The sequence below is a fragment of the Eleginops maclovinus genome, chromosome 10 (assembly GCF_036324505.1).
Source record: "Eleginops maclovinus isolate JMC-PN-2008 ecotype Puerto Natales chromosome 10, JC_Emac_rtc_rv5, whole genome shotgun sequence".
In the NCBI taxonomy this organism is placed as follows: domain Eukaryota; kingdom Metazoa; phylum Chordata; class Actinopteri; order Perciformes; family Eleginopidae; genus Eleginops; species Eleginops maclovinus.
This window is the reverse complement of record NC_086358.1, coordinates 16,802,953-17,091,310: the sequence shown is the minus strand read 5'-3', so window position 1 is coordinate 17,091,310 and position 288,358 is coordinate 16,802,953. Positions and strand designations below refer to the sequence as shown.

Here is a 288,358-nt window from a genome sequence, read left to right as displayed (position 1 = left end):
CCAGACCCGGGCGGCAGAAGCTGGCTTTGGGGACGTGGAATGTCACCTCTCTGGGGGGGAAGGAGCCGGAGCTTGTGCGGGAGGTGGAGCGTTACCAGTTGGATCTGGTGGGGCTCACCTCTATGCACAGCGTCGGCTCTGGAACCTTACTTCTGGATAGGGGTTGGACTCTATTCTTCTCCGGAGTTGCCCAAGGTGTGAGGCGCTGATCGGGTGTGGGGATACTCACAAGCCCCCAGTTGAGTGCGACTTTGTTGGAGTTTACCCCAGTGGACGAGAGGGTGGCCTCCCTACGTCATGGGGGGGAAAACTCTGACTGTTGTGTGTGCTTATGCACCAAACAGCAGTTCAGAGTATTCTGCCTTCTTGGAGACCCTGAAAGAAGTCCTGTATGGGGCTCCTGAAGGGGACTCCTTAGTCTTGCTGGGAGACTTCAACACACACGTGGGCAATGATGGAGACACTTGGAGGGGTGAGATTAGGAGGAACAGCCCCCCTGATCTGAACCGGAGTGGTGGTTTGTTACTGGACTTCTGTGCTAGTCATGGATTGGCCATAACAAACACCATGTTCGAACATAAGGATGCTCATAAGTGTACGTGGTACCAGAGCACCCTAGGCAGAAGGTCCATGATCGATTTTGTTATCGTATCATCGGACCTGAGGCCGCATGTTTTGGACACTCGGGTGAAGAGAGGGGCGGAGTTGTCAACTGATCACCATCTGGTGGTGAGTTGGGTCGAGTGGCGGGGGAAGCCTCTGGACAGACTTGGTAAGCCCAAACGTGTAGTGCGGGTGAACTGGGAACGTCTGGAGGAGTCCCAAGTCCAGGAGGCCTTCAACTCACACCTCCGGCGGAGCTTTTCAGGCATCCCTGTGGAGGCTGGGGACATTGAACCAGAGTGGGCGGTGTTCAAAGCCTCCATTGCTGAAGCTGCGGCGGGGAGCTGTGGTCTCAAGGTCTTAGGTGCCTCAAGGGGCGGTAACCTTCGAACCTCCTGGTGGACACCGGTGGTCAGGGAAGCCGTCTGACTGAAGAAGGAGGCCTTCCGGGATATGTTATCCCTGGGTACTCCTGACGCAGTTGCAAGGTATCGACGGGCCCGAAGGGCAGCAGCCTCAACCGCGGCCGAGGCAAAACAGCGGGTGTGGGAGAAGTTCGGAGAAGCCACAGAGAAGGACTTTCGGTCGGCACCAAAGTTGTTCTGGAAAACCGTCCGACACCTCAGGAGGGGGAAGCAGGGAACCATTAAAGCTGTGTACAGTAAGGATGGGACGCTGTTGACCTCAACTGATAGGGTGTTAGGGCGGTGGAAGGAACACTTTGAGGAACTCCTGAACCCGACAACTCCGCCCTCTATGTTAGAGGCGGAGCTGAAGTATGAAGGGGGATCTATTCCAATCTCACGGGGGGAAGTCACTGAGGTAGTTAAACAGCTCCACAGTGGCAAAGCCCCGGGGGTGGATGAGATCCGCCCAGAAATGCTGAAGGCTCTGGGTGTTGAGGGACTGTTGAACATGGTTGGACATGGTTGAAACGTCGCGTGGAAGTTGGAAACAGTACCGAAGGAGTGGCAGACCGGGGTGGTGGTTCCTCTTTTTAAAAAGGGGAATCAGAGGGTGTGTGCCAATTACAGAGGCATCACATTACTCAGCCTCCCCGGGAAAGTTTACTCTAAGGTGCTGGAAAGGAGCGTCCGGCCGATTGTCGAACCTCAGATTGAAGAGGAATAATGTGGTTTTCGTCCTGGTCGTGGAACGACGGACTAGCTTTTCACTCTCGCGCAAGGTTCCTGGAGGGGGCCTGGGAGAACGCTCATCCAGTCTACATGTGCTTTGTGGATTTGGAGAAGGCGTATAACCGGGTTCCCAGGGAGTTACTGTGGGAGGTGCTGCGGGAGTATGGGGTGAGGGGGTCTCTACTCAGGGCCATCCAATCTCTGTACTCCCAAAGCGAGAGCTGTGTCCGGGTCCTCGGTAGCACGTCGGACCGATTTCCGGTGAGGGTTGGCCTCCGCCAGGGCTGCGCTTTGTCACCAATCCTGTTTGTGATATTCATGGACAGGATTTTGAGGTGTAGTTGTGGGGGAGGGGGTCTGCAGTTCAGTAGGCTAAGGATTGCACCACTGCTTTTTGCAGATGATGTGGTCCTAATGGCTTCATCGGTCTGTGACCTTCAGCACTCACTGGATCGGTTCACGGCTGAGTGTGAAGCGGCTGGGATGAGGATCAGCACCTCCAAATCTGAGGCCATGGTTCTCAGCAGGAAACCGATGGACTGTCCACTCCAGGTAGGGAATGAAGCCTTACCGCAAGTGAAGGAGTTCAAGTACCTCGGGGTCTTGTTCTGGAGCGAGGGAACAATGGAGCGTGAGATGGGCCGGAGAATCAGAGCAGCGGGAGCGGTACTGCAGTCGCTTTACCGCACCGTTGTGACGAAAAGAGAGCTGAGCCAGAAGGCAAAGCTCTCTGTCTACCGGGCCATCTTCGTTCCTACCCTCACCTATGGTCATGAAGTCATGACCGAAAGAACGAGATCGCGGATACAAGCGGCTGAAATGTGATTTCTCCGCAGGGTGGCTGACATCTCCCTTAGGGATAAGGTGAGAAGTTCAGTCATCCAGGAGGGACTCGGAGTAGAACCGCTGCTCCTTCGCGTTGAAAGGAGCCAGTTGAGGTGGTTTGGGCACCTAGTGAGGATGCCACCTGGGCGCCTCCCTAGGGAGGTGTTCCAGGCACGTCCAGCTGGGAAGAGACCGAGGGGTAGACCTAGGACCAGGTGGAGGGATTATATCTCTTCGCTGGCCTGGGAGCGTCTTGGAATCCCCCAGTCCGAGCTGGTTGATGTGGGCAGGGAAAGGAAAGTTTGGGGCTCTCTGCTGGAGCTGTTACCTCCGCGACCCTGACGGAAAAGCGGGAGAAGATGGATGGACAGACATATACAGCATATGCTACAACCTGCATACTGTAACCCACATGTGTATATAAAGCCACCTCATCTGCACTTTATCTACTCTTTGCACGTTTTGGTTGGGTGCAAACTGCTATATTTGTGCAATCACAATAAAGTTGAACCTTTGTTGAAATTGAAAAGATAATCTAATAAAGTCTCGAGTCAGAACTTTGAAATTTCATATTACTGGACCATAGAGTGCATATTGAGGAATTCCAAGTTCTTCTCCTATAGTTTATGCTGTTCTGTTGTAAAATAAAGAATTCTGAGATACTGAGATTGTCTGTGGTTGGTCAATTTTGACAAGAGCATCAGATAAAGCCTAAAATACCAAGGCCTGATAGTTACTTTTAGCAAGTAAATTCAGGTTAATTCATATAAGGCATATAGATAAGAAATAAGAAGAAGAAGAAGAAGAAGAAGAAGAAGAAGAAATGGACAGAGCAATGTCGTTTGTTGTTTGTAGTGAAAAATAGCGTGTGTTGTCTCCACTGGTGAGAGGGTACTGTGTGTTAATCAAGACCTTCTCTTCTGACAGCTGGAACTCCTTCTCTACGAGTTACAGGCCTCCTGCTGCAGGTGCTGCTCCTATCGTCCATCAGAGGATCTACTTACCCCATTAAGCCCTTCTGTCCTCTTCTTATTGGTTCCAAGAGGAGCTGACATTGGCCTGCAGGCAGATGCTGCTGTGATGAGTTCCTCTGCAGGTGAATGAAGGCAGCAAACAGAGGACCTGCAGAGCGAACTCACCGTAACATGCTCGGGAAGCCCTGTGTTATTTTTACTATGCAGGGTCTGTCACGTCCTCAGGTATCAGCAGTTTGGTGTAAGCCCTTTATCTCTGCATGCCTGGCAGGTGGGGTTTCCCTCACTAGCTGATGTTTGATTTAAACAGGTGGCCCAAAGCTACAAGTGAAGTTGTTTTACAAAAATAACTGACATTATAAATCAATCAAGCCATCCATCCATCCATGTTCTCCCGCTTTTCCGTCAGGGTCGCGGAGGTAACAGCTCCAGCAGAGAGCCCCAAACTTTCCTTTCCCTGGCCACATCAACCAGCTCTGACTGGGGGATTCCAAGACGCTCCCAGGCCAGCGAAGAGATATAATCCCTCCAATCAAGCCCTGCAATCTTATTTAGAAGAAAACACTGCCAATAAAAGATCAACAAAATGAGTTACAAAAACTGTGCTGTGTGCTTTACAATTTTCTTATCCTATGTTCCTTTCATAGTTCCTGTAAATGATGACAATGTATCAGGTCTGTGTAAAACAGCAGGTGTTTCAGGGCTGAGCTCACCATCTAGTGGTTGAATTGGAATAACTTTGGCTCGTTAGTTTGGCTTTAGGATCAGGATTATGTTTATTATTGGCATCAGTACTGAAATAGGCTTTAGTAGTAGGAGTTGTGGGAGTAGGAGTTTTGTGTGGTGGCAGATGTGACAAAATACAGTCTGGATTAGGGTAACAATGATTGGTATTATATCTATGAAGTCAGTGGTGGAAGGTGAATGTACCCAAGTAATGTATAAAAAATGTAAGTACCTCTTTGACGTACTTGTATTTTGCTTGAGTATTTCCATTTTAAGCTATTACATGTAATCTATGTGATGATTAAACAGTTTAGTGCCGTATGAAAGTGAAGATCCTTTGCTTTTGGACTTACAAAACGATATTTAAAGACATGTCTTGGACATTTAATAAAAGAAATACATAATTAAGCAGCCTTATATGGATTGATTTGTAGCTCCTCATTTATTCTTTAATCGTGTACTTTCTGACTTATTATAGACCAAAGTCTTAATGGAGAAATAATAGTGAAGTGAATCCCTCATAGTATTTAGCTGCAGCCCTTTGAGTGAGTACCGTACATGGCATGGTTTAGTTTTTAGGAAGTGTTTTAGTGTAACATCGCCCCCTGTGGCAGCAATCCGTTGTATCTACTGTGTTTACCTGCACTATAGTTTACAGTTTACATGTCAAATGAGTAGTACCATCTGCAGTGACTGTAGTTGCAGTGAAGGCACCTCCTTTCGGAGTGTATTATAATAGACATTTCCTCTAGTTTTGACTTCTTATTAAAAACACTTTCTCTTCATTTCATTTCCTCCTCTCTTCTGTTCTCTCCGCTCTTCACATCTCTTCTGTTCGCTAATCCTTTCTTCTCCTCTCCTTAATTCTGTAAAAATAACATAATAATATTAAGATCTTCAGAGAGTACGATTACAAAGATGAGTTATTCATGTACATCCTTTCTGATTAAACATTAATACACATTGATATTTACCTTTTACATTTGAGAGCTCAGGCTTCATTTCTCCCTCCCTCCCACCTCCTCTCCTCCTCCCCTTTTTCTTCACTATAAAAAAAGTCAATAGTTAAAGGTAAAAAAAAACTGGTGAATGAACTTCTAGAAATCTACTGATAATATTACATTTTGTTTTTTACCTTTTTTCGCTTATGTCCTCCCACCTCCTCTCCTCCGCTCTTCTCCTTTCCTCTCTTCTCTAAAAACAAAAATAAATATTAGTTAAATTCTTCAAATAATGTGATAACAGATACGGATATATCGTTAAATCTTTTAATTGTATTGGATCATTTGGTGTTTACCTTTTTGCGAAAGAGGTCTTGCTTATCCCTCCCACCTCTTCTCCTCTCTTCCTTTCATTTATTCCTCTAAAAACTAAAGGGAATAGAAGTGAAAACCTTGAAATTACAAGTGAACAGATGAACTGAACTTTGTGAAGTCTAGAAATCATATTAGATCATTAGGTGTTTACCTTCTTTTTTTTTAAACAAACGAAAACAATAGTAACTAATAATTAAAATGTAAAATCCGTACAGATAAACTTAATTTGATGAAATGTGGTAATGGAATCTAATGCTGAGATGTATACCTTTTTTGTGAGAGGCAGTGCTTCGTTGTGCCCTCCCTCCCCCTCTCCTTTTCTCTCCTCTCTCTGAAAACAAAAGGAATCAGTAGTTAAAACCTTCAACTACCGTGTGAACAGATAAACAGAATTTTGTGAAATATAGAAATAATATTGGATAACTTTATATTTACCTTTTTTTCTGAGGTCAACCTTAATTCTGCCTCCCTCCTCCTCCGCCTTCTCCACTGGTCTCCTTTTCTTTCCTCCCTTCTTTGCTCCTCTCTGAAAAAAACACAACAAATGCAAACCCTGGTTAAAAACAAGAACAACTTCTTCAAAATGTTATAAGGATATTTACCTTTTAACAATGAGAGGGTTCTCACAGGCCATGCCCCTCTCTTATCTGTCTTCTTCTTCTCTTATTGGTCGTCTTCCCTCACGAGTCATGGAGCAGCGACAAGTATCCTCCCCAGAGCAGGTTCTTACTACCTTGACCTAACTCGTTATCATCTAAACTGAGCCTAAAACTACTTCATTTAAATAATCTCAACAAAGTGTCAAATGAGACAAATACTTACCCTTTCACATTTAAAAAAACATTTAAGTCAAAGCAATGCAATTTAAAAATATTAATTCAAAGCATTTTAAATAATTTGAATTAAGTTTATAGCAATTTAATTCAAAATGTTTTAACTGAATTTAGGAAAAATACTTACCCATTCGATTTTAAAAGTGCTTTAAGTCAAATTAATACATTTTCATAGTTTAAATTTAGATAAATGTAGTTCAATTTGAATCTATTTAAATACAATACAATTAAAATACAACAAATTCAAATCAATTCAACAACATTGAAATAATTGAACTCCCGATAAATAGAACTCAATTAAGTGCCAATAATATAAAATAAAAAACACGCTGACGTTAAGTGGAAGGACAGAAGTGCTTAGCGGCACCGTTACCTGCAGACATACCTGCAGCCTCAGCTCCTCTCTTGCGCCACCTGCTGCCCACCTGGGTCCTCTTCTTCACCAGAAGCCGGATGCTCTTCATCCACTTCTGCTCCGGGACCTTCCTCACCGACCGAGGCTCATGGGAGGGCTGGGGTCTGTGGGATGAGCCGGACCGCTGTGGCCGTCGGAGGACCAACCTGGTCGGATTAGCACACGGCACGAGAGACCAGCCATCGACAGGAACAGGTGGGGAGAGTCTGTGGGAGATGTCAGGGAAGGAGGAGCAAGACAAGCAAGAGCAAGAAGAGCAAGAGGAGGAGGTAGAGGAGGAGCTAGAGGAGGAGCGAGAGGAGGAGGTAGAGGAGAAGGAAGAATGAGAGCAGGAGGTACAGGAGGAGAGAGAGGAGGATGAAGAGGCAGAGCTAGAGGAGGAAGCAGAGGAAGAGCTAGAGGATGAGGAAGAGGAAGAGTGAGAGTGGAAGCGAGAGCAGGAGCAGGATGAACAGCGACACGAAGAGTGAGAGGAGGAGCTAGAGGACAAGCAAGGGAAGAAGCTAGAAGAGGAGCGAGGGAAGGAGCCAGAGTCAGACTTACCTGCAACTTCAGCGCCTCTCCTGCTCCCCCCGCTAACAGCCTGGTCCCTCCTCTTCATCAGCAGTCTCAGGTTCTCCTTCCACTTTGGCTCCGGAGCGGGGCCAGCTGGGGAGGCATGGTGGAAGCCGGGGGAGGAGCTGCAGACAGCCCTGAAGGGGGAGCAAGAAGAAGTGTTAGATCCAGAGGCAGCTGTACCTGGGGAACCAGGTGAGGAGCAACTCTGGGAGGGGGGTGCTGGGATCCTGCGCAGGATGAGGCGAGGCCGGCCTGGGGTCTGGCAGGAGGGCCGCTGTCCACTTGTAGCGCCGGTCCATCTGAAGGGAAAAATAAAAACAACAATCAGACCACTGCTGCACATCAGGGAGGGTTACACAATCGTGACTCTCTCATCAGAGACTGAAGCAAAAGGAGAACAACGCAATAACACACTGTTCTAACAAACGCTGCATATAGTGAAACAGACATGAGAGCATTTTACTGCAATGTGAGTTCAAGACATGACGCCTGCAAGAAACAAAAAAGTCTTGCCTTTACTCTTCTCAAGTGTTCGCCCTTCTTACCGTGGTTCTCAGTGGACTGGGTGAAGCGGAGACAGGTGAGGGCCCAAGTGCTGCAGGGATCCTGTAAAGGATGAGCCGGTGGGGCTGCCGGCCGGCTGGTGTTTGGGTGGAGGACAGCTGTCCACTTGTTTGCTTGGACCTACTGAAGGTAATAATCACATCATATCAGGTTAATATACCATGGAGTTTTATACCAGAATGACTTCCACATATTTAATCTAAAGGATCAATATTGCAATACCAAAACATTAAAACATGCTAACATGAATTTATGAGAATATATTCAGATAACTTTTTGTTCACAAAATGATTTTTTAAGTCCTAGTTCAACCTATCCGACTGTCCTATTTTGTACTGCTACAGTAGATGTCCAAAAGTTTTTCCAGAGTGAGGTTTACACAAGCAGGCCTATATCACTTTTACAGGGTGAAAAATGATGCCACATTGTCTTCAACAATATGTTAATTTAAGCTCTGCTACTAATCGACAGAACATTTCAAATATAAATCTCATTTTTGCAGTTATTTCACACATCTCTGCTGTGTAGGCTATTGACCAAAACACGATGCCAACTGAATATTTTTTAACTAGTATTCTGTAAAACACTAATAAATGACCCAGATATCTGAGAATTTAAGTTATATTTAAATAAAAAGGACATAATAATGTCGCCACTGATTGTTTCAGTACGGTATGTAGTACTAAAAATAAAATACAAAAAGGCTACACATGTGTTAGCATGCTGTACGTTAGCATGCTAACTTTTTCAACAGGTGAAACGGGTGGTCAGTATTCGGCAACAGGTTTTATTTCCCTATAATGTGATTAATTAACACTGAAAATAGAAATAATTGGCAATATTGTCAGTGATATCGGTGATTTTTGAGGGGTTTGGAAATCGTCAATGGTAAAATGCATTGAAAAAAACATAGGTGTAAAACGACAAAAAAAAATCTCACATCTAAGCCGAAAAACGTCCTGTAAATTTTGACAGTAGGGCTTAGGGAGAGGTCCGGAAGCAAAAAGGTTGAGGTTTGTGGGGTTCTTTTCAGAGAAATCGTCGAGTGAGAGCAGAAATGTTGAGTTTCTGACCGCCAGGAAGATTGTGTTTTTTCAAACTGAGAGCATGAAACTGGAGAGCCAGCCTAGCAACCATGGAACCCTCAAGTCTCGCTCAGAGCTCTCGTGAGGCCAGTTGAAACTATATTGTTTATACGTTTAATTAAATTTCCTTGAAGAAAACATCGTTAAGCTCTCCGCTGTGTCTAGTCTTTTCAAAGAGAAACACTTTAAAATATATTTACTCTGCATTTTGCAGATGGAGTGAAGGCACTTGTAGAGCAACACCGCCATCTGTTGGCGTCAGTGCGTAATACTACTGGGTTCAGGAGAAATACAGTATTAGATGTTAAATACTGTTTTATACCATATTAGCATCATGTTTGTAAAAAGTAACTGTAAGTTGAATAATAATTAAAGAGTAATTTTAGAGTAAAACATATAATGCTTGCCTCTGAAAGGAAGCAGAGAAGAAGAAAATAGTAGCATTAAATGGAAGTAGTACAAATAGGTAAAAATATATAGCCTATATTAACGGACAATACTTACAATAACTTTCAACAACTGGCTTAACCACAGTACACAGTTTGGTTTCGATTGATTTATATGAGTTACAGTTCAATTCAGTTCTGGCATTTATTTGGCAACATAATAGACAGAATTAACTTTGGATTTATAAAACCTTTTATTTTGGTTTGATCTACTTCTGGAAATGTTATTATTGAGAAGTAACATAACTTTTACTTGAAGTATTCCCAAATTGTAGAAAAGCTCTGAAAAGTTACATATGGGCATCCAAATACACACTAAGTAGTAAATATAATAGCTCCAAATATGTATTCATCATATTAGTGATTCTATGTTATATATAGTACCTGTTCCCAACATATCATAACATTGAGGCCACTTTTTCTTTTGCTCAACTTCTATTTATCTGCACACTTGAAATTATTTCATTTATTCATTAATTATCTGTCCTAAACTACTTGCAAATCATAATAAAAATTGCACCAATATCCATTAAATTCAGAAGTAATATAATAATTGACAAAGCTGTTTGTCAACCTTTTCTATAAATATCTTAGAAGTAGAAAACAACACTAAACGAAAAATAAGAAGTGCATGTTCCATAATACAAATATTATTGTGCACAATGTATAATATTTAGATGTTTTGTGTTCACTTAAATTTAGAGTTTTTGTGGTCATCTTTAGAAAGTAGTATCGATATATTCCTCATATGAATTCATTACATCCTTTTTAACTCTCATCATGTTGCTGTAATGAAGTCGTCCGCTCCTCTGGCGAAAAGGTATTTTACTCTGAAGTACAAACGGATGTGTCGTCAAACGCTTTTATTTCTGAAACTGAAACCAGAAGTAGTCTGTAAGTGCTTAATTTACGTGTGACTTTACGCTCGTACCGGACAGCTGCCACACACTGGACTTGGACTGAGCCGAACTGTGTAAGTAAACCCACAATCCTCCGGCGCCTTAACAGTCCGCCAGCCGCCACACGGTTACACTGTGCTTTATACAGACACAAAATCTCCCTCAAATAATAATTCACAAGTATGTGATGTCGAACACAGCGGTAATGGAGGCGGTAGGGAAATCGGTCGATGTTTGTAGGCCTGTGTGACAACAGTTTGGTTTCCACAGGCAATAATTTTGTTTAAATGGACTTATTTACCACCGTGATACATACGTGAGTGGCTGTATGGGTCCGTGATTAATAATGGAAGATAGGGGCGTCAGTAATGAAGCTACAGCAGTTTAATTGCAGTGTAATGAAATGTCATAGAGTATAATGAACATGAAAGAATGTGTAGTGTTATGGATTTCCCTTATCGATCGTGCAGTAGATAAACACTAAAATATTCCTTTTATATTAGCTATATTTAAGGCATTTTAAATCTTTCAATATTTCCATAGAGATGTATAGTGTGCCTGTGATTTATAACCGTATATGTTATTATGTTTGCTCCACTGATTTACCCTTTATGTGCGTTTATTATTATTTTTCATACTTTAAAAGTGTGTCTCTGATGTAAAGCTAATCCATTAGTTGATAGAAATAACATGAATCAGCAGTTATTTTGATAATTGATTAATTGTTGTGATTGTTTTAAAGCAAAAATGCAGAAATATGATTGATCCAGCACCTGTAACTATGGGATATCCTGCTTTTTCGTATATGGTAGTAAATGGAAGATCTTTTGGTTTGAGTAAATAATGATTATTACAAACACATGGCAGATTATTAACCGTAAAAGCTGTAGCCGTACTGCATGTCCATTGTAGTGACTTGACTGTATGATTTCCCTGTCATTGTGGAGTTTTTCTGCATTGTCGTTTTGTTTCAGTTATTAGACAATAACATTATTTTCTACTAAAAATGGTAGCCCTCCTAAATCATTTGTAGGATTAGCATGGGTATGCAGTGTAAGAAAAAGCAGGTCAATGGGGAGAGGTGAGTTCCTTAGTAACAAAGTCTGAAAGTGAATTTTTGAATTATGGTTTCCATGTTCCTTTTCATTTGAATATCCAGGTTTTTCTCCTTCCCACACACACATAACACTTCCTGGATATTCTATAGTCTGATCTTTTTTCTTTTTCTATTTGAAATCCTTCCTCTGCCTGAATTGACACTGAAAAAATACATTTTAGGATCTAAAGGGCCACAAAGGTGCAAGATTTTGTTGATGTTTTCAGTATAATTTTTACACCCTGAGGTATATTGTTAGGTTTTATACCATGGCTGCATACCAAAAGCAAAAAAATGGCTGCATTCAAAGCCTCCTCCAGTTTTGTGTTTGCAGGTGCTTCAGTCGGTCACCTGCTTGTTGCAACGTGTTTATTCTGAGGGAAATGAAGGTTATTAAAGGTGTGACTCAGCAGCTGGACAGTTATTCATTAATATATTGTTCACACCTTACAGAGTATCTAGAATATATTATGACAACGTATGAGGTGAAAAGGTGTTGCCCGTTTTTGATTGTCCACGATTATCGGAACATTTATTATAACCTATCGTGCAAAAGTCAAAACTTTTTTAAAATAAGAAAATGTAAAAAAGCTCAAAATTCACAACATGTGCTGATTTAATCTATATTTGCAGCTATTTATCCTTTGAGCTCAACCTTTTAGATTAGATTAAAACATGATTATATAGAATAAACTGCAATACAATATAAAATAAAAGATACACATAATCAGTAAATACAAATATCAACACATTTTACTGTATTCTCCAACTCGCTGCACACTAAGGGAGGCATAGGCTACACCTGTGTTAACTAGCAGCAATTTAATAGGATTAAAATGACATATGATTAAATATAATAAATACAAACAATATGTGTTTTTAAAATGAAAGGTTCTGTGGTGATGGCATAAAATATGACGACAGACATTCAAAGCCCTTTTGAGAAACTCAATAGAAGCTTGACATGTATAAAAATTACATTCATTTCAGCATTAGTTGACATATTTTAATTAATCATTAGCTTCCTATTCATTTCCCTTTTATTTATATTTTAAACCAATGTCCTGATATAGTACTGAGACAAAAACAAAACTTATCACCATAATATTTTCATTTGATTTCGTTTTATACGTGCAACCTTTCTGGACGTTAATTAAGTTGTACCCATGGATGTGAGTTGTTCTCAATGTCACCCTGTCCCGCCTCCTGGCAGCGTTCCTGTGATGCCCCAGGGCGGGCTGAGCTGCTCGGGGTTGCGATGCCTTATGTGGACCGACAGAATCGCATCTGCGGCTTCCTGGACATCGAAGAAAATGAGAGCAGCGGAAGGTTCCTGCGCCGATACTTCATCCTGGACACCCACCAGGGAAACCTGCTGTGGTACATGGACAACCCACAGGTGAGGGAACGTGTGTGTGTGAGGGAATAAGTGAAGGAATGGGTGTGTGCAGATAAATGTGTGTATGTGATTGAGGGTTGCTGCTCCCATGTGTCTGACTTTATAGAGATTCTTCTTTGGTCAGTCAGCACTGAAAACATAATAATTCTAATAATACACTTTATTCATATAGCACCTTTCAAAACATAGATCACAAAGTGCTTTAACATACAAATCCATGAAGAGCAAGTGAATTAAATACGAGAAACTAAACATGAGAATACATAGTCAGAAACATAGCAAATATACAACATAAATACATAAAGTGAGAATGAAAGTAAAATCACTTAAAAGCAATTTGAAAAAGCTAGTTTTTAAAAGTGACTTAAAAGAGCAGACAGATGTTGCAGCCCTGATCTCAGGCAGTTCCAAAGTGCTCTGACAACGAAGGCTCTGTTTCCTTTGTGTTTAGACATGGACTTTGAACAAAAACATCTTAACCATCTGAGCACACTTGTGTTTGGTGGTAGTTTTAAAAAGAGACTGTAAAAGCGCTTTATTTTGAAGTTCAGACAACGGTGTTTTGCGCTCACGTTCAGGTACAGTGATAGATTAATTTCCTTCCTTCCAGGCAGCTATTATTAACCTCGGCTCACAATGAAAGTCAACTAGCAGGGACTTGCAACTTCAGGGAGTTCAGGAGGATAATGCTGGCTTTAGTTGCCTTTACTTTTTCAGCAAAGTCAGGTCGTTTTCAGGTATGCAGCAAGGAGCAGTAACTCCTTTAAAAGCCTCCTTCGTGGTGCTTTTAAGGACACTCCAGACACCAGGTTGCTGAGAAGTATTTCATTTCTAAATTAAAATGCTCAGTATTTTATAGGTTTTGTAAAACAAGGGAGGACAACATCTTTAAGGGACTATTTTCAGTGGCAGATTAAAACATATTTGATGCTCTAGTGAGTGTTTTGAGGAGCAAATTAATATTATCTTGCTATAAATCAACTATTAATCAGGTCTTTGCAAACTGTTTTTATAAAAGCTGAGAACTTCTGTCGCCATTCATCTCTGTAAACTAATTAAATTACATTTAAATTAAATTGCATTTGCAAATTAGGCTCAATATGCTCTAAAGTAAAGAAGAATAAACCAAAAAACAGTTGGTAAGGCAGAGGATATGTTAACAGAGGACGGTGGGGTGGATTTACATTTTGGATGAAAAAGAAACAGGAAGTTGTGGCTTTGTAGGACAGAACTAGACTCAACACATAGTTTATTGCGCTGCATTTAAGCTGTCACACCACACTTGTGTCAGGAGTTTGATAAGACCTTATCAAACATATGTGAGTGGTGTGACAGAAAAACAGGAACTAGAATAGAAACTGAAAAGGGTAGTAGTAGTAGTAGTATTTATATTTCCCACGGGTGGGGAATTCCTCAAACGCTGCAGCTTCAGGTTCGTGCGGGGTTTTAGAGGCTTCCAGTGCACAGATTTTTGATTAGGAATGCTGATAACTAATAATTGTATCTATTTTATTGTTATATTAAATTATATTTTTAACTGTTAGTTTGAGTTGAAACTCTCAGGAAATGTGTTTTTATTAACCAAAATGCTTTCAGCCTTTAGTAGTCTCACAAGGGAATCCAAATGAATGTGCAAAATAGACTTACAGAAAGTTCGTGTTTTATATGTGTTCAATCCATATCTTGGTGTGCTGCATTATAGAGGAACACTGAATATAATTTCCTTATACACAAATATAGACAGTGTTCTTGTATATATTTAAAAATTAACATCCTACATGTCACCAAGCCCTAATGCAAGCTGATTGGATGGAATAAGTACCAACCCCATTTTTGTTTAGAATTATTATACATGTTTGTGTGTCTTTGTTCAGAATCTGCCTAAAGGTGCAGAGAAGATGGGATCTCTCAAACTGACCTACATCTCCAAGGTAGGTCTTATTTCTCTCAAAACACACACACACACACACACACACACACACACACACACACACACACACACACACACACACACACACACACACACACACACACACACACAGACACAGACACACTTTTCAATGTGTCCATATCTTATGTTTAAGAAAAAAACGAATGAAATTCAAACATCTTCAGTTGTACCTGATGCTAATTTACAAATGTTAGCATGCTAGGATGCTAAGCTTACACAAGGATTACGGTGTCCTACCTGGTTTCTGGCCTTGTCTTTTTAACAAATGTTGTCTGAGTTCCAGACAATAAGCATAAGAAAAACGTGTTTGAAGGTGACAATGGATCTTTACTCTATTTTTGCTCTCGTTCAGGTCAGTGATGCAACCAAACTCAGACCGAAGGCCGAGTTCTGCTTTGGTAAGTCCATCTTTGTTTTCTTCTCCCCATCTTCCTCTTGTTTTTTGCTCACTAAATTCTCCTTCTATGTGTGTAGACGGAAAGTTTGTTCCCTTCCAATCATCATTTATCATATTCTTACGCCAATGTTCCTAAACTGAATAAAAATACAACTTTACAGTTTAATTTTTGTGTACCTGTTTTACTGAACCAAGTCTAGCCTCGCTGCTAGCCTTGCTAACTTCGTGTATTTAAACTCAAATGAAACAAAATAAAACTTCAGAAAAAACACATTGGTTTGTTTTATCACTGTTTCAACTATCAGCAACTCTGGTTTTGCTGAATTAAATCATTATTTCACAGAGTTATGTGTTAATATCTTTTGAGGGAGACCTTTAAAATTAGCATTAGCATTTTTTTGTGTTCTGGCTAGGCCCCTTTAGCTCCAACGGAGGCAACTCTGATGGCTTTAATATACAGTCACATTTGAGACAATAGTGGGGTTCCAGTTTGTGTTTGTCTCTTTCCTGTTACAACTTGACAATGACACTGTGCAAAAAGGGGGCTCCATAAAGCATCCAGTTTTTCCCCTCGTGGAAAAATAGCATGCTTTGATCCCTGACCCCAACCCCATCGAACACCTTTGATATGTATATTAAAGCCAAAACAGCAACACAAATTTCTGCAGCAACTTCAAAATGTATTAGAATGTCTGGAAGCTACAAACATTTTTATGTCCATGTCCACGTATGGGTGCAATATTCAGTTGTCCACATACTTTCCAACTTACTTTTCTCTCTTTTCTTCCCACCATCCTCTTCCCCTCTCCTCTACCCTTTTTTTCCTCCTATGTCCTTCATTTCCACTCTTTATTTCCTTCCTTCCTTGTTTCTGCTTGCCCTTGTCCTTTTTTTCCCTCTTTACCTCCTTCTTTTCCTCTCCCGTTTCCGGTTTATTTCCTCTCTTTTGTCCCTTGCCGCTTGCTGTTCCTGTGTTGGTCAACAGTAGCCTTTTTGTCACTCAATAGAAGGAAGCTGTACAATGACTTGACCTCTGCATGTGTGTTAATGTCCCATCCAGATGCACGCACACACACGCACACACACACACACACACACACACACACACACACACACACACACACACACACACACACACACACACACACACACACACACACACACACACACACACACACACACCTCAGGTCAGAGTCATTGTACAGTTTCCTCCATGCTTCCTCTGAAAAGAATCAAACTGATATTTTTAGATCATGATTTGCATGAAGCTCATGGAATTTTTCTTCTTCCTCTTGTGTTTTTCACTTTTATGTTTCAGAGTTAGAAGTAGGTGACAACCAACTTGATCACATTTCTCTGTTTGAATATCCCTTTCTGCAGTTATAAATGCAGGAATGAGGAAGTTTTACCTGCAGGCCAACGACCAGCAGGATTTGGTGGAATGGATCAATGTTCTCAACAATGCCACCAAGATTACTGTGAGCCTAAAACACACACACATACATACACGGATCAATAGGTGACCCTGTTTCTCCTGTTGTTGTGCGCCACTATGTCTTCTGCCTCGGGGTATAGCATATGGAATATTACCAACAAGGCTAAAGAGATGAAGTTCAGTTCTGGCTTACAAAGACAGAGATGATGGAAGCTTTCATATATACTTGCAGGGGTTTGTGGGCATGTCTGGAACTTAAAAGTTATTCGATATTTCATCATACTATATTTACAGACGTGGCCATAACCACGGCCCCCATGGGACGTCTCTGTTTCACAAAACAGCGCGTGATGCAGGCAGGATATGAAATGTTTGCATCTGCTGCTCAGTTTCCATTGTGGGCGATTTGAAAACTTCTTTCTCCTCTTTATGGGTGGAAGGAAAGAAAACACTGGCTAAACACTCACAAAAACAACAGTTAACTGACATATATATGCATTAAATAAATGAGAAGTTAAAACTATCATAAAGGGCGGCATACATAAAGCTTTGGTGTTTGGAAAGAGTTTTCATATCAACCTGCAGGGGTTTCTGTATAAAACATGAAATCTCTGTGTATATGATGATGATGATGAGGATGATAATAAGACCATATCAGAAGGCCTCCAGCTGATAGCTTTGCTGCTTGTAACAGTCCTTGAAGGCATGAGTAAAAATATAAACAACTTTAACCTTCAACTCTTAAAAACCTGAGGGTATAAAAAGTGTGTTCGACCGTCAGGATTATTGTTTAACCTCTGAATGTTTCGTTAGGTGCCAAAGCTAGGCGAGGGCCAAACCACTGCGGAGACTCCACAGGAAGTTCTTGGGGCCATGAAGCAGGTCTCCTACAAGACTGAAATTATAGGAGGAGTCCCCATCATCACAGCTACACAGGTAACACACACACAGCTGTTGTATAAGCAGCTGTTAGCAGCAGCTCAGCAGGTCTGGTCCTGTCAGTGATGGTATGCAGCCACACACATAGCCCAACACGCTCCAACAGAGGCGAGCAATGGTTGGAATCTGAAGACTGAGAGCCTGGGTTGCACCACCAAGGATATAAGTTAGAACGTGTTTAAAATAAGTCAGTTAAAACTATTGATTCCAACTTTATTGTGTGAACAGAATTCAAATAACGTATTTATAGATTCTTGCTTATCCAAATTAAAATAAATATGCGTGCTGTCAACCCTATTACTAGGAACATGTTTAGAGTCTGGCATGAAGTGAGGAAGTACTTGGGTGAGCCTCTCTCTCTCTCTCTCTCTCTCTCTCTCTCTCTCTCTCTCTCTCTCTCGTTTTAGTCCAATTTGGGGAAATGATGACTTCCTTCCAGGCAGAGCCGATAGTGGGTTTAAAATTTGGTCAGATAAGGGGGTACAGAAAATTCAGGATCTATATAGGCTCATTGATGATAAACTGATGTCGTTTGAGGAGCTTGCAATCAAACATAACATTCCACAGAAACATTTTTTTCAAATTTTTACAAATTAGAAGCTTTATTTGAGCAAACCAAAAACAGTTAACTATTGCGCCATACTCACCATTAGAGAAAATAATGTGAAAGGATTGTAAGGGGAAAAACTTAATTTCTGCACTTTAAAACTTGCTTATATCTGGGTCCCCTGACTAGCTAAACTGCGAAAGTGGAGGAGGATTTGCAGGAAAACATTTCAGTTGATGAATGGGAAGGTGCTTGTGAAAAGGCTCAAGCTCAAGCTTAAGCTCTTACCATATAATTGGCTGATGCGTACATATATTACTCCAGAAAAGCTAAACAGATTTAATGGTTATATCCCAGACTTATGTTTTAAGTGTGGACAATCCAAGGGAGCATTCTTTCATTGTGTTTGGGAGTGTACCAAGATAAAAAACATTTTGGGAAGAGGTCAAATGTATGATAGAAGAGATTTTATCATTGCGGTTAATCATGGAGCCCAAGCTTTTTTTGTTAGGATGTTACCCCAAAAAACATAACATAAGGAAGAAAGAACAAATCTTTGTAAATGTTTGTCTGCTGCAGGCAAAACGCATGATAGCACTTTCATGGAAAAATGTAAATAGTCCAAGAATTGGTAAATGGCTAAAAGAACTGTCTGCATGTGTCTCTTAGAGAAAATAACCTACTCAATTAAAGGAAAACAGTATTTAAAAAAGTATGGGGCACTTTCCTTAACTATCTGGAACATGCAGATCTAGAGAGCACTTTGGGTCAGCAATTTGGAGATGAGTAATGTTCCTCTGCTGGGAGAAGGATGGAAGCCTTTCATATCTGCCTACATGTTTGTATATTTCCTTACAGTCTACCCACATGTTTCTGTAGTTAATTTTATTTATTTATGTTGTGTATGTGACTTTAAATGTACTTTTTTTTAATGTCTTGTTTATGTGGATGTTTATGTACTGTCTAATGTCTTATGTAAAATATATATATATATACAGTGGGGCAAAAAAGTATTTAGTCAGCCATCAATTGTGCAAGTTCTCCCATTTAAAAAGATGAGAGAGGCCTGTAATTTTTATCATAGGTATACCTCAACTATGAGAGACAGAATGAGAAAAAAAATCCAGAAAATCACATTGTCTGATTTTTAATGAATTAATTGGTAAACTCCTCGGTAAAATAAGTATTTGGTCACCTACAAACAAGCAAGATTTCTGGCTCTCACAGACCTGTAACTTCTTCTTTAAGAGGCTCCTCTGTCCTCCACTCGTTACCTGTATTAATGGCACCTTTTTGAACTCGTTATCAGTATAAAAGACACCTGTCCACAACCTCAAACAGTCATACTCCAAACTCCACTATGGCCAAGACCAAAGAGCTGTCAAAGGAGACCAGAGACAAAATTGTAGACCTGCACCAGGCTGGGAAAACTGAATCTGCAATAGGTAAGCAGCTTGGTGTGAAGAAATCAACTGTGGGAGCAATTATTAGAAAATGGAAGACATACAAGACCACTGCTAATCTCCCTCGATCTGGGGCTCCACGCAAGATCTCACCCCGTGGGGTCAAAATGATCACAAGAACGGTGAGCAAAAATCCCAGAACCACACGGGGGGACCTAGTGAATGACCTGCAGAGAGCTGGGACCAAAGTTACAGAGGCTACCATCAGTAACACACTACGCCGCCAGGGACTTAAATCCTGCAGTTCCAGACGTGTCCCCCTGCTTAAGCCAGTACATGTCCAGGCCCGTCTGAAGTTTGCTAGAGGGCATTTGGATGATCCAGAAGAGGATTGGGAGAATGTCATATGGTCAGATGAAACCAAAATAGAACTTTTTGGTAAAAACTCAACTCGTCGTGTTTGGAGGAGAAAGAATGCACAGTTGCATCCAAAGAACACCATACCTACTGTGAAGCATGGGGGTGGAAACATCATGCTTTGGGGCTGTTTTTCTGCAAAGGGACCAGGACGACTGATCCGTGTAAAGGAAAGAATGAATGAGGCCATGTATCGTGAGATTTTGAGGGAAAACCTCCTTCCATCAGCAAGGGCACTGAAGATGAAGCGTGGCTGGGTCTTTCAGCATGACAATGATCCCAAACACACCGCCAGGGCAACGAAGGAGTGGCTTCGTAAGAAGCATTTCAAGGTCCTGGAGTGGCCTAGCCAGTCTCCAGATCTCAACCCCATAGAAAATCTTTGGAGGGAGTTGAAAGTCCGTGTTGCCCAGCGACAGCCCCAAAACATCACTGCTTTAGAGGAGATCTGCATGGAGGAATGGGCCAAAATACCAGCAACAGTGTGTGAAAACCTTGTGAAGACTTACAGACAACATTTGACCTCTGTCATTGCCAACAAAGGGTATATAACAAAGTATTGAGATGAACTTTTGTTATTGACCAAATACTTATTTTCCACAATAATTTGAAATAAATTCTTTAAAAATCCTACAATGTGATTTTCTGGATTTTTTTTCTCATTCTGTCTCTCATAGTTGAGGTATACCTATGATAAGAATTACAGGCCTCTCTCATCTTTTTAAATGGGAGAACTTGCACAATTGGTGGCTGACTAAATACTTTTTTGCCCCACTGTATATATATGCATGCAGTTGGCAGGGGCATTCACTGTTGGCTTCACTGTATTTCCTAAGAAAATGTCACATTATGTCCAGGCTAGCTAAAAAGTCAGTAGCCAAATATTACTCATGATGACTCCGCAAAAAAACTCTCATTTCTCAGCTAAATAATATTGGATTAATAAAGTGGACAAAATCAACTATTTTCATCAGTCCATCTGAAAAAGGCAGCCATATTAAAAGTTAAACATCCTCAACAGCAGGTTCAGAATTAATACTTGATCCCCATTTTAAGAATTTAAAGTTTTGTTGCAGCATCAATTGAATCCAGATTTAGAGTTCAAACGTAATACACATTTAAAGACAGTTTTAAATGTAGTCTTTCTTTGGGATTAAAGCCTTTGCAGACCATTTGCATTTACAAAAATCTACACTACAGGAAAGGGAAAACCCCGAAAAGCATAATAGGGCCTCATAAAACTGTGAGCTATTCAGATTTAAAACTAAACCTTGTTGGTGCAACAGAGACATAGAATAATAAAAAAAAAGTGCATTAAGTGTCTTTACTAAACAATGCTTAATCAGTTGTGACAAATGAAGAACTGTGATGATATGCATTTCCTAATAGATGCTTATGTTGCAGTGTATTTGCTGAATGTGGAAATAGGAAGCTGTTTTCAACTTGTAAAATGTTTTGTCTCGTGTGTGTGTTTCAGGAGCAGGGGGATGGGCATATCGAGGGGGAACGGGGAGGTTTGAAGAAAGGTCAGAATCAACTTCCCTACTTCCTGTCCAGAGGAGTGCAGGACCAGGCCATCAAGGCCGGTTACTGTGTCAAACAGGGGGCTCTGGTAAGACAGAACGCACACACAGACAATACCTGCTGATAACAGCAGTTCTGGTTATTCAGACAGAATTTTAATTTTAGGTATCTCCTTAATTCAGGAAAAAAGAGCAGACCATAATCTTTTTTATTATAGCATTACACTTCTTTATTGCAAAACAACTAGAGTTAAACTAATCATGCAAATCCTCATTGGATTCAAATATATCAAATACTCAGTACACATCTTCTGTAGTGATGTGGTGTTTTTATTGTTTATGTTTATCTTCTATTTGTATTTGATTATATTTTTTTCCCAATTTTAATTCATGTTATCATGCTGCTGTGACCCAACAAATCTCCTAGTTAGGGATAAATGAAGTATATCTAATCTAGAGAAATGACTCAGCTCTGTGATTTCGCTTTATACCGGACAGGTAAAACAGTTTTTGGAAAATGACGCAGACACCCACTTTCAGTTCCCACTTACCAGACAAAATGTAATTCTAACATGAACATGTATTTTTGTAGATGTAGCCTAAAAGTCTAACCAATTTTTAAAACAATGCCCCCAAATCATTTGAACAACTTATTCTCACTATCATCAAAAAGAGTTTCATTGTGTAGAAGTGAATGAGAAAATGCCCCTACTATGTTTGTAGATTATGGTCCCATTAAACATGTATGATAAAGCAGAGTATGCTACAGGAGCTTGTGATTGACAGGTTGCTAATCTTTGGTTGTATTCCTCTCTCTTTGGACACTTCCTGTTCCTAAAAACCAAGATGGCGACAAACAAAGCGCCAAACTCAAGGCTTTAAGACCTTAGTAACCAATGTGTATTGTGTATACATATTCTTATCAATACTTTTAAGATTAATTGTATTGAAACTATGAAGGCTAAACTAACTGTTACACTTACTGTATGTTGACAACTCTTCTGTTCTTCCTCAGATGAAGAATTGGAAGAGAAGATACTTCGTGCTGGAAGAAAATGCCCTCAGCTACTACAAATCTGACCTGGTGAGACAATATGTGTTCTTTTTATTATTTGAATGAACCAATCCTTAAAGAGTATAGAGAGTATGCAGATTTATTGGGTGCATGTAGCCACAATTACTGCTGGCTTACATTACAAACTGTGCAAATGTAACGTGTGTGTGTGTGTGTGTGTGTGTGTGTGTGTGTGTGTGTGTGTGTGTGCGCGCAAGTGTGCAATGAAGCTCTTTACATATAGTAAGTAGGTTGTGTGTCTACACGCAGCGGCATGTTTCCTGAATACCTCTTCATGTTATCCACGTGTGGAGAGATTAGCGCCTCCTTACCGCCGTCTGTCTGTGCACATAAATGGACACACCTAGTGGTGCTGTGTGTGTGTGTGTGTGTGTGTGTGTGTGTGTGTGTGTGTGTGTGTGTGTGTGTGTGTGTGTGTGTGTGTGTGTGTGTGTGTGTGTGTGTGTGTGTGTGTGTGTGTGTGTGTGTGTGTGTGTGTGTGTGTGTGTGTGTGTGTGAGAGAGAGAGAGAGAGAACAAGAGTGTGAGTGGCTGCTGGTTTCACAGGTATTTCTCCCCACTGATAATCACACAAAACCTTTTGAAAATGAAAACGAATGTTAAAACTTTCTGTACAGTACTAACCTCAGTGGATCCCAAGATAGTCTGACAGCAAGATGGGGACGAACTGAAGTCTGATATGACCGAGAACGTAAATTTGAGTTTACCACACGTGCTCTTTAAATAGTCTATAATTATATAATGTCCGTTATGATAAGTTAGTAACCAGCAGAGAGTTTGACCCTCAGTTTGGTGAGCTCATCAGCACCTGAGGGTAGAAATGTCATGATAACTAAGTAGTACTGTATACAAACCATACAGTACTGTGAGAAAGTAATCATTTGTCCACAGTTAGAGATATTTCAGTATGTACAGTGCTCTGCGTAAATGAGTACACCCCCTTCGAAAGGAAGCATTTTAAACAATATCTCAATGAACACAAAAACAATTTCCAAAATGTTGACAAGACCAAGTTTAATCTAACATCTGTTTAACTTATAACATGAAAGTAAGGTTAATAATATAACTTAGATTACAAATTTTACGGTTTTACTCAAATAAGGGCGATGCAAAAATGAGTACCCCCCACAACTAAAACTACTACATCTAGTACTTTGTTTGGCCTCCATGATGTGTAATGACAGCACCAAGTCTTCTAGGCATGGAATGAACAAGTTGGAAACATTTTGCTGCATCAATCTTTTTCCATTCTTCAAGAATGACCTCTTTTAGAGACTGGATGCTGGATGGAGAGTGATGCTCAACTTGTCTCTTCAGAATCCCCCATAGGTGTTCAATTGGGTTTAATATATTGACTTATATTTTATTCATCCGTTTTTATTTAGCCCAAAATCACAACTAACAGAACAGATCTCACTGCTCCATAGTTTCTCTATTATTAACTTTACATTTTACATTTATATTACATTTAATATGTCATTCTTGCACACTAAATGTTAATAAAATCCCACTTTTATATTGTGTCAGCTGTAATTGAGCCCTTCAATAGTATTTTATTTGTCAGATAGTTTCCATATTTTTTCTAAAGGTCAACTTTGATATTTTCCCTCTTCTAGTTCGGTTTTATCTTCTATATTGAGATGTTTATATTGTTGGATTGTTTATTTTCTAGTGTTTTTTAATTTTTAATTATGTCCAATACTTATTTTACATGCTGCTGCAACGAAAACATTTCCCAGTTTGGGATGAATAAAGAATATCTTGTCTTAATTTATCTTCATCTTTTCCTTAGACTCTTGCCACTAACAAGGGATCCCCCCCCGCCCAACTTTAGATGTTTCTCTTTTGTTCTGTACTTGTCAAAATTGAGCAGCAAATGAAATAAATAGTGCAAAATATAATCACAACCAGACACACATCAGGACGCAGTTACATAGTTAGCGTGTCTTCTCTTACTCAGAGGAACACTAGTTGTTGAGTGGCTACTGTAGCTCTAATGGCAGAGGCAACTTCCTGTGATATCTCGTAGAATAAAAGCTGCTTTTTGCGTCGGAATCAACATACGGATGGATGTTTTTGCTGTATGAAGTCTTTGTGTGTGCGTGTTTAATAGTTATGTCTCGTCTCCCTTGCAGGAGAGAGAGGCGCTGAGAGTCATCCCTTTGAAGGAGATTCATAAGGTGCAGGAGTGTAAACAGAGGTCAGTTCTTGTTAGGATGAATCAGAGCTGCTGCGGCCCAGGCCTTCAAATGGCAGCTCATCAATAAGCGTTTTGTCTCTGTTCTGCAGCGATCTGATGATGAGGGACAACCTGTTTGAAATGGTCACCAGCTCCAGAACCTTCTACATGCAGGTAACACATCTGTCATTTGATGGATTGTAATGTCATTTGTTCCACAACTTGATCTTCTCTTCAGGGAAATTTAATTAGCAAATGTTAGCATGCTAACAAGCTACACTCAGAAGATCAACATTGCGCATCCTTAAGCAGCCTGGCAGAGCACACTGAGTTGTACTGGTTTAATTTTAATCTCAGCTTTGAATTTCACTTAATCTTCCCCTCTCAGGCTTTTAATGCTGTAACATGATTTATTTGCATTTACAAATGACTTCTCCTATAAAAACAATGAAACAAAGATCCCGTCCTGTCTTTCTCTCCCTCTTTGTTTCAGGCTGACAGTCCAGAGGACATGCACAGCTGGATTAAGGCCATCTCAGGGGCCATCGTTGCTCAGCGCGGCCCCGGGCGCTCCGCTAACACTGTAGGTACACTAACAAGGAAAATCACTGTAGGTATACTATAAATAAAACATGTGTATAATAAATAGGAAATAAAACTCTTTAGGTATACTTATATACAAATAAATATTTGTAGGTATCCTGTCAGATTAAAATTCAAAGATTGCGAGTGACATTTTATTAAAGAAATGACGTGATGTAATATTACTAAATATAAATTTGACACTTGCATTAATATTACAAATCTTTAAAATACATTCAGCCTGACTTAACAGAGCTACAAACCAAGAGCAGAACCTTGAACTCAAAACAGAAATGTAATAATAGTTAGAACTTGAGCATTTACATTTGTCTTTTCAATAACTTAATTTGTGTTCTTTTGAATTTAACAGTGTAGGGTATCCACACGAACATATAAAAAGGGCAAATAGCAACACATGTAATGTCACCAGGATGATATTAAAGAAAAACTATGCTTCTTGCTGTATAGTTTAGTTGAAATCATCCCTCTAATTGGTCAGCATACTACAGCTACACACTAGGTTACACACTTGTTTTTGGTCGCATCACTCCCTTGTTGATCTGGTCACATGGCTCCATCTTGTGGTGGGAGGATTTACTGCAGGTCATCCCGGTTTAAAACAACGCAAGGAACACTTTGATTAGATCACTGTTATTCAGAGAAAAATCTAAAAGTATATTTGAAACTCAATTTCCATTGGAAATATATGATGATGATGAGGATGATGGTGATGAAGGTTGAAATGTGTTTTCACAGCATCATAAGTTTGTTCTTCCTATTGCAAAAATTGCTGGACACATCTTACACTCTGAGCTATTATTTATGCTTACTCTACACACACACACACACACACACACACACACACACACACACACACACACACTCCCTATCTTTTCTGTTCTTACTCTCTATTTCTTCACTCAGTTCGAAAACTGTCCTTCCAAGAACACACAGTTATGTCACAGCTACTCACGGTTAGAAACACAGGAGAAATGCTCTGTAGTTCAACAGCTTTACATTTATCATGACATTTAGTTTACGTTGTATTGAATTATGCTATATTCTAACCCATTGTATCCCAAAAACACCCCCCAAAGCACTGGATGATTATGCATCTCATCTGTATGCTTCCAAACTTTTACTTGATGTGTTGAATTGATAGTTTTACAATCAAAAAGGTTTTACTTCAAAGCAAAACCTGAGTATCAGTATCCAAAGTAAGTTATCAAATTACGCAAAAGTGAACTGCGGTCAAAGACACACTGTTTATTTAAATTAAACATGTTTCCAATACCAAATACAACACTGCACATTCTTGCCCCTGCAACATTTGAATGGGTTTAATTACACTTCCTCTTTGAAACAGAGCAGGGATGTGTGGTGTTTCGTAGAGCAGCTCTTCACATGACTGTAACCGCGCTGTGCTGTAAACTGTTTTCAGATCCGTCAGGCCAGAAGGCTGTCCAGCCCTTGTATACCGAGGTATACGCCATTCTGCAGTGGTGAATGCAGCACGTATGTGACCCCATGCCCTTCACCAATGCCCCCCTATTAACCCCTGCCACGAGCCACCCCTCACCCAGCAGTTACCCCGCTCACTACAGGAGTTCTCTGCTTCTGTGTCCCACTGAGCCTTTGTATTTGAACCCTCCATCCTAAAGCTGCTGACAGACATGTAGACACCCTTGGAGTTTGCTTTGTAAATAAATCGAATGTAGTGCGGTTTCTTTGACAGTATTTGGATTCAAATGGAACAGTTTTCTTTACACTTTGCTCCTCAAAATGTCCTGAAAACAAACATCCTAACTGATGTGAGTGCTGCATGAAGTGTTCCTGGTTTTTGACATTTGATCTGAGTCCAGGTATTTGTTCCCGGCTCGTTGGCAGATGTGCTTGCTGAACTCTGATGGTGTTTTTGTGCCTGTATGCTGTTTGTTGGCAGCATCCTCATCCTCCATCATAACCCCTCCCTCACCCTGACGTCATGCTTTTAACTGTTCTGACCCCAATCGATCAAGAGTAACACACTGGTCCATGAAATCCTTTCGGTGCCATTGGAGATAAAAATGCTTTTTGTTTGATTTTTTAAATCTGATCTAAAATTCTTTCCTGTATTTAGGAATCATTTGGGGGGATTATGATATATATATATATATATTTTTACAACAGGAAAAAGAAGGAAGTCCTTTCTCTTTAGAAAATGGAGTAATGGCGCACTTCCGCCTCAAGTGGCCAAAATAAGTATTACAGTAACAGGATAAAAAATGATGGAAAAAACACTTTTTTTCCAACAGATTTAAATACCTTTAGTTAAGAAATTAAGGAAGATAACCTGATTTAAACCTTTTTTATTTTTCATCAACAATACATAGGATAGAAAAATCAGACCTAGAAATCAAGCACAACATTTCTTTCTTACTTCCTGTTAGTGTTATTGTTCCTCCCAGCTACACATACTTCAAACATATATTTTAACTCGCTTTAAGTTCACATCTTTGCATCAAAATTGTAGGCGACCCACATACAACATGGCTTAACCCCATACTTTCTTTATAATATGACCAATCATCTCTAAACTCTTTAAGTCTTTCTTCTCTTCCTCCCTCCCTGTCAGCTGTTTCTCCATGATGTGTGTCATTCTTCACGTCTTAATAACATTTACAGCATACCTGAATCCCAGCGGAACCTCCAAACGTCATTAAAGCTTTTTCTCTTTTTTCCCCGCTAACCCTCTCTGTATTTCCTCTGTGTGTGTGTGTGTGTGTGTGTGTGTGTGTGTGTGTGTGTGTGTGTGTGTGTGTGTGTGTGTGTGTGTGTCTGTCTGCTTTTCAGAGAGTAAGGTGTGACAGTGAAGTACTAACTTTCCCCAAATGAGCCCTGCTGCCTACTTCCTGCCCCTCCCACCTGCTGCTCATCGTCCAATCACCAAGCCCCCACTGCCTCTCTGCTTCCCTAGCAACCGCTGTTTGATCTTGCCCTGCTCCTTGGCAACTGCAGCATCACTCGTACGTGTCGCTTGGAACGGCATGAACATTTGTGTAACTAGCATTTCACAGCATTTGTGAAGAAAAAATGATGTTGTGTGACCCTTAGCAATTAAGCTAGCAGGTTAAATGTTCACCCAACTGGAACTATTTCCAAATGTTTGCTTTCTTTACTAATACACAATGTTGTCTAACATCTAATCCATTCAACCTGCATGCTACGTTTTTCTGTTTTTGTGTCAATCACATGTGAAAGTTTATTAGGGAAATGTTTCCTTGATCACCAGAAATCAAATTGAGGTCAAAAGCTCAGATGAGTGCTGTTAGAGGTTGATTATTATACAGCTTATTTTTTACTCTAGTTTCTCCAGATCCGAAATATTCTCTTTTATAACAACAACTGAAAGAAGAGAATCATATTTCTCTTCCTAAAAAAACATTTTTCCTTTAATTTAATTTGTTAAAGTTAATGCTGATGGCAAAATGTAATGGATGCAGAATATTGAATTTAAATCAAGTATTTATTTCATTATGAGATTCTGTCTGCCACTGGTTCTGATCTCATAGAATAATGAAGGAAACAGAAAAAAGATAGGACATTCCCTGGTAGCTATCTGTAGCTGCCCCCAGTTTCCAAAGACCAATATTTATGGCAGTTCCTTTCCCCAGTAGTGGAGATGGTGGGTGTCAGAACAACCAGAGTAACTGTGGATAACAAAATGCAGTGTCCTGTGCAACTGTTTTGCAATGAGAGTAGCTAGCATTTGCTCTAAGAGTAGTTAGAATAGAAAAAAAGGTTTAGTGAGGACAATATTTCATCTGTTTAATTTGTTTAAAATCATCATTGATTATGGGGGTTGGTTGTACACTTAAACATCTAGTGGACTTATTCAGGATTACAACCTCAAGATACCCCAAAAAATACTCTGAAAATATATATATTTTTCACAGATAAAAAATGAAATCAAGACATTTCTAAAGATGACGTCAAAGATGTAATTTGTAAAAATATATATATATATTAACATTACAATAACATGATCAAATAAGTCGGAAAAGTTATGCTGAAAATACTTTTTCATGTCATCTTGTGTAAACTTCAATTTTGTAATAAGGCCCTGAGGAAAAGGAAAAGTGATTGTAGTGCAGCAATATGGTCGTTATGGGGGTCTTTTACTGGTGAACAAGGTGACGATTAGTTCCTTATTTGATTTGCAGCTTCAGTTTCTCTGAAAAAGACTTTTTCCTTTCACCCTTTAATTTTCTCCTCACACTGCACTCCTCATCCTTCCAGCATCCATCCATTGATCCATCGCCGTCTCCCATCCCTCCTTCCATCCATCTTCCTCTTCTGCCTCTCACTTCCTCTTCCGTTTGTCTCTCTAGGAACACAGTGGCAGCTCCTCTCCAACATCTACATCCTCCACCTTCTACTACTCCCTCGACACGGAACCACCCCACCCAGAACCCCCCTCTGGCCCCTCATCAGCGGGCCCTCAGCTTCACGCTGGACACGCACCACCAGGACAATTTCCTCGGTCTGCTGCCGTGGAGGCTGAGCGGCGTGCAGCCGGTGATGATGCCGCTGCCTTCTGCGCGCTCCCGCCTGTCGCTGCAGGAGACGGTGCAGTCCTCCAAGTAGCGGAGGAGGACCAGTCACCGTGGAAACGACGCAGCGAAATCGTCAGGCAGGGGTTTGCCGGCAGCGACAGTGATGAGGAGCTGAACAGTCGCACCATGGAGAAGCCTGACCTGCAAATGACCCTCATTTGAGGATCTCACACACACACACACACACACACACACACACACACACACACACACACACACACACACACACACACACACACACACACACACATACTTCCTCCCGAGTGCTGAGACTGCTTTGACTGGCTCCTACGCATCTTCCTGGGACCATTTCTTTTGTATGTGTGCGCACACGTGGAATAGGACCTCCTTCCTCTGCTGTTTTCTCTCCTTCACTATCGTCTTCCCCGGATATTATTTACACGTTGTGATGCAAGGAAATCAAATCGTAGATATTGCTTAGTGACGTTTATTCAATGTTTTAGTAGCGTTCATTAACCCCGCTCGTTGCACCATGATGGGCTGGTGTCATGATGCATGTTAGAGGCAGACCAAAGATTTGCCGTCGTTTCGTGTCGTCGCAGTAGCTTCTTCAAACTCTGGACGCCTGTTTCGATTCTGCTGAGACCCTAACTAATCCGACTTCTCAGTTTGTTTTTTAAGATAATCTCGCTTGATGTTATATATTCTTTAATGCTACATCTCCCTTTAGAGAATTGTTACTGTCTCACCTGCAGTAGGAAAGGTCTTCCTGGTGGTGTTATGGCTCTTTAAAAAAGTCCAAATTCACAAAGGGTGCGTCTCTGCTTTTAATTGTTATGCCCAAAAATGGTACCACTGTTCACATGAGGTCTAGGACTCTAGGAGAAAACAAACGTATGTTATTTTTGATGATGGATAATGGATGTTTCATAAGCTAATAGTAAAATATATTCCAAAATAGGTTCATTTCAGTGTAACTGGATTCACTTTGAAGTTGAAATAATTCACATAGCTTCTGTGTGTAGTAACACTTTGGAGAGTCTTTGCACATCTCATTTTAATGATCTCACTCATTAGGGGTTAAAATGCTCCGTAAAAATAAGAAATACCTCAAAGACAAGATGCCAGTTTAGAAGATTAGATTATTTTAAGGAACGTCTAATCATCGCCTTATACTTATGTGGGATTTAAATCAAAATTTCTGAAAAGAAAAACAGCTTTGAATTCACAATTATGAACCTGAACTTCAAACCTTTCCGTAGTTCATAGAAAAATTATAGATCATGAACTATTTTCATGATCAATTTATCTTTAAGATTAAACTTTCATGCAAACGTCGCTGAAAGCGGGTTTCAGCTTCCTGCTTTAAACTGTTTCATTTCAAATGAAAGTGATATTTGGGCGGTTTGGAGTGACCAACATATTTATACTAGAAGGACTTTGAGATATCTCACTATAATCAGACATTTTATAAACCAACCAATTATTCGATATATCATCAGATCTAATCACTGATGAAACTAATCGTAGTTGCAACCCTTTCCACTTAATCAAAACCCTGAAATGTACGTAGGCGGTGACATTAAGGACTTTGATAAAGGACATTGTTCATTATTCTCTGAGCAGAGTGCTTACAGGAAACAAATGTCTGGTCAGTAAAGATATGACGACTGCTTTCGTTCTGCTCACAGCTTTCCTCCCCTCCTGCACTGTGTCCCCGCTTCTGTGTAACTCCATCAGTTGTTGACGTATTTGTGTTGATAATCATAATTGTCATCATCATAATTCATCTTTTAAATGTTATTGTTGGACTTTTGGGAGTCGTAAGAGAGCCAGTAACTTAAGGGCCGTTTTCCTGTGTTGTCATGTGAGGCTGGTTGTGGCTGTTTCAGTTTTTATTGATTTTATTATTCACAGTAATGAGATGCTTTTAAGGATATACATGTGTTGTTAACTGACTTTTATGAACACGTGTGCACGGCTGCATGCACACAACCCCCCCCCCCCCCCCTGTTTGACAAAGATGGGTAAAGTGCCTGCGTTGGTCTTTCTAAAGAGTTGATAAAAGATTTGAGCAGTTTTGACCCTTTTTATTGTGATTCTAAGGCCATGTGCTCCGTTTATTAAAAGACATTTAAAAAAATCATTGTAACTGAAAGTTGGTGTCTGTCTTACTAACAGGTGGATTACAGGAGAAGCAATTGCAGAGGTGGAAAGTAACTAAGTACTGTACTTAAGTACAACTTTGAGGTACTTGAGTATTTCTATTTTATGCTACTTTGAACATCTACCCCACTACAATTCAGAGGTAAATGGTGCACTTCTACTCCACTACATTTATTTAGTTACTTTACAGATTTGGATTAATGATGGTAAATATAATCAGCCCTTAAATCAGACTTTAGTTCACCTGGAGTAAATTCTGCAGCTACCCTGCAGTATACAAAGCCATTCAAACTAGCTGCACCTTTACCAGCTCTGAGAACACTTTAATGATCAATAATTATAAAACACATCAGAGATATTATTCTGAATGGACCAATCAAACAATGACTACTTTTACTGTCGCTACTTTAAGTACATTTAGAGGAGAGTACTTTCTACTTTTACTGGAGGAACATTTTGATTGCAGGACTTTTACTGTAACAGAGTATTCCTACACTCTGGTACTTCTACTTTTACTCAAGTAGGCCTACAAGATTTGTACTTTCTCCCAGCTCTGAGCAATTTTCATTTCCCATTAAAAGGTTATTTATGTAACTGTAATGAGATAACATTTCTAAAAGGTTAAATGTTAAATGTTTTGGAAAAGGTTTTAAATTTTTTAAAAAGAAATAGAAAAACACAGGATTTTAATCAAGATAACATCCATATCAAGTGGTCGCCTGTCATGGGGTTGTATACCATTTTTAGTATGCATCAGTATTACTGAGTATCAAACATAAGCTGTTTTAAATTAGCATTTATCCAGGTATAAGCTACATTATTTTGAAGACACTTTTTCTGTTTTTTTTCTAGATTTTGATTGCATGAAAGATTTTACCACGGACGTCTGGAACTTGCATTAACGGTGAAACAAGCTAAGCTAACGTTAGCGGCTGCTAACAGTGACAGTAGTGACTCCTTAAAACCAGCCACAGTCAATGGTGTAGAAAGTTTAGAAACTATTTCCATCAGCAGAGACTTATTTCAGTTTAGTGAACATTTAGTGACGCATGCACCAGATGATAGAATGTGAGTATTATCTTAAATGTCCTCTTAGAGGAACAACTTTGACTTTGATTAATTGTATTATGTCAAGAAATATCACCTAACTGTATTAGGTGAAATGAAATCAATCATGTTAAGTTGAACCAAGATTTTTTTGTTTAAACTTAAAATATTTGCTTTCATCATATACATATTACATGTAATTAAAGTACATTTTCGGTTTTCTCTGTGTATAGGCCTCCAGAGTTGTGGAAGAAAAACATGCAATATTCTTTGCTAGCACATTTCTCCTTTATTCGCCAAAGTTTAGTATGAGATAATGAATTGTTTGCATATCAAAAGTAATAAAATAATGTACATATCACAAATCATCAACTGAGGAAGTTTGGTGGTTATACTAGTGAATGTTTTTTTTGGACCTGTAGTGTCTCCCTTCCCCCCTCTAAACTGCAAAGCCCAAACATTGAAAGGATCGATTTTTCATCTACAAATGTTTGGATCATGACAGGTGGTGGTGCATTTACACCCTTCAGTGAGTAGCTGGTTTTTAATGGCAACTAGGCATCATTAATGTTCCTATAGACAGTGTTTGACATCATTTCAGACTGTGTGTATCCTGATTTATGTCCCTTCTACTTGCTGTTTCTCATTAGGGGGAGGTTCTTCAAATAATAAACTCTTATGGGGCTGTTGTTGTTCATTATTTCATGATTTTTGGATGCCGGCTGGAGATCGTCAGTCCCAAAGCACCGTCTCATGCTGTGGTCACTCTTCACACCTCGAGTGAGTAAGATGAACTTCATTTATCTAAGCTGATGCACCGTGCATCTCTGGAGACAACACTGAGCAGCCCTGATGGAAATCTGCGGAGTACATTTGAATTAAATCCCAACATTTCTTCGTCGGACCTATATTGTTCCACACCAACGAGTATTTTCAGTTTCTATATTTTCTTATTCTGCAGCTTTAATAATTCTTGGATGAAGATGTTTGCTATTTCTCAATCATGAATAAATTGAGCTCAGCCAGACCATATGCTCATCATGTCTGAATAACACAGAATCATTGTTTTATTGCTCTCTGTGGGCATGTTGCACTTTGGGCCACGTTCCAATCAATGATTTCAGAGCCTGACCTAGTGGGTTAAACAGATGGAATGGAGCCGCCAGCTTTTCATTTTCTATGAAAAGTGTTAGGATCCTGGAAAGGACTAGATGGGTTGTTGCCACAAAGGGCAGAGACACTTTGAAGAATAGTCACATGGTAACTAATCAAATCAGAGATCCATCATTTTGAATAGGATAATTAGGCTTCTCTTTTTTTAAAAACTTCAATTAGACTGAGCTTCTTCACTTTGATTTGAAGAAGATTGTATGATTTTGTCTTCAAGTGTTTTGTAATCATCCATAGCAGCTTAACTTATAAACATATGATGAAAACTTGTGAGTATCTATGTGTAACCCACTCGATAAAACATGACAGTGAGTATAATGTGAGCAAATTCCCGCAGGGGGCAGTGGTGGGAGTCAGACTTTCTTTGGTAGAGAAAGAGTGGAGACAGGAAGCAATCAGTTCATTAGCTCTGTGTCAGCTGTAGGTCAGAGAAATTCAGCAGAGTGTTTGTTTGTTCCTGCTGCACTTTATATTTCCAGAAAGTTAACCAAAAGAAAACAGCTGAGTTGGAGTATTTTCCTTTCTCCTGTTAATGCCTTGTGTTCAAATAAAAAAGGGTCTCGTTGGAGATCCACTTTGCAACCTGCAACTAGGAGAAGAACTGAGGAGGAGCATTCCACCAGAGGACTACCTCATCACCTCTCTCATCAACAGATAAGCTGAACAAAATCACATGCTATGTAGGCACAAAACACTCCCCGGGTATATGCTTCTTTTCATAGCTCTAAATTGTTTCGTTTGTTCCTTTTGGTTATCTCTCTTCAACTTGAGTTAGTTGAATGAGTGGAAGGACAGCGGGTTTCACTGGGGTTAAATAAGGGAAAAGAGATGAATCATTTGTCTGTTATTTTAAAATAAATGCTGGATATATGTTAAGCGAGTGTTCCTCAGATTCATTCTTTTACTCCTCCTAAAAAAATAACCTTGTTTACTTGTACATATGTACATAGTTATATTGTATTTTAACTAAGTGGTACACATTATTATTGCATATGCTCCATATCTACATCCAGAATCTAGATTTGTTTTAAACATTGTGCTTCTTTGTTGATTAGTTGCTATCGCAATTTACAATTTGAATGTTGAAACGAGCTAGACAACAAACAAATCAAACAGTACATTATACTGTGAAATTAAACCAAATTTAGGAGAGAAATTAAACTTTTTGAGCGTAATGTATTTCCAAAAGCGATGACCTACTTTAAAATAACATTACTGGTATTTGTCTATGTGTGTGCATTTCTATGTGGCCCAGATGCATACTTTAAAACACTACCTTACCATCATTATGTAACATCTGTTTTTCTCCAGCTGTTACACTCAGCGATGTTCAAATATCCACACGATCATTTCCAAATCAGGTTGAGTTTATGTGGACTGCTGAAAGAAACTCAATGACAGAAACTCTGTTATTTAATTCCGAGGGTAACCAAGGCAAGAATGTATCCTCCAGATGTTTCCCTGAGTGGAATTTGACAGCAGAAAACATTATAGCGATTAAAACATGAATCTTTGTCAGTTTTTTCAAAATCAAAGAGTGAAGGCTCACTTTTCATTCCACCATGTTGTTTTGAAATTTGTTAATCAGACAGAAATACATCTGTGTTATGCCTCAGGTTGTTGCAATAAAGTAAGTGTAAGTTATACAAATGTTATGTTTGTGCTCCTCATGGAATCCCTCTCTGTCAAACAAAAGTTTTAGTTTTCATTGACTTTGTGTTGGTTATAGTCGAGATGATTTTCTACTCGCAACAAGTTTTGAAGATCAAATTCAGATTCTGTTAGGAAATGCAAAACCTCCTTTTGGAAAGTGAACACTGAAATCACATCACCCTACTAAATCAAACTATTAAAAAGTCTACTGATTAAATTCAAAGAGCTTTATCACACATTTGAAAGGTGACAGGTTTATCTCACATTTTTATAGACCAATAACTCCTGTTAAAAGTTGGTGTCACTTTCTCAAATGACATTTAGTTTTAAGCCCAAACCATTGAACGATTAAGTAGAGACAAGTTCACTTCAGGTTGGCTCCCGACTGCCAAAGATCAGCTTCAGCACCCCCGATAATGGGTCTTTTGGACCAAATAGGGAGTTGCTCTGCTCATTGCCTATCTCTTCTTTCATAAGAAAGCTTTTAAACTTCTCTTAGATAGGGTTGGATGGGATCTTTTCAGTAAAAATTGGACAAAATTAATTGATTAGCTGGGTCTGACATATTTAAGTTGCCGTAGGAAACACATCTTGAAAATGGCCTTTGTTTATCTGTTATGATGTATTAAGCCACATTCACATGATACACGGTAAAACGGCTCTGCGCTGCCGTTGTGTTTCTATGGAGAGAGTGGGTTAGAGTTGGCTACCCTCTGTGCTGGCACTGATCGAAATTGTCGCCTGAGCTCAAAGTTCAAATTATTTAAACTTTGACTTTGTTCCCACTGACGTTTTGATGCGCAACCAATCATATAACATTACATTGCATTGTCACTTATCATACAATTGAAATCAGAGCGACCTACATAAAACCAATACCGTGGATTTTCTCCACAGGAGCTATTTGGGGTTTAGTGTCTTGCAACATGTTGACTGCAGTGAGTGTTAATGTGGGATTGAACCGGTGCTCCCATGTGCCCGCCGACTGTTGTATGTAGCACTACAAGCTAGCAGAGGAAGCAACCATACAATCGAAACATAACTGGATGTTTTCACTGCAAGGCTCTGCACACAACCTGAATGCAGCTTTAGGCTTTAATATTACATTTCAAATACTAGGGCTGTAGTTATAACACAGGCCTGACATATTACTAAACTGAACAACATGTACGTTGCGTCTTCCAGTCAGGTTGCCATGATCTTGGCTAAAGAGCAAACTAACATGGAAACATCAGATGTTGTTATTGCCATCATCCACTGTGATTTACATCCAGCAGTATACTGAGGCCTTATTAATCATTGATTAAAATGGGGCCACCACCAATCAACAGCTAACAAGATGAATGGGAGATAGATAGATGCTGGCTCTGAGTTCATATTTGAAATGTGTCCCTGCTGAAAGACTTCAGAGGAAATGATCATGTGTTCCTTCACAGAAAAGACAGAAAGCAACCAATGCTGCCAGTTGAGGATTTAAGATTGAGTCGTGAAACTGCCAGTAATAACAAATTAGGAGCGAACTAAGCGTCCTGCCCTGCAGCCCTGCTTATGAAAGTTTAGCGAAAGCTGCTTTATTTACTTTTAAGTGTCCCACATGCGCTTAATGTGAAATGTTAAACCCAGAGAAGCAAAACAAGGCGCCTTGGTCATCCAACCCATCTATGAGAGAAAACATTGGACGCGCCCTTCAGGGATTTGTTTCAATGGGAACGTTTCAAATGTTCTTGTGTCAGCTAGCTTTTCATGTTTCACTCTATCCCGATGAAGAAAAACAAGCATTCATGGAAGCGTCTAAGAAGGCGCGGCATCTTAAATAGCTGATCAGTTGTAAGTCATGATTAAAAGTGTTTAATGACGTGTTCACGAGATGATTTACCCCCCACTTTTCGGGGTCTAGACCCTGCTGGTGAAGTTGATAGAATGAAGAGGATGCTGCAGATATACATTTGGTGAGGAGTGGACTTCTGATGCACTCAACATGGGCACTGGAGTTGGATTGTACGGAGGCCGACAGGTGCCAACGCTGAATGATGCAAATATAAAACACAAATGTGCCAAAACGCATGCAAATGAAATGCATTTGTGTTTTTAAATACCAGCTGTACGCATCACTTTTGAGTGTCCTCTGGAGCGTCTAGCGTTTGGTTTATGCAGTGCTTTGAGTTAACGGTGTGCATGTTTTGTGAAGTTCAACAAGATGTTTTTTCCCTTGTGTGTATTTTGGCAAATGTGTGGGTTTTTTTTCGAAACTGCAGGGCATTTCTCATAATACAAATCTTTTGGGCTGTTGTAACACATTTGCACCTTGGCCATCTAACTGCAGTTTCTATAGAGTGGTGCAGGAACGAGTCCTAAAACCCGGAAGTGAGTTAGCATTTCACCATTTCCGGTTCCCTCGTCTCAGAGTCAATGGGATTTCTCCTTGGAAAATAGCTTGAAATAAGTTCTGTGGTTGACACAAATTTAAGACACAAATCACATTTTTTTCTACCACATTAAATAAATCAGCAGTGCAACACTGGTGATTTTTGAAGAGTTTACGTGTCTGAAAAACGACGGGTGTTAACAAGTGGCTGAATAGGACTACAGAAGTTGTCGAGGATGTTGTACGTCATTATGCCGAACAAGTAAACCGGCCCGCTAAGTTTGTTTTCCCCTTTTCTGCTCGAAAGCAAGTACCAAACTCTTAAAACAAATGCTTCAACTTATACAATTTTGAATCTGTATTTTTGAAAGTCAGTTGAAATGATCTTAAGTTGGCATGACGTAAGTACTGCGACCCTGCTGTACTCGTCTGTAGTTCGTTTATAGCATAACGTTAGCATTTTGCTTCTGGCGATTAGATTTATGATTCGAAAATGATAAAAGTACGGTATACATGTGGAGATTATCCGGTTGAACAAAACGTGCATTTATCAGACAGGTTCGTTCTCCACAGATCGCATCGTTTTTTTCTTGAGGGAACCCATGTGCAGCTTACTTCCGGGTCGGCCTACAAAAATATGTCATCCCTGCACCACTCTATTGGGACACTTTTAATCGTTCTTCCATGTCAGCTGGTTTTGGCCATGTTTCATGCTGTCCGGAGGGGAAGAGCAAGCCAACCAGTGTTGGGACATCAAAATCAACTAATCAGTTATGTGAGTTAAATACGTCAGAAATTATTTTGCAAGTGTTTCCGTTATCCATTAAGCATGCATCAACTCTTAGTCAATTAAGTCAAAAACACCTTGCCATTTCCAAACGGCTTGTGTAATGTAACACTTGTGCACAAACAAATGTGTAAATTAAAAGATGGCTAGTGTGAGTTTTTAGAGAGTTTACTGTCGGGACCAGTTACACTCAGACCTGAAGCCGCAAAATGGAGCAGAAACTGGTGACTTGATTCATGGTTCAGGTCAGGGTGGGCTCTCCATCTGTCAAGGTTGTCCAAGTCCAGTAAACAAAATAATAAAATATAACCAGAATTTTTTTCCAAAAACACTGCTGTTTTTAATTAGACCGTCATCCAAAAGGAAGAATAACTGTTTCTGGTTCATCTGTTGGACTGTTTCATTTTGTCCTGATTCAGCAGTCTGATCAGGAAACCTCAAATGTGTCATTGTTTGTCTTGATTTAAACTAAGGCTCTCATGATGTTGTTATTACTCACCGCAGACAAAATCCCAAACCAGAAAACATGGTGTTGCAGAGCGGCTCTGACATTTGGATTTCTCCGGTCTGTTTGGACGGATGGGAGGAGGCCTGACTCATCTGAGAAACACACACACATATACAAACACACTCATGCATACATACAAGCCTGCTCTGTGCAGGAAGATAAGCCAACTTTGCCTTTGTTATTCTCTCTTTTATCTTTTTCACGCTCTCTCCAATTGGGACATGCACATGCATACATCAAAAACATTGCTTACTGACTCAACTTGAGAGGAATTAAATTGATATTTCACACGCATGCTCTGGGTTTCCAGGAAAAGAAGAGCAGAGAGTTTGAATGGCCTCCAGTGGACTTCACACCATAAACAGGAATGAAGAGCTGTCCAACTGACACTGGAGCGGGGGAGAGGCAGGCGGAGGACACATCCGCTGGGAATGGTGATTTTGTTAATTTATTGCATTTTATATATCCCTTTAATGTGAATTCTGACTCATTTTACAAGTATGACTCATAAAGATGTTTCAAACGCAGCTTTTAAGCAAACATGGATAAACTGTCCTTAAAGTTTTCAGAAAAATAGTGAACATTCACAGTTGCATGAGCAGTCCATCTGCGGAGGAGGATGGGATGATTAATGAAAGCTTGCAAATATTTAATGGATGTTAAGATTTATTTGTCCACGGTCACGAATAAACTGTCAGTCTCAATTTTAAAATAAAGGAAAACATGTTTTCCTAACATCTCAAGCTCATTTATTCCAATTTCACTTCCAAGCAGAAGAGAGAAACAAACAACACCTGGTTTAATCATTCAAAGGAATGTAAGGAAAGATAAAATGAGACACCTTCTTATTGGTGTTTTATATGAATTTATTTACTACTGCAAATTATCATATAATAGCAGCAAATGATCAAGATTACTTTCCTTTGATTATCTAGCCTATAGTGGATGCTGGAAACACTTAAATTGTAGGTTGTTTTGGTGTTCGGACATTCTGATATTGTTTTTAAACAGAGCGAAAAAGGTTTTTTAAATGCTGCCAAACGTTATTGCTGTTGCACCAGTCCTTTGTGACCGGAAATTGAAGCGTCAACAGTTTGTGTGGCAGTAAAGAATCACGATATGTTTATTCCCCCATTGCATTTATCATCACAATACACTCTAAAACAATACATCATGCACACTTTTTCCAAGGCCTGCATCTGTTAACTGGTTCCTCATGTCACTGGAAATCGGGAATCTTTTAAGGACCAATGTTACTCATTCAAGAACATGTAAACACTTCAATGGCCAATAGCACTTTTAATTCCCAAGAAGTCCTTCACTTGCCACTAGAACTATTCTTCAAGGAATAGTTGATAAACTTATAGGAAAACAAGAAGTCATTCAGTTACACTGAAACTCAAGTGAGGATACAAGAAACTTCTTCAAGTCTTCAAAGATACTTGATCACGTCTTCATACTGTAGACCACTAGAACTGTTTGAACGACCATTAGCAACCATTGTTTGTTTCACCTCAAAGGAGAGATAAAACAATACAAAAAATTGTGTTTAGGACCAGCACCTGCCAACCTTAGCACCTGTATCTCCTCCTAGAGCACCATTTTGTTTTTTTAAACTAATCATCTCTCAGAGGGGCGTGGCCAGCAGCAGCTCATTAGCATTTAAAGCTACACACAGAATCAGCACTTTTGGAACAGGGCTGAAACAGAGGGGTTTATGGGATGCTACAATGAACTGTTTGGTATTTTCTAGGCATCAGAAACCCTTTATTCCCGCAACAGGGAAATATACAATATGACAACAGCAGATAGTGCAGATAAAGTCTATATTTCTAAACTTTGACATTGTACTTTTCAGCTGCATGTACAGTAAACACACACATTGGACCAATATGATACACACACACACACACACACACACACACACACACACACACACACACACACACACACACACACACACACACACACACACACACACACACACACACACACACACACACACACACACACACACACACACACACACACACACACACATTCATAAATACTATGAACACAAACTGCCTGACCTTGGTTCATTATTTGAGGGTATAAATAATGGATTACATTTAACCCTTAGATCTCTATCCTATAAATCAAATGTACATGTTGCCACATACATTCCTGACCCACTCAAACTGGAACACACACACACACACACACACACACACACACACACACACACACACACACACACACACACACACACACACACACACACACACACACCCTTCTGACTCTAGTCTGCTTTCCTTGGCTTCCTCCTGCAATAACTCTGCAGTTGCTTTCTGACACAAACACAACAGGGGCAGCTCTGTGGCGCTGGGTCAAGTCAAGCGGGAAGGAAATGAGCCCAGCAGAGGCCGGACAGTCATATCACACAGCAGGGAGGGACCTCTGTATAGCTGTTTGTTTACTCAGGTTTACATACTTACAAACAAGACTTATAACAGAGAGATAGGTTACAAAAAAGCATGTTGTGTTGTTGCTGTAAATCAATGCAAACAGTATGGAAGACAAAAACTGACTTACGATAAAATAAAAGAGTGGATGAACTTGAATGTTACTTAGAAAGCTCAGACCTGAGCCAAGGCCAATGTTGCATTCACTTGCTTTCCGAATGGTTCCATTTCTAAACTTTGTAAGTTATTCGACTTTTGTGCAACAGTACGTTGGCCAACAGGTGCAAATGTGTTACAAGGGCTCAAAAACACAAATGTGAAAAGAACACATGCATATGAGAAAACATCTTTACTAACTTGACAACACATGCGCAGCATTTAAAAAACATTCACCAACAAAACGAAACATGTGCAATGTTTACTATAAACAAAACGCTGTAAATACAAATCTGCAAATAAAAAACGCTGCAAGAAGCTCAAAACAAACTCTAGACACTAGAAAGTGATGCACACAGCTGGGCCCGGCGCACTTGTTAAAGTTCAGGGATTATAAAGTTGTCTAACTGTCACTGTCATTAGAAAGTTACCTAAAAATCTAAGTTTTATTGGCTTATTTTACCAATGTGATCCTATGATTCCTTCCGATATTATTGCAGATCTGCTGCAAGCTAGCTAGCTAATGTAGCTTACTTAATAATTTCACATATACTCAGGGTGCGATTTGTAGGGGGGGATGGTGAGGATTTCCCCCCCTCTGGTTTTCCTATCCCTACCTCTGCTAAATTATTTTTATCTCCGGTGGGGACAAGGATTTCCCCCCCTTGATAGCGATGAATGCAACTTAACTGCTAGACTACTTAAACTCTTGAAATCTAACGATCTTCAGTGTCAGAGTAGGCTATTCAGCAGCCTTCTGGCAGACTGCGCATATTTCGGAACGTCATCGAAAACAAAAACATTGTAACATTTTAGTGCGGGAACTTTGCAGGAAAAACAGCGCTGATGCAAACATGAAACGCGTTCAGAGCAGCATATCGTCCTACTTTACGGGACCAAATAATAAAACAACGAAATTAACACCTGAGAGTGATAGCGCAAGAAATTCGCTGGAGGTTGGCGTTCATGTAGGCCTGCAGGACGATTCCCAGCCACTTGATGAAAGAAACGCCGATGTTGCTAGCGACTCTGAAATGCATGTGGTAGGAGGGTGCATTGAGCCGGGGCGCTTTGCTAAATGGAGAGAGGGTCGTGAGTGGCTAGCTGTCAGCACAGACGGGTCAGTCAAGTGCCAAGCTTGTTCCGACGTCAGGGATTTAGGCCCACACACACAGGAAAGGCTTCATATAGACTCTGCCTTCATTAAAGGCATAAAAGCCAAAACGGCAAAAAAATTAAATGACAAAATCAGCAAGCACGGAAAATGTCAAAGCCATATCAAATGTATTGAAATTGTACAAAAAAGACAAGACGCCGCAATTGAAAAGGCAAATGAGAACAGTGCAGCTCTGTGGCGAAAGCATCATGAGCATAGTTTAAAAACCACAGAGTACTGCATTCGCACAGCTTACATGATCTGCTACACTGACCTGTCATTCAAAATGCAGCCTCACCTGGTTGAACTGCAACAACTCAACGATGTTAACCTCGGTAACATGCTGCATTCTGACAAGGCATGTCGGAATATGCTGATGTTTATTGCAGAGAAAATGACAGTGCGTCTGGTGGACTTCCTTAAAAGCTCACCCGACAAGTTCAGCATTCTCATTGATGAGAGCACAACAGTTTCAAATAAAACATGTCTGATCATTTACATTAGAATTCCATTTGAAGGGGAGTGTTGCAATTTCTTCTTCCAACTTGCTGAGTTGCAGTCGTGCACTGGATCGGCGATCCGTGACACTGTGCTTCAGTGCCTTGAGAAGCAGGGTATCTCAAAAGACATGTTGCGCTCCCGACTAATTGGGTTCGCGACGGATGGGGCCGCCGCTATGTTGGGCCGATACAAGGGGGTCGCCACACTCCTACGTGAGGAGATTAACCCCAACCTGATTGTCATTCACTGCATGAATCACAAACTAGAACTTGCCGTCCATGACACTGTCAAACAAATTACAGATGCAAGTCATTTCCAGATGTTCACTGACTCCCTGTACGCCTTCTTCTCTCAAAGTCCAAAGAACATGCGAGAGCTAGAGCTTGTCGCTTCCAATTTGGAGATGCAAGCTCGCAGGATAGGAAGGGTGTTTGACGTGCGCTGGCTATCCTCGTCTTGCACATCTGTGACGGCTCTTTGGCAAAGCTATCCAGCCCTGGTCAAACTCTTCGCGTCACTGGCCGAAGACACATCACGATCAACCAAAGACAGGGCCAAATGTAAGGGAATGCATGCTAAGATGACTCAGTGGCTTTTCGTGGTGGAGATGGCATTCGTAAAAGACGCGCTCGAAACGATGCAGGCCCTGTCCCTCTTTCTTCAGAGACGAGATGCCACAGCAATCACCGCTACTGCTGAGGTGGGCGTTGCCGTGCGGACACTGAGGGCTATGAGGAATGCCGATGGAGTGAACATACGATGTCTGAAGGAGGAATTGGGCAGTAAGCAAACATTTAAGGGGGTTAATGTGTCTCAGCCGAGTGACGGAGAACAGCGGAAGGCAGAGACCTTTCGTGAGCGTTTTTTCATCTCCTTGGCCGATAACATCCAGAGCAGGCTCGATGACAACGGCATTTTTTCTGCGGCGGCTGCGCTGAACCCCTCAAATTGGCCCTCCGATGAAGATGAACGGTTGCTTTATGGGGATGACAAACTTCTGACCATTCATAAAAGCCTTGCTATAGCAGACACAAATATGCCCACACTCCTCAAAGAATTTCATGAACTGAAATGCAATGGTGTCACTGGGGAGACTTTGAAAAAAGTGCTCATCGCTGTCTCCACGCTCCCTGTGTCAACGGCTGAGTGCGAGCGTGGCTTTAGTGCGATGAACCACATCCTCACGGAAGAACGAAACAGAATGCACGTCTCCACTTTGAATGGCCTACTGTTCATTGGTGTCAATGGTCCAGAGGTGGCATCCTTTCCTGCGCACACATTTGCAGAATTGTGGATAAAAGAGGGCCGAAATGCTGCAGACAATGCCCCGACAGGAAAACCGAAAAAGCCACCACAAATTCGTCACCAGAGCCGACTGTTTACCTAGTCTAGTTTTCCAGACCTGTCCCTGAATTGTTGACAGCACGTTTTGCTATTTTAGTGAATATTAGTGAACAGGTGTATATATATAGCCTACCTTTTGCGTTTTTTTCTCCCTATGCAAGTTAAAAGTCCAATGTTCTTGTCTATGAATAAAAAATAAAAAACATCCCCCCCTCTGTTTTTTTGTCAAATCGCACCCTGCATATACTGACAAAACACTTACAATTATGAAACTAACTGGACACTAACTCTGTCAAAAGTGACAGAGACAACTTTATAATCCTCTCTGGTGTGGCGTGTTTGCACTTGTTGGCCACCGTACAATATCCTACAGACTAAAGTAAAAACATACTGATGACTTATATTCTTAAACCAATGCCCCAAGAACAGCGCTCGGCTGTTAAGTGATTTTGGTAGCAGCCACAGTTGGGATTGCAGGTGAAACAAAGCCCTAACCCCAACAACAAAATGCCAGAGTGTGAGTCATTCACACATGTAAAGAGAACGTAGTTAAAGAACAGACGCACTTACGATTCAGAATCTTTTCTTAAATATTTCCTTGTCAAAGTCATAACAATCGGTCTTTCTGACATCGAAATGTGCTGCAGCACCAGTCCAAGTACAAACAAGCTGAACATTTCAGTCACAGTATCGAATTGTCTCTCTTCTGGAAAAATCAATCCCTGCACACCAGCACTCAATGACTGGAAGTCAATGTGAATGTGCAGCAGTGCAGAGTATATGATTACAGTTCGACTGAAGGACATAGAAGGAGGACAGAGGAGGCATCAGCTTGCATAAGTGGAATATTTTTAGTTTGACAGAACATTGTAAGTGGAAGAGCAGAAACACATTTCCTAAGAAACAGATAATGAATACAAACCTGGGAAAGTGAGAGACTGTGAAGATAAAGACACAATGGAAATAACTGTAAAGCATTTCCCTCTGAAATGTGGTGAAATAAAGGTATAGCATATAATTGAACTACTAAAGTTAGTTGCAAGTACTTTTTTAGTTACATTTAAGCACAATACTTGAGTAATGGCACAGTTTCCTTCCATCATGCACAATCTTTTAATCCCAAACACATTTCCACCCTTCCCTCCTCTGGCAGACGTCACACACGCCCACCGATCACCTCCTGTGTTTCTCCTGCAGCTTTCATAAACCGGGACAGCACCGAGAGAGAAGTTTCACTCTGCATCAGTGCACCAATATTTCACATTCATTCTCCCTCTCTTGTCTCTCTGTGAGTTTCTCCAGGACTGTCCCATCATGCGTCTCCAGTTGGTCCTTTGCGTAACAGCCCTGCTCGTCTGCCCTGATCTCATCCTCGGGTCTCGGATAGCCAAACGCTTCGCCATCGGCTGCTCAGAGAAGTGTGACAAGTCGCAGTGTGCACCAATCGCTGCGGACTGTTTGGCCGGGGATGTGCTGGACAGCTGCGACTGCTGCCCGGTGTGCGCGTCCGGAGAGGGCGAGCAGTGCGGCGGCACCGGAGACCATGAGTGCGCCGAGGGGATGGAATGTGTGGTGACCGACGGCGTGGAGGTGTCCGCCACGGTCAGGCGTAGGGGCAAGCCCGGTGTATGTGTGTGCACCGTCTCTGACCCGGTGTGTGGCAGTGACGGCGTCTCGTACCGGAACATCTGCGAGCTGAAGCGCGTCAGCAACCGGGCCTTGAAGCTGCAGCAGCCGCCAGTCATCTTCATCCAGAGAGGAACCTGCGGGATAGGTGAGAGTCACCATAATAACATGAAATGGTAGCAAGCCAAGATTTACAACTAGAGATTCAAAGGTCATTTACACAAAATCTACAATGAAGTTTTGGCAATGCACCTCTAATGCGACATACAAATAGATAATACAATAAAAACAGTGCAAGAGGTGTTGCAAGTCACTAATGTGCAAGTAAATGCATATATAAGTAAAGTAAATACATGTAAAATAGATGAGGGAAATTAAATTCTGTACAGTAGATTTTTACTAGATCTTCACTCTTTATTAACCAATGGAAAGTAAAGAAGTTAGATTTAGCTGCTGGGACTTTGCATATTCTATAACACTGTTGTGGCCGGTGTTTAGTACATGTTACATAGTCTTATTCTTATACTTCCCATCTAAAACCTTTGTGCCCTCATGTCCACATGTTTGTAATGACAGCAGGATGTTCCGTTTTTTCCACAGTATGGGCTACAAAGGCTGGTTCAAATCCGACACACAACTTTAATACATTTTATTGCAACTTAAACTCATGCAAAAGGACCTTTTTATACTTTTAAAAGTTACAGCACCAACTTACAGTATCTGAAGTCATCTATTTTATTAGAAGCTTGGTACAGCTCTGCCTTTTCTCTCACTCTGTCTGTGTCCCTGGCTACTTTCCATCTGCTGATCCACCAGATTCTTATGGTGCGTTGAATTATTTTTCACCCCTCTTTCTCTCTCTCTCACACACACACACGCACTCTCACTATGATATCATAACAAGGTCATAATGTCTTGTGATCCGGCCACTATTTGCCTCCCCTGTGCAAACAGTGAAACAGAAAGAGAAAGGGAGATGATGAGAGTTTTAGTCATCGTCCTTTCTCCCGCTTCTTTTTCCCTCTCATTTCAGTCCTTTCATCTTATTCTCAAACTTCCATCTGTTCTTAATTCATCTACTTTCTCCCATTCTTTGATTCACTTTTTATTTTTGTTTCATCTCCTGGCACACCTCTTCCTTCACTTTCTCCCTTCCCTTTTCCTCCTCTCTTCTTTGTTAATATTCTCTCTTCCCACTTCTGATCGGTTGAACCAGATGGGAAGGACTTCTCTGAGGATTTGAAGGAAAGAAGTCTGGATCTGAAGGGATAATTTTTGTAATTGTTCTTGAATTTTTTCAGCATCCTGTACAGGCTTGCAAGCTCTTTGTTAGACTGACAGGCCTGGATACAGCATCAACAAAACACAGTTGCTTGGTGACTCAACTCTTTCAGAAACTAAAGGAATTTGTCCCAGTTCCGGCCAGTCAAGCCTTGAATGATATTTCATGATTTTGGGCTTCATTCTGGAGCCAGTTTTCTTTCACAAAAACTGTTTGGCCATGTTGTGTAGAACCACAAATCACATATGTTCTGTCGCTGCTCTTCATTCTACAAAGTAAACCATCAGTTTTTATATTAGAGACTGGCAGATGCAAACATGTCTGCATATAAACAATCAATGAACAATTAATCAACAAGAATTCATACTAGGGCTATCTTTCTGTTATTTACAAATTGCATGAAGAGACAGTGTGGCACATTCACCTGCTTCTGCTTTACTCTCTGACTGAGTGTAAATTTGATCTTTCTGACCTCAGTAAATGTGGCACTGTTACTGACACCTGCAGTTTGTTTGTAGTATTTTTCCATTCGTCTGCCTGGCTCCAGTCAGTTCTCTTCTTTTTGGGTACACATTACATGACTCCACCCTATTATGCTAATTTTGAGGTTCACATTTATATTTTGTGCCTCTACTGGGACATATCTCCATGGTTTAATGTTCAAAAAGCTCTTTATTTTTCTTATACTGCCTGTGCTGCACCTCTTTTCACCCTCCGTCTGAAACCAGAGCCCAGTCTGCTCTGATGTCAACCGCTTAGAGATGTCCTGCCCCTCATATCACATACAATGTGTTGGAGCGCTGGCCAATAGAAGCACAGTTGTTACATATTGATGTCATTATGTAATGGAAGTAAACAAAGGAGTCCAATGGAGGTGTTTCAGGCAGGGGGGGAGTGTGTGGGAGAGAAACTCCCTCTGGAGGGAACACAGGGATTTTAGCCTTTGCAGACCATTTACATGCATCAACACCTAAATAACATACTATAGGAAAGGGAGATCCCAAAAGCATAAAAGGGCCCCTTTAAACACTCAGAGTAATACAATAGACCTACTGCAATATTGTTTTGTAGATCCAATGTTGTTTTAACCGTATGGCTTGAAAAAAGAAGTCAAATGAAAACCTTCCCATCTCTATTTTTTTCCATGCTTCTTTGGAATACAAATATACATATACTTCAATAAGCAAAGTCAAAGAACATGCTGTCATTGGTTTGTATCCCAGCCAGTGAAAGTCTTGACAGCTCCTCCAGCATGATGGTTTTTTTTGACTGAATTAAGAAAAAAAGATATCGATAAGAGATGAACGCTATGATAGAGCTCAATGGAAAGACTTTGATAAGATCTGATGCCAGCTGAAAATATGTGGATTGACTGAGCTTAAACACTGTGCAGTGCGTTCCTGCAGAACTGTGACATGTCTTCACTGGCACTTAGTTCTTTCTTGTTATTTTCTGAATGAAAAATGTACACTCTTGGTTATATTTCATAATGAATAATACTATAGGATTTAGATTGATTCAATAACAAAATGCTTGAACTTCAAACAGTTTCTGTGAATCAGATTTAGACAATAATCAAATATTTTTCCACTGACTCATTTGGACAATATGTAAATACAGAATCTAGATTAAAACATTTAGTGGGATTAGCCAGTTGATCTGTATCAAAAACCTTTCCTGTTCCTGTTAACTTGGTCTTGGCTTTGTTGTGATTAAGGTTGCAGAAACACTGATATGGAAGGTATTTGGGTGTAGCCTGAAACATGAGCTGCATAAGAGGCACGATCCTGTTCCAAAAACCTGCTTAAAGTCAAGCAGTACACTGAAAGAACTGAAACGTTGACTTGAATTAAATGTGTTAAGTTAGTTGAAAGCAATAATGTCAAGCTGAACCTAATGTTTTTTGTTTGAACTTAATATTATTGCTTTCAACTTACCTAACACAGTTATGTGAAATCTGTTGACATAAGACATTTAATTAAAGTCAACGTTCCAGTTTTTTCAGTGCAAGTTACTGATGAAAAAGAGGAATAAATGACTAACTTTACGTCACATAACATTTAAATGCTTGTGCTGGCCTTAGCAGGGACCACTGGGATAATACATGTAACTACTTTCAGTTATTCTTAAGGAAAATGCTTCAAATTAAGGCTTGCTACAATAACATTCTTGTATTGGAATCATATTTACATAAAAATGCATGTAAGTTATAGATAGAAAGATAGATAGAGAGATTATTAAATAACTTAATCAGAATCAGAAGTATTTTATTCATCCCAAACTGGGAAATGTTTCCGTTGCAGCAGCGGAATACAAAATGAAGCATAACAAATCATTAGAAATAAAAATAAGACATATACAGATTTACAAATAGTTAAATGAAATGGAATATTAAATAAAATATAATATAAATGTAAATGATACAATACTATACACAATACACAACACGCACATTTGTACAACATGTGCCGTTCATCATTAATGAACAGAGGGGCCTTGGATAATGGTAAAAGTATTTTTAAAATATTGTATATAACCATATAATAACCAAAAAAGAAATGTCTCACTTTACTTCAACTCTAAATTTAAACCAACTAACCAGAGGTGAAGAAGTTGTAGTGTTTGAGAAGAATCACAGTTTTCTTAACAGCCATGTTTTTATGCAAATTCAAATTCTACCATGTGCATTTATTTGCTGGTTAAGTACATCATGTTCCCCTGAATGCTTCTGATTGGTTCATTGTGAACATTCATCGAATTTGTTTAATAGTGTCTTAATGTCATAAAATCTCGTACCATCTTCTGGTTTGGCAAACAAACAGTATAGCGTCTCCTGAATGGTCCCAGCGGGCGAACAGACGAACAGTGAAATGACAAAGGAAAGACATTGCTGGAGTGAATTGGGGTTATGTAAGGGGACACATTGACTGTTAGGGATTTCTCAGGAAACATTCTTATATCACCACCCGCACCCCTCCTGCTATCTTTCTGTTCCTAGTATCTGTTGAGGCTCTGAGTCACTTCCTTTGTTTTATAAGCATCAGTGGGCGCAGCAGACCGTCTGCAGCTGCTCTCAGACCTAATGTTCAAATGCTGAACTGAACTCCACATCTGGAGCTGGTTTAATTCGAGTCATTACAGTTTGTCCATTCTAACCAAGCTTCAGATAGAACCTCTTGGAGAACGATGAATCACATTTAGCCAAGTTAGCAACATTCACAAATAGTTTATATCTAGTGTAAATGTAACACTTAGTGTGCTGCCTCTGAGCATAACACATTTAACCATGTGCTGATGAAGTGGTGAGTCAGGTATTGGAATGCTTTGCCTGGGTTTGTGTTTGTGATAGAAGTTATTTACGATGTGTTTCCCTCCCCTACAGGTCAGCAGAATCCTGACAGTCTTCGCTTCAAGTACAACTTCATCGCTGACGTGGTGGAGAAGATCGCACCTGCTGTCGTTCACATTGAACTGTACCGCAAGTATGAAAAACCACCTGACCCTACTTCCTGAAAATCCTAACAATGACCTCCCTTTCTACTGTAAAAGGTTCAAATGGATTGCGCGACCCACCTTTAAGCAACTGGCTAATGGTATAGTCTTTTATTCTTGTGTCACTGGCCTCTAACATTTCCTAGTGGTCAAATATTGCCATTAATACAAAAGATGGTCTACTGACAATTTGCATTGTTTTTGACTTTGATGATTTATTCCCGTTTCTTCTTGCGCCACCATGAGGTTGATACAATTATTATTATGACTTTGGAACAGCAGTTTAGAATACAAAACAAGTTTTAATTCCTCTGCTTGCAACACATTTTTTAAACCTAAGAACATTTTAGGAGAGCAAAGTGTGCACACATGATGGAAATGATAGGGTTGAACAACACACTTGGAAAGTAGAATATCAATCAATGATGTTTGCTTGAAAAAAAAACCACTTTCCATCTTGTTTTAACATTTCTTAACATGATAAACACTTTGGTTAATGAACACATTTTAATGGTTAATGAACCATTGCTATCCATTCAGTGTGTTTACTGGGTTCCTCCTAAAGCAAGTGTTTGTGGCCTTCACGTTGTTGTTTGTGGTATAAGTTTGTGGTATTCCTACTCAGGATGGTATTCTCTAAGCGGGAGGTGGCAGTAGCCAGCGGCTCCGGGTTTGTAGTTTCAGAAGATGGACTCATCGTCACCAACGCTCACGTGGTGGCCAACAAGCACAGAGTCAAGGTAGGCAAAGCGGTCTAACAGCTCTTAAGTAAAAAAAAATGAAGACTTAAAAATTGTGATAAATTGTATTTTAACGTGTTAGCTCATTTATGTATTTTATTGTTGTGTTTGTTTTTTGTTGTTGCTTCCTCCAGGTGGAGCTGAAGAGCGGAGCCACATACGACGCTAAGATCAAAGATGTGGACGAGAAGGCTGACATCGCTCTGATCAAGATTGATGTACCGGTGAGTAAAGAGAGAAAGAAAGAAATGGATAGCTTGATTAAAAGATGAGTGGGTGGTTTTATCCCAGTTTTCCATCCTTCAGTTTGAACTCCAAATTACCTTATTGTGTAATGTTGACATCTGCATTGCGTTTCTCTTGCTACTTCAAAGTCTGCAGAAGTGTTCATGGTTGTTAAGCTGCACATGTTCAGAGGAGGAATCGTGTAGTTAGACTTCTGGGAGTGATTTGCTTTGACCTAGAGCTGGTTGACTGCTCATTTATGGGTGGGACTTATTTTCTTTTTTGCACATTTGGGCAATAGATATATTCTTTCATGTGCAGTCCAGATATCCAAGCCAACACTGATTAGATTGTGACAAAACTTAAGCAAGTGATTAGTCTTAAATGGATAGCTAGGGGTTAAGGGAGTTGTGAGGTACTTGGTGAGTGTTCTACAAGCGGCTGAGTACTTACAATGGCCTGTTCTTTTTTTTACATTCATTTTGATATCTTAAAGTTTATAGTTACAAGCCAAGGGGAGTGATTTTGGAGGTAGGCCGGAAGGGAGAGGCTGTTATGGTGTAATTTTTTCGATGTTGGGAACATTTCACTCAGTTTTTTGGTTGGATTCTTTTAAATATCCATCTTACTCCTGCTTGCATCTCCAATGTACCCCTAAAGTATATGCTTTATTCTTTAAGTATATGCTATATTTAAATATCCTCGCTGCTTTATATTGCCATCAAAAGGCCGTATAATTTGCCCCTACATGTACTCAACTGTACTTTTTGGTATGGAGGAGCTGTTTTAAGATCAGAGTGCAATCCAATATAGCATAAATATACCATACACTTGAGTTGATATACACATTTTATTTATGTGGGTCCATGTTTTAGGTGGCTGTTAAAACCCATGTTTTGCTGCTGCCCATGACCACACAGTTCCTTACTTAGCTGCTGTATTCCTGACTACGCTGACTATTGATCAGTAGCTCTTACGACACTACCAGAACAATCCCTTTAGCATAAAAGAAGATCCCTTTTAATCGATCACAAGAAACTATCTGTATTTCCTATTATACTTGTAGTTCTTTCTGTCTGGTTCTGTTTGGTGATGCATTCCTCTGAATGGTTTGTCCTCTAGTGACCCCCTCTCCTTTTATAACCTCCTCTCAGACTGACTATTTTCCTCTCTTTTTTTCTTATCCAAACTAAATTCAGGTCCTCTTTAGAAAATGTGCTATCCGTGAGCATTCCCTAATTGGAAAGCCTGTTTTTTATTTCGCTCAGTGGGCTCTGAGCGCCTCAGGAAAATGAGACTGACTCATGTAAATCTGAAGAGTGGGTTAAGAAGCTTTTCATGTGTTTTTTTTTTGGTAATCTCAGCACTTGTTTTGGTTCAAGGATGACTGGACAGTTAGGAAGGGAGGTTTTTGACATTATTTATACATCGGAAAAATAAGAAAGGTCACTATGTCTAGTTTTTTTCCAGACACTTGTCAGAACTGCAAAATCATGCACAAGGTCAGACATTTTCAGGGAAAGGTGGTTCAGTTTCCGGGTAAAAAAGTAAATCATGGTGCCAGAATAGGTTTCTATTATTGGAGCACTTTGTCTTGTTTTCCACCAAATATGTGCATGGAAAAATAAGAAATGTCCCACTTATTTTGAGACACCGGGCAGTCAGAACTGCAAAATCATGCACAAGATCAGACCCTTTCAGGTGAATGTGGTCCAGTTCCAGGGTCAAAATAAAAAGTGTGATGCCAGATTGAAGCATTAGTATAAAGCGCTCAATAAATCCTCTCTCCACGCTGCATTTAAATATAGGACTGTGATCCTATATTAAATTGTCAGATCAATTTTCCCAATTTTACAACCAAAACAAAGAACGTAACCATTGAAAGCATTTTGTTCAGCTAGGTAATTGAAGTTGTGGATCCCTATAAGAGGAAACTGGCAATGGTATTAAGGGAATGAGAGAAATGAAGTCCAGCTGTGCTTATGAAAGGCAAACAGGATGCGTTACGAAACACTAACCTGGATTCAGATCAACAACAAAAGAAACGATTTAAGAAAACTTAGTGTCTTTTAAAGTCATACAATGTAGATATTAAATGACTGTATTTACAAATCCACTAAACCCTACACAGGTAATTCAAAATTTAACGGTAATATTGGGATTGGACCTTAAAAGTTTAAGCTAATATCGTTTCCATCCTCATCAATCACTAACACGTAATTTAAAATAAGACTGACACAGGTAGGTCTGATTTATGGAAACACTGAACTCTCTTTATACCTCGTCCTGTCTCTCCGGAGGGCTGACTCAGACCTGCTAATGCAATCCATACGCACACATCCTTCCTGCCATCTTGAAATGCCATCAGCAGATTTACTTCTACAAGGTATTAGACATAGAATAGAAACATCAGTATATACATGACTGCCTGTCTTCAGAAACTCTGAATGTCACATTTGCACATCAGATATTTCTTCTAAAAAAACCTCTAAACTTAACTCAAGTTATGGATATGTATTTTTTTTATCGCTATCAGAATATACAAATATAAACAATAAATACAGCTTTTGTGTATGCAGCACTTTGAGTTGCTGCACATGTTTCTTCAAGTTAGTGATTATGTTTCCTAATTTGCATGTGTTCGGGACATACATCTGCATCGTTTTTGGGCCGTTGTAACGCATTTGCACCTGTCCGCCACCATGTATTTGTCTTCACTTTAATCCCATTTTTTTCTGGTTGTTTCTTTATGATTCTCAGTTTCTCTGATGAAAAAGCAATTGCGTTCCCCATTACCTAATACAGTTACCATATTTAAACATTTGAAAACATTGCTGTAGAGCGTGCTAAAATGTGACATTGAACTCAGATAGGTGTGACTTGGATTTAACTTTAGATATGATGTCTAATGGGTAGAATTAGCTAAAACACACACAGAGACGCTGCAGGATGTGAGTTCATGTTTTCTGTCAGACGGAGGCGATCAGGGGATTCATCGACGTGTTTCGGCAGAGCAGTAGGGTGTAACTGGAGCTTCAGGGGATGAGATTTTTCAGAAAACCTCAAATTGCTTAGCATTTGAGGTTGTGGATTACATGCAAATAAAAACCACGAGGCATCTGTACTCCTACATAAATTACCTACAGCCCTCCACCCATATATTCATTCCAATACAAACACTTTCAGTCGCTTATAATCCCTGACTCAACTTTAGTTCCAATGTCATCTTAGTTAAGTTTCATAAATAAGCTTGATGGCTTGAAATGACACAACAACAAAACAGGAAATTTGGCAAGATGGATACAGATTAAAGTTACATTTAGTTTTTTACAATCTAGTCCCTATTTTGTCAATAATTTGATTGTTTCTATTGATAAGGATTATGATTATATAACCCGAGGAGCTAAACTGAGTTAAGTAAAGCAGACACAGGCTGTCCAAATCTCACCTACAGAATCTCAACTTCTGAGTTAAAAGCAAAAGTGCACAGAAAAACTGTGCTTATGAAACCTGGAGGCATATTAGAAAACTTGAATAATTATTTAACCGTGTAGCTTTTAAGTTTTTCTTTATTTCATATTCCAAATTATTTTGTTGGAAGGCGAGAAATATGATTCTGTGTGATACTAATTTAAATCACGATAGAAAAGAAAGTTTATTTATTCACAGTATTGTTGACGCTGGTGACGCTGGTGACGCTGGTGACAGTCCTAATCAGGAATAATGTTACATAGGAATATATTAATGTACAGAGTCAGGGAAGCACCCATCTCTCTGTGTGTACAGTACAAAACAGAGGTCAGCATTAGTACTGTTTTCAGATGTAATTGCTGTAGTAAAGTGTTTGCAGAAGAAGCAGTCAGACATGTCGCTGCATGTCAGGGGCAGATAAGCTGCTTCATAACTGTCAGAGGACGGAGACAGAAGTTTTGTTTGTATTGTTGAACATTTCTGATTCACTATTGACTTCTCTTCTTTAGATTTTTTAACCTGTTTTCTTAGACTCAGAAACTAGCTGGCGATGCAGATGGAGGTTTTTTCTTTATTATGTCATTCAAAACAATGAGAGTTAAGTTGGAAAGTACGGTGGCCCACGGGTGCAAACGCTCTACAACGGCCTAAAACATGTAACCTGCTCTATCAAAATCTGTCAGATGTTGCGACGACATGCTGATAGTAACACAACCAACATGACACGGTCCGGAACAGTGGGCTTTCATCTGATCTTAAAGAAAAATAAAGTCGCTATCAGAATATACAAATATAAACAATAAATACAGCTGTGTTTGTCTGAATAGTTTTTGGACCGTTGTCGGCCACCATAGATTGCCATGAATAAAGTCCAATTGTTTGAAATAACGTCAAGATGTTAGGAAGGTGCTTTCATGTTGCCTGATGAGACCTTTTTCTCTCAACTGTATGTCTGCACAAACTGAGGTTTATTTACATCTGTTAGGGTGGAACAATTAGCATTATCATCATTCCTATTAGCCCATAGTTTGATAAAACCACACTGAGAAGAATGTTTTTTCCAATCATCAGTAAAGTTTGTCTTTCAGTCCCCTAATGTTGCCCTGTACTGTTGCCAGTGAGGCAGATGTCCTCTAAACGTGTGCAGACATGAGCTCTTTGTGTTTTCAGTCTTCACTCCAGTACGGCCTCACGGCAGTATTCCACATGGATACAGCATTAATCATATTCCAGGACCAGCTTTAAACTCAGAATCATAATTTCATATCTTTCCCATTCGCTTTCGCCGGGTGCAATCCATGACCTTATATCTTACTTCCTTTCTCTCATTTGAAAGTAGGGCCTTTTCACTATGAAAATCCTTCCCTTCAGACTTAGAATTGAGTATAGTGAGGAAGCTTGGACAGATGAATCCACAGCTCGGAAGTGAGACATCCTCGTTCACTGTGCTAAATGCTAAATAAATATTCATTGGACCCTTTTTGACCAACATGTACATGGATAGCCTTTGTATGCTCTTAATAAGGCCCACCTGCTCACCTTCCCTCAGTCAGGAGACTAGTCACATAGTTCAGTGATGCCTAGTGGCGTTTTGTGTTAGCTGTCAGGCTATCTTTATCAGTACATGCCTTTTTAGCCTTTCAATTTGGACAACCTTCTTACAGTATATCATCCTGCTCGCTCTGCTGACTGCATTTGGCTCTTTTCCTTGTTGCCACTCTCACTCAATATTATGTAAAATAGCCACATGAATTAAGACAGACCCTATTGAAAACTAATTATGGTGAATTGTATTGGTTTTCGAGAGGTACCTATACAAATTGGAGCTATCTAAAAGTCCTTTTTCATTGATGCTGTAGAAGAAGTAGAAGAAGAAAAAGTAGTAGAAGAAGAAAAAAACTATGGGGAAATGTTTGTGTGTTTGATGTGGACTAACTGTAACTACACCGTGCTTACTGTAGTCAAGATGTAATGCACGACAGATGAATGGACAGCGAGAGACAGAGAGATAATGAGAAGGACAGGATGATGAGAGAAGACCAAAACCAGTGATTGGTTCCTTGTCATGGTATTTTGTGTTGTTCTTCTTCTGTGTTGGCCTCTCTAAAATTACGCTTGAACGGCTTTGTAATCTCCCTCTGGACAAAGTGCTATTGTCCTGAAGACCACAGAGGGGGAACCACGGTCATTTTTCTGGTAGGCGAAGCTCAGCAGTCTCCAGACTATTTGAGTTCTGGATGTAGTTCAGTTCAGGAAAACAGAGGAGCTTTATGTTAATCCGATGGAGTAAACTCTGATTAGCTGAATGACTCCATTCATAAGCACATTGTTTATGTCTTTATAGTTTTGATGAATTTTTTGGTGATTTAAAAGGGGGTTAGTTTGTGTGCATTTATGTGGTGGCGGTTTGGGGACTGACCTCATTAGAACAACTTAGATCGATAGGATAGGCGATATTAGCTACATTTAAAAAACATTGTGAACGGCAAAAAAAATAATGGATCTGCTTACAGCTTTGGAAAAATAAATCATGACTTTTTAATATTAGCGTCTTTAATGTGCAGCGCAATACTCCTATTGGAAGTGGGCCGTTGTAGCGCGTTAGCACCTGTCGGCCACCATAGGAACTTTTCTAGACCCAAAGAACCAAAGCGTCACACAAATGCTGATTGACATACTGAAGGTGCTGGTCATGTACAGATGTGTTGAGCATACCTCTGTTTTTAAGACAAGCTTTGATTCCTGTCAATCAAATTCAAGCACGGAGAGTCAAAGACTTGAGAAAGTTTGTGTTTCACCTAACTTTTTTTTAATTAGTGAAAAAAGTACAGATGAAATACTAAAGTCTCTTCAAAAACCCCTCCTCTCTAACTAAAATCAAGGCCTATTGAGATGTTGTGATAACAATGTATTTGAAAATCATTTTGACAGTAATTTCTGCAGAACGAGAAACATAAAATAAGGATGTTGAGTTTGCACAAAACTTCTAGGAACTTGTACCACTATTTAAGTATTTCATTTCTTTTTCAAAGGTTCAAAGACTATTACATTTTAATTTGATAGTTTTGGAACATGCTTTGTATATTCTCTGTTTTTGTTTATTTGCAGTTGTATGTGTGCTGAGCTGTGGCCGAGTAAACAGCAGTTGTGTTTTCTGGCTTTTGAGACACTTATCCAGAGTTGAAAAACTAATCTTCCTGTATTTAATTAACCAGATAATGACTTATTAAAGTCTAGGCTTTTCGCATTCAGTGGCAACATACAGTATACTGTTTGTGTGTGTTGCAGTTTGCGGTCAGGCACACTCAGCTCTAAGAGGTTAGCACTGGAAACTGCTCTAACAGGGATGGAAAAGCTAAAAACTAGGAGGTTGTGTATCACAGAAGCAGCCAGAACTGCAGCAGTAGGAAATATATATTTTTTAATCACATATCCAGCTACATAATATATCTTTCTTCCGTTTATAATGACAAATGGCTGTGATTCAGATGAGAGTATTAATGTCTGTACCCTTCTGACCTCTTATCCAGGGACCTTTCACTGCTTTGTGCACAGATTTATGAAAACTGTATTCCGTTTTTATTAAAACTGTATGTAACTTGTACATTAAACCCTGTACCTTAACCGTAAATACCTTAAACCTTATACGTTTTCTGTAAATATATACTTCATATTTATACAACCATATATCATATATGCAACAAACCTGGATATGCTATTACCTATATGTGAATAAACTGGAACCTCATCTGCAGATAAGGTTTTTGCGTTGTCTGTCCATCCATGTAACCCATTCTTGTGAGCATGGTGCTTTTGTGAGAAAAATAGTAGCAATAGTCGTAGTTTTCATTGAGTGAACCAGGTGGACCACACAGACTTTGAATGAACTTTGTTCTTACAGAATCAAAACCTGATGTTAACTGAATGAAATTAAGAAAAGTAACATTTGAAATCTATCAAACACAGACCAGCGAGTCTGATTAACATATTGGTACTTCCTGGTGAAAACACGGCTGAAATGAGCCCCTCTTATTTACAGTGTGGAGTTTAGTAAAAGTTTGAGTTGTGAATGAAGAGAAGCCTCTTCTAGACTACGAGCTGACTCAGCTCTCCACAGGAAATACACGTCTGCCTCCAACAGCTGTGAGAGAATAAATTGCTGTTTATTTGTGTGTGTGTGTGTGTGTGTGTGTGTGTGTGTGTGTGTGTGTGTGTGTGTGTGTGTGTGTGTGTGTGTGTGTGTGTCCTGCCAACTGGGGGTTCTTCCAACTTAAATGACTCCCTTTGAGTCTGTTTTCTCCACCAAATGTTTGTGATTTGAAGAGATGTTTTCAAGCCTCTCTAAACCAAAAACAAAGATCAAAAGTTTAAAGATTGGATTAAATCTTAACATTTTTCTTGAAGAATAGGATTATAATTACACTTTTAAGTCTGAATGTGCTTCTGAAATCTGTCTTTAACCATGTTTCTCTCTCTGTTCCCCCCCCTGTGTCTGCTGGAGCAGATGAAGCTGCCGGTGCTGCAGCTCGGCCGGTCTGCGAGCCTGCGTCCTGGAGAGTTTGTGGTTGCCATCGGCAGCCCGTTCTCCCTGCAGAACACCGTCACCACCGGCATCGTCAGCACCACCCAGAGGGGGGGCAAGGAGCTGGGCCTCCGCAACTCAGACATGGACTACATCCAGACGGACGCCATCATCAACGTAAGTGAAGAGACTGAGACAGACAGACAGACAGACAGACAGACAGACAGACAGACAGACAGACAGACAGACAGACAGACAGACAGACAGACAGACAGACAGACAGACAGACAGACAGACAGACAGACAGACAGACAGACAGACAGACAGACAGACAGACAGACAGACAGACAGACAGACAGACAGACAGACAGACAGACAGACCGACCGACAGACACATTTCAAGTAGTATAGAAATATCTTTGACGCAGTCCAAGTGTGTTTCATGTTGATTCCACTGGTCCCTGATTAAATCCTCTGCATTCATCTGGTTAGTGATAACCAATACAAAATGTGCAAAGTGTAACTCGTAATGTTTGCATTGATGCCTTTGAATGACAATCTATTCAAATATTTATTCCCATTTCTTTGGCTTAAGGCAATGATTTGGTTCTACCAGTTGTGATTTCTCTGATTTACATTCTTTGTGGGCTTTTTTTGTTACTTGCAGTACGGCAACTCAGGAGGACCACTCGTCAATCTGGTGAGTAAAGGACAAATATACAGTACAACCTAGATTCAACATTTTGCCTACAGCTAATACCTATATATGTATATAAACCTTTATACGCTCATGGTTTTTTCACCATATTTGCAGGAAAAATCAAGTCTTTCATGAAGTATGATTTAAATAATTGTGTGCCCCCTGCTGTCAGGGTGTCTGGCAGATACAGACATACAATATTGTTAATAACTCATTGGATTAATAAAAAAAATATCTGTTCTCCTTCTCTGCTTGGAGTAGGATTTTATTTGTGTTATTATTTGATATTTATTTTTCTAAAATGCTTCTACCACATGCATTACTTCTAATTTTCTTTCTGTAATTTGATTAATACATTTTTTTTAATTGTGCACATTTGTGTGACCTTCCTTGAGAAGCTCCTAACATAACTAATAATCCATAACACTATTCTAATTTTCATTGCAGTGTAATTTTACTATCTGCCACGCAAAATACCAGATCAATTATTACATGTAGCATGTTATTAAGGTCTCCAATTTTTCTGTGAAAAACTTTATAATGCATTATTACCCTTTTTTACATCTTAGTTTTCTGCCATTTAGAAACTAAATGCTGATTAAACTGTTTCTCACTCTAAATTTCATGTCAAATGTATTAGTTAGATCACCTCTCGCATCATAGCCTCGTGGACAGAAAGAAAGTGTCTGCTTACGATGGCCACATCCACATGTTGCGAAACAGAGATATACGTAATGTCATATGAACAAACAGCAAGGCTCATAAAGTCCTTGTTAGGAAAGTAAACAGAGTTTAGGTAACGCTTGGCCGCATTCCACAGCTGACTCTGATTAAAAGTCTGCTCTGGTAATGTTTCTAAACACAGAACAATGTGGAGTGAGAAGCTGTGTTTAAAAAGAGGAAATTAGACTTTTCCTCTGGGGTTTCCAAGAAATAATGGAGAAATAATGTGAAACTAATGTGCCTGTGTGTGTGTGTGTGTGTGTGTGTGTGTGTGTGTGTGTGTGTGTGTGTGTGTGTGTGTGTGTGTGTGTGTGTGTGTGTGTGTGTGTGTCTCCTGCAGGATGGGGAGGTGATTGGCATCAACACTCTGAAGGTCACAGCAGGAATCTCCTTCGCAATCCCATCAGACAAGATCAGACAGTTCCTGGCAGAGTCACACAACAGACAGCCAAAGGTTCGCTACAGCTCACTTTCTGCCATTTCACAAAGAGGATATCAAAGACAGGGCCAAAGACAGAGGATCAAGATATTAAAATGTGTCTTATTCTTGTAACACTCATGAATAGTGTACTTGCCGGCAGTGTGAACCCGGAAATGTTGAGTTCCCAAAAGTTTTATGTTAGAAATAAAAAGTACGGTTTCGCAGTACAAAGAAACCAGATAGCCGGATGCCATCTTGCATATGTTGGCCAATTTTGACAATTGACCTGAGTTACGTTAATTAGCATTCATTAGCGTATACAGCAGTAGCTGAAAAATTGTTGGTCCGATTTTTATTAGGTTTATTAAGAGTTTCTTAGCAATTTCTGATATTCTTAAGGTAAAAGAATGGCAGTTTTGAGTCGCCTAAAACTTGAAATCGACCCAAAATCCATCCTAATCAGTCCACCGGGAGAACAAACATGGCCACTTTCTTGTTAAGCCTTTCATTTTGTATCCTGATAATTCCCAAAATGTATTCAACATCCTCAATAACATCCCAAATCACTCCAACATTTTCCAAATCGGCCAACACATTTTTAAACTATTGTCTTCATATGTTAATTACTGCTAATTAATGCAACTAATTAATTGGGTGAATGAGGAAAATAATGACTTCATTCACGTCAGCAACACCAATATCATGTGCCTGTTATTCCTCCAGGTAAAACGTTCCAGAAGAAGAAATACATCGGCGTCAGGATGATGAGTCTCACCTCATCGTAAGTTCCTGCTTAACTATTAACTAGACGTAATCATATTACCATGTCGTTTTTTTTCATCAGATGATAATGAGGCTCAATTTTTTTCTGATCTGATTAATCTTCAGACGATCCCTGAAACAGATCTTCGTACTGACTGTTCTACATAAAATGTGCGGTGATGTTATGCTATCATGACCTCAGCTTTAAGTACCTGCTGTCTAATAAAAATCATAAATAGGAATGCAGTTTAACACAGGACACATACAGAGTACCGCCTACGCCTCCAGAGTTACAGTAGGAAACGCCTCAAAACTCCAAAAACAAGCTTCACTTTATGACAGCGTATACATTTCAAACATAGATAAAAATATATTATAAAAGCAATATTTGTAACTATACAAATGACTTTTACAGAGCATTTCATAACATTAAATATTGATTTCCATCTCTTTCACTATACAGGAGTAAAAAACGGGAGCTTAATAGAAACATTTTGTCATTTTTTTGGCAAATGTATCATTGTATCATAGGGCAGTTGCAAGCGATGACCATTTGAGGACACTTTGACGTACCATTGTTCTGTTCTTGATTTCTATTATTGTTAATAAGATCATAACTGTGGGGAATTTTGCCTGATGAATTGTATTTTTTTAGATGTTAAAAAAACAGTGTATGTCTGTGGAATACAAACCACTGTTATAAGTCAGTTTTAAGTTTCCTGGTTATGCTTTTTAAATGTTTACTGTGACAGAGATCCTATTGGCTGCCTGGAGAGTAATTGTAAACAATTAAATTATATCAAATACATTTAATCTGTTTTATAGTTTATTATATTAATATATTGCCAACATTTTGGCATTGTTTTTAAAGAATATTGAAAAAACTGAAGGATTTGGTCAGTGAAAAATGGTCTGATGTTGTATAATTTTGGCTTTATGTGCTAACCTGGAACTAGTTAGCTAGTGGAATCTGTTGAGCCTGAAGAACACGATAAAATATATGTACCGTGACCACTTAACGGCGACGTGCTTCATTAAAATGCGACCAGTAGTGTTGTGGTTGCAGCTTTTAAAAGCTTGACATTTGCCAGAGTGTCATAATTAATCAGAGCGATGCTTAACATGTTGGAATTTAAATGAGTCACAGTGCATCATCCCTTCTGGTTGAATTAAGAGGTCATGTTTCGGCTGTTTTCCTCATCTTTCCTCCCATCAGGCTGGCTAAGGAGCTGAAGGAGAGCCAGTCAGACTTCCCAGATGTCACCTCCGGGGCGTACGTCATCGAGGTCATCAGCCGGACTCCAGCTGAGGCGTGAGTGCTTCTCTCACCACATCTCATTACCACATTATCTGCTGTGTACTGTCCAATATGCTGGGGTGGGAAGGAACTAAGTACATTTACTTAAGTACTTTACTTAAGAACACTTGTATTTCCATTTAATGCTACTATATAATTCTACTCCACTGCATTTAAAAGGGAAACAATTTAATTTTACTCCACTATATTTATTAGCTACTTCTAACCAGTGTTGTAGTCAAGTCACCAATTCTCAACTCCGAGTCACTCTCGAGTCCCCACTCTTCGAGTCCAAGTTGGAGTCACCCAAGAAAACTCCAGTCATCATTACCTATGCTCGAGTCTGAGTCCAAGTGTCTCTGCAAATCTTTAGACTGAGAAGTAGCACCAGAGAGTACATCCGGACTCGAGACAAAACTTGCTGTAGTCCGAGTCCAAGTCCGATGCTCAATGTGCAAGTCCGAGTTCGAGTCTGAGTTCATCACTGCGCGAGTCCAAGTCAAGTCACGAGTCCCGAAAATTGGCCTACAAGTCTCAGTCCAGGACTCAAGTATTCAAACTATTTAAATATTTACAAAAAGTAAATCAGAAAGTTGTTAATTTACAACAGTTAAATGCTACTTGATGCAGCAAAATCATCCAGAAATGTCACATGTTATTATATACACACATAAAGGCAATTTTGCTTACGATGCTTATGATTACTTATACTCTTTCTACTTTAGGTACAATTTGCTGAGAATATTTTTGGTACTTAAGTAAGATTTTGAATGCAGGACTTTTACTTGTCATGAAGTATTTTGACAATAATGTATTAGTATTTTTACTCAAGTAAAGCATCTTCCGCCCCTGCAAATATGTCACATCAACAAGCTGTATTTCCATGTATTTCTGCATTTATCATCTGCAGTGAGTTTGTAATTGTAATGCCAGTAAAAGCACAATTTTGGATTCGCTCTCAGTAATAAAGCTTGCAACATGTAAAAAAATAGAAAGGAGGGTGCATGCTCACTTCTGCTGAATTTACAGTATTTTGTTCCTGGAAAGATTTTTACTATCCACATGAAAAGCTTGTTGACAGCGAACCGCAGCGTTCCACCTGAGAAAACAGCAGGCAGAGTTTGTTTTCTTATTGTGTGGTTAGTTTAGGCACCCCGACAGGAGTCAGGATAATCCGATCTTACTGAAAGGACATTTATTAGATGTGAACTCCCTTTGTGTGAAGGCTGCAGGATGTGGAAAGTTGGCCCCTGGTTTCAAAGCTGCTGTCTTGCCGGGATGAAGGCTGGCAGTGGAGGCAGAATCATGAGTTATCCCACCCCGACTGTCCAACTGTCTCTGGCACAGAGAACAAACAACTTCATAGTTCATCTAAGTCAAGCTTATTCTGATCGCTCTTTACTCTGGAGCGCTTTATATTTAGAAAATATAAAGACAGTGCATTGGGTTCAACTCATTGAACCTCAATCATGAGAAATGTATGTTGCTTAAAGGAACATTTATTGACGTGTGCACAAAATGATAGAAATGTGAATAGCCTTTGGTGATAAGACCCCAATCGTGATATCATATCTTGACAGGAAGTTGCAGCCGTAAGTAGAATAGACAACCCCCCCTTGAAGACCCAAACATAACCTAATTCCTGTGTCATGTGACTATCTGCTATTTGCAATACTTATAAATCAGTACATGTAGCATGTTCTTAGGTTCTCCAATATTTCTGTGAATAACTTTAAATGCAGCATTATCCTTTTTTTGCTTCTTAATTTCAGTCATTCACAAAAAGAAAATGATAATAGAGAATTGATAATAAATCATAAGTTCTTTTCACTTGTGTTTTGTAAACTGAGGAGAGGAACGGAATGTTTTTGAAAAAAGTAACCCGACGTATACTGTTGTTGTTTCTTACTTTGAGATTACTGTTAAATATATTTGTTACATCACCTTTCGCATCTTTCTCACAAAGAACGTTTCTCCGCACAGGGGTTACATCGAAATGTTGTGAAACAGAGATATATGTAATCTCATTAACAGCTGACTGCAGGAGAGAGGAGAACAGATTTAAATTTGACTGCAGCATGATGATTGGCTGTTGGAGATTGTGTCTCATGTAAGTGGTAATTGGATTGGAGGTCATTAATCAGCTGATTAGATGCAGCTGAGGAGGGAATACTAACGCTATTGTTCCTGACTGAAATAAGCTTTGAACTACATATGATGAAACAATAAAGACATATGAATCACTCAGAGAGCAAAGGCCTTAAAGGAAATTATTCATCTGTGTCTGGAAAAGATCTATATCAAAGACACAAATCCAAATATGTCCCATGATCCTCTCTTGTGGTCCCCACATGGCAGGTTTGATTCATTCAAACAATGGAAATAGTTCTTAAGATGATTGCAAAAATGGCCTGACCAAAACAGCTGTTCCGGGGTTGATCAAGTATTTTGATTCTGATCAATCAGTAACCTATCAAGTCCTAATGCAGATGTTGTGGTGGCTTTATTACATTTATTGGCTCTTTATCCATTTAAAAAAAGTTGCTTTGATGAAGCCAACAGTACATGACAAAATAACTGCATCAAAAAACTGAGAAAGATGTACATATTATATTATTATTCCTAATAAATAGAACATTTACAGAAAATCTGTACTCCTATATAAATAGTATTTTACATTGTTAATAACTTTTCGGTACTATCAGTGCAGGGCTGTTTTTTCCACTTTTTAATTATGTCAATTATGAGCAACAGGATTAATTTCTATTAATTTGTAGTTTTTTTATTACGTTTTTTAATGCATTAAGTGCAAATAGTTAAAGGTAAATTGTTCAAACCAGATCTTTATATTAAAAGCCTGATATAATAAAATGCATGTTTTGACGCTGTTATGGTCGCGGGATTTAAAAAAGGGTTTTAATGGTTCAAAATGTATTTTCTTAGATTGTTTATGTATGCACAACAAAGCAAATGCTTTGTATGTATAAACATACCTGAATATAAACTTGATTCTGATTTTGATGGGATCGATTGAGAAAGACTTATGCATATGAATTAACCAAAGTGTAAAATGTATCAAAAATGTCCCTAATGATGCACAAGGCTTAATAAAATGCTTTGTAAATCCATTACGATCTACAAATGCCTACAATTGTTTTTTATATGTTTTACCTTTGCTCTCCTTCTTGGTGACAGTGCTGGCCTGCAGGAGAAAGACGTCATCATCAGCATCAACGGCGAGCCAATCGCCTTGGCCAGTGATGTGAGCGCAGCCATAAAGCGGGACGAGTCGCTGAGAATGGTGGTGAGGCGAGGCAACGAGGACATCATCCTCAGCATCGTCCCAGAGGAGATCGAGCCCTGACCTCACAGCTGAACGAGTACAATCAACAGCCCAACCAGTCAACCCATCCCCAGTTGGCTCCGTGTTTTGCCACCAATCATGAACACTTTGGAAAACTAAGCAACCAATAGGAGTGTGTGTCTGGGGCCTCACCGACTGCATATAAAAACGTTTCTTTATTAGCCCAACTACTAGGCCTACTTTTCTTCTGTTAAACTTGCGCACACCCTTAAAAGGGCAACTTTAAGACCCTAGGAACTGATGCTTCAACCCTTACGAAATATTTCTTAAAGCAGTTTATTTTCTGATCCCGATTTACTTTTCATCATCACAGACCTTTTATGTAAAACTAACCCACGTCTGTAGCTGCAAAGAGGATACTGCAGGTTACCGTAGGTCTGTTCCGATGTGTTTGCCCTTGATGGAATATTTTTTTAATAGTATTTTTTGTCTGTATGTGTTTGATGAGAATTTTTCAAAAAAAATAAAATACATTTTAGTTTTAAAAGTGTTGTCAGTCGACTTGATTCCGGAAAAGGGTACTTTATAAACAATGTCCACGTAAACTCTGTTCAATTGTAAAGTTATCAACCACTGGAAAATAGTGTTGAATTCTGTAGAAAAGATATTTTCACTCAGAGTTTGTTGAAAGCAAAAGTAGGGTGAATATTGGGCTTAAATTCATCAGGTGGCCTGAGACATGACTCTGAATAAATGTTAGAATAGTGTGTTACACAGCAATTCATGACTGACATAATGACATCACTATGTAACACTCGCGCTTCTATTGGCTAGTGTAACGGAGTTAAGGTGTAGTATGATTCCACTTGCCATAAAAACTCATCACACAACATATGAAACTTAATTATCCTACGGTACAAAAAGGCAGCACCCCTGTGGATTAGGGTCGTGCACCCCGGGGGAGAACAGCAGTCGGACCTTGCTGTCTACCTGGTAGGTGCAAGAGTTAGGAGCTCCGCTATTGTTTTATATTAATTACTTTGATTCAATACTAAGGGGTGGTTAATGTTGTATTTTATAAACGTATAGCTCCCGAACGGTCGAGCACGTCCTTATTCATGACAAGTGACAGTTTTTCTCTTGTTTGTTTATGAAAAGTACTTTCTTTTTCTTTTAAATTTTTCAGATGTGTATGTGTGTGTGTGAGGACACCGGGACTGACTGTTAATTGTTCTACCTGATGTCCAAAATAAACGGCAAAGTTGCCAACGGTGATGGTCTCCTTCTGTGAAATACACAAAGCAAAGAGAGAGTACCATGCCACTACAATGGTGCCGTGACCCGGTCACAACTACAAGGGTGAGTGATCTGTTCGTCGCCGTGGTGACCCCGCAAGCTCGACGTGGGACCGACGACTCTTCACGTGACTGCTTCCCCGGTGCTTTATTCACTCCCTTGGTATCGTGAGTCCGATTGTAGCATAGAACCCAGTTCTGGACTGAGTTTTCTGTGTTATATTGTGGCCAGTCTCTGTCACAGAAAAAAACTGAGATGAAAACGTTTGTCAGGCTCTGCTTCTCTTTTGGTATCCTGAAACTGCCAGCACGCCGGGATTATTGGAGGCAGACGAAGTGGCTGTACCAGACACACGTCCCCAAGGCAATGGCACGGGATCGTTTTGACATGATCTGGAGGTAATGATTTGTATTCTTGCGCTCTCTTCCGAGTTCCTATGTAGCGTTAGCGCACTGACGTCTCCGTCATGGCCAGTAATGATAGTGCCACATTTGACTGGGTGATGATAGGTTTTGTGTAGTGAAGCTTTATTTGTGGCAAAGTAACTGGTAGTTTAGCTCACTAAAATTACCAAGTAGCTTGCCCAACACTGACTATTTTGTTTCTCAGTTCAACTAATAATATTCACATTTACAGATATTAGCCTACAGTTCAATGCACACAATCCATATTAAGTTTCTCTGTTCAATGCACAACATCTGTCAATGCTCAATTTGCTCTATCAGCCTGACTTTAATGAGACTGCTGTGACTGCACATTATCTGTAAGTCTTTTAAAATCTGGTTGATAGTTAGTGATTGCCAGTCTGAGGTAAGATGTGTGTCAGTCATACGAGTTCTATACTTGGATTTTATTTTCATTTGTGAAAAGTCCATTTCACATAAGTATGTGGAGCCAAAGAAGGCCTTCAGTTTAAGTGCACATGACACAATCAGTGCAACCTCTCTACTCACGAGAGACCAAGAGTCCTGGTCTCTTGCTCTGGCCTTCAATTCAATGTCGCTTTGCATTTCAATAATTTCCCTGTCAACGCCCACAGGTAATGTAAACACCTCCTGCATTTTTACTGACAGCTGTTCAATGTCAATGCTGAGGAAAGGGTTTGATATAAAACCAAGTACTTGCCCCATCTCTTGTACCTCCACAAATCATGCACCAAATTCTGATGTCAGTTTGTTCAAATGGGCGCAGACTTCAGGATGAAAAGCGGTTTTGTCTGTGAGGTTTTTGACACCTTTTCAAGATTTTGGAAGTCTTAACTGAGTGGTCCACAAACTGAGCTTCACTTTGAATGCCTCCACTGCGCTAATCATGTGACCAAGCTCTGGGTCTTTCCATTGCAATTCTCGGTAAAGGTCATTGAGTTTTGCGGACAGATCGGTAAGGAACCCCAAGTCCAATAACCAAGTATCGTCGGACAGCTGCTCATACTCCTCGTTCCTCGACTTCAGGAAACTGATGATCTCTGGCAGCAAATCCAGAAAACGCTGGAGCACCTTGCCCCGACTGATAGATAGAATCGGAGGATGAAACCCTCTTTATTTGTCACATGCACACAGCAGAGCACACAGTGAAATTGGTCCTCTGCATTTAACCCATCCTTGTACTAGGAGCAGTGGGCAGCTATTGTGCAGCGCCCGGGGAGCAATGGGGAGGGGGGATTGGAGGTGTCCGTTGCCTTGCTCAAGGGCACCACAGCAGGGCCTAGGAGGTGAACTGGGACCTCTCCAAGTAGCAGTCCACTTTCCATATTTCAAGTCTGTTTGGGGACTTGAACCGGCGACCCTACGATTCCCAGCCCCTACTGACTGAGCCACTGCTGAGCCACCTTACCTCTGCGTGAAGGATCAAATCACCTTATGCAGAGTCGAGTTCGTCCAATAAAGACTTAAATAGCCGGTGCTGAAGCGCTTTTGGGCGAATTGAATTGACTATTTTAACAACAACATTCATTACATGTGACATGTCAATTGCTTTAGCTGCCAATGCTTGTTGGTGTATCACAAAGTGATAGTTTACAAATGGTGGAAAGTCTGGGTCTTTTCTGCACAACGCGACGAACACCGATCATTCGGACAAACACACTTAGCTGGGCTGTGTCTGTGGCGTCGGTAGATTTGTCAAATTGAGTTGAAAAGTATTCCGAGAAAGATAAGTCTTTTAATACTTGCTGGGATACATCTTCAGACAATGACTCGACTCGTCTGGCTACAGTAGGTGCACCAAGTGGTACACTTCTTATCCTTACTTTTATGTCCTCTTTGTTTTTAAAATCAGCAAACAAGACGTCAGCTGTAACGCTCATTGCTTCTTTGGTCAACTCACCATCCGTAAATGTTTTTTTGTGCTTAGCCCAAATATGGCTAACTCGGAAGGACGTTTCTGTCTGCCTTGCTCTTTGCTGTAGGCACGATGAAAAGCGACTGCTGTGCTTTTAGTCCTCCTTTCAGTTCATCAATTCTTTTTGATCTTAATGCGCTGTTGAGTGGATATGAGTCTTTGAATTTAGCATGGGTGCTAGCATGATGGCGCTCCAGGTTGCCACGTTTTGCCGCCTGTTGGCATATAAGGCATATAGTCTTCTCTTTTGCTGATGTGAAAAGATATTCATGCTCCCATTCCGGATGGAAATAATACGTTTTTGATTTATTTTTTGCCGGACCCTCAGCCATATCAATGTTAACTGTTAGTTAAAGTTGGCAGAACTTGGCACAGTTTAAAGTTACTGTTTTTTCAAGATGTCCGTCAGGATATGATTTTTTTTAACCCCGCCCACAATTGCATGCAGCCATTCATAGACCTCAGCATATCATATAACCAATTGGAGTTTGTAAAATGACCTATGCGTGATTCAAATCAACAAGCCAGAGCTAGGTCTAAAAAGCTTGTTAAAACCACCAACCAACCAGAGCATGAACATTTTTATTTTTTTAGAAAATGTGAAAATGCTAGGGGTCGACAGTGAAGGCTTTGAAGATCGACCAGTCGATCACGATCGACCTGTTGGGTACCCCTGATCCTAACCCTAACCCATTTCATTCTGTTAGGAACCTTCGTAAGCCTAACTGACTATTTGACCGTACCCACGGCTCTGGTCTCAGACAGAGGGTGAAGTATGAGGAGAAAGTATGAGGAGAAAAAAATGGCTTTTTATGAACATGTATATAACAATAAATAGAGTACTTGAGTAAATACCTCGTTACTGTCCGGCACCGAAAAGAGTAAAGCATAAATGAACTCTGACACGACCCCGGATCTGTTCACAACCAGACCGAGAAAACAAGTTGGGAAAGAAATGAATCATCTGTCAAACATTTCCTCCCTGTACGCCATGATACACACTGACATACTGAGTTCAACAAAGCATGATGACACAATGTTGGCCCCGATGTGTGTGTGTAGGCCCGTTGGAGCGAGGGTGTTATGTAACACTCTGATACAGTGAGGTCAGTGACATGTCCTCTGTGCCTGTTCATGGGAGTCAGATGAAGTGAGCCAATGCCTTAGGCTTTATAACAGAGAGTTTATAACATCAATTGTCAGGCCCTGTGTGTGTGTGTGTGTGTGTGTGTGTGTGTGTGTGTGTGTGTGTGTGTGTGTGTGTGTGTGTGTGTGTGTGTGTGTGTGTGTGTGTGTGTGTGTGCTTGATTACAGGAGTGGGATCTGGTGTGCAGGTGCCAGGCTGCTGTCCATCTCAATCAGCTGGGCTTCAAATACTGGGCTCCAACTCCACCAAGCCGTCACAACTCAGATTCTGCCACACAGCTAGTTGGAAACGGTCTTGCCCGTTGTGCCACAGCATACTCCAGTTATTTATCCAAGTTTCTAATTCCTGGTTCTGCAGTCATCCCGCGTGACTCCTGCTTCCGTCCCCTCCTGGACAGGATAGCTGCCCAACTACTCCACCTGGACAACACTCTGCCTCTACATGAGTATTCTTAATAAACCTTTTGGAAGCCTCTCCCTATCTCACTGCTTTGTGTTCTGCATTTGGGTTCAATGGGTTATCAAGCCCAACATAAATGAGTGTTAACTGCGCTGAAGTGGCTAGTAGGATTTTATATTAATCAATCAGCACTACATATCTGCTTATTGAAAAAACATGGCTCAGAAAAAGTGAAATCGATTTTATCCTTGTCATTGCAATTTGGTCAAGTATTTGTTATAGAAGATTTGGTGTCTCCAGCAGATAGCAATTTATTTTAGAATATGTTTAAATAATCGGTGGAACATGTTTTTTTGTTATTAAAATCCATGCTCCACCAGTCAAATGCGTTTTGGTTTTGTTGTAGTTCGTTATTAAAAATGGGTTGACATCATCAAAGGACTACATACAAACTGCATTAAGAAAAGTCAACAACATAAGGAGGAAACACTAAATTATTATTATTTTTTAAATCAATTTTGTCCACAATATATTACATTTTATGCTCCAAGTATTATTTATCAATTATTATTGTTACATTTTATCAACAATATTGAGTTTTTGTAAATGATAACTAAATGTTTAGTAACATTGGATAGATGGAACACCTGTTTTCAACATTGTTTTTGTTGTAATAGTTCACAAATAATTTGGTAATTACTGAAAAATACTTCATATAGAATAGATAGTTTTATATGCATATGCAAACATTATCTATTATCTTTAGAATCAGAATCCCTTTATTCGTCCCACAGAGGGGAAATGTTCCTTCGTTACAGCAAAAAGAGCCAAAGACAGCTTAATGTTACACCCAAGATACAAACATACTACAATTACACAATTGTACAGAAGACACAAAAATAGTTTAGCAGCCAGATAAATATAGTTATTAACTGTGTGTACATTATATTACACATGGTGTGGGATGTTATAGTCTGTGTTGTTATATGTGTGGGGGTCTACGGGGGCCATGACGGTTGTACAGTCTGACCACTGCAGGAAGGAAGGACCTGCGGTATCTGTCCGTGAGACTCTGCGGGTGCAGCAGCCTGTCGCTGAAGGAACTGCACAGTTTACTAATGACATCAGCAAGTAATTGTCTTTTAAGCTACAATACAATATATAACAAACATGATTGATTACAATTGCTTTGTTTGTTAATGGTTGTTTGTTAAGTACCTATATAATAAAGATTGATTATCTATTACTTTAGCATTCTTTCAAATTGGAATTTATTATGGAGTCACTCCATCCCTGAATCCCCCCATGGAATAGATAAATGATGTCCAGCAGCAGCAGAAGATGAGCGGGGAGTTTTTCTTTCATTTTGACCCGGTTGTCAAAATGAAAGACGACCTAGTTGAGATGTGTCATACTGATTAACCTAGCAGATTTGTTCTCAACTCTGCCGACTCAGTGACTGCCCTCCACATGTCTGACAAAAAACAGCCAAACATTCTTTTATAATTTAACGTCCTCCATCCCTTTTCCTTTCTGTCGACTCAGCTCACAGCTGGCAGTTTGCTCATGTGTAGAAAGAACCCCGGCATCGACCGTCTTTTCGTTTTAGTTTCAGAACAAGATTCAGATGTCCTCTGTATGGAAGTTAATTATGCACTTTACCACAAAAGAAGACTTTCAATGACCTTTATGGTTCATTTTGGACCAATTTGTGAGTCAGCGTTACTGGATGGCCTGTCGGGAAACATTGGCTAAGTTGCCTTCACCCTTCTGGAAACTCTTGAGCTACATTTTCCTGTTATTACCGCTGCCAACACAAAGCATCATTTTTTTAACATTGTCAACTCTTTTGAGTCATATGTTGAGCACAAAGAAACCAAACTATGCTAAAATGTTCTGCTTTTTGTTTGCCATCAGTGGCAGTTTTAGATTAATTATACTGGGGGGCCGTGATGGGGCCAATCCTTTAATTAGAGGGGGAGATGTTAAGTTTTAGTTTAAAATTATATCGTATATAAATACATAAAATACCATTATTAGTGTTTGATTAAGTAACAGAGTTTTTGTCAATGACCTCGATACAATTTTTATTTCATCTTTGGCCCAAGAAACAGAACAATAACATAACTTTGGGATAATGCAAATATTATTTATGCAGCCAAACTCAGTTTTTATTTGATCTTAATCTTATTTGTGCTTTGTTGTGTATTTGTTTCAGTAGCTTACTTTGGCCCAGGTGACAGCACAGTTACTTTTGCATTGTCATAGATTTACTCTTTTGGAGGGGGGCCACAGGGGGGGGTAAAACCTCCCTGTCATAGAGGCACTGGCCCCTGTTTGGCCCCCCTAGAACCGCCATGGATTTCCGGTTTGTGTGTTTTTCTTTTCGCCATTTATTCACATTCCTGATCTTCTTACTGTTCTGCTCACCTTCAGCTTTCTAACTGATCTTTTCCAAATAAGTGCCTTGCTCAACAAAAATCATCTAACTTTCTTGTCTTTTATCTGTCTATGTAGGATGTTATGCATTTCGGTTGCACAAGCATGTTGGTTTCAGAGTGCTTTACCATTGACAGCACTGGCCATTCTATGGCGTGACCAAAAGGGGGCCAGTGCCAATGTAACACTGAGCTTCTGTGACCCCCCCTCCAGAAGAGGAATCTGTGAAAGTGTATTTGTGATAGTGTGACAGTGTAGACAAGACTGTGCTGTAACGTGGGCCAAAGTAACCAAAAATAAGTATCTAAACTACAATTGTAACAAAGTCATTGACAAATCATGTGACTAAATGGAGTTTTGTGCGCTATAACTTCACTAAGAGCTGAAATCTTGAGTACTGTCTTTGTCTTCTTTGTCCTGCAGTAAATGTGCCCCTCTCATAAAATAACTGTCTCCAGCAAGACCTTTCCTAGTACATTTGGGCAGAACCGCCAATGATTAACAGAGATATCAATCAACCCAAGAAAATAATGACTGCATCTGCATAAATATATTTTTATTGCTACTTCAGCACATTAATTAAAACCTTTAACATCACAGCTCCAACAGTCCTTTAGTAAGCATTGGCACCAAACTGTTAGACATGTACATTATTTCGGACATTACAGCATCATAATAAAACACATTTATATCAGTTCAACACACTCCTCTTACAGGAGTATATGTGTTCCAAACCAAACCGTACTGAACCTGACATTTAAGGCCTGACCAGAACGCTTCCCAGTAGGCTGTTACAGTACATGTTGGTGATGAGAATAAAGGTTTTATAGTCGAGGATCGTGTAGATCACGTATCCTGTGAGGACACATTGGAGCATATTTTAATGTGAATAAATAAATGTTCTGCTGGGGTTTCGTGAACATGATTATCATTCTAAAACCTGCCAACAACATGGATAAGATCACATGTTGGTCACGATCCGTTTTACTTCATTTCTTGTTTAATGGTTTCAAAAACTTGCTCGTTTTTTTTTTTGGGGTGATGTACTCCAATCTTTCCCATAATGCATTGCAGCCACAGGACATGTTTGTTGTGTGATCTAGTCATGGGATTTCTGCGGTTACACATTTTTGGTTCTCTTTCGACAGTCCTACATCCAGGTATTTCACTGTGGCTGTCCACTAGTGTCACATTTAGTTTTTAGTTTCCCCAGAGATTAGAGATAAACTAACCGCTACAGAGGCTGGACACAGCATCTTAAGTGACAGCAGATTATTGGGTTATTTCATGTCAGCCCTTTTTAAAAACTGTTGTGTCTGCGTCCTGCACTGCCTCTCGGACAGAAATGCTTCCAGGTTATATATCTTGTTAGTCTTTTAGAAGTGTGGAGGTCATTGGGAGGCCGATGTCTGGGCAGTCTGCTCCGACAGTCCTGGGGAGGCTCCCCCTCCCGCTGAGCTGCTCATGACTCCCTGGCCGAGGGCGACCAGCAGGGCCTTCTCCAGCTTCTGCTCCAGAGCGTCCAGGCGCCGGTCCACATGCTCCTTCAGCCTCCTCTCCATGTCCTCCAAACGACGCTCCATGGCCGAGTCCAACTCCCTTCAGAGTGGAGGGACAGAAAGGGAACACTTGGTTAAAGAGGCCCTATTATGCTTTTGGGGTTTTCCCCTTCCTGTAGTGTGTTATATAGGTTTGGGTGCATGTAAATGGTCTGCAAAGGCTAATATCCCAAAGTTCCCTCCAGAGGGAGTTTCTCTCCCACACACTCCCCCTAAAGGCAACACTCATGCTTACATCAGCTAGCACTGCAACACATTGAATATGATAGGCTAAGGGGCGGGACATCTTTAAGCGGTTGACCAATCACAACAGAGCCGGCCAGCTAACCAATCACAGCAGACTGGGCTCTGGTTTCAGACAGAGGGTGAAAAGAGGTGCTGCAGCACAGGCAGTATGAGAAACATAAAGAGCTTTTTGAACATTAAAGCGTGGAGACATGTCACAGGTGGGAACAAAATACAAATATGAACCTGAAAGTGAGGCATGCACTCTTTAATAACCATAAAGATATGGAATATAACTCAAACTTAGTGAAAAAAACCTACATTTTCAATGATTAAAGTTTTGAATGTCAAAATAGAATAAAACAAATGCACTACATCTAATCCATGTTAACATACATCACTGATTCTTGAAACTTTGCCAAAAACATGTCCCACTAAGAAAAGTGCTAATTCTGTTGGAAATGAATAACATTTTCATGAATAAAAAGAATCAAGGTTATAATCAGAGGGTCTTTTGCACAGATGTAAGGTTCTTTCATAGTTTTAGTTTTATTTTTTATTAATTTAATGATTATATAGTGGCCCATTGCCTACAAAATCAGTTGTCCTCGGATAGGAGATAATCATTTCAACTTGATTAAAAAAACAAAAAGTAATAATTTAATAGAATAATATTCTTACCAAATGAAAGAGTACATTGTAATATGTATTAAAAACTACAAACAGTGAATTTTGAATCATATTTACCATTATTTTGTGGTTGCTCAAAATGCGTCCCACATATTCGTCACCACCGTCAGATATTTATAAAAGGCAATAAAATCAGCCAACTACAAGGGCAACTACATTCCTGAGGACCCCCTTTTCAAACCTTCAGCTTTACTGTATGCTTCAAGATCACTCAAGCTCCTGTAAGTTTGCTATTTTCTCTAAAACTTGTACATTTTTTATCTGACTGCTACTGTCACAACCATAACATGTCAACACCGTCTCTTTTGTATAGAAAATATTAGATTAGATTATGACATAAATGTATACTTTTTAAGACGAGGTCTGGGGTAGCTAGCAAACGAGGGGAAACAAGATGGCTAATGTGAACAACTCATGCATGTCATGTAAAAGAGTAGGTTTTTGTCACCACCGTCAGACATCACCACCGTCAGGTTTTCTGTCTGACGGTGGTGACATACTGTCTGACGGTGGTGACAAAAACCTCCAAATTGTCCTCAAGGGAGGCTAAAGTATATTTTTTTACCACAATAACAATACACTGCATGCTACTACCACCATTGATGAACCATATATATATATATATACCATCGGCCTATCGCCCAATCCTAGGGGATGAGGTGTGCCTTCTCTCTTTCTAAATTCACTATTATGTTCATTTGGCTTACGTCATGGGGGATGCACATAGTGCACCTACTACCTACCTACATAGCACATAGTACACCTACAATATCCCTTGTAGGCTATGCATCTCCAATGACTAAAGCCAAATGAAAATAGCATGACAACATTTAACCAAATATATGTTAAAACAATATATTTCCACACTTGAATTTGTCATCTGGTATTGGTAAGACTACTCTGACTATACCTTATAGGAGGCTGAATTTTCACTGGGGTCAGTAAAAAGTAATATATGTCAGTGGTAACCGTCAAACCTTAAACTCTTAAGTCAAAGTGTTCAATATGTCACTCCCGCTTTAGATGAAATGCAGCTTTTATAGTAATTACCAGAGGTGGGACCAAGTCACTGTTTGGCAAGTCCCAAGTAAGTCCCAAGTCTCAGCAGTCAAGTCCAAGTCAAGTCCCAAGTAAAGACAGAGAAGGGCAAGTCGAGTCCAAGTCCAAGTAACACCAAAGCCAAGTCGAGTCCAAGTCCAAGTCCCAAGCTTCTTCGAGTCCTGAACAAGTCATCATGTACTCTTCACTTAATAATGCCATTATCAGACTAACGATCACACAATTTCAACATATGAACCTAATCTTCAGTATTTTTTTATACATACAGATTAAACTATGCATATATTTTATATATCTGTATATACGCATGCGCCCAAAGACCTTCAAAGTATTGTGTGTGAATGGTGGGTTAGAAATGTATGAGCACGGAAGGCACCACTGTCATCCTAAAGTTGGTAAAGCGCCTTGACTAGTGAGGCATGGACTGTGTGGATGCATGTAACTGGCATTGATGCTTCAGTGGATGCCAGTTACAGTAGGTCAACATTTTGCTTAAATCACAAAGAAACCTAATATTTCAATAAAACAATGTTTAATATGCATAACAATTAAGCAGCATGACTACACACAATGAAAGGTGCTGGGGGTAGGCGCTTGAGAGACAGACAGACAGAGAGAGAGACAGAGTACACCTCCCTAATCTTAGTTATTTGTGTACATACCTGCAAACTCAGAAGGGCTGAAAAAGGTGACAAACTAAACCGTTGTAGGGGGGGTCTGGGGGGTCTGGGGGGTATCCCCCCCCACCCCCCCAGCCTTTGTACACGTTGCCTAGCAACGTCGCACATGCGCATTATATCCTGCTCCGCTCCGAGTTATAGTAGTAGGCTATTCATGGGAAACGCATGAACAGCACGTTAAGATCTCGGCCAAGTCGTAATTAAAAGCAGTTCTTCATTATTTAAGTTAAGCGGCGGTAACGCCAGTGTTAAACACGGTGTTAAACAAGGTGTTAAACACGCAAATGCCGGTTGGTGTGCGTACGGTACTGAGTGTTTATCGGTCCACGGCCGTAATGAACGTGTCGCATTGGTCCATATGTAATGCGCACGTTCTGTTGTTCCCATTGGCATAGAGCTATTGAACATTAATTTTAACAAAGGATACGGATAACATATCGCCCACGGCAGTTTTGTCATTGTATGTATAGCCTATATTTGTATTACGCTATCATCATTCAACATGTAGAATGAACGTGTTATCTATAGAGTCGATTTACATAGATAATTCACAACCATGAACCTAATCTGGATCTTAAACCTGCCAATTGCAACTGAGAGAGACGCAGACCAGACGGACAGCTCTCGACTAGGCTTCCCTTCCGTGGCACAATTGCATCTTTTCCGTAGATGAAATCCGGGGAAATCGTGAATATTAATGAGGGGAAACCCGGGGATTATCCAATCACGCTGGTTAGGTCCCTGATCCAATCCAAAAAGGCCAAAATCCACCACATGATTGCATTGCTCGCACTTGCCTGCCGGCTCTCTCACTTTGCGGTCTTTGGGGCTTCGCAGGTTCGCATTGCAGGGAAGGATGTCCATGATCAGGAAATTTAGCTTTTGACTCTAGGCATGTCAAGTCATTACAAGTAAAAGAGGCAAAGTCCGAGTCAAGTCTCGAGTTAATAGTATTCAAGTCCAAGTCGAGTCGTAAGTCATGCCGAATTTGATCAAGTCAAGTCTGAAGTCATTAAAATCATGACTCGAGTCTGACTCGAGTCCAAGTCATGTGACTCGAGTCCACATGTCTGGTAATTACACTCAACTTTGACTTTATGTCAATGATAGCTTATTGCGTCATTGAACCTATATGTTTCTTATTGAATGTTTGCCACAGTGTTCACAATTGTTATTTGTTATCTGTTCTTCACGTCCAATATACAGTTTACAGAAGAATATTATGTATTATTTTATGAGTAGGGGGCACTAGATGACAGTTTAAGATGATGTCAGTGATGAATTGTAATCACTTTATTTTTTAACTATGATGATATTTGATGATATGGGGGTGGGGTACTTTTATTAATGATATTGCTTAATTGTACCTTAAGTTCCTTAATGAAATGTTTATCACATTTCTCACAATTGTTATTTGTTGTACCAAATTGTTAAATAAAGTTGTTAAGCAAGGCATTGACTTAAGTGGTATACATTTTGGAATTGTATGTTGTAATGAGGACACTGTCACCACCGTCAGATTAGTGTCACCACCGTCAGAGGGAGTTTTATTTGTTTTAAATGAATATGCGTGTAATCTGTTTCTTCAGTGCTGTTGAGTTATTAAAGTAATAGTCTCTTTTCATACAAAAATGTGTTTTTTAAGTAAAAAAACATTACTTGTCTGTTTAAGCTAAAAGTTAACGTTGTATGATGTAAGATCTTTTAAAAGAGCACACGCGAAACAGTATAAAAAATGAGCAAAAGTGAATATTCAACATTTAACAGCATATATGTGTACTTAGAATGCCAGATAATGATTTAAAAGCTCTAAATACATATTAGACTAAATACAAATAAAAAATAAATCACTTTTTATTGTGTCTGACGGTGTTTACAAAAACAAAGTAATGACTGGAAAAACCTATTTTATGAAAAAAATACAAAATGAGGAGGTTGCACCGGTACATTGCTGAACAGCCAAGACCTTGGCCTATAATGATATAACTTCAGATTTTGTAATTTCACAAACTTTTTACTTTCAAAATTAAAACCTGTTTTATCCAAATTCCCAAGAATCAGTGACATGTTTTATGGTGCCTGTTTTTATTTATTCTATTGTTTCTTCAGATAATTGGTAAATCCCTTGACAACCCATTTTAAAGGTGCTCTGTATCAATATTATTAATATATGCATTTTGTTTTCTTTGTGACCATTGCGATGCTAGAATCTCATTCCGTGGTATTTAATTTGTAATTATCGCTCCCTTTTGACCAACAAGCATTTTTTGTTAATCACAAGCCTGACAAGAAGATCAAATATGGCAGGTTCAAGGAGAAAACAATTTCAGAAACAATTCTTTAACATTTCATTAGAGCTATAACTGTTATCATCTTAGAAGAACAATCGTTTCTAGTATTAAAATCTTTTAATATTTTAGCCTCCAATGATGTTTAATGAAACGTACCACTGAGCTGCTGTCCTCTTCTCGATGTGGAGTCAGCTGCCGTTCGCTCTGAACCCACGTGCTGCTCTACTCTGTGTAACCGTGCTTGTAAATGAACTCTATTGTCTCTGTATCAGCCTCGTCTCTGCACTGACAACTCCCCCTCTCTTCCTCAACAATGTGAACAAGATGGCTTCAAATTTTAACACTGATCCAAAAAGCGAACCTTTTCTTCTATTTAATCACCGATATGCAGTCACATGAAAGTTTTAAGTAGACCTTTTTTTTTAGTACAAACTAAAGGCCTATAATCTTGGTGTTTGTCAGAAGGTTTCACATTTTCGTAAACACCTGTCGAATGCAATGCTTGGTGTCTTTGGAAACCACAAGCAATCTCATTTTGCGGCTGCAAGAATGTTCGGTTCAGATGATATACAGATATAAAAGATAAGATGTACCTTTATTAATCCCTGTGGGAAAATTTGAGTGTTTAAGCAGCAACAAAAAAGAATAAAAGCATTGAAATCACTTCATTGACTAATTAGACCGGAATAAAGTTGTAATTCCACGTTTTGACAGGAGGAACTCACTGAGCTGCACTCACCATGAGCCATTTCTCATCCTCTTCTCCTTCTCTGCCAGCGCTGCAGCGTCATCTAGCCTCAGCTTGGTCACCTGACCACAGAGACCCTGGAGTAATGGCCGAAGCTCGGGGCCGGGGCTCTCACCGTGCTCCTGCCCTTTCATTAAGTGTGACATTATCTCTGCCAGCTGGCTGTGGCTCACCGGGCCTCGGCCCCCGCTGCTCACTGCAGATAGATGACCACATCGCACACTGGTTAGTGGCTAAGGATTACCAAACTGAAGCAGAGAACATTGTTTTAGGATATATGATCGGGGATATGGGATGCTATTGCAGATCATTATTAGAAAAAGCTTCACAATAAGTGAATTAAGCTGAATATCAATACAATTGAAAATAGAGAAATGCTGATAATTTCCACCTAAATGTCTTGAAAAACCAGTAATAATCACAAGTAACAAACTACAGTCCCACTCGTTGTGGCATTTTATACTTTATTTATGAAAGGGATAAGATTCATTATTACCTAATTTAGGATAGTTTGATTTTAAGTATAAAAAGATGTCAATACAAATGAAACTATTTAAACAAGTTAGCATTTCTTTGTATTTTTAAGGGCCTTTTTTGCATTTTGAGTTTTCAAGCATATTTTATATATTAAAGGAATACTATCTTGAATCAACATTATTTTGTGCAGGATAAATGGGACATACCATTTTCTTATCATCTGTTACTTGAATCAAACATCCTCAATGAGGCAGAAAAGTGGATGACGGGGCAGAGGCAGTTTTTTTGCCTCTCCAAACTCTTTCCAGGCCTGTACTGTGTTTATACAGCCTTTTCATTCCAATTATGTTAATTATTGGTGTTAGTAAGTCAAATCACAAATCGTCAGGTTCTTGAGACTAAGGTTCGCATTTAAGTCAGAAATGTTGACACACGCACCACAAATGAGTTAGACCTGAAAGAAATAATGTCTCCTTACTGATATTCTGGGTGAGGGCATGCAGGTCTGGGGAGAGGGTGGCGGGTCCGTCTGACATCGCTCCGTTCTGAGCCGGTGGAGCTTCACCTGCAGGCCTGATGGAGCCGACTGGAGGCTAGTGACACAGAAACAAGACCCTCTGAAACTACCTGACCACCAGGGTCTGCAAACAGTGTCAAGTAGTGAGGGGTCCTGCTAAAGAAAGGATTTGTGTGTGCAGGAAATAAAAAAGGTATATTATGTTGGTGTTCAGCTATAATAATGAGTGGGTTGCAAACAGCTGCCTAGATAATACTGATACCCTGGAGTCCGCAGGGTTGGGATGGTTGCCGGGGGGCGTTGCGGAGATGGTTGCTCCTTGACACAGGGCAGAGAAAACTCCACCACCCATCAGGAGAGGCAGGAAGCCGCCCAGAGAGCTGGTCTGGTTCTACAGAGAGACACAAACCTGGTGAGGTGAAAATAACTGAAACCTTTGAATTAACTTCATCATTATGGCACAAACTAAACAATTAGCAGTACAAGCAAGAGTTTTTTTGTTTACCAATTGTAGGTTTTCGAAAGAAGCTTTAAATGTCTGTCGTACTTTTTTCATGACTTTGTTACCCTTCATAAACAATTTTAAAAATCCTAAATTTAAATAAAGAATTTCATCAGAATAAATTAGTTATTTTTATTAAATCAACTTCCTTTAAAGCTACAATTGCCAACTTCATTAAAAATTATGTTTTGTCATTTATGGAAAGCAAAGCGCTTGACAATGCACTGGAGCTATACACATTTTTGGATCACACTTGTCTGAAACCATCCAATACAGACACCACTGGTATATAATTCTAAAAATATAAAATACTTCTGATGGTAGAACTGCCTAATATTTATCTGCAAGTGTGGATATGTATAACAACGTTGCAAATAAAGCTTAAAATATTAGATTTATTTGGAGCAGCCCCCGGAATCCCTCAGCACAGACCGTTACTCAGTGTTTTTGTAATTCCCCCTCCCTGCCTGAAGAGGTCGTTGGAGGTATAAGATAACTCATTGCTCCTTTAAACTCACCTTCTGCTGGAAGTGCACCATCTCCATGAGGTTCTGGGCTCCTGGAGAGAGGCTCGTTCCCATCTCCTCGACCAGACACTGCACCTGCTGCATGTCGATGCCGGGGCCCCGTGACGCGCAGGGCTCTAGGCTCTGGAGGCCCACGACGACCCGACACACTAAAACACTGCTTCTACCGCCTAGGGAGAGCAGCTGGGAAATAAACCAGAGGGAGACAGAACCAGATGATTACATGAAACTCATCACACTTGTAGATGAAAGTAGGTTTTCAAAGGCATTTTAAAGATTGTCTTTTGCTTTAGTTTTTACTGAATATGTTAAAATAAGAAGATGCAAAGGCATCAAAATGGACATAAAACGCCTGTCAAATTGTGGCTAACCTTAAATTCACAGGATGAGGACGGATGCTCGAGGACCAGCTGTGTCTTGTAGAAAGGCCCTCTGTCTGACCTGTAGGCGAGACAAAACAGACACTTTTTAAACATCCCATTAGACATTCATCACATTTAAAATAAATCAGAACAGGTTTAAAAATGAATAATTCATTTATAAATATGGACTGCATTATTTTTTGTTAAAACAGAGAAAGGAGATGATATAAGAGTAAAGGTCACTGATTCAAATAAACTTCATTTTCCCGCACAGCGTCTCTCCCATCATTGTTGACTTAACATGCTGTGATGTGTCAGCTATATATGCATTTTTGGGCCTCATATGACAAATATTTCCCAGAAAGCTGTATAATCAGCTCCAACCTAAAGGCACAATGAGTAGGATTTGTTGGTTGCAGTTTGTAAACACAACATTCAAAGTTGACCACACCTACCCAGCTAAACTAGGGGTATGTTTTCTGGACAGCAAGTGAAAACCAAGCCCAGATTCACCCTTGTTTTCTTAACAAGTTTTGACTACTTTGCACTTCACCTCAACGCATTTGCATTATTTCTCTGCTGTGCCATTTTCGGAGATTCCTCTCTGATGGGTGCTTTCAATCTGTTACTTGATGGCTACATTTCTATACAGTGGGGCAAAAAAGTATTTAGTCAGCCACCAATTGTGCAAGTTCTCCCATTTAAAAAGATGAGAGAGGCCTGTAATTTTTATCATAGGTATAACTCAACTATGAGAGACAAAATGAGAAAAAAAAATCCAGGAAATCACATTGTAGGATTTTTAAAGAATTAATTGGTAAATTCCTCGGTAAAATAAGTATTTGGTCACCTACAAACAAGCAAGATTTCTGGCTCTCACAGACCTGTAACTTCTTCTTTAAGAGGCTCCTCTGTCCTCCACTCGTTACCTGTATTAATGGCACCTTTTTGAACTCGTTATCAGTATAAAAGACACCTGTCCACAACCTCAAACACTCATACTCCAAACTCCACTATGGCCAAGACCAAAGAGCTGTCAAAGGAGACCTGAGACAAAATTGTAGACCTGCACCAGGCTGGGAAAACTGAATCTGCAATAGGTAAGCAGCTTGGTGTGAAGAAATCAACTGTGGGAGTAATTATTAGAAAATGGAAGACATACAAGACCACTGCTAATCTCCCTCGATCTGGGGCTCCACACAAGATCTCACCCCGTGGGGTCAAAATGATCACAAGAACGGTGAGCAAAAATCCCAGAACCACACGGGGGGACCTAGTGAATGACCTGCAGAGAGCTGGGACCAAAGTAACAGAGGCTACCATCAGTAACACACTACGCCGCCAGGGACTTAAATCCTGCAGTTCAAGACGTGTCCCCCTGCTTAAGCCAGTACATGTCCAGGCCCGTCTGAAGTTTGCTAGAGGGCATTTGGATGATCCAGAAGAGGATTGGGAGAATGTCATATGGTCAGATGAAACCAAAATAGAACTTTTTGGTAAAAACTCAACTCGTCGTACTGTGAAGCATGGGGGTGGAAACATCATGCTTTGGGGCTGTTTTTCTGCAAAGGGACCAGGACGACTGATCCGTGTATAGGAAAGAATGAATGGGGCCATGTATCGTGAGATTTTGAGTGAAAACCTCCTTCCATCAGCAAGGGCACTGAAGATGAAGCGTGGCTGGGTCTTTCAGCATGACAATGATCCCAAACACACCGCCAGGGCAACGAAGGAGTGGCTTCGTAAGAAGCATTTCAAGGTCCTGGAGTGGCCTAGCCAGTCTCCAGATCTCAACCCCATAGAAAATCTTTGGAGGTAGTTGAAAGTCCGTGTTGCCCAGCGACAGCCCCAAAACATCACTGCTTTAGAGGGGATCTGCATGGAGGAATGGGCCAAAATACCAGCAACAGTGTGTGAAAACCTTGTGAAGACTTACAGAAAACGTTTGACCTCTGTCATTGCCAACAAAGGGTATATAACAAAGTATTGAGATGAACTTTTGTTATTGACCAAATACTTATTTTCCACAATAATTTGAAAATTAATTCTTTAAAAATCCTACAATGTGATTTTCTGGATTTTTTTTTCTCATTCTGTCTCTCATAGTTGAGGTATACCTATGATAAAAATGACAGGCCTCTCTCATCTTTTTAAATGGGAGAACTTGCACAATTGGTGGCTGACTAAATACTTTTTTGCCCCACTGTATAGGGTGGCCACAAAAAACACCCCGAACCCAAACAAAATTAGAAAAGGCACTACCTTACCCTTTTAGTTGATTTAGTTGATTGATAGGGATTTTTTTTATAGTGAACTGTAAAACATGCAATCCCAGTGGTGAAATACCTGTCTGGCTGGACGCTGTCCTCCCGTTCCCCGCGTACTGTGCCGCAGTATTCTCCCGTCTGGTCATACACCTCCATGGTTCGAGCCTCGCTGATGACCAGTATGCGGCAGATGGCAGAAGGAGAGCAGGGGCCGCAGTTGAGCATCAGGACACAAGGAGACCCTTCCTCTGTCTGCTCCAACAACACTGGGGCCCCACTGTGAGGGGAAGATACTTGTTAAAGGGGCTGATAATAATGCACTTATTACTCATCTACATCTCTTTTCTTAGAGCAGTAGATTTGTTTGCCAACGTTACAGACACATCTTCCACATACAATTCATAGACCTTTAAAGCTTCTTACCAGTTTGTCTTGTCACCCTCTGACTGACGGAGTTCCTCTTCATGATCGTCTTTGTTACCGAGAGGAACAGGAAGCAGGATATCAGCCAAGTGATGTCCCTGAGCACAGACCCAGGCAGCTCCGCTTTTCACAGCAATGTCCACCATGATGCTGCCGAGGCCTCAGGGACCGTAACCTATTGGGAGAGACAAGCTGGGACACAAAACAGGAAACAACTTAGGAAACCATACGGAATCAGAACAAGTTAGGAAAACAGGTTAGAAGATGAGTTTGGAGACACTTTAGGGGGAAAGTAGCTTAGTAGTTTGGAGACTTAGGAGGTCCTGTTAAATATTCAGTATGTGTCCCATAAAAGCAGCCAACTGTGAAATTGTTTTCTTTTTACATGCACTAAACTGTGGGACATATTGCTTCAAGAAAATCAGAACAGGCTTCTCTCTTCTATATTACATGTTTAGCACATGATTGCGATACACACTTGTCCACTTACACTGAAAAACTAAACAAAACCCTATTAATGTGCAATGACAAATATGAAAAGAATATTATTAAATATATTATTTTTTTCTTAAACATTATTAAACAACAAGTAAGCCATACAACATCTTTACATTTAGTAATGTTAAAGCATTAGACTTTAAAGCTTTAATCTTTGTTTTTTAAATGTATTTTCTTAAATCCCTAACATTATAACAGTATCATAAGTACAGTTTTCTTTTTCATGTTGCTCTTTCCCTGATATGTGTACTGTTAAGGATTTAAAGCAAAGCTATGAGCTGATTAGTTTTTTTTAATCGTAAATGACATTAACATTCAGCCTATGATTCATACATGATATTGAGATGAAGATCAAGTGTTTGCTACAACACAGTCACTGATAATAAACAGTATAGCTTGCTTAAATCTAGCTACCTTACCTTTATTGCTGACATTACCTTAGAATAATCTCCAGCTGAAACCGTTGTTTAGCTTCTTTTCCTGAATGTCAGCCTCCACATTTCTTAGGAAGTATTACAAATGACTACGGTTGCAGTGAGTTGGGTGTAAGAGTTGATAAAGCAGCCAATGTGTAAATTCTAGCTAAGCTAACATAAATCCAAGGCATCGATGGATCGAACTACAGACCTGCCGAAAACAAGCGACCGGATGTTATGGCGTGACGTCATTAAGCAGCGACTCGTGAGATGTCAAACGTTACATCCAGGATACTGTTTTGGTAAATAATAACCTTTTTTCCTTTCATAACAAATTACTGTGTGAGTTTATTTAAAATGGTATGTAAAATTGTGTTCAAGCTTATGATTTGTTTATGTACATGCAGTGAATGGGGACCAGCAGGTTTTGTTGTGTTAAAACGTAAGCTAACTAATGTTATGGTCATGATCGTCAACGATGGTAGCTTGAAGGCTAAAGTTGTACCCTTTTGGTTATATGACCCTAAGCTAACTTATATACATATATTTTTGTAGTGTCAGAAGTATGTGTGAAATGAATGAAATATATAATAATAATAATAATAATAATAATAATGAAAAAGTCCCAGGCTCCTCCAACAATGCAACATGAATATAGAACATAAAACAAATAAAACCAATACAAATATTGAAAGACACAACAGAATAAAGATAAAATAATGTAAGAGAATGTCGCAAGATTGGCAAATAAATGCAAATAAATTACAAGAAACGATACCATATTTAAGTAGAAATATTTAATTATTATCAGCAAGATTTACTTAAGTTTCTTAATGTTAAAGCAGTCATTGCAGTAAAATGTTCCCTGCTAGAGTTTTTCAATTGTTTATGATATATTTGGATGCATTACTCGTGTGAATATTTAAGGTTGAGCTTATTTGAACTCCTTTTTATACTTTTGGTAGTGTATTTCAATCTACAGTAATGCATCATATTCAATAGGATAACAATATGTGTACCAGATCCGTTTTATAAGCTGACCCAAAGGCTTAATTAGCGACAGAAGTATTATGATTTCTCAACACATGCAAGAACATTTCATCCTTCATCACAAACACTCAAAATCAACCTGTTGCATTGTTTTCACTGGATAGAAGTGGAAGAATAACTGGTATCAGAAAATGAAATGAACGAGCACAGTGTTTAGCAGTAGTGGAGTATAAGTAAAGAGTTTCAAAAGATGAAAATACTGAGGTAAAATACAAGTACCTTCAATTTGTACTTAACTACAGTACTTCAATGAATGTACCTTGTTACATTCCACCACTGCATTTTGAATTGCCCTCTGCTAATTTTAAAGTAGCCAAGCTCATTATGTTTATACTTTCTTCCACATTGAAAGATTTGAATGCCTGTACACTTTGCTCCTGCAACAAAATCATTTCCCATCTATCTCTTTTTGAAGCAGGGGATGGACTTCACAGAGTGTTATGGAGACACAGTGTCCAGTGTTGCTGCTGCAGCTCGCTTAGGGTGTAGGAAGCGGGTGAGGAGGCTGATAAAGAGAGGTTTCAGTGTGGACTGCAGAGACAACCGAGGTTGGAATGCTCTACACGAGGCGGCAGCTGCTGGCAGCAAGGAGTGTGTGCAGGACATTCTGTCTGCTGGGGGTGGTAAGGAGGGTTATTGTTTCATTGAGGGTTATAGTTCTCACATTTTAGAAGCTGGTAGCAGAGAATGCTTGGATTTTTTTTTTTATTGATTAATGACTCAACTAATCAATCAATGGAGAAACCAATTTGGCACGAAATTGGACCACCAGGTCAAAACCCAAATTATTATATAAACAGGGAAAACAGCAAATGCCCACACCTGAAATAAGCTACACAATTGGGGTTAGATACTTAAATGTCACCTTGACATCGAGGAGGGAAATTGTGTTTTCATGGTACCTGTTAAAATAAGAAAGACATAAATAATAAAAAACAATATTTGAATAAAAAGACACCAAGAAAAAGGAACAGGTTTACCACTCGTAATACCTTGTATAATGTAGTGCAATAGTAAATCGAAATAAATTGTCCAATCACTCCATAAACCGGTTCAGCCCAGGTTTTAACAAATTCACTTAAGAGTTAAACTGAAATTTCCTCTCTGTGAATTGCAGGCTCGTCTCATGGCACCAGTGCCTATGTGAACTCTTTGACCCATGAGGGGGAATCTGCATGTTACCTGGCAGCACAGCGTGGACACCTGGCAGTGGTCCGACTCCTCCTGAAAGCACACTCCAACATCAACCAGCTCACAAACGACCTGTCCTGTCCTTTGTATGCAGGTACTTGGACCACTGACCAAATACATTTCCTCTTCAAAGTTACATTTGATATGATGCTATGCTAATAGAAAATTATTACTACTGGAGGCAATTTCTGGAATCTCTAAGTTATTATGTCAATATATAGTTTTATTTTAATTTACCACTGCAATCAACCTGCTACCACACAGTATATCATTTTACACTTATTTTAGTTTATAAATACTGCTTACTTATTTTCCCTAAATGGGCACTTCTGTTAATTGTTATTTTATTTCATTTTAAATACTATGTGCATGTCTTTTTATCCAATACTCAGATACTTTTATTTTTTTCGTCTCTATCTATACTGCTGTAAATCTGATTCTATTTAATTCTGTCTGCAAACTTAAATATCTCTATTCGGACAGCTGTAGATTGCGGGCACACAGAGGTTGTAGAGCTGCTGGTCAGCAGAGGTGCAGAGGTGAACAGAACACACACGGCGTCCTGCTGGACCTGCCTTCATCAGGCTGTTTATAAGGTAACAATGGGAGTCACAAACACACATACAACTCTATTAGGCAAATGTTACTCTTTTTTTTCCCTCCTAAGGGTCACAGTGATATTGTGCGCGTTCTGGTCAATATGAGCAACCTGGAGGCCCTGGATGACCACAAGATCTCCCCTCTCTTTGTTTCGGCGCAGTATGGACGGCAGGAATGTCTGGAAATCCTTGTTAATGCCGGTAAATAGCTGTTTTTATTTCTTTATGCATGCACTTATTCTTTTCATAGCTCTAAGTATACCTTTGGTTGTTGTCATTTAATTTAAGTCAGAGAAAGGGCTTTAACATATGATTATTTATTTTGTTGCCAATTTTAAATGATTGATTAGTTGATTGGCTTATACAATTTTACGTTGTGATAAAAATGTCTATAGGTGCCCCAATTCCAAGATGACATCTCAACATGTCATGTTTTGTTTAATTTACTGTCAAAGAGGACAACATTGGCATTTGAGAAGTTAAAATATTTTTTGTAAAAAGAATACTGTATTCAATTCAAGTCCCAGGCTCCTCCAACAATGCAACATGAATATACAGTATATAGGACTTAAAATGAATAAAACCAATAAAAATAGTGAAAGAAATAACTAAATAAAAATTGAAATAGTGCCAGAAGAGTCTATATACATCTAAATGGAATATAATATATAGATAAATAAATTGCAGGTGATCAATTCACTGCATTTTTCTATGCAATCGAGAGCAATTCAAGGTTTCGTTATTGGTCCCATGTTCTGGTGTTCCAAGTACCAACCTTCAACTTGATGGATGACAGCTTTATCTCCGTCGCTCCACCTCCTGAGCCTGAGCCCAATACAGTCAAATTCAATCAAAAGAGATTTATTGGCATGACCACATCTTAAATGTAAAATTGCCAAAGCATACAAGGCGTTACAACAACAAAACTAAAAAGAAACGCACAAGTCACACAGTGGCAAAACACCAATAATACTGTATGTGCAAACACGGTCTCTTCCTGTGTCCCAGCTACTCTCTGAATCTGTTTTCACTCAATGCCACCAGAAATCCAGTAATTGAGTAATATACATAATCAATTGTTTCGGTTTAGGTGCCAATGTGAACACCCAGGCAGCTGACCTGGCCACGCCACTGATGATTGCCTCTCAGGAGGGCCACCAGGGGTGTGTGGATTTCCTGTTGGACCACGGGGCCGATCCCAACATAGTCTGCAGTCGAGAATGGCCCCAGCTTCCCATTCATGCCGCCACTGAGTTTGGACACATTGGGTACTTACTCATAACTTGTCTTTCCATGACGAACTGTCGGCATCGGCTTCTTAACTTCTTAGAGTGGGACTTTTTATAAAGAAGCTATATCTCATTGTGGTCGCTAAACACATATAGCATTATAGAGAGTGATTCCCTGTTGGTCCTAGATATAATGTGATTTTTTCAATGCGTGAGGAGCCAGAAGATTCATCACTTTGTATTCTAAGTTACGACGAACACAGCTTAGGAGTTAAAATGACAAATCATCAAAAGTAATCAGAGAAACAAACTGAATAAATGTTTTCTGTAGCTAAACACTGACGGAGATATAAAGATTTCCTATGGGAAATAGTGTTTTGGAAACTCCTAGGACCCAATAACACTTTTTTTGTTATTGTTTTCAGTGAAAGACCCCTAGTGGCAGAAAATGATTTATCGAGTGTTTAACTTTTTACACATTTTACGCTTCTTTGTTGTTGCTGAATGCAAACGTTCCCAGACGGTTTTCCCTAAACCTCTGCAATTCTTGTCCATGCAGCATCCTCAAGAGCCTGATAGCTGCCACAGATCGAGTGTGTGACCGAGGTGAAGGCATGGTGAGTCCACTGTACGTAGCCCTCCAATACGATCAGAGCGAGAGTCTAGAGATGCTCTTGAGAGAAGGTTACAGCCCAGATGCCCAGGACTGCACTGACATCCTGGACATCCGCTCACCACTCTCCATGACCTTGTGTCGCACGTCCAACGAACCAAAGAGGTATGTTAAAAAGCTGATTTGACTTCAGTAACAAAATAAAATACATTTATCTGTACGTGATTTTGATAAGAATCTCTTTTAGTGAATTAGTGGGATTGCTGATAGCTGCAGGAGTAAGTTGGAGTGAGGAGGACTGGATTTATGCCTTGGCCACGGACAAAACAGACCTGCTGCAACTGATCCTCAAGCACAGATGGATCCCTCGGCAGGATACTTCGCCCAGGAGCTGCTCTGTACCGCTTCATCCTGGGAAAACTGTGTTAAAGCTGCCGGAAGTGAGGGACCTGCTCTGTGTGGCACTAAACCAAGTACACTTTGCTGCCTGCTGGCTTCCTTTGCTACTGAAGGCAGGACTGGAACCTTCTTTGCTGCTTCAGCCCAACATGTAAGGGCTCTGCAATATAGGATATTATAGTCATTGCAAAGGCTGCGCTATTGCACAAGGTTTTTTTTTGGTTAGTTAAAAGAAAGTATTAAAATAAATCTGCCCTTTTGTGTTCAGTAGGAAATACATAAGATAAGATATACTTTATTGATCCCAAATTTAGATTTTTTTCCCCCAGCAGCATGTTAAAACAAGGCATGCACTCATTTGAAAAATAAAAAGAGTAGAAAATAAACAAACATAAAATATATAAACATCTCAAATAGAAAATAAAACAGAACTAAAAAGTAAAATATATACAAGTTGAGCGTGAAAGATAAAAATCTGTTTACTATCAGACAAATAAACACTATGAAGGCCCAAACTAAGACCAGTTAAAAGTAGGATATTATGTTGGAAATAATGCCCTTTAATTGTATTTATTAAACAAGCAATTTCACTCCTTAGTAAAGTATTAGATGGTTGATAAATGTCTTTCTTTGCTCTCTAGGTTGGAGGAGGCAGACAGTGCCGTGTTGAATTACCTGCTAGAGTTTGTGAACTGGTCCACTCTATCTTCCCTTTTAAAACATATTCTGGTTCGAAGGCGAGCAGAGAAGACCTGGGAACCATGTCCTCATTTTGGTAGGACAAAATTACACTTACTATTATTACACAGGTTTGCATTTACTAAACTGTAGTCAACTTCAGGTTATCACTTTTTCTTTTCTCCTCCCTTCCTTCCAGACTCCGTTCCCTGCCTGTCCCACATGTGTCGACTGCAGGTCAGGTTAATGCTGGGACCAGACTTACTGATGGGAATGGATGTAGTGCAGCGGCTCCCTGTGCCAACCCCACTTAATGACTTCCTCCAATTCAGAGACATCTCTGAACCTTCCTACACACACTCACCGCAATCATCTCCACTTTCAGATTTTATATATGAACACAGGATTTCACACCAACACAGACATGTTCTGTAACCCCATCCTGTCTCACCCAGTATGTTGCTTCAAGTTGACTGAAACCATCTTTTTTTTATATACTGCTTGACAGTTTCATATCTGCATACTCTGAAGCTTGTTACATCTCATTGTGGGAAACCCACAATGTATGTTTTTACAAGACAAGCACTTAAAGATGACTTTTCAATCATAGCATATGCTATTATAGTTTGTTTTTTTTATTCAGTCATGAAGCTTGTTTCTACCAATGTCATGAATATATGTATATCCTGTGTGTATGCTGTATAAAATATGAGACACTTTCCTGTCAGGTGGTCACCAACCATTTTCAATGGCACAAATAAAATAAATGTATTCACAATAGGATTTGCTTTTGTACTCTTAATGTACAGTGGGGCAAAAAAGTATTTAGTCAGCCACCAATTGTGCAAGTTCTCCCATTTAAAAAGATGAGAGAGAGGCCTGTAATTTTTATCATAGGTATACCTCAACTATGAGACAAAATGAGAAAGAAAAATCCAGGAAATCACATTGTAGGATTTTTAATGAATTTATTTTCAAATTATTGTGGAAAATAAGTATTTGGTCAATAACAAAAGTTCATCTCAATACTTTGTTATATACCCTTTGTTGGCAATGACAGAGGTCAAAGGTTTTCTGTAAGTCTTCACAAGGTTTTCACACACTGTTGCTGGTATTTTGGCCCATTCCACCATGCAGATCTCCTCTAAAGCAGTGATGTTTTGGGGCTGTCGCTGGGCAACACGGACTTTCAACTCCCTCCAAAGATTTTCTATGGGGTTGAGATCTGGAGACTGGCTAGGCCACTCCAGGACCTTGAAATGCTTCTTATGAAGCCACTCCTTCGTTGCCCTGGCGGTGTGTTTGGGATCATTGTCATGCTGAAAGACCCAGCCACGCTTCATCTTCAGTGCCCTTGCTGATGGAAGGAGGTTTTCACTCAAAATCTCACGATACATGGCCCCATTCATTCTTTCCTTTACACGGATCAGTCGTCCTGGTCCCTTTGCAGAAAAACAGCCCCAAAGCATGATGTTTCCACCCCCATGCTTCACAGTAGGTATGGTGTTCTTCGGATACAACTCTGCATTCTTTCTCCTCCAAACACGACGAGTTGAGTTTTTACCAAAAAGTTCTATTTTGGTTTCATCTGACCATATGACATTCTCCCAATCCTCTTCTGGATCATCCAAATGCCCTCTAGCAAACTTCAGACGGGCCTTGACATGTACTGGCTTAAGCAGGGGGACACGTCTGGAACTGCAGGATTTAAGTCCCTGGCGGCGTAGTGTGTTACTGACGGTAGCCTCTGTTACTTTGGTCCCAGCTCTCTGCAGGTCATTCACTAGGTCCCCCCGTGTGGTTCTGGGATTTTTGCTCACCGTTCTTGTGATCATTTTGACCCCACGGGGTGAGATCTTGCGTGGAGCCCCAGATCGAGGGAGATTAGCAGTGGTCTTGTATGTCTTCCATTTTCTATAATTGCTCCCACAGTTGATTTCTTCACACCAAGCTGCTTACCTATTGCAGATTCAGTTTTCCCAGCCTGGTGCAGGTCTACAATTTTGTCTCTGGTCTCCTTTGACAGCTCTTTGGTCTTGGCCATAGTGGAGTTTGGAGTATGACTGTTTGAGGTTGTGGACAGGTGTCTTTTATACTGATAACGAGTTCAAAAAGGTGCCATTAATACAGGTAACGAGTGGAGGACAGAGGAGCCTCTTAAAGAAGAAGTTACAGGTCTGAGAGAGCCAGAAATCTTGCTTGTTTGTAGGTGACCAAATACTTATTGTACCGAGGAATTTACCAATTAATTAATTAAAAATCTTACAATGTGATTTCCTGGATTTTCTTTTCTCATTCTGTCTCTCATAGTTGAGGTATACCTATGATAAAAATGACAGGCCTCTCTCATCTTTTTAAATGGGAGAACTTGCACAATTGGTGGCTGACTAAATACTTTTTTGCCCCACTGTATATGAGGTATACGTTTGCATTACCAAAGCATCAGAGTGGACTCAGTGAGCTTAAGTAGGCCCCGGGCCTCTTGTTATTTTGGTCATCCAAATGTAGAGCAAGTTGGGTATCCATGACCTAGTACATAAAAAGATAATGACTTAGTGTGTTAAAATAATGAATGACTGCCTCAATTAAATGACTTATTTTATCATTTATGAGATCCCAACTCATTAAATTCAGATTCTAACTCAGTATATCAAGATGGCAATTTGATTTTGCTTGCAGAAATGTGCTTCCATATGTGGGCCATTAGCATAAGTGGTTTGTATATTGATTATATTAGTTCATAAATCAAAAAAAGCTCTGCTTTTTACTTTTATTAAGGAAACTTTACATGTTGATATGCTCTGTTTTTGATATGACAATAAAAGCCATCTTTTTCATTTCTGATTGGCGCAAACCTTTGTCATTAGCACCTAGACAGATTTGATTGGTCCGCGTCACTGCTCTGTATTTTGACAGAAGGAAGTACCTAAGTAAAAACAAGAGCGCTCATTCAGGGGGTCTGCTTGACATGTATTATCATCTGTAATGTAAGGCTGTTGATCCGCACGTCGAGGAAAGATATGCCTTAATGTATTTCATACGTGAGTATGTGAAATGTTTGCTTTTTATCAGTACTACTGTATTTTTTTCTGGTTATCGGCTGGGCTGCTGTAGCGTGCTAGCTTGATTCCTTTGCTTCACTGCATTCAGCGCCAGCTGGTGCCAAACAAACGTGTCATTTCTAGCTGTTCATTTTGCTCACAGACACGTTTTCTAATTTCCAGTCATCATTGGAACAAAGGGGAGAATACTGTGCGCCCCTCATGCTGACATTTCAGCCTTGCCAACAAACCACACAGCAGGGTAGCGTTGGTTCAGAGGCTAACGTCTGCTAACTGAAAGCTCATCTGACAGGTACGCTAGGTGTCATTGTCCGGTACGCTTTGCAGAAAAAACCCACTTTACACGGTGATATTGCAGTTGTCATTGTCATTACGTCTAACACTGGTCCCTGCCAGTTGTCAGCATCAGCCCAGTGTTAGCTGCTCTAAACCTGTGTGTGACTCACTGAGATGAAGGAAAAGCAAAATAGTTGATGTCGTTTTAAAAGCTCATTCTATCAGATCGTCCAGTTTCTTTGTTAGGCATGCATGCGAATCAATGTGCAAAAGTAAAGGCATAATGCACACATTAGTGCTCTAAAAGATGTATTGAATGTTTGTTTATCTTTGTATGTGTCTTCCTTGCACCTCATCATTTAATAGTTATTTATGAATTGTGTATCATTTATAAATGCCACAATAACAGTACTGCTTGTTAATTCTGAAACGATATTTTCTCATCAACAAATAATGGTTTGTCTATAAAATGTCATTAAATTATTTTTCAGAGCACTAAATGCACTTCACTGGAATCCATAATACAAATTCATGTGACACATTAAGTTGCTGTTTGATGGATAAACACTATTTACATTTTTAACCGATGTTCAATAATAATGCAGGAAATGACGCTTAATATGCGAAACCAGTAAGGTGTTTTTCAGTATTGTTATGTGTTATAATAAAGCTTGTTTTATAAATACGGCTCATGTGACAGGAAGTGTCTTTTCTTTTCTTTTCTTTTACTTGCAGCTGAGGCTAGCATTAGAGAGACGACTTCTCGTCCGTACATCATCCAGATGAGGCATGCTGGAAGTATGCAGCCCATATATAGAAGAGATGCTGGGGTTTGGCACCAAACCAGAAGTCTTCTCTACAAGAATCTCCTCATCAAATGGAGGACCAAGCAACAAAGTCTCCAGGTGCTTAGTTTTCATATGAATCTGTTCAGGGTGAAAGCTGGTTCTGCTGTGTTGTTGCTGTCCTTCACATTTGTTTTCATATCCAACAATGTGTCATGCAGCAAAGTCAATATTTAGTTTGGGCCATGGTGCAATGATGCACATTGTGCAAAATAGGTGACAAAGGAACTATGTCTGCATAACAGCTTGTGCAGTAATAAAAAGGAGAAAGAAGTAAGTAAAGCAGTAAAAGAAGGGAAGAACAACATGTTTAGGTAGGAATGTATGGTATTGTGGCAATACCTTACATTCCACACAGCTTTTTTCAAGGCTAGCACACTGTCAGTTTCCATATGTCTGTAGCTCTCTCTGTGGTTGTTCCAGGGAACCCTTAGTTACAGTAGATACGCATTTTAAATGTCATCCTTGTGTCACACTTGTGGCTGCACCAGTCAGAACAACACAAGAAAAGTACATCCAAACCCTGTCCCTTGGTAAAGTTCCTCTTAAATTAAACACAATGTATATTTTTTAATAAAATATAATAGATGACCTGTCCCTCTTTTCCCTTCCAATGTGTTGTTTGTTACAGCATGCATTTTTCATTTGGCCTAAAGTTACCCTGATGCATTTTTAATGTCTGTGTATCAACTTTTCTTTGGAAAGGTAGCACTCTGGGACCTCTTGGAGCTTTATTTCATGTACAGTAGTTTGTAGTTCCTTTTTTTGCAGCTGCACTGCAATTAAGATAGCTTGTTTACTTAAAAAACACTAGAACATTTGAGGGTAAAAATGTCCGCAGAAAATCCAATGTGAACCAAATCTCCTTATTGATGTTTTCCTAGTGGAGTTGTGTTAACCCTTAAAATATTTCTGTGTTAAAGCTCTGTAAAAGCCTGACAAGCTATGTAATCATCTTTTGACGTGCCAGTGGCTTTCAATTTATTGTTTCAATTTACTGTGTTGCTCAATGTGAAGCTATAGCATGTTTTATGGATTGGAATTTTTATCTCTTCGTTATTTATCAAGACGTTTTATATCCCCATTGAAGCTCCTTGACTCAGGCAATATTAAAAGTGCAACTCTAGGAAATAGGAAGTATTTGTACAGCCACTCTATCTACTTGTTGATACATGTTTTATCCGCCACCAGTGATCACAAGCTTTGGGTAGTAGCCAGGGCCGGTTCTTCCTACAGGCCATCAAGGCGGCCGCCTAGGGCGCCAAATTGACGGGGGGGCGTCCCCTAGTGGCGCCCTTAAGCACACATCTTTGTTTTAACAACATTGATTAACGAAAACATTTTTTTTTTAAAGCATGGGATATAAAACCCTCATTGAATTAAATGAACATGCCCCAACCCATATTTCGAGATTTTGGTCAGCTTGCCCTATCGCCTAGGGCAGCCAATGGGCTAGAACCGGCCCTGGTAGTAGCCAAATCAATACTTCAGGGTTTCCTAATCACTCCTTTGATGTGTGTTTTTCTGCAGGAACTGATCCTACCTCTACTTCTGTTGGGTCTTCTGATACTCATCAGCACCCTGAATCCTCACGTTTATTATGGAAGCATCAGCACCATGCCCCTGGAGCGCGAAGACCACTTCTTCAAGGGCTTGGGCTACACACCGATCACTAACATCACCAACCACATCATGGAAGAAGTGGCCCAGGAGATGCGTAAGAACCATGTCTGAGATGTTCTCGACAACTGTTGAACCAAATGGGATAGGTACTGAGGATGAAAACTAATATTCTTGGTTTATGTCACTCCTTCTTGTGTCTTCAGACATACAGGATCATCTGGAGATGTTTGCCAGTGAGGAGGACCTGGAGAACGCCAGCCTGTATGAGCCTTCCAGCTATGTTGGTGTGGTGTTCCTGGACAGCTCTGCCACGTCGTACAGGCTACGCTTTCCATACAACCAGCTGCCTTTTCCCAGCGATTACACAGAATCTATTGGTAAAGTATAAACTGGCTTTCTATATTTGTATCTACAAATATAACATTTCTGTTGGAAAGTTTTCAGACCTCTTGTTTTTACCTTTGTGACCATAAAAAGTACCACTAAACACTGCCTTCTTTTGAGATGTTGCTTCTCCATCCGTTGATATCTAAGGAATAATAACCACATCAGCTGTTAGTTATTCAGGATAAGATCTTTATATTAAAATAAGGGCTGTCAGTTAAACGCGTTATTAAGGGCGTTAACGCACCTTCCTTTTAACGGAACTATTTTTTTTATCACGCGTTAACGCGTGTGCGTTCTGTGACCCTCGGCCCGCTCCGTAGTTTAAGAAAATATCAGGAAACCATGGTAACGTTGTGGATCACGGCAGAAACACACTACAATTCCAGAAAGAAAAGTCACTTCTGAATGGAAAGTTGAGCTATAAACCCCTTTCGGGTGGTTTTCTCGAAAAGACCGAAGTAATATGTACGTGCTGCAAAGTGAATTAAGTTTCCTCCGGAGTACGCCAAGTTTAAAATATCACTCGCTGACCAAGCATAGCGCTGATTCAGAGTCCCCACAGAGGACAACATAATAGCTAAATCGTGGCTACAGACTGTAGGTCAGTGAACACTGTGGAGGATGAGGCTCTGCTAGAGTCAAAACGACCTTCTTGGGAGCCTTGGAGAGATGCCACTGTAAAAAAGATTCATAACTTCGTCGCAATAACATGATGTTTGCTGTCTTGAATAAATATAATTACATTATTTATAATTAATAATAATTATAACTTATAATTATAAAGCAATCATATTTATCCACCTACAAAAACTAGAAAAATATCCTTTTAAAGGTACATTTAGAACAGATAAATAATGTGCGATTAATTTGCGATTAATCGCGATTAAATATTTTAATCGACTGACAGCCCTAATTAAAATATATGCCTGTTCAATACAATACCACAAAATAGAAAGACAATATCATGCCCATTTGTCTTGGATGGAATGTAAAGAGCATCACACAAATGCAGCAAGACTATTTCCTAGCAAAGCATAGGATATTTTTCTAAATCCATATCTGGCATGCACCTTATGTTTTTGTCTTTGTACTTGTCTTTCTTTAGCGAACTGTTTTACCAGCTCCGTGAACTGCAGAGCGGCTAATTACTGGTACTCTGGCTTCATCCGCCTGCAGTCTCTGATCGATGCAGCCATCATCCAGGTGAGTCAGGCCAGAGAGGGAACTAACTTATACAAAACAGAGAAATATGTGTATGGTATAGTTTGTGCAGTTATAAAGCTAATTTATTAGAGAATCAGAAGAAATGTTATGTTTGAGAAAATACATTAAGGGTTTTATGTTCCTGTCCCAGATGACAAAGGAACAGTAGATCAAGTAGGGTTTGTTAAAGTGCTTTATTACACGGTTTAGTTGAATACTCTATTCTGATTGGTCAATTCAGAACATGTGACAGGTTGTTAATCCAGTAGCACAGACTGCTGTCAAGGACTGTAATGACCGTTGCTAAGGAGGATCAAGAAAGAGAAAAGAAAAGAGGTTAAAATACGGAGCGCTGGACATCAGAGTTTCTTTTTATTGGCACAAGAAATACGATCATTTTTGAGTCAATAAAATAATTTCAATTAATATTGGGAGTCGAGTCGTTAGTTTGTTTAGTATCTAGCCGTGTAATAAGCGGGATAGTGTGCAGCGAGGCCGTCATTATGGGGAAAAGAACACCCGACAGGCTGATCAGGGAGCCCGACGCGACGCTGCACAATACAGTAACGTTTATATTCCTCTAAGGTTCTATAGTTACACATTTGCAAGAAAAACTATGACTGAGACTTTGAAAATTGTAGTTATTTTAAGAATACTTTAAATAAATCTAAAATGATACACCAAAAAACCTTGATTGTGTGTGTGTGTGTGTGTGTGTGTGTGTGTGTGTGTGTGTGTGTGTGTGTGTGTGTGTGTGTGTGTGTGTGTGTGTGTGTGTGTGTGTGTGTGTGTGTGTGTGTGTGTGTGTGTGTGTGTGTGTGTGTGTCACTATTATTAGATTTTATTGATCTGTAATGATTATAACCATAACTTGATGTTTAAAGATCTTCTAACGGTCCATCGTGTTTTGTACAGATGCAGACTAAGCGTTCCGTTAGGAGCGAGATGGACCTGAGCGTAGTGATGATGGGTCAGCCAGGCTCTGTGGAGGTGCAGAAATTCCCCCACGCCCTCATCTCCATCTACCTGGTCCTGGCCTTCACACCCTTCGTCACCTTCCTCATCGTCAACGTGGCAGCTGAGAAAGAACATCGCCTCAAAGACACCATGACCATGATGGGCCTGTACGACACAGCCTTCTGGTTAGGAGCCCTCAGTCACTGCAGTTTCAGATCATTTGAATATTGTTTGCATGAAAATAATCAGTAGGATCTGCTTTCTGTGTGATTGTGAATGCCTATATGTGTTCATGTTGTCCAACAGGTTGTCATGGGGTCTCCTGTACGCTGCCCTGGTAACCACCATGTCGCTCCTAATGTCCATCATCGCTACGTACACGGCCCTGTTCCCTAACAGTGACTTCTTGGTTATCTTCTTCCTCATCTTCCTCTATGGAATATCATCGGTGAGTAGAGCTATCATCGCAGGAAATGAGTACAGATGTGTAAAGGGTCAGATGGTTTAAAGGGTCACTTAGACATAATAATATCCTGTTATTTACCCCTTGTGGTGTCCAGCCATGCAGATAGTTATGGTGTTATTATGCCTCTGCACTAGCGCCATGGAATTGAGAGTGAATTAAATACATTTGTTACACAATTTGGCTCAAATATTGGACATTGAACTGCTTAGGATTTGGTGATCAAAGTCAAGGTCCCTGTACAACTCAAGAATGCTAGCTAAATATGTCATTAAAAAAAAGAAACATGTATAATAGGATAAGTTGATGGCATTTCAGACAGACATGGATGTGAACCGCAACTTCACTGGATGATTAAGGCATACAACCCAGACGGTGTAATGGAAATGTACCCACTGTTAGGTCAAAAAGGAATCTTTACGGTGCTCAGAGCAAGGAATATTGACATTATTGTCAATTTAGAAACAATGCAGTTTATTATTATTGATCATCAACAGATCTCACTATCAATAATTTACTTAAAAAAAACTTTTGGTTTCTTTAAAAACATTTACTCATCCCAATGCCCGATCCCTTCACCAAATTACACACATACAGTGGTATGCAAAAGTTTGGGCACCCCTCTGAGATTTCATGACAATTTGCTTTTCCTTTATAATAGAAGATCACAGCAACAACATTTGTTTTCCTACAAAGATGTAGACGTTTTAGTGTTTTCCAGACCAAAATTCTTAGGGTAGCATTACATAGTTTTATTATAATAAAATAAAATGCAAAAAATGGGATGTGCAAAAGTTTGGGCACCCTTATAAATAGCATTCATTTCAACACCTGTACGGATTTATAGCTGACAGGTTGCTGCACAAAATTGCTTTGATTAGCTCATTAGACCTTCAATTACAAAGACAGGTGGAACCAATCATGAAAAAGGCTATTTAACATAGGTAATAGCTGGCTGTGCCTGGCCTAGGTTCTTTCTTAGGGAGTGGCAAGATGGGGACCTCAAAACAACTCTCCACTGACCTGAAAGCTAAGATAATCCAACATTATAAATTAGGAGAAGGGTACAAAAAATTATCTGACAGGTTTAAACTGTCTGTCTCCACAGTCAGAAACGTAGTTGTGAAATGGAAGGCCACAGGAACAGTCCGTGTGAAGGAAAGATGTGGTAGGCCGACAAAAATAGGGGAAAGGCACAGGCGAAGGATGGTGAAAATGGTCACAGAGAAGCCACAGACCACCTCCAGAGAACTACAACAACATCTGGCTGCTGATGGTGTAGTTGTTCACCGTTCCACAATCCAGCGTACTTTGCACCAGGAAGAGCTCATTGGAAGGGTGATGTGCAAAAAGCCTTTCCTGAGTGTTAATCACAAGAAGAGTCGCATGAGGTATGCAAAAGCACATCTGGACAAGCCAGAAGCATTTTGGAACAAAATCACAAGAAGAGTCGCATGAGGTATGCAAAAGCACATCTGGACAAGCCAGAAGCATTTTGGAACAAAATACTGTGGTCAGATGAGACCAAGATTGAGTTATTTGGTCATAACATGAACAGGTATGCATGGCGAAAAAAACACACTGCATTCAATGAAAAGAACTTGTTGCCCACTGTAAAATTTGGTGGAGGATCTATCATGTTATGGGGCTGTGTGGCTAGCACAGGTACTGGAAAACTTGTTAAAGTTGAGGGCCACATGAATTCCTTACAGTACCAGGAGATTCTTGACAAGAATGTTCTAGAGTCAGTCACAAAGTTGAAGCTACGCCGGGGTTGGATTTTTCAGCAGGACAATGATCCTAAGCACCGATCAAAATCCACCAAGGAATTCATGCAGAAGCACAGGTACAATGTTCTGGAATGGCCATCCCAGTCCCCAGACCTTAACATCATTGAAAATGTATGGATTTATTTGAAGAAGGCTGTCCATGCACGGAGGCCAAGAAACCTGACTGAACTGGAGACGTTTTGTGTGGAAGAATGGGCCAAAATACCACCTGCCAGGCTTAAGGGACTTGTCTGTGGCTACAGGAGGCGTCTACAGGCCGTTATTGCAGCAAAAGGAGGCAATACTAAATATTAATGGAATTATTTCTTAGGGGTGCCCAAATTTATGCACATGCCTATTTTTGTTTGAATGCACATAAACATGTTTCTGTTTGACCAATAAAAGTTATTTCACTACTGAGATGTTTCTGTTACCATAAGGTATAACATATGTTAAAATGAAGTTGCTGCTTCAAAAGCTCAGCAAGTGACAAACTGATGCAGTGGTTTTCCTAAGGGGTGCCCAAACTTTTGCATACCACTGTATATATTCAGCATCCTGTCCTAGCTTTAGTTTACATGCAAAGAGGATATATATATATATATATATATTGCCCCTTTTTTTACTTAATGTGGTCAATATGTTTGTTGAAAAAGACAGTGTTTACATTTTGTATTCTTGCATGAAGGCTAAGTGCAGAAAGACATTTTCATTCATACTGTTTCATTGTCACCTTGAAAACCTTTGACTGTGTGTCTTTGAACTATAAAGACATTTCAAATGAGGTGGAGCTACTGTAGGAAACCTCAGTGTGTTGGTTGGTTTGATTTATGCGAGATTTGAACTAATTGTTTAATATTTACAGTAGGTGGAAATACATTAGGTCTTCAGTGATTGCCCTGAAAACAGAAATATTTTAGGGCAGCATTTCAAGAAATACTATTTCAAGTTGGTCATCTTGCAAAGTAAAGTCCTTCCCATCTTATTGTGATTTAGAAATGTGTGCACATTCTCTGAGGCAGTATCTTTTATCTGGAGTTTTTATTACAGCCCTGTTTGGTTTCATCTGTTGGTAGATTATGTGAGTCATGAAAAAAGTAAGTACTTTCCTTCCTCTTATCTCCCTCTGCCTTCTTTTATTCTTTTATTTCCTTTCTTTCAGATCTTTTTCTCCTTCATGATGACGCCGCTATTTAAGAAGCCCAAGTTTGCCAGCACGGTGGGCTCCATGCTGACGGTGGTGTTCGGCTGCCTGTCTCTGTTCACCGTGCTGATGAAGGACTTCCCTCAGCCGCTGGTCTGGCTCCTCTGCCTGCTCTCCCCCAGCGCCTTCTCCATTGGGATTGCACAGGTAAAAAAAAAAAAACACCTACCCACATCCCCACAAGATGCTCCACTGTTCATCTTCCAGTATTTGCCTTCTTATGAAATACCTGATTGGCCAAGACATTTTCTTCAGATGTATTTTAATCCACCTACATGTTAGTAATGCTGAAAGGAAAAAAAAATTGAGTAAACGGATAAAGCAAATTTGACAAAAGCAAAACTAAATACTAAAAATAGTAATGGCTACTTGCTATTATCCCCCTCCCATGATACTATGCCTTCACCAGGGTCCATAAGTCCAACATCCTATAGCAATCAATCAGTGACTAGCTTTGAGACATTAGCATCCCATCTTTTGGCCACAGGTGCTTATTTTCTTATGCTTACTTACTATGTCAGTTTTTGTTAATTATCCACTAAGAACCATGCTATTATTAAAACATATGGAACATGATTTGTGTGTGTGTGTGTGTGTGTTGTGTGTGTGTGGTGTGTTGTGTGTGTGTACATATGTTAGGTGGTTTACCTGGAGGCCCAAGGAGATGGTGCGGTGTTTTCCTCCCTGGCTAACGGCCCTCATCCTCTGTACGTGCCCCTGTTCATGCTCATTGTGGACTGCATCCTCTACCTGCTGCTGGCTGTCTACCTGGACCAGGTACTGCCTGGTGAGTCAAACACAGAAAGTACACCGCACCATTAAGTTTAACCTTAATTACTTTTATTTGAGTCAGTCCTGCAGTCAATTTCCCACTGGGATCGCATTTGGTTAACCTTAAACTGTCATTGTTATAGTACAATTACCTTGTCTTACAACATTTTGTCTGAAATGCAGGGGAGTTTGGAATGAAGCGGTCCCTGGTCTACTTCCTGAAGCCTTCCTATTGGTCGAAACGCAGGAAGCGTTACGTTGAAGTGAGCTCGGTGTACGACGCAGAGGTGAAAGGAACTTCCAGTGGCGATGAGCCTGTGGAGCCTGTTTCCCCTGAGTTCAGAGGGAAGGAGGCCATCCGGTAACAACCTAAACCTGCATATGAAAATCAGTTGAATGAGTTATTTTGTGCTTCTTGGAATTCCATAGCTAAGTTACTACAGTTTGATAAAATGCTTTGTATAGCGGATGCTTTGTCACACCATCATTTCTAATTGTGATGCTGTTTTACCACAACATATGAATCTGAGGAGGACCTTTAATACTAAAGATTGAGGAGATAAATGGAGAGTTTCCTGCTAAGCTAAAAATGCAGCCTGGCGCTGTCCTTGGTTATTGTCAAACACCATTGTTCTGGCTGAGAAAAGCCTGTGGGAGCAGGCTGCTCTTCACTCTGATACTGCTTCTGTGTTTACACTTGAAAAAAATAAGGTTTTTTCATTTCCTGTTTGCTTCTTCTCTGGCAGCATCATTAACATCCATAAAGTGTACAAAGAGAAGGACAACGTGGTGGAGGCTCTGAGAGGTGAGTCCCAAACAATTATTTTTAAGTTGAAAGGCTTTTCAATTAGCAGGGGATGTCATTAAAGATGCACCGCTAGCAATTTTGTCGGCAACATTGTAGTTTTTCTTAAGTAGAACATTAATTTTATTTTATGTTCATAATAAAGTTGAGATAAAAAAATATATATATTCAATAACTCAACTGCACCACGTTTACGTGCAGTTTTTTAATCTGTTTTTATTATGAAGGAAATATAAAAATGGAAGTTTATACATTTGTATTAAACAGAGAAAGGGTTTCCTTAGTTTCCCATGGAGGATCTGATTTATTGTATTCCCGTTTATTTGCAACATCAATGCTGAAACTAAATATTGTTCTGTCTTCAATGTCGCTCTTCGTATGTTAATGTACATTTTCTGATTTAATTTCACGATACAGGTTTGACGTTTGACATCTACGAGGGCCAGATCACCGCTCTGCTGGGACACAGCGGGGCGGGAAAGTCCACTCTCATGAACATCCTGTGTGGCATCTGCCCGCCCACTAGCGGCTCGGCCACCATCTACGGCTCCCCCGTAGCAGAGATCGCAGATGGCTCAGAAATGAAGCAGCTGGTGGGAATTTGCCCTCAGTTCAACATCATCTTTGATGTCCTCACTGTGGAGGAGCACCTCCGGATATTTGCCGCCATCAAAGGGATCCCACCCTCGGACATCGACGCTGAGGTAATGTGATCCAAACACAGGTTTAACAGCCTCTGTCTTATATTTATTTTAATAAAAGACCTTAAAATCTTGATTAAATTAAGTAAATTGATTAAAGTGAATCTTTTTCCAGGACAGTGACCAGTGATTCTTCTCTTTGATAGGTCACCAAAGTGCTGAAGGATCTGGACTTGGAAAAAATCATGACGGCTCAGGCCAAAAATCTGAGTGGAGGCCAAAAGAGGAAACTCTCAGTGGGCATCGCCATCCTCGGAGATCCTAAGGTACCTGGAGCTTTAAATGGATAAATATATGTATTTTTATTCATGATTTACTTGTTTATTTATAGTGTCCCTATAATATATGTATAAGTTTCATTATTGTGTTTTGTTCCTCTACTGTGAAATGTTTACATTCTTTAATGTTCACAAAGGTTTTTATATTTCTCATGCTGCCTGTGCTGCAGCGCTAGAGCTCTGTTGTGATTGGTCAACTGCTTAGAGATGTCCCGCCCAGTAACCTATCAAGCCAATGTTTTGGAGCGCTAGCCAGTTAATGGGCTAGGGGATGCAGCCCTTATTTAGAGATCAGTTTGCAGTATATTCCATCTAAAACATACTTGAAATCAGTCGTTTACATCAAGGCTAGCTAACAGGAAACGTCTCCATGGTCGGGGACAGAAATGAAGGGTTACCACACAATAGTTTTACAGTTTGAAGAAGGAGCTTACCTGGAATTATGAGTCACTGTGTTACTTTAGCTTGGGTCAACTCTGAGCAGTTTTCTTTGTGTGTGTTCCTGTCAGATCTTGCTGTTGGACGAGCCCACAGCCGGCATGGACCCCTGCTCCAGACACCAGGTGTGGACTCTGCTGAAGAACCGCAGAGCCGGCAGAGTCACTGTCCTCAGCACACACTACATGGACGAGGCTGACATTCTGGCTGGTAGGAGCTCTCTCCGTTACATAGCATGCACTCACACACTTGGAAACTAAAGGCAAAAATTAGAGTTTACTTTTGCCATTTTTCCCCCAGATTTTAATGTAAGAATTTTGATCATTGCAACGGTTTAACACTGTTTGAGTGTAACGAACAAGTATGAGGGATTTAAAAATGATTAAACCTCTCATATTTGAATTCGCCTCCTGGCAGTTTTGAATAAGCATTGTTAATTTTGAGTGCCAACTTCCTGTTGTATTTATAATGAAGCTGTACTTTTAATCACTAAACACCTAGAAATGCACTTTGAAGACATGTGATGATAATGTTTCTTGCCAACTACAATTCAAAAGTGTCACATTTATCAATTTGTTGTTAATGTTATTCATCATAGATAATATTTTTCTTCACCAGATCGTAAAGCTGTGATTTCTCAAGGACAGCTCAAATGTGTTGGCTCTTCTCTCTATCTCAAAGTCAAGTGTGGTGTTGGATATCATCTCAGGCAAGTACAAAACACTACAATACTACAAAAAAATAAAGCAAGTGGCCCTTAACCCTTTTAAAAATGGCCTGATGAATGAATGAGATGATGTTGAAATCTTACTGAAGACAACAGAAGTGACTTTTCATTTATTGGCAATGCGTACATTTTATTATTATTTAACTAGTTATTTTTCCTCCCACGCAGAATGTCTACCAACGAGGGATGTGAAGCTGAGAAGATCACGTCATTGGTCAAGCAGCATGTTCCCAAGGCGAAGTTATCCCGGCAACACGACGCAGAGCTGACCTTCACTCTGCCCCTGGAGGGCATGGACATGTTTTCAGGTCAGTTCACATCTAGTCACGGTGTCTATCCTTAAATATTAGTCCTCAGATTTATGCTGCACACGGCATGAGTCAGCAAGTAGTAAAGGTAGTTAGCGACATGGTTGATAAGGTGGATGTAAAGTCACCTTCTTAACTCTTTATCTGACAGCTCGCTGAGACTCTTTCAATTCTGCAATATTTCAAACTAATCTGGGTTTAAATGCCCAAAACCTTGTCAAAGTCTCAGTTTTAGGTTTTTATTAACCTGGTTTTTATTTCAGTTTCTTTGTACAAACATATTCACACTTTTGTCAACATATTTATATTTCATTTTCATTTAGCTGAACAAAGCCAATACAATGAAAGAAAACATGAGAAAATAATACAAATGGAAGTAAATAAGTGGAAAATGATGCAAAAACAGTATATTAAATACAAATAATCTAGATAATATATAATGCCAGTGCCACTAAATATACCTTGATTAGGAGGATGAGACACTGGAAAGGTTCAGGAGACGTGGGGAAACCGAAATCAACTCACTGGAACAGCACAGTCATTGTCCGGATCCTCAGAGAACATTATTATTTGTTGTTATTAAAGCTGATAGATTTCCCGTATCAGTCCATACATTTTATGTTGGTGGTTCAGGGTTTAACCAACTAATTGTGATACATTTAATTGCTGCTGTAAGCAATATATGTCAAACATATTACTTGCTATATCACCTAGTAGTGCCCACTTTTGACCCCCATTAATTAATCAAGACCCATTAATAATAAATGACAGTTTTTCAGTGTGAAGCTCACTGAAACACATTATGTTCTGTCACTGCTTCATTACACAAAAGTCCAATTGACAGCTAGATGCTTTTGAATGTAACGCTGCAGCAGTATGAAATGTTAGGTTTAGAGCAATTTTTTACTTTTTCAATAAATAGTGAATCAACAGATACTTCCTCTTACTAACAGTCTAAATTACGTCCCAGCCAGACACTTTTTTAAAATAATGACTCATTTGTGACTCACCTTTCAATGTAACATTGGACCAGCACTGAGTACTAATTCATTTCTGTTTTACAGGCTTGTTCTCGGAGATCGACTGCCAACCTAATCTGGGAATTATCAACTATGGAGTTTCTATGACAACCCTTGAAGATGTTTTCCTTCGTTTGGAGGCAGAGGCCGAAGTAGACCAAGCCGGTGAGTGTGTGTGTGAAGCAGCGTTGTGTTAAAATAAACCCCAAACTACTTCCTAATAAGTGTGTCCGGATGAGTGTTTCTCAGTTGGTCTGTTTCCTGTCTCCAGACTACAGTGTGTTTAATCGGGAGCAGACGGAGGAGGAAGGTGACAGCGTCTCTGAAGACGATACCGACCAGCGGCTGCTGACCTTCTCTGACAACAAGTCTGACGTCGTGTCGGGTCATGCTCTGTGGCGGCAGCAGTTCAGCACCGTGGCCTGGCTGCACATGCTCAACATGCGCAGGGAGAGGAAGGCCTTAATTTACACGTGAGTGTTCAGAGAAACAGAATTTCAGAAAATAAGATCCACTTCTCTCAGCAGTTATAGTAACGAGCCTAATCTATTTTTATGTATGCTTTCAGGCCTTAATGTGACTAAAAATATGACATCAATAGAAAAATGGTGGTCTCATTTTGCATCTTAAATGATATTTTATGATCCACCTAAGTTAGGAGCTGGGAGGAACAATTAAGTGAGATGTTATTTTTCTACAGTTTAGAAGAACACCTGGCATACAGCAGATATACCCTTGAAAACGTACAAATGTTTATTTATCCCTATGTTGAATAACAACTTCAGATGTGATCTTACCTGTAGCACACTAATAGAAATCAACTTTGATGAAATAAAAAAGCTACATTCTTTATCAATGTAAAGAATAATTGAAATACAAGGATGAAAGGTTTATATTCTGCTGTAGGATGATAAAGAATATGCCCTTGTTTGTTTTTGAGACATTGATTCCATTGAGTCTGTCTTTCCGCACCACCTCCCTCTCCTTGCAGTCTGGCCCTGTTCCTGGTCTTTGTCGCTGCAGTGCTCGTCCTTTCTCTGGCCACAGGAAACATCCAGATTCACTCGTCCGACCGCCAGTTTCTGCCCATTTACCTCCTCAACAAAAATGATGGGCCGCACAGATACTCTACTGGCCTCCTGGTTCAGAACTCCTCAGGTGAGTCCGGGAGATTTACGAAAGGATAAGTATTTATTCATAGCTCACAAGTGTTTTATAGTATGTCCTCTCCGTGAGGGTGGTTTGCATACTGTAAATATTATAACTGCTGTACAACTGTTAAATTACTCCTGAAAAGAGAGTCAATGCAAACTGTCCCAAGTGTGCAATTGTAATTGACCTCCATGATGATGATCCTATTAGTATTCCTCTCCTCTCTCTGCATTTTGACCTCTGTACACATGCTGATTTCTATCATATGGGTTTTGCAGTGTTTTGTTTTTCTTGTGACAACAGGCTCGGATATTTCTGACTTCATCCACAACCTTGAGTCTCAGGACCTCAAAGTGGATCTGATGAAACACAGCGACTACATGTCCGCAGCCCCCCACAGCGCCGCCATCAACGTATCAGGATCCAGCAAGGTCACTTTAATACCGTACAAATTCAGTAAAAAAAACCTCTGCAGTTACTGTTAGAAGTGTTCCAGATGAAGGGCTCTTTGTTTAAGTGCTGCTCCAACTGAGAGCCTTATATGTAGATGGAGTGGACTCTCCTAACACTTTCTCTTCTGTCTGTCTGCAGGCGTTCAGGTACAGTGTTGCCTTCAACAGCACCACAGTTCACTCCTTGCCAATGGCTGTCAATGTGTTAAGCAACGCTCTTCTTAGAGGTCTGAATGGTACTGGACGGATAAGAACCTGGACCAAACCATTTGATTATGTGAGTATTTAAAGACATACTTCACCCCCAAAAAGGATCATTTGTATATCAATTACTTATTTTACTTTCATATGATCAGGTCTTGTATATCCTGTTACCCTGTGCCATTTAAAGATACTCATTATTTTCTTTGTGCACATCCCTCAGCAAATGCCTGATGCCACGTCCTATGCTCTGGTGTACATAGAGGCCATCATTCTGGGGATGCTGGCTGCTGGGATGCCGGCGTACTTCGCCATGGACCACACTCGAGACCGAGAGGTAATCACGTACTCTCAGTGATAATAATTCTATCAATCTTTTTACCCTTCAGCAAGGCATTTGTTTTGCAAAGATAAAAAGTTTTGAGAAACGTTTATAATTTCTTGATTTTGAATTGTAACCATAGCTCTGTACCTAAAAGACAGACAGGAGAAGGGGCTAATATAGGGAAACATCTGCAGAGCTGCATAACTACAAAAGGTGTTCATCTGTGAACTAATGATGAGCTGAAATTCTTTGAATCTGTGTTGAAACTAAAAAAACTAATCTTTTTGTTGGTTTACCTGTAAAGATTATTATTATTATTTATTTTGATAAATATCACGACTGCTGACGACCATCAACTGAGCTGTGTATGACTTTCGACTAGCAGTGTTTGCTAGAGGGGGTAGGACTAGAAAAGTGTTTATGCTTCTTCTTGCCCCTTTGAACATGAACTTTATTATTTATACTTAAAAATAAAATCTTTGTTAACATGTTCAATAAATTGACTTAAAAAAATCATAATTAAGTAATTATTGACACCAACTATTTAAATAATATTAAGTCAGTTATTTTTAATGCATCATTGGCAGAAATGCTAGTTTTCTGCGCCTCAAACATGGAGATCATATATTATCCACATCTGTAGGTTATGGACTGACACACTAAGACTTTAAAGACTTCACCTTGGACTTTTAGTATCTGGGAACAACATTTTTCAGCACTTTCTGACATTTAAAAACCAAAGGATTAATCCATGAATCTAGAAGATATTTAGCAGATGACTTTCATCTGACATCTTGACTTTCCAATGCAAATTGTTAGTTGTAGCCCAACTACTGTGCACTCATAAACCTCTCCTTTGCTACATGTGATGATGTTTTTGTGGCACTTCATTGGACAGTTTGAGAAAGGGAAAACAGCAGGTAACATGAAGGAAGGGGATCACATGTGACAAAGGTTTGGGTATTTCATTGTTTTGTGTTTTTTTCTTTTAGAAACAGCTGGCCCAAGTCCCGAAAGATCAGTTGCTCAGTGCCCCTTAGCCCTCCTGTAGAGCAGAGACAACGTAGCAACATCCTTCCCTTTCTCCTCTGCAGATGTTTAATACTGTTAGCTATAGTCAAGGCTATACCTTAGATAACATTCACATTTAAATAAATCTCAGATAAAGATAAGGATTCAACATTTGTTTAAATATATAAAAGTTATCTTTTCCAAAAGCAAAATTCAACCTGCTTCAATATTGCACTATATTTCTTGGCATTTATAAAGCTTTTATTTATTTGCAACACTGACAAGTTGTATTTATTCAAAAAACATTGGCATATGACAAAAAAGTGATTTAATTGGATAAATGACTTTATTCAATTTAGTTATTTGTTCAAGCTTTTCATTTTGAAGTTTGATGCAATGACATATGACAATTCACCTCAATAGAAGCTTTGAATGTAAACACAAAGTTGGTACAGCCCTAATTATAGTAAAATAATAAAATAGATGTCAGCTATATAAGACCAATGTTTCCATCTATGTGTATCTTTGGATGTGTTTGTCCTTCAGATCAAGTGCCGCTCCACACTGCGTATCTCCGGTCTGGTGCCGTCAGCGTACTGGTGCGGCCAGGCAGCGGTGGACATCCCCTTCTACTACCTCATCCTGTGCTGCATGACCTTCATCCTCTTCTCCTTCCACACAGGAAACCTGCTTACCTCCAGCAACCTCACCGCTGTGGTCTGTCCTTTATACATGAAGCCTCACATCTCACAAGATCATTCCGTGGTCCACATGGAACCTCTCAGCACTGCCTTTTTTTATCCAGATGCTGTTATAAATTGACTCGTACGACATTATAAAGCTAGTTGATTCCACTATATATTTATACCTGATGCTGGATTTTATGGTGATGGTCATCGGACGTCAGGATCTTAAATGATCAGAACAACAAGCCAAGCAAACGATATGCTTATGATCTCGAGTGATTCTAATCAGTGTCAGAGTAACACTGATTTTAATATAAAACTGCTTTACTCAGAGATTTTCTCATTTTTAACGGATTTGTTTGTTTTGAAGAGGAGATCTCTACTGTTAAAACCTCCTGAATCATAAACATGCCCACCAAACTCTATATGTTATTTTTGCTTTGTTTATGAGAGCCTTAGCAGCATAAAAATAACATATGATTTTACTCTCAAAATCCAGTCTATAACACGTGACGCAATAAATATCTTCTCTCTTCTCTCAGGTCCTGTGTACCTTTGGCTTTGGTCCCTCCATGGTCCTTTTCTCCTATGTGTGTTCGTTTGGCTTCGCCCGAGTCCAGAGCAACAGAGATTTCTTCTCTGTCATCTCCATGATGGTGAGGCGGGACGCATTGTGCCTTCATACTGAAGTTTTTAAGATAAGATAAGATGTAACTTTATTAATCCCCGTTGGGAAATTCAAGCGTTTATGCAGCAGCAGATTGAGAGGAAAAAAAACTACAGATTCACACAAGGATATGAAATAAAAATACATATATAAAAATGATATACAGATAAGTAACTGTTTTAAAACAAACTGTTAGAACAGAAAATAATTAGAAATGATGTGGGCATATATACATATACAGTACATGCATATATATATATATATATATATATATATTTGTAGTGTGGTCACAGCTCTATTTTCAGAAAGGCACAATAGAATATTTTGGTGAAATCATTGACATTAGGCACTGGGATCACCAGTGCCTAAAGTAAGATTTGTCTTTAGATTAGTTTTTTATTAGCGACGCAGCCCTTTTAAATGGTTGTTATTGTTAACCTACTTTCACATTGTTTTGTTTGTCTTAAATGGTTTTCATTTGTATTATTTATTTACAGTTTTAATAGAAAACATTCCTTTTAAGTTGGTCTTTTATTAATTGTATTTTGTATTATTATATTACCATACCTTTTACTTGAATGTGTCTCTTAACCTTTTCAAATGTTATGTATATTTTATTATTATTATTATTTCAGTAGAATACGTTTATATTTTTACTCTGCACATGCTGTGTAAGAGTTTTGGATTCATATTTGTTTTGTTGTATCTCAACAATACCTTACTGTTATATTTTGGAGTCATGTGAAAGGATTAGCTTCCTAACAGAGGGACTTGTTTCAGGTGTGTGTGGTGTCGGCCTCGCTGGTTCAGTTGTCATTTGTGAACGACAGCCCTGAACTGACCAGGAACCTGCACAACGCTCTGTGCTTCTTCAACCCTCTGTACCCTCTCATGGGCTGCCTCAACTGCATCACCAAGGTACGAGCCCGACAGGAAGTTCCTTCATGGGTCTCTCTGGCTTCGTCTTTCTTTAAAACCTGCATTAAAGGAAGTGTCTACTAGCTGTTAAAGAGAGATGTTTTTAAGTTGTTTTTCTCTATTGTATACATTTAACTTGTTTATATAACATGATACAGGTTGCTTTCTTTGAACCCTAAAGGTGATGAAAGATCAAGCTGTTATTTCCTTTTTTTACACACTCACTGATGTATAATCAGGAACCCCCCTCACTGATGTTTTTCTTTGTTTCCAGGCGACCTTCCTCCCCTCTCTGTACGAAGAGAACTTCTTGTGGAAAAACCTGCTCATCGCAGTTGTAGCTGTATGTATATTTAAAACAAACATTGCTATGATCAGTAAATAGACACTCTTTGTGTTCAGGTATGATACTCTATGTTTCTGTGCTCAGCCCTATCTCCAGTGCATCCTGCTGCTCTTCCTGCTGCGTTGGCTGGAGATCCGTTACGGAGGGAGGACGATCAGCAGGTAGGGATCAGATAATTGGCCCGGGAGTGGCCATAGAGAGAAAAAATAAATAAAACGATGCCACGCTTTACTATTTGTGCGCTTGAGATGTAATTCGAGGCCTCGATTTAATTAAAACCTTTGCACGTTTTAATTAAATCAAAGAATAGAGAGCTGCTGTGGAGTGATGAGAAAGGAAGGGGTTGAAAGTTCGGTAAAGTTTGAAAGATATGACAGATTCAAACTTTGCGGATCCATAACTAATGAACATAACGTTTTAAAAATAAAAACAACGTGACTTTACAGACATAGCAGGGTAGACAACGCGCTACAGAGCAGTTTCTATCAGATACGCGTCGTCCTCCACGTGAGTTCATTCATTGGTTTGTATCTGCGGAGGAGAGACTGAAGGGACCGTCAACAAACTGCAACGCCGAAAATATATACTCATTAATTCTTGCTTTTTTATTTCAAACTATTTTCAATTACTTACATAATCATGTAGTGCAACCAAACCCCTTTCACACATCAATGGTGCATTGCTGCTCAGACTAATGAATAGTTTTATGGAAATATACTTTTAAAACATTGTGGAGATTTTTTTGTAAAGTTTTTCTTATTGAATAACCTTGCACCAATATCATATTGCAACCAAATGTATATCAAACATCAATAATCTCCTCCTGGTGGAACTAAATGTGCGAACATTTTAATTAAATCGAGGCCTTGAATGACATCGCGTGCGCACAAATTAGTAAAGCGTGGCCACTCCCGGGCTCCGTAGATAATTAACAAACTCAAAGATTTTTGACCTGTATTTTACACAAACAGTGTAAGCTTCTTAGTTTGAATTGATACCAGTGTGATACCCATGTCATGTTTTAATGATGGATCATTATTTTTCATGTCCAGGATCTCATCCAAGTCAAAGCCCAGAGTGGAGAAAAACATAGAGGAAGGGCTGAACGAGGATGAGGATGTTCAGATGGAGAAAGCCAGAGTGAAAGAGGCCCTCACCTGCCAGTCATGTGAAGAGGTGAGCTTCAGGGAAACAGGGAGCCCATATGTCATAATCCTGATCCTGATCAGTGCACCCCACCATGATGTATTCGCTGAAGTTAATTCCTCTTCCCTGTGTCGTGTTCATCTAGAAACCAGCCGTGGTTGTGAGTAACCTGAGCAAGCAGTACAAAGGCAGAAGAGAAGGATTTTCTCTCAACAAGGGGAGGAAGGTGGCAACAAAGAACATCTCTTTCTGCGTTCGCAAAGGTTTGTTTACTCTCACAGTGAAGCGAAAGAATGCCTAATTGCATGGCTATCAAATGTTTGGATTGCTCCTACCCACGGGGAAACCTGTGATGAATGCCCAGCCGTAGTCTTCATTCCTGCTGTCTATACAGGGGAAGTTCTTGGACTGCTAGGCCCCAACGGATCAGGGAAAAGCACCATCATGCACATGCTGTCCGGGGACACTGACCCCACCTCAGGACAGGTACAGATCATACTGAAGCCTCTCTCCTTGTCTCTACTAGTTCCTGATTCCTATTTAAAGATGTGGTGTGGATTTCAAGTAATTTCCCAAACAATGTTGACCCTGTTTATGATTTATAATATTCTGTTAAATACAGAGCTTCCCCTTGCTGCGATAGTATGAGGGATCATATGTGTGACCCTCTCATCTGGAAATATCTTAGTTTTAAAGATTGCATTAATGTTTGTTTTTTTACTTTCATGGCCTTTGTCCAGGTGCTGATGGGGGACTATAGCACGGAGTTCCGTCCGGTGGGAAATCCTCTGGAGCATGTGGGCTACTGTCCTCAGGTGAACCCTCTGTGGCCCAGGATCACTCTGCAGGAGCATCTGGAGATCTACGCTGCCATCAAGGGCCTGAGAGGACAGGATGTTCCTGACATCATCAAACGGTGAGCCTCAGGGTACTATGATTCACACTTTCACCATCGCCACTGCATCTGTGGCCTCCCTCTCACAATGTTCAATGACACTATTTTCGATGAATGTTTTTGTGACTTTAATCTATTTGTATAGATCCTTTTTTTTTTACCTAGAATGTCATTTTGAAATTCATAACTATTAACAATTGTTAGTTTGAGTCTCAGTCCTGAGCCAAATTTCCTGTTTTCATAATATTAACGTAACCTCATACTGTTTTTATTTGATCTTCTTCTATATTTCATGTTGATTTAGTCACAGATGGTGCTGACATTTTACAAAATGAACACTAATAGTCACTCTACTCACAGTATCTGATTATTTATCCCTTGCGTTTATTTGCGTGTACGGATCAACCAGCTGTATCCCACCTTTTTATTAAGAAGGTTTCCTAGTGATGTATGGGATATAAAAGCTGCCGTGTAAAAGCTGACACTTGTTTTGTTTTTATTGTTTTCAGTGTGGTGAACGCTCTGGAGCTGAAGGACCATTTGAACAAACAAACCAAGACCCTGTCAGCAGGTCTCAAGAGGAAGGTCAGAACACGTCCAACATTTATCACTTTACAAAGCCACTTAAATTGTAGAGTAGTACACATTTTGCTTCAACTTGCTCAACTTCCTGCCAATATGTGTTGTATGGACCAATATGCGTCCAAACTGACCACGCTGCTGTCTTGTTTACAGCTGTGCTTTGCCTTGAGTATGATCGGGAATCCTCAGATCGTCTTACTGGACGAGCCGTCGTCAGGGATGGACCCCAAGTCGAAACAGCGCATGTGGTGAGGCTATACTTCTGCATTTCCATTCTCCTATGTACCAGATCTGAATGTGGTAACCTGGGTTACATTTACTGCCAAAGGAGAAGGTTAGGTAAACATGTGTCATACTTATATGCCAGGAATAGTACATTTATAATAAATAAGAAGCATTTTGTAGAAAACATCTTTTTGACACATTGACAGAAAGTTCTGGCTTTTCCCAAAAAACTAAATCACAACAAAATTCAATCCTTTATTGTTATTTGAAGAACATTTGAAATTGTATTAATTAATTAGTCTTTATTTTAAACTTTTATATCTTAGAACGGGGAATCCTGGTTTAAAATGGCAATGATTCAATTATAAAGGCCATAAAAAAAGGCAAAACTACTATAAAATAATACCATAAAAAATGCTTTCTGAGATGCTAAATAATTTGATAGAAGAAGCAGGATAATGCAGTTTTGTAAAAGAGCTATAATTAAGCAATTACTGGATATTAAAAATGTAAAATATATTACACTTAGCGCTTAAACCTGATACTGGTTCATTGCTAGTACTTTAGTAAAGGAAAATCCTTTTCCTTTCTGATGACCTTGGTCACAGAGTGCTCTCGGCTATGGAACATGACTCAGTGATTATTCTGCTGAAGGACATTTAATCATGGAGGTGTCTTCCTTTGAAGCCTCTGACCTCGGTTTCTGCTCTGTGTAGGAGGGCCATACGTGCTGCATTCAAGAACCGTCAGCGGGGAGCCATCCTCACCACGCACTACATGGAGGAGGCGGAGGCCGTGTGCGACCGCGTAGCCATCATGGTGTCCGGACAGCTCAGGTTAGCGCGTTAGTCTGGGATGGGGCGTATGCTGAGAGAAAGGATCCCTGAATCACTGCCTTTATTTCTCTCTCATCAGATGTATCGGCTCCATCCAGCATCTGAAAGGGAAGTACGGTCGGGGCTACAGTTTGGAGGTGAAACTCAGAGAGGAGCTGACGGGGCTGCAGCCGGCGGCTCTGCTGCACAAAGAGATCCGCCGAATATTCCCTCACGCTGCCCGGCAGGAGAGGTACATATAATACACTGCAGTCTGTCATATATCCATGTCCTGAGCTTAGCTTTTGAGCATCTTTAAACTTAAATTTGGTTTAAATACTTGACTTTGATCTTTTTTTAATGCTAAATCGTACTTTCTTTTTATTATCTTTCTTTTTTGACCTATTCTTACAACTTATTCTCTTAGATTGTTGATGTTTGCACCACCATACAAAGCAAATAATAATAATTCTGGAAGAAATGGAGCATATTAAGCTCCCTAGAAGGAAAAAGCACAGAAATGGGACAGAAAGGAGCATTTTACGGATGCTTAAAAGTAGAAATTCCAGAGCAATCAGTGGATGAATTATAGTGAAGTATACATATTCTACAAACTATACAATTTCCTCCTGTTAAAAAAATGTTTGCAACACTTTTTCTAATTCCTTTGTTCTGTGGTGAATTGTGGGAAATATAGCCTCTAAATGGTACACACATTTACAAGCACAAGTCCTGCTAAATAGCGCTTAAACTCCACATGCCTTTAATAAAATGTGTAATGCTCGGTCATGATTGAGTGAAGTGAACGCATCACTACGACGACAAATTCTTTCTGTGCAGCTTTGCCACTCTGATGGTTTACAAGATTCCCATGGAGGATGTCAAATCTCTGGCCAAGGCATTCGCTCAACTGGAGAGAGGTGAGTCTCACACACACACACACACACACACACACACACACACACACACACACACACACACACACACACTGAATCCATTAGAGTGTATCTGCCGGGTCATTCAGTGTCATTAATCTTCCTAATCTCTGTTTATCTTCAGCCAAGCAGAACTTCAATTTTGAAGACTACAACTTCTCCCAGTCGACCCTGGAGCAGGTACAGTGTGCTGCAGATGATGGTCACATTTATCAGAGAGGAAGAATATCTCACTGCTAATCTAATCTTCATATGATCTGCAGCTGTCCTATTTTAGAGACTTTTTAGAAATATGTAAAAACAACCTCAAAATGTTTGAAAACTTTGCAATCTCATCTCACTTACCAGGACTTCAAGCACTGCAGTGAAACATGCATACTTAAAAACTGGAAAATTATTTTTTTGTTGGCCCTATTTCTTGATAATTTTCCAATATGAAGCCCTAATGATTGACTTAGCTACTTACTTCACAGTGAACATTGATTTAATGGGGGCCACTTTTAAAGATAACTATATCAACTCATCCATTTACAGACGCTCCACTGCTCCTTTAAGACTCTGTAATCTACCTGTATTCTCACTACTTCCCAAACACATGCATTTCACTAAAAGTTTACAATTAAAACTCTTCCGCATAAACAGTCTCACACCTGCGCCATGCTGCATTTCGTCCAAGCAAGTCCTGATAAGTCGGATATATTAAAAATAGTAAATTTGGGGAGAATGCATGTCTGTTAAGCAGTGAGAATTGGACTACCCCCATCCTCTGGAATTTGTTTTGATTCGGTTTTTGCCATGAAGGCATACAAGAAAGACTTTTCCTTGAATACAAAAGCAACAGCGTGGTAATTGATATACTAATGATCATTCTGGTTAGTATTCCAGTGGCCATTTCCCACCTGAAAGTGTTCCTCAGCATCTTGATTTCTGTCTCCTCCTCCCCTCTGCCAGGTGTTCATGGAGTTTGCCAAGGAGCAGGAGAACGAGGAGGAGGAGGTGGGCTCCCTCAGCACCACGTTCCAGTGGCAGCGCCTCCGTCAGGACGGCTCCGTGCCCGTCAATCACGCGGACAGCATCGTGCACCAACTCTGAGACTCCGCCTGAGAGGAGCCGGACTCACCCATCCGAACATTGCCCCGGGGGCCTCGGCGCCTGTGGGCCAACACCAGCACCCTGCTCGCTCCACGCAAAACTGACACCCACCCGCCCCTAATGAACAGAGGGGGGCTTTCACACACACACTGGGTCTTTCTGTGTGTGTGTGTTTGGGCTCAGGAATGTTTTCTGGGTCTGAGGCGTGCATGTGTGTATCCCTCGTTCCACTGGTGCTCCGTGTTCTCTGAGTCGCGCTGACCGAGGGCCGTGCGGTGTTTCTCCGACACGCTGATGCGACACCTCCTTCTCTTTCTAACAGTGTTTTTTTTTATCTTCACAGGGGAAAAGAAAAAGATATATAAATAATGTTTATGCTTTGTAATCCGTCCTCCTTTGCGGGAGGCGTTACAGCCGGTGTGTTCGCTCGTCTCTCCAGGTGTTTCGGTGTGTTTGTGAAACCGTTTTTTTAAACTTTTTTTGTAGGGATCCGTCCACGACCGTACCAAAGCCCCCCCCCCACACACACACACGGACACGTTATTTTTGTTGTCAGATGCACGTGCATTGACAGTTTTTAAACCAAGCCCCCTGCTTATTCGTCCATTCTGCTCTTTTTACACCAGCATGCACATCTTACTAACGTCCAGACCACCTTTCTCCAGGACCGAGTGTTCCAGCATGCACGCTCATGATTATTTAAGTGTTGCAGACGGTGTTTGGATGAAGGGTTTCCGATTCTTCTTTTGTGGCCTTCCTCTCTGCAGGTTTAGCTTTGATCTAGATCCCATAGCTTGGGGGTGTTAGAATATGCACACCAGTTCATGTAGCACACCGCCCTCCTCAGACACCAGCCAGGGCCTCTTGCGTTAAGAGGCGGAGCTCGCGTTCACACCCAGACGTCCGTCTCCTCTGAGAGTTTGAATGTACGCTTGGCCTCCGGTGAGAGGAGGGTTCCTAACTCATCACTCTGTTTCACTGTGGTGCCACTTTTCAATCTCGCAGCTGTGTTTTGTGAGCTTTATCTAAGCCTCTTTGGTGTGTGTATCTTGTCGTGTGTGCTGCGGCTAAACCTGTATAATCTACTGTTTGTACGACCATCAGCAAACACATTAATTGTAATTTGATCATGACATTCAGGTGACAAGGGAATTTGTAGAAATGTGATTTGTACGGCTCAGTTTTATTTGTTAATGATCACACACAGACTTTGGAGGGGGATATCTGCCCTTACATATTTTACTTGAGGCGGACGAAATAAAAGGAACATTTGTCAAACTAATGCGACTCGACAGCGACACACACACTCCGGCCTCAGACCTCTCTAAGCGTCACAGAGGAAGTGTGTGTAGCAGAGGTACAGCAAGGTAGCTACGTTTGATTTATCAGAACTTCATCTCATGGAATTTTCAACAGCCTAAGATGCTTGTTGATATGAAATATCATAAACTTCAATACATTTTCCGACCAGAGCCTGCTGCAGCTTCTATTGATCCGTATCCCATTAAATTTGATGTTTTAATAATGACATTTTGAGTTAATCTCATGGATTTGTAAATCTGACACCGATCGACCTCCCATCATGCACTACAGACACTAAAGAAAATCACTGTTTGAGGAAGCGAGTGGGAGAGATCTTTTTTTAAATGTGAAAACTTTATTTAAATGCTGTTCCCATTTTTTTTTTGCAAACATGTAGCCTTGGTACCTTTTTTTTATTAGGGGACAAATGAAAACACTGGCTCTGCATGAGGTTTATTTATGTGTTGCAGGTATGGATGTTTTCTTTGGGATGTCATATATACACTACCTTTATTTTGTATCTGCTTTCCTAAGTGCAATGTAGGGTTAGGTTCACGAGTGCAAACATTCTCTAAGCTTTATCGTACTCTAACATTCATGTGTGTGAAACCTGTAGCCACCCAAACTAACATGCACTTGTCTGACCCCTGCCTCCTGAAACAAAAGCGTGTAGTTGGAGTATTTAACGTGAAGAAAACCAAGTTATTCTTTGGCTCTGTTGAAAGAGGAGCATTTACGCAACATGGTGATGAAGGTGGTTTCATTTTGTTTTCCTGGTGGTGGTTCTATTGCACTGTTCCTGGGACATTTTATAACCTTTCTTTATATTATGCAATCTTTGTAAGATTATCTGTGCACTGATTTTATTTTTTAAAGACTGTGGTTTAGCTCTGTGCTGTGTTTCCCTCCTGTATCACCCTATGTCTGGATGGTCTCTACTAGACCTTATGAATAAATGTTAATCCAATTACGCTTTTGTCTTTTTTTTGTTTTTTGCACTTAGATACAATTTTGAGGGACTTGTACTTCACTTGAGTATTTCAATCTTTTGTCACTTTGTACTTCTACTCCACTACAATTCAGATGTAAATCATGTAATTTGACTCCACTACAATTATTTAAAACCTTTAGTTACTTTTTGGATTAATGATGGTAAATATAATCAGCCCTTAAATCAGACTGTAGTTCACCTGGATTAAATTCACAAGCTGCCCTGCAGTATACAAAGTCATTAAAACTTTGTATACTAGCTGCACCTTTACCAGCTTTGACAACACTTCCATAATCAATCAATAATTATAATCAAAACACATCAGATATATTATTCGGAAATGTACCAGTCTGCACAATGAGTCGTTTTACTGTCGCTACTTTAAGTAGATTGTTGTGCTAAAGCTTTTGTACTTTTACTTGAGTAACATTTTGATTGCAGGACTTGTAACAAAGTATTACACAGTACCTCCACTCTGGTACTTTTACTTTTCCTTATGTACTTGATCTGAGTTCTTCTCCCTCCTCTGCTTGTATGAATGTGTATGTCTAATGTTGTACTGCAGTTCTCCTCTGTGACCACTGGAGGGCGACAAAAACATACATATACTACGACGTTTCTATATGCTCGGTCTGTACTTTATTTTAACAGACCTGAATTGAGGTTCAAGCTTACAGGCGTAACGAAACCTTTTCCACGCTGAGTACATCATTTGATGACTTTTTTAAAAAAGGATTTCTGAGATTTTTCTAGAGCTTCTTCCTCTAGTTTTTGACCCTCCCCGGATGCCGTTCTTCCTGATGTGGGTGTGGACAACACAACAGATGACTACACAAATAATGGAGAAGCTATCCTAGCTTGCCTCTTATAAGTTAGGAAAACAGTTTTTAAATTAGCTCACTTTCACATTTCTTTTCCTGGTTGCAAAGCGGAGCTGGGATGCTGTGTCAGAATGGGAAATCTTTTTGGAAAAAAGAAACAAACCCGAGTGACAGAACAAGACAAAGCGGTTCTGGTGAGTGTAGCTTACATTAGCTAGCCGACTGAAGTGTTAACTTTGATACTGTACGTTCAGTCTTGTAACGATCTGCTTTGTAACATTCGGTAATTTAACAACCTTTGATATCAGTTATTGTACAAACACAGTTTTTACAACACAACTTCATCACTTTAGCACTCTGCAAGTAACCCTTCAATTCGGCCTGAATATCATTTAATAAATCCTCTTAGATTTAGCAGTGATTACCTAAAACCCTCGTCCATTCTGCCTGAAATGTGCACGTTGGAAAGCCGTATCAAACAGTCTAACTCAATTGTAAAGTTGAGATATTAACCTCTTAAACGAAAGTGGTGCTCAGCTATTAGAGAGCCGATTATGTCAAAAGAGGCTAACGCAAGTCAGGCCTTGCCAATCCAGTAAAATATCTTAAAACCGGTCTGTAACAGACTGCAAAACGCATGTTTGCAGCTTCTGTAGAGTTCTTCTGTAGACAGCTGCCGGCCTGAACCCAAAGACACTGACAGCCACAGGATCTACACCCAGAGGTGGAGAAGTATCAGATCTTGTACTAGAAGAAGTACCAGAGTGTAGGAATGCTCTGGTTACAAGTGAAAGTCCTGCATTCAAAATGTTACTCAAGTAAAAGTAGAAAAGTATTAGCATCAAAATCTACTTAAAGTACCAAAAGTTGTCATTGTTTCAGAATAATATCTCTGATGTGTTTTATTATTATTGATCATTAAAGTGTTCTCAAAGCTGGTAAAGGTGCAGCTAGTTTTAATGGCTTTGTATACTGCAGGGTAGCTGCTGAATTTACTCCAGGTGTTAAGTAAATGTAGGAGAGTAAAAGAACGCGACTGACCTCTGTATTGTAGTGGGGTAGAAGTACAACGTAGCAAAAAATGGAAAAACTCAAGGGAAGTACAGGTATTTCAAAATGTTTTTAAGTGCTGTACTTGAAATCTACTTACACTACTGTCTAAACCCAGAGAACAACACATCTCTGCTTTATCACATTAATTAATTGGTTTATAATTCAATTGTCAGCTTTGTTTTGAACATTGAGAGTTTTTAATCTTGGTTCTCTCGTTGCAGCAACTGAAACAGCAGAGAGATAAGCTGCGGCAGTACCAGAAGAGGATCAACCTGCGGCTGGAGAAGGAGAGACTCCTGGCCAAGCAGCTGCTGAGAGATGGCAAAAAAGAGTGAGTTTGAAAAGTGTTTGCAATGTTACGGTTTACTGAATGACTTCAAACAAAGGAATAGATCACTATAGAAAAGAGATGCTGTAAGGTGACCTGTTGAGTCCCTTGAATTGAAATGTTGATTTTAAGATGCATAAATAAAAGACATTTTCTAATGGAAACGTATTCATATTAAAACATTTTGATGGACATTCAGGGTCCAAGGTCCTATAAATAATCTGTATATATTAACCTATTGTCATTAATACGTTCCATGGTAATAGGCAGAATTTTATTTGGAAATAATACTTAAGTTCAGTTTATTGTCACAAAACTAAATGTAGCTTTTCTTATGTATTTTTTTGTTAAGATATTTCCTTAAATGTACCTTTTTAAAGTAGGACTAGGCAATATGGAAAAAGCTCATACAGTGGGGAGAACAAGTATTTGATACACTGCCGATTTTGCAGGTTTTTTCACTTACAAAGCATGTAGAGGTCTGTAATTTTTATCATAGGTACTCAAAAATCCAGAAAATCACATTGTATGATTTTTAAATAATTCATTTGCATTTTATTGGATGACATAAGTATTTGATACATCAGAAAAACAGAACTTAATATTTGATACAGAAACTTTGTTTGCAGATGTTTCCTGTAGTTCTTGACCAGGTTTGCACACACTGCAGCAGGGATTTTGGCCCACTCCTCCATGCAGATCTTCTCCAGATCCTTCAGGTTTTGGGGCTGTTGCTGGGCAATACAGACTTTCAGCTCCCTCCAAAGATTTTCTATTGGATTCAGGTCTGGAGACTGGCTAGGCCACTCCAGGACCTTGAGATGCTTCTTACGGAGCCACTCCTTAGTTGCGCTGGCTGTGTGTTTTGGGTCGTTGTCATGCTGGAAGACCAAGCCACGACCCATCTTCAATGCTCTTACTGAGGGAAGGAAGTTGTTGGCCATGATCTCGCGATACATGGCCCCATCCATCCTCCCCTCAATACGGTGCAGTCGTCCTGTCCCCTTTGCAAAAAGCATCCCCAAAGAATGATGTTTCCACCTCCATGCTTCACGGTTGGGTTGGTGTTCTTGGGGTTGTACTCATCCTTGTTGTTCCTCCAAACACGGCGAGTGGAGTTTAGACCAAAAAGCTCTATTTTTGTCTCATCAGACCACATGACCTTCTCCCATTCCTCCTCTGGATCATCCAGATAGTCATTGGCAAACTTCAGACGGGCCAGGACATGCGCTGGCTTGAGCAGGGGGACCTTGCGTGCGCTGCAGGATTTTAATCCATGATGGCGTAGTGTGTTACTCATGGTTTTCTTTGAGACTGTGGTCCCAGCTCTCTTCAGGTCATTGACCAGGTCCTGCCATGTAGTTCTGGGCTGATCCCTCACCTTCCTCATGATCATTGATGCCCCATGAGGTGAGATCTTGCATGGAGCCCCAGACCGAGGGAGATTGACCGTCATCTTGAACTTCTTCCATTTTCTAATAATTGCACCAACAGTTGTTGCCTTCTCACCACGCTGCTTGCCTATTGTCCTGTAGCCCATCCCAGCCTTGTGCAGGTCTACAATTTTATCCCTGATGTCCTTACACAGCTCTCTGGTCTTGGCCATTGTGGAGAGGTTGCAGTCTGTTTGATTGAGTGTGTGGGCAGGTGTCTTTTATACAGGTAACAAGTTCAAACAGGTGCAGTTAATACAAGTAATTAGTGGAGAACAGGTCTGTGAGAGCCGGAATTTTTACTGGTTGGTAGGTGATCAAATACTTATGTCATGCAATAAAATGCAAATTAATTATTTAAAAATCATACAATGTGATTTTCTGGATTTTTGTTTTAGATTCCGTCTCTCACAGTTGAAGAGTACCTATGATAAAAAATACAGACCTCTACATGCTTTGTAAGGGGGAAAACCTGCAAGATCGGCAGTGTATCAAATACTTGTTCTCCCCACTGTACATAATCGTATTTCTTTACAAATAACTAAATATTGATATGGTGACAATTATTGTAGGGTTGTCCATTGATGCTGTTTCCATCAGGAGGAAGTTGATTAGGCCTAATAGTCATCAGTAATGTGAATATATTGAATAAGGGGGTATAGAAAAATAATAAAACATCTCGAAAAGTTCAGAAAGTTACACCCCTTAATGTAATGTAGCCTTTAAAAGCAGGAAAAGACGATGATATTACTCTTAGTCCCAGCTGCTTTTTGAATTGATAGCTCGATGTTCTGAATCTTATCCAATATCTTGTTTGTTCCAACAGTAAAGCACTCATCTTGCTGAAAAAGAAGCGCTACCAGGATCAGCTTCTCGACAAGACGGAGAACCAGATTGGGAACCTGGAGCGCTTGGTGAGGACTTGACTGACAGCTAGTGCTAACAGCAGCACTTCTTTGAAACTGAAACTTCATATGTGTTCTGCTCCTTCTAGGTTCAAGACATAGAGTTCGCCCAGATTGAAACGAAGGTCATTCAAGGGTTGAAGATTGGAAATGAGTGTCTGAAGAAAATGCACGAGGTAGGTGGTGTACAGAGTCCCATGAGGGTTTTAAACCCTTATGTGTGATACATCACCCCCCCTCCGAAATATCTTGTTATTGACGGGCTTTGGGTGTCTGTTTCCTCCTCAGGTGATGTCCGTTGAAGAGGTCGAACGGATTATGGATGAAACCCAAGATGCCATAGAGTACCAGAGGGTAAGTCCTTGTTGATGTCAGAAATACATAACAATTTATTTCTGCACCTTTTTAAAGATATATTTGACCTTTTATTATGTATATTTGTTACATAATGTACAGTTCAAACAAAGTCAAAGTAATCCATAATTGAATCAAGATAACAGTTTAACAGATCATAAATGGACTTTTTATTCAGTTTTAAGCCTCATTTTCAGAATAAAACCTTTAGCTCTTTGTTGTTTTTAACTTTATATTTTAAACAGATTAAGGATTTAAGTTATGGGAAGAATGGGTCTGTAGTGGTCAGACAAGTGGGAAAAACATTGATTTGACAACGTGTAACTGCTTTATTCAGTGTTTTATAACCAATATTTTTATTCTTTGGATAATTCAGCTCCCGGTAAACATATCCTGAATGTTCCGGTGATCCTTACCGCTAGAAATGGTCTGCAATGACAACAATTCCAATCACCCTATGCTAATGAGGTCGTCACCAAACTCAGTGTAAACTTATAATAAATAAAGTGGCTAGGAGGCTAAATTATGCATTTAAATAACTTAAAGCATGTCTGAAAGCAGATGTTTCTAAAGTCTGTATACAGTATAAAGGTGTTTGATATTTTTCTGAGAGTTTGTCATCTCTCCGCAGCAAATAGACGACATGCTGGCGGGCTCGTTCACACAGGAGGATGAAGACGCTGTGCTGGCTGAGCTGGAGGCCATCACTCAGGTCAGCCTGATCAGCATCACTCTGTTTATATCAGATTTATCAGATCAATCGTGTGAAATAGAAACGTAGATGTGTTGGATCATGTGTCTCTGTTTTGTCTCTCAGGGAGAGGTGGAGCTGCCTGGGGTTCCTGAAGACGAGCTTCCAGAAGTCCCCGAGGCCAGAGAGGAGAAACCAGGTTAGTTTTTTTCTATGTTTTTAATTCCTTCCTGACCTTTGCTGTGACACGACATCAATTTCATCGATCCTCGTACAGTTATTCCCGCTGTATATCATGTGATCTCACAGTGTATGCTGTCATTTTAGAAAGCTAGTCTGAATCAATGGGCCTTTTGTGTTTCTGTTATTATCAAACCAAGGTTCAATGACGGGTAACCACACTTATAGGAGTTACCAGTATTTGATAACTAGCACAGGCAACGTTAGCTAGCTACCAAATCTGCAACCATTATGGCTCAACAACACGGAAAAAAGCGGGGTTTCTCCTGTAATTGTACACCAGCCAGGCCAATTGGAACCCCGAGAAAAAAACATATACTGTATAATTTGAAAAGGCCAAATCAAGAATTTATATTCATGACTGTGTTTTCCCTACTGTAGATTTGCTTGTGTCATACAGATGTTAAATGCTGTGTAGCACTGCCGCCAGTGCCATGGATTACCTCAGAAGTTGTCTGAGGTTAGCTCAGAGTCTGTGACAAACATACAGTCTATAGTAATAGCAACAGCAGAACAGTAGTGTGTGTATGTGTGTGTGTTATCTCAACTGCTACAGTCAGAGCAACGGAACAATTGAAATGAGGATAATATTTTGGTTGTCTACAGGTTATAAGCAGGCTCAGTAGTGCACAACAAGCTAACGTGCAGACGGATTTTGTAGAAACTCTGTGTAACAGTATTTCATCTTACCTTCTAGTTGTACGCCCTACAATATGACACCATGGATAGGGGTCACATCTTGTATTTGCTTGAATACCAACCATTTTTAAACAGTTCAGTTGTTGGCGCTGCCTGCGTTTTGCCCACCTGTGATGTCACCTCGTTTACTCCCATTAAACACGACTTAATTTTCAACAGCGGCCCTTGACAGTCCTGTTTTGAATGTGGAAAAAAAGGTTGTTTCCAGTAGTTTTCATTAACATAACATACTGCTTGTATCTGAGTGAGTATAGGTAGCAAAAATAAGTCGGAGTGATGCAGCCCTAGCTTCTCAGCAGGATTCTAAATACTCCACCTTACTGCCTTTACTAAGTCTGTGAATCTGTGTTGCTCCAGAGCGGGATCGTCCCAGAAAGAAGCCGGAGCGGGAGATGCTCGCTGCTTAGGAGCTCCTCACAAACACTCCTACATCACCCTACAGACACACAGACATTTGCTGGACTCCCTCTCCTTCAGAGGCCTGTGATGAAATGACATGAAGCAGCCTCTGTCAGAGACTGGTCCTCCTCCATACCATCACCCGGTGTTCGTTTGTCCTCGCTACACATGCAGCCGGGACCGCATCACCGGAGAAACGCTTGAATCATAAAGACCTGTGAGATCAGATACTGTGCCTAACCTTTGTTAATTCACTCAATTGCATGTCATTTTAAATCATTAAATTGTCTCTTGATATATAGAGTACATCTACAGAAAGACTTTTGAGATTTCTGCATCTTTTCAGTGAAATGAAGGTGAGTGGAATATCATTTGTGTTCAAGGAATTGTAAAATGACTTTAAAGAACAAATCAGCAGAAACAATGTCCAGATGACACCAGATATTTCACAGAGCGTGCTCAGAACAGTTTTTATTGGGACTACTTTCTGTCAAAAAACCCTCTCTTGGAGTGGTCTGGATCTGTAAAATCAAACGCCAATTAAACTGCTTTTTTTTGTCTTATATATCATACATATCTGCTCATTTTATGGAAAGAATTGGAAACGAAAAGCAAGAAATGTATATATATTTTTTTGGTTTCATGATAACACTCCCTATCTCTGTCCATAGATGGAGAATTTTACCCAAAGATCTAATTTTTCTTGCTTTTCTTGATGAAATGAACTCTGAAAATATTTTTTTTTAACATTTACATTATTTTTTAAGTGCAAAAAGACAATTTGATATCAGTTGGATTTTAAAATCTGGGCAAATCGAACAAAAGAAGAAATATGAATGAATGGCAAAGAAATGTTCTCGTTATTGTATAAAACTGACATTTTAAGGAAGGATTAATACAAAAGCCGTGCTCTTTGGCGTGATCTGTCTGTCTCAGAGTTATTTAACCCCCCACTGCAACATTTTCTAATATACATAACATTTGAATGCCCTCAGCCTGACCCCGCTTCAAGCCGCCTCACTGATCTAATTCTCTGCTCCCTTTGTGGATTAGCTCAGTGTCACTGTGGAAAGGGCTAAGCATATCGTGTGTGGGTTTACCTGTGAAGCCAACAGTTTTTAATCTCTCCAAAGGTACATTTCTTGACACACCCTGGATCACACACACTGAGTATTATTTACTAAGAGCCTGTAATTACTTCACTGTGCCCAGATTCGTAGAAATATTTTAAACTGCAGCAAGAAGGATGGCTGACAGTGGTAAACATGTATCATTGTAGATCCATTTTACTAATCTGTAAATCATTTAATCTCACTAACAGATGACTAACACTGCCCGGCTGCAGACTTCATTCCTCTGCAGCATCACACAGATCGTCTTAAAACTGGTTTGCATTGTTCTTCTCTCCATCTGTGCATTCTTTTTACAATAAAACCGTTTTTCTTATTGGTGTTCTCAGTGCTGCCATGTCCCAATCCAGGTGTTCCACCTCTGAACACATGGTGGCGCCACATAGTTTCTGTTAGGAGAGCAGGTGAATTATTGTCAGAAATGTTCCTTTTCTATGATGCCAGTGTCTTTTTTACAATATTCATCACATACAAAGCATTTCAATAATGACTTCTTAAATGCTGCAACTCACAACCTTTTTTTTGTTGCCATAATCATAGTGTATTGAAATGCCTATGGGTTTAATGCATTATCATCACTGTTATAATGTATTATAAGGTGGTTATTGTTAAAGAAAAGTGAAAAATAATGTTCCAAATTATGCAAGAGCAACACGCAAAACATACAATTAATTTTCACCTTTCTTAAAGACCACTTTGATTAATCACATTTGAATACATTTTACCACCGATGCCACGTCTCTAACTGGGAAAATCACACTGAATCTTGCTTAAATTGTCAGTGAGCAACCAGCAATTTCTTTTAAAAAATATGTGACTTTATGAGTCATTATAAGATGTTTCATGGTTATTTCTTAAAGCATTATGAATATTTAAGAGACCTTTTCATTATACAGAGCTAAGCATATTATAACACATTATATTTATGTTTTTAGAGAAGGGCTTTTTTGACAGTATAACCAACATTTCATTGGACAATATTTAGGGCGGTGGTGGAAGAGTCCTTAGGGACTTGGCTTGGGAACTCGGAGGTCACCGGTTCAAGTCCCTGAAAGACCAAGTGCTACCGACGTGTCCCTCGAGGCACCGTGCCCTACACTGCTCCCCATATAGCAGCCCACTGCTCTTAACACTAGGAGGGGTCAAATGCAGAATGTACATTTTCCCTCTGTGGGACCATTAAGGGTTCCTTCTTCTAATGAGCTTCTCACATTGTCAGCAATTCACATTTGTCCCTTTCCTGTAGTAACATCATAATGTCCCAATGGCATCCATACCAGTTTGGTGAGGAAGCATTTCACTAGTCCCCGAGCTTAACCCCATTCAAAACCTGTGGAAAGAACTAGAACAACTGTGAGCTGGATCTGATCACCCAACATCAGTGTGTGCCCTTTATGTTGATTGTTGTTTTGTCTGAATTGGAGAAATAATCTGCTGTAGGTTCAAAATTTGGTGAAAAGTCTGAAAACATGATTAAGGCTGTAAGTTGAGTACTGGTTATGTAAAAAAAATACATAATTGGGGTAATGGTTGTACCTATTCTGTCATCCAATCCGTAAAAAGTTTTTATTTTCAAACCTTTTCTAGCTTTTAAAGAATCTTATTTAACTGTTACAGGACAAAAGCACTAGCTAGATGAATATAAAAAGGCTTTTTAATTGGCCTTGAAGCACTTTCATCCTTGAACGTTCCATTTTTGAGGCCTTTTGCACGCCCCACACATTCCTGACCTTCTCACACACACTGATGTTTGAATGGCTCCATTTTTCACTGCCAGTCCATCGGCGGTGTGTGGGAGTGGGCGTCGCACAGACAAGAAGCAGAGCGCCACACTGATGAATCACCAATGTGGATCTGAATCGAGATAAAAAGGCTGAGAGGACGGTGGTGAGTAGGAGGTTCATGAAGGGGAGATCAAAAGCTGCTCAATGGATGCCGGGAATACGTAGGTGATTGTGTTTACGCCTGCCCACATTAATACCTGCCTACCTGACTTCTCCTCCACTGTGCACTGAGTAAAAGCAGGGGCAGAACTATGTTAAGTTACAAACTAAAATCTCATATCATTTAGGACAACTTCAAGTTAAGGCTTGAAGTTTGTAATGGAAACTCTTAACTCAGTCAGAACAAGGCCAACTTACATTAAAAGTCTTTAATTCCTGAGTATTTCACGGCAGAAGCTGGCTTTGGGGACGTGGAATGTCACCTCTCTGGGGGGGGGAAAGGAGCTTGTGCGGGAGGTGGAGTGTTACCAGTTGGATCTGGTGGGGCTCACCTCTACGCACAGCGTCGACTCTGGAACCTTACTTGTTGATAGGGGTTGGACTCTATTCTTCTCCGGAGTTGCCCAAGGTGTGAGGCGCGAGCGGGTGTGGGGATACTCACAAGCCCCAGTTGAGTGCCACTTTGTTGGAGATTACCCCAGTGGACGAGAGGGTCGCCTCCCTACTCCTGCGGGTTATGGGGGGGAAAACTCTGACTGTTGTGTGTGCTTATGCACCAAACAGCAGTTCAGAGTATTCTGCCTTCTTGGAGACCCTGAAAGAAGTCCTGTATGGGGCTCCTGAAGGGGACTCCTTAGTCTTGCTGGGAGACTTCAACGCACACGTGGGCGATGATGGAGACACTTTGAGGGGCGTGATTGGGAGGAACGGCCCCCCTGATCTGAACCGGAGTGGTGGTTTGTTACTGGACTTCTGTGCTAGTCATGGATTGGCCATAACAAACACCATGTTCGAACATAAGGATGCTCATAGGTGTAGGTGGTACCAGAGCACCCTAGGCAGAAGGTCCATGATCGATTTTGTTATCGTATCATCGGACCTGAGGCCGCATGTTTTGGACACTCGGGTGAAGAGAGGGGCGGAGTTGTCAACTGATCACCATCTGATGGTGAGTTTGGTCAAGTGGCAGGGGAAGCCTCTGGACAGACCTGGTAAGCCCAAACATGTAGTGCTGGTGAACTGGGAACGTCTGGAGGAGTCCCAAGTCCAGGAGGCCTTCAACTCACACCTCCGGCGGAGCTTTTCAGGCATCCCTGTGGAGGCTGGGGACATTGAACCAGAGTGGGCGGTGTTCAAAGCCTCTATTGCCGAAGCCGCGGCCGGGAGCTGTGGTCTCAAGGTCTTAGGTGCCTCAAGGAGCGGTAACCCTCGAACCTCCTGGTGGACACCGGTGGTCAGGGAAGCCGTCCGACTGAAGAAGGAGGCCTTCCGGGATATGTTATCCCTGGGTACTGCGTCAGTTGCAAGGTATCGATGGGCCCGAAGGGCAGCAGCCTCAGCCGTGACCGAGGCAAAACAGCGGGTGTGGGAGAAGTTCGGAGAAGCCACGGAGAAGGACTTTCGGTTGGCACCAAAGTTGTTCTGGAAAACCATCTTGACACCTCAGGAGGGGGAAGCAGGGAACCCTTCAAGCTGTCTACAGTAAGGATGGGACGCTGTTGACCTCAACTGATAGGGTGTTAGGGCGGTGGAAGGAACACTTTGAGGAACTCCTGAACCCGACAACTCAGCCCTCTATGTTAGAGACGGAGCTGGAGTATGAAGGGGGATCAACTCCAATCACCCGGGTGGAAGTCACTGAGGTACTCAAACAGCTCCACAGTGGCAAAGCCTCCAGGGTGGACGAGATCCGCCCAGAAATGCTGAAGGCTCTGGGTGTTGAGGGACTGTCATGGTTGACACGTCTCATCAACATTGCGTGGGGCTCAGAGGGTGTGTGCCAATTACAGAGGCATCACATTACTCAGGCCTCCCCGGGAAAGTTTACTCTAAGGTGCTGGAAAGGAGGGTCCGGCCGATTGTCGAACCTCAGATTTAGGAGGAACAATGCGGATTTCGTCCTGGTCGTGGAACGACGGACCAGCTTTTCACTCTCGCAGGGATCCTGGAGGGGGCCTGGGAGTACACCCATCCGGTCTACATGTGCTTTGTGGATTTGGAGAAGGTGTATGACCGGGTTCCCAGGGAGATACTGTGGGAGGTGCAGCAGGAGTATGGGGTGAGGGGGTCTCTACTCAGGGCCATCCAATCTCTGTACTCCCAAAGCGAGAGCTGTGTCCGGGTTTTCGGTAGTACGTCGGACCGATTTCCGGTGAGGGTTGGCCTCTGCCAGGGCTGCGTTTTGTCACCAATCCTGTTTGTGATATTCATGGACAGGATTTCGAGGCGTAGTCATGGGGGGAGGGGGTCTGCAGTTCAGTGGGCTAAAGATTGCACCACTGTTTTTTGCAGATGATGTGGTCCTAATGGCTTCATCGGTCTGTGACCTTCAGCACTCACTGGATCGGTTCGCGGCCGAGTGTGAAGCGGCTGGATGAGGATCAGCACCTCCAAATCTGAGGCCATGGTTCTCAGCAGGAAACCGATGGACTGTCCACTCCAGGTAGGGAATGAGTCCTTACCCCAAGTGAAGGAGTTCAAGTACCTCGGGGTCTTGTTCTCGAGTGAGGGAACAATGGAGCGTGAGATGGGCTGGAGAATCGGAGCAGCGGGAGCGGTACTGCAGTCGCTTTACCGCACCGTTGTGACGAAAAGAGAGCTGAGCCAGAAGGCAAAGCTCTCTGTCTACCGGGCCATCTGCGTTCCTACCCTCACCTATGGTCATGAAGGATGGGTCATGACCGAAAGAACGAGATCGCGGATACAACCAAAATGGGATTTCTCCGCAGGGTGGCTGGCATCTCCCTTAGGGATAAGGTGAGAAGTTCAGTCATCCGGGAGGGACTCGGAGTAGAACCGCTGCTCCTTCGCGTTGAAAGTAGCCAGTTGAGGTGGTTCGGGCACCTAGTGAGGATGCCACCTGGGCGCCTCCCTAGGGAGGTGTTCCAGGCACGTCCAGCTGGGAAGAGACCGAGGGGTAGAGCTAGGACCAGGTGGAGGGATTATATCTCTTCGCTGGCCTGGGAGCGCCTTGGAATCCCCCAGTCAGAGCTGGCTGATGTGGCCAGGGAAAGAGAAGTTCTGGGCTCTCTGCTGGAGCTGTTACCTCTGCGACCCTGATGGATAAGCGGGAGAAGATGGATGGATGGATGGATGGAAAACACAACATTCAGGTGTCAGGTGGCAATTCAAAATATAAAAAGGCAATTATTTCAAACATTTATTCTCCTGTAGTTCAACTTTTCTCATTTAATGATATCCCTGCTGGTTCATTTCAAATATCCATCTTAAATTTGTCTGTTTGTAGAAGTAACCTTTAAAATGGCACTAGTCAACCTCAATGATAAAACTGTTTTAATTGTGAAACCCCTTCAATCATATGGGTTTCAGGTGAAACACGCCCCCCACTGATATTACGATAGCATAAAACCTACACATCTTCTATCAAACACTTTAAACCAACCTGTTGCCTCTGCAGATGGCACTGAAAAACTGTGTTGACTTAAATTAAATGTATTATGTCAACAGATTTCACATAACTCTATTTAGGTTAGTTAAAAGCAATATTATTAAGTTAAAATCTAAGATGTTAGGTTCAACTTAATATGATTGCTTTCAAATAACCTAATACAGTTGAAATGTGTTTACATAATACATTTAATTATAGACAACCTTTCAGGTTTTTCAATATAATAAAAAACGAATTAAAACACTTCTCACTTCTGCATGTAGCACTTTAAAAGGTTTGGCTTAATGAAAGCTAATGTACCTGCAGGATTCTTGCTTTTTGAGTTTGTATCTTCAGGGTTAAATGCACTTATTGTAATTTGCTTTGGATAAAAGCATCTGCTAAATGCTAAATGTAATGTGGAAAATGCTAAGTTCTCCAATTTATCTGTATCTAGTTGTTTACAGTTTACCGGTCTTTAAGGTAAGCTACGCTACAGTGGTGTAAAGTAACTAAATACATTTACTCAAGTACATTTTTGAGGGATTTGTACTTCTACTCCACTACAATTCAGACGTAAATGGTGTACTTTTACTCCACTACATGTATGTAATCCCTTTAGTTTCTTTACAGATTTGGATTAATGATGGTAAATATAATCAGCCCTTAAATCAGACTTTAGTTCACCTGGAGTAAATTCAGCAGCTACCCTGCAGTATACAAAGCCATTCAAACTAGCTGCACCTTTACCAGCTCTGAGAACACTTTAATGTTCAATCATTATAAAACATATCAGAGATATTATTCTGAAATGGACCAATCAAACAATGAGTACTTTTACTGTTGCTACTTTAAGTACATTTTGATGAGAGTACTTTTCCATTTTCACCTGAATAACATTTTGATTGCAGGACCTTTACTTGCATCAGAGTATTCCTACACTCTAGTACTTCTACTATAGTACGAGATCTGACACTTCTCTCACCTCTGCTAATATACGCTAACTGGCTGTAGCCGCTAGTCGTTAGTGAGAGTGGTATCAATCTTCTTATCCAGCTATTGGCAAAAAAACTGTCATATCTCTCCAAATGTCATAATATTCCTTTATGCAGTTTCATTATCCAAGTGTCCACTCTAAAGCCCTGCGTATGGCCTTCAGGAAAGATAAAATCCTTTAACTTTAACGCTTCCTCAGCAAATTGCAAGTCGGCGTGCTGAGCAATATAGACATATAATTTAAACATTTTGCCTTTTAAATCTATTCAGAGTGTGTTTTTATATAACTGACTCAATTTTTCCAGTTTTTTTCCAGTTTTTTTTTGTTTATTTCTCTTCTCTCTCTTGTCCTCATTGTTGAGAATGAATGCCTGACTTGATTCTGACGTCTAGAGCTCTGCTGTACTTGAACTAACCGTAATTAACAATAATTTTCTTAATTTATTTGTTTACAATTAGACTTCAAGTTGGATTGGCAATCAGCAAACATAATGGAAAGCTGTGTTTGATCATGGAAACTCACTGCATGGACTGAATAGCCTACACTTAGAGGAGTAAATCAATATCTGGCTGACAGTGGGAGCGTCGCTGTTTGCTCTGGTAAAGATCAAACATGTCTGATAGATTTTCAAGTGTCGCTTTGCGAAATGGGGTCTGTTCTGGTGGTATATTGATGCTCCACTTTATTATCCCGGCTACCAGCAGCCCCTTGAATATCTCATATTACATCTCTCTAAAATTTGTTTTGCAGAAAAGAAAAGGTGTGACAGTCCTTTTCACACTGCTACTGTTCTGTTTTCTTCTTCTATGCTTTTGTCTCATTCAAAGGCCTTCAGATCGTGATGCGCTGAAATGTGTGGGATTCCCCAACCCACCATACAAGATTTGTAATCCAACAAAATGTGGCTCCATCCCACTCATACCAACCAAAGCCCACTGAGCCAAAAAGGAGTGGAGCCACACAAATATAGAGCAGGGTAAACAAATAAAGGTACAACAGTTATCTTAGCTCCAGGTACATTACAGTGCACTGTCTACATCAGCCCTACAGAAGTAGACTCAGCTAGATCCATATTTTTAAAAACAATAAATAGACTACATCCTATATTCAACCTGCCTTAAGAAATATCATGAAATATCATGAAATGTGCTCAAATGTTCGAGTAGATATAATTCTTCTTATTAAATGTGTAGAAGAGCCTGCTCTGGTTTCTGTGTGAGATGCTTGCTCAGGTATTCTGAATGGATGCGGCAGAGGCGGCGGCGTGGGCAGCGCGTGACACAGCGGAGGAGGCGAGGCATTTAAATGATAGGGTGCATTCACGGACTCACTGTAAAATCATAGTGTCTTCATATGCCTAGTTTAGCTTGTGTAGGATTAATTAGCAATCATATTTGAAGAAGCAGAAAGTATGAGGAGACTTAATTGATGTATCTATTTCTTTGGCGTGTTGGCCAATTTTTTTTTGCAAAGGAGGAACATTTTAGGAAATTCCCAAAATGTTTTGATTTAAAATATAATAGAAAAAAGTACACGTGTTTACTGATGCACAACATCAATGTAGGCCTATGTGGCAAATTCCAGTATAAAATACTTCATGAAATAACGATGTTGCTCAATATTGCAAATTGCTAAATTAAGGTAGTATGCTTAATACATTTTTTCCCACAACAAACTACTATCGGTAGAACTGTACACATTGAGGATTGGGGTAATAAAATCAAGTAAGCTAACTATCTTCTTTTAAGTCACTTTTTAAATCTCACTATTTTATAACGGCCTCACAGAGATGATAATAACAGTTTGTTTAGGGGGAGGTCAGGGTGTTTTTTTTTTTACCACCATATAAACAAAAGATAAAGGTAGTTTTTGATCATTATTAATATGATTATTATCCACATTTTTAGTAGGGACCCAGCAGCAGAGCTCAATTGACCATGTCTATAATGTGTTTTTTCTTCAGGAATAAAACTCTTGTGATAAAACAAAAACATATTTACCTAGAAATTATTACATTCAAAGATTGTTTACTATGGAAGCTGCCGTCTGTTCCCACAATGTAGTCCCTTACTTTACCTCATTTTTCATGCATTCTTGTACAAATTACCTACATTTGTTCTAACAGCTTTATCCAATCTTTAGGCTGCAGTTGAGGCCGTATTCTTCCTTTCCCACCGCCCTTGAAGGCAGCACCGCCCCTCTCGAAGTGAGTCCGCCTCTGCGCTCCAACCGGGAGGCTCCGGCGGACTGACTGCGTGGGGAGCAGTGTGGGCGCAGCGGAGGACTTTCCTATAAAAGCAGGGATCCCACGGCCAGCCGAGCTTGTCTCTCTGTCACTGGCAAGAAAAGAGCAGCGAGTCCCCGCCAGCAGCTGTGTTGTTTCTCCAGCCACAGCTCGGAAAAGCGTCCCGACCTCACCTTAAAGGAAACCTCTAGTCTATGGTTCTGACTGACGCTCCAACAAGGATGTCCCGGACCGACGAGGTGCACCGTATAACGGAGAATGTCTACAAGGTAAGACGGAGCGTTTGCTTGTTTGTTTCCCTGCCGCTGACCTCGCGTCCTCCTGCTGCGGAGGGACACCTGCTGCACCGGGGGAAGGCTTGAGAGGAGAGGCTATCAGCGGATAACTTACTTCACATAGCCCGGGTCTTGTGGCTGTTCTGTCATGAAGTGATTTATGATAAAGACATGAACACTAGGATATACCAAGAGGGCTTTTATTAGTGTATTTCCTTTTAAAAAAAGTGATGGATCACTAAAATCCCCTCACAGACACTGAGGTTAGTTTAGTAAGTCCAAAATGACATCTTCAAATCTATTTCTTCAGTAATATTACAGCAAAAATAACCAATTAGTTGAATTGTAATCGTTTACTTGGCAGTGTATGGACTTGTTTGATTTATCTCCAGTGAACCTTCCCTCCTCTTTAGTTATTACAATGCTATTTTTGCAGGAATGCTGCAAGTCAGTCATGTTAGTTCCACCTCACTGTGACCAAACCTCTTAACCGACAATTTGCCCCCTGAGAAGGCTTTTATTAGTGTATTTAGTGAGAAAAAAGTGCAGGATCATTAAGCCTGACTGATGGTTTTAAATCTGTCTCACAGAAACTCAGTTAAGTTCACAAACACAGATGATTGCTTTATTTTTAGGTAAACCGAAATATAAAAAGTCAAATATGATGTCTTCAAATCGCTTTCTAACGTCAAATCACAGCAAAAATGAACCAAGGAATTCAATTGTAATGGTTTACTTGGCAGTGTATTGACTCATTTGGTTTATGTCTAGTGAACCTTCTGTCGTCCTCCAGTTATTACTATGGTATTTTTGCAAGAATACTGCAAGTCAGTTGTGTAATTCCACCTCTGTGACCTAACCTACCAGTCTTAACTGAGTGTTTGCCCCTGGGCAGTTCAGCTAAAGTTACACGACACATAGCAGAGGAGAAGCTGTCACCATCATCTGTGGGAAATTCTCCTGGACTAGAGATTAACTGTGTGAGTGAGAGCTTATTTACAGAGATGGGGGGGTCTCGAAATGTGTCCTGAAAGGAGGGCTCATGATTAAACTAATTTTAGTCGTGAGATTAAACAGTTTCTTTGCTCTGTGCGACTGTTCCTCACTGCGCTCGGGGCGTCTGTCCAGGTGAGGTGGATTTCAGACAGCGAAAGCATCACAAGGGTTTTCCTTCATGTGAAGAAACTCCACCTGTTTACAGAAACACTCCAGAAGAGAGCTCGACTGCCTAAAAAGCTTTTTCGTACATGAGAGGTGCTGGTGGATGCAGGAGAAAAAAGGGCATGTGTGCTCACCGAGCCAAAGATGCATTTGGTGAAGGTCGGGTTAATCAGAGTTCATGCTTCCTATAGTGTGGCCGAGGCAGGATGGCATTACATGACAGGAGAGCTCAGCCTATGGATATAGTAGGAGTAATATCAGATATTCTCTGTGACATGAAAGCACACACAGTTCAACTGGAAAGGCTCTCATGAGGGAGCGATGTCACAGAAGGAGGAGGAGGCGCCTGATGTGGTGACCTGTGGGAGGTTTCTTTGGATCAGCAATAGCCAGGGAGAAACCACAGAAAGAGGAGGCTGTTGAGGGAGGAGAAAAATAATGGACAGATCTGCTTTAATGTGAATGGTTGCTGGTACTGTGCTGTACAAGGAGGCGATTTTTGTTTGAAAAGAAGGGAAGTCACAAGTCAATGGGCAAAAAATGTACAAATCGATTGTAATGTAAAGAACCTCACACATATCCACTTTTCAGCTTCTCCAATGTGGATTTGCTGACCTCCTCTTTTGTATATGATTGTATTTCAGTGGCTTTGGCTTCTGGATAAGCCAACATTGGGATCTTTTTTTTTTTAAACGACTGCATATTAATCAATGGAAAAAAAACAAAACATGACCATTAGGCGGACTGCTTGGCAGAAGAACGCCGGGGGTCGATTATGAAAATGCCATCGAGCAGAAAAGCAGCAGCGGGGTTTCTTCCTGTCATCAGCAGGCTGCATCATTATGGAGTCAGCAGGAGTGAGGAGGAGCAGAGGGCCACTGCCAATGCGACCCACTGCTGGGGGCCGATTTGTAGGGGACCAATGATCGCTGGTGTGGCAATTGAGGGCCCAGAGGGGTATTTATGAACCGGTCCAATGAAGGGATCTGAGCGCCTTTGTTTAGAGAAGCTACCAGGTCTTTATTAATTCTTTAAAGGCGTGGAAGGTGAAGAAGCCCAGAGGTGCCAGCTCACATTAGAAACCAGACAGATGTGATTCTACTGAGGAGAGCAGGTACAAAGGGAGGGGTCAGGAGCATCTATTAGAGAACATAATGAAGCAGGCAAACACCCAGTTATTTGGTTATTTGAATTCTATAAATACAAAGTTCGATCAAATCAGTGCAAATCCTGTGAGACCGGTCATTGATTTATGAATTAAGTTAGGGTTAGGGTAAATCTCTTGACTGAAAGATCAAACACTTGCTGGTTACAAGTTCTCAAATGTGAAAAATGGCTGCTTTTTAAAATGCAATATCTTTGTGTTTAAATATTGTTCATTGTTTACATACTTTTTACCAACATAGTGCCAGAATAAACAGCAGGTTTTGTTCTTACTATTATAAGGCCTTTGCATTGTGAAGAAATTGCCCATTTGGAGTCCAAGAGTTAGTTTGTTTCTTTTTTCTTTGTAGTGAATACCTCCGCCAACAATGCTAACACCATATGATGGGTTAATGTTTGCGCTAGCGGTTTTTGAATGTGATTATGGGGTACTCTTTTTAAAGATTTGCCTGTTTGTGTTGTTTTTTAGGAGGATGTTTTGCTCTAAATCTCATTTGAATCAGTCTTGAACACTTGGTTATGGCCATTTTAAATTACATTTGTGCTCATGCGACATCTCGAGTTGATTTGCTATCTTATTTGCAGATTGAGCAGGATTAATCTGTGCATGTGGGTTGGATTAAATATTTATGGCAGTCCAAGTCAAAAATGCAACACCTATGAATTTAGCAACCAACGTGTTAGCCTAAAAATGTATCAAAACCTTTTATGGCTCCTCAAAATCGGAATATTATATGGAATTCTGTCATTACAGTTTTAATATTTGAATAATCCTTCTCAACAGCTACCATTTAGCAGGGCACGCACAGGGCAGCTGCTATTACTCGGAGAAGAGTGAGGTTTAATTACTCCCAGGTGGTCTTACAAACTGAGAAAGATGATCTTCCCAAGGATAAACAATGCATCTCTGTATCCAGTTTGTTTTGTTTGTTTGTATCAGCTGTCAGGGCAATACAAATCAAAACCAACAATAGAGGACTGAAGCCATAACCCCACTCCTCTGCTCCCGAAACAAGAGTGTAATTTTTACATGACTCACAATGGCGGGTGCGTGTGTGGGCAGTGTCTCACGACTGAGTATGTGTGTGTATTTTGTACTGTTGAGTGGCTGGTAATATATCTGGAAGTATATGTCCTTTCAGATAATGCAAATAACGAAGGGGGAAATTCCTTGCTTGGTGTTTGATTGAATTGTCAACTCTACTCCGTAGTTGGTCATTACCCCCTGACGGTGGGAAAACTGTGCTCCTCAGGTTGTTGTTGTGGTTGCTGAACAAGCACCATCTGTATGTTTGTTCAGGAGTGTATTCAGCCCAGTGATGTAATCCCAACAGTGCTGCAGGCTCCGTGTGTTTGATGAAGCTCGAGCGTTAGGGCGAGGCAGGCTCCCAGTTGTGTGTTGGTGCTGGGAGTGGATTATCAGAGAAACATCACATGGTCCATTCATTGATTTTTGTAGTGTTTTTGTGTTTGTGTGTACGGGTTTTCTACCAATTATGTCCTCCAGATCCTAAGGGAGGATCTCGAGTTCCAAGGCAACATCGTGTCAGGTGTGGATGATATGGAAATGTATATATTATGCTCTATAAAACACATTTGCAAAATATGTAAATGTGTTTCTTTCTACATTTTCTGAAAACTATAAGTATACAATTGCATATAAACACAATAACCAGACTGGGTTATTTGGTTATTTGAATGTTATAAATACAAAGTTTAACAAATCCTGTGAGACCAGTTGTTGATTTATCAATTAAGTTAGGGTTAAGGTTAGGGTAAAGGTTTGACTGAAATATCAAACACTTGCTGTTTACAGGTTCTCAAAAAAATTGCTGTTTTTTAAATGCAATATCTTTTTGTTTTAAACAGTTAAAACCTTGGCTTGTCATAATAAGTACTATATCGACTTATTATTCTATATAAATGATGCTATTGTAAAATATATGGAGATGATCCCAATATATTTTTTAATATTGGCCATTGTTTACATACGTTGCAACCAACATACTGACAGAATAAACAGTAATTTAAGTAATAATTTGGTCATTGCGAAGACAGCACATTTTCGTTAACTGTGTCCAAGAGTACATTATCTTTATTGTTTTTTTTGGTTAAGTGTATTTTCTGCAAATGTCTGAATATAATTTAGTATTAAAAACAGCTCATTACTCTTTTAAAGGGCATTGGTATGCTTTTGCGTTAAATAAAATAAATAACATTAATGTCATTTTTCACAATTATCCTCGCAGGCCTCGTGAAAAGAAGAAATAAGAAGATGTGACTTTGGACTTGTTATTGGCATTCCTCACTATTTTTCTTCCATTAAAAACATAATCTAGTGCCATTTGGTGTGAATCTTCAAAGTCTGTCCATTTATGACTCTCTAGAGGCATTATAAAAAGTACAGAGCGTTACTCTCTTTTTGAGATAACAGGAATGCTGTGTTGGTATTGGTTTAATTTTCACCAGGGAGCATTCTTTGTCATATTTCCAAGTCCTCCGCAAGACACAAGGCTACGGCAGTGCTCATGCAAAGCCAAAACTATGTGTTCACAAGGGAGGGATTTTGGTCCAATGTGTCTGATGTGTGGGGGTTGTGAGTAATTCAGCAGAACACTTTATCCCCACAGTCACACTGGTACAGTCTGCTCAGTATAGCCCGTATAGCCTTTTAATTTCTTAACCCTTGTGGACGAAAAAAATAAAAATGACAGTCAGCAATAGTATATAATATATAATAGTTATTCTGCCATCTTCTCAGATATACCACAACAGAACTTGTCTACTGATTTATTATACAATTATATTGATTATTCTCTTGAGGTTGGTCTTACAATAGTGAAAAATGTACATCTTTGTTCCTCAAAATACAAGGTTATGTCTTGAAATGTCCTGATTTGTCAGTCCAAAACCCAAAGATATACTAACGTCATCATGATATGAAAGAATCTCCATATTTGAGAGGCTGAAAACTGCATTTTCTACCATTTTTGTGCGAAAATTCCTTTTTTTCAAACCGTTATTCCATTATAAAAGTACTTAATGTTTCTGTCTATGTGCTCATTGATGAGTTAGTTAGTTGGATAACTCTAACCCTTGCAAATCTATAATACAGTTTGTATGGTTTGTACCAATACCTTTATTTCATTAACATTAAATTAGAGGGTGTTAGTATCCTGTCTTATCAGAGTCATCGCCAGCTGTTGCAGGTAGAACGCTGCAGGTTAGACGCAGCACATCTGTTGGGGAAAAGAAGGTAGAAGTATGGTGTAATGAATAGAACAATATTTTCCTCGTTCACATTATAAAAAGATGCCTTGGTGCCATGTGCAGCCTTAGTACTGAGGCATATTGAGCTCCTCTGGTACGTTTGCCTTTGTTCGTGTTTGGGGTCATTTGAGGTGAACCCAAGCCTCTAGTCTCTGTGCTCATGTGGAATGAAGAATATTGAATCCAAACACTCTGCTTAGGCCTGATTCCTCCAGTGTGATTGTTTCAAACCACTGATTCCTCCTCTCTGATTAGTCACAGTGCGCTCACCTCCATTGTCTCTGCTCGGAGCTACGCACACAGCTTTGTGCTCCTGTCCCTGCAGAACGCTGTGCCTCCTCTGGCTCCAGGCTTTGTTCCAGCTCTGTGCCGCCTTGCTACTGATCTTTGGGCGGCATCACTGTTTGCGGGTGTCATAGTGACGCTGACTGACTGACAATGTTGCAAGGGGGGACAATTGTGTTATGTAACTAGGAAGCAGGTACAGTTTTGCAGTGTGCAGGAACCTGCATCACAACAATGATCATAACTTTACCCCCGATAGCTCATCTTATAGAGTGGTGCAGACATGAGTCCTAAAACCTGGAAGCGGGTTAGCATTTTACCACTTCTGGTTCCCTCGTCTCAAAGTCATTGGGATTTCTCTGTAGGATTTTGGAAAATAGCTCGAAATAAGGTCTGTGGTTGACACAAATTTAAGAGACGGATCACGTTTTGTTCTACGACATTAAATACATCAGCAGTGAAATGATAAAAGTAGGGTAGACATGTGGAGATTATCTGGCTGAACAAAACGTGCATTTATCAAACAGGCTCGTTTTCCACAGATATTATTTTTTACAATATTCCCAAAGCCTATGGAGGAATTGCATTGCTTTTTTGTCGAGTGAACCCATGCGCAGCTTACTTCCGGGTCGGCCTACAAAAATACGTCATCCCTGCACCACTGTTAAAGATAAGTAACATGATGGGTTCAGTGTATCGAAATTGTGTTAGTTTTGTCCCTAATTTTATAAACCCAGTTGTGTTAAGAGATGCTTTCCATGCAATTTAGAATATTTAGATTTCAACATCATACCTGTGTGTGCATTCATTATACCCTGTATGGACTACTGCAATGCTTTCCTCTCTGGCCTTCCCATCAACTCAAATTAACTCCAAATCATTCAGAGCTCTTCTGCCTGGATCATCACCCGCCCCAAATCCCCTGACCACATCACCCCCATCCTCATCCAACTGAACTGGCTCCCTGTACAACACCGGATTGAACACAAAAACCTCCTGCTCACATACAAAGCTCTTCACAACCTGGCCCCCCACCTATCTGGCGGACCTCCTTCAGGCCCTCTCGCTCCCTCTGCTCATCCTCTGCTGGTCTACTATCCGTCCCCACCCCACGCCTCGTCACCATTGGTGCTCTGGGTTTTAGCTACACTGCTCCCAGACTCGGGAACTCCCTCCCCCAACACATCCGACAGTCTGATCCAATCACCACATTCAAGTCCCACCTCCAAACCCACCTGTTCAGATCCAACCCAGTCCCACAAAGAAACGTGTAATAGTAATATGTTGGTCCGCAGGGCAAGACGTTGGTAAATGAATGTAAGAAATGTAATCAAAAAGCATTATAACGGCCAAAATATCCTACAATTTAGGGGTTTCCACTAAAAATGAGTCAGGTGTCCGCCATGTTTTTTCTTTTCACACCCGGAAAGTCAGGTGAAATGGGAATTGGCCATTAGAAATCTATCGGAAAAAATATTGTGTCCATGTCACGTCTTGAGAGGGTTTTTTGTGAACATAGTACGTCTTGCCCTGTGGACCAACGTAGCTATGACACGTTTTGGTACCACTCAACAATGAAAACTACGCTTATAAACGGTTTACGAATAGTTTGTAATTAATTTATTAATTAGGTTGTGAACACTTTATAAATCATTAATAAGCTTTTATAAGACAAGAGATAAACAAGGCAACTGTGACCGGTTGCTTGCCAAATAGTGAGCCCACATTTCTCTGTACTGCTAAGCATTATATTGGTTACCTAGCTTACTTCGTCTTCTTCATCAGCCAGCATCCTTGGTATCTGTGGTTCACTGAGTTGATTCTCCCCCCAGGTAGCCAATATAAGGCTTAGTCATCTTGCCAAATAGTGAGCCTGTGTTGATGTATGAAAAACATGTTAGAACTGGTTTATAAATGATTCTTAATGATTAATAAAGTGTTTACAACCTAATTAATAACCTAATTATAAACCCTTTATGAATTCTCTATAAGGATACTTATTGTAAAGTGGTACCACTCCTTGTTACTGAGCTTTTGCACTGTTTTTAATAATTTTTTCAGACTATTTTATAAATTACTATGTGTCCTTGGGTGCTTTGAAAGGCGCCTCTACAATAAATGTATTATTATTATTATTCAAGCCTTTTTTTTTAATGTAACTAACAGAATCCAATCTTTTTTTTCCTGATTACATAATCCCGTTACATGTAATCCGTTACTTCCCAAGCCGGCTAATATTTAATAACATTTATGACAGATTTCTGAATTGGCTTCCTCTGTTTATGTTGTTGTAATATCACCCTTTACATATCAATTCAATATGTATTTAAAGAACAGGCAGTACCCAAAAATCCTCAGCTCGGTGCAGGAGTGCTCTCCTTTTGTATTATTTAGATTTCACCAACTGCTCTGTGACGCTGCAGCAGCATGGCTTCCATCGCTGTCATACAGCAGAACTGTTGGCATCTGCTGCTCGTATGCAGCGTGTCAGCAGCCTTTAGCACATCTGTAACTTATCTAAGCTGAGCTGCTGGGTGATAGGGGAGGAGAAGTGGAGGCTGTCGGGAGCAGGAGGATGGCAGGGGATGAAAGGAAAGTTACTGGGGTACATCTCCATATAGAGACACAGGAAAAATGGAAGCAGAGTGTGTGTGGGTCCACTGCTCTTTTCAGACAGTAAACAAATCAAGGGGAAAAGGATTGAGAGGCTGCTGTGTGTGTGTGTGTGTGTGTGTGTGTGTGTGTGTGTGTGTGTGTGTGTGTGTGTGTGTGTGTGTGTGTGTGTGTGTGTGTGTGTGTGTGTGTGTGTGTGTGTGTGTGTGTGTGTGTGTGTGTGTGTGTGTGTGTGTGTGTGTGTGTGTGTGTGTGTGTGTGTGTGTGTGTGTGTGTGTGTGTGTGTGTGAGAAAGATGAAACATTATCTCACTCCTGCATCCTTTTACGCACATGCGCAGAAATACCTTCACATGTCGTGTCTGTATACAGGAAATGCTGCCAAACTGCCTCCTGTTATATCTATTTTAAAATCCATGTATATTTTGGATGAATCCCAACACTGGCATATGTGCGGGCAAAATATAATTTACATGTACGCGTGTTGATCGAATCTGTGTTGGTCTGAGGCGATGATGATGGTGATGGTGATAAACCTGTGTTACATGGAGTCGGTGGAGACTCCCTCCCTCCTTTCACCTCGTCGCTCTCGCCTCGAGAACTCCCCCGTCAGACTTCCTGTGATACGAGCCGAACGTGAGGCGAATTACGATGGGTCGCTCTGTCAAGGGGGGAATTCCGACACTTCCATATTTGGCGCCGGAAGCGCCCCCTCCAACCCTTTTTTTGAGTAGGGGGCACCGACTCTGCCTCTGCTCGCCTGCATGCCGATAAGAGCTCATCTGAAAGGGAAATTGGATGGGTTTCACACACATTCATACACAATGACACACACACACTGAATTCTCATCTCCTGAGGGTGTTAAAGCAGTGCAGCTTTAGCGCGCCGATTGTCACACTGGCTGAGCAGAAGCAAATAATGTCCATTTCCCCCTCGGAAACAGAGTAATGAGGGACGACGGCAGAACACTAATGGATATACATCTGCTTATCACCCCTAGTATGTAATGCAGTGGGGATCGCTAATGGCTTTTCTTCACATTAGCAATCATGGTGTCCACCGCTTCTTATTTGACTGCACAATGCATGTTTTGATTGGATGTTGGCAGCTGTGTTGGATTGCATCCGATTGTACACGTTCTCACTGAGTGTATGTGAGATGGAAATCTTCTGCATGGCAGCATCATTCAGTCAGATCAAAAGCAGGCAACACACAATGAGAACTGGGTTTGCGGACCGCTTAAATTACAAAGAAAAATACACTCTATGGCCAAAAGTATATGGACACCTGTCATGGTTCATAGTTTTGGCCAGGTACTTTAGTTATAAGAAATGTGTCTCTTGGGAAGGGAGTACCATTTTTGTCCCTAAATCTGTGGACCAATCCTGTCACTGTGCTGTTTAAACGTAACATTGTTTTTGCACGAAGAGCTATGTCCATAAAGGGTTAAGCTATAAAGCTATACTTTCAAGATGTTTTGTATATATTAGAAGATAACGAGCCTGTTTTTGTGAGCTTTATCACGCTTTCCCATCGATTAGAAATATCTGAGATATATCTGTCGTATAGAGCAGAGGTTAGTTACTTACCAGATCATATACCACTATATACCAAACCAAATTTCCCAAATTCCACATCCCACTGTAGATTCCAGCAATGTCACAATGAAAGAGACACCTCTTGCTGTTCCTCTTGCCCTTCGACGGAAATCCCAGATTTATGTACCTAGGTAAAATCCTTTTATTGTCTAACAAGTCAAGTCCTCTTCAAGTTTTCAGACAGCGTTCAGCTAACATTAGCGCTATGCTATGTCGGACGTTGTGACGATTGTAAAATATTTGGTTAATCACCCATTTATAATTGTAATGTAATGTAAAAAACAACAACTTTTGACTGTAAAGAAATGAAAAGTATATTTTTAGTTAGAGACTGTGTGCAATGGTAAGGTGTACCACCAGGTCAAGCTCCACTGAAACTACAGATCTGGTGATATATTATATCTCCAGATCTGACACCTCGATTCAGTTTACAATAAAAATGTCAATCATTATAAACAATTCAACTAAATGAATAGGCTGCCATAATGAACATGTTGCTTTAACAAACATGACTATCTTGTTTTGCTTGTGTATATAAGTATGCTTTAGCAGTGCACGTTTACACACAATATTCTATCTTTTAAACATATTGCTCTTAAAAACATCCTTCTGAATCTTCCTCTAAATGTGCCTTTTGTATAACTAATTTTTAACACACATTTAAACTTCAAAAAACAACATTTCTGAATGACAAAAAATAGTTGAAAATAATTCTTACACTGTGAATGTTATTTATAGATTTGTAAAATATGAAGTTTACCATTGTTTAAAGATCTCACCCGTGTGTAGATGTTTCTCTGCAGCCATGCTGTGCCTCAGGGCTGCCTGGAAGGCATCTGCAACAACAAGCTGCTGTTGGTAATAATCTGAGATTCAGCGGTGAGGTGAAACAAACACTACTGATCCTAACCTCGGCCTAACATGACTGTTAGAACAACAGCATTATTTATTAGCCTACATCTATTATAACTTCATGTCTGCTCCTATAATTAAAAGCAAGTGCTCTCCCTCTGCCTTACTGATTAATTTAGATTGCAGTATTGTGCTCTTACAATACACTTTAATTTGAGGTTGTTAAACTTCATGATTACATGATGTTGTATTAAATTCATGAAATGCACTTGAGGCAAATCCATCAGCAATTTCCTACCTTATCTGTTGGTACTGTTTGGTAAGTCACTGACAGGGTTCATGAGAATAAAAAGACCTCTCCGTTAATCAGTAGAGGTTTCAGATAAAGCACACAACTGCAGGATATGTGGAATGTGGCTTTAAAGAGGCCCTATTCTGCTCATTCTCAGCTTGCATTTAGTTTCTCTGGCATGTCTCCATGCTTTAATGATCAAAAAGCTCTTTATTTTTCTCATACTCTTTTCACCCTCTGTCGGAAACCAGAGCCCAGTCTGCTGTGATTGGTCAACCACTTAGAGAAGTCCCGCCCCTTACCCATACAATGTGTTGGAACGCCAGCTAATAGAAGCACAACAGTTACAATGATGTCACTATGTCATGGAAGTAAACGAAGGAGTCCAATGGAGGCGTTTCAGATGGGGAGTGTATCGGAGAGAACTCCCCCTGGAGGGAACTGAGATTTTAGCCTTTGCAGACCATTGACATGCACAAAAATCGATTGAACATGCCACAGGAGGTTAAGCTAATGTTGTGTTATGGCATTTCCATTTACTGTAGTGTGTTATATTGGTTTTTGTGCATGTTAATACTCTGTAAAGGCTAAAACCCTCCCTGCAGCACAGGCAGTATGAGAAAATTAAAGAGCTTTTTGAAGATTAAAGCATATAAACATATAACAGAAGAAGCACAACATACAAATATGAAGCTAAACATGAGCTTTAAACGTTCTCTTTAATGTGAAACTGCAATAGAAATCTTTGAACCAAGAATTAAAAATAAACTCCTGATGTCCGTATTGATAAAATACAATTTAGATTTATCATTTTGGCCATCATGTGCAGCCCTAGATTACATTGTAGCCGAACGACTATTATAAGTAGAGTGTTTGTGTTGGTTCAGAACACTACCCGTGTTGTTTTGATGGAAAACGTCATGTGGTGACAATAAATTGCTTCTGTGCTGTATGTTAGCGTGAGCGATGAGAGTTTATACGCCAACCGACACCTGTACACGGTGAGAAATGGGAGTGTGGTGGCAGATTATTAAGAGAGGTGTCATGCACACACCCACAAACACACACCGTAAAACTTGATGACAAGGGGTCACCTTGACGGGTGAGTGGTAGCCAAACACACCCCAGTGCACTGTTTCCAGGAAGACCAACAAGATTAAACGACCTTTCCCGTGTGTGTTTGGTTATAATCTGAGTAACCTTCATATCCTGACCAGTTCACACTCGTCTAATGGCAGGGGAACGGAGAGTAAACTTTCCTTATCAACACTGAAACTGTTGACTCTGGTGTTAACAGTGATGTGTTTTTTAAGGGGGGGGAGGCATCCTCTATTTCACTTTGTTTCCTTTCTGTACAGTCTGTTCATATGTAAACTTCACAAAATTTCACTTCTAGCCGATTCAGTGTCGAATCCCCTGCATGAAGAGGAGGAAGTAACCTTTGTTTAGTCATGTGACAGGGAAATTTAGGGAGATATGGCGAGCTTCGTTCAGTTTGTTTATTTAATTTATCCTGAATTTATATACAGTGGGGAGAACACGTATTTGATACACTGCCGATTCTGCAGGTTTTCTCACTTACAAAGTATGCAGAAGTCTTTCATTTTTATCATAGGTACTCTTCAACTGTGAGAGACGGAATCTAAAACAAAAATCCAGAAATTCACATCGTATGATTTTAAAGTAATTAATTTGCATTTTTATTGGATGACATAAGTACTTGATCAGAAAAACAGAACTTAATATTTGATACAGAAACTTTGTTTGCAGATGTTTCCTGTAGTTCTTGACCAGGTTTGCACACGCTGCAGCAGGGATTTTGGCCCACTCCTCCATACAGATCTTCTCCAGATCCTTCAGGTTTCGGGGCTGTCGCTGGGCAATACGGACTTTCAGCTCCCTCCAAAGAATTTCTATTGGGTTCAGGTCTGGAGACTGGCTAGGCCACTCCAGGACCTTGAGATGCTTCTTACGGAGCCACTCCTTAGTTGCCCTGGTTGTGTGTTTTGGGTCGTTGTCATGCTGGAAGACCCAGCCACGACCCATCTTCAATGCTCTTACTGAGGGAAGGAAGTCGTTGGCCAAGATCTCGCGATACATGGCCCCATCCATCCTCCCCTCAATACGGAGCAGTCGTCCTGTCCCCTTTGCAGAAAAGCATCCCCAAAGAATGATGTTTCCACCTCCATGCTTAACGGTTGGGATGGTGTTCTTGGGGTTGTACTCATCCTTGTTCTTCCTCCAAACCTGGCGAGTGGAGTTTAGACCTATTTTTGTCTCATCAGACCACATGACCTTCTCCTCCTCTGGATCATCCAGATGGTCATTGGCAAACTTCAGATGGGCCAGGACATGCGCTGGCTTGAGCAGGGGGACCTTGCGTGCGCTGCAGGATTTTAATCCATGACGGCGTAGTGTGTTACTCATGGTTTTCTTTGAGACTGGTCCCAGCTCTCTTCAGGTCATTGACCAGGTCCTGCCGTGTATTTCTGGGCTGATCCCTAACTTTCCTCATGATCATTGATGCCCCACGAGGTGAGATCTTGCATGGAGCCCCAGACTGTGGGAGATTGACCGTCATCTTGAACTTCTTCCATTTTCTAATAATTGCACCAACAGTTGTTGCCTTCTCACCACGCTGCTTGCCTATTGTCCTGTAGCCCACCCCAGCCTTGTGCAGGTCTACATTTTTATCCCTGATGTCCTTACACAGCTCTCTGGTCTTGGCCATTGTGGAGAGGTTGGAGTCTGTTTGATTGAGTGTGTGGACAGGTGTCTTTTATACAGGTAACGAGTTCAAACAGGTGCAGTTAATACAAGTAATTAGTGGAGAACAGGAGGGCTTCTTAAAGAAACACTAGCAGGTCTGTGAGAGCCGGAATTCTTACTGGTTGGTAGGTGATCAAATACTTATGTCATGCAATAAAATGCAAATGAATTACTTAAAATCATACATTGTGATTTTCTGGATTTTTGTTTTAGATTCCGTCTCTCACAGTTGAAGTGTACCTATGATAAAAATTACAGACCTCTATGCTTTGTAAGGGGGAAAACCTGCAAAATCGGTTCTCCCCACTGTACATAAAGAACAGTCGTCTTGACTACCGAAGTAAAACTTGAACTCTTCAGCAAGGATGTGTCTGTATCTACTGTATGATAAATTCCCCTAGCTAGAGTGTGTGGAGACATCCTAAATCAAATGAATTACAAACTTTCCTTTGGATACTTGTAGTTTGGTTTTAGAAACATTTTGTTTAAAAGTGGCCTTACAAATCCCAAAAATCCATCAACATTCTTGGGATACCTGCAGTATTTAAACTCAGACCGTGAACTAGTGTAGAACTGCAGTAGAATAAGGAAAATAAACCTTGTACTGTAAGAACTCAAGTACTTTGCTTCCATTTTTCAAAATCCAACTTGTGTCTTGTTGTCACATCCTGGCACTACTAAATTGAAAAGACCTACAACTCCGGAAAAAATTAAGAGACCACTCCACATGTGTCTTAAATCTTTATCTCTACATGTATGGCAGACATTCCAGTGTCTGTTGAATTCCAACACAGAGAAAAAATGGTCAGTAGTTTGTAGAATACAATACAATTAAAAAAAAATATATATATTTAACTCAAAGACATAGCTATACATGATAAAACCAAAGAAACTGATAATGCTGAAGTGGTCTCTTAATTTTTCTGCGGCTGCATAATAGCATAGTCCTTGGACTCAGAAAGGACGTAGTGTGAAGTAAAGAGGACAGAAAATGCCACAAAGCAAATGTGAAACAAAAGTGTAGTGGTGTTCAATTCATTGATAGGCGAGTGTTTTGCATGTCTGTGTCGTTTGTTTAACAGCCCTTGGCGTGTTATGGCCTTAAGGAGGACACATTCTGCTCATTTTCAGGTTCATATTTGAATTGTATGCCTCTGCTGTGACGTGTCCATGCTTTAATGTTCAAAAAGCTCTTCATTTTTCTCATACTGCCTGTGCTGCAGCACCTATTTTCTCCCTCTGCCTGAAACCAGAGCCCAGTGTGCTCTGATTGGTTAGCTGGCTGGCTCTGCTGTGATTGGTCAACCACTTAAAGATGTCCCACCCCTTAGCCTATCACGTACAATCACACACATACCAACTTCTGGAGGGAACACAGGATATTTAGCTGAAGTTTTTACTTAATTACATGCACTAAAACCTGTATAACAAACTATGCAATAGGGAATCCCCCCCAATAGGATAAAAGAGCCCCTTTAACACTCAGATTTTTGACTAATGGGTAACATATTGATATGGCAAAGGTGTCAGAAAATATTTTTTTTCAGACTGTATCTATACTGATGATAGAAATACGAATCTACTGGCTGAAGCTATACTTTGTTCCACACATAAATACAAAAATAAATAATAATTCTGTCTGTCTCCACCTGGTCTGTCCCTGCTCCTCCTCACCTTGCTGGGTTGCCAGGTCTGTTTTTTTGGTGCTAGGTCAGTTTAGCCGTGAGGGGCGCAGCAGGCTGTAATGGTGCCACATGGCTGGCTCCACTTTACAGCAATTTACGCCCCAACATGATACAAACCTGCTGCTGTTTATGTAGGCTCTGACTCACTCCTCACACTCTCCTGATGCCAACACACACACACACACACACACACACACACACACACACACACACACACACACACACACACACACACACACACACACACACACACACACACACACACACACACACACACACTGCCTCCCCTATACACTCGTGGCAGAGCCTGCTAGGTCACAATGTTCTTAATGCTGCTTGTTTTTTGTACCTTTGTTCTCTCAAGTGTTTAGCTCTGAGTGTGTTGGAAGCAACAACTGGTTTGCTGAAGTGCAAAGCAAAAAACAAATGGAGATAAGAAATAACAAAAGTCCATTTTATGAGCTTTAAGGATTTAACGCTGTGAGGGGGTTGGATCCCTCAAACTGTAAACGTTATTTTTATATATTCTTCCCTGATTGAAACATACCATTTTGGTTTTACTAGATAGAATTTGAAGTGTTTACGCAAGCAGCTAGTTTCTTATTTGTGTCACTCTGAAATCTTGACGTCGTATGAATAGACTTTTCATAATCGCCTTTTTATTGTTACATTATATTGCATTAATGTACCACATCACTCATCTGTCAGGAGACGAGTTGTCATGTTACTCTGATGGATGATGGATGTTCTATCCTTGATGTTGAGGGGTAGCTGATAGCTTTTCAATCGCCCTCTCCTCATTTAAATACATTTACATTACCCGTAGTTTGATGTTAGGGTCACAGTGGTACTTATAGTAAAATATCACTGTGTTTCAGCTGGATTATTGGGAATATGTGCTTGAAACACAGGAAAACAAGAGAATACATTTACAAAACACTCACAAAAAATCCATTACTGTATTATTTTTAGTTTTACATGACTTGGAAACGTTGATGTTAAATTCAGCGGCTTCAGACAGAATACAAATAGATTTACAACCCGACTTTTCAAGCTCGAATTTTATGACTTGAAAGAGTTGCAACCTCTCATCAAGATCCAAGAGGAAGAATCTGGGCTGTTAAGAATGTTCAAGAACCTGAGCATGTCCAGGGGAAACATCCAATCAGTACGAACCAATTATAGCTAATGAGTCAGACTCTGGACTGTTCTGAAATGCATTTAAATGAGTTGTTTAGGACTCAAAACGTTCTGTTCTCAAGATATGACTGTTGTGCGTGTCCTTGCCAGAAAACAGGCCAATGTGATGAGAACAATTATAATTCCAAGCAAGACAGACAGTTGTGGGTGGATGGTTGTCAGGGTTTTGTCTAAACCGGGTAACAGGGGCGCTGCACCCTCTTACTCTCGGTGTGCGCCCTCATAACAAAATGCAGATTTTCCCCGTAAAATGTTAAAGGGATGCCAGAAAACAATATTTCTGTTCATCAAAAACTGTATAATTACTCCAGAAATATGAAGACCGTGTCAAACAGACCATCAGAAGGAAGAGACAGCTTTGTTTTTACGGAGAATAAATAGGGGATGGATGTCTTTTACTCTCCTTTCTTCTGTAGAGGAAGTAAAGAAACTCTAACTCTGGATTTATTTGTTGTTTGAGGTGCAATATATGACTCAGCAGCTTTAAAACATGAAGAATCTATTATATCCGCTTCACTCTAATGCAGTATTTTCACTGGAAAGTGGGCGGGGTCGTAATTTTGACCAGAAGTGACGTTTGCGCACTCGTACTGTATTTTCCTAGAAACCCCCCTTTGCTGTTTAGGTGTTATGTCAGATTGGTGAGTCCCGTGCAAAATGTCAAAAAAATGTATGAAATACTTTATTTTCCCAGAGAAAAATTGTCTATGCTCAAAAGGTGTTCCCACAGACAGCCACTGAGGAAAAAACACTTCCTCCTGTAGCAAACAACCAGTGGCCCTACTCCTCACACTGTGCAGAAACTGGTGTTATGGCAGCCAGACCTGCCTGCCAGCACAGCGCAATTTAAAAAACTACACATACACACAAAAGCACAACACAAACGGATATTTGAACACAGATGCACACATTTTGTCACACTCGGATGCTTCCAGGTGGAACATCTGCCTTGCCAATCAACCAAAACATCCTTTGGTGAGAGGTAGAGGAGCTTGTTTTATTTTCCTCGTGAGGATAAATATTTCAGATGGAGGCCAGACCAACAGCATGTCAGTGTGAGATGGATTGTACTACTCTCAGGTCCTGTGTGTGTGTGTGTGTGTGTGTGTGTGTGTGTGTGTGTGTGTGTGTGTGTGTGTGTGTGTGTGTTAGATGGCAGGTGGATGTTCATGTGCTTCCAATGTTCCACAATAGCTACAATGCTGCACTACAATTGTGCTTGTGTTTCTAATTTTCTCTAAGGTTAAATGAAAAAGACAACTTTCATTATCTATACTTTTTTTTAGTAACAATGTTTCAAAAATAAAGTGCCACTTGTGACATGTGCAAAGTGCTTGTTTTGCCAACCATTGATTTGAAACATATAGAAAAGCAGACACTATTTGTCATTTTTTGATGATAAAGGAATGTTGGAATGCAAGTACTGTACTCAAGTACATATTTGCTTTATATTAACTTAAGTTCAATAATTTCCCATGAAACTTTACTTTACTTTACTCTGCAGTTTTGACTCAGACGTTGTACTTTTTACTCAACGGCATTTGTCATACAGCTTTAACTAACTAGCTAATTTGCATATTTAAATATAAATTATATATATAATGAATTATTATATATTATTTTAGATAAGCTGGCCTTCAGTAAATTAAGTCATTCAAATAACCAGTTGCAACCTTAAAACATCAATTATTAGTGATAGAATCATTTGATATTTTTGATTCTCATATAGATGACACTACACAACTGTTGATAATTTAAGTATATGCTGCTGCTGATACTTCTGTACTTTTGAATACAGGACTTTTACCTTGTAGTATTGCAACCATTACTAAATTAATATATCTGAATACTTCTTCCACCACTGCTTATCCTCTAATATGAATACAGAAATGTGTTTCCTTTAAGATGCCAACTATCATTCATGTTATCTTTCAGTCATACTCAAAACAAAAACTAATATTAGTTTTGTCTGAGATATGTTGAAACTAGGGATGCACCGATTGCAAAAATGTCGGCCGATGTTAAGAATAACTATTTTTGCCGATGGCCGATGTTTTACTATATAAACTGTAATGGTAGCACAATGCATCCTTTCCCTTTAAGAGAGAGAGAGTGGGGGATACGTGTGAGCATGTGTAATAGCGAGAGAGAGGTTGAGCGAGCCATAGTAAGTTTCTGGAAGTTAACGGGAGTAGCAGCAAGTATAACAAAGTCACAAATATATACTACGGCCTCCCAAGAACACTGAAGAATGGATTTAATTTACCGATCCTCCAGACACCTGCTACACGGGGCGGGAAGTCCAGCAGCATGCACCCCCCCCCTCTCCGAATGACTTTAAAGTTAAGGCAGACCTACAGTCACTGATCTGATCCTTCAAAATGATGCCCTGATTTAAGATTTGGTCCTTCAGATTTAAAAACAACGACGCTAATGCGACTTCTCCCGGTCACGTAGCAAAACATAAACATCGGCGACTGCCATCGGTAACGTCACCTTATTTTACCGATGTGCCGATGGTGGTAAATAGGGCTAACATCGGCCGATGCCGATGTCTCACCGATGTATCGGTGCATCCCTAGTTGAAACCAATGTGTAGTCCTTCAGAGAGGTTAATTCCACTTCTGTCGGGGGTCATTATATTATTATTTGTGTGATATTTCTATCCCTCCCGTTAGATCAGTGATACGCTTCATGGTTGATTTCAAAGTGTTCAGTGATTAGCTCCGCTGTGGCATTTAGTCTACTCCTGTCAGGCAGCCAGGACTCAAAAAGCTGCCCCTGTGAAACGGAAGCTGTATAAATAACTGACAAAACCAGTCTGTCATTATCTGTGGATAAATTAGACAGAAAGCATGCTTCTTATCTTTATTTTGTATGAAATGTTTCAACAAAGCAGAAAACAAAGCACTGTTTGCTGGTGTTTTCCATCCAGATTACATTGAGTTGTGTTGATCCGGGACGTTTATGAAAGCTTTTTCCCAACGCTGCAACATGATAACACAATCCCTTTATTGTTATCAAGTTTGGTCATTTAATTGGTGAGGTGATTAGCTGTTCGATTTGAACACATGACCGGAGCACACGGGCAAAGTGCAACAAAGCGGGGTTTAGTCGGTAATCCCTTCCCTTTCCAATGCACTCTGTAAAATATGGTCTTTCATTCAGTGGAATGCTAATCAGCCTCAGTCCCTGATGCTGAAGGAACAAGCTCAGCTGATTGAAAGAGGATTAGGCCAGGATGGGCCGGCTAAATGATCCTCTAAACTCTATGAGCACGTTGTGTGGGGAGGAGAACTCATGAATTGTTTCATCACCACCATATGCGGGGCAGCATTGATGGTGATTGACATATTGTTTCAGTGTTGATGTGAAGAGTCTACTTAGGACATTATTTACCACTCCAATATGTTTTTGGCCTTTTGGAACCCACCTACATATCCGGTACTTTCAAATGAAGAGAATTAGGAAAAGTTCAAGAGCTTCACAATTGGCACCATACTGGTATTGACTGCAATGAACTGTTGGCCAGTAGTGATCCGAATGAAGGGTGAGGTGGTATGACATGAGAATGGTTGTTTTTCCAGTGAGTGGGAAGACAGAAAAAGTTTGGGAACCACTAGGCAATGTCAGGAGTTTGTGCCAAGTAGCTTTGCCTTTAGAAGGAATGTGTTGGGTTAGGGTTAGGGTTGGGCACCTGAAGCAAAATGATGTCCTTTATATTTCTGTGTGTGCAGATTTAAGCAAAGGAGATATTTGAGTGGGTTTGAACTTTGGACAGAGCCAGTTTAGCCGTTTCTCCAAAATGTTTATCCTTAATGCTAAGCTAACCTAATCTTCTGCTGGCTCTTGCTTCATATGCGAGAAAGTGAATTAACATTTCTTCCAAAATGTTGGACTACTCCAATAATACACACTGGGCTTCCCTAATGAATGACATTTAAGGAAAAGATGGAGGCAAAAATCTGAGTGTTTTTTTCAAAGCCATGGTTAACACATGAATGAGATGATGTTATGTTATGCACTTCCTCTGACTGGTGTATCAGTGAAACTCTGTGTGTGTTTATCCACGTGCAGGTAACTAGATCTGAAACCCTGAAAGTATTTTAACAACATAGTTTCAGAAGAAGAATTCGAGGCATGAAGCCAAACCTGCCCGACTGATTACATAACACATTTCTTCAGTCAGTCCCAGGCATGAACACTCTACACACACGACACAGAGACAATACGCACCTCTGTTGATTTAGACATGAGAACCGGGCCGCTCTCCATGTTCTATATTTATTCTTTTGTTGATCGTCCCTTTCTTCCTGCCAAGCGTCTGGAGTGCTTCCACTAACTCGGTTTGTTCATCAGCCGATGCCTTACGTAACCGAAAAACACCCAGAGATGGGAGAGTGGGGCGAGAGGGAATGGGGGTATAAATAGGTTTGTTTGTCCCCAGAAATTCACACAGAAATGCCGCTAACTTCTTTTTTTTTGTGTGTGTGAGTGCTGCGGTGGAGCGATGATAGAAAGCTCTCCTTTGAGAATCCATAGCAGGGTGCTTTTGATCAGAAGAACAATCCATCAATAAATCAGCTTAGATCAAAATCCTTTCCCACACACGATGTTTTTATTTTCAGCCCATATCAATGCACTCCTCTACACTTCCTGTGCACGTTTGTTTTTCACCTGTACCGTAAAGCTGTTCACTGGGCAGTCAGCCTATATTTCCTGCACCCCTGTGTCGTCCTGTCCTACTTCCTCCTTCCTTTCCTGAAGTTATGGTGAAGTTAATGTACCAAGGTGACTGTTGTGCGTCAGCCGGCGGGCATTAGCAGGCATCCTTCGTATTGAGCAGCCACGAATAGATGTGTCTGTCAACCTTAAGTTTACCCCCCTGCCTTATGCTCATCTTTCTGTTTCTCTCTAACCTACTCCTTACATTTCCACTCGTGCAGTCAGACATTTTAGTCATTGCAATGTCTTTGATCCTTCCCCTTCACCTCAATCATCTTTCAATCGTAATGCCTTCTTACGTGCTTAAAGGGCTAGACACAGTATCGGAAAAACTGACATTGCAATAGTTTTTCCTGCAATCGATTTCTATATATAAAAGTACTGGAATTAGCCCTATATTATGACAAAGTTTTGCTCAACATCATCTTTACGTAGCGAAATTCCGATTGTCGAGGACTAGCGGGGTCTAGATTTCGTTGTTTGATACATTTAACAAGAATGATTGTGATTGGTGGTTGGCTATGCACGCAGAGCCTTCAACAAACTCTCTGTATCAATCACGATAAACAATGTTCTTCAGAGGGACTTCTCTTTGACATTATTCATGTGAAAATGGTCGTCTCTTTGTATCAAGCATCAAAAATATTGTTGGATTTGCCCTGACACATGCATCGCTATGTCGTTGTTGAAACATCTGTGCTTCCAACTTTGCCACCTATCTGATGAACTTCCCATTTCAAAGTGAGGAAAGAAAGTCAAACGTGCTGGGTTTTGCGGGGGATGCTGCAGAAGTGAAAGGGCACCTTTGAAGGGGAGGTTGAGTAACTCCAGAGACAGTGAAACATATTATATATTTGTTTGTGTTGTTTCCCTCACTTGTTAACAAGGGTTCACGCTTCTTGTTGTGTTCGCTGCAGACACACTCCACTGCCTGTGTGCTAACCCATGCTTTGTTATCTGCCATAAAAAAGACAGATTTCGATTTATATTGTGCTTTATATTTGTGTGTTTCTGGGATAATTCAGTTCTGGTTGAGCCTTTTTCTCCAAGTATCCCTTTATCATCCAAAGCTTGTTCAAGCAAGGAGCAACGTCACGTCTCATGTATCCGAAAAGCATTGAAACAATTTGTTCACTTTTTCCTGGGGCCGAGTTAATTTGACCTTTTTTTGTTATCACAGTAAAACTTATAATTGTTATTAGTGTAGCTAAAACCCAAAGAGTGAAGTGAGGCCATTCGGTGTCTGATCTCGGCAAAGATGTTAAGAACATTCATTGTGCTTTTCCTGGCGAAAGTAAATGCAATTTTGATATGATCCTGATTTAAAAATATGTAAATATGTCAAAAACTCTTTAAATTGCATTAAAACATTTGGAATGGCTTAACCTTACATTGTGTTGAACAAATATACTTCAAATACAATTCAAAAGTCTTTAATAAGGTAGTCATAATATATATATATATATATCGTGTTCTTTCTCACACGATAACTCAAGTATTCCTTTCAAAAGGCTCTATTTCTTATTAAATTATTCATGTGATGATATTCAAGATTACCCCGATCCTAGAAATTCATCATAATCAACTTTTTGTGAGTTTCTTTAACTTTTGTACAATAAATTCCTATATCTTACACTAAGTCTGAAAGATTTGATGGCTAGATACCAACAGAAATAAGAGAGAACATATTTTATTTATAACTAAGGTAGACTGCCCCTTTTTATAAAAAGCAATTAGCAGGAACAGTGAGCCACAGTTCAAAGAGTGTTGGAGGGACGGAAGGAAACCGTGATGGGTCCAGGTCTACTGCTGAGCGGAGGGGAGTCAGCAGCCAAAACCAGGGTTTATTTTAATAGAGACAGCAGGGGTAGTGAGAAGAAGCAGCCCCCCCCCCCCCCTCATCCACAAACAAACACACCATAACACTAATACACACAAACCCTCCCAGTGACTCGTCCTCCATCGCCCCAGTCCCTTCCGTGAGCTTGAAACGTATCCCTGCTGCACTCCTCTTGCTCCTGGTTGGCTCATTTGACTGCTGTGTGTGTCTGTGTGTGTGTGTGTGTGTGTGTGTGTGTGTGTGTTCGTGCCCCAGTAAAGAGTGGCGCTCCGTCATTCTAGCTCATATCAGTGTTTGTATCAGTATCTTTCCTGCTTTTTGACTAACCAAACGTGCTGTTTTTCTTTCCCCCTTTTCCAGTCCATCATGGAGCAGTTCAACCCGTGCTTGCGGAACTTCATCGCCATGGGAAAAAGCTACGAGAAGGCGCTCACCAGTGAGTACACCAACCGTTTCTGGTTTTCCTCTCCGTTTTCGTCCTTCTGTCATTCCTCCTGTCTGTCCTGTATAGTCCAGGCAGAGGGCCAGCCGACCCGACACTTGGTGCTGCTTTATATCCTCTTTGATTTTTCTTTAGTAGAGATGAGGTGTGATGACGACACAGACACTCAGAAGTTTCCAGTGTCGTTGACTTCTGCATCGAGCCAGAATCCTGCATAATCTCATAGAATATCTTGTCCAAACAAATGTCAGGGAGGATGCTCTGGGTTTGATATCCTCAGATTGTACCTGTGTGATGACGATGATCCACCGGTCTTCCTCTTTCCACCAGTTCATCGGTCTGAAACGTCTGCCTTTACTGTGCGTCCATTGTCTGGTGTTCTTGCAGCAGTGGCTCAAGGTTAAAGAAAAAAAAAGCACTGAAAAATGTCTTGGGGGAGCTAAGTGGAGCATAAGCCAATGGGGAAGTGGAACAGGAGGAGTTGTGAGAGTAGCCCCAGTGGGGCCGAGGAAACGAGAACAAGCCGGTATTGAGGACAAAAATTTAAGAAAAGGAGGCGGTGAACGAAAAAGGTTGAGCGAAATATTCATAAATGGGAAGAGAAAGTGATAAATAAGTAGCCTTAAGCAGCTTATTCCTGTTTAACTGACCTTGATTGGTTTCAGCAAAGAGTAAGATATTTCGTGCTCCCAGTTTTCGCTCAGATAAGACAAGCCTCCAAGCATGTTGAGCTCTTTTATCGATAAGGAAGCTTCTTCCTGCAGGGAGGATCTGGATGGTATCATACAGTGTTTTCAATGATGGTGCTCTGTATTCTGTGTGCACGGAGTGGAGCAGTGCATGGCTCTCCCTCATGTGCTCGGAGGGGAAATGCAGGGAAGACTCAGCAGCACACAAGACCAATAAAAGAGGCCTCACTCCAGTCTGATAGATAAGGCTATAAATAGAGCTGCGACTCCCTCAGTGGGGATTACACTTCATCAATGCCAGGCAGCAGCACAGAGGCTCGGTATAGACTAGGGCAGAGTATCTATTGTCACTGGAGAAATGCCAGTGCAGCCTCTGGTTTTCATAAGAACCGGGGTTTGCATCCCTTGGGAGAGTGGAAAGCAGCACTATTGAGGCAGGAAGCTGTTGTGGTCGGTTTTCTTTGTTTGAGTTGAGAATAATTGGGCCATAATTGGACTCAATGTGGGGAGTATGGTTAAGACTTGACCGGAATTCAGTGTTTATTAAAATCTGTATTTGCTAGCTGTAGAGAGGCTTTGATAGTTTGGAGGTCAGAAGATATATAGTCCTGGTTTAAAAGAGATCTAGATGCATGCAACAGTTAGTCAACTGAATATAAAGTATTGTCTTTAAACAGGGAGGCAACTAGTATATAATTGCTGGATAATCTGCCAACTATTTCTAGTGTAGTGATGATTGCAGGAAGTTATGTGTTTCAATTTGATTGTTTGTTTGCTTTTTTGTAAAGCCCAAATCCAACACACAAATATATTCACTCATCAATAGTATCCATCTAATCCTCATGTTTGAGTCCCCTAACTAGACCCTGTGCAACCTCTGTTAAATGTCATTTAGTGAGTTCTATTTTTAGAACAACCTTAATACTTTTCACACAGTTTTAACCTAGATGTCTTTTGAACTACAAAGCATCAAATCAATTCTGACTGGTAGGGATTGTGAGAGGGAATGTGATATAACACTTTGGAAGAACCTCAGCTTACTTGTTTTTGTTTCATTCACACTGACACTCTCCGCTCTGTATCGGCTTTATATCCCTGTTCTAATCCTCCTTACAGGCGGAACCCTTCCTTCCCTTTCTTCCTTCCTTCCTTTCTTCTCCTTCCTACCTCACTTTATCACTTCTCAACTGGCAGACAAGCTAAGAAATCTCCTCAAGCATATCCTGCCTCACCTGGCCCTGCTCTGCTCCCGCGCGGGGATTTCTCCGACATCGATTAAATTAGTTGTGCTCACCCAGCCGTTTTAACCTCACCTCCGTTCCTTCTCTTGCACTCTTTTATCTCAACTAGGCTTAACTCAAGCCAGGTTTAGGAAAAGCCAGACAGAGGTCTTGGCTTTTGTCTGTCATAGTTAACCCAGGAGGGATGCCTCGCTGTGTAGGTGTTTAATGGTTTGGTCAAAGAAGTGAAAGCGGTTATTTCAAGAGATTTGTCTTATTGAAGATTAGTTTTATTATGTTTTCAGGCTGAGCAGCCACGCATTGTTTTTATATCCAGAACAATAACTTGAATAGCAGTGGGTTCACTTAATCTCCATGGACTCGTCATGAAGTAAACCTCAACTCAGAATAGACTTCCATTGTTTTCCATGTGAATATGTAAATACATTGTCATTCTCTGGGGGATTCTGTCCCCCGGCAGCTCCAAGCACAAACACCCATCAACATGACAGCACTGTAGTAAACTCAGTCCTCATCCATATGTATCTCCCACTCGGACATGTCTCCTCCGTCACCGGGGCTTGTCACTCGCCGTGTGGCTAGCCCCTGAGCTGCTTTATTTAACCGTGGCTGCAGCTTCATGCCATCTTGTCCCAGATTGAAAGGCCTGAGTCACTGTTATGTCTCAGCCAGTGTCCCTGGCTTGTGTGACAATGCACCGCAGGGAATTATGGATGACATATAGAATTTGAATGGGAAAGTGCTTTGTTTTTGAGCTTCGATTTAGAAGGTAGTTGTTAAGATGGTGCTGTTAAGGATTTTAGTTCAACCAAATACCTGCATACTTGGTGTGTTTGAAATCCCAATATCGAATCCTATTTTGTTCTATTCAGACCTTATAAACTGGCTTTTAAAGAGCTTTCAAACTCATGAATTTGTTACTCAACCTTGAATTTCTATATTATATTTCATTGTCTCACCCTAAACTTAGTATGACTAGTCCCCACCACAGCGTTATTAACTAGACAATGGCTTTTAGGGATGTTATTCCCAGATTTGACCTTAATTACTGTACAGTAGCTATGTCATAATTTCAGTTGGGATAAGCTATGGTCCGTGTCAACTAAAGTTGAAGCTTCATACGTGAATATCTTGTATGTGGCTCTTTCTTAAAAAAAAAAAAAAGAGGTAGTTTAACACATTTTACATTCATTTTTCTTTGGATTAGCAATTCCACATAATGCACTGGAAAAACCAAGTAAAATAATAATAAATAATAAATTTGCTTGTAAAAAAGTTTTTAAAAAATGTGCTTGTAATGAGTAAAAACAAAATGTGCTTGGTGAGATTTCTTGAAATAAGATGGGATATTTAGATAAATTAGATCCTGTTTTTAGCTGGAAATACTTATATCCGGGAACAGGAAATGTTATGTCACAAAATAAGCCAGAAATGCTCAAAAGTTCTGTTTGGTGATTTTCCAATAACAATGTCAAATTGTAACAATAACATTTGTTTCATCTGAGATGCATCTAAAAACAAGACCTATATCTCACTGCATTGTTACCTATGTGCATATGACCAATAAAACCTTGAAACCTTGAAATTATGTCTTATATCAAGTATAAAGACATCTTCTGACTAGATATTAGACAAATATACAGTTTGCACCATCATGGAATCAAAACCAAAGGTAAACCAATCCCTGTGATGGCAGCATTTACAATGAATTAGAATTTAACACGGATTACATGGCTATATACCATTATGAATTAGTACAAACAGTTTCTGTAATAAAAAAAGGCTTTACCTCAAAGTGGTTTGTGCTGCAGACCGTTTTTTATGTTTTATAACTGGTTGTATTTGAGATTAGTGTCTGTAGCTGTATTTCTGTTTCCTGTAGTTGCCTCCATAGAGCTTTTTCTTTTCCTGCCTGGTCTCCATTTCCGCCTGTCGCTCTTTTTTTTTTCCCATGCCCAACCTTACCTCTCAGGGGTGTGGTGGGGTGGGGGGTGGGCTTAAGGGGAGTGTTTCAGAGCTGAACATTTCAACTCCGCCCCCTTGATCTGATGCCCAATGCTTCCATGTTTCCAGGTGTCACATTTGCTGCAAAGGGCTACTTCGACGCTCTGGTGCGGATGGGCGAGATGGCCAGCGAAAGTCAAGGCTCTAAGGATCTTGGTGAGTCCTAGTAGTGGCTGTAGCACCCCTGGTGGGTTAAAGGGGGGTTTGCACAAGCAGATGGTTGAATGGGATGGCTCGTGCTGTTGAGCAGAAGCAGCTGATGACCAACCTGAAACTGGACACACACAAACACATCGCCATTTTTTGCCAGTAAGATACTTCAAACTTTAAAAATAGAACATTAATCTGCTTTGACTTTAATTTGGAGCTTATTCATACAATTAAGCATGTTCTAATTTGAGAGGAATTTATCCTGCATGTTTGTCACAGCATGCCCATTTGGTTAATCTCTTGTTTCCCTCACATTCAGGAAAGATAAAAGCTCTCCAGTTGTTTTCTTTTATATTCCAGTGCTGTGAGCCAATGATAAATTCACAAATGTGTCTGGCTTAACATAGTCAAATCAAACCACTGCCAATGTGGATTAGCTCTCCATCCTTAAAAAACCCTTTGATATATCTATAGTCTTCCAGTTCGTCAACAACATATTGCTCAGATCTCACGCAGTGTGTTGCCTGGTTTCAGTTGGATCAGCCCTGGTTCTGCTCACTATAGGCTTATGTTTGGTTATAAATGGCATAAGCGATAATGGAAAGCCCTATTCCAGTAAATACACAAGTAGGAACATCTGTAGAGAGCAGGGCAGGTGTCTATATCATTTTCGCGCATTGTGCAAAGTGTTGTATTCACCGTAACGCGGCGAGGAGTGTGTCGAGTCCGCGTTACCGCTGGATCACTGATTCCCTTTCGTTTTTTCACCTTAATGGGACCTAAGATAGCAATCGTGAACATATGAGAGTAAGGAGTGAGGGAGAGATGGTGAAAGGATGGTCAAAGAGGGATATCTAAAGGAAAGGGTATAAAAGCTGTATTCATTATTCATGGTGAAACCTTTTGGTGCTCCCTCACATTTATCCTCAAGCCTCATCATTTCATTATTCCTCCCTCTGTCTCTTTGAGTAAACTCTCAGCCACTTTAATTACAATTAATAAAAGCACATTACTATCACTGCTTATGGCTCAAACTCAATCATTCCTTTGGTTCCAACCACTTTTAAGATCCTCATTGTTTAAGAAATCTACTTCCTTCTTTAATGCTGCAGTTTTGTTGAGGCCTATGACTCATCCTAAACACTCAATTATTCAAAAACAACCATAGAGTGTAAATAAAAGCCCTTTGTAAAGCGAGGCCGTTGTTTTTGTCTCTGAATGGCTGTTAAGTAAAAACCACTTTGTGTTCTGGAGTTGTCTTCAACTATAAAACCCCCGTCACAATGTGTTCTGGGACAACTTGTTTTGCATAGAGCACTGTGCTTTTTTTGTGAGGGTTGAATATGCTTTTGACATTTTGCTGCATCACGACGACTCATTTAAAAAAGAGGATATCTGTACATCCCCATTTCTCGCTTCGCTGTCATTAATTTCATGCTTTCTTTGTGCTTTTATGATGTTTTGGTTGCGTATGTGTTGCGGTTTTCGTGTTCTTTGTTCATTTCTCTTTCTGGAAGCCTAACCATGACTCAGTTAAATCAGAAGGGATCAGAGCTGGTCTGTGCACACTGAAAGGGGAATTGTTCTGACAAAGCCATCTATTTAATCACTTGTGTTAAGTCATACAGCCTTTGTGCATTACCATAGAAATATGCTTGTTACAGGCAAAATGCAACAGGATTAAATAAGGAGGATTCTCCAATTGTAACTTTAGATTTGCCATTATGCCATACTGTTTCCTAAAGATAGAATAGTTGTCTATTGTTAACATGTGATGGTGTGTGGGGTCTCCAACACATTCAAACTAAAGAGCTTATTTCTGAAGCAATTTCTTTAGCAGGAAAGCCATTTGACAAAAAAAAAAAAAAGGCCATATCAACTTTTTTTCACAAGTTTAGTTTAGTTAATTTGTTTAGTTGTCAGGGAGCATCTACAAAGAGAACATACATCTTAAAGAACCAGGTTATAGCAGTTACGTTATACAGCACGTATAATTCAACAGCATTAACACATATCACAACATATTCCATACACACTCGCTGAAACGAATACACTTCACTGGAAATTGACATTTCTATCTTCAAAATGAAAAAATTGATATGACAATTGATCTAAATAAAATAATAAAAACGATACAAATGGCAGAAAGCTAAACTAATGTGTGCATGATTAGTTATTTGCAATCCATTTCTTGCTCTGGCATGAAAACCAGGAGAAATCAGCTTTAGCTTTTAGTTCATTGGGAATATTGTTCCATTCTTTCATTGCTCTGTAAGAGCTGCAGATCCTCTTAAAATACTGCAATATTGCTCTCTGGATCTTTTTTCTTTTACTGTGTTTGTAGAAAACTGCACAAATGTGACCTAATCAACATATGTTTATGTCATTGATAGGTGCCGTTAGTGCTCATTTGTTGTACTAAGGGAATACTAAAAGCAGCAGAACAGAGTACACTTCAATATCCGTTCATTAATTGTTAATACTTTTTTTCATTGTTCTATCAAACAATGCAATTGCATGTTTTTTCTCCTGTCGTGATGAAAGCATCTATTTCCACCTTTACACATTTTTTGAAAGGCAGGAATAATAATGGAAAGACAAACATTGACATGATTAAATACAGAAAACACTGAAGATGGATTAGTGTAAAGAGGAAAGATAAGAGATGTATTCACTAGCATTTCCCTCATGAAGCTGAGTCATTGAGCATTCATAAAGTAATCAGCCTTCCTGTTGATATATAATAATGTGAGGTCTGGAATTTCACAGCCTATTTTTAGGTAACAAAACCCACTGAGCACCATTGTTGTGGCTTACAGTGAATTGAAAATAAATCTTAAGCCTGTTAGCTAATTAATTAGCAGATAAGGTTGTTGTGGTGTGTGTGTGTGTGTGTGTATACAATTGTGTGTGTGTGGGTTTTAACTCCTTCAGCCGGCACGTGTCTGTAACTGTGACCAGAGCTCAGACCACAGAGCCACAGATAAAAGAGTGTGTGTGTTTCTCAGGGATAATCACTCACACAGGGCTTTACCTCGCGCTTCATAATTGATGAGGACTGAAGGCAGATTTGTAAAATCGTCCAGCTTGTAATTGTGCATTTTAATTGGGTTTTGTTAGGGAGAAAGTGTGTGGGCGCAACTCTGCCGAATGAACATGGTCGGACTTTAAACTACTTGATCTCTCGGAGCTGCCAGAACTCCCTCTGCCTGTTCTTTCTGTAACAGTGTAATTAATTAGAGCTTCATTAAGATGAGCAGCATTAGCACATGGACAGAGGATGTGGGACTGCATGTGACAGAGCCAAGTCAGGAGAGAGAGCGAGAGTTGTGTTTGAGAAATTGAGCTCGATGGAGAAAGTGGAGAACATCATGTTCTTCAGGGAGGAGAGGCACTGGACTGCATGATGAATTCATTTACTTCATTAGTATCACTAAAATTAGCCAGACCTAATGGATAACTTCATTAACTGAAGGGTACTTTAAAATCTGGCCTGAATTAACAAGCACTTATTAAGTCTTGGCGTGTATTGGCAAGACTCTGGCAATGTGATACATATTAATTAAAGGCCCTATTATGCTTTTTAGGGTTTCCCTTTCCTGTAGTGTATTGTAAAGCTTTTAGTGCATGTAAATGGTCTGCAAAGGCTAAAATCTCAATGTTCCCTCCAGAGGGAGTTTCTCTCCCACACACTCCTGGCTTAAAGGCCTCCATTGGACTCGTTTGTATACTTCCGTAACATAATGACATTACAAACACTCACACTTCTATTGGCAAGACAATGGGCATAACAGGGTCCCTTTAATAATCAATGGTGTTTTGGGGAGTTGATACAGTATGTCACAACATAATCTTTCAAGTGTTTGGTCATTTTCTTACACAAAATACTTAAGTAATCGTAAAAGTGTTCCCAAAAAATTGCAATAGAATAATGTCACGAAAAGACCTTCTGTTAGAAGATAAGCTGACAATTGTGATTTTAAATTTGAAAGAGTATAATGGATTTTGTTTAGGTTTATCAAAATTAAGAAGAAAGTAGATGGAATGGGATTTCAAACTTAAACACAGTGAACAAAGCTGTGGAAGTTTTAAAGGGTGGTAGCTTTTTATTTGAATAATTAGTCTGTGAATCCATAGAATTTCTTGATTTACAACCTTGTTCTTCCTATATGTAAGAATATGCATTTCTTTCCGTTAACCAGTTTAGTTTGGTTTGGTTTTTAGAGTTTGAGGTCCTAGTTTAAGGATACACTGGGGCATAGGGATAGCAACAGGATAGATTTAAAAGATATATAAGAGCTCTACCGAAGAGTCCTAAAAACATGATAATGCTGCACTTTTTAGCATGTCTATATAAAACATTATTATTTTTTTTACAACCCTATAAAAATTGCCACAATAGGAGTGAGGACCGGAAACGAAGGATGCATGTTCGAATCCGGCCTGGGACAATTTTCCGCATGTCATTCCCATTGTCTCCCCCAAAGGCACTGGTTACCTAAAAAAAATGTTCTTTTACTAATACCTAACTGCAGCTTTTTATCTTAACGAGGCAACTGCAAACAAAGATTTTACTCTCAGATGTTCGTTTGTGCACCCCGGAAAAGCTACTGGTGTTTGTGTGATGTTGCGTGTCATTTTCACAGGAACACTCTGGTACTTTGGTGTGTCACTTGAGAAACAGGAGCAGAGGCAGGGGAACAATTTAATAGTATATCTCAGCTACTGACACACACACACACACACACACACACACACACACACACACACACACACACACACACACACACACACACACACACACACAAACACAAACACAAACACATCATGTAAACTGTACAGCCACACAAGTACACACCCTCACATGTCAGAGTAGGCTGTGCTCAAACTGAGTAATTGGGACTTAAAAAGAACCGTACATGATTATTATCCACTTTTGTTGCCCAAAATAAACCGGCAAACATCTTTTGTAGAGTCACTTCTTTCTGGAGAGCGGTGTTCTTTATCACTGGAAGAGGAAATGATGCCTCTCTGTTTTCAGTCGGTTATTCTTAATTCCCGCGCCGCATGACTCCCTGTGCTGAGAGATACTACACCACTGCAGTGTTGGAGTGACATCCCACTCATCCTCTCCTCTTTCACTACCATGCTCTCTGTGTCTGCGAACGCCCCCGCATTGATGTGGGAGCTCAGGCAGCCCTAGGAGAACACGCCGACTCTGCACTCGTTTCTAAAAATAGATGAAATAAATCGGAGCCGCTTCCAAAGGAGGAGGAGAGAAGGAGTGTGATGCTTCCATCCGCAGCCCAAAAATGGCTCGTCAGTGATGTCAGTACGGCTGAGAACGTCGTCCTCTTTCTTCCTTATACTAAATATGGCCACGGTTGTGAGAAAAAAAAAGAAAAAAGGAAGCTCCTGCAGTTCCGGTTCCCCTCTCTGACCATATAAAGGCTCTGCCATTCAGATGCAAATATCAGCAGAGGTGCTATTCACACAGGTCTCTGCTCCGGCACATCATTCAGCAAAATAGCATTCATCCTGGGCTTTGCTTTATATTATCTGTAGAGGTCACTGATTTCGTATTAGGACATTCTACCACATGCTCTGTCCTCCAGCGTTCCAGCTGTTGTTTTTAACCCTAACATCTTAGAGAAATAGAAACCTGGACCATGTCACTATCAGTCATTGTGCTTGATTGAAAAATAAATAATATTCTATGTCATTGCAAGTCATTTATTAGGATTCTTTTTTGAAAGGGATCCAATAATATAACACATTTGTATATGAATTTGCTCCTGGCTAACAATGCCTCTGGAAATATAAAGTGAGGAAAGAAGAAAAACAATCAAAGACCTAAGATTTTTCTTTTCAAGTCATCTTTTATATATAACCCATATTAATGTGATATGTAGACCCTGTATGAGTTAATAATCAGATATTTGTATTAATAGCTGAAGAAAAATGATGAAACTTTCTTTCCTGATTCACACCATGAGACTAATAACTGCCCTACTAGATATGTCCAGCTTAGTGTGATCATGAGGAAATGAATATGGTGTATCCACATATTTCTGGCTGTTATTACATTTTCTCTCCATCTCTCATTAATTCTCATAATTCTCTCACATGTTCCCATTGCCAAGGGCGGAACATGCCTTAGCATAACATCCATCTCATTAAAACAATTTAAGGTTAATTCACATATCCAAATTTGAGGTCCAGAGAACAATTACCCTTTGGTTAATTAATTCATAGGAACAGACTTCAGAAGAGTGTGTAGGCCTTCAAGGCACATTCCTCCACTTCATCACACATGCAGTAAGAGTATAGCAGGCTTTCACATAAGGGAACAAGGCTCAGCTACAACACGGATATCACAGACTCGATTAGGCAACAGCTGGGGAGGATTTAATCATGTTTGGTCAAAACGGACAGAATTTCCTTCCTGTTGTTCAATATTCATCAGCAATTTTTCTCATTTGTCTCTCCAATAATTATATTTTGTCTGCACAGCTGGACGGCAGCAAGAGAAATATGACTACTTCCTCCTAGAAGCAGAGGTAAAGAAAACAGAAGATGAAAGCAATAAAAGAGACTCATAAACAAGATTAGGAAAGCACTCTGAGATGTTACATTGCCTCTCAACTTTTAGAGACATTCGTCAACAGTATTGTTATGTTTGCCCTCCAACTGCGTCTTTTTTTTAAATGCCATGTTGATCCATACGAGGAAAATCTGATGACCCCGCTGTGATCCTCGCTTTTCTGAGCCAACACAGGCTCAATTTCCCTGGAGCTTCAACCCCAATCTGAATTCAGCCAGCGTTCACTCTGCATAGAGGGGAACTGCAGCGAGAGCACTCTTTCTAAAAAAAAAACCTTGTCATAACACCGTCTCACAATGTAATAGGTCCCTCTTTCCATGCGCATTATCCTACAGGGGACTTTCCCGGCTTGTTTTAGACTTTAAAAGGATGGATTGTGAACAAAAAAGTACAACACACACTTCCAAAGAGCTGAGGAACATAACTTAAACTGAATTGAGTTATACATAACCATTCAATTATGTACGAGCTGTCAATATACAAGAGGATTGAGTCATTGTAGCGGATGGGTTCTGTTCATCTGCTTGATCTGCTTTCATCAAGACTAGATGGATGTATGGAAAACCTAAACTTACTTTGGTGCACATACGGTATTAAAGTGGACCTTAAAGTCATCCATTGGCTTTCACATTTGATTTTCTGCATTACTACACAAAGTTATTAGCTAGTGTTAGCTGGGGTATTCAGTTAAGTTAGGAATAGGGTCATTGGCTTCAGTCCACTCTGACTTCTTGTTGCCACAAGTGGATTTCCTCTCTGTAAGCCATTCCAAAATATTGGCTTCACTTCTCAGATGTTATTCCGACAAGTTGCTCGAACCAATTTATAAGTCTTGGGTTTTCATAGCAAGATCCTGGCCCAGCGTGTTTTTTAAACATGTATGTGGTTCAACGTTTCTTTTGTGTAACTCTTTAAGAGGCTGAATGGGTGCAACCTCAAGAAGGATGCCATGCTTACAAGGATGCAGATACAAGATTGTGTTTTGGCCAGACATTATGCCACTTGGGTAAACAAGAACCTATCCTTTTAATTGGCAGCATTAACCTGAGCCAAAACAAGTAGACCCAACAATGATTTTGTTCCTCAGCCTGTATACTATGCAGCTTAATGAATAGGTCTCATTGCGATCAAATGTGTCTTCTTGTGATGTTTTCGTATATTGGTTTACTGTGGACTTTATGGCATCTTTATATCTGGAGCACTGGGCCAAATGAGTTGCCCCACGTGGTAAAGATAAAGTTAATCTTATTTCAAACTGTTTTCAATTTGGCTAACAGCAGGGGCTCGGGTGCTAGTAGGACACTTTGGCTCCCAAAAGGAACAATTGCTTCAACCTGTGGGACATTTGTCCGATCATAAAAGATATTTTTGACCACCCAGGTGCCCGTCTAGTGGGGCATCAGGGCAAATTGGAAACATGCAATTCATATGAGGGTACAGACAAATTAGGCTTAAATTCCAGGCATTTTGGCACTCATACCTCCTGCTGTGAACACGTTTTTTTTTACTTGGCCTGGCTCATTGGCTGGTATTTTAACATCCATCCAGGTCAATTTACAATCTAATTATGAAAACCCAAGTGACCAATCTCAGATGGGTGACGTAGCTATCCTTCGTCTGTCTGAGCATCAGCAGGACAGCTCCACTGTTCCAATTTAGTTTTCCCTTACTGTTTCTGCCCTTTTATAAAATCGTGTCCTAGAGTCACCTCATTGGGTGAGGAAGGACGCCGAGAAACAGAAGAAGAAACGAGAGACACAAAAGAAAGAGGATGAGGAGACAGAGAGCGATGTTTTGCCGCCTCATTAGCGCCTTTCAGTCGGTCTCTAGTCGAATCAAACCCTTGCTGCCAACAGAGCACACAGGCCCAAGTACCGGCACTTTGATCACCCTTAACCACCATTCACTACTACATCCCACACCGCCTGCTTTTTTCTGCCTTTGTTTCATGTTTTATGTCTTCAATGTTACATCCATCCATGCTTTCAAAAGTCTTGTCAACAGTAAGCCGCATGTCTTTTTGAAGACTAGTTTAATTTCCAAGAAAGAAACTAGCGAGGGATTTTGCAGTGTTCGATCGAGCATATGAATGTGTTAACGTGGCTTTAATAACGTGTTAGACCATAAAACGTCCTTTAGGTGTCGCATTGTCCTTGATGTTGGGATTCGGCCAAACGGTGACTTAATGATGCTGATAATAACGTGAAGTATGGGCTCTGATCTGAGGCACTGCAGAAAGGCGCTGCCAAACCCTCCAAAACACACACACACACACACACACACACACACACACACACACACACACACACACACACACACACACACACACACACACACACACACACACAATCCAGACCATTTACAAAACTGTTTTAAGGGTTTTTAAGTCTTTATCAGTCACCAAGTTGGATATATAGACGTCAGTATCTTGATACACTTTTTAAAACGATGTCTGTTCGCTGTTCTAGAAATTATACATTTGTAAGTGTGCAATCCTATTTTAATAACCTATTTTAGACCATTTCTGCCTTTCATGATTCAATGTGCGAACTCCATAGAAACAGGGATGGACCAGGTGATGGATCACTTAAAGAAAACTGTTAAAACATCTTTACTTTCCCCACTTTGGTATCAAATTAGAGGCCAGAGATGAGTTGGATGCCAGGGGTCTTATTGACCAGCTGAGGTCCGTGTGTGTGTGTTTGTCAAAACAGAAAAAGCTATCAGAGTTAATCTCTCTCTCTCTTCATGTCCTCGGTCCTCCTCGCTCCCAGCTTGCGTCTCCTGTCTCATATAATCAGTCTTCATTTTGCTCTCCATCGGCAACCCTGTAATGATTATGTATAGCTAGTTATTCCAATTGATCTTCTTTTTAAACAGTCATTTTTCTTTTCAATAAACAATCAAAGTGAAGATGTCAAACGGAGACCAGTCATGATATGACATGCTTACATTTAGCATTACACATAGCTTTTCTCATACTGTCTGTGCTGCAGCACCTCTTTTCATCCTCTGTCTGAAACCAGAGCCCAGTCTGCTGTGATTGGTTAGCTGGCCGGCTCTTTTATGAGTAGAGATGTCCCTTCCTTTAGCATATAAAGTACAATGTGTTGGAGCGCTAGCCAAAAGTGTGAATGTTACAGAATGATGTCATTATGTTACGGAAGTAAACAAAGGAGTCCAATGGAGGCATTTCAGGCAGGAACGTAACTTTGGGATTTTTGTCTTGCAGACCATTTACATTCACAAAAGCCTATACAACACACTACAAGGAGAGCGAAAAGTCCAAAATACATAATATAGGCCCCTTTAAAAGATAAAACCTTTGATTCTTGTATCCATGTTTCCCCCGACCTCTAGTTAGCTTAAACATTTGAGCCTCTACGTATATTACCGCCATCACAGTGCAAGATTATATTATTTCATGCAAGACTACATAATGTAACAACTGTTAATAGATTGGTATTGTAACAAAACGTGTCATTGATGAGTCACTCAGTCAAGTAGGTGCTTAATATGTAAATACTAATGAGGAATTGTGTTTGCTGTAGTGGAAATATGTGTCCTTGAGTATGTTTGCAAGCATACTGATTCGGCTGGTGTTTAGAAAAACTAAAGACCCAGAAGAGCACAACAATTACAGCGTCAGTCATGTGGCTTTCAGGAGGACAAATCTCCCTGCAGCACCTTGTACTCTGTACTCTGCAGCTTTCTGGGGATTAGAACTGTTTGTGTTTGCTTTCAGGCTCCTATAATACAGTCCCTTTAGAGGCGCCCGCTACATAAAACACCTTCCTGGAGGCAGTACAAACTTCCTCTCTTTTTGTCTCTGCGTCCGCCAGTGTGGAGCCCAGGGGTCATATGGAAAGAAGCCTTGGTAATAAACCCAAGATGTGAGCGGTGCCCTTGGGTTAGCCTTTCTGAGTGTTGGACCTGTTCTCACCCTGCAGGCAGAACTGCTCAGCATCCACATGTTGTTTAGGCTACATAAGGTTTACGTTTAAAGTCTGTTTTTTTTTTTTCTTTTCGAGAATGAACTTAAACCCATTTTGGTTTACCGAGGTTTAATCCTCAAACTGAACTTTGTGAGCCTTGTTCTGAAATGTGCTTACCTTACATCCCCCCACATGTTCTGTAAACCTCTTAATCCCAGACGTAGTGATGGATCGTGTAGGTATTAGAAAAAAATGGGTGATTGTATCGAGTTTGCCAGATGACACGGTCATGCATTCAATCAAAATCGTGCATTTTGTTTCCATTGTAAACACTAGCATAGTCTTGCGAAGGCACCAGGGACTATTTTGTATCAAGCTTGCAGCTAGCAGGGATACATTACTCTCTATTTTCAAGAGTCTTTCCTATTCTAAAGGGACATTTCCGTATCACTTGACATCTGGACAACAATGTGCATTTCCCCCCTCTAAGCCTCAAGTGTTGTGATATGCTCTGATTATCCGTAAGCAGCTTAGTTCTGGTAGGTTGAAGTCCTGCATTTCACAATACAAGGTGGAAGGGGTGTTTGGATTAGCTGGGTGAAATGAAACAAGTACTTCCAGGATGTTGGGGATGTTCCAGATGATGAAAAAGTTACACTGATCTGATACCTGTTTGTGGTCTACACCAGTATCTCCTCTAGAGGTATTGATTTAAAAGGATAATTAAGCTTCATTCCAGCTTGGATCTGATATCCTTAGCTTTGATCATCATCTCTAATAGGGTACTGCACCACACCAACTGCTGAATGATTTAAAACGACCACATTGGGAAGACCACATTTCATTGGCTGCAGCAGTGGTTGGCAGGGTGACCTCTGATTGACCATCTGCTCGAATCAATGGTGAAGTGATGAGATGCTGAGGCTGCCAGAGTGCTGTTCTGTGGCTGAACCCTGACCTGCCAAAAGACAAAATACAAGAGAAAAGACAGCTTCCCCATCGGGATCAATGAAGGATACCCTTTAATTAGATTACAGAGGGAACACATTTGTTAGGAAAGCCAGAAATAATGACCAAGGCTCCATTTTATGTAAGCAAGAGGTGTTAATTTTGACTGCAATATTTCATTACCAGCTGAAGGGTAACACCTTGGCAGCCATTTCCCCTCTGTACAGTAACTGGTGGCTAGAGGGAGTGTTCACAGTGTAAGCTCACTTTGATGGAAGGGTCAGGGTTAGGGTTAACCCTACTGTAAGTGTTTGAGAAGTGAACAATGAAGTCAAGGGTATTTAACCTTTCAAAAACCTGTGTGAACACTTTTCCCTACATGGTCTTTATTTATTTTTTTCCACTTAACTTTTCTGAATTGGTAAGGAAGTGTCTAATGCAATATTATTAAGCACTAGATAACTAAAATCAAATGCTTCTTACTTCTACCGAGCCTAAAAAAGGGAGCTAGTGGATCAAACGGACAACACATATTTTGACACTCATCTTAGCTGCAATCACATGATATGCGGTACAATGGCTCTGCGCTGACGTTGCTGTTGAGTTTGTATGGAGAGCGTAACATTTTTGCCAGGTACTGCGCTCAAAGTTCAAATTATTTCAAATTGAACTCGACAGCGCTGACCTTTCAAGGCGAAACCAATCAGATGGCAGCGGTATGTAGCGGCGCAAGCTAGCAGGGGAGGTAAGCATTGAATATCTTTGGGTTTTTGACTAATGTACCTTGGACATGATAATAGTTATATTCATAATACATCTAAATTCTAATTTATATAGCGCATTTCAAGACACACAAAGGCTTTACAATAGTCACAATTGACAAACACAGTCGTACAAGAACAACAGACAATTTAACATTCAAAATGGGGGAGTTATGACATGCGGGTTCCAAGGGAAAAGCTCGTTTTGAAGAGGTGGGTTTTGAAGGCTTGTTTGTAGGATGATAGGGTGATTGTTTGTCTGATGTGTATTGGGAGGTCGTTCCTGAGGGATGGCGCGGCAGCAGAGAAGGCCCTTTCACCCCAGGTCCAGAGCTTAGTCCTGGTGGTCCTTAGGGTGGGGATGAGATGGTGGACGAGGTCAGAGAGATATACATTTCATAGACCACACAATTAATCGAGACAATAATTAACACATTAGCAAGTAATGAGAATAATCGTATGGTTCTTCATTCAATTGCTACTTTCATGTGTATGAGATCAGATCATGTATTTATATCATGGAGGATTTTGACTGTCTAACGGTCTTATCTTGGTATGAGAAGTAGTAGTTTTCACCTTCAGAGTTCACATCCTTTTATATTTGGACAAAGCCTTATAATATTTATTGAAAAAAGACAAATATTCAGAGATAAATAAAGGTGTGTGTGTGTGTGTGCGTGTGCGTGTGTGTGTGCGCGTGCGCGTGCTGGAGGTGCCTGAGTTCAGCCAAGTTGCTGGTGGTTGCCCGGTGGCTGTTTATTAATGGATGGGATGGAGTGTGTTTGGGCGCCCTCCAAGAATCAAAGGAGAATTTGAAAGTATACGCAGTGCATTTATCTGCCTCACTACTCCTAATGCCCTGTCCTGCGGCACTCCAACACTTCTACAGTGTTATCGCTGCGACTGCATTTTAATAAGCAGATTGGCGGGGGTGCTTGTGTGATGGTGTTTTGAAGACGTTAGCATTGACAAAAATGCCTTGTATGCCATTTGTATATGTGGCAGCTGTGTTGCTGTGGGAAGGTAAAGGGCAGCTATTTAACCTATCCTATTGCTGAGGTGTTTTCTTATGAAGCTGAACAAAGTTGTTTCGTAAAGAAAACTTTGGAGATCACAGACTCAGTCGCGAGTTGAAGGCCAACAAAATCGTTAGGTTGTCAGGTTTTTTCGACACTTTGTTTCGAATTAAGGGTGAAATGTTTTCTTGCCACATTTGTTGTTTCATCCCTGATGTAACATTTGGTTCAAACTAACTTGTCGGAACATGTTTCCGCTTTGCACATTTCTTAAGTAATGTGAGCTTTTTCATCTCAGTCGAAACAGTTCGCCTTTTTTTTGGACACAATTGTTTAACAAAATAATTTTGATGAAACACTTTCTAAAATCTTGGGTCTCTTGGCTCCGTCACCTCGGTTAGGTGTGACTTAACAAATCCGTTTTACATCTCTGTATGTCCTTACGAAAAAGAATACCTTAAGAAACTTCTTAGCCCCTCAGTCTTAAGACCAGTACTTTAATATCCACCTATTTCCTTCCCACCTGTTCCACCCACCTCCTGCTCTGACCTTTCCTAAATCCTTTCTACTTGAACTGAGTCTTGTCTGCATGAGCGCAGCACTTCCATTAAGCCATTTAATCCCGTTCCTGCCCACTCTCAATGTCTGTCCACTGACCAACCGACACCCCCACACCTCGCTCAGCGCTCCTCCATTCCAGCCCTACATACATTACCTGATGTGAGCATACATTGTGCTGGAGGCAGATGAGTGCCGTTAGTGCATATCAGTGGGTTAATTTGGAGTAAATAGTCTCTCCGTGCTGTGTGGTGTATGAGCTGCAGCTGTATAGTGTTTTACTGCAGCCTATTTGCCAATTTATACAGTTATTATATATGTATTGGTGCCTGGTCGATATGTATAGAGCTATATCATGTCCATATTTTGGTAGATGTACAATCAGAGACTGCAGTACATATTTATATATAAAAATAAGAAAAGCGTTGTGATGTATAAGCCTTATTTTCTTTAATTAGATGTTGTAATTATTAAGTTGTATTTGTGTTTTATATATCTATATATTAGTTGTTATATAGTACTTTAATATACAGTATTTGTACTGACTGTTAAAGCCCTTATTCTGGATTAAACACTGAACAAATTTGGAGACATAAACACAACTAAAACTAACGTGTTTTTAAAATAATTATAAGAATCGTGACCAAGTTATGTAATGTGCATTTTACACAATGTCAAAATGTACTTTGTAATCTTTGGTTGTCAAACTAATGGTGATTTAAATTGGCTTTTAAACATATCCATCACATTTCTGTATTGCAATTTCATTTTGGCCAACATAAATGTTGATGTGGTTAATCAAATATAGCTTTATTTTTTTTTAACCAAATTTGAGATATTCTTTCTCCAAAATGTCTGTTGCTGTAAAAACATGAACCCTGAACCCCCCAGTCTGATCTGACAGTAATCCTGCAGCCGGTGTGTAAACAGGGTCTGACTAACTGCCTGTCTGTCTGTTTCTCTGTGTGACAACCTGTCGTGTGTCTCATTATTCCTGGGGTAGTTTGATCTGTCACTGTCTCTCCAGGTCTCTTCTCCCTCTGTTCTTTGCTCAAACTCGGTCTTTTTGTTCCTTTTGTTTTTTACAACGCATTGCATATTCAGAGGAGGCAGCATGTAGGTATCTTAAAACGACACGCACCTCCTTGGCTGCATGATTCACCTTCTTATTCTTTTAGCTTTAACTTATTTTTTTGCTGTTCTTTTGTTATGTTGTTGCTGAAGACTTAAATGAAATAACTGATTTTTAAAGATTTATTTTACTTTGCTCTTGTGTGTTTATGGCAGTAGTGTTGTAAGCTCTTCTGGAAAAACCTTCATCAGTACATTGCTTGATTTGCTTTTTGAGTTTTCATAATTCTGTCTGCGCTGTTCTTTTGAGTTTGTCACGTTCTGTCAGTATTATGATGTTTCATCCTGTCCATCTCCTCCTCCTCCTCCTCCTCCTCCTCCTCCTCCTCCTCCTCCTCCTCCTCCTCTTCCTCCCTTGACTCCCTACACCTGTCTCACATCTGTTCAGTGTTGCTGCATGGTGTTTTATTTTTTGCACGATTTATGTAGCTCTTACAGAAATTGGAAAGATTTAATATCACTGTTTTTTCTCTCTCTCTCTCTCTCTCTCTCTCTCTCTCTCCCCTCCCTTTCTTTGTTTATCGTCTTTCTTTTTTCTTTGTCTTCTCTCTGCAGGGGAGGTGCTCTTTCAGATGGCTGAAGTGCACCGACAGATCCAGATCCAGCTTGAGGAGATGGTGAGCATGTGGTGATGGTGGAGCTAAAATCGGCACATTCTTAAGCCACCAGTTGGGAGCCAAACAGATTGTGGGCCTCTCTTTGGAGCTCCTGCTTTATTTTGATATTTAATTCTCAGCAAAACAAACTCTTAAGTAACCTAATTTTATTCTGAAGGCATAAGTTTCACTTAATAATACGTTTACTGATCTTATATGTAAATTGCAGCCATTACAGACTGAAAACAATTTTCATTTCAGTCCCCCAAAGGTTTTTAATTTGATTATTCCAGACTAAATTGGCCAATTGTGGAAACATTAGCAGAGAAGATGCTCTTTTTGGGTAATGGATGTCAATGATCCAAGGCCGTCATTATGCAGAGCAGTATAATTTACAAATTGGACACTGAGCAGGTGCTTATCTCTTTTACAGGGACATTGGCATTGAGTGCAATCGTGACAGTAGGCATTAAATACAACTTTTGTGACAATGTTAAGAACTCTCAAAATCTTAGATAAGAGCAGCGCTACGTCACTGCCTGGCGCCCTCTTTTCGGTGAAAACAAAGAATTGGCACCAAGCGGACAAAATAGTTTATCATGCCTAAAAGCTGCTGTGTTATGTGTTGCACTTCAAACAATAGAAAAGTCATACAGTAGCTGAACTACGATGCTAATAAGGCTAACGTCAACCGTCAAAGTAAACAGTTGTAATGTTAAAAGTCAAAGTAGTGTCTGTAACTGCTGCATTAAATTATAAAACACTAACAAGCCATTGAAGTCCCAGTTCAACTGTTAGCCAGCTGCCTGATACTCGTCCACCGGCACACTAACTGGACATCGATCCCCTATTCCTTTTGATACAACTATATATTGACGCCAAACATCTGTTTCCAAAGACATTGTTTATGTCATTTTTGGGCGAAACCTCAGAATCTGTATTTACCGCCAGTCAAAAGACAGCAAATGTTTTCACCTGTACATGACCTGGAGGGAAGGTACCCGGATGGTATGCTCTCATCTATTGGATGGAGTTCCTGCTTTTTTAGAAAACATCCTGCAGATAGTTGTTTAAAAAAATATTACGTCCCCCAACATGGAAGATAAGGGAGAGACAAAGAGGGTGGGAGGTTCCCTAGTGCTATAAAAAATCACTGTATTCTTTTTTGTATTTAATGTGTTTTACGGGCCTTGTAGATTGTGAATATATAAAATACTCCGAATTAGCATTTGTAGTTTATTTTGGAAATATCTCACCACTTATTCAGCTATGCTCAACCCAAACACACATACTAAACATGCAGCGATAGCAATTTGACTTTGGCTTGCTTTTACATACCAGACATCCTCCCCTAATCGCTTGGGTGCGACATTTCCGACAGCAACACAAAGACATCCCTTCCAGTCCTTCTTGCAAAACATCACTGCACTGTTACACTCCTTTTTAAAAATAATGTACTGTGGTTAAGCATAATTTAACCGCTTGAGGCTAAATGTGTTTGTTGTATTGTTCTGAGGTTTCTGTGTCTCTGTGTGTCTCACAGCTGAAGTCTTTCCACAACGAGCTGCTCACAGAGCTGGAGAAGAAGGTGGAGCTGGACGCTCGCTACCTGAACGTGAGAATCCCTTTCTGATGACACGCTTCTAAACACCCTATGATTAGCTGTTATCAGTGTTGCTAGACTAAAATAAAACTCTTTTAAAAATATATATTTATTAACACTTGACATTCCAGGACATGGCGCTATGCCGCAATTGCTGCACAGTCGATCCTGGACATTTAATATTTTGTTGAAGAATTAAAAACGAGAACATTTTTCAAATATTTTAGAATACCAAATGCCATTTGACTAGACTCGGGTCAAATTATTCTTGAGTGTGGTAGTCACAGTTCTTAAACCAGGTCTTTTTTTATGTATGTTGCTTCTCAAAACATTATAGATTGCCCTACCAAACAAACTATTCCTAGATAATAACAAGATAATAGAAAAACAATAAATGTGTTGTTATTATTTCCTCTAAAGAAAACAAACAAACACAACCTGAAAACTCAGTAAAGCGAAGTAAAAAAAAAAAAAAAAAAAACTGTTGGAGAATTCAAAATCATTCAAACCTTGCCTGACATCTGTTTCAATACTGTTATAGGGTTGAATGTCTAACCTATAGTTCACCAATCCAGTAAAGAAGAAAAACTTTTTAAAAACTTTCCAACTTAAATGAATAATTGATGGCTTAAAGCATCAATCATAATCTTAACTTCATTGTGTAACAGTGTACATGACCCACATGCTTCATGCAACCCTACTTTTAGCTCTGCTCCTCGAGAGTTAGAGCCTCCCCACGGAGGGAAGTTTTGGGGAATACGGTGTGGAACATCTTCTCATGTAATCAGAAACAAAATGCGCACTCTCTCCCTAATTTCCCACCGGCTTTCATCCAAACCACTGCAGCAAGTTACATAAATTACTTCCCACTCTGCACTGTGAATTATGAGTCATTCTGTGAAAATGAGGCGTTTTGCATTGCAAAAAATAGGCTTGTTCATTTATGGTGATCAGTAGTTTGGAATCACTCCCAGAAACATTCCATCATTTCAGACGGTGTATGTTTGGATCTCTTTTCAATGACTGTCATTCTGAGTTTATTGGTCTAAATAGCTATAGAGAATTTTAATGAACTGATTTACATTTGATTCGCACTTGTTCATGTTTGTCAAAAACTTTTTATTGTACATACACATGCAGCACACAGATTTAGTTAGTTCTGTGATACACTGGAGACATGTTCCTGGTGTACCCTGCATGCTCTAAAGCATGGATGGACATAAAAAGCAGAATTATAAAATGGATCACTTAAAGAGGACATACTGTATAATGCTAATTTTCACATTCCTATTTGTATTCTGTGCCTATTCAACCAGAAGTAACACAACCCAAAGAAATATAAAAGAATAAAGGCGCAAATTCTCACATTTAGGATGCTGGATGCACCAAATGGTTAGCTTTTTAATTTATTTTTTAAAGGGGCCCTGTTCTGCTCATTTTCAGGTTCATATTTGTATTTAGTGCCTCTACTGTGACATGTTTCCAGCCTTTAATGTTCAAAAAGCTCTTTATTTTTCTCAAACTGCCTGTGCTGCAGCACCTCTTTTCACCCTCTGTCTGAAACCAGAGCCCAGTCTGCTCTGATTAGTTAGCTGGGCAGCTTTTTTGTAACTGGTCAACCGCTTAGAGATGTCCCGCACCTTAGCCTATCATGTACAGAAGTGTTTGAGCGCTAACCAATCAAAGTGCTGGTGTTACATAGAGGTTATTATGCTATGGAAGTAAACAAAGGAGTAATGGAGGCATTAGTGTGGGAGAGGAATTCCTTATTGAGGAAACTTTGGGATTTAAGCATTTGTAGACCATTTACATGAACCAAAACCTATATAACAGGAAATACTACAGGAATCGAAAAACCCAAATGCATAATATGGCCTCTTAAAAACCTTCATTGATTTGTTTTGGCTAAGGGCAGCGTAAAAAAGTTGTAGAAAGCACCACATTTTGGTATCCATTGCATTTTGTTATTCTCTAAAAACATCCAAACAGAAGAGGAAAACATAACCAATACATAATCCCAAAGTCCCATCCTCCATCTTCCATCCTGCACCAGTCAGGCAAAAATACAGAAGTTGACCACCAGTCAGGACAGTGTTACGGTATACATCCTCTGTGGACGCTGACACTTGTACTACCCTACTGACTGTGTGCTGCCTCCCTCAGGCCGCGCTGAAGAAGTACCAGATGGAGCACAAGAGCAAAGGGGAGAGTTTGGAGAAGTGCCAGGCGGAGCTGAAAAAGCTGCGCAGAAAGAGCCAGGGCAGCAAGCACCCGTCCAAGTATGGAGACAAGGAGATGCAGGTCAGTGTGTGTGAGTGTGTAACTGCAGGGTGGATTGGTATTCATGAAGCTGGCAGATGTGTGTAGGAGTAGTTTTGAATGGTGCAAACGGGTGCTGCTTTGGATCAAGGAGGGATGAAACAGATGTCTTTGCTCAATGGCTCATAGATCATCCTTATGGCCGGCAGGAAGACCAATGTGTAAAATGAGCAAATACTCTCTGACAACTACCAAGCTAAACCGAACCACAATGATAGGTTAAAGATCATTTAAAGAAGACATGTTTTTCTCATTTTCAGGCTCATATTTTTATTTTGTGCTTGTTTTCATGCATTCAAAACATGCTTTTTTAAAAACCTCAAACTGCCTGTGCTGCAGCACCTCTCTTCACCCTCTGTCTGAAACCAGAGCCCAGTCTGCTCTGATTGGTTAGCTGGCCTGCTCTGTTGTCATTGGTCAACCACATTGAGATGTCCCGCTCCTTAGCCTATTATCTAGAATGTGTAGGAGCTTTAGCCAATAGAAGCATGAGTGTTAGAGAGAAACTCCCTCTGGAGGGAACTATGGGATTTTAGCCTTTGCAGACCATTGACATGCACACAAACCCACTACAGGAAAGGGGAAACCCAAGAAAGCATAATAGGGCCTCTTTAAATGAAAAAGATAAACTATTTGTAATGTCAAAACAGTTCCAACCTGCCTTGCATCTGTTATACAAGTATGTGTGGAATATAAAGAGTTCCACTGAGCCATTTACTCTCTTTTAGCTAATTATTTTGATTGAACAGCTGTGAACTGTTTCGTCCAGTCTCACCGACATAATGTGCAGCAACAGCAGGCAGCTACTTTCAGCAACAATGGATAGATGTTGCAGGAAGACCAACGTGTATCGTTACAAAAGCATTTGCCAAGAGAAATGATCCAATTGGCTTCAGCTCAGTATGTGGCACACGATCCCTGCTCTTGAGAAAACATTAGTTTCTCATCATTCGCTGGGTCTTTATTTCAGCAAAGTCAGAATTATGTTCACCCCGGCAGACTTAAGTGACCTCACGCTGACTCTCCGCTGTAGCACTCTCTCTGCTCCTCGCAGGGTTGGCTCTCCCGCCTCCTGAAGGGATTTGAGCTTCAGTGCGCCGGGTAATCCGTGACGCTGCTGATAGGATAGGACGTGCTGAGCTGAATGCAATGGGACCCCCGACTGGGCACACGCAGTTTGGGTGCCAGTCTGCCAGGCTCTACGCAGTGAGAGAAACAGAGGTGGCAAAGGTTACAACTGCAGCAAACACACGGACTCATCAGCAGAAACACTCCCAGAGAACTGCAATGTTGCCATGGTTTTGGAAGCTTAGAAAATACAGGAAGATTTGTACCGCAGTGTAAAGGAGCGCTGATGTGTTAGTCTGGCCTTTACCAAGGTAAAAATACAGATAATTATCCTACTAAAAAACCTATTAACATAAAATGGATTGAGGATTCACAAGAAACGGGGACGTTAGTACATGTTTTTCTTAGTGCACAATGAGATGAGATGTATAGAATCTCCTGAATCATAATTTGTGACATACTTATAGTGTATGGTTGTGTCTGTATTTCACAAGACCCTTCAGCACTTCGCGTGGTTTGACTTTTTTCTTTTGCGGTTTTTGGTGCGTTTTTCGGAAAATCGTAGCAACCATGTCCCAGATTGTAACCCGCATCCTAGATAAAGCTACAAAAATGGACCCAGTGCCAAAAAACTCAAACATAACCATGAAAAAAGCATTATATGAAATCAAAACCAGAGTGTTTTACTTATTTATTTTGTATCCAAAGTGCTTCCTCAACTTTTGACTGCTAAATATGTTTCGTTAGTTGCTGCACTTTCTTTAATATTACATAATGTTTGTTTACAGTATCTAGGGCAGGTAAGAGGGTTGAGTGAAGCATATTTCTCTCTGCTCAGGTAGCTGCTAGAGCGGAGGCGTAAGGACACAGTTATAGTCTGTAGGTGTTCTGGTGACACATGGGGGGCGTGCCCTCTTACCCAACCTTTACTGGACGATGATGTGAGCTGCAGAGCTGTCTGTCCGTCAGCTGCTCCTCAGATCAGTGACGGGCAGAGAGGCAAAGGAGACAAAGGGAAGTGATAGGGAGTTACAGACGTGTATGTGATATATATAGGTGGAGGAAGTACTCAGATATTAGAAATATATAAGTAAAAGTAGAAACAATAATTACTTTATATTCTACCGCTGGACATCTTTACCTTTAATTCTATAGCATAGTTAATTTTTTTGTAAATGTATATATTATATTAGCTAATAATCCTAATTTGTAAAGTAAAACTAACTAGTTTTGTCAAATAAATGTAGTGGAGTAAAAAGTACAATATTAGCTTCCAAATTGTAGTGGAGTAGAAGTATAAAGAAGCATCAAATGGAAATACTCAAGTAAAGTACAAGTACCCCAAAATCATACTTAAGTACAGTACTTGAGGAAATGTACTTGACTACAATACATCACTGGATATACTAAATGTTGTACACTTAGAGTATACATATGTTCTACATCTTTTGTGAATGATAGGATGCCCATAATGTGCTTTTCTATGGAGATAAATGAGAATAAACATAATGTATTTTGGTCAGATTTTGACCTGACAAGTTCAAGGTGTGCCAACTGAAAAGTCACACGCACGTCTTGTCGCTGTCAGCGGGTTTCTGTATAGAGCGACAGGACAATTACTCCACTCTCTGCGATAAGCTCACTGCTGATGGACTTCTGTTGTTATAATTCTTCCTTGTCAGCACATCAGGTGTCAAAAGTGAGTAATTAATCTCACAATGGAACAGGGAATATGGGACTTTACTGTGACGAGCACAGCAAAAATCAAGGTCTAGAAGTAAACAGCAGATTAATACACCTGGATTCAAGTTTATTTGAGGGGAACAGGTATGGCATGTGGCCTGGTTTGAACAAGGAATTAGGCGGCTATTCGTTATGCATCTTAGATGATGAATCACTGAAATGTCTTTAAGATTTTAATGAAGGTATTATTCAAGAGTCTGATCAGATTCCAGCTGAATTGTTATTGGGTAGGCATCTCTTATTTTATAAAAATAAAATAAATCATGTATAATCACACAATCTTTATAAACACATATTTTATTATTAATAATCATAATCATCATCATCATCATCATCATCATCATCATCATCATCATAATAAACTAATAGGACTGAGTCAAATCTTGATGATTTTAAGGCAGGTCATCAAGCAAGACCCCCCCCCAAAAAAAATGTAAGCTGACAATTTATAGTAACATACTAAATAGAAAAACTATGAATACACTAAGAGAATGTGTGGTTTGTGTACCGCAGTATGACTGGGAACAGCGACAGGGAATCAGGTGTGAGAGGTCAAGGCTTACCCCTGCAGAGCCGGAGGTGGCCGCCACACACCACTCTGCAGGAGCAGCCGGGACGTAATTATTGTGTAATTGTTAGTGTTGCTTGGACGGATGGCTGGTGGAGCGTGTCCGGGTCGGCTGCTCCGGTCGTTACAAAAATCGATACGTGGAGCTATGAGGAACAACAGCAGAACTCAGCCCCTGAAGTCCTGCAGTTCCTTTTGCAGCTTAAAGGATTATCAGGTGTGAAAGAGCCGGGCCCAACTGAGAGACCAGGCCTCTGCCCCTGATGATTCATCTCTGAGATCGCCTGAATGTCCAAAACAACTCACCTATTTCATTATCAGAGAGCAGATAATAATGGTGTGTTTATTTTAGCAGGTGTAGGGCATCGTAAACATGCCAGATGCTGGTGATGCTGGTGAAATATGCAAGTGGCTCATCTCAAGCCTTTTGGTCAGTGGAAAAATTAGTACAGGTGTGTTAAAAACCTCCATCAAGCTGTTTTTTTGTATTCCTGTTTGTCTGGTTGCCTGTTGGCAATATCTTATTCTTTTCACTGTTATTTCAGTGAATTATGTTATAAGATCAGGCATTGATAAAGAATTGGGGGAAAAGAGATCCCTATACTATAATAATATAATACTGTATTCAAGTGGAGAGCTGTGCTGAAGGTAGTGTGGAGAAGACATGTGCAACATGAGCGGGATTTACACGTTTTAAGAAAGACAAGATTTAATTTGCATGATGTGCATTAATGTAATGCATAATGTTTTTTGATTTAGGTTATACCTGTAATATTTTAAATATTCCTGGAGCCCTTTTGAGCGTGTTAGCGAGTTGTGGACCTCCTGAGTAGTATTTGTATTTAAGGAGTTTGTTTAGTAAGCTAGATTCTTGCTGTGCCTCATATAGGCTCTTGAAGGTCAACGGACAATAAACACATTTTATAATGTGCATGTCAGTGTTCATAACTTCCATTAAGCAGGTTATTTTTTTATTTGTTGTTTGCCTTTTAGCGATATCTCCATCTTTTCACTGTGTTTCCGTGAGTCATTGTAGAAGTGCAGCCACTGGTCAATAATTAAGGGTTCTATCTTTGGTGCGGATCCATTTGAATATGTGAAGTATTGCTGCAACGTTAAATGTTTTAGCGTGTTGTGGACCTCCTCAGTAGCATGTGTATGTACGGATTGTGTTTAGGAAGCCTGATTCCTGCTGTGCGTCATAGTAGCTCTCAAAGGAAGCAGGTCTTGGCAGGAACAGGAGACACCAGTGGCCTGAACCGTGAAACTCACAGCCTAATATAAAAAGAACACATTTGCCTTTTGAACACACAATATGGCATACACAATTGTGCAAGATAGTAAACTCCCGTAAGCGTCCTTCCCTCCAACTTTCAGTTAAGTGATTCAGATCACTGATGCCTTTTGGTACAGCGAGGAAAATATATCGACCACAGATTAAAGTAATCACCATTCACTCCTCCTGCTGACTGATGTTATTATTAAAACTATAGGCGAAGCACATTCACACGTTTACAACAGTGTCCCTCAGGGTTCATAAAGCAACGTGCTGCTGCCTACAGTCTGATAAATCTCCTGGTACATTTATGACTGAGGCATGGTTGGTAGAAAGATTTCCACTGCACCATGTCAGTAGAATTTTAGTTTTGTTTTTTAATAAGACATTTTAAAAAATACTGTTGTTTACCTCGGCCACAGATTATTTTTCCCATATCAAAAGGGCCGTTGCAGAGGTCAGCTTTCCTACTGCCCGTCTCCTTTTTGTTGCGTTTACGCTTTCGAGACGTTTTCTCTTGTCTCGTTTCAGGGTTACATCACATAGCTTAAACTTCCTCAGCAGATGTTAGTTCTATGAGAAGCAACATTACCACTGATCTTACCACTGTTTACATAGTTTTGCAACATGCAGGTGCAGAGTAGTAGCACCAATCAAACACACTATTATCATCCCATCATGTGCAGCAAGCTATGATAGATGTGGGAAAATGTGGGAATTTTCCTCCTCGTGTGAAACCTGTGAGTGACATGTGAAAGTAATTCCCACCTGCGGGATGAGATGAAAGCAGATGCTAGCATGCCATTTAGATGACGGTTAAAAGAGAAGAATATAATTGGATGATTCCTTCCATAACACAAATGGGAACCTTATGGTGGAACTAGAATACATTTCAGGAGAAGTCAATAGGAATTCCCCTCACAATGTCAAAGTTGACTGAATTCAACTTGTGTTTTACCCAAACCATTATCTTTTACTAAACCTAATCAGGTTTTGTTTCCCCTCTTGACTGACTGACTATTTTGGGATGCAGTTTATGTGTGTGGGAACGTTTTCCTTAACCATTTACAAAAGGAGAAACCAAAACTGTATCTTCAGGTTCATTTGTATTTCGTCATTCCATAATGCATTCATCAGCAAAAAATGGGCAAAACTTTGTCTAAAAGTAGCTCAATGCCCAGCTATTATTCCCAGATGAACCTGGACAGCCAGAACTCTGACCTCCTGCAAAACAGTATCCATAAAAATCAAACAAAAACTTTAAACTTTTGTCCATCTGACTGCAGCTAATTCGACTCAAGAAGATGCTAACTTTATATAAATTATGACTGGCATCAGGACATTAGAAGCCCATTTTTTTGTGTGTTTTCTTACTGCTTTTTGGCATTTTCCTTCATATCCATTAGACGCAGAGAGGTTTGTCCGGTTGAGTTGCGGGAAATCAAATAAAATCTAAATCCCTTAGAGCAGTCCAGTTATTCTTTTAACTCTGCCAAGCAAGCATTAAATCATTTGCATTCCATTACAGTGTTTGATATCCCTCAGGTTGCTTGGATTCACAGAAAACATGCAATGGATGTTTAATTTTGCTGTTATAATTACTGGTCAATCTGCAGTCCAAGTTTAAACCACACTATTTGACATGTTTCACACTCTGCACCAAGGCTTTAGACCATCTTTAATGTGATATCAGTCAATAACGCTGGACACCAAAGCCCCCCCAGCACACGTCTTAAATGCTGATTGTGCTCACTGTCAGCACAAACCAGGAGCAGCTTTTGGCCAGATTTTATATTTTGTGTTCAGAGGGAGCTGCAGGCAAGAAGTGGCTGACTAGAAGTGCCTGTTGGAACCCTAATTAGGCATACCGCATACAGCTGGTGTTTTAAAACTACTTTAATTATTGAAAAGGTACTGAGTGTTCAGTGGGTTAATGACTTTAATGTAATCAAAGAAGTGGTGCTTTGTTCTATTCTGTTAAAAACTTTGCTGTACCCATCTTAAAGCACTAAAACATTTCCAGTTCTATGAACTATAGGATTTTCGGTAAGTGCAGATATAGGTTTATATGCATTAAGCAAAACTCAACTGCAATAATGAACCTTTTAAAATAAGACTAATACAGGTTATCTATGAAAGAAGGAAGCAGGATTATGTAAAAACTCCCAAACTGAATAATTCTAATGATTACGAAGCCACTGGTATTTCAGGATATTGCAATAGCAGTTTCGCTGCTTCTATATGTTTTATATTATTAAATATTGAACATTTTCTTGTTTCTTGTCGTCAGCATTTTGTCTTGGTTTAAACCTTTATATTTCACCCTTTTACGTCTCTGTATGCTTGTACTTCATAGCCTTAGTCCTATGTGGAATTTTTCTTTCCTGATCAGAGCTGACAGGCTATAGAGGTTGTATAATCATGAGGAATTCAGAACATGAACTACAGGGTCAACAACATATCTGGTTCCTCCTTCTCTTTTCCGATTTCTGTCAAGTGCACGTAGTTCCCCTCTCCCCAAGTCCCAGGCCTTCAGCCAGCAGAAATTCCACAGGCAGAGATGATAGAACCCAGGGAAACTGTAATGGGATGGGTCAAAACCAAAAACATTGAAATGCCATGTTGAGTTTTGGCTAAATTATGTATCTAACTTTTTGGTCTTTATTTTCTCACATGTTTTAAACCATCTCAACAGATCGAACCGTTATTAATCATTTGGTTTACCAACCAACCCACAATGAACCCTCTGTTTAATTGGATGAAATCCCACAAATGTCATTATAGTCTATTACTTGCTTATTTTTTTCATAAAATAAGTTAAATTGGCTCTGCAGGATTATTAAAACAGTGCATAGAACTTCAGACACTACAGAGAACTTCTTCTAGCTGTGTGTTGGCCTCTATGCTTGATATTGCTGCGGCCATCGTTATAAGCCCTTTGATCTGGGGATATATTTATGTCCCCTCATCTATATCTGCAGATAATCTTTTAATTAAATCTCTTAGCATGTGCAGCACCATGTTCACATTTGAATTGGCCTACTTACTGCAGTGTAAGTGGATCGGTCTTATCAACTTTTAACATCCCCCCAGCACGGCATAGAATAAAAGAAGGAACCCTTAATGGTCCCACAGAGGGGAAATGTACACTCTGCATTTGACCCATCTTAGTGTTAGGAGCAGTGGGCTGCCATATGTATCGCACCCGTGAGCAGTGTAGAGAATGGTGCTTTGCTCAGGGACACCTCGGTAGCATTTGGTCTTTCGGGGACTTGAACCAGTTCCCAAGCCAGGTCTCTACGGACTTCGCCAGCACCGCCCATGTGATTCTTGTTGAACAGTTCTTGAATAGCAGATTCCTTTTGAACACCATCTGACCAGATTGAAGCAAAATGTTCCTAACATATGACCAACTAAACATTTTGTTAAAACTGATTTTAGAGCAAGAAGTCAATTATACTTAAAGATAAAAACACAATCTCTGATCTAAATTGAAAATAAGTAAAGACCCAAAGATTCAAGAGACAGGAATGGGGTCGATGACAGGTCTTTAAATCAGAGACAAAAACAAATTATATTCAGAAGTGTTGTTATTTTTAATACATTATATGGTGAGAACATTACAGATGGCACTGTTAGACTGGTATGTTGTCGAGGCAGAGGTATCTAATAATGATTGCAGAGAAAACTGAATGAATGGCCTAATTAGCACATCTTGTTATTCTCGGTTATAGCTTGGCATTAGGTAATTTAAGTCCCTCATTTAAAATCATATCTCTCACTGCCAGTTTGTTTTTTTGCCCCTTGACTTCGACCGTGCGTAGGGTGCTTACTTTGTCAGCCGCAGTCATTAACACCTCATGCATCAGCTCAGCGCTGTCTGCCACTCTGAGGAGGCTGGTTCACATTAATCGACATTATGGGAGTCAAATGTTGGGTTCACCACATTCTACTTTCTGTCAAGGCGATGCTGGATGTAGACGAGTGGTTCCACTTGTTTAGAGATGTGTCCCGCACCTCAACACAAGAGGAATCAGTGGGATGATGAAGGAGTAGAAGGTGAATGAGTTTAAAAGCCACAAGGGTTAGTGAGTTCGGATTGAAAAGAGCTCTATAATTCAGCTTTTTTTTTTTACAGGAAATACAGAACACTAGTCACCGACATCACATAACAGACGCCTCTATGATTATACAGTATGTGAAGCCTGACTTCCGATGTTCTGATTCACTGTTCTCAGGGCTGATTGCCTGTGACATTTTCAATATGAACAGCAATTTGACTTTCAAAGCAGTACATGGAAGCGCAATTTGTCTTTTTATATGTCATGATTGTGATGTATGATGCCCGATTTAGTTTAAAATGGCATGGTCCATTCATAAAAAAAACCATAGAAAATGCTGTCCATCATCTGCAAAAGTCCTTCAGAGCCTCGATTGTTGGAGGGATGATTCATCCAATTCACACAATGGAATTTATTTAGTGCTTATAAAAGGTCTCTAGATTATCCAGAGTAATCAGGACATTATTTATAGGATGAGTTGTTCCTGTTGGTTGTTTTGAATATCATTTTCAAAGGACACAACAAATTCAAGTTTCAATTGAGGTCATTTTGGCTCAGTGCTACTCTCACACCTTGCACCTTAACCCCCATAATCAGTGTCCTAATAAAGACATACCATCCATTTTTTAAAAACCATTTTCTCCCCTGCTGTTTCTAGTACGTGGAGGCCATCAGCAATAAGCAGAGCGAGCTGGACAACTATATCGCAGAGGGCTACAAGCACGCTCTGTCTGAGGAGAGGAGGAGGTACTGCTTCCTGGTGGACCGTCAGTGTGCCGTCGCCAAGAACAGCAGCGTCTACCACGGCAAGGTGAGAAGAAACACAGCTCTCCTCCTCCTCTTCATCTGTTGGTGATGTCATGGCAGACATCACATCTACAGCTCTGCTCACCTCCCTCAGGCCATGCACATTGCTTAGTCATAGATTTGGTGATTTCCCCATTAAAATACAGTATGTATACAGTAGTGTTTTAGATGCTTGAAGTATGTGTTTACGACAGCATGTTGATGGTATATTTTGTAGAAGGAAATAGTTTTTATATAGCAATTTAAAAGTCCTATTTATCCTAGTTTGAATTTCGTCAATAGGCCTATTTATACTCTCCTTTTAGGTTTTTTGAGCCTCTTTCTGACTTTATGTCCAGCCTAGCAATCACAGAAAAGTATAAACAGAAAGCATTCAAATGTACAGCGCAGAAGATTAAATGTTCCTTTGTCAATTCACTATAGGTGTATTTGAATTTGACTCGGGTCTACAAGGGAATAAAGTTATTATAAAAGAAAAGAAATCCATAAAAACGTATACATTCAAAACAGAATGTAATGCGTAGCCGGGTGTAAATAGTATTCCGAACTATAGAAAGCTAGCTGCATGTGGTTGCCCTGCTATATTCACCTGGGAGTAAATAGCCATTGACTATAGCAAACGAGTGCAAACAGCAACAGTCCTTTTTTGTTTTTTTACTGTAAAAATTAGGGGTTTTGTACAATACCAAAGCCAAAGTGACAACAAAATATAAACCCTACATTTTGTAAAGTAAGTAATCCTTGACCCTTTTTCCAATAGCAGAAAGTAAAAACCTGTTGTAATGTAAATGCTAAAAGCTCAGTATTATATACAGACACAGTAAAACATGCTAATCCAACTGATGTCAAATAATTGGTTGTTTTGGTCATAGTCCACTTTTTATTTTTTTTATGCTTTGATGCAGAATCCCTTGACACGTGCACCCAGATGTAAATAGCATTGCTTGCCAATTGGCTATAGCAACACAATGCAGGAAGTATCAGTGTTTTTTAACTGTAAAAAATATGGTTTTGTACAGTTGAGGCTACTGGAAATATCTGTTAAGACAAATGGTTAGATCATTTGAAACCCTTTTGGTGCCAGGGTGGATTTTTAGCAAAATCAGAATCAGATTCAGACGTATGTAACGTTAAAAGTTAAACGTATACAAGTTAAACTCACAAAAAAACAATTTCCAATATAATGTGCTAATGTTAGCAATCAACTGTTTTCATTCTGCATTTATTAGTCCATTACATTTTGGAGAGAGTTAGGCCTCTGCTTCTCACACGCATCAGAGCACCTCACTCACACAGGAGTTTCATATCATCCAGAAATCTTATTAGAAAATCATCTGGCACCAGGGAAATGTAAAATGGTATAGGGACATGTCGGAGATGGAGGGTGAGTGGGTGAGTAGGAGGGTGAAGTGTGGGGGGGGGGGGGCAGCAGGAGAGAGAATGACCTACTTCCTGCCAGAACACTTCGCTGACTGCGTGGGAGTGAACGTGTCTGAATGAGTGATTGATAGACAGAGGGAGGACGAGAGAACACACACTGCTGACATGATGATGCATAAACAGCAGGAACTAGATTTAATCAGGCTGAAACTCAAATCTTAAATAATTATGAAACATCAAGTGTTTCATGTGACGATTGACACTTTCCTATAAAGTATATTTAACTGGCTGCCTTTGGGTTTTACATGGATTGTAGAATAAAAGAAAAATTCTTGATCTGCGGGAAAGAAGAATGTTTAGGACATTTAAAGAGTTAATGAAAAAAAGAGAAGGCAAATGAATTATTATGGAAAATATAATGAGATGCAGCCTACATTTAGAGTAACTTTTAATCACATAAGTATGCATTATAACAAGAAAATACATTTAAAAACGTTTCTAATGTATTTGAACAATGTGAATTAAACTCTGAATGATCCTTAGGTGGAAATTAAGGAGTAACCAGCAATTAGGAAGTTTTATAAAACTTGACATAATGAGTCAATATTTCATACTCTGTAATGTCATGATTATTGTTATGAAGTATTGCAGCTGCAATTCAACAGAGATACAAGCTGAATATTGTCTATTATGCATTATATACATGGGATTACTGCAAATAAAGTGGTTCCCTCCACCATTGTTAAGGTAATTCATCTCCCATGTTTTCAGAGACGTTGCTGGTATGACACTACGTTGTTGTCATGTCAATCATAGACGTTACATCTTTATGCTAAATATGAAGTAGATTATAGCAACAACAAGATATTAATTCAAAATTGTGCAAATAGGTAATAATCCATGAGCATTTTTCCCATAGTAGAAAGTAAAAACCTGTTGTCATGCGACTGCTAATAGTTTAGTGTTAGTAAAAAATGTAAGAGAGAGGTTCTCCTGCTAGGCAAGAATGAGGGAAAAAGGGCCACCGTTTGCTAGTCAATTTCATTATCACACTGGTGAAGGCAGCATCCCACCTACGCTCTGCCTTCGCTATTCAGAAGGGCTAACTGAGGTCATGGTGACTCATCATTTTTTACAAGTAGCTGGAGAAAGACTTTGCTGCATAGAAAGAGACGGGGACAACCAATTCATTCTCCTTCAGTCCAGTCTGGAATTGGAAGGATTTTTCTGTGAAGAGAAGTCATTAAAGCTATTTCAGTTCTAGCCTGAATCCCCGGTGGCATACAGTGTTGGTTTGAGTTTGTGTTTGCTGTGTATTTGTGCTAATTTATTTGATCATCCCGCCCACACTCTGATACCTGAAGTAAACCTTGGCCCCTCACCATGATTATCCTCCTCTCCATCCTGATGGAGTTAGAAGTGTTCGAGCAGCGGCTTCTCTTCCCTGTATTTCAAATATTCATGGATTCAGAGCTCCTCGTTTATTCCATGTTGATGAATGCTAACGAGAAGTATGTTTATGTAACCGCGCTGCTGTATAATGTACAGAGGAAATGTAGCTTATAAAACAGCTGAGAGCTTTTCCAATGAGTGCATTCATAAATATGTTTCATATCCTCCATCTCATCTCTCTGCTTATACTGTACTGTATGTTCCTCCTCGTCTCCCTTTTAAACTCTCCTCTGCTCCTGTCATCCGTCAGATACTGCTGCTTAAATATAAATAATGTGATGCTATGTTGCTGTCCGTAGGGAAAGCCCATCCAACATTTACAAAGCCAGTTCTACCTCCAGATGTTTCGTGTCTTTTCTATCCTCTTTTCTTACGGGGGCCAACAGACGAGAGACTAATTTGGTTATTCATTTTCATTGTTTTACAAACTATTTTCAAACTATTTTCTTTGAATAGAAAATCAGATTTAGTAAAAAAAAAGTTTATATCGATTGAGATCCTGAAAGTAATTTAAACATGTTAACAATAAAATGTTAGAAATTACAATCAATGATAATAATAATCACTTGACACAATAACAAAATGAGATGCAGAAAAACAAAATGAAATTAAAACAGGTAAATAAAACATGAGCAATGATACCAGTATAAATTGAAATTGAAATTGAATTGCCAAATTGAAACGATAGCTCTTTAATTTATTTAAAATACATTTGTAGAGTATATTGTATCTCTTCTATTTATATCAAATTAAACAAGATAACAGAATGTGCTAAAGCGTTAGTAGCTGTGATCGGGAACTTTAAATCCAGTCCAGTCAACCCAAATAGGGAAAAATATCAGCACTGTAACCTAACAATCCTCTCTTTTAAACAAAAACCTTGCCCTTCTCGTTTCTTTTTTCTTTCAGGGGAAGGAGCTTTTAACCCAGAAGATCCCAGCGTGGCAGCAGGCGTGTGCCGAGCCCAACAAACTGCCAGACCGGGCCATGTTCCTGGCCCAGCAGATGAGCGGTGTGGCGGGCGCCATGGTTCCCATCGCGCATCATCCAGGCTTGCCCCTCTCCGAGCCCATCGCTGGGGCCAAACCCCTGCCAGTGCCTCCAGAGCTGGCAGCCCTCAGGGCCAGTGGAGGCATGGGACAGCAGGTCGGTTCCTCTACTCAGTGTGGACTTAATGAACGTTTAAGGCAGTAGAGTGTACTGCCTTAAATGTTTATTTAGTACTTGTCATTCATACCTGTGCCATCTGCAGTATTTATAGGCCTTTAATAAGATAGTAGGTCGTTATAGAAACGGCAGCAGTGGTATTCTTGTTCCAATGCAATTGTTTACTTGGTTTGTAGATCTATATATTGCAATACAATCATAAATCTTTTTCTAGAGTGCTTCACAAAAGGGCTGCAAATACTCATTAATTCTTAGTTTTTTAGCCCATGAAACGTAAAAATACTGTAGCTACATGACAATGTACATTACAATAATTAATAAATATTAACAGCGTCATTGTTTTATCTATTTCTGCTTGAAAAATTACTAAAAGGATAGATATATTATCCCGTCTCTTTTCTAAATATGGGATTGAAATTTCCGACATGTCTGTGAGGGAAACTGCCTCTGAATGGCACCTATAAAACACATCAGGAAAGGGAAAACTCCAAAAGTATAATAGGGCCCTTGAATTGAGTCTTAACCACCAAACAGCCCTTGAAAAGGTGAGAGCAAGTGAAGCCAGAATGCCCTCCGTTAGCACTTTGCTAACATGACTTCGCTCTCATTGTTTAAAACTCCAATTGACTCTCATGAAGTTAGAAGCACCGAAATTCAGATGAGTGCTATCTAATAGGACTCTTAATAAGTATCTGGAGTGTGTCGAGGACCCCTGCCCCCGGATATGGCTGCTGCATCATGAGAGCCGTCAGCACATCTTCAGGAAACTCTCATGAATGCAAATCTACTTGTTAGCGAACCATGCTAATTAACTCGTTGCACAGAAAAGACTTAACTTCCTCACTTCCCCGGGCTTTTTCGCACCCTGCCCCTCCTGCAGGCTTGGTTACTGGAAAAAAAAGCAGGGAAACTACAAGATTTGATGAAAGACGCCTCAGTTCGGCTCAAGCTTTTAATTAAAAACCCCGGAACAAATTCAGCGGTGTTTTATGTTCCCAGATTAAACACACTTTGAAACTCTTTGCAGTCTCCCAGTAGTCATTCCATACGTTAATCTTTAAAGCAGCATACACTCAAATGTAGTCTTTTCATTAACCATTATTTCCTGACCCAGATCCACTCTCCATCTTCTTCATTATTATTAATGAGCTGTTGGCTGTTACGTAAAGAGAGGAAGGGTTTTTAATTGCCTGTATGCAAATGTATTCCTCTGCAGAGGCTGATGGGAGGCGTTGAAGGAGGGATGCCCGTGATGAACGGCACGGCGGGGGCTCACGGAGGGGAGGACTACCAACAGTGGATGGAGGGCAAGGTGGCCCAGGGGAAAGCCTCACCACAGACCCAGCGGCACGGAGGGGAGGTGTACTCCAACACCCTGCCTGTGCGCAAGGTTGCCCCCGCTAAGAACAAGACCACCCTGAGTGAGGACACATAATGTTTACTTATGACAAGAGATCTGGAAGGATAAAGAAGCAGTTTTAAAGTTAACTTTAAATAGGCATACCCAGTGTCATACATGTTTTAATACTTCCATAAGTCTCTTATCTCTCTACAAAACTGCACAGTTGATCTTTAAAGCAAAGCATTTCATGCAAAAATATTTATCCAAATGTTGTTCTAAAAAATTGAAGTATAAGCTAAGAGTCATATAGGGAAAAAAAGTTAAATATAACACTAAAAAAAGTTCATTTCAGGAATCCTTAAGAAAAGGTCAATTACAATGTGTAATGACAAAATCAAAAGTATATCTTTAAGATTAGTTAACTGGTATTTATATCATTTTCATACATTTATAAATACATGTTTAAATTAAATGACAACTGTTCAAAAATAATTGTGTAAAAAGGGTAAGGATAATAAGCCTACACCTTTTCAGTCCATGTTTGTACTAGTCTTAACTAAAACGTTTTTTATCAAATCAAATATTCTATATTAGGAGGTATATTTCCAGAGAGAGTTATCACATATAAAAGATAAAAGCCATTCAAAGAGCTGTTGGAATACATCTGGCTGGATGTCTCCTAACCTGTGGAGTTTTAATAAAAACAGTAAGCAAGGATGTGATATTAAAAATGAGAAAGGGATATTATAAGTAAAAATAGATTCAAGACAGGGAGAGGTTTGTCATTGGAGACTCAGAAACTGGAGTATATGGAGATGCTGTTGCGACACATCATGTTTTACAATAGTTTATCAAAGAAATGTAGACTCAAAGCATTCCGTCTCCCTCCCATTATCCAGCGGAGACCCGCACGCTGCCCCGGTCCAGCTCCATGGCAGCAGGGCTGGAGAAAAACGGCAGGACTCGAGTCCAGGCCATCTTCTCCCACACAGCTGGGGACAACAGCACCCTGCTCAGCTTCTTCGAGGGCGATGTGATAACCCTGCTGGTCCCCGAGGCCCGGGATGGCTGGCACTACGGAGAGAACGAGAAGACCAGGATGTGAGTGACAATCAAGTCTTCTCTGAGAATTGTACAGTGAACCTTAGCCCACAATAACTCAAATAACTTCATTGATTTTAGTTGAAATTGGTAAAAAGTCTGGTGGAAAATCATGCCAATGCTGTTTAATAAATAAATCATTTAAAAATGTATTTATTTAGCCCAAAATCAACAAACCTGAAGGACCGTGTAAAAAAAAGAATACAACAACATAAACAATCCAACTGACAAAATGTGAATGTGAAATACACTTTGGAAAAAAATGTTAAACAAATAATATAATGCAGGACAAGGTTGATGTTCAACCCAACCTTTTACCCCTAATTGAAGTAAAGTATAAATACCTGCTCTAAGGAGGTATTCTGCTAAATTCCAAGGATTAATGAATGTTCCACCATATTTGATACATAAAAGTTCGATGTGATTCTAAAAAGTTGTATATTTTTTATGTTCTTGCTAATATCTGGTGCCTCCTCACCCCTTTAGGCGTGGCTGGTTTCCCTTCTCCTACACCCGGGTGATCTCTGACGGGGACACCAATTCCATGAGGCAGCTTCGAGTACACAAGTATGTTTTAAAAATTTGACTCATGACCCAAAATCAGTTTAGTAGGCATATCCATATATTTTTGTGTCATTTTTGAGAGCTTGTCCATTGTAAAACTTTCTTCAATTGAGAATTAAACAACCAATAACAATAGGTACTGTCAAAAGCAACAACCCACTGTTGTCTCCCCTGCAGCTAAACACCCACAAGATAAAATTCTGGTTCCTGATTGGACAAGGAAGCATTATTTCTGGGGAAAGCTTGTTTACTTTGTCGTGATTGTTCACTCCTTTGTTTTGTAGCCTCCATGGGAAGAGCAGTAGCACAGGGAACCTCCTGGAGAGAGAAGACATGGCAGTCCCCGTCCCTGATTACGGCGTCCACTCCCATATGGCAGCACAGAGCGCTGCTGCGCTGCATGGCAGACAACAACGCCCCTACAGTGTGGCCGTGCCAGGCTTCCCACAGGTGGGGGGTCCAGCAAAACAAGCACACATGCACACCCACACATGACACACAAGCTAAGCCGTTGTGCGAAACCTGGCAGAGATCAACTCTTGTCTGTCTCAGAAAGTTTAGAAGTAGCTTTTCCCTGCTCGCTGCTGACCTGTGAGATACAGGAATAGCTTTGCTTTGACAGGCTGTCTCTTCCTTTACAAGTACTCAGAGTATTTCTGTGCCAAAGCTAGCAGAAATCACCCCGCTACATTAGCTTACGTAGACACAGGAATCCGTTCTTGTTCCCTTCACATGGCCTTGTTTACGGGAGGTTGAGTGTGAGATGTGGCGCAGCTCAGATCGGAGCCGTTTACCTCAAAAAACTTCTGAGGCAATTGAGAACGGGAAAGGAGGAAGAGAGAAGGTAGCAGTGGCGATAAAGGAAGGAGGGTTAATTTAAAAAATAAATAAAAGGCAAAACAGAAGTGGACTTATGCAACAGCGAACCCGTCCTTCCTACGCCTCACCTGGACCATCACATGTGGGCGAAGCCTAATTGCTCAGCAGTCATGTAACAACTTAAACTGCCTCTTCCTCCTCACAGACTGTAGGGATGGAAACAAACCTGCTTTTATCAAACACTTTTTTCTTTAGGTTTATGTGCACCTGTAAGTGTCTGCAATGCTTGGATTTGATCATTTGTAGGTTTTTAATAATTAAGTTGAAAGTTACAAGTTTCAGTCGGCACCTGCAACTTCCAAAATCATTGAATCGAGAATATTTTAATATGGATTTTGGACTTATTTTACATGACTGATGAATAAGTCCAACAAAAGAAATCCTTTAAATATTGTTTAACGGACATAACTGACTAAATCTCACAGAAGGAGTTACTTTATCGGCAGATTAGACAATCAATAAGAGCAATCATATGGACAACATGAAATATTTTATATTCTTTAATTGAAAGACATACTTTTATCGTTTCCAAGTGTAGTCATACAGTTTATCCTCTGTTGGAAAAGCCTTATAAGGTCACTGTGGGACGCCGTTGTATTCCTTCTACCGTGTTCCTTTGCTGCCACCTTCTGGCTGGTGTGGTCATTGCACTCATCAGTTTTCTTTAAACTGTTAGAAAGTTATTTTGTGATGTTGGTTTATAATAAAACATTGCTTAAATCAATCATCTGTCTGTCTTTACAGCAAGGAGCTGAAGAGTATGAGCCCCGCTTCCCTACAAGGTAAGAACCACTTGAAGTTTTAATTTTGTTTTGATACAAAAATCGATTGTCATGTTCAGTAAGTTCAAGCAGACAATCATCAAGAATGTGTTTTTAAAATTGGTAATAGCTCTGGATCTTCCATGTTGGCCATATATGTTGAAAAGCAGAAGATGGAGAGTTGAGGGATTGGGATGTTTTTAAAGACCTGACCTGCAGACACACAACCAGCAGAACACACCACATTTGTTTTGTGTTGTTTTCATTTATGTTCTTTTATGTTTGCGTTCTCTTCTGTTTGCCCTCGTTTGATAGGATACAATAAGTAATACAATGATATAGTTTTTATACTGCATATTTATTTAAGACATCTGTGACTGTTCAACCCACAAATAAACATTGCAAATTATTATAAATAAATAAGATTATAGTTCATGTTATTGGTTAGTTTCTGTCATAAGCGTGAATTGGATTAAGTTTCCTTTTTGTTTATTCATATAAAAACACTCAAGCTTTGACCTCCCTGCTCCTTGTAATGCTCCACCCATGTACCACGCAGCTTCAGCTTCCACCTGCTAACTGCACACCCACCCAATCCCTGATAAGCTCACCCTGCTTCAACCATTTCTTATTCGTGGTTAATGTATGGTTTCAGTTACGTTAGAGTGTGGGGTTTATTTCTCTTGTTGGGGGGTGGATGTTGCTCCGCCTCTCCATGGTTGTGTTTGCGTCTGTTCTTCCTGAGCCAGCCCACCTGGAAGCCTGTTCCTCTCTTTGTCCACAGTTCCACAGAGGGCAAATTGATTTCGACAGTGTGAGGACAGACAGACAGACACACTGAGCCAGATGATGCGATAGGACAGACTCCTCGCTCCCCTCCTCCTTACCCCATGTCCCCCGCCTCCTAACCTCCAACTTACAGCAATAAACTCTTCCCTGAGCCAATCAATGCAAGGAAGAGGCTTTGTTCTGTATCCCCCCCCCTCCCTCACTGATCTCCCCTCTTCCTCCACCCAACCCCGCTCTGAGCTGTCTAACTGGCCACCAGGGGGGGGCCACTGGTGAAGCCTTGGTGTGCAACGATACAGACTGTGCCATCCGAATAATCAAACTCAAAAGGGATGGACATTTTCTCTGAGGAAAATGTATCTTTTGCTTGTCTTTCATGCATGTACATTTCTTTTACATATCGCTGGGGATTATATTTCCTCACGGAAAGGAACCTGATTTCCACAAATGTAAGTGCTCCCTCCACCAGAATGACAATGTAAAGGATATGTGAATCAGGAAGTGAAACGAATGATCCCAAAGAGGATTTATCGTGCAAAACAAAAAGGTATTACAATCGATATTTTACTGGCTCTTTCAGTATTTAACAATAATTTTAACCTTTTCATGCTGTGAGGTTTTGTATTCCTCTGACATAAGAGGCCATGTATCACGAGATGTGAACCGCTCATGTAAATGTTTTGTGGAACAGATGTGATGGGAATGTTACCTGTACATAAATGTGCCATACAGAAGTCATAAAAGTATATACGAGTTCATGAAAAAATGCACCTTATAAAAGTAATAATCTATATTTCTGACTTTCTGTGAACAACTCACTGTAACGTTTTCAGTATCAGCCTTTGAACTTGTTGGAGGACACTGTGCTCACACACAGCTAGGTGCTCGGGGTCCTCGCACTATCTATCGCAGTGTGTGAATGTCATTCCAAGGCTGGGTGGGGTCAACTGTCCCTCGCCCCTATGTGACTTGCAAGGCTCTGAGTTTGGTTACTGCGGAAACCATTAGTTTATTAGTAAATAAACTGAAAATTGGGTTTTGGGTTTTCCCTTTCCTGTAGTGCGTTATAGGTTTCAGTGCATGTAAATGGTCTGCAGAGGATAAAATCCACGAGTTTCTTTCACGTACTCCCTGAAACACTCCCATTGGACTCCTTAATGTCATCACTATTTCATAATCGCGCATCTATTGGCTAGCGGTGCAACACATTGTACGCCATAGGTGGGACATCACAACTGAGCCGGCCAGCTAACCAATCAGAGCAGAGTTGGCTCTGGTTTCAGACAGAGGGTGAACATTTTTTAAATAAAAAGCTTTCTGAACATTAAAGGATGGAAACACGTCACGGTAGAGGCACAAAATACAAATATGAACCTGAAAATGAGCAGAATAGGGCCCCTTTAATTTTTAAGAGAAATGCTAACCATTTGATGCCTCCAGCTTCTTGGTCCAGCTTCTCAAATGTTTGCACCTTTTTTCTTTTATATTTCTTTGGGTTTGTTTACTTCAGATTAAATATATTACATTTGGAGAAATTATTGGTTGATTTACTTGATAATATTCTAAATAAAGTTGTGTTAAAGTGGTCACACTAGGCTAGGTTCATTCATAAAAAAAATATAAATGTTGTTTGCTCGTGCGCTAGAACATTTGCAAACATTTAGCATCTTTGTTTATTTGCTCTTATTATAGCACCTACTAGTGATGCAACACATTTCAAAAGTACTGTACAATATGCTGATACACTTCTGGTTTCAAATGAGGCATTAGTAGTATTACTATTATAATATTGTGTGTCCTTGCATCAGAGTGGTGTTTACGCTGAACCAATTCCATCCATTTACTGCTCAGCCTCTGCAGTCTTGAAGGGGAGATGAGTGGATTTGATGTTGGAGCCTCACTCAGCCTTCTTGTTCTGTTGTGATTGCAATAAAGGCTTGATTTCCAAACCCCTGTCAGTAGGAGCATCCTGTTTCTGTGTCTGATTCTCTCTGTGCTAAATAAAGATGCTGGTCTGCCTGTCTCTGTCGGTCCAGTTCAAAGTCTGTCTATTAACTGCCATTGATGATAATGATATTACTAGTTACTACTTTTTATGAAAATCTTCTCATCCTACTACTGTCGTTACCAAAGAGAGGAGATACAAATGTGAACTGCATCTCTCTTATGGCTCCTACTTTGCAAAAATGTCTGTCTTTAGTAATTATGTAATGGTCTTTTAGTCGTTCCTAAACCAGACCAGTGTTTCGGTTTCAGTTCTATCAAGAAAAATATTTTAAAGTTTGAGTCTAGATGGACTTTTTAGTAATATAAATGATTTCCTTGCCGCACATGTCTGCTCTGTCTTCTCTGTTTGTCTGTGACCTAACACCCGTCTTCCCCCTCAGCTTTGCCAACCCCCTTTTTTTCCATCTCTGTTTCAACAAATTTAGAGACAAAAGTCGAGTGCAAACGACTGCGAGCTGCCAGTGTTTCTTCTTTCTCCACTAAAATAAGTCCAAGGTATGGCTGCCATCGCTGCAGACACAGTATAGCTCACCAAATCACTGCTATATTCCACTGATGAGCTGCTTTTTTTGGGTAAAAAACCGTTTTAGCATTGTTAGCCTCAATTGCAAGAGACATTTCTAAAGGAATTCAGCTGAACATTTTTGGTTGATTCTGTTCATTTGATTTATTCAGATGGCTTTTTCATCCCAAAAGACAATTAAAAAGAATTGGCCTGGAATTCTTTTTCTGTTTAAAATAGGCTTTTAAAGAAAGTCTTTAATTTGCCTCAAAGGCCAAATGTGTTATATTTCCGCTTATTTTTTTAGGTCATTAAAGGAATTATCTTTAGCAGGAGGTCTTAATTCATCATCTTAATTAGGCGTTTTATTCACAACAATGACAAGGTGTGGCAACTTACAGGCAACGTAAAATGCTTCTGTTTATCTTTAAATGCGGTGGCTAACAGGTGCCAACACGCTACAACGGCCCAAAAGACGTCCATTAGGAGATACACAGTGCAGTTTTGAAAATGTTACAAATATAAAAACACTAATTTGCCAAAAGGCATGCAAATGAAGACCAATTTTGACACACAACAAATCTGTGACATTTAGAAAACATTCACAAACCTACCTAGGAATCTAGCTAACCTTACAATATCGGAGGGAATCGTGATACGTCGGCCCTCTGCAGCACTTTGTAGTGTCCCCTTGTTTCCGTTGTGTTTCGAGCTTCGTGCAGCGTTTTTTTTTTGGGTTGGTCAAAGAAATGTCTTCATTTGCATGTATTTTGGAACATCTGCGTTGTCATATTTGAATCGATTTTTGAAACTACGCCACGTTTCTCTTTATCCTAATGAACATTTTTTCGGCCGTTGTTGCGCGCTTGCACCTGCGGGCCACCGTATTTACATTTATTTAAAAAGATTTGTTGCTTTATACACATCAGCTTCAGCTTCTCACACAGCAGATAACCAGCTGATGATCATCGTCTTGCTTTAACCCATTAACCAGAGGCAACTCATGACAACATTTCTGGAGCGGAGTCAGTTCCCATCATAACATGCCCCTTGCCCTGTTGCATGTTGTGTGTGTGTGTGTGTGTGTGTGTGTGTGTGTGTGTGTGTGTGTGTGTGTGTGTGTGTGTGTGTGTGTGTTGCACAGTAGTAGCTATGTTGCATCCTTCCCGCCCTGAACTGCCAATGCCATTTACCCACTGGCCTGCTCTTCCTGCTGCTAGCAAAGGTATCTATTTCAACTCAACTGTGTGTGTGTGTGTGTGTGTGTGTGTGTGTGTGTGTGTGTGTGTGTGTGTGTGTGTGTGTGTGTGTGTGTGTGTGTGTGTTCATTCATCACAGCATATCCATTTTATATTACCAGTGCCTTTCTATTTTTCTTTAGACCATTGTGTTGTCTTTTATACACCCGTCTGTTTACCAGCCTGTTTGGTTTTTGTTTACTGTGTCCTGAATTGAACCTCATTTGGAATATGATTGTGTAGATCTGTTTGGGTTTCTATGGATGTTTTTTTGGAATACTTTAGTAGAATTACCATTAACAAGCGGGGTCATCATTGGGTTTGACTGGCAGCCTCTCCACCATAGTGTCTCAAAGTGCAGACTTCAGAAACATTTTGTGAAGGGACTGAACGTGACATAAAAAGCACTTTTGTTATCCTGCTGTGCATTTTGATAATTTTCCCTTCAATATCTTCCATTTGAAACACTACTTGCATTCAACTTACACGTTTTAAATGGAGGCTCCAGTTGTCTCAGTCATGGTCTCATTTGTTAAAATCATAAATGCTCCTTTTATAGAAGTAGTTTAACAATTTGTATAGTTATTAAAATATGCTGTAAACACCTTATTAAGTGGTTTTTAATTCATTGTTTAATATTAGAAAAAATGTCACTTTATATTTGAGAAGAGCCTGTATGTTGACACATGGGGACTTTCTCTGCCTTTCAGTACCGGGCCTGATTACGCTCGCTTTTGAGTGACCGAAACTTCTCGTAAGTGACTGACCCTGGGTCTGCAGGGTCTTCATGCAACCGTTTCTTCTTCTGATGTTTCCATTATTAAAAAAAGTGCTTCTTTGTCATGTTGGCTTTGAGTGTCGTGGAGTGGCTTCTGGGTGATTTCCTTTCTTTGTGTGATGTGACTGCACACTGACCTGTGGGCGTAATACTGTACTTGTATATTGCAGGGAATGTATTGCATGTTTCAGCATCGTGCTCTTTGTTTTTATTGCATGACTCATGACATTTTCTTTGCATTATGCATGGTTTGCATTCAGTTTCTAAACAAAGAAACACGCTTCTGTACTGAATTTCCTCTCTCTTCCTCCCAGCGCTGATCCACCCATAGAGCCGCCCGTGGAGGCCCCAGCCAAACCGCCCCTTTCTGATGATGAGGATGAAGTGGAGGTTGAGGAAGACCTGCCTGGTGAAGCGCATTACGACTCCTTGGAGAAAGCCTCCACCCCCCCAGGGGAGTATTGACTTCTGCCTCTGGTTAAACTAGCTGCAGGTACATCACTGGTGCACACTGGCACCCTCTTGCCTCGGCTCGGATTCAACCCCAGTATTCAAATAGTGCAATTCTTTATCAAAATTATTATAATGACAAGCAGATAAAGTGCACTACGACAATTAACATGTACAGTTATCTCTATATTAGTTCAGGGATAATGTGATTAAAATCAAGAACTGATTAATATTTGATCTTCTAGCAAGGAAAGCACGTTAAAAGCCAGACGAGTTAAATTCAAACTTTCCCTGAGTGTTATCCTCGGAGTAGTAATTCTGTAAAGGCTTGTGCTCACTTATATGGGTAATGTAATGGACATCATTGAAGTTATTTCACCTTTTTATTTTTGGAACATAAACGGAGTGTGTTTGGTGATAAGAAATTAAGTTAGCCAGCACTGTATTTCTATCCAAACACTTAGCCTGGATCCTCTTGTACACTCCCAGGATCAGCAGTTGTTCTGAAAAGTTATGTGACAACATCTCTGTGCTTTTTTAAATCCAGCTGCTCCCCTGCCATGTCAACTAAAGGGCTTCAATGTTGGTTCGCTTCACATCTAGGCCGGTGTTTCACCTTTTTAACCTCAACTGCTAACACTGCCTCCTCACAGGGCTAGCATCCCAACTGGTGTCGATGCTGAGTTAATGCACATATTGTTAGTCTGGACCAAAGTGGGTAATCTAAGACCAGTTAGATATTCAAGCAGATGGAAGAGAGGATAAAATATACTGAAACTGTCCAGAAAAATCCCCAGTATCTGTGGAATAATAATGCGCTCATTGATGGCATCAACACTGATAAGCACACGACTCATAGTACTGTATAATCAGCTAAGTGTACTCTAACAGGAAGTCTATATTACGCAATAACATTAATAAGCACTGCAGGTGTTTGTATGTCCTGCCCTGGTTCTCAGATTATGCTGGTTTAATGATTACATGAATATTGAGTACAAGCAGTTTCTAAGATCTTCTTAAAGCAACATTTTCATCAAAGAAATTAAATAATACAATCGAGTAATTGCATCGTCTTCTGTCCACTTTGATGTAAAATAAAGCAATCAGGATTACACTGAAACAGGTTGTTATTTCATCGATGGAGCCATCTTTGTTCTAAAAATAATGTTTTAAAGTTGTTTTCCACCGTTAAAAAAACATTTTTCACTTACTTTTAGTGGTAGCTTCAAACGTTTACAGTCTCTTAATAATTAGTGTCACTCAGTGGAGATGAATAACGTTTAATTTGAAGTGTTCACAACACTAATAAAAAAAATGCCACAAACAGTGTCGGGTTTGAAGAAATAGATCCAATTGTAAATATTGTCTGTGGGTTAACCAAACTGACAAGCACAACATTTCACCATTTCTATAACTGAATTTTTCAAAAGAATAACATTTAATTGCTGTGAACACCTCAAATGAAATCCCATTCTCCTCAATTATGTTGGGATTTTTATGTAACGGACAATAAACTTCACAACATGTCTTAAAATCTGGAGAACAGACACCACTAGAGGGAAATGGGACATTTTATGAGAATAACCAAACAAATAAAACCTGTTTCAGTGTAGCTCAGTGATACATGAAGACCAATACAGTGAACATATGACAGTCAAACCTGTATCATGTGATTTTCTTTGTCCATCTCTTTCTGTTCAATAAAATCTGAGAATAAAGAATCAAGAATGTACCCACCGTGTGCCGTATGTCTCTTATTCTGGACTCTGACTGCATGGTATTTGTGTCTTTCAGTATTACATCAGGGGATTACAAGAGCCTTACATTCTCACTGTTAAATTTAGAAGTACCTATAGACCTATAAGCAACATCATCAACAGCAAGTCATCCATCTTTTGAGGATAGGCTACTAGCGACCGCAGCGTATTGACTTAACCTGTACGGCTACCAGAACTAGCGTACACTGTAACAAATTTCTGTAATTTCTACAGTAAAAAATTACAGAAGCTTCCTGTCCTATCATTTTACAAGGCGTAACTGTATATTGCAATGCATTATGGGTAAAAAATAATTACAGTAATTTAAAGCTGTAACACATTTTAAAATTACAGCATGGTTATGTTTTCACTTGGTTCTGACTGTAAATGATACATTACAGTTAAACACTGTAACGCTAATATTGGCGGTTTGTAAGAGGATAGGCAGGCATTTGATTGCGGAAGGAGGAGCGCAAACCCAACATTGAACATTCATCCACTCAATGAAGAGTAAGTATTATGTTATTAGTCTAAACTAGGCAAGATTGTACGCGTGGTTATGCTACATTTTACATTTTAAAGAGAGTAATTATTTTAGTGTTTAACAATATGACTTTAGTAACCTTTTTTGAGGCTATGCCTTCACCTGGCATATCATGGCTGGAAACTAACCTAGCAAGTTTCTATCCCAAAATGTGATTCAAGTAGTAACATGCAATAAGATTTAATCGTGTGTCAGCCTGGTTTGCACAACTAAAAATAAAGTTAGCTCAAGAATATTTTTCAAACGAGTGTAATCCCAGGCTCTGCAGTTTAATGGTAGTCTAGGCTAAAATGTTAGGGTAATGCCGCTAGCTAGTTATATGCTACTCGTTTGTCTAAACTCGGTGTGAGAAAGTTATGCGTGTCGCCGACAGGATCGAATCAACCTTGAAGGTGACGAGAGAAAGCTGCAAAAACAGCATTTTGTTAAGAATAATGTTTCCTTATTTATTTGTGTGACTAACAGCATTTGGCATCACTTTATTCGCCTTAGTTGCAATATACGGGGTGGGTCTCAAAATGTGATTCAAGTAGTAACATGCAATATGATTTAATCGTGTGTCAGCCTGGTTTGCACAACTAAAAATAAAATTAGGTCAAGAATATTTTTTCAAACGACTGTAATCCCAGGCTCTGCAGTTTAATGATAGGCTAACATGCCGCCAGTTTAGGTATCCTAGGTGCTACTCGTACATTGTCTAAATGTATTTAACTACCTTAGCTAGCGGCATGTTGACCCGCGCATCACTAATGTGTGGTAATATGGTAGATGTGCACGAGTTCGACTTTGCCACTCATGTTATTCTGTCCCTAGCTGCTATTTGTATGATTTTATTGTCACGAAATGGATGGACAAGAAGTGTATAGTTTTGTACCTTCATGTCTTCATGTTATACCTTCATGTCTCTGTACTTCTAAAAAGGTTAATGGACTTTGAATGGCTTTGAGCCCGTTGGAGCAACAAGAAGCAACAATGGCACACTGTTTTGTTTTTAAAAAAAACAATGGTTCCAAAATGTGGTTATTTTTTACACATTTGACTTTAACTACTGTAATTTGCAGCAACAATTCAAAGTTACACTGTGTGGCTGCAAGTCTTGTGCAGTCTGGTGTATGTTTATGTGAGTTTGTTCATGTCTGTGTGAGTTTGAAAATATACACATCCGGTATACACTGTATTGAGTGTTAATAAATGTTTTGTATTGTTGCAGCACTGACTCTTGTTTTATTATTATTAATAGCTGAAAATAATTATAATTACAATAAATTACAGTGCTTGATTAGCAAAACATGACAAACAAACATATATTAGCTGTAAAAACATTCTACAATAAAATAATGAATTATAAACAAGTAACAGCTATTTACTGGCAAAAATAGTTGGCAGGTAACTCATGTAATTTGAATGGGATACAAGATAATATTGTAAATTAAAATACAATAAATTATTGTTTATCATATAAAACAATACATTGTTGTGTTTTATATACGGCAAAAAACTGTAAAACGTATCCAGTAATATGTTGTAATTAATGTTTACAGTAATTAACAACACTTTTACAGCACTTAATTGGCAACTTTTTTGCCTGTTCTTTACTGTAAATTCTACAGGAAATGTGTTACAGTGTAACTTTTAGCGTTTTTATCATCGTAGGTTGGCTGTTATGTCCCTGGTTGTAACAGTCTCTCTATGACCAGTAAACAAACACACATGACATAGGGCCTTCAAATATGTAATGTTTTTAAATTGCCTTGTATGTGTAGACACTTATTCCAAACACCAGAGGAGCACCGTCATTACTCATAGTGATTGGTCCATTCTTTTCTTGCTATCCTCCAAAGATGAATGTGACGCCCCAGAATGCAACGCGGTTCCCATTCCCCTATAGCAAGACCTACCTAAGTTGTGGAGCTAGGTGAGTGAAGGCCAAATCATGTTGTTGGGCTGTCCTGAGTCATCCCCAGAGGTGGAAGAAGTACTCAGATCTTGTAATGAAGTCAAAGTAAAAGTACCAGAGTGTAGGAATACCCTGTTACAGTAAAGGTAACAGAATATTAAAAGCAAAAGGACTCATCCTCAGGACTTATCAAAGCTGGTAAAGGTGCAGCTAGTTTTAATGGCTTTGTATACTGCAGGGTAGCTTGTGAATTTACTCCAGGTGAACTAAAGTCTGATTTAAGGGTTGATTATATTTCACATCATTAATCCAAATCTGTAAAGTTACTAAATATATTAAATAAATGTAGTGGAGTAAAAGTACATGATTTACCTTTGAATGGTAGTGGATTTGACATACAAAGTAGAAAAACAGGGACATAATTGAGTAAAGTACAAGTATCATATTAAGTGCAGTACTTGAGTAAATGTACTTAGTTACTTCCCACCTCTGGTCATCCCAAATGTTATTTTTGTTTTCAGATCAGGCTTATATCGGGTAAACACAGTTTAGTTTAATCCCAGTACAGACCCAGATTTATAAACACAAAAGCAACAATTTTGCCACATCACATTCACTTAAAACCGTTTTTCCTAAATGTTCATGTGGCAATATATCCAGTGAAGTCTCTTCTCTTCTCATGTGAATACAAAGTACTCTCTGGTAAAACGCAATCAACAAACGGTCCAAAGATGTCTTAAGATGTGTAAAACAGACTTTATTTATAGATAGAAGGTACAGAAAGTAATGATGTGACCAGGTCAGTGTGGGGGCACATGTTACTGACGGTGTTGCACGTCCTTTTTTATGACCAGGCCAAAGCCCCTGTAATGCTCTGCCTCTTCATCTCCATTGTGGGGTAAAAACAACACCACCTGTTGCCCCTGATCCACAACACAACATCTCTTTGGCAAAAATAAAACATAAAAGACATGTTTTTGTTTTTTAAAATCCTCCCTCCTGTACCAGTACATTACATCAATACTCTTAAAAGTATTCTCGTCGAGATACAAAAATATTACGGACAGCTGTCTAGATGGTTCTATGCTAAACTCTTACAGAATATTAAAGCCTTGGAAGGCAAAAAAACACTAGAAAACACTACATGTCGATCACAGAGCACTCTGCACTCCAGAGCCGTCAGCTGAGCCAATATCCCATCAACACACCTTCCATTTCACTTCCTAACATTAACACACACAGAAAGCAAAGCATTGAAACATATCATGATCATGACATCACCCCCCATTGCCTTTAACAAGCTGATCAGACAAATTAGACTTAACACTTAATTGATCTATCTCACCTAAATACAATATGGCTCAATAAATTTTAAATATTTCAAGTGCTATTAAATCTCATTCCGTTTGTCATTTGATGATCAGATTAGATTTATAGGTATAAAATCCATATAGTAACACGTTTTTCTTGAAGTGGCTGTTCTTTGAAACCTGAAAAGGGTCAATATTTTAGCTTAACACCAAAATCATAGAACAAAACTGCTCCAAACAAATTCAGTGTAGCCAATATACAAGCAAGAGACAGTAGCAATGAGCAAAAGATGATACACACTAGATGTATAATGTGCTGATTTACAGCATGTTTGTTCAGACCTCTGTGCACACAAAAGAAGAACTTAACAGCTTTTATTATTGTTGTGCAAGTTTGTATTAATGCATCGGCTTGTAAGGTTGGGCAATATGATGACTGATGAAAACAGGGCATTTATCCCTTTTAAAGGTGCCATAGAAAGCATCTATCTGGTATTTTAAATTGTTCTCTGATGTCTACAAAGAAGGTATATACTTTTGGTTGATCCACAAAAATGTCCAGATGCAGTTTTACAGTCCCATTTACAACCCTCTGATTTGGTCCTAGAATGAAACAACCTGAATTGTCTTATTTGGGGCTCATTTAAATAATTATGACGAGCTCTGCTCTGATTGGCTGGTTTACAAGGAGCAATCCATGGCTGCCTTAGAAGTAAGTGAAGTTCCCGAAACTGTGAGAGATGAACCATGGAGGCTATTGGCATCCGACCTTACATGTTTGAGCCTTTATCGGAGGAGGAAACCGATGAATTTGAAGTTGCCAGTTGGTTGGAGAGCAACGTTACGGAGTGCCAAGTGTTAGCGTTAGTGTTTCAGTAGCTGGTGTATGCAAATGTTGGGACTGGACTACCGTGTGTTACGTCACACACAGGGATTGTTGTAATTCCCCCGTTTTGAAGGAGGAAACAATGGTGTTTGAGGTTCACGGTATGTCAGTTCAATGTACCGAACTCTCCTTATTCAACTATGCCAAGGTAAATAAAGTTTTCCATTCTATGGCATCTTTAAAGGGTCCTTTTATGCTCATTTTCAGGCCTCTAATGTTATGTAAAGTGCTGTATTTCTTTTATACTGCCTGTGCTGCAGCACCTCTGTTCCCCCTGCCTGTGCTGCACCATTGTCACTATTGTTAAAAATGAATTTGTGTGTTAGCTTAGCTGGAGCTTTGCATCAATGTGATGAAGAACCTCAGGTGTTCTAGACATTTATTTATTGACTCATGATTCAAAAAGTACTTCATCAGGATGTGCTGTGAATAAGATTTCATCCATATTGCCCACCCGTATCAGCCACTACTAGGGAACTAATCCTTTCATGTAGCAGTCCAAATCATGAATCATCAATTTTGCCAATTTGTTTTGGCAGCTATAGGAAACATGAAACTGGATTTCCATGAACATGTGTGCCTGTCTCTACTCCAAAACAAAAAACTGTCCCCCTTTGTCTCTAATCAAATAATGCATACAGATTGATGTTTTCTTAATACTTAAAACCATGCCTCACTATACTAGAAAAAACAGTTTAATGAGAGTAAAGTCTGAAATGACTTTTTTTCCTTTTGTTGAGCTTGATGTCTACAATGAGAGGGATTGGTTGTGATGGCGTTGCTGGCATTCAATTTGGTAGAGAGAATGAGCCACGTATGTATGTAAAACAGTACAGTAGTGGTCCTGATACAAAATAAATAGTCACAAAATATCACATTGTTCATCGATCAGCTGTTTCCACAAAAAAAAATTCTGAAACCAGACCAAATTCACTTTGCTTCCTTCTTTCTTCTCCCTTTGTTTCTGAATGAACCCAAATATGAACATTATATTACTTGTGATACCTTAAGGAGTCTTGTTGATATTTATTAAGACAAGCAAAGCAGTTTCCTACAAAGTACAAAGTCTGTGGAGCTGTACAGTCTTGTTCGAAAGTGCTGATCCTCTGTTGAAAAGCCAAAAAGTGGAGGTGTCTTTGCTAATCGAGCACTTGCACAGTTACATTTTTCTTTTTCTCTAAGTCCAGGTGGTTTCACCCTCTCATGAATGCTTCCTGTCATAAATTAAGAAGTGAAAAAGGTGGCAAATGTGCAGCTTTCCAAAGGTCTGTCCTTCCATTGTGTCTCTTTAATCCGAAAAAAATATGCACAATTCAAAGTATCCCCTGCTTTCATAGATTACATTACATCATACACACAGTATATATTAATATTCTGTAATTTTTTATATATTAACCATTCTCTTTTCATTGTTCTAAACAGCTTAGGTCAGTAGGACGGACCTTTTCGAAAGTGTCCACAGGCGGAAAGAGGCACTGTCTTGTGTTTCTAAACCTGACGTTAGGAAATAAATAAGAAGTCATGCTAGCAGGCCAAGTTGTTGTCACGGAGAGGCAGTAATTATCCACAGGTCATTATTCTTTGTCCCCGTCCTCGCTGCTTCCTGCGAAACACAGAATGAGGCAAGGAGGTTTAATGAACACAATCCAGTCTGGGGCGATAGCTGTTTCCAAAATAATTGCTTTTTTAATGGACCAGTCTCCCACATTGGTATGCATTCCAATACAAGATTTAGGTAGCATCTTCACAATAATATGAGCAAAAAACATGACCATACCTGTTCTGACTATTTTACTGTAACTCTTACAGTGGAGGCTTAACAAAAACCTTAGAGGAGCCAAATCTAAATCAGTTATCTTAATATTTTTGCAATAAAACTGCACTCTAAATTATGGCCAGCTCAATTTGTTTTTGTGTTAACTGTCTAGGACTGACTTCAAATTCAGACTCATAAATCAGTTATCTTCAAATGTCAATGTTGACTTTTTTTAAATGTTCTTTTAATCCCTTAGCTCTGAAATTAAAAGAAATAACATTGTTGCTAAATTACCCAGTTTTAGTAGCATTGATCATTCAGTCACAATTTTCCCTGCAACCACATCCATAAACTATTTTCAGTCTGTTCAGAAATTCAATCTCATTTTCATTCCTAAAACAAAATATATTATATTTGTGTATATTTGTTTATATTAAGTAAGAATCAAGTTGATAAAACCTAGTCCCTATTTGAAAGAAAAAGTGGTTATTTAAAAGGAACCCACCTCCTACAGAGTCCATATCAGAGTCCGTGATGTGTGTGATGGAGAAACGGGACACGGCGGAGGGGGAGACAGTGAAGCGGGAGAATTGTACGGCTGGTTTGGGCTCCGGAGCTTTGGGGATGGAGCGGGGCGGAGGGGAGTCGGATGCCACTGAGGATGTTTGCAGAGGAAGCAGGGGGAAATCGTCCTCCCACTCATACCCTGCACCTGAGAGCAGACACAAATATATTTCAGAAGGTATATTGTTAACTCAATTAGTTTTTATGATCATCTTTTTATTAATGACATTTAAACACTTTCTTGTACTTACTCTCTTCTGAGATGTTCCCATCCGAAGAGTCATCCGAGGCGTTAAGCCTTTCATGGGATTTGCTCCGGGAACTCTGACCCTCTGCTCCCAAAGGGAAGCCATGCTCAGCTAGCTCCTTCGTTGGGCTTTCCTAGTGGCATTGAAGTAGAAGAAAACGATAAACACTTAGGCCCTAAGGCTTAAAAAAATCAAGCTGTAAGATACATTGCCACTACTATTTCAATTGCTTTTGAGAATGTTATCTTAAAGCTAATGTATTAGCAATCTGCAAAATTAGCATGCTACGTCAGGCAGGTTTGTCTGCCGTTTGCCCAACAGAAAATGGCAGACAATACCCTTAACATGACATAAACCCAAAGCAATGAGATCAAAAAGGCTAAAAAGGTTTGTTGAGCTGCATAATTGGTGATCATTTTCAATGAATGTAAAACCTTTTCAGCCACAAGCTAACTTTATGCTAATATCAAAAACATTGATGAAGGTTTAAATCAGTTCTGAACAGCCTCTCTTACCTGATCAAATAGGTAGACGGTGACATCATCAAAAAAGGACACTGTGTTCTTCTTGCGCTCCAGCTTCTCGTCCAGGTTTTCGGATGTCAGCAGGGTTGGCAGCTTGAGGAGGCTGCGCAGTTTGTAGTCTTCACTGTTGTCACTCACCACGATTGGCACCGGGTGGCACTCTTCATCGCTCTCGTCCCCTCCGCTCTGTTCCTGCACACTATAGGATCGCAACTCCTCATCTGACTCGTCGCTATCATCGGTGTCCACGTCCTCCTCATCCCCCTCTTCCCCAGACCTTTTGCTCTCTGCTGCAGGGAGTGGAGGGGGAGGTGTGGATGGAGGAGGTGGAGAGGATGAAGAAAACCTCCTTGTGTTTGCCGTTTGCTGCAAGGCTACCTCGTCTTTAGGTAAAATGTGAAGGGTTTCAGTGGATATCCCTGATGGCCTGTTGTGAGTTGTCTTGATCACTGGCTCTTCTGTCGTTTGTAAATCTTTAGGTGAGTCTTCTGCTTCCTCCTCCTCTACCTTGTCACTGGAGGTGCAATCTTCATTCAGTGCACCGATAGCTTCTTCCATTGCCCCAACAACTTCTGCTGCCCAGTCTCCTAAGGATGAACTCTCTTCCTGAGATGGCCATTCATCCAGCCCACCTTCTGCTATTGGAACATTGTCAGAAGACTCCAGAGGTAGTCCCAGTAACTCATTTCGGCCGCTCTCTACTGTCAAATATGCCACACTCCCTGGCGGTGAATCCATTCCTCCTGTTATGTGTTCCATTTCAAGTTTGATGTCTTTGTTCACTAAAGTGTCCTTCAGTTCTTCCTCATCCTCCTCATTTTTTCTTTTTTCACCCTTCTTTTCCGCCGTGGGCTGCTCCTTTTCAACAATTTCTTCTTGCTTTACTGTCTCTGAATGTTGTTCCCGGTCGTCCCTAGAATGCCTTTCATTCTCATAGTCTGAAAAGTAGGCAGAGTCTCTGTATGGAGTCTTATCACTAAGTGGTAAAAGGATGTGGTCATCAGTCTGTGAGGCTCCTGTGGCCAAACCTTCCCCCAACGAGGGTTCATCCTCTGTGGGCACTACTTTATCTTCACCTCCATGCCCCTCAAGCTCTTTTTCCTCCTCCTCCGCAAGGCTTGTATCAAGAGTAGGCTTACCTAAAGCTTGTTCACGGGGTTCATGAGGCTCTTTGAGTACAAACTCAGGGCTTTCATTATTTTCTGTGTCATAGCCACTGTCCATAGCTTTAGGTGAGCTGGACGGGTGGGAGGACGCTGGGCTGAAGCCTTCACAAGACCCTGTGGCAGATGGCAGATCCATGGAATCCATGGAATCAGGAGTTCCTACCTGCTTCTGTATGGACTTGAAGGCAGGGGAGGCGTTCAGATCGCTGGTATCATCTGCAAAGATGCCTGAGGTAACGTCAGTGATATCTTCAGTGATGTCCTCCTCTTCCTCGTCATCACTGCAGTCGAGTATGTCAGCAAGACTGACACTGGAGCCTCCTCGGTCAACCCCGCTGTCTCCATTTTGACTTATTTCAGACTGCGGATCTGTGAGGGCCACCATCACATGCATGTTGTCAGCTGGAGGGGGAGTGGTTATAGCTGTTGCCAGGCTCACTTCTACCTCTATAGGTTCCGTCTGTCTATGTATGATTGAATTTTCCTTGATTACATCCTCCCTCTTTTCTTTGAAGTGTGAATCACCCATTGTCAGATCAACATAATGCTCTCCTCTGTCCTCACTCTTTATCAAGGGAGGTTTGGCCACAATGGGACCCCCTGGAGCTGGTGATAGATTGATCATCTCGTCATTGCTTGGGGTGTCAATGGCCTTATCATTGATGTAGCTGCTGTGACTGTAGCCGTGACTGTAGCTGTTGTTTCTGACTAGCAAGCCTGTGAGCGGGTCAACAAAGTGCGTGTGGCAGCAATCTCCAGATGCCTGCACCTGAATCTCACTTTCATGGCACAGGTAGATGTAGGGGTTGCAGTTGTCTGACGGCACCATTGGGTGATGTTTACTCAGGCTAAGGCAAGCACTGTTATCTTTGGCCTGATGGGGCTCAAGATAGTCAATATGTTTGGGAAGAGAGTGGAAGGCCATGCTTTGCTCCTCCGGCCAGGAGTCTTCAATGTCTGTACTTGGCATTGTGTAGTGAAAATCTACGTAAGCGTCCTGTCTGCAGCTGTGGGTAGCGCGTCTTTGGTGACTGCTGTGGCGGTGTTTTGAAGGCCAAGTGTTGCAGGTGTGTCTCTCAACAAATATGTCCTCTTCCTCTTCCTCCTCTGTGTCACTGTCTCTGTGCCCGATGAAGAGGGCCCCCTCTGTCTCCATGTTAATACTGACAGAGTGGCTGTTATGCCTAGCGTGGCTGGGCATCGTCTTCCTCAGGGAGCCCATCATGTCGTAGTAGCCCCCTGTCACGTTCTTTCCAATGATGGAGGTCTGACTTGTGTTCAGATATGGGTCTCTGTAGGCCTGTTGAGGTGCACTGCCTACGACGGGGGTTATACCTAGCGGGTTATCCAACTCACCCAAGGCCTGGCGCAGGCTCCTTGACCCCCAGCTTTCCTGATGGCGCTCACTGGAGGACTCATGTCCAATAAGATAGTGATCCAATCCCAACGGCGGTGAGTGCTCATAGTAGTAACCCCCATCTCTGTCTTTATAGGACACGTAGTGACTAGACTCCCAGGGTTGCAGTGGGCTATTGTCCAAAACTTGCCCTAAAAGGGGCTCCATTGTCAGGGAGATGGCAGGACTTGATTCATTTGAGTCATACATATCAGACTTATGGATATCTGCTGACCAATAGGGATCCATGTTCTTGGCCTGTGACGGGCAGACCATGCACTCACCTGAGTCTGCACTTCCTGTCAGAAAGCTCCCACTGCTGCCCTGGTAGTCTGGGCTGTAGGAGCACATAGTGTAGTCCAGATCAATGTTACAGTCTACTGGCTCTTCGATGCGGATGTAGTATTCACTGCTTACTGAGGGGCTATGGGCACTAAGAACGGGGAGTACACCTGGGGGATGCAGATGTTTTGATTGGTAGTAAGAAGGAGAAACTCCATGGCTGAGGCTCTCCATGGGGCAGCCTCCTACAATGCCCCCAGGTGGGTAAAATGCTTCCTGATAATGATGGTTGACCTGACTCAAGGCACCAGAGGATTCTTGGGCTCTATACGACTGGTTTGCTCTGGCTTGTTCCCATTTGTACTCAAAGTTCAGGCCGTGGCTGGTCTCAGTGACTGTCAGTATATCATCTCCAGCCTCAGAATGGTAGCCATCGGCAGCTGAAAATTGCTCAAGGAGAGGGAAAGATGAGGAGGTGGATGAGGGGTGGTCTTGTGACATTGCCAGGGCACATCGGTGGCTGTTGAATACTGTGTTCGGGCGCAGGGAGTTCCATCGCCTTTCAAAGTCCTCCTCCGCCTCGCTGGCCCCCTTGGCACACAGGTAGCTGAGCAGCAGGTGTACTTCCTCCGCAGTAGGTCTCTGGTCAGGTTGGAGCCAACAGAACTGCATCACCTCATACCTGAGGAATCCAAGCATAAGACAAGTCATATACACATGTAGGAGAAAACAGGTCATTCCTGTGATGGAAACTTCTGGAGCAATGGAGACACAACTCAGAGAGACACGGTGGAGCTGGAACTTTGAGGGCAAACACTGAAGGTTTATTATGAAGTTAACGGCTGGAGAATTGTCAAGACATTAGCTGCAGTCACGAGTAGACAGAGTGGTTGCCCGACCAATTCTAAAGATCTCTACTACAATAGGAGGTTTTAACTAGCTCAGAATGGACAATCAATCAATAGAAAAAAATGTGCACCAGGGAACCTACGTTCCAGATAAGAAGGGCTTCTAGACATCCCTGAACAATAAACTATCTCATTGCAGCTTGAGCTCGGTCAAAGACTGGCATCAACAATGCGCCCAAGCTGCCCCTCCTTAAGGGAGATTACAGCACCCCAAGGCCGAAAGACCTATGCCTTGGGGACGCAGACAGAGGAAGGAGATATTGATGAGCTGTCTCAAAGTTTAACTACCTAGGCCAAAAATTCCCTAACAATTCCAACAGATAAAACAATGAGATATCAACTAAAAAAGAAATCCAACCAATAGGTTTAGGGAAACAAAGCCAGCAGGATTAGGGTTAGGGTTAATTCTAATGACCCTAGAAGGAATTAGCATGTTTTGCTTTGAATTTCTTCAATTTAAGAACTGTACATGCTTTGATGTTTTTTAATGTATGTGTGTGTGTGTGTGTGTGTGTGTGTGTGTGTGTGTGTGTGTGTGTGTGTGTGTGTGTGTGTGTGTGTGTGTGTGTGTGTGTGTGTGTGTGTGTGTGTGTGTGTGTGTGTGTGTGTGTGTGTGTGTGTGTGTTTGTGTCTCACCAGCGTTCGGCCAGCGGCACTTTGAGCAGAGGCATGGACAGTCGCAGCTGCTGCTCCCTCACAGTGTACGTCAGGACTTGTCTGTCAGAGTAGTGTCTGTAGGGCTGGTTGCCCAGCTCAAACAGCTCCCAGATAGTCACGCCCAGAGACCTGAGACACAGAATATCATTTTGTAATAATCAAATAAAAAATAGAAATTAGATCAAGTATTGGTCATTCCCCATTTACATCTTAATCTAGTCCCAAAATAATCCAAAACTGGATACCTTGCTCCCTTTATGTTTTCATTCACAGTCAGAACTTTATTATTTCAAAGGCCATTATCTTACACTTTTCTCTATCTTGTTCTTTTGACTTGACTTTCATTTAAAGAAATAGGAAATTATTAACTTTAACTGCTTTATCCTAAATTATTTACAAAATGCAAAATAACTAACAGTGTTTTTTAAAAATTAAACATGCCTATAGAAATTCCAAATCTCTCTGTATCTGAGAAAAAAGAATATTTCCTAAAAAGTAGATGTTTTTTGGTTTTTTTTATACATTAAAACATATGTACGTGTGTGTGTGTGTGTGTGTGTGTGTGTATGTGTGTGTGTGTGTGTGTGTGTGTGTGTGTGTGTGTGTGTATGTGTGTGTGTGTGTGTGTGTGTGTGTGTGTGTGTGTGTGTGTGTGTGTGTGTGTGTGTGTGTGTGTGTGTGTGTGTGTGTGTGTGTGTGTTGCCTACCACATGTTGCTTTGTTGGGTCTGGTCAGCCACCAGCAGGTTTCCATGCACCTCGTCCACCAGCTCTGGAGCGATCCATCGCAGCGGCACATACATCTGATCTGATGTCACCAAGTAATCATCCTTATGGGAAAAGACACTTTGTGTTTATTTATTGATAATTTAATTATATCAGCTGCACAGTAAACACAAGCAACAAGACCAACCATTCTATGGTTGCTTTTACAAAATGATTTGTCATATTTGTATATATTTATCAAAACAAGTGAAACCAGCTCTGGGGATGATGTCATATGCACAATATCTAGAATCTCACTTGGGTGGACTAAATGCTAGGTCTTTTGTAGATTCATAACACATGAGGCACTTGGAAAGGCAATGTATACAGACACCAATCCTATCTGCTATGTTATTTTTTCCTTTATTTCATGTACCTTGAACACATTTATCCTTGCAAAATAATACAATTAATTTAATTAGTTGCTTGTAAAACAATAGTGTTATTATGCATGTTTTTCTGATGAACAGACCTTGTACTTGCTCTGGGACAGGCCATAATCTCCAACCTTCACCGTGACATCAGCAGTCAACAAGCAGTTCCTCAAAGCCAAGTCACTAAATACAAAAGGGGAAGTGATTATACAGCTGTTATAGCTCATTAAAATTCATTAATATACAAATATGGCCAGACATTTGCATAAAGGTCATATTTCTTGCGCTACAACATCTTTAGAAGGTATGCATGCAACACATGCAAAAATCGATGTATTAACAAGCTGCAGACTTGCGGAGATGAGGTCCACCGCCTGCAACAAAATCACTGATGCTGGAGTCTGTCAGGGGCACTCAGGCAGCACCAGGATATTGTTCCAGGAAGCGAACGAGGAGCAAACTGCATATTTAACAAAATGATAACAGACTGAAGCCTGGGGACGTAATTTCTACATGGTTTGATATTTAATATGGGGAATTGTTCACTACCTGTGTGCAAAGTTGTGTTTGTGCATGTGTAAGAGTGCTGAGGCGATGTCACAGGCCATCCGCTGGAGAAGCAAGGGCTCCGGGGTCATGGCTTCTGAAGTCCTGCAGCTTCGTAGGTAACCCTTCACATCACCCTGTAATAAAGTACAACATCTGTATGTTACAAGCTCCGACCACTGGAGGGCAGTGTTGTGTTGCACTGTGCTTAATGGGGCAAAGAGTCAACCATCTCATGATCAAGAATGTCCATCCGACTGGGTGTTTCAGTGTGGATTAATGGTGGAAATGCACCAACATTTGGTCCTCTGTTGCATGCGGACATTGAAATGGTTGAACAGACTACTTTAAGCTATGGCTGTAAATGTTTACTTATTTCTTTTTTTAAGAACATGATGATGGATTTTTAAACTGAATTTCAAGTGGTACATGCAAAGCAGGACATATAACCCTGGGCTCACCTGCCAAGTGTGTACAGCAACAAGACTGTTTTTATTGCCAAAAGTATTTGAAAAAACAACCATAAACCACGTGTTATGAGAAGATTAAGATCCATCCATCCACTGTGGTCCAGCAGAATTAAAAATGAACTTAGCAGTAAAAGGAACATTTAAGCCACTAAAGCCATTAAATCCTTAAATGAAATGAAAGATTTCCAACAAGGCAACACAGGGAGGTTGTGGCAGCACTCCTCTCAGATTCATACCGTTTAACTTGGTGTGAAATTCCTTCAGCTGTAATCTTATTCATTCCTTTAACATATGTAAGGCCTCCTCACCATTCTGGCCTGTAGCTTTGGATACTCACCAGTGGACAGAACTCCATCACCAGCAGGTACGGAGTGATCTCGGTGCATTGGGCCAAACATGCCAGTAGAGCAGGGTGCTGGAGGGCGCTGAGAGCAGAGGAGGAGAGGAGGAGCATGAGGTCACCGCATGTCGCAGACTTGATTTCTTACACCAGTAATGATAGTTAAATCTTAGTTAAACATTCCTAGACACCAACATTAAAATAGTTATTATCCATTTGCATAATTGTATTTTACAATTCTGATACTGTATGTCCAAATTAAATGAACTAAATTATACTTAACTATCAAATTATAGCATACTGATCTATGTCTATTGTATGACATACTATATAAAGACTATACTATGACTTTCTATGGCATTCTAAATGCATGTCCACGGTGTTTGTGAAATATACTACAAATCACGCCATTATTATTTACCAAATCTAAAGAACGCTACTAGTTAAAATGTATAGAAAGTAGATATTAATGTTTAGCATAGCATGTTTTCTAGGCATTAATTGTGGTTTCCTATACAATAAATGTATAAGAATAATTAATCAGTGGCATTAGCCGGATCAGAAGAAGGTTGCTTGAATTATTTGAAGAAAAATGTCTCTTTATTTATCTAGAATTTTTTTTTTTGCACAATGCAATGCTTGTATGTTAACTTGGAAAACAAAGTTATAATATGTGTTTTGTTTTTATAAACATTTTAAATGCTGTTGCTGATTTGGTTTCTGTTATTTATTGTTTTGTTTTTTTCTGAATAATGGTGTTTTGTAAGCATGGTTGTGCTGGGACTATTATGTATGCATGACATAATAAAATCTGCTATTCAAAAATAATATTCCCAGATGAAATGTATTAGAGGAAATTAATCAAAGTCAAAATGTTATTTCTTAAATACAGTTTTAACACCTGAAAATTGACGGCACAGTCCATTTTACTCCATTACTGACAGACAGACAGATATCCAACAAAAATCCAAAAAGAAAGACAGGTGAAAAAGGTAAATATGTACCGGAAAGGCTTTGCTTCTTCCAGGAAGTGCATCTGGTCGTGCATGCTGCCGCTGGCTTTCAGTTCCTTCACCACCACTTGGGAAGAATTTAGGCCAGTGTTCACCTCCCCGAGCAGAACCTGAAACAGTAAAAATAGACATATACACACAGGGACCACAGGTAGACAGACAAACACACACATTGACATACAAACAAACCCATTGAGCATGGAGTGGGAGTGACCGTTACACAAAGACAGACACAAAGACATGAAGCAGTCATGCAGGAGTTCAGGGACAGGAGACCAAGGACAGTGCAGAGACAGAAAAATGCAGACAAACACACGTACAGATGGACATACCCAGTCAAGGTACGCAAGGATGGAGAGGACGCATGTATATTCATGAGTGAACAGTTTGAGTGGAGGAGAAACAGACAAAGAGGGGGAGAGAACGGGAGAGAATGAGAGAGAACGACAAGAACATGTTATCTGGTTGTAAAAGCACCAAACCATATGGTTTAACCTGCACTAACGGGTTATTTTTAATTGGAATCTTACATGTGTCCTTTGGGGCTAAGTCTATCAGTTTTGGTTAAAGCTGACATCAAAGGCCAGGGAAACAGGTTTGCGTTACACACTCTTGCATTACAAGTAACTCGGTGTGTCGGCCAGGATCACAGCAAAGACTTACAGGCGTGACATGAGATTCACTGATCCTATGTTTGATCTATCTGACGGGGAGCTGCAGTGGCGGCTGTCAAAGCCACCGGAAAGGAAGTTATGAAGATTGAGGGTTCAGAGGTGGGCTTACCTTCCCGAACCAGCCATTCCCGATTTCTTTCAGGTAGAGGAGATTATGTCGGCTGAGATCTGTGGATTTCAGGAGGTGGACTGCAGGGAAGAAGAGAGGACAATTTTGATGATGTTATTGTGGTGTTTACACAGTTAGTCACATTACTTGCATTAAAGCTTATTCACATACTGTGTTAAAGTGTTTTAGATATGTAAAATGTGTTTATCCCACCGTTCAATGCAGTCATTTCCTTATGGCTTTCACAAATCTGTTAGCCAAAGTTATATTGTTGTAATGATGTTAAGCCATGTTGTTGTTCTTTTTATTATTCCACGTTTAAGTTGCATTATCAAACACAAATAGTATTAAAAAACAGTATTAATTCAGGACAGACTCACTCTGATGGATAGCACTATCAAGCTCAAGCAATAAGCAATGTAATCAATTTTTATACCATTAGAGAATGGATGGAAACCAATAGATGCTTGAAACAAAAGAAAACAATGTATAGAACCTCAGCTAAAAATAATCGGCAAAATTGTCAAGTAATATGAGCTGAAAGGTACTTAAATATTTACAACATATTACACTATCCCTTCTTTTAATATTTTCAACATACTATACTATGTATTTCTTTCTGAAAATGTTGACATGTCGTTTATGCAGAATATTTCAACATACTATACTACTGTGTTGTTCTTTTAGCATATTTCTCTCGAAAATGTTGAAAAATAAATAATTGCATGGCACGTCAAAAAGTCGAAGAACAGTCAAAGAACAGTCATTTAAAATAGGAAAAAAGTTATAGTACAGTATGTTGAAAGTTTTGAAAAAGCAGTCATAGGAGAGTGGTATGTTGAAAATATTTTTAAAAAGTGTCATACTATATGTTGAAAAACCTCATAGTATATTCTGTTCAAAAATATGAAAAAGAATATAGCATGTTAAAACATAAAATGATATTTGATACTATGGCTAGTCAGACATAAAAAAACGTCACAGTAGAGCATGTCTAAATATGTCAAACAGTCATATAGTATAGTATTTGGAGAAATGTTGAACAATATCAACAAATGTCGTAGTAGTATTAGTTGAAAAACTAATAGTATAGTATGTTAATAATATCGGAAAGAAAATCATATTGCTGCTACTTATCTTCTTAACTGTGAATGTTTACTTATTTGAATTCTATTCGATTAACGTGTTCCTGCCTCGTTATTTCATACTGTTTTATTTGCTGTCTTTATCTGTACTGTCACTATGCTGTAACAATGTACATTTCCCCTCTGAATAAACCGAATAAAGGAATTCAGATTCAGATTCGGAGAGTCTAATATGTTGAAAATATCATTAAAAAGTCATCGTATAAAAAAGACATATTATAGTATATCAAAAAGGCATAATACAGCAATTACACATATGACAAAGTATAGGTTTTTGAAAAATATGAGATGAAGTCATACTTAAGTTAGTCAAACAACATATTTAAAACACTTTTCAATATACTGTAATTGTTGAAAAGAGTCAAAGTATAGTACTATAGTCGAAAAACAGACTACAATCATACTATTATGCTACATACCGTTATTATCTGAGAAAAAGCCACACTATATTCGGGAATATCATAAGCCACAAAAAAGTGTAGATTTAACTCATAGTATGGTAGAACAAAACATTTGAAAATAGTCCAAATATATTACATCATATAGCAATTTGAAAAAAGGCATAGTATAAAGATTCAAAATATCAGAAAAAGTAATGATAACATTTTTGGAAAAACTCTGAGTATAGTTTGACGGAGAAATATGAATTAAGTCATATGTATACATCAAACACTCCCTGTATAGTACGTCTATTCAAAAAACAAAAACAAAGGCTTCCTATTGGTTGGAATTCATGCTGTCCTTTTTTTTTTACTTTAACATTATTAATTGTGCTACTTTACACCTACAATTACACAACACAGTTTGAACAACACAGAACATTCTGAAATCCTTCTGAAGATAACCTCAAAAAAGAAAAAGAATAAAGGATAACTTACATGTGGCTAAACAGAATCTAACAGAGTGTATTCACTAAAGTACTTTTTTACGAGTACAGTTTTGACATTGTGGTACTGTGTTTGAGTATGCCTCTACTTCACTTATTTTTAATACGATATACAAATATTGCACTTAACTAGGGGTTTCATCTAAATGATTTTTAAATGTATTTCATTAACCTCAGCAATACAGACCAAAAACTATAACATTGAAAAGAACGCACCATATCCAGGATCTTTGCTGGGCACCATAGATCGTCCATTGTCTGTCACATCGATTGTCATTAACCCTCTCTAATATGGATCTTCCGAACATGCCAGTGGATGTTGCCCATGGTCCATGAACTAACAAAGTTTTATCTATATTCAGGCACCATTCTGTCTGACTGTCTTCCAAACCCCTGATGCGTCTCTCAGCATCCCCAGATGACCGGAGTCCTTCCTGCCTGCTGAACACGCCTGCCTGTCCCGTCTCAGCTCAATGAAATGAAACGAGACAGACAGCAACATCCCCCCGCCCCCCATCGGTCTCTTCCCCCTCACCATCCATCCCTGTCTTTCTCTCCGTGTATCCCACGATGACACTTAAGAGTCTGGGCGTAGAGGCGGACAAACTGATCTTTGTGGCGCTGTCGTCGCCCTACAGACTGCAACACAGTCCAATCCCTGTGTGTAGGCCATATTGGACACCCCTGTCTCTTTCCCTGGGCTGGTCATTCCTTACACCCACTCACCCTCTCTCCAGCTCTCTGCAGAATAAGCACCATTGTTTGGATGCTTAGGGAAGCATGGCACCAGTTAGGACCAGTTAGTACGCACACACTGGGGCTATTATCCACCTGCTCTATGACAGAAGAATGAACTGAGTTTTGGCGACAACAACGTCAAGCAATGGATCCCAACATCTCCCAGTTCGATTGGTATCAGCCAATCAAAAGGTTGATTTCAGTGGCCTCATTAATGTGGGCCTGCTACACCTTTGGTTTTATGAATTAACCACATGGTTGATTACTGAAGGAATAGAATAGAAGAATAACAGAATAGAAACGCAAATACTTTTCTATATAGTCAATTCTACGCTCTTTCCTAAACCAAATACATTTTGTTGCTCAAAGAAGTTTTGTATGAGTTCAAACCATTAAATTGTATCATATTTATTCATTTCTGTTTTCTCGTGTTAGTAAGTTAGTTTTTCTGGTTCACCTCCACTCACAACCGTGCCATCGTGTTAATCTCAAATATTCATAATACTGATGGAACAAGGATGAGAACGTTTGACTCATTCTGGAGGACTATATTATAATATAGTTTGTGTTTTGTCCATTGCTTAGCAATTTTGTATTTGGTTTATAGTGCCTCATTACAACTTTTACAATATTTTCATGAACTACTCTTCTAACATGAATACAACTGTTCGATGTATCCCATCTTAACCTGGTAAATTCTCAGATGCCTAAGTGATAACTCAATTTCTATCTGACAGCTCTGTCTGCTGTTTGTTGCATCCCTCTCTCTATAGAATGCACCTGGCTTAATCGCTATAGTAGCCAGGAAGTCTTTAGTGAAATGCAAACGGCTAAATCACTAAGAGTCAAATGGAATTCCCATTATAATCTCCAGCCGAGTGCATCCTATACTCTGCTGAGCTGTAGTGCTGACCTTGAACAACTGATGATGTTTGCCCATTTAGTTGTGTAACTTAAGTGGAGGATTTAGATGTAGATAGATGTATGTAGAATGTACGCAGAAATGAGAGGAGTAGGATGTGTTGAATACATGTATGTCCTCTGAGTGGAAGAACATTTCATTTTGTGTGCGTCAGATTCATAGTTTGTGTTTGTAGCTGTACACATGTTCACATGTCCTGTCTGAGTGGGTGTGGGCTCCATTAATCTTTGCAGTGCAGCCTGCAGCAGGAACAGCTGCATCAGGGCGGGTCCTGCATGGGGACTGGGCCACGGACGGAGCCAAGCGCTTACATTACTGGTGACTCATTATACTTAGAGGAAAATACAACACAAGCAACAAATATAATAAATAGTATGCAAAGTATAAGAGAGGAAATGTACAAGCTAGCCTTTGTATAGTAGAGTATCAGAGATTTCATTTCAGCTATTACATTTCTCACCGATAATAAAAAACAGTAATCGGTTTGCCCTTGTGACGTCACTGGGTGAGGCAGTCCTGGAGGAGCAATAATTAATCCCTGACTCTGACCACTACTGTAATACCATATGGTTTCTATTATTCAGCATATGTGGAAGGGCCAGTCTGATAAAACCACAGAACATGATGAGGATATTTTCTCACACTTTATCAAGCCTTTGCAGAATGTCGGGGTTTAGGGATATCCTATGTTGAACATTTTCGATCAGGAACTCTTTCTTTATAAAGAAATGTATATTAAACTCCCTTGTATTGACCTAATCATTGTTTCCAAAAGGAATACAACAAAATCTATCCGCATAGCTAGCTACCGGTTAGAGAGAACATTTATTCTTTTGGATTTGGGTGAATTTGCCTTTTTTTTTAAAATCCAGCTCTTTGTTTTTTCCCGTCTATTTTTTTTAATATTTAAAGGGGCCCTATTATGCTTGTGAGATTTTCCCTTTCCTGTAGTGTGTTTATATGTGTTTTTGCATGTAAATGGTCTGTAAAGGCTAGAAAGAGGGAGTTCCCCCCCCCCCCCCCCCCCCCCCATCTGAAACGCCTCCATTGGACTCCTTTATCACTTCTGAAACATAGTGGCATCACTACGTACCACTCGCGCTTGTATTGGCTTGCTTTAACACATTGTACGTGATAGAGGAAGGTGTGTGACGTCTCAAAGGAGTAAGCCAATTACAACAGAGCTGTCCAGCTAACCAATCAGAGCAGCTGGTTTCAGACAGAGGGTGAAAAGAGGTGCTGCAGCACAGGCAGTATGAGACAAATTAGGAGCTTTCTGAACATTAAAGCATGGAGACATGTCACAGTAGAGGCACTCAATACAAATATGAACCTAGCATAAAAGGGGCCCATTAACCAGCATGGGAACAACCGTATGAATATAAAACATTCACTTCAATTTGAGATTAGATCTTGACTGATGTCGTGGTTAACTGCGTGGGCATGATCCATTAAGGCTCACAACACTCCAGTGTCATAAGTTTATCAGGCAGCATCAGCCCATTAACGCACAAAAAGGAGCATTGTCACATAGAAGCAGAACGAGAGAAAGACGGCGACAGAGTGAGGGAGGAATACTCTCACTGGGGTTTTGTGCTCGTGCATGCCTGACATTCCAACAAGCAGCAGTGTAGGCTGGCTGCTGGGAAGGTATTACGCAAGAGGCAGATGTTTGTGGGAGAGAGTGAAATCCAAAGAGCACAGAGTCCATTCTGTGGGGACCTGCAGTGAGGGATTGTGGGATAGGTGGAGACCCAGCTGACCGAGAGCAGCGTCGGGGCGGTGCTCACTCCGGGGACACACTTTGACAAACGCCAGATACACTCTCATCGCTCTCACACCCTTGAAATATACTTGCATATGTAAGACTCTGGCATTTTTACAGAGCTATTGCAAGGTTTGCATCAGAGTAAAGACATAAATTACCAAGCACTGACACACACACCGTCAAAAATGAAATAATGAGTGGATATTATTTGACCACAGATACATCTAATATTCCCTTTCAGGATGGATAAAGTGTAAATGTTCTCAAATGTAGCTTAGGGATTTTGAAGATTTAATGAGTGGGGAAAATTGCAGACCATGTTCTCAAACTTTCAATTTTCACTTTAACTGTCGCTGAATAATTTTTTCCAACCAATAGCCCCATGTTTTTTTAAACAGGACATATTGTGCCCGGTTTTCAGGTTCATATTTGTATTTTGTTTCTCTACTGTGAGTTGTTTCCATGCTTTAATGTGGAAAAAGTGCTTTATTTTTTCTCATACTGCAGCAGCAACTGTTTTCACCGTACGTCCGAATCCTGCCAGGTTAGCAGGCCGGCTCTGTTGTGATTGGTCAACCACCTAGAGACGCGCTGGAAATGTCCCGCCCCTTAGCATATCACGTACAATGTGTTGAAGTACTAATCAATAGAAATGCAAATGTTACAGAGGCAAGTCACTATGTCATGGAAGTAAACAAAGGAGTAGAATGGAGGTGTTTCAGGTGTGGGGTGTGGGGAGAGCGTGTGTGAGAGAAACTCCGTCTGGAGGGAACTTTGGGATTTTAGCCTTTGCAGACCATTTGCATGCACAAAAACGTAGAACTCTAATCCAAAAGGCATAATAGGGCCCCTTTAATCTGCACCCTTGCAAATAGAAAACTATTCTTATTGTCTGATTTTTCTTATTTCACCAAAACTACAGACTGATTTACTAAATATTAGCTTAATCACACATTCTCATGTTTTGTTTTTCTACTTTGGCTGCACCTTATAAGTTTGTTTAGAGTATATGGATCCATTTAAGAGTTTAAAATAACCAGAACCAAAGTGAACCTCCACCCACCTGATCGAGCAGGTTGCTTTGACAGCGGCAGGGACACCTCGGTGAGCGGCAGGATGTAGACGTCCGGGCTGCCCTGGGAGGCCGGCGAGGCCAAGGTGGACATATCTGCATGGTACTCCTCCCCCTCCCCATTCTTGAATTCCTGGAAACAGATAAATGGAACAGGTTGCTAGCATTAGAAAGGCTACTCGTAATTTGAAGGGTCAAAAATGTGAGGACATGAGGAGAAAAATTCACAAACATGACATAATGTGCTTGTAGGGGCATTGTAGATCATAGCAAATCTACTCCATGCAATTTTTTATATTTGGCTGCATCAATGTTCATGTAGAAATGAAAAACCCCACCATGAATGGATGATTATTTGGCTCGACCAGTGAAGAAGAGCTGAGATAAACTGACGCAAGCTGTCCTGGCCCGCTGCAGTGTTTTCTTGAGGCGTTTTGTGAGGCTGATTGGAGCACCATAATGTAAACAAAGCCCCAAAGATTATTTGTGCTAAGATTACATGTATCTCAATCCTCCATGCCACAATTAAGCCCGATGGATTTCTGCTTTCTGGAAGCATTCACAGCCTGCAGTTACTCACTCTCACACACTGTAATATATTTTAAAAATATTTTATAACAGAAAATAAGCATATTCAATAAATAATGTATTGGACTGCACTGATTTAAGCTTTACTCTGATCCAACTTTAACTAATTTCAAAGGCCAAAAACTGAAAAGAAATACCCAAGAAGTTGCTGCAAAAAAAATATTAGATGTGCATTTAAATGCATACATGTTTTTTTCTTCTCTTTTGCTCCTTCGTCTTCCCACACTCTTTTCTACCTCTCATGGATTAACTCATCGGGTGGGGCAACTTTCCCGAAATGAAAAACTGTTCTGTAATCACGTAATTGCTTTTGGAATGATGATATGGATAAGAGGAATTAGGAGAATATCAACGGCAGATCATTTTAGATTTCCTTGTTGGAGTGTCAGTGTGAAAGATTCCTTCTGTCTCAGGAACGCAGGGACACATCACAGGATGCATCAGAGAAGAGAGGGGGTGGGGGGAGCGGGGTCTGGGGATTTGGCTGCATCCACAGACCGGATGTCGGAATAAAAGTCTCTTAGTTAGAAGCTGGAGAGCAGTGGGGTCCCCACACTGGAAAAATGTGACCTACTGCAGCCCTCTGAAACATCCACACACACACACACACACACACACACACACACACACACACACACACACACACACACACACATACACACACACACACACACACACACACACACACACACACACACACACACACACACACACACACACACACACACACCTCAATCTCTCACTTCATCCTGTCCCACAAGAACGCAAGCACATACACAATACACACATGTGCAAGCTGCAAACCCTCCCTCCCTCTGCCTCAGATCCAAATCTTCACACGGCCCTGCTCGCCCTCCAATTCAACATGTGGTTTTACTCTGCACGACACACGCACATGCACACACGCACACACACACACACACACACACACACACACACACACACACACACACACACACACACACACACACACACACACACCAGCATTTTGCAGAGGAGCTTATCAGCCATACATCCTGCAGTAAATGGAATCACAACTAGTCCTAAAGATAATTATTTATTTGTATTTTAAGTCAATAAATAGATGAACTCTCAAGTAAGGAAGTCCGAGCCATATAAATAAAAGGCTCATTACAAGTTGAGCTAAAACACACATTTAGGAAGCTGAAACAGGAAAAGTTTGGCAGTTTTGTTTGATAAAACTGAACTTAATTAAATAACATTTTAATGTAAAAACTGCAAGTACTCTGCACACTCATAACTACAACAGTAACCTATGTTTATATTTTGTTAGTAATAGGTTAGTCTATAACAGTGTTTTTCAATTTATTCTGTATATTTTAAATTTGGAATTCTGTTTTTGATAGATATTCTATGTATATATAATTGGTTTTTAATCTTTTGTATTTAATATCACGTGGAATGCCTTGTGAACATGCTACTCAAAAAATATTTAGAGAAAAGTTTAATGATTCATACCTTTTCTTTCAGAACTTAATAAGAACATATTTCAACTGAAAAAAGTCAACAAGTAAACAGATATTACATCGTTTTTTCATAGGCAAAAAATAGGACTTTCTAAAACATTTACAGATCAACATTTGATTAGTTATTTTAATCCTTTTTCCCAAAAACCTTGATTTCCATGCTGGTAAAAATGGCAGCCTAAGAATCAGTTTGTCTGGGACCCAAGTCAGCTTACCTTTCCTCAGAGTTCACAGATTGGGAAGGCATATCAAACACCCTCAGCTTAGGTTTCAGCATCTCTGTATTTTTCTCACACACACCGACAAAACACACACATACACACTCAGGGATCCCATTTGTGTGATGGGAGCAGGGCAGCAGGATGTTGGTGCCAGGAAGAGTGGCTGCAGCAAAAGTCATCATCACTCTGCAGAGAGAGTCTCATTGTTGAGTCCAGGAGAGGAGGAAGAGAGCTGACCACTGACTGTCCCCGGCACGAGACGGATGGAGGGATGGAGAAAAAGGAGAAGCAGGGGGGAGGAAAGAGGAGGAGGAGGAGCGCTATCTCCCAGCTCACAGGCCAGAGCGAACCTGGGGTTGTCTCTTGAGGGAGAGGAGGAGAGAAATTGAGCCCCCACAAAAATGTGAGGGAGAAAAAGTACAAGTGGGAGGATGGGGGGAGAAGGGGTGGGGGGGTTCACATACTATGCATGTGACATCACTCCCCTCTCTTCCTCTCTCTGTCTCTCTCTCCCAAAAGCCAAAGAACATCTGCGGGGCAGTCCCCTTCCCCATAAAAATGGACAACACACACACACACACACACACACACACACACACACACACACACACACACACACACACACACACACACACACACACACACACACACACACACACACACACACACACACACACACACACACACATTCTCTGGATAACACTTTACTTGTGCGGATCATCCTCAGTCTTCTTTAATTCATGACCGCTGAACCTGACCTCCCCTTCATCATTACATTTGTTAACCTAAACCTTAAGCCTTAACCTTCCTCTGACCTTAAACTAAGTTCAGCGTCTTTATTTGGACCTAAAATATACAAAGATTAAGTGTTTCAATAACCTGCTTTAAGGTTCATTGAAAACGTTTATCCCTAAATTTAACACATTTGAGCAAAATTAGGGCCTCAAATCAAGAGGAATTAATGTAATCCTGAATGAAAGGGTGTGTGTTTAGATTATAGCATGATTAAAGTTTGTTATTTAAGAATGTTTCTGATTGGGGTAAATGTTAATCTTAAAAATAAAGAAGACCTGGAACTAATTCCGCTACTTTTAAGTTGAAGGTCAGGATCCATATTTTGTCAATGTATTAAACATATTAATTTGGCCCTTTTGTACGTTTGCTGAAAGGGGCAAACGGAGACACTAAAAAGTGATGCACACAGCTGGGACCGGAGCACTTGCTAGGTAAATAAACCACCCAACTGTCAATGTTGGCAGATTTACTTTGTACCATAATTTTAAGTGTGTTGTCAGTATATTTGAATAACTAGGTTAGCGGCGTGAGCTAGCTAGATTACAGCAGATCTATATATCGGAGAATCATGCAATCACATTAAACAAGCCAATAAAACTTAGATTAAAGGTTAGTGTCCAGTGACAGAGTTGAAAGTGCAACACATTTCTTCTAATGTAAATGTTTTTGGCTGCATGATTGACCCCGTTGACCATAGTAATTTTGGGTGTATCATCCTCCTTCAATCCATCTACCATAATTATTTCTTTGAAATTTGGAAAATACAGTTATCTGCTCTTTTGGAGGGTTTAGATAAGTTGCATTTTTAAAAGTAGAACTATTCCTCGAATTGTAGAAAGATTTTGCACATAAGATGACCATTTCCAAATGAACAAATATGTTGAAGTGTGAATAGTTTAATGTTTTATGTTTGACTGCAAAGTTTTAAAACTAAAACAAAGTCTAAACCCAGAAACTAGTTTGTTTGAACGGAGAGGATCTCTCGAGGAGGTTTTCTCATCTCTCCTTCAGTGAAACACAGAGAAACTTTTCACTCATCTCCTCTTGAAGTTTTTTCTCTTTTCTGAAATTCCCTCTTGCTCTGCTCTGGGAGAGGCTGTGTCTAATTCCAGATGGGGCCCTCAGGCCGGATGCACTGTGGCCTCATGGGTATGCCCTGCCTCACGCCCTCTCACCCTCTCTCTCCCCCCTCCTGCAAACCCTGGCCCCTTCCTCGGACACACCCCAACAGGTCCGAACTGGGTGGTCCAACGTGCCAAAGACACAAACCAGGCATCATTCACGTTATACATACTCTAAGCATGGAATGGGCATCCAAAAATTCAAGATGCACACTTGTTAACACACACCAAGGGGACAGGATGTTGCGCAATATGGTTTGTGAAATCAGTGCAACTCTGAGCTGCTCATTCAAGAGTGTGAAGAAAGAGGAAAAGAGATGATGGATATGCACCAAAAAGGCGTATCTCATTATTAAAACAGTCTTACTTTTCTCTGGATGTATATAAAAATTCATCTGACAGGCTTCATTTTTTGCTTCTCGTCAGTTTCAAGGAGGCATAAACACTTCTTTAATTTCCTCTTATCGACCTGACTGCTAGGTGCTTACAATGTTGTGACCTAAATAACAGGAAATAACAATTTTGTGCAGAGCCAGATCACTTCTTTAAAAAATTGTTCGTCTAACCAACAGTTCAAACCCCAAAAGATATATTAAATTTTCCTTGATATAAAGAAGAGAAAATCTAGCAGAGAAAATGTTCACATTAAAGTGAAAAGTGGCAACTTAAGAAGTAATGTTGATTGCACTCGGACACCATGGTCATTTGTAAGCCATACTTTAACTTCGCAATACTGTCTGCCATCATGTACGATCTCTCAGGAAATTAATGCTTGATTTACGACAAAAAGGAAGCACGTTTTAGCTTAAACAGGAAGAAGATAGCACTTTAGCATTCCCAGTAAGCTATGTATACGTTGTTACTTAGCGAGCTAATTCATAGCTAATTTTCTTTGGAGTTATTTCCATCAGTCCTGGAAAATGAAGGGAACTACTTAAGTTACTGGGACACACATTTCAGTGTGCCCTTGTTGGTGGTTGTCATTGTGGTCGTGTTAGCATTTTGTTGTTAGCATTTAGCTCAAAGCACTGCCATACCTCAAACAGCCCCATACTGCTGCTGTGAGTAAACACTTTTTCCTTAGTAAACAGATTGAATGATTACCATAAATTAAACTTGTTGTTGATTTATTTTCTGTCAGTGACCTAATTAAATAATTGACTATGGGTATTTGGAACACTACTTGTGCTCTTTACAGGGGTGCTACCTCTATTCCAACATCCCCCTAACGACATGCCCCTATAACGACATGCCCCTATAACGACATGCCCCTATAACGACATGCCCCTATAACGACATGCCCATATCCCGACATGCCCCTATAACGACATGCCCATATCCCGACATGCCCCTATAACGACATGCCCCTATAACGACATGCCCCTATAACGACATCCCCCTAACGACATGCCCCTATAACGACATGCCCATATCCCGACATGCCCCTATAACGACATGCCCCTATAACGACATGCCCCTATAACGACATGCCCATATCCCGACATGCCCCTATTACGACACAATTTTAGTACCGCCATTCCGACAGTCTACCCAGGCGCGTCGGGGCATCGTCTTTCTTTTGTTTTTGTTTGTGTGTCTTTTTAACATATAGGCCCATTTTTTTTTAACATATTCAGTTTATTTTGTATAATATAATATAGCCTATTTTTGTAATGGATGCGCTGACTGGTTGGAACTCAATTTCGTTGTTGTCCGATCGCCCTGCATCCGATCTGCAAGGGAGTCGCTCAAAGAAAGTTAAAGCTATGCAAGCCATCGAGGCTGCTCCCAATTCTGCGGAGCTGTAGACCGGAGCTGATGGGATGACGATGGAGAGACTTGGATGTGGATTCGGGAGGGCTATCAGAAGCATCCATGAGGGAGGAGGGGGGCCCTGCGTGTTTGACAGTGTCAACTACCGCTCCGAATGCTTCCACTTAAGTGGAGCTATGCAGACCCAACGCACCACGTCGGAATGGCTGAAAAAAAAGTAAAGTGCCGCTACTCCGACAATTAGACTTCAATGTCGGAGTATGTCGAAACAGCAGCATGTAACCCTCTTTACAAGTGTTTTGATTAGGGCCCTCATAGCTTGTTCGCATATTTTTAGCAAAGAATACAAGTATGAGCATACGCTTGTTTATATGATGGGATACGCATTCCTGCAGGAAATAAATGTGTCTCAAGCTTTATGACATTCCTCTGTATAATGTATTCAATTATACTAGTGATAATGGACGAAGAAGCAATGCACCAAATTGCAGTGTAGAAAAAGACTACTAGTCGATGTGAGTAGTAATAATGCAAGTTTCAGAATATACCAAAAATCTATGTACAAATGTTTGAGAAGGAAATGCTTTCAGGACGTTTGTTAATCCGAAATGTTAAAAAAAAAATGATTTGGTGAGAAACAGTGAAACATAAATTGCTTGTCCGCGAGAAAACGCCACAATATAATATCTTTCACCATATGTGAAGCAACAGGAACACACAGCTGACACACAGAAGGAAAGCAGTCACAGACACACATGTTTAAGCATTTTTGCAATTAAATGCACATTCCCACAATTCCTCCAACACACCCACAGAAACTCACACATGCATTCACTATATTCCTTGCTCCCTGTCCCATTCTATCCGGGCCCTGACCCATTTCTGCATGCTGCTCACAAATGGGGTCTACATCAATGACACAGAAGGGTCTCCGGCTGCTACATAAACGCAACCTCACCACCTTTGTCTGCTATTTTATCTACTTCCCATCAACATCATCAAGTATAAATGGCTGGAAACCTTGTGTACTCAATCTAATGGAAGTCTAATGACAGGCTGAGAGGAATGCTCTGTGTGCAGGTCAATAACATTCATGGGCAAAGACAGAGATAGAGTACGTATCTCCATGTAAGATTCCATAAAAACATCCAATGATTTAATGAGTGTGTGTATGAGGGAGCAGAGGTGTGTCGGTTTGTCTGTATCCCTCATATTTCTTTCATGTTTTATGTAGAAGCTGGTGAGAGCGCCAAGGAGGGCCTCACCTTGAAGCCGGTTTTGCTTTTCTTGCAGCAGAGGCAAGCCAGCATGAGGAAGACGAAGGTGAAGAGGCAGGACAGGGAGATGGCGACCACAGCCAGGGACGAGGACCAGGACAGCTCACTCAGCGGAGCGCCATCTGCAGGATACAGGAGTAACACACATGAGCACAGGTCCAACAATCATATGACCAGGGTTGGGAGGGACACTTTAAAAATGTGCAAAGTAAGTTTAAAAATTACAAAAAGCAGTTACCTGTAAAACCAAACAAAAAGTAATTGAATCTTATTGTTTTTGTACATTGTACTGCTAGTTATTCCCAATTTTAGATATGTAACAGTAATCTGATTACATCTTTTGTTATGTATCCTTGTACGCTGATAACATAATCCTGTTACATACAATTAATCACAACAATAAACTGCCTGTAATCTTATATAAGTAGTTTTTACATCGCATCATTTTCATTGCATTATAGAGTAGCTCATGATTTCTCAGGAGAGCTTATATTTCTATTTTGCGACATTCGAATGTTTGATTTATAGCTTGCCATCATCTTTCCGCTCCAAATAAAATGCCCTGAAATATAATAGCTTTATATAATTCACCCAGCGCATAATGAATGACTCTGCTCAGAAAACCTGGCTAGAAATGCATTTGTTGATTTACTTTACCCAAACAGAGGCATATGTTTTGCACTTAATGGCTTTTTCGTTTGAATAAATGACATTACTGTGAAAGTAATATGCAAATAAAGATATAGTATATGCATGCTAATTGTGTGCATTTATAACAGTTTGTCTATATTTTTCCCAGTATATTCTTCTCCCTCTTGGATATGAAATAAGATTAATTGAGACTTTATTTAATTTAGTGTGTTGTCATGTCAACTTGTGGGTGTGTTTTTTTGTTTTTGTTTTGCATGTGCACTATGCATGATTTGGTACATTAGAATTAACATAATCATTGTAAAACTTACTTTATTGACAATGTTTATAGTTTTTATAAGCAGACCTTGTTCTAAAATCCACAGAGCAAAAATGTTGGACATATCTTTCTCCAGTTGGTTCTTATAATAAATAATTATAAGGGTTCAGGGGTCCCGTAGCACATCAGACGCTCACAGTTGTTCATCTCTTGGACAAACAAAACAATCAAAAATAAGAATACTTCAAGGATAGTACATAAAAAACAGAAGTCATACCAGAAACAAAGATGCTGACATGCAACTAAACATAGTCTCCAGTCAGTTTCAGTCCTTGAACCCGGGCGAAACTAATTATTTTCAACCACACAACTTTGTTAAATGTAACCAAGAACTGAAATTAGAGTCATAAAATAAAATAAAACATACTAAAGACACCTAAAGAGGTCTCTGGCACCACAAAGCTGAAGCCTATGATAAACACCTCTCACGTGCCCTGAACCATCGTTCTTTCAGCATGATTTACCTCCATAACAACAAATTCAAAGAGATTTGATTCAAACTGAGATCAAAGTAAAATAATGATACATAATTAATCCAGTTTACATACAATATTTACACACTCTGAATATAAACTTCTGCCTCTGAAGCCCCTACGGTGTACATTTCTCTGTTGAGTTTCTTTCCTCAGGCTCCATTTCTTTTTCATTCTGCCGCTCTGAGCCTCATCCTGTATCAGCGCTGTCTATTTCCAGACTTTGATTGTTTGAATTGTCCTCCATGTGTGCTTACTGTCCAATTTGAGAAATAATGTCTTGTTCCCAATTGTATGGGCATTTTTCAGCTGCAGATGATTTCCTTTTTTCCTTCTCATTCTGCAACGGTTACCACGGAAACAGATTGGATGTACAGCAATGCCTTCAGCTGTAAATCTCTCACAGTGATTCCTGCCAACAGCAGTGCCACCCAGCACACACATGCAAGCTCACACACACATTTCTGCTGCCAGTTAGTGCTGATCCTCTGAAAGCTGGTGCGACTGGCTCAGTGAGTATCAGGCTCTTAGTGTAATTGGACAGAGTGCGAACATTGTTGTTTAGGAGGCCGGCTGGCTGAATGTAGAAAGACAAGATAGAGAAAAAACAAAAAACATGCACATTTAACAGTAAAATGCAAGATTAACTGGCCAGCTCAGGGGTTTGTGAAACAAGGAGTCCTTATCTGTTGAATTTTACTCTCAAATAGGCTAAATAAAACCAGTGGACCATGTAAGAGTGTCCATAAAAGCCACAATATAAAGCCACATCGAGCAGAGTGGGTGGAAGTAGTGAACAAAGCCAGATTGCTAAATCAGTCAATGACCCTTTAGTGCTTTGAACTGCCATGCAAGATGATTCAGATTTAATTACTCTTTATTTGTCAGGGGGGTGATTACAGGGAGCAGGGACATACTCCAGCTCTGTTGTGGTTTATTTTAAACTCCTTCACTTACATATCAGCACAAGCGGGAAACAGCGACTGGGGAAACGGTTCAGGATTAATATTTGAAGAACACAGTCAGGTCCATGTGCAGCCAGGCACAATAAAACGGGGCGATAAATCCAGCTGTTGTACAAAATTATATTGCTGCCACACCCATAATTTAGAATACACTTCATATCAGAAATGTGGATACAAACCTTTTTGTAATTGATCGATTATGAACATATACACGAGTGGCTGTGAATTTGATACAAAAAAGGATGAATACTCATTTTCAGTGAAATGTGAATACATTTGGATGATCACCTATTGAATATTTCTATATTTTTTTGTTATTGTCATCAAATGTCATCTAAAGACTAAACCAAGCCAGGAATGTATCCACTTACTAATATTGTATCTGAACATTTTTATATATTTTCCTCCGTGCTAAAAAGTTAATTCCAAATTAGGGCTGTATAAGATTTGAGGAAAAAATGCAATGGTAATTTCAATAAACAAAAATAAACTAAAGTGCATTCAGTTATGTCTTGGTTGCTTTCATATTGCTTAAATGCAAACAAATCTTGTTATATACAAAAAGTCTAAGAACATTATTTCCAACATTCATTTTATTGAATGCATCAAACAATAAACTGAACACAAAAATCACCAATTAAATAAAGCTTGATTGTTACATTTTAAAGTGCAAATTCTGCCAGTTCTCCCTTATTCAAACAAAAATATATACAATCCCCAATAGTTGCATATACTCCTGTTTAAGTAACATTTATTCAGTTGTAACTAATGGGCTTGAGTCCCAAAAATACTGATAGTTTTCCATTACAGGGTAGAAGTTGCAGAATCAAGCTTAGTATAGAGTTTAATAAGTTGGCTAGCAGAGAGGATGAAAGGAAAGAGAAGAATCAATTTGATCTATTGATGCATGCTTGTGATGCTACCGTTTGGCCAGTTAGTAACTCAATAACTAAGTCGTTAATCTTCTGTTTGTAACTAGCTGAGATGGAATGGAGCCTCCAGGAAACACAAAAACAAGTTGTTGTTGTTGTTGTTGTGATTTCCTCCATAGTTGTGTAAAATCAATGCCATTGACTGCTCACCTTAATGAAATAGAGAGGATTGTGCCTCGTTAGCTGTAATGAGCCCAGATCCAAAGAGACAAATGTCTCCGGATAAAGGCCGTTAAGTTCACAGGAGATGTCCCTCATGAGAGCTTAATTAACTGAAAAACACAAGTTCCCACTTACAGTGAGACTGGACTGACTATTTCTGAGCATCTTCACCCCTGGATGCTGCTAGAAGCTCAAGTACCGTGTAGCTCTCAGCTACTCAGAGGTGGTAGCCATTTTTAGCCTCCCGAGGCAGAGAGCTGATGCACATCCTGATGACTAAATGATGAAGAGGGAGCGAGCATGAGAAGACGAGAGGAGAGAAGAAAGCATGTGAGAAGGAAGCTGAGGGGCTGTGTACTCTGCAGCCTGCCCCCCAGGAGAGCCTTCACAGCACTCAACACAGAAAATACTCAGAGATCTGAAGAGCAGCTGCTTCAAGTCTCACCGAGAGCGGACAAAAACAGAAATTGGAGACTGAGTCGATCTGACAAAGATGCTGCCTTTACAGAGGGAGAGATGGGTGGAATATAATTTCTGCATTGAATGAGGTAGCCACAATCTAACTGTGAATACTGATCTACAAGTTATACTGTGCTATGAATAAGAAACAGGTAAAAAAAAGTTAGCCAGAAAAGTAATTCTCATTTCCCTTTATTTCTCTTTTTTGTCTATTGAAAAGGTGTTTAAGAGTTTGTTGTGATACTCATTTGGGACACATGAAACCGTAATGCAAGACATCCTCATGTTCTTCATAGGACTAAAACATTCACTTGTTCTTCCAGGTGAGGTTACTTTTCTTCATTTACTCGTAAGACATGCTACATACCGTATATTGAAAGAACCTGGAAGTTAACATGAATGCTTTGAGTGATATTAGAACATGAGGTCGTGGCACAGTCAGGCCTCATGTGACCATAATGAGTATTACAACAACAAACATTATTTTTAACCTGCAACAAATTGTTGTCATTTGCTCAGAAAGGTCCCATATAATGCACATTTTCGAGTGTTTGTAAGTAATTATATGTTTAAATGCTGTACTGTTCAATGTCCCTCTATTCTGCTCATGCTGCCTTAAAGCCCCGCCCTTCCGAAGTAAGCATATTCTGCTCTGATTGGTCAGATTGTGCTTAACTACTTTGTTTATTGCAATTTCCACCACAGATGGCAGACAGTCCTTTCATTTTTTTATAAACCAAAAACTTCATACAGGAGATGTACCAGCAGATTTGGTCTCCCATGTGCCGCTGATAGTCAGTTCACTTGGGTATCAGAGACCTCAGTCTTTAATCAGAGGGAATAGCTTTGGTATAGTGCTCAACTACTTCACACAGTCTTCTTGCATATCACAGAACAAACAATAAGCACCTGTCTCTGTCTGAGCTCCAGCAGAACATCATGCAGGTATGATTCATGGTACTGGTTGCACTTGGCTTGTCAGATAGATTTAATGTAGGACGTTTGGATCAGAGCAACCAGACGGAGAGAAGTGCAAACACTAACCCTGTGAACAAAATATCCTCACTGTCAGCCTCAATAACTCTGCACCTGCTTAAAATGCAAGAAACAGTCACTCTGCCATCAACATTATGTTTCATTAAGTGTTGGCTTGTGTAGTCACTTTTCAGTCATCAGGGATCAGTGTGTTGGAATCCTCCATTCAGGTGGGCATTAGAGAGCAAGCCATTGCCAGTTTTTCTGCTGTTGTTGTGATCCAGAAGTCGAACACCTCCCAGTCTGAGCGCAATCAGAGCCAGCTCTGCCCTGGCTCTCTTCCTGTGCCTGCTGCTCATAACTAGCTCAGGGGAATCTGCAGGAAGTGTAAACAGGGCCTATGATGGGTGAAGGATGTCAGCAGTCCCCTGTTTACACTTCCTGCAGATTCCCCTGAGCTAGTTATGAGCAGCAGGCACTGTCCTCGCCACAGCTGAAATTATCTAAATTGCACCTGAAAGAGTGTAAACTGGCCAGATTAACATTGTGATCCCAATAAGGATGAAAGAAAAAGAGGGTGAAAAGGATACAAATGAAGATTTGAATTCCAAAATGCTGTCCAGGATGTCTACTCTGACATCTATGTGGGATTCACCGGGCTTATGCGCCATTACTAGACTTTCTTTGGACTACTGCCTGTCATATCAGCTGTCAGATTTAAAAAGAGATAGTACAACAACATCTCAGAAGCAAAACAATGAATGGCTTTAACTCTTAAAGGGCAAGTTAGACCCACACACACACACACACACACACACACACACACACACACACACACACACACACACACACACACACACAAATGTTCAAAGCTACAAACATTTTAACCACAGGACCGGGATACAAAGAGCATTCTATGTCAGATGCAAATGTGATCTTTAGCGTCACGTAAAGGTCAGCATCCTACACGCTCATACTGCTAGCTTCACAATGTGTCTGTGTGGGGGTCTGTGTGGGGGTGTAACTGAATGCCTCATTTCATGCATGGCCCCCAAAATGTATTCTTTTAAATGAGCTGTATTTTTTAAAGTGATTTCAAGCTTTGGACTCTGAGTGACGCTTGCCAACCACAGACCATGAGTCTGCAAAGGAATGCTACAGTAAACGTCCTGAGATTTGTGCAAGTAAATGTCTTTTCTTGTTTGTTTATCCACGTGAGAACTAGTTTCACCTTTGGAATAAAGTAATCTGGCCTTGTTTTACATCTTCAAAGTGTGTGATGATCATGATCAAACACTTAAAACCTCACAGGTAGGAAAGGAATGATGAAAACCTGCCACAAGTGCATATTTTGAAATATCAGACCAAATCAAACCTGAGCTTCTACTGCTGTCTTTTAAAATGAAAATTAATTATTTGCTGAAATGTTGCACAGCATATTTAGTTATTATATATAAATAACATTCTAGATATATTTATATTATTACCCCCACCAAAGAGGATATGATTTTTGCTTATTTGTATGTCAACAAAATTAGGCAAAGACTACTGGCTCAATTTAAATCAAAATGCGCATTTAAAGAAAAACTCAATTAAAGGGTAGACACACACATCGTTTTCTCGTTTTGAAAGAATTCTGGTAGAGATTGTGTTTTTAAAGTGCCTTTCTAAATGTATTAACTAAATAAGAATAGGGTTTTTTGTTTTTGTTTTGGACAATCAGCAGATAAATATTCCATAAAAAAAAGTAAATGCCTCAATTATCATGTCACATAAATGAAAGACTCTACACTCTGGCATATTCCATTGTAACAGACTAAGTATATATACTGTAACATCAGCACTTTCCGATTGAAGAGCATTAGAAATATTGAGGGCTTCACTTTGGTCTCGGTAAGTGACCTTAAGGGGCTTTAGTCCATAAGTAATTATTCAAGGCCTATTACAATCCACCTTGTGAATGCAGTGGACCTTCATAAAACAGAACCTCAGATTGTTTTGCAGAGGTTTGTGCTGTAGGGCCGGAGGGAAGGAATGGATACAACACTAGATACATTTCACTGTTGGAAATGCATGAGTGTGCCTGTGTGCCAAACCAGTGACAGAGACAAAACTCCTTTGCTCACAGCCAACCGAGCGGCTGTTTCAAAAATGCTGGGCTGGTAAAATAAATCACTGCCCGTCCTGCTAGCCTGCAACACTTCTGCTGACACTGCACTTCTATCACCCTCTGAAAGAGGGACGGGGACGGGATGACAACTGGAAGACTCATCAGTATGTAAAAAAACAACAGGAGAGAGGCAGAAGATGATGGAGACAGGAGGAAAACAGATGGGTGGAAGGAGGGTTAGAGAGCCCATATGGGCCACACACATGTGAGCGGCATGAAGCTGGTGATCTGGTCATGGAGAGACAGTGTGAGGGGCCAGAGAGTCTGCAGAGCATCTGCTGGTGCACGTGAAATGGTGCAGTGATCATCCTGCTGCTTTCTTCATTGAGACAAAGGCCTGTGATGCACGTCTGCTTGAGATGAATGTAAACACACCCAAATGTTAGCAAACAGCTTCAGCTTCAAGACTCGAGGACAGTCTGCAGAGAAGTCCTTAAAAAATAAACTAGTTTCCATGGTGACTGCTTTCCCCGAAATTTGGTTCAGCACTCCTAATGCTCACAGAAGCTGTTTACCCCAACACTGTGGAGGAAAATAAGCGACTTCACACTGGCCTGAATAAAACCAGCAGCCTTGAATTTGGCACAACATGGGAAACAAGTTTAAGAACAAAAATATATACAAACAACTAGAAGTTTGCATCATTTGCGTTCTTAGTCCTTTGGATAATGTAGGCTAATTTAGCATTGGAGGCTATAATTCCTAAAAGATTATTAGATCTAAATATTATATTGATTTTTAAGTAAATTACTAGTAGGCCTATGCTTCAATCAATGCACACATAAATAAATAAAAAGACCTGACCTGTTAAATATGTCAGAGCTCTGACATAACCAAATGTAACCGCAATTACAACAATAATTAAAACAACAATTCTGACACTTGAAATTGTAATTTGAAGTCCATCAAATTGGTCATCCTCTGAAACTGAAAGAATACTTGAAAAAATAATGGACAACATTGTTATTTTTGCCCATATGACATGGAATGACTATTTACAGATTAAGGTTTTAAAAACAAAACATATGATGAACTTTAAAATACGAAGCTGTGGTTTAGATAGAATAGGAATATGTCCTATGTGTTTAAGCACCAGTAAAACAATTAAAAAACTATAATAATACATAGAAGAACAATATTCTCTGAAAGAGTCATTCTGTGGTTAAGTAATTTTAAATTATTTCAGTAGATTTTGTCTACTTGGTAGTTTTATGTAAGTAAGAAATATAGTGCTTATTTAACCACTGCTAGAAACAAGGGTCTTCCCCATTAACTTGAGTGCATTTACAGCAAAAACTACATATTTGTAATGTTAAAGTCATCTCTTTGCAGTTTCACATAAAGATTTAAAAAGGCATCTTTACTTCACAAGTACCTGAATTCCCAAGACCTCTTTTGTCAGTTAATATTTATTCTATGTTTATTTACCCAGAGAAATTGTCCTTATTATCAGACAAAATTCTATTCTGATCCTATCAAATTAAGTTATTCTCATTGGTAGATATGAGTGCTGAGCCATGTGAAACCTATCAATATGTCACCCTGAATGAACACCACCAGAGTCACCTCTCTTTAATAAAAGGGTCAAATTCAAACTGTCACACCTCCCTGTGTGGAATTTGACACCCTCCCTTCATAAATCCTTTCAGTGTCATTGCTTTTGCTGCTCTCCTGTGGAGTATAGAACTGTTTTGATCTGTCCACACAAAGGATTTGTAGGATTAGCTATTCATATCATGTTGTAGTTGAGTCTATCTTCCGTCTGTGTAAGCAGGCAGCCCACGTCCTGTAACCTAATTACACAAGGTGTCTGTAATTCAGAGCAACTAACCATGAATCACCCCCCCCCCCCGAACAGCCATACTATCACTGTTCATCTACCTTTTACTAATAATAAAACTGTTCTACAGATCGCCGTGTCAGCACCTCTACAGTGTGTGTGTGTGTGTGTGTGTGTGTGTGTGTGTGTGTGTGTGTGTGTGTGTGTGTGTGTGTGTGTGTGTGTGTGTGTGTGTGTGTGTGTGTGTGTGTGTGTGTGTGTGCTTCGATGTGCTATCCTGATCTGTCCCGCCCCGCTGTAGGAGACCCTTTTCAATATTCAGACTGCAGCCTGGGCTGTCTGTTTGCAGCACACAGTTTCCACCTGAGGCTCTCTCTTCCCTCCCCAGATGATTCACTGCCCAGAAACATCTCGGCCTCGTCTGGTTTATTCAGCACACCGCTCCCTGGAGGGCCCCGCGGCCCCATCAGCAGGACGTCCAGCAGCGGAACAGGTCTGCATATATTGTAATGATCCGTGTTTCGTATCTGTCATGTCCTTGTGTTGTGTGTTTTTATTTTGAAATGTTTTCCCCACTTCTGTCATGTTAAGCTTCACTTCCTGTCTGCGTTTCCCTCCTGTGCCTGATTGCGTTATTGTGTTCACCTGTTGCCCCTGTGTTTCTCCTCCCCCTTCCAGCTGTCTCGTCTTGTGATTACCCATGTGTATTTAGTCCCTGTTTCCCTTTTGTCTGTTGTTCGGTCGTCATTTTTCCCTGATCTTGTCCATGTTACCTGCCTGTTCCTGTCACCTTTCCTGTCGGCGGCCCGGCCGACTCCAGCCTCGCCTGTCCTGTCGGCGGCCCGGCCGACTCCAGCCTCCCCTGTCCTGTCGGCTCCGGCCCGGCCTGTCCTGTCGACTCCGGCTTCCCCTGTCCTGTCGACTCCAGCCTGGCCTGTCCTGGCGACTCCGGCCTGGCCTGTCCTGTCGACTCCGGCCTGGCCTGTCCAGTCAACTCCAGCCTCGACTCCGGCCTGGCCTGTCCAGTCAACTCCAGCCTCGACTCCGGCCTGGCCTGTCCAGTGGACTCCGGCCTGGCCTATACTGTCGACTCCAGCCTCTCCGGTCCAGTCGACTCCAGCCTCGCCTGCCCTGTCGGCGGCACTGTCGACTCCAGCCTCGCCTCCGGTCTCGCCTGTCCAGTCGCCTCCAGTCTCGCCTGTTCCTACTCCGTTGGGGGTCCCGCCGTCACCTGTTCCGATGGGGGTCTCGCCAACTCTTGCTCCGATGGGGTTCCCGCCGTCACCTGTTCCGGCGTGGGTCCGGCCAACTCCTCACCCCGTCAAGTCGGTGGTCCCTCTGACACCTGTTCCGTTGGTGGTCCCACCAACCCATGTCCCTGTCCAGTCGGGGGCCCCGCCGACTCTAGTTCATTCTGTCATGATCCTTGTTTCGTGTCTGTCATGTCGTTGTGTTGTGTGTTTTTATTTTGAAATGTTTTCCCCACTTCTGTCATGTTAAGCTTCACTTCCTGTCTGCGTTTCCCTCCTGTGCCTGATTGCGTTATTGTGTTCACCTGTTGTCCCTGTGTTTCTCCTCCCCCTTCCAGCTGTCTCTCGTCTTGTGATTACCCTTGTGTATTTAGTCCCTGTTTCCCTTTGCCTGTTCGGTCGTCGTTATTTCTTCCCTGATCCCTTCCATGTTACCTGCCTGTTCCTGTCGCCCTTCATGTCTGGAGCTAAGTGTTTTTCATGTCCTGTGTTACCCTTGCTTCGTGTTTCCATCAACAGCTTTTGAATAAAGCTCGCTTTTTGTTTTTGACCCTTACCTGCTTCCCCTTGATTTACTGCACTTGGGTCCTGTTTCCCCATCCCTGACAGAACGACCCGACTTTGAGGACAAAGTGTTCACTTGATGCCTAACATATCTCCCCACTCAAACATTGATTGTCTAATGAGATAATCACTGTTATTCACTTCACCTGTCAGTGATTATTAATGTTATGGCTGATCGGTGTACACTCATACTGTAGCAGAACTCGTATTGAACAATAAAATATATAAATAGTTCACTATGCAATGCTCTTCGAAATCAGCCATTTATTTAGATATTACACTCATAGCTAACAGTGTGTGTAGCCCCGGCTGGTGAGCTGTGTGAGTGATCAGTCTAAGGTCAGAGAGAGCCTTGGTGCAGCTGCATCCCTCCCTTTGACCTCACAGCAAACATGAATGTCACTCCTTTGTTAGCCTTCATCTTTTCTTTCCATCTTAATACGACATCTCTGTCCCCTGGGGGATGATGGGATTTGGAGCATGGGCATGCATGGGTTTAGTAAATACAGCTCAAACTTGGTGCTTCTGCTGTAGTTAAAGATAAACTGCAGTTATGTTGTTCTCTGCGGGGATGCTTTGTCGGAGAGACGAGACACAGGCAACCCACTGTGAGAACTAAACTTGGAGTCAGCAAAGTAGCGGCGGTGAGGGAAGATTATGCCTGTGTGGGCTGATTATGTGACACATGGTGTGAATATTAATGTAAAAGTGCTTTGAATATGATGATTAAATTGTTTTAGAAAAATTCAACTTTCTTTGTTAGATTCAGGAACAATGAGTGTTGCATTAAGCCTCATCCATTTGGTGAAATTGTGCTTTTTTTGACTGAGAAAACATAAAATGGGGTACAAAATTGAAAGAAAAATCAACATTAACAGCAGTGCTCAGAGTGACGCACCACACAACAGAGGGGACAGAAATACTATAATAACATGGGCACATCTATATCAACATTTTTTACCTAGCGCATGTCATTTTCACCGTGCCCAGTATAAATTGTCATCATAAATAAGTTGCATAAATAAGTTAAAAGCATATTTAATTAATTGCAGGCCCCTACAATTCAATAGAATGTAGGTCCTATTGGAAGTGGAAGATGTATTCTATCATTTAAACCACACATCCATGGAAACAGAACAAAATTACTGTCATGTGTGCATCTACCTGAGTAGCAAAAGTCTTATATTCACTTTCCTCAATCTAACTCTGATTTGTACAGTGGCCGACAGGTGCAAACGCGCTACAACAGCCCACAACTAATCCATTTGGAGAAACGAGTTGCAGTTTCAAAAACATTGCAAATAAAAAAACACAAATCTGACAAAACACATGCACATTAAGAAACATCTTCACCAACTTGACAACAAATCCGTTGCATTAAGAAAACATTCACCAACTTGACGAAACATGTGCAGGGTTTACTTACAGAGCTGCAAAAAAAAACGCTGTAGGAAGCTCAAAACACAACAGAAACCAGGGGATACTACAAAGTCACGCATACAGCTTGGACGGAGCGCTTGCTCACGTTCAGGGATTATAAAGATGGCCAACTGTCACCGTTTGCAGAGCTGGTTTGTTAGTTATTTGCAGAGTTTTGTATTTGCTATGATTCATTTATGCAGCGCTGCTAGTAAATGCTGCGCAACTAGTCAAGTTAATGAATGTTTTCTTAATGCTTTGCATGTGTTTTCAAGTTAGTGAAGATGTTTCTTCAATTGCATGTGTTTCTTGCATTCGTTTTATCATATTAGTATTGTTTTTTAAATGCATTGCATTTCTCTGATTTGGTTTATTGAAGCACTGTTTGCACCGGCCACCATAGCTTTGGTCTCCACCACATCCTGACAGTATTATCTCGGTCTTTAGGCGCTAGCTCTTCCAGTTACTTTGTCTGTCTTCGCTCTCTTTCTGGGCAGGTAGTGCACAGTGTGTGAAAGAATTCATTTGATGAAACGTTTTTCAGTGTTTGCTTCAGCTGATGAGAGCACTGAGACTGCACCAAGGCTGCGGTTAAACGAATGTTTGAGGCTCCACTTGGGCACAGCGGTGCTTAGAGTTAAACCCTAATGTCAGCATGCTAGTATGCTCACACTGACAATGTTAACATAGTACTAATCCACAATTCCTTTCCATTTTGCATTACATTAATCATCACATTTTCCCTCTCTTGAATCCTTATGATCCTGAATCTGCTGTTAAATGAATATTCAGTGAATAGAATCAAATAATAAGCCCAGCACTTATCTAGTCCTTGTTGTTGGGAGAGCAGCACAGAAGCAGGAGGTTATGGGTCTTTGGAGCGTGCTGCTTATGTGTAGCACAGCTTCACCGAGACCAGTGAGGCATGAAGGAAGAGGAAGGGAAACACACTCTTATGTTAATGTGGAGCAATTATCTATGCCATGCACAGAAACATCTGACTAACTGCACACACAAGAATGTTGCTAATACGCAGGAACATTAGAAACACGGTTCACCTGAGTGGACCTCATGCCCTGCTGTTGTGTGGCCTCATCTGGATGAATCATCTCAGCCGGTGAGACTCAATAAAGCAGAGAATACACAAACTATCTTGCATCACAGACTGTGGAGCATTGTCTCAAATATTCCTCCATCCTAAATCTGCAAAAAAGGTGTGTTTGCAGCCACCTTAATGTGCATTTTCAATGTGCGCTTCAACTTTTTTATGGTAATGCAGAAGATTTACAAATAGCTTGAAATATACCAAAAATGTTTCCAGCTAGGTCAAGTTGAAAATTGCTGTATGGTTCGAAACAAAACGCAACTACCGCAATGTTTACAAATTCAGCAAATACTTGATGTATGAAGCACTGACGTCCACAGAAGATTTTGCTCCGCTGGGAAGAAAATATTCTCCTTACGGCACCCCACAAATCAATGTAACCTATCTCACATAAATACATAAAATACATAAATACATAATACAAATGCCTGACCCTATTCACAGTGTCTAAATCATGTTTTCAACTCTCTTTTTCGCCACCAATCATTTCCTTATAATCGCATAACTGGAGTAGATGACACAAATGTTCTGGAAATTCTCTTTACATATTCAATTCATTTAAATCAAAACCTAACTTTTGACTTGCCCTCCTCAGTCTTTTCCCCAGGGATGTCTTTCTGTTAAAAACTGCAACCCTTTTCTAAGTTCACTCCCACTTCTTTTATTTGCTTCTCTTTCTCTTTCTCCTGCCATTCATGAGGGGAGGAATCTCGCAGAGGAAGAGCAAAGCCACTGGAGCATAAATGAATCTCTTCTTCCTGCGCTCTGTCCCCACTGGCACTGAATGCACACGCTCCGATGTGACATCACGTCACATATGCCATGCGGGGCAAATGCATAACACACACCTCAGAACAGATTTTGGAAGTCTTTCGAGTGTATCAAACAATTCCATTTCAACAATTAACTCTTGATGTTGTACATCTTTGCTTTGCCTTTTTTCTAATAGCTAGAGATCATAGAGACTTAGAGACTATACCATAGTAGAATTTTAGTATATCAAGACAAACAACTCCATAGGTGGGACCAAAAACAAAGTGAAAAGGGGAGTTAGCATCAATGAAGTGTCCTAAGTATGTATTAAAAGACAGCTGTGCAATTGTGATTAAACACTATGGAAACCTGTGACATGCTAACTCAATGTAATTAATGCATCCAACTAACTTTTACGTGTAGAATTAGCCAATTAAGTACTAGTCATCCTAGAGTCCTAGATTTTTCGATGTACAGGGACAATAGCATAACCTTATTTTGTTCACCACTTTCATTATCGAGCTACTCTTCCCACAGCAGAATATTGTGTCCTGAAGGTAGTGTTCTCCTGCTGCAGGAAACTGATCCCATCCTGAAACAGTAGGCAATGATCATTTTATACTCATGTCATAGCATAAGGATTGTATGCTAAATCAGAGTTGAAAAGAGGTATGGTCATATGAAAATAGATGTTTAGGAGCACAGCCAAATTATGTTTACTGCAGTGTTTCCATTATTGAAAGAAAGAGGGTTCATATGACTCTTAGTCCTCTAGATGTCACAGACAAACTTGTAGATAAGGCTATTTCTGTCTGTAAAATGATACTTAATGGAAAGAAAATAACATTACTTGATCAAGTCGGTTAGTTTCTCATCGTCTGATGAGCGCCAGGTGGAAAAAGAAGACTTTATGCAGATCAGGCACTGTTGTTATGTGGTGGTTATCCTTTTTTGTTTTAACCCAGGACATTTGCATAAGTTTTTAATTAATTAAGCATCCCCACTTAAGCCCGTCAGTATAAGAACACAGAGGCAGACCATTATGTCTTTTCAAGTATTCATGAGAGATTCAGGCCAGGTTTGTGATATGTGTCTCCCATCAGTATGCATGATCACAGGGAGCCAATCATCTCCAAAGAGCCACCCCCCCCAACCCCCCCCCCCCACAACCCAAACCCCCCCCCCCCCTCACAACCCAAACCCCCCCGCCCCCCCCTTGTGCACCGGTTTTGAAGACTGGTTACCATGGAGACACTTTAATTATACCAGGAAGCCTCACTTAAATGTGTCGCTGCATGTAAAATTGGCAAGAGAGAGATGATGTATCTGTGGTGCTTTTAGCAGGAAATGGCCCCTAGATGCTGTGCTACCTGTGCTTAACCACAATAAGATTTTTTATCAGAAGGCAACGCATGATAAATACATGCAGGCTGCTTTATATACCCAACTGGATTCATGCTCAGGCAGAAAATAAATGTTAAATCTTACATGGAGCTTTTTGCTTTGTGTATGTAGGCCTTTAAATACTAAAAGACTAAATGTATACCCATTTGAAATGTCACAAGAAATAAAGAGGTACACAAGATCTGTGATTTCTTTTTATGTTACCTTTTTTTGAAGAGAATTTTAACTAGGCCAGTGCTAGCTACTGTGTTACAGAGGGTCGCACGTCTGAACTTGCACAAAACTCAAAAAAGACCCAAAGCTGTTGATAAACAAATGTATTTTTTATATGAACAGTGGGTAACATACAAATGTGTAAGTAATGTGCACTTTTTGGCCTTCAATTTCACTGTTTCACTGTTTCACTGGTTCCTTCTATTTTAGTAAAACATCTCTGATAATTGTCTTGTACGACATGCTCAGCACCGGAAATAAACGCACAATGTGAGCGACAAGCTGGTGCACAAAGTGGAGCAGTTAGCAGGTAAAAAGAAAGATAGCTTTGTCAGACATTGGTGGAAAACAAAGCTGAGATTAAAGGAGAGATAATATTTTCCAGGTGGATGCAAGGGCAACTCCAAAGAATTACCAATGTTGTTCCGTTTTTATGGATATATGGATGGGACGGGTACATGCTAAATTACAAGTTCATAGGAGTATATCGCCAACAAATGGCAGAAATTAAGGTTAAGGCAAAACTGTAACAGCATCAAAACATCATTTTTTATATTGATAACTAAATATAAAAACATATTTAAAATCAAAGAAGACATGCCAAGCCTATTGGTGGTACTAGCAATGGTAAAACTTAGTCCCCTTCCCCTTTCACACTATCAAGATGACATTTATTTTGCCTCCACTGTTTGCATAATCCCCTGCCTACATTATGTCCTTTCCTTAGGTGGCAATCACTCCCATAGATATTAGTCTCAATTAGACATGAACCCTTAATGCTAATCTACATCATATTTTCAATGATGTGTTAATGCTCACTGGTAACAATAGATGTGTGCACAGATGACAACTACTTATAGTACTGTACCACTATAAATGTATGTGCACTTTCATAGATCTACGTACAAAGTCACACCAGGACACACATCCTCATGTTGTTCAGCCTTGGTATGGCATTAGCTCGTCATGCCAAAAAAGAGAAAATAGTAAATGGATTGAGAGTGTATCTGGAGGATTGTGGTTGTCCAGATATGGTCCATGCGGGCCTCGGCTGGCTGTGATCAGGGAACACTGATCCAGGACAGGGTGACTGATGCTATAAATACTGGATGAGCACATCTGTGACCGAAAGGCGGCAACGGAAACAGCCAAAACTAGAAACTGGAGCAAATGTGCAAGCTCTTACACATCCACCCACACACAAACTGAGGCTCTGTTCTCTTACTCATACCAACATGAGCAAATACAGTTAATATACATGTCCAGGCTTACACACCCTGTCAAACACAGGAGGAGATCACACACACAGTGCCCTCACCCCTCATCTTAGAACAACATGAATAACCAACTCCTTGAGCTGAAGCCGCTTCACGATCTGTGCCTGCTCACGTGCACATTATGATGAAGACTACTCTAGCAGGGGAGGAAGAGAGGAGGAAGAGGAAGTGAGAGGAAGAGAGAGACTTGTATGATTCACTTGCTCAGACCTTGATCGGTCAAAGAGTTCTGAAATGTCATATCAACCTGTAATTGATGACATCGCTGATTCGCTGAGATGCGTTGCCATGGAGACAGTCTAAGGGAATATCTGCTGTGTTGTGACTACTGACGCGTAAATGGCTTATAAGCATGTTGCTGTTCAACTGCACTGACTTCTCAGGTCGTCCGCTGGCAGATCTAACATGATTAAAAGTCAACCTCTTCAGGTACAACAATGCCTATTACCAGTGTTTATATATTGATATGTTCTGTAAATACACAATAATATTATTGCAAATATACATTTGTATAGGCTTTTGTCACATACTTTTGACATACAGTAGAACAGTTTCCACAAAAAAATAGTCAAACAAAGGTAAAAAAGGAAAAAGGCAAATCTGGAAGAAAACGTAGAAAAGACGCCTTTTTATCATAAATATAACAATATTAAAAACAAGGATAATCCACAATGTTCATCCCTCATCTGCTACTATTCAAATTGTGTTTTGACGAAGGATGAAATAATATTTAAATCTGGTGTTTTAACAATAGTTTAGAACAAGGTAAATGCCATTTGTACCCGGGTTGCCATAGACAATGAGGCTATTTATAGCAATGATATTTGCACCAGGGCACAAATTTGACATGGTTTTTAATGTATAGGGATTTATGGAAATGTATTTATTTTATTTTCCTTTTACCAATCTTTATGAACCGTATTCCCTTGCATCATTTTGAAAGTCCCCTATAGTGGATCGATACAGGCATTGCAGTCGGGCCCAAACAGACACTATCATTTTCACTGATGTGGTTGAGCAAAGAATAATATCAAATCGCTCAAGTTTTTTATGGCAACAAATACTGCGGAATTTCATGTCATTGTGGTGCTCAGAGTCTAATTTGTGAAAATCAAACTGTACCTGAGGGATGAAAGGCTTACCATCCACTGAGGATGGAGAACAAAATCGTACTTTTGTCTCCCCCACCTTTACAACCTCAATTTCCTTACTCACTAAATTCTCTTTTGCCTGACACGAGGAGCTTCAGATCTATTTGGCAGTCTGCCCAGATCTGTCACTCTCAAGCAGATTCTATCTTTCCCCTCACTCTCATTCCTCCACCAACACTATAACCTCTTCTTCGCTTCCCTTCTCTCTCTGCATCCGGACGCACTTGGACTCCAAACCTATCGCTACATTTCTCAGCCAGGCAAGCGTGGCCAGTGATGAATTGCTCTAAATCACAGGCTTAACAGCCGGCTGTGATAATGCAGGGACTGGCATCGCCTCCATTGCACAGTTCATAGAGAGAGGAAAAGGGATATATTACAAGAGAGGGAAGTTAAGAAACAGAGAGACAGGGACAACAACAACAGCTGCAGATAGTGAGGATAATACAGAGGAGACAAATTAAAATGTTTAAGATATTAAACCCCATAGAGGAGAAAAGAAGGATCAAAATAAATTAACAACATTGATTGAATTTGCAGTCAATACTCCATTCTTCTATTGGCGCTCCCTTCCTCCAGGGTAATATTTCAGCCTCTCGTTGAAACTGACTAAACAGAGCAAAGATTATAACTGAAGTCTCTTTGACAGTGTATTGCTCACTGGCAAACCATTATGTAATTAATGCCTCAGTTAAGAGGCTCAAATGGAACTGAAATAATTCCCATATACATGTAATAACATGGACAGGCAAGAAAAAAAGGAAATAATAGCTCTGGTTATGTCATCCAGAGAGAAAATGGCTTTATTCTAAAGCCGTTGGTTCCATGTGTGAGGCAGCCAGTCTGAGCTGTCCGCTTTGACTTTTGTTGTTTTAAGTACAAACAAGAGAGGGATAACTTTGATTCATAAAGAATTGAGATCTGAGACCGCTGGTGCTAAGTGAGGACAACAAAGTATTAAAATCACTGTAGGGATGGGTATACAGTGTTCTACCTCGGTGTATGTTATTTCACACTTAATGAAAATGTATTCCAGAAATCTACAGAGGCCGACAGCTGCAAACACATAACTGCTCAAATAATTTCCATTAGGAGAAAGGCACTACAGTTTACAAATGTGCCAAAACACATGCAAATGTGTCCACCACCTTTACGATACATATGCAGTGTTTACCAGAAGAGTACAAAAGGCTGCAAATAAAAAAACGCTGCAAAAAGCTCAAAACACAACGGGAACGGGCACACTAAAAAGTGATGCACACAGCTGGGACCGGAGCACTTGTTGACATTCAGGGATTATTAGATTAGATTAGATTAGATTTATTGTCCCCAGGGGGAAATTCATTTTCACATCACTGTACATGAACACAATATATACAATGACACAGACAACAGTAAGCGACACACATGGCAGTTTGACTCAGCGAGGCCTGTTATTGGAGGCAGCAATGGTTGCAGGAATCAAGTTTTTTCCAAAGCGAGCCTTTTTATGGCTCAGTGTTCTGTAGCTGCGCCCAGATGGCAGGGGGGCGAGGTACTGATGGAGTGGGTGTGTGAAGTCCAGTTCTATTGTGGTTGCGATGCGTGAGATGACCGTGTTGTTAAGTACTGTGACGTTGGGTGTAGGGAGTCCACTTATCCTGGCAGCAGTGTGGGTGATGTGTGTGAGTTTGGTCTGCTTGGTGAAAGTGAGCATATTAAGAAAGCAGGCAGACCGTACCTGTCAGTGGAACTTATCTAAAATGTATGTTTTATTGGCTTATTTTACAAATGTGATCGCCTGATTGCTTCTGATATTAATGCAGATCTGCTTTAAGCTAGCTAGCTAACATAGCTAACCTAATCATTTCAACTATACTGACAATTGTTTCAACACTTGAAAACAGACTAACTCTGCCTACTTTGACATATTTGGATAATCCTCAAACTTGATTCAAAAACATATAAACCGTTATTATTATTGTAAATGATTTATAAGGAATTAAATGCATTTAAAATCTTTGGGCATGGTGTTTACACATATGAACAAATAATTATGTTTACATGGAAACTCAAGATATTTCATCACTTTTTCTCAAATCCTACAGAGTGATAATGTATTGCTGGTATTGATGTGCAAATGAAGAGTTACTAAAATAGTTTTTTCTATCAAATATGTATTAAATCTTTCATTAATGTAGCCCCAGTTTTCCTCCTCAGCTCGCTGCTCAGTGTGTCTTCACAATGGGAGCTGCCCATGGTGCTGAAACACCAACACAGGGGCTTCATTATTGAAAAGCACTCACCCTCAATCCTAATCTACTTCTATTTCAGATGGCTCATGGGACACAATACCCATTAGGCCTGCCTGCCATGTGTTTTATAAACAATGTTACCTCTCAAGTAAAACATAAGTTTCTCTGGGAAATGGCGCTGCAGACACAGAGACATGGGGACGGAGGACATCTACACATGTGTCACACCACATCATCTATCCCATTACTCAGGACTAAAACAGGGGAAGATGGATGTTGCGGGCGGCTAAACCTTGCTCAAGGGCACAACTGCAGAGATCCTGCATCAATAATCAGAGCATGTAGCAGCTAGTCTGAAGTCTCTGCCTACGTTGGATTGTCGATAGTACAATAAAGGGGAGGATACGGAGGCCAAACAAACGGATCTGAATGAGAAAAGATGTGATAAAATCAAGATTCTTCAGTCTGCTATCACTAGGATTTCACAAAGGGAAGTATGTGGAGTGTTTTTGAAAGGCAGAACGCTTCTGTTGAATGTTTTATAGTCAGCAGAGATAGATTTTCTGAGAAACATTGCTTTTGAGAACTTAAGAAAGTATTTGTAAACACAAATGCTATCATACCAAGGGATAACGTCACATGAAGGAATCAGGGATAACACCTATTCCTAAAATGTTCCTAAGGTATTAAAAGCTTTGATCTGTTTTAGAACTGTTATTTTATAGAGACTTTGTAATTGTCTTTTATTGTCTGTGAATTATTTTGTGTGTACCTGCCCAGGGACTGCAGATGGAAATAAGCTAATAACTAAATCTATGCTATGCTATGTGTTTTTATGCAAGGTGCTTGTTTAATGAGGACCTAATATTTAATAGATTAAAAATGCTAAGTACAAAAAAGTATCCTTTAAATGAATGTCCATTCCAAATATAATGCAAAAATACAACCTCTATTGGTCATAGCTGCAACTTATTTTCATTCTTAGTTCTTAGTTCCAATTAACCCAGTCTATATTTCCAGATCCATTCATGTCTTTCAAAACAGTCCACAAAAATAGTTGTCCCATGTTTCCAAAGACTAAATATAGTTGATGATATGATAAGAGGAACTTACTCAGCCAAACTGCTGGACCAGAGAACACATTCCATTGATATGGAATGAAAAAAGAACTCTGTGTACATAATTCAGACCTGCTAGTACCTAACCAGTGCGCAATGCAGGGTCTCAGTCCAGCTACAGTATAAAGCAGCAATCAGAACACAGTGTCTTATTCTGCAGGATGGTACATTTCTGAACAGCAACACAGAGATGTACAGGAGTAAACAGGCAGTGTTTTTCTACCAGAAGCTTAATAATTCTTAAGCAACACACAATATCCCACACTGCAGCAGGGCAGACAGAGGCAAACTACATTTCATTAATATTTCATCAAGTATGACTTTTTATGTCCGCGAAGATTTAGAATGCTCATGTCTTTGAACAAATAAGCTGAAGCTGTATTATGATCAGGGATTATTCCTTTAAAGGGGCCCTTTTGTGCCCACTTTCAGGTTCATATCTGTATTTAGTGCCTCTACTGGGACATGTCTCCATGCTTTAAAGTTCATAAAGCTCTTTATGTTTCTCATACTGCCTGTGCTGCAGCACCTCTTTTCACCCTCTGTCTGAAACCAGAGGCCAGTCTGCTCTGATTGGTTAGCTGGCCGGCTCTGTCGTGATTTGTCAACCGCTTAGAGATGTCCCATCCTTTAACCTATCACATACAATGTGTTGGAGCGCTAGCCAATAGAAAAGCAAGTGTTACATATTGATGACACTATGTTAGTGAAATTAAAAAAAGGAGTCCAATCATGGCATTCAAGGCAGGGGGATTTTAGCCTTTGCAGACCATTAACATGCACTAAAACTGATATAACACACTACAAGAAAGAGAAAACCCTAAAAACATATTAGGGCCTCTTTAATATATCATAGCAGACTATAGTCAACAATTATTGGACGGATTGAAAAAAGTACTTGCCTAATGAAGTAATAAGGACTATAACTCTTTGTCGTATTTATAGTATATAACTGTCCTGTCTGCATGAAAACACAAAGACCCTCTGTACAGTGAGACATATTGATTCCCAGGCAGGTTTTAAAGGTTATGTTCAATAAATCTCAGCAGTTTAGAGACGCTGAGCAGCAGATGCAAAGTGGTGAAATGGTCTGTCGTACAAGCTTGTCAATTCATTGATGGTGTGTCTGTGTTGCTGGAAGAAGTCACTTACGAATCAAAGTGGGGTGTGTGTTTGTGTGTCTGTAATCTGAAGATGTTTGTGTCCCTGTTTATTCATCCGAGGTTACCAGGAACTTGACTTAATAACCTAAATTAATATGAAAAGAGGCGGAGAGGACTGAGAAGGAGTCTGTTTGTTTCCTTTAGCCCCAAATCATTTTTTATACAATCAGAGGCTCTTATTCAGAGAAACACACACACACACACACACACACACACACACACACACACACACACACACACACACACACACACACACACACACACACACACACACACACACACACACACACACACACACACACACAGAGGTTCTCTCAGAGTGCACAAGCTATTAGCAATCAGAGCCATGTTTCACTTATGGGAATGAATACATTCTGAACAAGATGTTCTACAGGAAAATACACGCCGGCGGATATTCACAACTTAAGACCACCACAGTGCTTTCATCCCTCAGATCTGTGTTGAGTGTTGGAATATTTTGAGACATGGGAGAAGGCTTTTACAGTTTGTTCAATTGCTGTCGACGGCATGCATCCAATTTTACATCCACAGCTGTGTGCCCTTCACTTCTTAAGCTTGTACATCACTCATTCTGAAAGCCTCTCTTCTCTATAGTTCCTCAATCAAATCCTATTTTAGAAATGACACAACTTTGAGCTACGTACATCTACTCTTTACTTACGTTCCTCCTTTTTCAAGCTTTTCAAGTCCTCCAGCACCTGGATCTGCTAGTGTAGCGATATCCTGGAGACAGGGAGGTCCACTTGGCTTGCACACACACTGCGTCCCGCTTCCCGTCTGTGTTGTGTCCATATAATCAGAGTGCGCCTATGTATGCGCAGTCAGGAGCCCACTGAGGGATGTGAAATGGATAACCTGGGGCCTGGGAAACCTGCCAGCATTGCCAGTAAAATCCCCCCCTCAACCACCACCGCTGATACCATGCCCTGCCTTTCCTGGGCTGTGATGTCATCCCTGTACACGCCCCTTAAACACAGCGAGAGGAAGATCTTAGTTATTGGAGAAGCACCCTCCTCCTCCTCCTCCTCTCTCTTTCACTTTGTTGTTTTTGCTGTCCCATTTCTCAGCTGAGTAATTTTTAGACACCATACTTTCTATTTTCTTGCCCCAATTCCCCTTCATTAAAGGCATCTGTGCAACTGCTGCACCTCCCAAAAATAACAAACTAAACATGGCAAGATGTGACCTAGCAGCTACCACTCCTTAAAAGCCAATTACTGCCTTATACCATTTTAAGTGTTTTCCAGATAGAACATTGTCAAGACACCTTTAATATGTAAATTGATTGAAAACACTACTCAATAAAGGAGGAACATCACATTTTCAATATCCAAAGTTGACATTTTCAGCTTTTTTTTTTTCATTTTTCGATATCCATATAAGAAATTACTTTTTTTTGCACAACAAGAATCAGCAAATTTTCACATTAGCAACAACTTCAAAAAAACCCTCAATTAACTACTACTGATTCAACTAATATTTTAGCTCTATAGCATAGCAGCAGACTAGCATATGAAATAGAAATATTCAATAGAAGTACAGTAACCGGAAATGTAGCATTGACCTAAATAAATTCTCAAGGAAAGCCACCTGTTCAGCCGTGACTGCATGCCTCTGCACTCCTTTAAAATCATGCTGCAGATCCCAACTTATCCAAACATAATGTGCGACTGAATTCTTAGGAAAAGTGTGTCAAATGATGCACAAACATCTAAAATATATCCAATGTATAACGTGATGTAGTTATAAAATAAAAGGTGTTCGGTGCAGATTAGACTTCATGTAGCTGATGTGATGAGCAGAAGAAGTCGATACTTTCAGTCGTGGGGGATTGTGATAACATGATTTTCCCAATATAAAACCTACTTTAAGTAAGAAAATGCTCAAAATCTGTCTACATCAGTAGCAACCCAAAACCTTACACAGCTCAAGAAAACAGTTCACTCAGCAAGCAAGTTGTCTTGAATGAAGATGCAGATAAATAATCCTGGAGACTCATTTATGTGCATATGTTGTGTATAGAGACAATCATAAGAACTGTTTTATGTAAAATTGGATATGTAATAAAGCCCATATATATATAATCAATAATGTGAAATATATGGAAAGCTTAGAGAAGCTCAAGCTGCTTGATGGGTGTTGGAAACCACTGCTGAAACTCTACAAAGGATTTGGCAATTGCATGAATCAGAATAACACACAGACAGAATAACCTGGGCTTGGAAACACCAGATTTGTCATGATGTCATGATTTCAGTGCCTTGGTCAGCTCCATGACAACAGCTGACAGATTACTGATTTAATTTTTGAAGGAAAGAAATACATCTATAGCATTTACGAAATTTGTCACTTGAAAAGTATAATTAGAATGGAACAAAAGATGACCTGTCAACTATCCAACCATGCAAATACAGTTTTAAATAGTGAGTATTAACAATTCAGAGAGAACAAAAGAGGCTGTAGCCAACGAGAAGGACAATCTTCCTCAGAGATTACAATACTGAAATTGAGAGCAGGGATTTAGGATATGAAATGAATGTGCTTTGAAAAGGGCAGGAGGGTTTTATGAAACCAAGGTTGCCATTTCAAGAGAAGCAGTAAAGACCCACTTAAGCGCCTTTGCAGGATATTAATAAGAACCTGATTTATCATTATTTCAAAACAACCCAGAGAAAGAAATACCAATGTCCTCACTACGATGTAACTTTAGAAATGCTAAGGCACTGTAAGAGTAAATCAATGTTTGATTAATTGTTAGAAACCAGAGAGCCAGAGACTGCTGCACCTTCTGGTTGCCATAGAAACCACCTAAATGACAGTCCAGTTGCTGCTTATGCTGCATTATAAAAAATGCCTTTCACTTTGCAGGGATTTCTGATGATTTCAACATGATGTGAAAACAATCTGCCGCCATTAATCATGTCCCATAATCCTCTTGTTTCCCAGCACTTATTGGATAACACAGGTGCATCCTCCAATTAGAGGAAGTCTCCCACAATTCCCTTTCACCTTTCACTTTTATAAGTACTGCACCTTTAAGAAAGAAAATATTAAAGATAAACGTCTATAAACCATATTTACACAATGGTTGCATTATTTTTGTCTTACTTGCTTTTATTTGTATTTTTTATTATCAATTCACATGCAAGGATCCCTCACGAATTGCGGATGAGGAATATTGCCTCGTTTCAGCACGGGGTATCTGATCTTTTGGAATAAGGTAGCTATTTAGATGTGTAGGCGTATGTCAGCCACCTGTAGTTTCATGCATAACGAGCATTATCAAACAGCAGCGCATTTAGAGCATTATCCGCGGATGTTAGCAGAGGAATGTCGGCTCACCTGGGCTGAAATGGGAGCTGAGGGCAGAGCCGGTGCTGAAAAAGGCTGAAGATATCGCCACCAGGATCACCAACATCTTCACAACCGATGAAAAGCAAAAGAGTAAGAATGCACGAAATTGAAATTCAAGAAATTAGGCAACACTATTTATTGAACACAGGCTCTTTTCTCTTTCTGAACCGGCCCCGGGTGTTTTCCCAACGCGCCCCCTCATGTTCGCACCACTGAGCTTAAGATATACTGCTCCACTGCAGGCTGAAGCCGGTTTGAATAATTTTTCCTCCTGAACTCTTCAATAGCTGCAGAGGAGGAGGAGGAGGAGGAGGAGGAGGAGGAGGGCAAAGTCCTGGTTAATAGCAGTCAAGTTGATCCAGAGCTTCACACGGCACCTGGATGCGGTCACATCATCTGAGCAGCTCTGGCAGGACGAGATCAGGCACAGCTCTGCACATAAATCAAATCAAACGTCCAGTTGCGGGAGCTGTCTGAGGTGCTGACAGAAAAAGCGCCATCTTGCTCGCTAATGCACCCAAATAGAATTTGTAGAGCGGTTTTTGCGCTTGGTGCGCAGGGGGAGGGGGCTGTGGGAGGCTGTGGATAGGCTGTTGCTGCTTGATACTCAGCTGACTGAAATATACAGCGCAGGATGGTAGAGAGTGGAGCCTATAAGAGTCGATTTTTGCTATTTTGTATTCCGAGGCTGATATCTTCACCTACAGAGGAAAGTATTTCTGAGTTCGCTGTATGTGTGTTTCTGGAGGCAGAGCCTGCAGCTGTCTCCTCCTCTAGCTCAGTTAGATAAGATGAGATATAAAAACATCTCCAGGACTGTGATGTAACACCGAGGAAAGTCACACAGCGGGACATGGCTCTCCGGACTATCCCCACTCTAATCCTACTGTTCATACATGTTGGAGAGACCTCTTCTCCCAACATGCATCCACTCATTCTCCTCCCCTGCATCCCTCTCATCAGACTGGATTTCTGGCAGCACACGGAATCAACTCATCCTTAAACACTTACTTTGATTCTGATTTTTGACCAGCCCACAACCGAAATTTCACAAACTGGTTGCAACAAAGGAAATAAATATCTCTCCAAGCCCAAATCCAGTCTTTGTCAGAGTCTTTGTTAACTCTGCTATTTTATGCATGGATGAATAGTTATGTAATGTATCATTTATAATTGATAGACACATACAGTCTCAAAGGTTTTCTATCTGAACTAGTCATTCAGGCAGCTAAACATTGGGATTCAAATAAGCAATAATGAGCTAAATCAATCTTTGCTCACCCTCTTCCTCCATGCCTGGAAAGAATGTTGCTGTGTCCACAAACATGTTAGGTGCGTTGTGTTATTGAACTGTAGATGGTTGAAGCAAAGACAGCCCTAACTACTGTATAGGCAGAGTGCTCTAACGTGATTCATTTTATTATCATAGTTTGGTTTAAATACATATGAATCATAATAGGTATTCAAAGTTACAACAGATATAATCAGCTTAACAAAAACTCCTGCTTCTATCCGTTTCATTGTTGGCACAACAAACCCTACCTCCATCCCTCCACCTCAAGAGTCATCAGAGCAGATCCAGACCCAGCTTTTAGTCCAGTCAAGTGAGCTCCAGGTAAAAAACATATCCAGCTCCTCACCTGCAAGCTCAGTATCATGTTGTTGTCTCTGCAATCACAAAAAACAATGCAACATGTTGTCTATCTATCTATCTATCTATCTATCTATCTATCTATCTATCTATCTATCTATCTATCTATCTATCTATCTATCTATCTATCTATCTATCTATCTATCTATCTATCTATCTATCTATCTATCTATCTATCTATCTATCTATCTATCTATCTATCTATCTATCTATATTTCTATCTATCTATCTATCTATCTATCTATCTATCTATCTATCTATCTATCTATCTATCTATCTATCTATCTATCTATCTATCTATCTATCTATCTATCTATCTATCTATCTATCTATCTATCTATCTATCTATCTATCTATCTATCTATCTATCTATCTATCTATCTATCTATCTATCTATCTATCTATCTATCTATCTATCTATCTATCTATCTATCTATCTATCTATCTATCTATCTATCTATCTATCTATCTATCTATCTATCTATCTATCTATCTATCTATCTATCTATCTATCTATCTATCTATCTATCTATCTATCTATCTATCTATCTATCTATCTATCTATCTATCTATCTATCTATCTATCTATCTATCTATCTATCTATCTATCTATCTATCTATCTATCTATCTATCTATCTATCTATCTATCTATCTATCTATCTATCTATCTATCTATCTATCTATCTATCTATCTATCTATCTATCTATCTATCTATCTATCTATCTATCTATCTATCTATCTATCTATCTATCTATCTATCTATCTATCCAAAAACGTTTATAGCACAAACAAGTCACCCTGAACACTTTGGCAGTTTGTTATTTACACATGTAGGCATTTTTTTCAAAAGCTCCATGACCACAGAAGGGATAAAAGATGGATTAACATTAAACATGCGAAATTGGATGGATACGAAATTGGCTATTTTTCTCCTGAACAGGTGAGCATTGAGCTTCAGCTGAGAAACATTAAATACTTCCTTATGGCTGCTAATGGGGATACGTCATGCCTGCATTATCCATCTTAAATGGTTTTCTCTTCCCTGTAGAATATTATGTAGGATTTTGTGCATGTAAATGGTCTGAAAATGCTAAAATCCCGAAGTTCCCTATAGAGGGAGTTTGTCTCCCACACACTCCCCCCCATTAGATAAAGTCTCCACTAACACACAATGTTAAAATTAAATGATGAATGAACGAACACTCAATGTGGGAGTATATTTTGTAGGTATAATAATGTAGCTTATTTGTTATGTCTACACATCTATATTAGGGTTTTCCCTTCATGTGTCACCTGTCAGAGGAAACAGACTTCAGCTATTAGCAACCAAGACATAATTGAGGTCTCCTTTTGTGCATTACTGGGTGTGATTTCTCTCCCTTTATAGACAGAGAAAGCAGAGGAATGAGCAAAGGATGATGTATGGGCTGTCATCCCTGTCTTTGGCTCCATTTTAGACGTATTTACTTTCTAATGGAGTCACTGTTTGATGAAAAAGAACTCACGGAGGAGGAGGAAGGCACAGTCTATATTTCACATACAGGTTCCTATTTTTGGACGTTTGATTGCTCTGACAGGAATATTCCTTCTCAGTCTTTTTTTCACTCCCCCTCCTCCCCCTCCTCCTCCTCTTGTTTCTCTGTCTGGTAACGTCATATTTCTCTCTTTGATACATTGTCTGCCGTTTCCGTGGAAACAGAAAGGAGAAGAGAAGATGGATTTCTGAGGTGAGATGCCAGCAGAGAGGATTGTGCTCTCCAGTCACTTCACATCTTACATCCGACATGATAAGCATCAAGCTAACTGCAGTATATCCCTGTGCTTTGATTTTTTATAATCAGCTCACTCAGTATTTGCATAAAGCTAATAATAACACATGGCGGGACATTTCTAAGCAGTCAACCAATCACAACAGAACCAGCCAGCTAATCAATCAGAGCAGACTGGGCTCTGGTTTCAGACAGAGGGTGAAAAGAGGTGCTGCAGCACAGGCAGTATGAGAAACATAAAGAGCTTTTTGAACATTAAAGCATGGAGACATGTCCCAGAGGAACCAAATACAAATATGAAGCTTTAGTCAGTAAGAAAATCAAGCCAAAAACGGGTGCTAAATAAATGTATTCCACTGATAAGGGTGGAACATCTAAAACTATAAAAGGCCAATGTTGGAGGTTTCCGTAAATCTACAATGGGTTTTATTCTTGTTAAAGAGTAAATAAAGTTCATGTTACATCAAATAAAAGAGTACAAACTTGATGAAAAGGTCCTGGCTCATAAACTGGCCTGGAATTGACCTTGATATTTCTTCGAGCAACTTCTCCATCCTCCATCCACAGTTCAGAGCTGTCCTAGGGGGTATTTGAGGAAGGGTGGCAGGGGCAAGTAGCAGACTTCCAGCCCGGCTTCAACAGCCCCCTGTGGAGGAGCAGGTCACTCTGCAGCCGGGCAGCTGCACACACTGGGTTTCTCCTATCTGCTTTCACTGCAGGGCTTGTAAAGAAAGAGCCAGCCTCAGGACTCTGTCTGAGCCTGAGCCACTCCACGGGGATTGTTACTCTGACACGTTAATGTCAGCTTTTACTCCGTTAAGTTTACTGAGAGCACTTTATGTTTGCTTAGCTTGGTAAAAACATGTCAGAACTGTTAAAAATTGCTTTGTGGTCCATATGAAAACAATGCGGTGTGTAACAGTTCCTGAGGAGCGGACATTTGAGATACAGTTTCAAAGGTTCCGTCGACAAGCTATTTCTCTCGATAGAAATAGCTTCAAATGGCTAAATCTGAACCATTTACTTTTAATATATGTTTCTGTTTCAGTGTATTATCATACTATCAGATCAAATCATCCATATGCTACAGTATGCCATGTGCCTTTAGTTAGTTTGTATACAGTATGTTGGAAATAAGAAAATAAGGCATTCCTATGGATTTCAATCATCCAATAAAATCAATCAAACATAATTCTTCCCTGTACAGGTCCTATTAAGCAGTACATGTAGCTAAATGCTCCTTTTTTCTTCTTCTGAGCTGATAACTCCCCAAAATATAGATGCACAAGTTTGATTCAGAGGCTGGACATGTGCTTGTTAAGTGCAGGAATCTGAGACACTTACACACTAACAATAAGATGAAGCTCTGTGCACACTGCTAAGAATCAGCAATAATAAATCTGCAGTGGAGCAGCGTGTGCAGAGCGAAAAACTGAAATATGTCAAGACTGTTTTTCAAGAATCCCTCTCCTGCATGAGCAAATAAATTGAGGACAGACAGGAAGAGCTGACAGGAAGTGTACATGTGTGTCTGTGTGTGTTAGAATAACCTGCAGGCAGAAGCAATGTGCCTGGGGAGTACAAAGAGATTAAGTGCCAGACATACAGTAACACACAGTGCAGAGACTGAGAGGAGCTGGGGATAGTACTCTGACTGCAGGGAGACAGATAAACTCCCAGTCGTTTAATATGAGTCCGTCATGGTTGTTGCAACAAAAGCTTTGTTATGTTCCCTCTGGAGAAGGCAGATTGTTAATTTGTTGAATTACAGTTGAAAACTCATTTTTGTTGTTTAGCGCCCGCTGGCTGCCCCGCTCTCTGTTTCTTTACCAACAAAAGGGAATTAAATAGTTTGCTCCTCTTAGTTTCTCAAATTAACATAAGGGAGGATTGTAAACACGACACTTTGCAACTTTAGAGCATAAAAGAACAGGTGGATTTGCATGATTTTGCCTATTAACTACACATAGCATGTTCTCAACATTTAGCAAACCATGCTGCAACATATTGTATTTGTGAAATGGTTTAATCACCTTACAAGCAGCCACCGGCTTCCATTCATGTCTGCGTTGCTTCAAAATCAAACTGATTGTGTGATGTGAATTGAAAACTCTTGAGAATCTTCATTATTGACATCATCCTACTCTGATTGGGTTGAAGGTTCAATATTTCTTCAAGTGGCCTAGCCCTCCTGCTACTCCAATCAGACAGCCTCTCAACCAACATTCTATTGGCTTACACTTCTGAATGTCCTGCAGAGGTTCAACATGGACTCCAGGATACTCTGCAACTTCTACAGGTGCACCATAAAGAGTATCCTGACTGGCTGCATCACGGCCTGGTACGGCAGCTGCACCACTCTCAACCATAACACTCTACAGAGGGGGGTGAAAACTGCACAGCACATCGCCAGGACGGAGCTGCCATCCATGGAGGACATCTAATCCCAGCAGCTCTGGAAGAAAGGCAGCTGGATTATAAAAGACCCCCCCCATCACCCCAGTAAAAAACTGTTCTGTCTACTGCCGGCTGGGAGGTGGTACCGCTGCATCAGGACCAAGACCACCAGACTCTGAGACAGTTTCATTCAACAGGACAAGACTATTCAACACCTGAGCTCTGTAAAGTGCCATCTTACAATTTATGTTTCTCAATAGTTATAAACTGTTTTTAATTTCATTTTAGTGTACAATATGTCATTGTACATTCTGTTCTTGTATCATGTTCTATTTACATGTATACAGCTCCAACTTTTTCTTAAATCTTTATCTTTACATGTATGGCAGCCATCAGTGTCTGTTGAGTTCCAACACAGAGAAAAAGTAGCAGTAGTTTATAGAATATAAGAAAAACAAATAATCATTTAACTCAAAGACATAAACATAAACAAGAGAAAATGATAATGCTGAAGTGGTCTCTTACATTTTTTCGGGGGCTGTATAGACTTCTTCTTGCACTATTTTAATGTTAATAACATTTTTGAATTTGTTTTATGTTTTTATTCGGCATTGTTGGAGGAGCTTGGAACTTAAGATTTGCATTGCCATTTCTACACTGTAGTTACTGTGCATATGACATTAAAGTCTTTGAATCTTGGATCACTGAGTCCTGACCCTACATCCTGTCCCACCAGGACATTTAAAAAAAGATCTTAATTCCCAAATGTAAAACTCACATCTCATTATGTAAGGTTTGTATATGTATTCAGACCACTCAGGGACAAGACGGAACTTTTGAATAATTGTTTGTTCAATGAAATGTCGTAAAATTGTGAAACATGTCTGAAGTGGAATTGTAAAATGTCTTGTTTTGTTAGTCTTAACCCAAAACACATCCACTTTAATGTGATATAAGACAGAGGAAAGCAGGACATCTTGAGAGGCTGCATATATTGCTATTTTTGCACGACTAATCTATCTATTGATTATCAAAGGGATTGTTGGTTATTTTTTTATGGATCAACTTATCACAGCAGCTTTATATTAGGACACGCATTAGAGTAGAGGTACTATAACCTGCTGATCAATCTGTTACAGGATTTAAGCTCAGTCACTTTCTTTAGTTATTCTGTTTGAGACATTCTTTCTTGCTCTGAATTTTGCAGGAAATAAATGTGTTTTTATTATTTCACACGGCTCTGTAGGTTCACACATAATTAGGAAGTTGTCTGCAAAACTGATGTGTGCTAATCCCCCACGCTAACGTATGTCTGTTGAATGAGACAGCCCAGCTGAATGAGTCTTTAAGGGGTCGATTACCATTAGACTCTACGTCTTGTTTGACGACACCTTCAACACCTGATCAGGGGGATCTTAATAGGATTCATTACACATTTCTTTGTTTACTTATTCATTTTATTAGAGTGTGATGATGCTGACAGGACTGGAAAGAGATAGCGTTTTAATTCTCTATCGTCCAGTGAAGTGTAGCAGTCACACTGTATTATCAGTCTGCACACCAGAGCGGAAAATCGAAACCTTCTGATCAACGGCATCAGACAACTTAAAGGTTCCGATCAATAAAAGTGTCCTGACGGAAACACAGGTCCCTTGATGTTAAACTCTGGGGTAAACGAGCGTGCTCTAGTACAAGCACAAGCACACAGTTAAGGCTTGATGAACTGCATTTGTATAACACAGGTTGGTGCAGTTCAGAGGGCTTTATAGTGGACATCTGAAGGGACAAAAATAAGACAATGTGGCCTGGCTGAACTGGTAGGTTTTACATTGAAAGAATTGGACACATCTAGCAGCTTCAAGGCTCAGCTCACCCATATAACAAAAAACAAAAAAAAACATATTCTGAGATTAAAGCAATGTGCTGATGGTCTTAATCAGACAAAACCGATTCATCTGTGTGAAAAGTCTTGTTCCAGACAGTCAATAGATGGATTTACAGCCCCAGAAAAAAATAAGAGACCACTTCAGCATTATCATTTTCTCTTGTTTTAATATTTATAGATATGTTGTTGAGTTAAATGACAATTTGTAATGATTATGGTATTCTATAAAGTACTGCTCATTTCTCTCTCTGTTGGAATTCAACAGACACTGGAACTGCTGCCATACATGTAGAGATAAAGATTTAAGAACAATTTGAAGTGGCCTCTTGATTTTTTCCGGAGCTGTATCTTAGTGTCAGCATGTGCTAACACCCAAGGGAGGGGGCTTATCTCAGGCTTAAAGGGGACCCATTAGGCGTTTGAGGGTTTTCCCTTTCCTGTAGCATGTAATGCAAGTGTTGTGCATGTAAATGATCTGCAAAGGTTAAAAACCCCCTCATAAAATGTTTGCTTTTCTATATTTACGGGGAAATTATTATGCTGTAAAACAAAAGGTGACACCAACTGCTGAAACAAAGTTGGAAAGACGTGTCATTGTGTCTTGTGGCATTTAAATGTACCCTTATTGGAACCAAGAGGCACAAAAACAGCCCCAGACCAAAACCCACTTTCAGCAAGTATGTAAAACCTCACAAATACACTTGAAGTGTCACTTAAAGCATGTATTTTTATAATCAGGTTAGTTTCATTCGAAGATGTAGTAAACGTTTCCAGAAACTTGGTTCATGAAGATCAATAAGTAAGCAGTTTCTGGCAAAAAACGAGCCGTAAAACTTTAAACAAAAGTACATTTTGTTATCTTAACATTACTGCTATTTCTGTTTCTGACCCTTCAAGCTTTAGTACTGCTCACAATTTATTCAGCACCACACCATCTGCTCTTGTGCAGTCTTTTGAAACAGATTTGAAACCCCTGCAGCTTTAGGGTTTCTGTTAAACGTCACAAAGCGGACACAGGAAACTGATTTCCAATACTCTCGATCAATACAGGACAAACGCTCAAATGCTGTACACAAGAGGTGACAGGGTTAAAAAAGGCCTGTAGAAATGTTTTCTTCAATAAATAATGTTTTCAAAGAGCACATTTACACACAAGAAAATGTAAAAAACCGTCTGAAAAAGCTTAGCTTCATGCTGCCTGCTGTATGTTGCTTTTCCTACTCTGGTATGATCCCTGACACACACAACTGCCCAGTGTTTCTGTGCTTATACTTTATTTAACACTTCAGGGTTATATAACTGTAGCACAGGCAGCAGCCATTTCTGTCTGACAGCTCTGGCCTGTAGCACTTGTGAGTGTGGTGAACAGCAGCAGACCTGATTACCTGTCACGATGCTGAACGTCATAATGAAATGATTCATCACTGTCACAATGATTTCTGAATAAAAAGATGAGGCTATATGTGGAATCTACTTCCCAGGCTCCCCTTTCACACCTTTGAAGGGTAACTAAAAATGAAAGATACAGCTGCGGAAACAATTAAGAGACCACTGCAGCATTATCATGTTCTCTTGCGTTGTTATTTATAGATATGTGGTTTTTTTTGTATTGGAATTCAACAGACACTGGAATGGCGGCCATACATGTAGAGCTAAAGATTTAAGAAAAAAATGGGGTGGTCTCTTAATTTTTTCCAGAGCTGTATATAGATCTCTGAAACAGTTAAAAATATAACATTTCTAATTACCCTTACTTGTTCTTTAAATAATCTGTAAAGACCAAGAATGAATGAATGAATGCAAGTTAAAGAGGTTGGATGGGACATTAGAGACCTATGAATTAAATATGGAACCTTTAATTTCACTTTTTCAAGGGGAGACACTACAGGTTTATTGGATAGACAATTCAAATAATACTGAAAATACTACCATAAAAGCAGAAGTGGGAAGTAAAGTACATTTACTCAAGTACAATTTTAAGATACTTTTACTTTACTTGGGTATTTCCATTTTATGCAACTTTTTACTTCTAGTTCGCTACAATTCAGAAGTAAATCATGTATTTTTACTCCACTACATGTATTATTATTATTACAGATTTGGATTAATGATGGTAAATATAATCAGCCCTTAAATCAGACTGTAGTTCACCTGGAGTATATTCAGCAGCTACCCTGCAGTATACAAAGCCATTAAAACTAGCTGCACCTTTACCAGCTTTGAGAACACTTTAATGATCAATAATTATAAAACATATCAGAGCTATTATTCTGAAATGGACCAATCAAACAATGACTACTTTTACTTTCAGTATTATGGTACTTATACTTTTGTACTTTTACTTGAGTAACATTTTGAATGCAGGACTTTTACTTGGCACAGAGAACTCCTACACTCTGGTACTTCTACTTTTCCTAAGTACCAGATCTGAGTAATTCTCTTACTTCTGCATAAAAGTAAGACAATTATTTTTTGGATTACAAGATTTCGGAAATTCGGTCTAATGCTATGTATTGCTGAATTAAGTTGAAATCTACAGACTCAAATAGAGAATTAAGTACAATAAACACCTTCATACATTTTTTGGATGTCAGAGGAGGAAAAGAACAGAGGAGAGGACACTTAAGAGAGAAATTCCTCCTGTGTGGGACATGAGCGTGGATCCCTTAAATTAATTCCATCCAATGGTTGTTGAGATATTTCAGTCTGGATGAACCAAGAGTCTGGACTTAAAACGATTAAACAGATCTGTGTTATTGTTATTTTATAACAATAACACAGATAATATTGTTATAGATAACTGTATGAATAGGCATATGCACAGTAAATCAATCGAAACTAGGCTCTGTTTGGGCTATTCTGAGACTCTGACTTTAGAGACTCTGAGGCTCTTACAAAGGTGTATTCGCTTATAAAGATTTTAGCCATCACCTTGGCAGCTAACCTTGAAAGAAAAGTAAAAAGATCCATTATTGGGATTACAATGGCTGGCTAGAGGAAGAACTTAGTGAAAAATCTGCACATTATGTGTCCCCTAGCCTCCAATTCATGTAGCATTAAGATGTGAAGATCTGTCAGCAGGTATTTAAGAAATCCCCAGAAAATGACCGTGATGCCACTGCAGATATATCAGGGATAAACTCTGGAATACTTTCCAAGCAGTGTGGCAAGACCAAAGGCTGTCTGTCCCCTCTGTCCATCCCTAATGTGGGGCCTGGTCGCAGCACTTCTCAGCATCATGAGCTGAGGTTTTAATGGTGGCTGCGTCATTCACATATATAAGAGACGGAGATGGGGGGAGGGTCAGGAAACCTTGAAACGGGTCCGTAGCACTTTACAGGGTATGCTGAAAGGGGGGAATGGTAGATGGGATGGGTCTTGTGACTGGCCTGTAATGATTTCCAATATTTTCAGAGCTGCATCGCTCTGGTTAAAATCATTTTATCTTTTACTATCTTGGTGTTTCTGTCATTATCTCTGTAGATGTGTGAAAAGAATGGTCTTGTTTGATCGGTGCTGTGTCCTTATAACCTCAAGCCAATGAGATAAAAACACATTCATCTTTATAAGAAAGTTCTTGAAGTGCAAATGAAGTTGGGGTAGCGAGCAGGGAAAGAGAATGATGAAAGAAGTGGTGGAAATGCAGCAAGCTCTGCTTTATATTGGGTAGATTTACTGGCTGCTTTACCCCACTGCTGCAATCTGTTTGCACAACTAATATGCTAACCTGCAAAACTAACCACCATTTCTGTGTTTGTTACTGCCTGAAATGATGGGTCCTTTGAGATCAGCATTGAAATACAATATTGAGATAAAGCCTAGAAAAATACCCGTGCATGACTGCTCCAGCTATGACTCATCACTTAGCCCGGTATTTGAGGTTGTACTGATTTGGAGTGGTGCCTGATGATTAACAGGACACTGAGTCTGCCAATAAAACTTTTAAAAAGAAAGGCAGACATGTGCAGGAGATTCATTCATAATGCAGGTGGAACTTCCTGTTAGTTATTACCAGGTGATCAGCAGCTGCTCTGTATTTTGGGAAGAAAGAAAAGGAAGAACTCAGGTCAGTGATTCAAGGCAAAGTAAAACTGAAGAGGAAATATTTATTATCATATTGAAAATGTAAAAAAGAAAAAAGGATTTTCAGCCATTTTTGCAGGAGCAATAATCGATTAATACAATCAGTGGCAATTATTATTATTTTACGTCACACATCTTATTGATTTGTCGATCAATATTGAAGCCCTTGCCACGATTTGTCTGTCCCTCTACAATGTGTACAAAATATCACAGCGTCTATCCCTACACCTTTCTTAGTTTTTTCGGAGGGATAGCAAAAGATGGATTTTGTTGTGCAACTCTGCGTTGCTGTAAATTATATTATCCTGGAATTCAGAGCCAGGGCCCAGTCTGCTCAGTCTGCTCTGGTTGGTAAGCTGGCCGCTTCTACTGTGATTAGTCAACCTCTAAAGGAACAAAAGGAACTTTGGGATTTTAGCCTTTGCAGACCATTGAGCTGCACAAAAACCTATACAATACACTACTGGAAGAAGGGAGACCCCCAAAAAGCATAATAGGGCCTCTTGAATCAATGCTTATCCATGCTAAACCACCTCGGCCCCTGGTAGACCACCAAACATCCAACCCCAAATAGCATAAATGGACCTCTTTAAGAGCTTTGATTGAACTGTTTATCCCTCTTCAGGAACTGTAAAACTTAGAGGATGACTTCAGGCCGCAAGGGAAGAAGGTGGCTGTAGCTATGGGTGCTTCACTCACAGAGCAGGACATCGACCGCATGCTAAGGGAGATGAGACAGCAGGGTGTGTGTGTATGTGTGAGTATAGATTTAAGGTGGCAGTCATGCACACAAAGTGACTGGTATGATGAATGAGGGGTGAATCACACTTGAGTCATTGCAATGATTTCACAGTCTGATGTCATCCTTTGTGTCGCTCTGCAGGAAACTTCAACCACAGCAGGTTTCTGGAGTACATGAGGCAGTTCAAGAGTTTAAAAAAGGCTATGATGAGTGCACAATACAAAGCTATAGATATCATGATATCAACATAATGCAATTGTGTGTAGTTACCTTTGGAGTTTGAGTTTGCATTAGCTGTAGTTTAATAAAAAAATGTACTTAAAGTATTGACATTTAAAATGCCAAAAACATGTTTATTACAAGAAAATAATAATAATTGAAACAATCAAAATGGCTCGGTTAAAATTACAAATTAATTAATGAGCTGGTGATTTCAGCTGAACTTGTTGGACTATGTTTGTTGATTGAATTACTTTTTTTTAACAAGTATGTATTTGAGGAATGTACATTCCATTGTTGGTTAAATGCTGATTCTAAATGTCCCTCTGTGTGCGGTGCTGTTTACATGTGTGATGATTGAAAATACAGCTGTGGAAAAAATGAAAAGACCACTGCAGCATTATCCGTTCCTCTGGTTTTATATTATAGCATTTATAGGTGTGGTTCTTCTATAAACTACTGACTGCATTTCTCTGTGTTAGAATTCAACAGACACTGGAATGACAGCCATACATGTAGAGCTTTGGAATGGTCTCTTAATTTTTTCAGAGCTGTAGATTTGATTTGAATCCTCCATTTGGTAAATACAATTGTTGTAAAAGATAAAACAAAAAAGACAATGTGTATTTTTTGGAAATATTGCTCCATTAAGTGCCTAAAGCCCCTTACCCTTGCCCTCACAGAAACCTCACATTTGGCTCTATGTGTCTTCCTTTTCGAGTTCTCAGATATGGTGAAGATGGAGCCAAAACTGAAGAAAGCTGATCATATTAATCCGTGCTCTGCAGTGTTACTATGAAGAATGTTTTAAAGAAAGAGAAGAGAAGAACATCTCCCTGAAGAATGATCTGCATCCTCCAGCATCAACAATTGAGGGAGTTTGAGATCAGTGCAATTTTACGAGTTGTAGTTCACTTATGTCCAGACGATGGAATGTTTTGGTTGATGCCACTTCTGTATTCTGTTTATATAAGGTTTATTTTAATATGCAAGATGAGACTTTGTTTTTTGGAGAAATAATTTGCCAGGCTTAGTTGTGTTCTATTTGCTGACCACTTATTCCCATCCTTCCTGACATTTTGAAAAACTTCTATTATCGAGATAAGCTACTAAATAAAAATCACTTAACATTTACTACACTGCAACTCCGTCTCTTAAAAAGATGAATTTGTCCCATTTTACCTGATGCACTGAGCTGTTCTCACCACTAGAGGTCAGCCGTTTGTAACTCTTCATGTCAAATGGACACGCTTTAGAAAACAGCAGCTCACTCCAGGGAGTTCATTCAAGGTTTCTTTTCAAATAGTTATGAGGATACTTTGATCACATTGGCATTCATGCTGCAGTTTATAACGGAGGTACATGCTGCCATGCCACATGTATTCTCTTATGGAACAAGTAAGGTGTGCTCCTGAGAACGTTTATGGGTCATTATCATTATAAAGTGCCTTTCAAGGTCCCAGTCAGAATCACACATTTATTTTCAATTGAATGCAAAATAATGATGTTTTGAGTTTGTATTTCAAATGTATAATCATTAAGACATACATCTATACTATATTTACCATCTTAGAGTTATTTTGTATTAATTTGTACCATTTTCTTTAAGTGTGTGTAGGCGATTTTGCCATGTCCCTCACACAATAGTGGGAGCAACTATGAGTATAATAAAGTCATTAAATTAAACAAAATTAAAATTATTTTTTATGGTCTTATTATTATTGACAAGAACTTTCATAAATGGGTAATTCTAGTAGTCTTCAACAAATATTTAATATAAATATTAAGTATTTAATACATGTCCCTCAAATCAGTGTCCACCCTGTCATTATGTTGTAACTGGCCCTTTAATGCGGTAGCTGATGTCATCGGTGACATCATGACCACCATTTTGACACTCTTCAGTGATGGTTGACACACATGACCCCTTATCAGTAAGTATTTACACCTTAATTTCACAATTTTCTTCATATTGTCTTTCTTGTTGCAAGGTGTCGAGCTTAACATGTCCACCCTATCATGGGGATATATTAAAAAATATTATTATTTTTCAAAATGTTTAAATATTGTCATATTTATTTTGAGGTCACCTTCACTACTGCTATCTCTGCTAGCTGAGGGCCCCCCATGTGCTTATCAATTGCTAATCTTAGCTGAAAATGTCCACCCTATCGTTGTCCACCCTGTCATTAATACTTCCCTGATAGGGTGGACATGATGCATGACAGGGGGGACAGGTGGATAGTTTTTTGACTATAATGACAATAATAACGTCATAAAATAACATTATACACACCATTTGTTAACAATAACAATTGAAGTCAGACTGCTGGTTTAAGGGTGTCTTGCGTCTGTTTTAGTTATGAGTCAAAGAGGAGCTGAAATAGCAAAACGCTACCGGGAGCGCCGTGATGCTGACCCTGACAGAAAAAGACAGTATCTTGAAAAAGAGAGGGTCAGGTGGAAGAAGGACAGAGACACTGGAAAGAAAAAGGGCATTGATGAGCTGAGTGAGCGAGAGAAGAGGGCAAAAAGAAAGAAGTGGAGAGAGGCAAAAAAAGCAGCCAGAGCAAAGTCCAGGGCCAGCGCTTTGCTTTTGTCGGAGACACCACCCAGTGATCAGTCGAAAGTACATGTGAGTAGACTGCTAAATTATTATTACTTATCAATTTATATGGGAGGGGGGGGGGTCAAGCACTTTGACTATGTACATAGGCTACTACTGCTACTACTACTACTTGAAACTACGCAGTGTTGTTGCTCCACACACAATTTTGTTGCCTTCAATGACAATGACAATAAACTCTCTTGAATCTTGAATGTGAAGGAACAGAATAAAAGTTGGAGGCCAGAAGTCATCGAGGAGAAGCACATTGGTGAATGGTGTGTAGTCAACTATGACAATGATGGATACCCTGGTATCATTCTTGATGTAGAGGAGCACAATGTGAAAGTGAAATGCATGCACAACAAAGGCATCAACAAATTCTGTTGGCCAAGTCCTCGTGATGACATCAACTGGTATGGGGATTGGCAGATTCTGTGCCTCATGTCGGAACCACAACTTGTGAACAGGCGTGCCTTCTCAGTTGAGCCATCTGTATGGAAGTACATGGAGGACCAATTACAGTAGACCTAGATGTCCTGATGTTCTGATGAGTAGCTTACCCTTGATATGTGTTCTGATGTTAACTGAGTACAGTTTGTACCTAACTCATCCTTTTTAATGTTTTTCTGTACTGAATTGCGTTTGTCCACCCTGTCATGTGATTTTCCACCCTATCGTGCCAATGTCCACCCTGTCAAATTTAAGTTTAATGAAAAAAAACAAAATATGTATTGAATATACAGTAACCCTGTGTGTGTTTCCTGATATCCAAATGATTATCAAACAATACCATTAAAAAGTTTTGCTTGTTAGATTTGTTTTTGTCATTTTATTTTAAAATCAAAGAAGACCTATGGCCATCGCTTAGATAAAACTGCAATTTTATTCTAATTTTAGTATTTACCAAAGACTTTTCCCATTACCTGAAATGTATTAACTAGAAAGGGACAAAAGACCTTTCTGAAAAGGTATGTTTTATTATAATTATGTAATAAAAAACATATATCTGAAGATTACATTTGTCCCCGACAGGGTGGACATATTTTGCAATATGCCCATATTTTGACATTCTGTATTTAATTCATAAAAAGTATTTAAGCTTGACCAATATGTATTTTTAACACCCTAGGGGCAGCTTAATAACATGATTATAAAGTGTAAGGGGAAATCTTACCCTTTTCTTGTCGAAATTACAATGTCTCAAAGGCACTTTATAATGATAATGACCCTTATGCTTTGCATCTGCTTTGATGGAAACTGAAGGCAGACTCTTACCTGTCCATCCAACCAAATGTGTTCATATCTCAGTCTGAAACAGGCCCTGTGTTTCAGGCTGGTGGCTGTACTCTTCCAGCTGCAGTGTGTAATTACAACTTTCTGCTAGACATTTTGGCAACTATGCAAAGCCTGATTCATGATTCTGGTAACTGCCTAAATGTAGTCCCCACCCACAACATGACATCCGGCCTAACACCTTACTTGGCGAAGATAGATAAGAGGTCACTGAGTTAGTCTGTACTGTAACAATTGACTAGAGAGAGGAAAACAAAGAGGCCCTGCATACCCTCCGTAAGCAATGATTAACCCTTAATCTAATGGTTTTTGCTTGCCAACATTATAGAGGAGGTGTTAGCACATAGCTGATTTAGTATATATTCCCAGCAAGGCAGACCCATGAAACAAGAACACAAACATTCATTTCGGGAATGACAGTCTTGACCCTTCACAGCGTCTGTGTTGCAAGTCAGAACAATAAAAGCTCAGAGATGCTTGTGAGCTTCTTGGAAAAAAACGTGTGATTTGGCATGGCTGACAGGAAATGGAAAGATATTTATTTGTATTTATATGGTTAGTTTTGCTGATTTAAGAATATGTTTGTCTCAAAAGGA

General features: G+C 40.1%; 8 protein-coding genes and 1 long non-coding RNA gene across 25 annotated transcripts; 7 read left to right on the top strand and 2 right to left on the bottom strand.

The window, feature by feature from the left end:
* The first annotated feature begins 10,356 nt into the window (after positions 1–10,356).
* Positions 10,357–32,030, top strand: plekha1b (pleckstrin homology domain containing, family A (phosphoinositide binding specific) member 1b). Of its 5 annotated transcripts, none has more exons than XM_063893403.1 (13): positions 10,357–10,454; positions 12,690–12,875; positions 14,750–14,806; positions 15,179–15,224; positions 16,604–16,701; positions 17,472–17,594; positions 21,442–21,576; positions 22,503–22,571; positions 24,697–24,761; positions 24,851–24,914; positions 25,234–25,323; positions 26,764–26,837; positions 29,693–32,030. In XM_063893403.1, the coding sequence occupies exons 2-13, from the start codon at positions 12,735–12,737 to the stop codon at positions 29,946–29,948; spliced, it is 1,218 nt and encodes a 405-aa protein (XP_063749473.1). In that variant the 5' UTR covers positions 10,357–10,454; positions 12,690–12,734; the 3' UTR covers positions 29,949–32,030. The 5 variants fall into 5 exon arrangements, with proteins under 5 accessions (XP_063749473.1, XP_063749475.1, XP_063749474.1 ...); XM_063893405.1 differs by lacking the exon at positions 29,693–32,030 and adding an exon at positions 28,155–28,176 and having other exon boundaries at positions 26,764–26,804; XM_063893404.1 differs by lacking the exon at positions 29,693–32,030 and adding an exon at positions 28,155–28,176.
* A 14,341-nt stretch (positions 32,031–46,371) lies between these two features.
* htra1b (HtrA serine peptidase 1b) lies at positions 46,372–68,287 on the top strand. Its single transcript, XM_063893757.1, has 10 exons — positions 46,372–46,949; positions 51,466–51,565; positions 52,201–52,315; positions 52,450–52,539; positions 60,516–60,710; positions 61,201–61,233; positions 62,297–62,409; positions 63,099–63,158; positions 64,356–64,451; positions 67,632–68,287. The coding sequence occupies exons 1-10, from the start codon at positions 46,490–46,492 to the stop codon at positions 67,798–67,800; spliced, it is 1,431 nt and encodes a 476-aa protein (XP_063749827.1). The 5' UTR covers positions 46,372–46,489; the 3' UTR covers positions 67,801–68,287.
* A 7,613-nt stretch (positions 68,288–75,900) lies between these two features.
* On the bottom strand, positions 75,901–88,843 carry c10h10orf88 (chromosome 10 C10orf88 homolog). Of its 2 annotated transcripts, none has more exons than XM_063893506.1 (9): positions 88,624–88,843; positions 87,689–87,880; positions 87,345–87,542; positions 85,008–85,077; positions 84,628–84,819; positions 83,870–83,998; positions 83,569–83,683; positions 82,605–82,809; positions 75,901–76,960 (listed from the first exon to the last, which is right to left on the bottom strand). In XM_063893506.1, the coding sequence occupies exons 2-9, from the start codon at positions 87,832–87,834 to the stop codon at positions 76,753–76,755; spliced, it is 1,263 nt and encodes a 420-aa protein (XP_063749576.1). In that variant the 5' UTR covers positions 87,835–87,880; positions 88,624–88,843; the 3' UTR covers positions 75,901–76,752. The 2 variants fall into 2 exon arrangements, with proteins under 2 accessions (XP_063749576.1, XP_063749577.1); XM_063893507.1 differs by having other exon boundaries at positions 88,606–88,829.
* asb3 (ankyrin repeat and SOCS box containing 3) lies at positions 88,755–95,141 on the top strand. Of its 2 annotated transcripts, none has more exons than XM_063893504.1 (10): positions 88,755–88,904; positions 90,068–90,275; positions 90,770–90,937; positions 91,327–91,439; positions 91,511–91,643; positions 92,533–92,710; positions 93,231–93,449; positions 93,532–93,834; positions 94,325–94,458; positions 94,561–95,141. In XM_063893504.1, exons 2-10 carry the CDS (start codon positions 90,074–90,076, stop codon positions 94,794–94,796), a joined length of 1,686 nt encoding a protein of 561 aa, XP_063749574.1. In that variant the 5' UTR covers positions 88,755–88,904; positions 90,068–90,073; the 3' UTR covers positions 94,797–95,141. The 2 variants fall into 2 exon arrangements, with proteins under 2 accessions (XP_063749574.1, XP_063749575.1); XM_063893505.1 differs by having other exon boundaries at positions 88,833–88,904; positions 90,071–90,275.
* A 1,248-nt stretch (positions 95,142–96,389) lies between these two features.
* abca5 (ATP-binding cassette, sub-family A (ABC1), member 5) lies at positions 96,390–124,917 on the top strand. Of its 3 annotated transcripts, none has more exons than XM_063893240.1 (39): positions 96,390–97,402; positions 97,586–97,715; positions 98,435–98,604; positions 100,075–100,261; positions 100,371–100,544; positions 101,660–101,757; positions 102,673–102,899; positions 103,021–103,162; positions 106,109–106,297; positions 106,790–106,937; positions 107,105–107,282; positions 107,668–107,726; positions 108,144–108,430; positions 108,574–108,693; positions 109,215–109,353; positions 109,762–109,852; positions 110,039–110,178; positions 111,243–111,362; positions 111,469–111,670; positions 112,189–112,355; positions 112,653–112,780; positions 112,941–113,078; positions 113,226–113,339; positions 114,885–115,055; positions 115,567–115,680; positions 116,472–116,609; positions 116,884–116,952; positions 117,040–117,116; positions 118,008–118,131; positions 118,247–118,364; positions 118,496–118,587; positions 118,842–119,017; positions 119,506–119,581; positions 119,732–119,826; positions 120,520–120,639; positions 120,719–120,871; positions 121,459–121,538; positions 121,678–121,733; positions 122,505–124,917. In XM_063893240.1, the coding sequence occupies exons 3-39, from the start codon at positions 98,482–98,484 to the stop codon at positions 122,643–122,645; spliced, it is 4,971 nt and encodes a 1,656-aa protein (XP_063749310.1). In that variant the 5' UTR covers positions 96,390–97,402; positions 97,586–97,715; positions 98,435–98,481; the 3' UTR covers positions 122,646–124,917. The 3 variants fall into 3 exon arrangements, with proteins under 3 accessions (XP_063749310.1, XP_063749309.1, XP_063749311.1); XM_063893241.1 differs by having other exon boundaries at positions 97,296–97,406; XM_063893239.1 differs by lacking the exon at positions 97,586–97,715.
* A 791-nt stretch (positions 124,918–125,708) lies between these two features.
* Positions 125,709–133,307, top strand: chmp6b (charged multivesicular body protein 6b). The gene is made up of 8 exons (XM_063893892.1): positions 125,709–125,953; positions 127,034–127,143; positions 129,400–129,487; positions 129,568–129,654; positions 129,767–129,832; positions 130,464–130,544; positions 130,650–130,722; positions 131,820–133,307. The coding sequence occupies exons 1-8, from the start codon at positions 125,891–125,893 to the stop codon at positions 131,867–131,869; spliced, it is 618 nt and encodes a 205-aa protein (XP_063749962.1). The 5' UTR covers positions 125,709–125,890; the 3' UTR covers positions 131,870–133,307.
* Positions 133,308–141,555: 8,248 nt separating this feature from the next.
* Positions 141,556–214,955, top strand: baiap2b (BAR/IMD domain containing adaptor protein 2b). Of its 6 annotated transcripts, none has more exons than XR_010166656.1 (15): positions 141,556–141,833; positions 165,654–165,729; positions 169,739–169,825; positions 185,328–185,389; positions 186,912–186,983; positions 189,135–189,272; positions 198,665–198,817; positions 202,555–202,791; positions 204,029–204,233; positions 205,054–205,255; positions 205,742–205,822; positions 206,104–206,269; positions 207,443–207,480; positions 208,244–210,202; positions 210,681–210,742. XR_010166656.1 is itself a non-coding variant. In XM_063893971.1 (15 exons), the coding sequence occupies exons 1-14, from the start codon at positions 141,759–141,761 to the stop codon at positions 212,731–212,733; spliced, it is 1,620 nt and encodes a 539-aa protein (XP_063750041.1). In that variant the 5' UTR covers positions 141,556–141,758; the 3' UTR covers positions 212,734–212,749; positions 213,088–214,955. The 6 variants fall into 6 exon arrangements, 5 of the variants coding, with proteins under 5 accessions (XP_063750041.1, XP_063750037.1, XP_063750036.1 ...); XM_063893971.1 differs by lacking the exons at positions 208,244–210,202; positions 210,681–210,742 and adding exons at positions 212,706–212,749; positions 213,088–214,955; XM_063893967.1 differs by lacking the exons at positions 169,739–169,825; positions 208,244–210,202; positions 210,681–210,742 and adding exons at positions 184,746–184,757; positions 213,088–214,955.
* A 3,202-nt stretch (positions 214,956–218,157) lies between these two features.
* On the bottom strand, positions 218,158–271,478 carry aatkb (apoptosis-associated tyrosine kinase b). 4 transcript variants are annotated; one of them, XM_063893729.1, is made up of 14 exons: positions 271,102–271,478; positions 245,190–245,323; positions 237,931–238,072; positions 231,409–231,488; positions 230,617–230,735; positions 229,610–229,697; positions 228,806–228,939; positions 228,355–228,439; positions 227,826–227,947; positions 227,098–227,247; positions 222,701–226,235; positions 222,189–222,318; positions 221,879–222,085; positions 218,158–221,220 (listed from the first exon to the last, which is right to left on the bottom strand). In XM_063893729.1, exons 1-14 carry the CDS (start codon positions 271,175–271,177, stop codon positions 221,192–221,194), a joined length of 5,031 nt encoding a protein of 1,676 aa, XP_063749799.1. In that variant the 5' UTR covers positions 271,178–271,478; the 3' UTR covers positions 218,158–221,191. The 4 variants fall into 4 exon arrangements, with proteins under 4 accessions (XP_063749799.1, XP_063749800.1, XP_063749803.1 ...); XM_063893730.1 differs by lacking the exons at positions 245,190–245,323; positions 271,102–271,478 and adding an exon at positions 240,230–240,467; XM_063893733.1 differs by lacking the exons at positions 237,931–238,072; positions 245,190–245,323; positions 271,102–271,478 and adding an exon at positions 233,656–233,868.
* Positions 271,479–285,706: 14,228 nt separating this feature from the next.
* Positions 285,707–287,394, top strand: LOC134871198 (uncharacterized). The gene is made up of 3 exons (XR_010166645.1): positions 285,707–285,795; positions 286,222–286,496; positions 286,689–287,394. It is a non-coding gene; the product is annotated as an uncharacterized LOC134871198 (long non-coding RNA).
* Positions 287,395–288,358: the final 964 nt, after the last annotated feature.

What these genes read in the sequence shown, in the direction of transcription:
- c10h10orf88 (XM_063893506.1), bottom strand. Translation starts at nt 87,834, where the DNA reads ATGGTGGACATTGCTGTGAAAAGCGGAGCTGCCTGGGTCTGTGCTCAG. An exon ending in GACAGCGTCCAGCCAGACAG is followed by an intron (nt 85,078 to 87,344) that starts GTATTTCACCAC and finishes TCTCGCCTACAG; the next exon opens with GTCAGACAGAGGGCCTTTCT. An exon ending in TGCCCTCACCCAGAATATCA is followed by an intron (nt 82,810 to 83,568) that starts GTAAGGAGACAT and finishes ATCTATCTGCAG; the next exon opens with TGAGCAGCGGGGGCCGAGGC.
- baiap2b (XM_063893966.1), top strand. Translation starts at nt 141,759, where the DNA reads ATGGTTCTGACTGACGCTCCAACAAGGATGTCCCGGACCGACGAGGTG. An exon ending in AGATCCAGCTTGAGGAGATG is followed by an intron (nt 185,390 to 186,911) that starts GTGAGCATGTGG and finishes TGTGTCTCACAG; the next exon opens with CTGAAGTCTTTCCACAACGA. An exon ending in GCAGCGTCTACCACGGCAAG is followed by an intron (nt 198,818 to 202,554) that starts GTGAGAAGAAAC and finishes TTTTTCTTTCAG; the next exon opens with GGGAAGGAGCTTTTAACCCA.
- chmp6b (XM_063893892.1), top strand. Translation starts at nt 125,891, where the DNA reads ATGGGAAATCTTTTTGGAAAAAAGAAACAAACCCGAGTGACAGAACAA. An exon ending in AACAAGACAAAGCGGTTCTG is followed by an intron (nt 125,954 to 127,033) that starts GTGAGTGTAGCT and finishes CTCTCGTTGCAG; the next exon opens with CAACTGAAACAGCAGAGAGA. An exon ending in GGCCAGAGAGGAGAAACCAG is followed by an intron (nt 130,723 to 131,819) that starts GTTAGTTTTTTT and finishes GTGTTGCTCCAG; the next exon opens with AGCGGGATCGTCCCAGAAAG.
- asb3 (XM_063893504.1), top strand. Translation starts at nt 90,074, where the DNA reads ATGGACTTCACAGAGTGTTATGGAGACACAGTGTCCAGTGTTGCTGCT. An exon ending in ACGTCCAACGAACCAAAGAG is followed by an intron (nt 93,450 to 93,531) that starts GTATGTTAAAAA and finishes AATCTCTTTTAG; the next exon opens with TGAATTAGTGGGATTGCTGA. An exon ending in GGAACCATGTCCTCATTTTG is followed by an intron (nt 94,459 to 94,560) that starts GTAGGACAAAAT and finishes CCTTCCTTCCAG; the next exon opens with ACTCCGTTCCCTGCCTGTCC.
- abca5 (XM_063893239.1), top strand. An exon ending in GGACCAAACCATTTGATTAT is followed by an intron (nt 113,079 to 113,225) that starts GTGAGTATTTAA and finishes CACATCCCTCAG; the next exon opens with CAAATGCCTGATGCCACGTC. An exon ending in TCTCTGTCATCTCCATGATG is followed by an intron (nt 115,681 to 116,471) that starts GTGAGGCGGGAC and finishes GACTTGTTTCAG; the next exon opens with GTGTGTGTGGTGTCGGCCTC.
- aatkb (XM_063893729.1), bottom strand. Translation starts at nt 271,177, where the DNA reads ATGTTGGTGATCCTGGTGGCGATATCTTCAGCCTTTTTCAGCACCGGC. An exon ending in AAAGCAAAACCGGCTTCAAG is followed by an intron (nt 238,073 to 245,189) that starts GTGAGGCCCTCC and finishes ATCTGTTTCCAG; the next exon opens with GAATTCAAGAATGGGGAGGG. An exon ending in TGATGGAGTTCTGTCCACTG is followed by an intron (nt 228,940 to 229,609) that starts GTGAGTATCCAA and finishes ACTTTATTACAG; the next exon opens with GGTGATGTGAAGGGTTACCT.
- htra1b (XM_063893757.1), top strand. Translation starts at nt 46,490, where the DNA reads ATGCGTCTCCAGTTGGTCCTTTGCGTAACAGCCCTGCTCGTCTGCCCT. An exon ending in TCACACAACAGACAGCCAAA is followed by an intron (nt 62,410 to 63,098) that starts GGTTCGCTACAG and finishes TGTTATTCCTCC; the next exon opens with AGGTAAAACGTTCCAGAAGA. An exon ending in ATGATGAGTCTCACCTCATC is followed by an intron (nt 63,159 to 64,355) that starts GTAAGTTCCTGC and finishes TCCTCCCATCAG; the next exon opens with GCTGGCTAAGGAGCTGAAGG.
- plekha1b (XM_063893400.1), top strand. Translation starts at nt 12,735, where the DNA reads ATGCCTTATGTGGACCGACAGAATCGCATCTGCGGCTTCCTGGACATC. An exon ending in GGTACATGGACAACCCACAG is followed by an intron (nt 12,876 to 14,749) that starts GTGAGGGAACGT and finishes GTCTTTGTTCAG; the next exon opens with AATCTGCCTAAAGGTGCAGA. An exon ending in CCATCATCACAGCTACACAG is followed by an intron (nt 17,595 to 21,441) that starts GTAACACACACA and finishes TGTGTGTTTCAG; the next exon opens with GAGCAGGGGGATGGGCATAT.